Genomic DNA, 283313 nt, shown 5'->3' on the forward strand with positions numbered 1-283313 from the left:
CAAAGGCAGAAATTACAGGATAGCTCCAAAATCTGTTTTCTCTCCAGGAAGAGCCGAGATGCTAAGATTAAAAGTCACCCAGAGTGTCTGTACTGCATTTGTTGTGCCCTGCTAAAACACAGCCGAGCCCACGGAAAGCCTCAAAATCATCTTGGAAGTGTCCTATCTCTGATCTTAACATTACTTAAGCAAAACCCCTTATGTGACTCTCAGTCCTCTCCTTTGATGTGAGTCACTCCAACTATTCAGCTCAATTTTCCATGTGTTTTGATTTCTCTCAGGCATTTCAGATCAAAAGAGATGTGTTATTCGGGACTCTCCTGGAATACACAATGGCCCGCTCCTTTCCGTGCCGCGGCCAGTGCAGAAGGATGTCACGGGCAAATAAAGCTGGTTGCTCGGTAGCTTTGCTTTATACCCCGTCACAAACTCTTTGCAGGGGGGAGTGCGGCCTGGCAGCGTGGGCATTGGGTCGAGCATCTCGGGATCAGAGGCCAGTGCCCGCCGTTGCCGCTCTCGGGCACTCGTTCTCGTGCACAGACAGAACACGTAGCTCCATGGCACCGTTCGTGCTGTTTGGCCTGTCCATATTATAAATAAAAGTAGAGAATTACAGCCTCTGTTTGCCCTTCCAGGTTGATGAAAATTGAAATAAAGATTTTGGACTTGCTATCAGCAGAGACGTGCATGTACCCTTGCTAAGCGGGGGGCAGGGGATGGGAAGGTGCCCAGTTGTGGACAGGGCCTCGCCAGCGTGCTTTATATTTTCCCAGGTTTTAAAATCTCTCATTGAGGCACTTAGCAGCTTTCCTCCCTGCCTTCAGAAACCTGGGGGTAGTTTTGGGACTTCAAGTTCCAAATAGCTCCAAAGTTGAAGGGGATTTTCTGTGTTTGATCCTTCCTGGCAACCTGCCCTGCCCCTGCTCCGTTACGCCTGCAGACACCGCTGCTCATGCCGCAAGCCTCGATCAGGGGTTAATAAATTATTTACCTGCTAAAAGTGATGTGGGGGGGATGAGGAATACAGCTCGGTGCGGTGCTGCAGTATTGACTAGCGAGAGAAGTATTATCAACACACCGGAGCATCTGTTAGATGAATGCACCCAGCTACTCTCGCGTCTCGTTTGAAATCTCTCTTGCTTTAAAAATTAATACAATAAAGAGGGACACCGGGTTTTTAAATAAGGATTGTACTTTTACTGGTGGGCGTGGGAAGGAGCTGTCATTTCCCCATTCTTATTAGCAAATATATAAGGACTAGGGTTTTGTCAGGGTCCTCAGGGCTTCTTGAGTGGCATCTCTGATTAATTGTTAACAGGAAAATAACTAGGCAAGGGATAAATTAATAATAATACAAAATGTTGCTGTTTGTGGAGATTCAACACTGCAGGCAGCATTAAAAGTGTAATACCAGCATCCAACCTAACAAGCTAGTCAAGGAGCAGAAATTGGCACAAATTCAATTCATTTTTCTGGCTGAGGCTGAAAATAAGTATGGGAAATACCATCACCTTAATTCATTATTACTTCACCATGTGAATTGCAATCTCTTCGTTATCCTGACTGCCATCTTTAGGGTAGCTCTGGTCCCTAGGGAACGTCGAGCGTTTCGAGTCACGCAGCAAGGCTAGCAGTACTGGCCGTTGGGTATTGGGGCACCGGTCGCAGGATGGTGATTGCCAAGGACGAGTGGTCTCGTTAAGCTCCGGTGGGGCCCCTTTCCATTAGTTAAGGTGCTATCTTCATTATGCTGCACGGCGACGGCTAGCGTTGTCTCGACGCTGATGGACATTAGCTCAAGCTGTTTGTTCGTTCCATTATGTATTTCCCGAGTAATCATAACTCCGCGCAGCGCGCTCTGGGGATACTGGGAGGCCATAAGGAGTATTGAAATGTACTTCATTACCACCAACCGCGTTTGAAATAAAAAAGCTTGGTGGGTAATTTAGAAACTCACTGGACCAAATAAAATGGGATGTCGAGACCTGGAGGATGTGGAGCACGGAAACTTTGGGAAAGTGTGTTGGAAACTTTGGTTTCCGTCTCTCTTGCCCTGGTTTGGGAAAGCGCCTGGACACGTGTTTCGCTTCAAGCACCTTTGGGGCCCAACTGGCTTCTCCGCAGGACCACCGCAGCCCCAGGCCGCAAGTGCGCTACGGTTGTGCTCATTATTATCAGGTGAATTATTGAAGCACCTGCAGGTGCTGACCCCGAACTGAAAAAAAAAAAAAAAATAGAAAAGAAATTAAAATAGCGTATCTTTCCATTGAAATTGTTCTACTGGCATTATCCCAACTTCCAGCCTGGAAAGGGTGGGAGGAAGGAAGGGGCCATAGAGCCGGGGAACGCAGAAAAGGCCCCCGCGGGGTCCCAGACCGCAGCCCGGCGTGACGTCCCAGCTGCGTTGCACCGACAGACCGGAGCTTGGACGGCATTGCTCCTTCCTCTGCGGGTCGCCTCGCTGCTGCTTGGCGCCTGGCCGTGCGGGCTCGGAGGAGCCGTGAAGAAGGACGCGGAGGCGCAGGGGTGAGCGGCTGCAACGAGCGGTCTGATGACATGAAAGAAGTCACCTGCAGAGTCGGAGGCTGGGGCCTGTTTTCCTCTTGCCATTTTCATCACGGTTGACAGCTCTGTCCTCGCCCGGCGGGCCGAGGCAGGGACCTGACAGCGTGATAAAAAACACGCCGGCGTGTAGGACAAATCGCAGTGGAGAAGCGGTGGTCACAGCTTCTAATGCAGAGGGAAAATAAGCCAAGCATCGCCTGGACCATGCAGGCAGCCCTCGTGCGACTGGTGCCCAGGTCCACCCTGCAGAGAGATCATCAGCTGCCCGGCCCGTTCGGCCCCGCGGCTCCCCCGAGCCAGCCCGCCTGGCACACACAGCTAACGGGAGCTAGATGGCTGTAAAGAATATATGATAGGCGATAGCTGCAACCGCATCCATCTTCATGAGCGAGGGCAGGATGGAGTGGCGTAGTCGCAAGTGAGTTATCCTGTCACTCCTGACAAATGAAGACGAATGGTGTGACATCAGCTATTTATTTATACTGTTTACACGGGATGCATGCCTGTGTGAGCGCCGGGTGCCCCTGACATATGGACTAGATAACGGCAGGCGAGGCAGGTTTCTCTCTGGCCTGAACATTGGGGGGATCCGTGAGCGGGGATATGCACCAAGCAGTCACTGAACTTCGCTGTGAAAGCGTCCGACAGAGGATCCAAATTTAGCAAGAGGACGGCCAAGGGGGCCGATGGAAACCAACGCTCGCGTGCAGCACGTGAGACGCCCGCTGCACAGATCACCAGCTTTCCGAGGCCCGTGCGGGGTCTGCGTATCCTCGGCCTGGGGGGACCACAATCATGGCAAACCTGGGGCCACGCAGGGGCTGTTTGCAGGCACCCCTGAGCTGAGCCGTGCGCGGGGGGAACGTTTGCAATGTGCCGCCTCGTGGGTGGGGAGGACGCCTCTCTCCAAGCAGGTGCTCGGGGCAGGAACAGATGGGTGCGGAGCAGGCATTGGGGTCCTGCAACGCGCAGACAAACCAACGAGCCCCCGAGAGCGCGGGGCTGCCAGCGGGAGCAGGCGCCGCAGTCCCTGCTCCCAGCCCTTTCTGAACAGGGACCTCCCTCCTCGGTTATCTCCTCCCCGAGCAAGGACTGCAGAGGCCATCTGGCTCCGCGTGCCTCCCGGCGACCTCTCCGTTTCAGCCGTCATTAAGCTAGACGATGCACCCGGCAGACCTGCAAGCCTCGCAGCAGACCTCCATGCGGGTGTTTGTCTTTGCCGATGGAGGGAGCTATCAATCACGCAGAAGCACTGGACCCTCCCGCGAGCAGAGACGGCCGGTTACCTTGGCCCATCCATCACGCTTCTGCGCTCTATTGTTTTATGGCTGTCAGAGGTGTGCTCCTGCTAATGGGGCGCGCTGCCGCCACGGGTCAGCAAGGCAAACAGCTTCTGCTCGGGAGGCTTCGAGCAACTTAACAGTTTGCAACAACTGGCCCTCGCCTTAGCGCTGACGGCGATTCATCACCTGCTTCTTGGGCCAGCTCAGCATCTGAACGTGGCCGGGCCCATCTCAGCACGGGCGCTCTCTTTGCACAGTCCTAGACGAGCACCACAGCTCCTTTTGTACATCCCGCGGGTGCAGATGGACCGCGTCCTCCCTGCCGAGCTGGCCGCGATGGAGGTGCCAGCGGCGATGGTGCTTTTTTGTGACAGGAACAAATGACAAGTAATAACCTCATCACAGATCAGGGCCAGGGAGCAGCCGCGAGGCACAAGACATGTCCTCGGAGGAAAAGGATGGTTTCTTTGCTGTCAGCGGACCGGGACATCAGGAGCAGGATTCGAATCTCCGCCCTGCCACAGACTTCCAGTGTGGCATCGGGCAAGCAACTGCACATTGCAGCTGGCCAGAAGATTAGACTTTCCCACACAAAAGATCAATAAAAAATGAAAACTTTCTATTCATTGGGTTGGGGTGTTTTGGATTTTTTGTTTTAGTTTTGGTGTTTAACTTAAGAAATTACAAGTTATTTAATGAATTATTGGATGAGAAATTGGGAAACTGTAATGTTTTTTCTGCCATGAAATATTCTGTTTTACCAAAAATGGGATGGGAAATATTTGACCAGCTCGACTCAGCGTCTGCAGGGCTGTTTCCCAGGTATGAGACAAGGATAACGATGGACACTCGTTGGCTGGCTTCCTTCTTTTCTTTAGAGACTGTATGGCCTTTGAGGTGCCGTCCGCGTCTTTTGTGTGCTAGCACAAAAGTTAAGCGGTCGCCCGTCTTAACGGCCATCTGGTTTTGCGCCAAGGGCTTGAGGCCGAGGGCTCGCCAGCCCCTTGGGCCAAGACATGAGATTCGGATTCCTTGAGGAGGCAAGGCTGGGAAATGCCTAGTCCATGTGCATGAGATAAATCGGCTTCGCCTCTGCAAAGCAAAGCAAAAATAAATCTAATTATATCTGTTACTGTTTGCAGTCAATGATTTTGTGGGCAATTGACCTGTTTTATTTATTGTGTAAACCATCACGAAACCAAGGCTCCATATTACTTATGCTAATAAAAAGTAATAGGTCGTAAATTTAGGATTACAACGTTGGCAGCACAGATGGTGGCGGGTGGCGTTCGCCGGCTCCGGGTAGGGAGGCATCGTCGACTCGAGCGTGCCAGCAAATCCCCGCAGAAGAGGTGTGTCTCCACGCGAGACAAGGCGACGGGCAACCCGAGGGTCTGTGGCACCCAAGTCCCGTGTCGGCCCACGGAGGTGACCCAAAGGCAGGTGCTGGGACGTGCTCGAGGTCGGGAGCCGGTCCTCGGCGGGCTCCGTGTGCCTGTCATGAGCACATCCAGGGACCGGCAGCGCCTGGGATGATTTACTGTCACCGCACTGCCTCTCTCCCTTATTCTCAGGAAATAAATACCCAACCTGATTTATATTCTCACTCCAAGGTGAATCCACTTCACATGGAAACCAAATGCGAGCTGGGCAGAAAGCCAGTTTTTTACATGGAAGAAACCAGGGCTTTGTGCCTGGCTGTAAAGGTCTGCGCATCCTGGCAGTAATCCTTTTTAATCAGGAAGAATTTGAGAAGGAAAAAAATGGCTCTTTGAATGCTCTGGACATTCCTGTGGGAAATTTCGGCGTTGCTTGAAAACCTTCTTACTTCTCACTGAAGCAATTCAACGCAGAAATGTATTTGAAGAGTCAAAATAAAAAGGCTATTTTTTTCTGAGGGCTCTTTTGTGTTCCTGCTTTTCTTCCCCCTTTTTTCAATATGCTTTTTTCCAGGAGAGGCCCTTGCCAGCTCTGCTTGCCTCTGGCTTAGTTTGTTTCCATAGAGCCGGCATTATCCTATGAAAACTGAAACAGATATTTTGCAAAATTCAAAATCCAGGAACAAGGCAATTGCAGCACGGCTCCGTGGACAGTCAGCGATGCCTACAGCACACACTTAATTGCAGCAGTCGTGAAGACATAAGAAGCAGGGGGTTGGAGTGACATTATGCACTTTGCATTATGCACCTTTATAGATGCAAATTTATATTCAAATGAACTCTCAGCTCAATGGAGTCCTACTAATCCTTTTACAAAGGCATGAAATGCTAATCCCAGCCTAGCACAAGACTAGCTATTTTTTTAAATAGTTACCTAAAGTAGCTTTCAGAGGCTAGAAGAAATAAATAAATATTTATTCATCGTGCATCCAGAGCACATTTTGACTTTGGCCTGACTTGCTGACACCTTGGAGAAAGTACCATTTCACCAGGGCTGCGAGGGGAGCAGATTCATGCCTTGAATTTCAAGGGACAACCTTGCTAACAGGTCAAAAAAATCACTTAATGGAGGCCTGGCAGAAACCTGCCGGCGTGGCTGTCCACCCCGGAGCTCGTCCGCCCCCATAATTCAGCTCCCTGCTGCAACCCGCTTTCGCTTTGTGTCTATTATACGACACCTTCACCTTCCATCAGCCCTTGCCGTTGCCTGCAGCCTCAGTGAAATGTATTTGAAGCCTCATTTGTCCCTGTTAAACAAGATTTGGGAAATGTATTGAGGCTGCAGGGTATGTGCTGCTCTGCAGCTCTGTGCTGGGAAGACGGGTGGTTCAAAAGGGCGGTGTAGGGCCGCGGACATGATCGGCACGGCCTGCCTGGGTGCAGTATTTTCACTAGCAGTATTTGCACTATGCTGAGAGGGAACCAAGTGGACCCCAGACAGCCGGGTCGCGGTTGCATTTGGGGGCTCCCACAGGCAGGAGGGGAGGTGGGAGGAAGTCTCGACTGGGCCTGTCCAGTAGGCTCGGGATCACCTTGCAGACCTGCTGCCAAGCACCATGCAGAGGTGGGAGATGCTGCTGGAAAAGACCTTGCAGGGCTGCTGCACAGACACGGAGGGAGTGTGCAAAACCTGCCTTGGTGAAGACTGGGGGATTGCTGGAGACGGGGCCATTTATACACCTCCTTTCAGCAAGTAGCGGGGCTGCAAGGAGCGTCTGTCCAGCATCTGTTCAGCGGTGGGCACTTCGGCTCAGTCTGGCTCTTGGCAGGCACGTGGACTGTGCCTCCGACCCTGCTCCACCGTGGATCGAGTCTGGTAGCTGTAGGCACTGCTGTGTCTGCACGCCAGGTGCAGGGCAGGGCAGGGCAGGGTAGGCCCGGCCCCAGGATGGGAACAGACCTGCCACGCTCCCAAACCCCTTCGTTAAAGGTGCCAGGTGCATCTCTCCTGGGAATGGCTGGCGATGCTGTCGTGCCCTGCTGCTTGCCCTTCCTCGCTGCCGGTGCCAGCCGTCCTGCCCCACGCCGCGACCATAACTTTGCACTGTCGCCGCTGTGGCCGGCTGGTAGGGGGCGCTCCTGCGCTGAGCCGCCCACCTCCCTGCGCCGCCCCCCGTCCGGGCTCCGAGTGCCTCCCTGGGGTGCCTCCCGTCCGGCCGACCCCTTCCCTGGAGCACCCCCGCTAGCCTGGGGTCCTGCTGCCACCGTCCACGGCTCTGGACTCACTTCTGGCTCTGCGCGCCATGGAGAACGCAGGCCTGATCGTCCAATGGGTGCTAGACCCGATACAGGCACTCGGGGCACTTCCCCAAGTCAGGGGCTGATTAGGGAAGTCTCCCTTAGTCCACAGACCTAAGGGGCCTCCTCGGCATAATTTAGACCCACCCCTCAATAAGTCTCCACACCGGTCACAAGGAGAACTGTATTGATGACAGGGGTAGGGCGGAAACAGGGTAAAAGGTAGAGCAGTGTCAGAGGAATATCAGAGGAATCCCATAGAGCAAACCAGGGTGGCTGAGGTAGCCGTTTAAACGCATCTGAGTTACTGAAGCTAAATATCTAATCGGATCACTAGTATCTTACTCACTCTCATCGTCCAGAGGTAGTTGTTGTTTCCTCTGGAGGCAGGGCACTCTTGGAGCATGCGGTGATGAGGAGAGAGCCAGGTTCAGATTCACCTGGATGACCGCATGGCTGATGGCCGCCGCCGCCGCCGCCTTCTTCCTGGCCCGGGCCCTTAAATAACCTCTCCAACCTCAGCCGCCCGGTCCAGTCGAAGCTGCCAACACTGGCTGGTTTATATAGGCAGCCCTTGCCTCTAAAATGGCTGCCCTAATCAGGCACCTGGAGGCTGCCAGCTCCTGGCCCTTAAAGTGGCAGCACACACAGTGCACTGCCACACACCTCCCCCCTTTAAACATCACTGCCCGCTCACCCTGGGGCTCCTCGTCGCTGTCCCCTCACACTGGGGCTCTACGTCGCTGCCCCCCGAAGCCTTCTTCCCCTCTCGGGCGTGGTCCCCCGGGACCTTCGGCCACTAGCCCTGGCCCACCTCAAGGCCAGTCGGGACCCCAGGCCCTCGGCTCTTGGGCATCCCTCGCGGTGGGCCCCTGGCCCTTTTGACTGCCGTAGTCCTGGCCCCAGCTTGGGCCAGTCGAGGGTACTCTCTCCTTTGGGCTGGGTCTCTAGCCCCTCACTCTATCCCCTCGGGCTTCACCGCGCTGCTATCCCCTCTCCGCCGGGACAACCTCAGCGCCACAGCCCCATCACTGTCTGCGGGCTCATCACATCCTCACTGGGGGGTTCTCACCGCTGCCCCCACTCTGGGGCTTCATCACCGTCCCCTTCCTGGGGCTGGGGTCCCTGCACCCCGCACGCAACCCACCGGTTGCACCTCATCACCGCCCCCTCTCTGGGGCCTCATCACCGCCCTGTCTCCGGGGCCTGATCTCTTGGGGCCGCCCCCTCACTGGGGCCGGGGTCTATACCCCCTGTACGCAACCCACTGGTTGCAAGTGGCAGGCGCACACAGTGCACTGCCACGGCCGCCTTACAGGACTCCAGTGGAAATGGGCGCAAGCGAGAAGCGGGCTGCATTCGCTGCAGGGGGGCGTTGGATGCGATCATGCCTGGAGAGCTCAGATGCAGGCACCAGAGGCTTCAGCATGGCAGCCTTTGCTCTAGCAGCCACTTCTAAGAGAAAGCTGCCGTGTATTAAAAAGGAAGGGAAAAGGCAATAAGCCCATCCGTCTCCCAGCCCCTGGATTAGCGCAGCGTCTGCGATTGGAAAAATAAAAGGAGAATTATATTAATAGGATGTCATAATTTTTGGCTCTGGCACATAACACAAATGTGGATCAAAGCAAAGAAGGGAGATGACAGTGGTATTAGCCAGTAATAGCTAGCAAGTGAAGCAGTGAAGGAGGCATACAAATAGGCTGTGCCGCGTATGGTGATTACCCATTATCTTCCATCAATGCGTTGATAAACTGTTATCACTAAATTATCCTCAGTCTAATACAAGGCTTTACATCAGCCTGGTATGAAATCCATTACTGTCTGTCAAACCACTTGGCTAATGGAAAAAAACCCGTTCCCTCCATTACATTTCCGTCAGACCCCTTTATCTGTCTGTTACTTTTAGTAGAACTCCTTGGAATGGAATTGGGCTAATATAAAGTGACAGAGACTCGTACACAGTGACACGCACATGGGGGAGCTGAGTAAACCCTGGGGCTCTCCTGGCTGGGGCTTGCACGCTGCAAAGCCTGGGCTCGTCTGGTGGGTGGGCTTGTTCTTCATTCAACAGCCCCTCGGAGGAGCGTCTTCCTTGGGAAGAGGATACCTGGTGCCTGCAGACTCAGATCTCACGCTACTGGAGACACCCCAGTGTTTGGCTTCAGTTTTACAACATAATTTTAAGCATGGTTTTGCAAGAGTAAAATAGATGGAAAGACCCCGAGCCTCAGCGTGCAGGGCTCAAAGCAGGCCTTTTTTGCGAAACCGGACCATTCATCTGGAAGTTTAGCTCTTCCCATTGCTTTCATCTCTCTGCCGTGCCCCGTGGCAGCAACACCGCCCACAGCAGCACGGCCCCGGTGCAGCGCTCGCCCTGAGCTACCTCAAAGGAAGACGGTTTTGGAGCGGAAGTGGACACCTCGCTGCGCCCGTGCAGCGTGTGCGGGGCGACTGCAATGTCACGCGCTTGTGGACACGCTGAGGCTCCAGGGCCCGGGAGTGACGCGGCGCCAGGCCGAGCACGAGGAGGGCAGGCGAATCCACGAGCGGTGCAGGGGAAGGGCCAGGAGCCGAGGGCGCAGCGGCCAGGGCCCTCTGCCCGCAGTGCCAAGGCTGGCCCTCGCTGCGGAGCGGCACGGCCAAGCGAGGCGGCTGGGACTGATGCAGAAACAAATGTGAGACATTTTCATGGAAAAAAGTTAATAAAAAAAAAAAAAAATTCCTTGCGATGTGCCAGGCGTGTTGTTTTGATGAGATGCACGCAGCAAGAACACCTAGTTTTATTCCTGTCTGTCCTTCCCTCGCCCCCACAAGCCCAGGCCTCTTGCACGGCATCCTCTGCCATTTCAGCTCCGCCAACCTCTGCTCTTCTCGGGACCTCGTCCCCTGGCAGCTCCCGGAGACCATGGGCGTCTCGGAGGTGGAAGGCTTCGTTCTTCCTCTCGCTCTTTTTACCTCTCCTCTTTGCTGCGTGCACGAAAACAGCCCAAGCGCTCGCTTTGGCCCCATTCGGATGCAAGGAGCAGAGCCGGTGCGGCGAGCGCGCCGTTTCCTACTCGCCCTGCCCACACCGGGACTTGGAGGCGCGCGGGCGACTGCCGTGCCTGCACGGCATCCGAGCTCCTTGCTTTTCTTCCGGAGAATTTCTAACTAATCCCAGCTTCCGCTGCCGAAATGTAATCCACATCGAAGTTTATTCTTTGCTTGCTTAATTTAAGAAAAAAATCCCTTTGTCCTTATTCAAATTCTTTGTCTTTATTTTTCGAAGCTTCCTAGTCTCCTCTGGCGGCTGCGCGGTGATGCAGCCTTTGCTGCAGGCCCGGAGAAGGGCTACGCAGCCTAGGCAGGGGCTAATCCTGGTCGGCAGAGGTTGGGGCTGACGGGACGATCCTGTCTGGTTCACTGTGCAGGGCAAGCCTTTCATTTCCAGGCCTCCCCGGGCTCCCCCGTCCCTGCTCTAGGCAGGGAATCCTTCGCCGCGGCTGGGCGCGCTCGTCCTTTCCCGAGAAGTGCAAGGATTAATATAAATAAATAAATGAATGAAGAAGTGGAGTGTTTCCTGGGTAATGGAAAGGTCAGCACGGATCATGCTGCGGCATTGCCTTCTCTCGAAACATGTTTTTCTGCCTCCTCGTTAATCCCCAGACAAGCCGCGAGTGCATTAGTTCTTCTTTTTTACATCCATCTCCCAGGAGGCTGGTGGGATTGTCACGGCTGTAACCAGTTGTACGCTCTCCCCTGCTGCAGATATTAATTTTTTGTTTATAGAAAAATCAATAAAGTTTGAGTTATCAAAAGCTGTGTGCACCAGTTGGAAAGGCACAAAATCAATACTGAAATATTGCCTTATTTAATGGCTGCTGTAAATAGCTCTGTTATGATTCTTTAGTAGAGGTAAATTATGAAAGCATAAGAGAGGTCAGTTTAACTGCATTTGTTTCCAGCAGATGCTGTGCGTAGCAAGCCCGTGGCTCGCGTTGCCGGCCAGGTGTTAGGTGACAGGACCGTGAGACATTTCGGTGGCACTTGGAGGAAAGCAGGATGGGCTCGGGCCCTTTCACACATCGGTGCGTCCGTGTGCATTCATTTACTTCTCCTCTCGTGGACTGTCACATCCTTTGGTGTCTAGCACACGCCGAACTGGACTCGCCCTCCAGGAAAAATGCTGAAGCCAACCGCATCTCCTGTCCAGGGCTTTACTCACCCTGGTTTCTCAGTCTCAGGGAGCAGAAAGAATCGGTTTCCATCTCCAAGACACCCGATCGCTGTTGGGAGGAACCGTGGACAGCAGTCGCCTCTCGCTTTTCTCCGGGATGGCTCAACCGCGGCCTCCAGAGAAGGGATTTGGCCGGTCGGCTCTTTCCCCGCTGACCCACTCTCCTCCCAAAGTTCAGGTCTCCTCTGATGGATAGAAATGGAGCCTGTTAGGCTTTTCAAAATCTGTGATTGAGTTGGGTTTCGCTGGACATACTTACCCTGTTAAGAGTTTTTTTTCCCAAATCTCTCTGGGGTTTGGCTCGCCTGCCGGACTGACTTTCCCCGGGAGTCACCGTGTCCCTGCCTCTGTGTTTGCCCCCAGCATCCTGAGCCTCGTGATGCAGGAGAAAAAAATAAACCCTGTGCTACAGGTAGCGCAGCGCAAGAGTCACGCGCAGCAAGGAACTCCTGCCCTGCGCACGTCCTTGAAGGTCACCCCGCGCTCCCCGCGGGAGCAGCATTACTCACGCCGATCACACGTGCAACCTCTGGCGTCTGAAGGGCTCGTGGGAAGCTGATAAGAGACTTCCCTGAAGTCCTGCTGCAGCCAGGCAGATAGCACATGCATCACCTCCGTCAATATTTAACCTCAGGTCAATACATCTTGATGGCTGGCTTAACAGAAGTTAATATCTACTTAATGCGGGTGCAGCTCTGGGAATAATACCTTGTCCGGAGGGGGAAGCGGTTTCTTTATCATGCAGCTCAGGAACCCCTGGCTTTTGTGGGGTGAATCCACAGAGCCACCCTTGTCCCTTGTGTCGAGCTGTTAGATGCTCATTAAGGTGACTAATTGTAGCCTGCAGGGCTAATGTGCATGGTAATCACAGAGCTGATGGCCTTTCTCCTCTCCAGTAACAGCCCTGGGTGAGTCCCTTGCACAGGCCGAAGGTACCCAAAGATGGGCAGAGAGGACAAAGGCAGCCTGGATCTTTGCTGCGTGTGCCCGGCCCTCCCCAGTCCTTTCAGCAAGTGCTGGGCACGTGGCCCAGGTCCTGACATGGAAAGCAGCAGCTCCAGCACGGACCCCAGCTCCGTGCGTGATGAACCGGTGCGTCCCGGGGGCCCCACCCCATGCCCCGGAGATCCCTGCTGCCTCTGGACCACGACCCGCCGTTAGGAAATGCAATTATGGCCTGGCTAGTTGCACGGTGGGGACAGCTGCCTGCAGTCCTGGGTTTTATTGCCGGGTCTCCCAGAGACTTGCTCTTGACCCCGACAGCTTGCCCAGCCTCGGTTTGCCTGCCTGTATGCTGGGGGGAAGGCAGCGGTGGTCCTGCTGTGGACTCGGGGTGCGCTGCACACCTATTTCCAGGGGGAGTTTCGAATAAGACGGGCCTGTCTGAGAAGGGGAAATTGTCCTTTCTTTCTTTTTTCTAACGGGGGCTGTGAGGTGTGAAGCGGCTCTGGGTGGATTGTGGGCTGAGTTCCCAACAAACACCGTCTGCGTCCTCCAGAGAGGAAAGGTGCATCTACCACCCGTAAATGTGCCTGCCTGGCTCTGAAAGAAAAGGGGCAGGGGGTGGGGAACGGCTGTGTACCATGGCACTCAGACGTGGATGTCTTGCCTGCAGCCTTCAGTCCCCGCGTGCGAGGAGATGCCCCGGTGCGAGGGAGGCAAGGGGCCCGGATGCCCCCTCGGCTTGGGTACCGAGCAGACAGATGAACCTGTTCTGGGTTTGCCCCCCAGCTGCACCCGTCTAGGGTGTTATTAGCAGCTACGTGGGTTTCTGCAGCACGCAGAGGTGCCCAGCAAGACTGCAGCCCCGCAGCGCTTGGCGCTGTACAGACTCGGAAGAAGAGACAGGCCCCGTCTCATCCTGTGCAGGCAGGACAAACGGGGAGGGGATGCCCAGAGTAAGGCACGTTCACCGTCACGGGAAGAGCTGGGACCAGAGCCACTCCGGGCAGGGCCTCGCCGTCTGAAGAGCCTGGCCTGCTCTTTATTAAGGCTTTAATATTCATGACACACACAAATTAGCACAGAGGCAATTGCCCCAATTAACACAAAGTGGTTTTTCCCCAACATCTCTACTAATTTGATGCTTCTGCTTCCCTCATAAAAAAAAAGAAAAAAGAAAAGTTTCCCGTGAAACTGCCTCCGACCTCGAGTTCACACAAAGGCCCGCTGAGCTTCGGTAATTAAGCTGTGATTAGCCGGCTATAAATACCCTTCTTGAATCCAGCATTGCGCTGTTAGGGCAAGCGGGGACAATGCAGCGCAGCAGAGCGCCGCCCCGCGAGGCGGGCACCACCGACCGTCCCAGCCAGGTCCGCTGCGCCTCGCAGCAGCGGGAGAGGTGTGGGAGCGCCGGGCCCACGGGGAAGGGGCAGCGCTCCGGCGCTCTGGGGCAGGGAGACGCGGTGTACTGGAGAGTGCAGCTGCATTGCACCTCGTTCCCACACGGTCCGTGGCACCTGCACGCCCGGTGTCCACGCTGCGGAACAGGAGGCACCGGCAGCACTGCCGGGAGCAAGCCTGTATCCTCCTGCGGTGCTCGGGCTTGGTAACGGTCCGGGCCCGGGAGCTCTGGGGCCGTACCTGCCGTGCCCTGGGCGTCTGCTGGGCCCAAAGCCCCGCGCGTGCAGCCCAAGTCCCGCACCAGAAACCGCGGTCCGCAGCTCCCGTCGCTCCGTCCCAACGGAGAATATATCGCACGCCTTGCAATAGGTCCAATCAAAGCAGTGTGAGCGCGTGGCATTAATGAGCAGCTCACGAATGAATTAGGGCCCAATATTTCATCACAGATATTATTCAGACAAAGAATAAATGTGAGGAAACCAGGCCAATTCAATGAAGAAAGCATGACGACGGCTCCTGAATAAATGATTCGCTGCATTATTCACCCGGCCCGAGCTGTTTACCGCAGTCGTCCCCACTTCTGAAAAGAAGCCGGTTCTCTGCGAGCGCAGCTGCTTTCCCAGCGCTGTGATGTGACAGATGAAATCTTCCCTCGCGCGCTTCTCTCTCCAACCCGCAGCTCTGTCAAAGCAGATCCTTGAGCTGTTCCCGGACGATTCACATCCGCTGCTAATTCTTGCCTACTTACATCTCCAGCCCTGTTGTGTGTGTTGTAACGTACTCAGATTTTTGTTTTAAAAACACTTCAAGAGGAGAGACTGGGGATTATCTGGCTGTTTAAAGGGCTGTCAGTCTGAGGCTTTCCTTTCACAGCTTTTCCTCCCCGTTGTCGTTACTGCCGCGTGCCTGCAGCGGCGTGGCCGAGGGTGCCGGTGAAATCCCAGCACGCAGCTGCAGAGCACGGGAGGTTTGTAATGGTTTCCAAAGGGGTTGCTGGTTAAACTGGCCAGTAGGGAATCCTGAAGGGAGAAATGATGATGTTTAAATCCTCCTGAGTCTCAGACACCTCACCCGGGCTGCGGAAAGCGTATGCATCGGATCAGGAGTCCCAACCCGGACCCGAGCTGTTATTTTAGCCTTTCCTGCCCTCTTGTCTGGAAGGAGGGCTGCCCTGGCCTCTGGGTTTAGCTCCTCGGACTCTGTATGTGTTTAACACTAAACAGCGACAGGATAAGATGCCCCGTCTCGGAGCATGGACCAGCCACGGGACCCCGAACTTGGCCCTGGAGAGGCCTGTTCTGTGACCCGGTGACTCTCCAAATCTCATCTGCCCTGGGACACGGCACCCACGGCAGAGGGGCAATGCCCCTGCCCCATCCTATCGACCGTGGTCGAGGCAGTGCCCTGCGAGCGGGGTGATCTGGGCACGAACCCGGGCCTCCCGCATTTGGGGGACGCTCTCTGACCTCTAGCACCCCCTCTTTCAGCAAGGCGGTCCCTGAAAGACGGTGGAGGCTGCAGCTGCCCCTCGAGCAGACCATCGTCCCGGAGCTGCATTTCCTGAGTCCCCCGTGGCTGACCAGGGAGATGGGGGAGGAAGGCCCAGTTTGGGGGCTTAGGCAAGAGATGGGCACCAAGCCTGGGTAAGATGAGGGCAGTCTCGCCGCGCACAGGGGCAGAGCTTGGGCATCTAGTGAACGTGTAGGTGCCTACAGGGTTCGGCGGGGTAGGACTTGGGCGCCCAAATGCACAGCAGATGCACAAAGTGGTGGCATCTCTCCTCCTTTGCAACCTTACTGCCAGCAAGGGCTCAGCATCTGCCGAATGAGGCAATGGCTGCACTCAACCCTGCCCTGCCTCGCCGTCCCTTCCCTATGCCCTCTGCTGCAGACGAGCTTCCAAAGCTTGTCATCTAGAGAGGCAGGGCCGCGCACGGTGCTGCACAGCGCACCGACTGCTCTCACAACAGGGGCGGGGGAGGCTGAGCTCGAGGCAGAGGACGCGGGGAAGGGACGGGGTGCCAGGACGAGACTGCAGCTGGGGTGCTGTGATTTGCAGCATGGAAACGGCTTGCGATGCACCAGCACCCCCTGCAAACAGCCGGAGCCGCCAGGAGGACACGCTGCCTGGGGGCCTGCAAATGTATCCCAGATCGCTGCGATAGCATTGCTTCCTGTGCCGGCCGTGGCCGTGGCCGTGTCCAAACCACCGCTGACAGCACCGGGCGGCCGAGCTCCGGGTCAGGCGGGGAGTGGGGAAACAATCAACCCAATGTTTCCCAGGACGGGGAATGTCTTCCCTCGCTGCTAATTGTCTGCGTGTTTTGAATCTCCGTCGAGTTCCCGTTCAGCTTTGTGTGGGCGCTCCTGATGATGAGGTGCACGCAGAACTGGCCCACGGGCTTACCCGCTAATCACGGTGTGATTGTTATCAGGAATTAAGAGGCTTTTTTGTGTAAAGTGGTGCCGGAATTTCATTTTTGAAAGTCCCCAACCTGTCATTATGTTCCTTAGGCCTACAGCAAGGAGCAAGGATGAGAAGGCAGAGAGGGTGATTTCATGAAAAAAGCAATCATGTGCGGGCCATTTTACTGCAGCCACTTCCAATATCGATCGTGTCTCTGGGCAATGCTCAGATGTCTTTCCCCCGTGCCTGCCGAAGGGTCGAGTCCTGACCCGCTCCCATTGTGTTGCCCCCTGCTCCGCCAACCCAGCCCTGCCCCGGGCATGCCAGCGCAGAGGTTTTGTTGGTTGTTTAGGTGAAATCTGGCAGTTTTGCAAGCGCTGCCTTTGTTGCTGGAAGGGTTTCTATTTGTGCCGGCTTCCGTCTCCCCAGGTAAACGGGCCTGGGCCTTTCGGGCAGGGTTTGCAGTGTCCATGGGAGGACAGAGCAGTAAAAGCTGTGTGCAGGTCACCACGGTTGTCTGAACACCCCACAGACCCCGACCCCTTCCTTGCCCCTTGCCCAGACAAGCCCTTCCACTCGGTCAGCCCCGTTTTTAGGAGAGGGTCGCCTCGTTCAAATGCTGCCGGGCTCAGATCTGCAGCTGTATCAGCCTGCACAGGTGAAAAGCTTGGGGAGGTGCCCGTTCCCCAAGCCTCTAGCTGGGTTGGACGATCCATCCTCCAAGGAAACCCGTGCTGCATGTTCACCTACAGATGAAATATTGATATTTGCTCGTGTGACCAAAGGCAGAAGCTGCTTCACTCGCCCAGCGTTACGACTGCCCAGAAAGTCGCTCCGCTGCTGGAGGGGGACAGACGCGCAGACGGGTCGACAGGACCAAAGCGAGTCGGGCAGATTTACAGCTTCTGGCAGCATCTGCAATGGACACTGGGTGAGCTGAGAGCTCGGCGGGTCCCAGGCGCTAAGCAGGGTCAGGCCGAGGCGAGGCAGCGATCAGAGACCCCCCCTAAGGAAAAGCCCCGTGTCGAGGATACAGCAGGCAGCAGCATGCTTATTTCTCCAAGCAAATCGGCGCCGTTTCCGTGCTGCCTATTGCCACGTGTCTGGGAACAGCGGCTGCAGGGGATGGGCAATCCCAGCCCAGGGTTGGGGCGCAATGCGGGAATTTGCACAGAGCAGCACAGGGGCCAGCTCTGGGACTTGGCCATGACGTCTCTCTTGTTCCCGGCTGCGTCAAAGCCTTCCAGATGCTTTCTGCCTAGCGCCAGGAAGACATGGCCTGGCACCCAGCAGGAACAGCCGCCTGGGTCTCACTACCTGGTACCTCAATGCCTTCTCTGGTCTCTCCTGCACTGGCAGGATTCATTTCTTCTCCAGATACCCGGCAGGAATGCTGCAGCAAAGTGCATTTTCCCTGCCCTTTACGGACGCTGAAAGGAAGGAGGAGAGGAAATGGTTCATAACAAATCGTGCATCTGACTGATGTCGATGCTGTTTCTGACCCCCAGTTGCTTGCCAGCTTCCCATGATCTCAAATATAACCACGGTCTGAAAGGTTTGCTGAACCATTTGTGAATAATGGTCTGCGGCCAGTTTCTGAGCAGATAGTTGTGAGAATTTGGTCAGTGAAATCAAGCCATAACGGCTGGTGTAGACTGCATGTGCAAGTCATATGGTACGCGTGCGCTCAGAATATTTACAAAAAATTACTGCCAGATTTTCCCAAATTTCCCTCTCGACTCATCAAACTGAAGTCAAAGCACACGCAGAATTTTAATTCGCTAAAACCACACAAGTTGTCAGGCTCTGGGGCGTTAAGGGCGCGCCAGCTCCCACAACGTCACGTTGCAAAGAAAGCATCCCGCTTGCTGGAGCGGGGCGAGAGCGGGCAGCGAACCTGGCACCGCGGTGCCATTGCAGGAAAGGTGCACGGTCCGGTGCTGCAGGTGGAGCATTTGCAGTTACACCCATCACAAGAAGAAAAGAGCACAAACAGAGGCTCACTTTGGGCGCGTCTACATGTGCATTAACACACTTTAGTTAATGTGCGTTAAATCTAGTACCTCCATTGAGGTAGTAGGAAAATGTGCATTAGCACAGGTTTTTAAGTGACACTTAATGCACTTTAGCCTAGTTTAATGCATATTACTTAAAGAGCATCCTTTTATTGCCACTTTAATGTGCATTAAAATAGGCAAATATGCATTAAAGTGCACGTGTAGATGCTCAATTTAGGTGTCAAATGCAAGCTGATGAACAGATGGGTGCAGTAATTCTCAGGCATGTCTCAGTGATAAATCTGGGGAGGGTGCACAAAATATATGTTTGCTCTGACTTTGTGGTCAAGACCAGAGGGCACTGGGCAGGGAAAACAGCTCTGCCCAGTCTGGTGGCCTGACGGTGGGCAAGCCACTCTTGATTTATGCTCTGACACTATGTTTTACTTGCCCCACAATGAAAGGTTTTGCTTTGTTAGCAAGGTATTTCTCCCCTTCTCAGTGTATATGTATATATGTGTATGATGTATATGTATATATGTGTATGTGTGTACACGTATATGTATTAGTTGTACTTGGGTGAATTAGTCTTGAAATATCATTCCAAAGTGACAAACTGAAATGGTTCACTTGGAGCACAGGCCTTAACTTTTCCAAAATTACAAAAAAAAAAAAAAAAAATCTCTGAAACCATTTGCCAAGTTTGCCCGGACTCAGTGAATGATCCTAGAACTGGACGCATTTCTTCACCCCTGGCCCTCGGCAATCAAGGTGGTGACCCGCTGCGCGGGGCGAGATCAAAGCGCGCGCTGCGGTGGCGTGAGCACGAAGAAGCCCGCTGGCCCAGCGCTGCCCTTCTCGGTCGCCATCGCCTCCACGTTTGTCTTCTCGGACAACATCTGCGCCCCGCGCGGATCAGCCCACGTGCCATTTCCGTGTTGTTTGTCAGAAGAGAGATTTCAGGAGAGGCATTAGTAATTAGGAACTCCGCTCTCATTCAGGAAAGTAATTACTAAGAAGGGATGCAGTTTACAAAAGCTTGCTCAATTAAGGAGAATAACAAGCTTTTTACAGCAACAAAGAAAGGACTAAGTAGACCTCAGTGAGTAAATAAAGCTGTAATCAGAGTGATTAATTTAAAATCTCAGGAAGGGATGGCTTGAGCTCATAGTCCAAAAGTCTAATGCATCCCCCGGGACCACCGGAGAAATCATTTTACATTTTAAGGGGAGAAAGAGACTTCATCAATTGTAAACAATGAGGAAAAAAATATAAAACTGACACGGGCTCTTTTGCCATAAATTTCTTTTCTTTGCAAGCTCCCTTTTCTGGTATTTTTAACACGGCTCTTGCACGACCCCCATGTGTTGCCGAGCTATCATTTGTTAGGAATAAATTGGTCAGAAATATTAACTGAGCATTTTTAAAAGCATCTTGCTTTCGGATGCAAGAAAGCAAAATTCACAATAGAGGGAGGGTATTTTCATCGTAAACAAAGATGGCATTACAAAGGAATCTCATCGAAGGAGGCTAAATATAGGCATTAATCTGAGCTGCATTGTATCGCCACATGGGAGAAGGAGCCAGGTATCTGAGCTGGCTGTGCATTTGAAAAGACATCAGGGTGTTGAAGGGCGGCAGATGCAGAGATATGCAAGCAGAGGGTGCAGTGATACTCCGTGGGCTCTCGTCTGGTAGCATCTGAACGGGCTTTTATAACCCACCGTCTCGGTACCAGTTGCTGGTAATTCAGCCGTCTCGAAGCAATCTGCAGGCTGGGGTCTAGGACACGAATAGTCTCATCCACCAAAGGGAGGCTGCACCTGCCACGGCCCTGGGGAGGCTGGACGTGGTGCCTCGTGTCCCTCCCCCCTTCGACAAGGGCATGAGGGTAGGAGCAATCGTGGCAAGCAGCGGAGAAGCAGCCTCCGCGTGGGCTCCAGGAGCAGCGTCCCGGGGAGGACGGGGGTCCGCCTGGCCTCTCCAAGCCCTGCGGAGCCGCGAGCCCGAGGGAGGAAAAGCAAAGTCCGTTGTTTTTTCACTTCCCTTGGGTTTTTACGTGGTCCCAGGTGCTTTGTGCATGCCTCCAGTAAACTCGGAAGTACAAGGGTCCACAGCTAAAAAAGCATGCACACCTCATTTAAATCAGACACGCTTGCCTCGCAATCCAAAAGTTGGCTCTGCTTTTTTGTACGTTTAACCTTGGAGGTTAACGAACGCTCAGCAGCTGGACGGGAATGCAGACTGTACAGCGCAGAGAAGTTTTATTGCCTTCATCTTCCATTGAAAATTGATGATTTTATGGCATTTTATTATACTTCATAATAATTTAAAATGCATGTTTAGCACATCAATAAAACCTGTTTTGCAATAAACTGGTGACAGGGGAGAAAATATATGTTCTTCCCACTTTTGTTCGGGTTGTAAAGCTTAGACCCGTCAGGAAACAAAACGCCTGATACGAGTTTCCTGAGGGGAAGGGGCTGGGCGAAGTCCCCCGTCCAGGGCTTCGGGCTCCGGTGTCAGAGCATCTTTCTGGCGGGGCGCGGTGGGGCGAGGAGAGTCTCCCTCCGCGCCAGAGTTGCGTTGGCATGGCTTCCTCCAAGGGCGTACCAGGGAGCGCGTAGCGTAAGGCCCAGTTGACATTTTTTTCATTAAAACATATTTTGAAAGACAAGGGACTTTTTTTTTTTTTAAGGTAAAACAAACATTTTTTAAATCTGTTGAAAAGTATTGATCTTTTCTTTCCGCCAACAGAAACCCCAGAAACATAATAGAAAAATAAATCACGGTCTTTGTTTTTAATTTCAAGCTGAAGAAAACCCAACTTGCCCCAAACTGAAACAGGTTTCCTGCACCGGATCTCGTTCTTGGTGACGCGCCGAGCGGCGTGCAGGGGAAGGGTGCTGGCTGCCGCGCGGCGGAGGTGGACGTGCTCGGCCGGCAGCCGGGGCCGGTCGTTCCCGTAGCCGTGACCTGGCAAGGCCGAAGGCTCGGCCGCCTGCACGGGGAAGGCCGGGGGAAACGGCTGTACAAGGAGCAGCCGCTCACCTCTGCAAGGAGTCTCACCCCCCTCTGCTCCATCGCTTCCCCTGTCCATCCTCCCCTCTTTCTTCCCACAAAAGCTGCCCGGGGGCCTCTTCAGCCCACGTGCGCCGCTTGCCCGACGGCCCGGCTGGGTCCCTTTCTGCAGACGCCTGCTTCTCGTCGAGGGGCGAGGATGGATTTGCCCGTCTGGGCTGTTTTGGAGGCGCTCAGACGGGGGGCAGATTTCACCCTGTTCGACTTGGCCGAGTCTTTCTTGTCGCGAGCCAGTCTACGCGGTGGCTGCAAAATGGTCTGCGTCTCAGAGGCTGCAGTGTAATAGCCTGGCTGTCCTCCGTGGTCCCCGGTCTGAGCAATGCTACCTATCTCGTCTCGTGCAGGGACCGCAGATCGATCGACCGCCCGCAGGGGCCCAGTGACCTTCCCGCCTGCCCCTGGGCTGCGGCATGCCCCTCCTGCGTCTGATTTAGGAGCTCCGGGTCAACCGCACAATAAGACATTTCCAGGGCACCGCCAACAGCTTTGATGTGTTGTCGGGAGCAGACGAAGCGCGCTGCACGTTCGCGAGCCCCATCTCTCGGTACGCGGCCGGCTCGCACGCTGCCGACACGGCCGAGCAGCTCCGAGCGCGGCGCGGCCGGGGCGTCGTGGTGCAGGCGACTCGAAGGATTCCCGCGCAAAGTCCAGAAGTGGGAAAACCGAGCCGTTATCGGGTTTTCTCCAGAATCCAGTTACAGTAAATGGGCTCTGCCCTGATTTTCCTTATTTGAAAAACACACGCACGCAGCAGGATTTTCATTTGCAGAACAGAGTAGGGAAAGCAAAAAACCTGCCCCGTTTTCAGCTGAACATCAAAATTGGAGAAAAACGTATCGTCATTTTCTAGCTGTGGCACGGGGAAAGCCTGAGAAGTTAACTGGGTTTAAACAACGGCCAGACTATCTGGAAAAACACATACAATCTTGCCGAGCGAGATTGCTCTGCTCTGTAATTCTCACTAAACCAAAGGCCTGTGTAGAAATGGCAATTTTCCCCCCGCTATCCCATTTTGTAGCACCTTTTCACAGCAGACAGAAATATCCCAAATCCTCCTAAACCTTTCCATCTTCTCCTCATTATTTTTCCAGTGTTTTTAAGGCAGTCAACAAATGATCTTGCATTTGATATTGATTTTCATTAGTGGAAAAATTCAGGCGTGTGTTATGCGAGGGAAGGCCCCAAAGTGGGTTATCTCTGAGCAAGCCCTCTTCCCTTGCACGCGGCCGTGCATCTCGGTGGGCTTTGGAGAGTCGAGTACACGCGCAGAAGAGCTGGCTCCCTCCCCTTTGTCTCGCAGAGCCGCGAGATCCTGGATCTCATCCAGTGAATTAGTTAAGCCAGACCTCCCTCTTGCAAACACAACGTGGCCGCCTCTAATCAAATGATGTCTCTCCGGGTCTTCGCTGGCTAAATTCTGCAAAACTGTTTCTCAGCTAAACAAAACAACCAACCTTGGCGCTGGATTTGGTGCATCAGCCTCCGTGCCAGCACCCCAAAGAGCTGGGTGAGACTTAAAAAAGGACCCGGACCAGGTAGCAGGGAAAACCAACCTTAATTAAAAATGCAGCTGAGTGAGCAGGATGGTGAATGGCTCTGAAAGGTGCCAGGATACCAGGAGCGGAGACCCTTTGCCTGGGGATGCTCGCGTTGCGTGCTATATCGCTGCTCAGCCAGGCTCGCTTCCTGGCCTGTTCGCCAGGCTTGCGCGGTCCGCAAAGGGAGCGCCGGTCAAGGTTTCTGCATGAGGTTGCAGCAGAAGCAGTATCCAAAGATCGATGAGATCAGCGCCTTGTCAAGCTGGATGGACCGAACACGAGGAGATCTGCTGCATTCGCAGTCCAGCTGCAGGTGAGGAGCGGGCAAGGGGCCCCGAGCCGACCCCTGCCCCCTCCCACGTGCTGCAACCTAGGATGAATTAGCAGGAAGCCGTCCAAGGCTTCATGGACAATCAGGAAACCCAGTGACATTTCGCTGAACTCAGCTGAACGCCGCTAAACTGCCCAACAGCTGTGGCGGCCAAACTTGGCGAGAGCTGAAGGCAAGGCAGGGTGGAAACGTGAGCGGTTGCAGTGTGAGCTCCGGCGAAGCAAGCCGGGAGAAGCGAGGCGAGGCGAGGCTCTGCTGAGATCGGTACTCTGCGTTCCCAGCACCCGGCGTAAAACCAGCTAATTAATTCCCCACATGCCCTGCGGAAGAAGGGATGAGCCCGCATCACCTCTGCCTACAGCGACGAGGAAAGGGAAACGGTCTTCCACGACTGGCGCGAGCTTGCGCCAGGCAACGAGTCTGCCCCAGACGTGATGAGGCAGAGGGTCCTTGCCGGGATTGTGGCCAGAGTCAAACCCCCGTGCCGGCTGCTGTGGGGCAGGGGGGCATCCTGGGCACGGGGTGTCCTCCAGCGCCCCGCTTGCACCCACCCCAACACCCACCTCCTGCACGGCGAGGCTGGTGAGGAACGGGGATAGGAAAGGGCACCGGAGCTGCTCCACCCAGCGCTGACCCAGCCTCCTGAAGGTGCCCCTGGCATTAACGAACCGTTCTTCAGTGAGCAGTTTGTCTCAGCAAAACCACGAGTTAACGCGGGTCCCGCATCTCCTCCATGTCTCTCCAGCCCCCGTCACATGCTGTCTGGGCATTGCTGTCTTTAACGAAGAGGGGTCCGGCAAGGGTCCAGGGAAGCAGGAGGCCAGTGATGCTGATGTGACTGTATCCGGTCTGATTTTGCACGCAGCTGGAAAGGACGGTTTTGCTTAGCTCGTTCCGTATTTCCCCCCGTAGCAGCTGGACGTTCCTTATTAATGACGTTCCTAATCTGAACATGTCATGTGTGTGAACCCTACAGCAACGGGCACCGCAGTGCTGCAGGGCACGATGGAAATATCCTTTCCCTAAATAAACACCCAGCTCCGGGGAGTATGTGCCGCGCACGTGAAAAATGGGAAGAGATGGGGCTATTTCCGTGAGTTCAGGCTGCAGCCGGCCACCTTCCAGCAAAGGAAAATGTCGTGCGGATACTGCCACGTCCCTTTTGTTTCCACTGGAGAAATTCATTGCTTGTATTAAGTTTCCCAAACTTTTTGTAACCTAATTTCCCCCAGGGGAATTTTCCGGCAGGATAATATATAGCCCCGTTTTACACGTTACCAGACTCCATTTGCCTGAGATCAGTGTTTTATTGCTATATCAGTGTTTTCAAATTGCTCCATATTTTCTTAGCTTGATGGGAATTTATGGCACCCACAGTGGAATGAAATGGGGCTTTGCAGTGTGGCTGGGAAGTTATTTTTGCCAATTATTTCTGAGTAGAATCTTTAACCCCCGATTAATTTTGCTAATTAGTTATAACAAGTAGTTACTGCAAAAGACCCAAACAGTTATTGGCTTGATTAAGGGACTAGGAGCTTGTCGGTCTGTGCTGGATTTCGTTGTTGTGCTTTGTTTCTAGTTATCTGCGTGCTTGCAGCTCTGATGCAGATGCCCGGGATGCCTTGGGCACATGCCCAAATTTGCAGGATGTCAGTGAGAAGTTGTGAGAGTGCCAGACTAGCTGGGCCCTCATTCTGGGAAGCAAATTCCCCTGGGAGTGTGTGGCTTTCCTTTCCAACTACCAAGCCACGGATACTTGGAGAGTGGCTCCTGCGGCTAGGAAGGTCGTGATGCTACAGATGCTGACTGCTGCCTCGTGGGCGCGCGGCGTCGGGCCGGCCCGGGGACAGCGATGTGTCCGCTCTCATCAGTCACAGCACGGATCGGATGTCACTCTTGCAGGGAGAGCTCCTTCTTGCCTGGAGGATGGACGCTGGCACTGTCACACTAGGAGACTTCAGCGAAGACTGAGCTCCAGATGGCAGGGTTTTCCTAAGGTCTTTTAAGTCCCTTCCTTCCTCCGTCCCGTGGTCTAACGACTGCCGAGGCCAGTCACGCCGCTGCGCTCTGCCTTGTGCTGCAGCACATCCCGCCTTAAGTCCCTGCTGCAGCGGTTTGGTGCCTCTCGCTGCGCCCTCGTCTTGCTCTGCTGCCGTCACCCGGCCGAGGACGGTTGCCCTGAGCAGGCAGTCACCCTTCCTCCAGCACAGCCGCCCCTGATTGTCCTGCCCGGGGAGATGCCCTTTTCTCTCCATGGTGCCTTCAGGTGCCCCATTGCAGGCCCTGGCTGTTTCCCACTTGCCAGGTCCATAGGGCAGGGGTTTCCAACCTTTTTCTCATTTCTCAAATAGAGGTGCAGACCCCTTTGCATTGCAAGCGTGGGTATTCGCACACTTTGGACGGACCACAGTCATCTTTCGTGGATGCCTTAGGAAGTCTGCAAGCCCTGGGGCTCCATGGCCCACGGGTTGAAAACCGCTGCTCTAGAGCAATCGCTGTCTCGGCTGGACAGGGCTTCCCAGCCAGCGGGGCTGTGCTGCTGCCCCTGCGTGAAGGTACCTGGTACTATGAGCCTCCAAAGTGGAACCACGGCAAAGGGGATGAGCCAGGGTTTGCTCTTTGCCTGGTTTTCCTTTGAAGCTCTCCAGCCCCCGAAGGTCTGGCTGTCCTCATCCCCCATAGGAATAGCTCTGTCCCATGGTCTGCTCACCTGCGGGATCAATGACACCAAAAGTAAGTGGGTCTTTTGGGGCCTGGGAGCAAAACCATGTGCAGCCCATGTCATCTGCCATGGGGACCATTTCCTTCCATGCTTTCCATTGCAATCCCTAAACTCAGCTGAGAGCAGCTTCATGCAAGACCCATCCGTGCACTGAGTTTTTGGGGAGAAAACACCTTGGGGGTCACTCTCGAGCGTCGCTGCTCCGCTCTGGACCCCCCTTCCCTCCGAGTCTGCCGGGGCTCGAGCCTGGACGTCGTCTGGAAGCCCCGTAAGACCTTCTTATCCGAGCAGGCGCGTCGCAGGAAGGGTTGAGCTCCGGGATGCTGCCTAGGTCCTTGTTTGGGGAGTTGCTTTATCACTTATTATTTCACTATAAGATTTTATCTGTTTTTATAAGCCACCTTTGTTTCTTGCAAACCAGCCTGAGCCTTTCTGGGGGCAGGCGGCAAATACATGACATAAATAATAGGCGTGCTGTCCTAGCACAAGGCCCCATTATAGGCTATGGTCTGTGATCCCTTCGACATCTGGGTTCATTTTCTAGAGCATTAACAGAGAGTCACTATAGCGGCTAATTGCTGCTAATTAATACTGTGCAGTGTTTATCATGTTTATGGGCAGATAAAGTGTAACTTTCTTTCTCTCCTGAACAACTTGAGAGCTATTAAGCCTGTTGTGTTGCTTGCAATATTGCCATGTTTTCCAACTCCACGGTTACTGAAATACTTAATAATTTGCTTATACTTCTGCTGTACTTGATGATAAGTAGATGAGGATTTTACGGCCTTTTTTCCTCCCCCTGTATTTTTATGTCTTTATTTCCATATGGCAAATTAGCTCCATTTTAATTGCATGATTCTTCTTCTGACTTGTTAAAACATTTCTGTCTTCATAATACCCATTTCCGCCTCCTCCTAAACACGCACGTGCGTGGACACCCACACCCACCACCTGCGCACCGGTGTGGCCTGGCACCGAGCTGGATGAAAGCCTCCTGCAGACCTGTTTCAGCGCGCAGCGTGGGATGTGGATGTGGATGCGGCTCCGAACCACACGCCACTGCTTTAAGGGTGTTCACAGCTAGGAGCCGACGGCCCCATGGAGCAGAGGGCTCCTTTGGTTCGAAGTCCGCACGTGGCCCCAGCACGCAGCAAGCACGTGCCGATGACTTGAACGATGCTCTGCTCCTCCAGAGCACTGCTAACCAGCAGGGTCCCGCCTGCTTTCCGCACGAGATCAGTCTCTTCGCCCCCTCGTTTTGCTGGTGGGGGGGACACTAAGGAACGGAGGGGTGAAGTGACTTGCCCTGGGGCACTCGGGTAGCTAGTGTCAGAGGGGAGACCGAAAGCCCTGTGCTCCGTCCTTGAGGCTGCACGGCAAGCTGTCGAAGCGGCGCATTGACAGGTCGGTCCCAAGAGTCAGGCGTGAAGATTTAGGGGATGCTGTTTTCCGATGTTCCTCTGCCTTTGTGAAGACTGGAAGCTTCTTTCTAAGCAAAGCAAGGTCCTCACCTAATGACGTGCTTCTGGGACCTGGGGCTTTCAGACGGATGCCACGTACCGCGTGGCTCGTCACAAAATCAGCCGCGTGCGCACGGCTGGGACCACGAAGGGGCCGTAAGCGACTTCGGTCCCTGCTGCAGATGCAGGAATGGGGTCGGAGCAGCATCACTGGTGCACACTTATGCCGGCAAAGCCTCACCTAGGTTCACGCCGTGCCAGCCTGCCGATCGCATTGGCACGTCGCCGGCCCCGTGGACGGCGGCTGTGATCTCGCTGCCTGGAGATCTTCCAGACGAGACGGCGCTGCTGCTGGAATCGCACCACGAATCCCTTGCTGATTTCCGTCATGGCACATTAGCTGGCAGTTGCAGACTCTATTATTTATTACGTTAATTGTGCGTCTTTTGCAAAGTGCCTGGGGATGTCTCGGCTCGTATTTCTGGCTAATTCCAAGCAGAATCTTCCTCGAGGTCCCGCCGAGTCTGGGTGGTTCTCAGAAAAAATTGCTCTTTTGTGCTGGTTCTTGCCCATCTCGCTTCTGTCTGGAGCCGCGGCGGGAAGGGCTGGGAATCGCTGAAGGAATAACCACCCCCCAAGAGCTCTGGGCTCCAGGGTCAGCGGCGCACGCAGGCGTCTGCACACTTCTCTGCCCCAACGCCAGGCTCGGATGCCTTCCTCCCTGATTCGTGTACGGCCCTCCTTTAGCAACGTCTGGCTGGACTCTCTTGTCTGCACGCAAGGAAACTCCCGCTCTCAGCTGCCTGTTAAAGAAGAAAGCAAAACCCCGAGACCTCCTCTTCTTCGGAGCGGCCCAGTGATGTGGAGCGTGCCACTGCCACCAGACATGCCACTTTTCAGCAATAATATTAATGGAGATAGAGGCATCCTCCTTACTCCTGAGGGGCGATGACAGTTTAAAAAATGCCCCGTCCTGCTTGAACTCTTTTCATCTGGAAGATTTGGGTGGTTTATATAATTTGGCAGTGATCCTCTGTCTAAACCATGTCCAACATTTCAAGCAATAAAGTTAATGGACTTTTCCATCTTTGAACAGCTGAATTCTTTCTGAGCAGCTGCTCTGGGTTATTGATGATCTAATTAGGATGCTGCCTTAGGCGTACCACTAGACTATGAAAGCCTTTTTTACATATTCCAGTGTGCACCAGAAGCAAAGTGTTTCTAAACGATTCTGCTTAAAGGAAGGAGGCGCCTCGTGTTTGGGTTTCGATGCCGCAGACCTTGAAGGGCAGAGGGAAGGGGAAAGGCCGGGACAAGCGGCGTCATTTGAGAAGGTGGGAGGCTGGATCCTGACTGTTTTGCCCACGCGTGCTGTTGAACGGCTCTTGTTGAAATGTTCACTTAGTAGAAACGGGTCTTTGCACGGATAGGACACCAAAACTATGCACTCTTATTAATATTTTAAGCAATGGCTTTGTCTGGGATGGTTTGAGTTGGGATGATCCTGCCTCAAGCAACGGGTCGGTCTAGATGATGCCTGGAGGTCCCTTCCAGCCCCGATAATTTCTATGAATAAGGTTTTGACTTTGGGCTCTTCCCCCCTCCCCTTTACTCCTTCCAGTTTAGCAGCATTTTAAAATTTATTTTATTACTCAAGAAGCAAGTATTTCTTAGGGTGATATCTTTTAATGGGCCAACTATGGCGCTGGGATGGAGCTTGACAAGCTATTGAATGCAAGGCACTCTTCATCGGGTCCTGCTTCATGGTGGAGCAACGCTGTCTGGAAAGACCAGCCCTGTGGAGGCGAGTCCAGGAGCGTCCTGCCACAGATTGATTTATGCATGTGATTTATACGCTGCCCTTCCCAAGAAAGACTCAGGGTTGCTCAGAGGAACAGCGTAACTTAAAAGGGCAGCCAGAACAAGGGAATTAAAGGAAAAATAACAACAAAGCAGAGACCTGCCATCCTGGCCCAGCTTTGGTTGCTAAACTGCTGCCTCTTGCAGTGTTTCTGGAAGATGTCGAGGCTTGGACTCGGGTGTCCAAGAGCTGAGGAGCAGCTGCTGAGAACGACGCCCGGCACGGCTTCACCAAGGCGCCGTGGCACGCGGGTGGTACCTGCAGGGACTGCGACGGGGCGAAAGGGAGCAGGCGATCCCTTCGGTGTGTAGGGCCTTCTCGGTCAAAACCAGCACCTCGGCTTGCACCCGGACGCCTGCTGGGGACACATGCGGATGCTGGAGGGACGGAGCGACGTGCTTCTGACACGGCGGCCCTGCGAGAAGGTGGGCCGACGCATTTTGCATCAGCTGCAGCGTCCGCCCTGCTTCCCAGGCAGCCCGAGTCGTGCCGCGAGGCATTAGCAGCTTCCGCCACATTAACTAGCCCTGTCGGCAGCCGCAGTCCTTCCAACTGCGTGTGCATTTGGAGCTCTTTATTCTCTGGCCTCCAAGGCCACTTTCAGGGTAAGTGCGGTGCATTGAAATGCCGTGGCAATTGCTGTGCCCAGCTGGCTGTGCTGCGTGAAGGAACAGAAGCTCAGGAGTAGACCAGGCCTGTCGCCAGCACCTTCTGCTTCGGAAACGGCCCTGGAAACCTCGAGGTTACCTTACCTCTGACCAAGCAGCAGGAGAGAAACGGGCTGTGCTCCCTCCAGACGCTCAGCAGAGCGGTGCGGGGCGGCTGGCGCACCTGGTGGGAGCTGCAGGCTGGGCTGGCCACGTGGCGTGGCGTGGCACCGCACCCTGGCACTGCAAAGCCTCCGTCATACGCTTGACCGAGTGAGGCCGGAGTTAGTGGCGTGCGTGCATTCATCTGGCCGTTTGCTTTGCAGGCACGGGGCAGAGCCTCCAACAGGCTACAGACCCCGTGCGGGTCGGGCGCTGGGTTGTCTCTCCCAGGTCGGGCTCGTGCCAGGGGTTTTGATGAGGCGGGGGCCTCTTGTGAACCTGCTGCTAATGAACCTTTCAAGGAGTAAAGCACAATGTTCATTTTATGTTTCACCTTTCAGGATTTTACTGTGCAATGAATTCATGTTGCAGGTTTTGTGGCTCCATAATGCGGAGACAAACAGGTCAATACCACCATAACGTGTGAAATACGAACTCGACTAAATGTTTAATCTGAACTTTTTCAAAGAGTTGCAAAGATTTTTATTAGCCACCCAACTCCCATTAAAGTTAGTGGGAAAGGCAGCCTGGCCATTAAAATTAACAGGATCATTAAATCAGCGAGAGCTAGCAAGCTGAATCCTCGGAAGCTCTGGAAATTTAGGGGGTGATTCCAATTTGATGAGTGATGTACACTTTCGGTGGAGTTTAACTAATTCCTCTTCTACATTTTTATAGCTGTTTATTTCCACTGAAGGGATCTAGAACTAAAACAACATAAAAGCAATTGGCTCACCAGAGAAACGCAGCCGTCTCTGGCGTGGCCCACGGCAGGAGCCACCGGCGTTGCCTCCCGGCAGCCGAGCGCCACCCTGCACGCTCCCAGCCTCGGGGAGGGGAGGGGAGGGGAGGGAGCGTCCTGTCCTGAGCAGACACGATTTGGGGTCCTGATTTTACACCTCATTTGAAAGCCTGCCTTGCTTAGCTCGATGCTGGGAGACTCGAGCCCCGTCGGGAAAGTACCCTGATTCAGACATAGCACTTCAGCACGCTCGTGAGACGTCTCCTGGACATGGCTGGGCCTCAAGCACACGCTCAAAATTAAGTGCGTGTCTAGAAGTTTTTTAACAGGGGTGATCAAAGTGCCTTGCTGAACTACGGCGTTACCGCTTGCTGTTCAGAGGGAAGTGCTCTAGATATGGAACGGGAAAATTAAGCTTGTGTTTTTAATCATCTCTCTTGAATTGATGGTTTGCGATACAAAATCCCCCTTCCGTTTTCCCGCAGGGGAGGGCCTCCTGGCAGCCAAGGCAGGCCCCCCACATTGTCCTATGCCCTCTTTACAGGGCAATGGATCTTCCCCCCAAAGCAGAGCCAGCAGTTTTCAAGATAAAGCTTCAGGGGTAATTCGGAGTTTGGTTTTTATTGATCATTTGCATAAAAATGATTTTTACGCTACAAGGCCATTTTCGACCAGGTTGGTCTTTGGCCGCTGCGTGCTGGCTGCCTCCGGAGACGGTTTCATAACGGTTCGACGACCGCTTTCCTAGCGCACGAAAAACCCGAGCTGGAGCTTTCTGGCAGTCGCACGCCGAGTCCCCGTTGTGCGCGTGGTTGTGAGTAACTTCAGCTCTTGTGAACACAAAATGCTCCGTGTGCTGCCTGGGCCTGCCGTGCACTACCGCCACGCGCACGCTCCCCGCACACTTGTCCTCTGGCCTCTGCTCACTAGCAGCGCTCAGGGGGAAAGCCTCGAGGGAGTTTGGAGAAAAGAACAAATGCAAACGGTTGCCAAATCTCAGATTTGTATTTCACAGCCGCCACCATAGTCCTTCGGGCCCCGTGGCAATGCTCCCGAAGCTCCTCTCGCAGGTGAAGCTCAAACAGGTGAGGGCGAGAGCGGGCTTCATTCAGTTCGGTGGAGGAGCCCGAGCCCGAGCCCGAGCCCTTGGAGAAGGTGTTTGGAGTTGGCGATAATCACCGTGTTGTGCCCGCGTCGGTGGATGCCGGAGGGCGGCTGCTTCCAAACCGCTCGTGAGCCCGGAGAGCCTCTGGTGTGCACCGTAAATCCTGTTAGAAAGACATAACTAAAAGCCTGACAAGCACTCAGCCATCGGGATCCCAGTCAGTTTTGTCTGCGGTGTTTTCATTTGCCTGGATAATCAAATCTGTTGAAATTAGGGGTTTGTCTGGATAATAACATTTTCTAAAGCTCAGGAACACAAGAGAGCCGTGGTGAATACTGATGTAAAAGAGGCTATATTGATTGGAATAAGCTGGCCCAAGATAGCAGCAATTACCCGCTGGTGATGGATGTCTGCCTGCTGCCTGCCAGGCTTGGCTTGCATCGCGTTAGCCACCATCGCTGTCTGTTGTTATTGCTCCAAAAACGTGTACCTTAGCATTTACTAGGGCTTTTAATGGCCTGTGAAGAAGAAAACCCGGCACCGCCGAAGAAGCCGGGAGAGCCGGTTCCACACGCCTCCTCTTGAAACGGGCCATCAGTCTTTGCGCTGGCTGCCCGTCAAATTGCATATTGATTTCCGGGCGCTCCTACTTGCATTCAAAGCCTGGATGTCGGGGCTAGGCTACTTAACTAATTGTCTCTCTCCTAATGTTCCTCGGCGATTCCTGACGCCGGGCTCTGCGGGACGGTTAGTTTATCTCCGACGCTGGGATCGAGGCTGTGCGGTAATGGGCTGCGCCAGTAAAATAAGGGCCCCGCACCCCATCTAGCTCTGCGAAGGGAGGCTCCAGCGACAGGTTTCTTGCCGTAGACTGAACGCAGCACGAGCACACACACCGCTCGCTTGGGTCGTGTCTGAGCCAAATCCTGGTGCTGTCCGCGCCGGCGGAAGAGCTGAGTCAATCCATTCGCGTGGATGATGCCCGTGGCAGAGCCGGACGGGTACCCTGCCCAGGCCTCCTGGCTCTGCCCAGTGCCCGAACTGCTCGACCGCGCTGCCTCCGCGGGTGTAAACACGGGAGGTGAAAACCCACCGCGGTTCGAGCAGCGCTGGGCGCAGGGACGTCGGTCTGGCTCCCTCTTTACAGAGCTTTGCACGCTCTTTGCTGGCCGTCGCTCTCCTCCCGCTCCCTGGTGCCGGCCGGCAGTGGGTGCGAGCCCCAGCCCGGGGCCAGCCCTCCTGCGCCTCTCGAGCCCTGCAGCCGGCCGCGGGGACCGTCCTGGCGCAGGCGGAGAGTTACGGTTACGGTCCCGCAGGCCTGGCGGCTCCCTCTCCCTTCCCGAGAGCCCCGGCAGACCGAACCGAAGTGTTTCAACAGCATCTGTCATGATTAAAACAAAGTTGCATTGCTGTTTTGCTGCAGGTTCATTATCTTATGCAAATGAGCCGTCTATTCCCTTCTGCCGCGTGGGCCGCACAGGGACAGAAGCCCAGCGAGAAAATTTATCGCCAGGCGCCCGGTCTCCAGATTATCAATTGCAAATGAAGGACTATAAATACATCTCCGAGAGCAGCTCGTGCCACGCTAACATGCGTGCCCCGAGGTAAGGGCTCAGCTGCTCCTGCTCAGTCCGAGCGCTGGAGAGGAGCGGAGGGCCGTTCCCCGAGGCTCTCGCTGCCCCACGAGCCCAGGAAGCACCAGAGCACCGGTGGCTGCAAGCTAAGGGCTGCATTTCTGCCCGCGCGCCAAGCCCGGGTGTCATGGAGCTGATCGCGCAGTTGCAATAGATGATTTGCCTGCAATTTCACGTGAATCACTGTCCTCTCGTTGCACGGTAAAACATCGTCCCGCCGTGCAGCTGGGCGTCTCCGTCTCCACAAGTCACTTTTATGGGCGAGTTTCATCTTGCTCCGGCTTCTGTGCGTCCGCTCTCCTCCCCGCCCTGTAGCCACGCGGGGCCAGACTGGCCTCAGGGCCCGGGGCCGCTTTCCAAGGTCCAACGCTGCACCGCCCAGGCTGCGGTCTGGACCCCTTAGCAGCCCAAGACGCCAGGAGGGCTCTGCTTTCAAATCAGCATCCACCCTCCACTCCTCCTGCCCCAGCCTGTCACTGCTTTCCCACCAAGGGCCAGGCCAGGAATCGCCCTGCCCTGCAGCCTGCTTTACAGGGAGGGGGAAGGAGCCTCGATAATCTGGAACTGGACCTTGAAGCAGAAACGGGAGGAAAGAAATGTGGAAGCAGGCTCAGGAGCAGCTCCCCCTGCCTCGAATGCCCCAGCCTGGAGCCTTCCCGCAGACGCAGCCCTCCCTGCAAGAGCAGCAGAAGCCTCTCTCCTTCCCCAGGCAGAGCTCGGCCCCTAGCGAGAGCTGTGAGCCTACCCAGGAGCAGCTGTCCCCGCTGGCCTCCCCGGCGGGAGGTGTCTGGCTGAGCCTCAAAGCACCCCACACGGCTGCGGGACATCCCCAGAGACGCGGCAGGCCCGTGGCTGCAGGGATCCTGGGGCCGAGCTCGGCTCTCGTGCTGCAGAGAGCTGGCGGCTGCGTGCACTCAGCGCTTGCATCGCGCCTCTCCCGCCGTGCGCCGCGTGGGGTTGTTTCCCTCCCTTGCCCCCAAGACCAGGTGCTGCAGTTCCCCACGGGAGCAGTGCCCTCTGCCCTGCAGCCAGCTCCCGAGCCTGGGCCCGCGGCTACCGCACGCTCACGATGCAGCCAGGCTTGGACCAAGGTGGGTTTTTACCTCCCGTGTTTAAACCCGAGGAGGCAGCGTGCTCTAGCAGTTAGGGCATTGAGGCTTGGGTACAGTCCAGCTCTGCCACTGGGTTCCTCTCTAGCCTTGGTCCCGGCCCTTGCCCCTGTTTCCTTCCTCCGCTTCATCGGGATGGACGGCTCTTCTTGCAGCGTGTGCATGCAGTGACAAGCCCAAGGGGGTCCTGATCTCAGCAGGAGTCTCCAGGCAAATAGAAATAATGAATAACACCATGAAGAAGCCCAGGAGAAGAGCCGCTGAGCCACGCACGCTGGTGCAGGGGAGCTGGCACTGCTAGAGAGGCAGTGCGCGTGCACCCCGCACCCTACGGCAAGAGGGACAAACACATTCATGGAGCAAAACCATCGTGTGAGTGAGCAGCACACGGCTTCCAGGGGAAATGAATCTGCAGAAGGCAATGAGGGAGCAGGGAACATAGCGACAATTGGTGCTTGAGGTCCTGGAAGCAGACAGGCCGTGCCTGGAATCGAGCGCAGGGAGTTTTTTGCAAAGCTTCCTCTGACCCACGGTCACAGAGACCTTTACTGTGCAGTGCTGGGAGCTGGCATGACAATGGCAGAGGACAGCTTTAATTCAGCAAGATCACAGGGGCTGTTGAGACAGGAGTGCCTCCGAGCTTGCTCTTTGGACGGTCGCCCGTTCCTCGCCTGCGGGCCTGGCTGGCCCAGAGCGTTTAACATTGCAGACCAAATACTTCGCGGAGCTGCTCGAGTACGAATAAGAATAAAAGCTTATGCCTCTCAGTGTGAATAAAAAAGAGCTGAAGCAATGCCTCTTAGTATGAACAAGGTGCCCAGCGATTCGCCAGCACTCCTTCACCTTTCCTAGGCCCAGTAACCTTCAGAGAGGGAAAGCGGTGCCGGGGAAAAGTCAGAAGCACATTTTGGGTGTCAATTAGCTAAGAGCTGCACCTGCCTTTTTCTCCCAGGTATGCAGAAAGGTCCTTGGAGCTGAGCTGAGGTGTCACCAGGGGTGGGAGCACGGGTGCGCCTTGCTCTGTGCGGTGCGGTGGGCTTTGGGATTGCCGGTGCCACGCTCGCAGGGAGCCAGGCCTTGCCTACCGAACACCCCCTTTCACTCTCACTGCACTGGTCCACGTGCCACGCAGCGTGGGTGCCACGCTTGGGCCAAACTCATCCCTACTACAAGATCGTTTCAGGCTGGACATAAGGAAGAATTTCTTTACTGTCCGAGCCCCCAAGGTCTGGAACAGCCTGCCACCAGAGGTGGTTCAAGCGCCTTCATTGAACACCTTCAAGAGCAAACTGGATGCTTATCTTGCTGGGATCCTTTGCCCCCAGCTGACTTCCTGCCCTTTGGGCAGGGGGCTGGACTCGATGATCTTCCGAGGTCCCTTCCAGCCCGAATGTCTGTGAATCTATGAAATCCCGGGGCAGAAATTGGTGATTGAGGGTAACAAATTTCCCCCTTCCTGTGAGCGAAATCTGTTGTCGGATGAATTATTCATGCGCGGCGTGCCTGGCAGCCGGGGGCGGCGGGGTCGCAGGCAGCAGAAGGTGATTTGTTGAATGACAAGGTTAATGGCTCTCCCACGTTGCTGGTGATTAGCGATTGATGGCGACAAGCCTTCGCAGCACGAACGCCGACACAGGTTTGGGAGGCAGGGTCAGACGTGTCCCTGGCCTGACCCGAGCAGTCACCTCTTCCTTGATACTCGGCGCACATGAGACTTTAATTACCAAACAGGCTGCTTACATCTCAGCGTTTTGTAGCAGGAGCCGGCAGACGCATCCGTGGCTTCTCCCTGTTGCCGCCTGGGTTTAATTTTTTGACATATTCTCTGCATTTTGCTCTGAGTTCAGGAAAGAAAAGCAAAACCCAGTCCTCTTGTGAAATGCTCTTCTGGGAAGGAGTTGCAAAGGCAATGACTTCCAGGTGCCGGTCAAGAACAGACATGAGGGAGACCCTTACATTAATTAATATGGGGCAAAACTGGACGTAAATCCCAGCATCTAGACACCGAAAACATTTGGGGATCTTCAGTTCAGGCCAGGGGATGAGAGGCTGAATTTTGCCCCCAGAAAGCCAGGATGGGGGAAATGTTCAGAGTGACACAGGAGCCTAAATCCCCATGTAGCCCTCGCGTCTCTGAGCACATCAGCCCCGGGTGCACAAGGGAGCGAGGGGCCGAGCTCTCAGTGCAATCGCGGGGATGAGGCCTGGGAGGCTACGGCCAAGAGACGTCCAACATTGGGTTCATCCCTAGGAATCAAAGCAACCGTTAAAAAGCAGGACGCCCGCCCCTGTGTCTCTTATGTGCATGTAGCCCGGTGCCGGCCACCAGGATGGTGCTTGTCGCTGGCAGGGCTCTTCTCCGAGCAGTGCCCTCGCAAGAAGCCTCTGCGTCCCGCGGCCTGGACTTTCACCGGTGCCAAGTCTGGTCTGACTGGCGCGGGCGGGTGCTTGGCGCGTGGCTGCACGAGGCTCTGCACGCCGCAAGCCCGGCTGGGACGGGGACCAGAAGTGAGTGCACGTGCACAGAATGCCTGGGACAGCCGGTTCGGATCTCACCTGGGGTCTCTGGAGCGGTGTTTGAGCCTCCCATGCTCTCCCCTGCCTCCGGGAGCAGGGTTTCCATTAGCACGTCCCCTGCAAAGGGTCCACGTGCGGGTCGGAGAGCAGGATACGCTCCCACCCCTCGAATCCGCGCAACGCTGAACTCCCTGCTACAGCAGAGCCGTAAAGACTCGGTGCTAAGAAACATTGCCCTTTTGAGTCCGTTAAGGTTTTATTGAGCTAATAAGATTTTTAATTGCATTTTGACTTGCACCAACGAGAGAACGAAGGATGTATACAAAGATTTTCTACGTCTTGGAGCCTCCGGGAGTCTTCCTAATGGCAAGCACAGCCCCAGCCAGGGTGGTAGGTGCCTGCCCGGGGAGACGCTCTCCATGCAACCGCTCTGCAAAGTGCCGGGGCACCATCCCCTCCCGCGCACGGGGCTCCTGGAGGGAGGGCGCGGGCCTTAGGCCACGCATGCCACGTGCTCAGTTTGGCTCTTCCTCTCTCATCAAACATGGGCAAATGGGACCCTTTTCTTGAACTTCAGCGAGGTTGGGACCAGGCCTTCAATCCTGGTTCTCCATATTTTACTCAGAACATAACTCCCATTGAAGAATCAAAAGGAGCGGTCCGGGGGGGGCTGACTGCCAACTTTTGGGGCACAAGTCGCACATTTTCCCGTGCCTTCTAGGACCCCCCCCAAAACGGTCCATTCCTTAAAAAAGGGAGCATAATAGAGCTGCAGCGCAATAAGAGTTATTTGGCAAATGGCATGCGTGTTATTGCATGGAAAATCTCCAAAGCAAAATGTCCTGATTTTCTTTTTTCTGACGGTCACTTCAACAAACCCTGAAAAAACCAAAATGTGGATTTCAGTTTTCCTTCCTCATTTCCTCCCTCTCTTTTTGCAGCACTGGAAAGGGGAATTGGGGGCTTTGCAAAAACTCCCCTCTGCAAAATGGGAATATTCACATCTTTCTTCCCAGTGGGGGCTGGCGAGGCTCAACGAGCAGAGGTCTGTGACGCTCGCTCCAAATTTCTAGTCTGGATCCGGGGAACGGCTGTAGCAGCTGGGTGCAGAAGGCGTCATAGAGCAGAAAGGCTTTCAACAAACTTCCAGCCATTGGGACCAAGGTGGTTCGTGTTGCTGGAGATGGTCCCTGGGCTGGCTGTCAGCACCCAGCTTCAGCTGGCCAGGGCTCCCCGGTACATCGGTGTCCTGCAACAAGCATCTCCCTTCCCCGTCACGTATTGCGCGAATGGCAAGTGCATCGGCCAGGACACGGCCCCGGTGCTCAGCTCACCAAATCCGGCTAGCGGGAGGGCGCAGGGCACCCCAGGGGCGTATGCAGCCTGGCCTTGCTCCCCTGCCTGGCTCTGCTTGGCAAGGAGCCTGGACGCGCGCGGTCTCCTGCTGCGTCTCTCTCCGAGAGCTGTGCTAAATTAGGCTCAATTTATCAGTCAAAACATTTCTGTTCTTGTAAAGCTCACACAAAGCCATCCAAGCTGCCTCCACGCAAGCAGAGAGCGAGCGGCGAGCACGGCGCTCGGTTCAGCAGCGACGCGCTGCTCTGGGGTCTCGTGGAAAGGCTCCCAACTCGGGGTGCAGAATAACTGACTGGAGCGACCCGCGGAGCCGCGCCAGCCCGAAAGGCCCCCGATTCAGGGTGCTTGCAAGAGGGAAGCTCCCCAGCCTGGCTAGCAGGAGGGTTTGCATGGGCCCTGCTCCCGGGGCTGTTTGGGAGCGTAGCCGAAAGGCTGTCTTTGTTTCCCTGGGAAACGCAGCAGGGAGCAGAGCAACCCCGAGGCTGCTCTAACCATCCCCTAACCAGACGGGTGGCACAGCACAGCCTAAAGTATTTCCCTTCATCTATCATCACCCCCGGCCCAAACGCAGGGCAAGAGGCACCGAGTGCCAGGTCTCGGCGTCGCTCGCTCGCTCTCACGCACGCACGCACGCACGCGGTTGTGTGGCTTGGCCTGCCGTCCTCTCCCCACCTGTTCGGTAGCAATCTGCGGCTCTCCTTGTCTCCCCCATTGCGGCGCCCGCCCGCCCACCTGCCCGCCGCTCACTTGCTCGCTCGCTCGCACGCACGAGGAGAAACCTCCTGGTTTCCATGGAGCCCGCTGCTCCCTCCGTCGGGGCGGTGGGGGGACCTTTGTGAGAGATAATATTGGGTCGGTGCCGGGTGATTGCCTGGCTTTGTTCGGGGATGTCTGGATGCTTATCTGGGCGGATGAGGGGAAGCGCTCCTTCCTGATGCGGCTCCCGTGTCAGCCGGGAGAAGCAGCCTTAAACAAAGAGGGCCACCATGTCTGTGTTTTCTAGAAATGTGTTTTTTTTTATTTAAAATTTAAAACCATATTACCTCATACAGCAAACTGTGCACTTTTGATATATCACAGTGTCTTAAAAAGGAAAATAATCAGAATTTTTTTTCTGCCTCTCTTTTTTTTGTTTTTGTTTTTTTGGAAATTGTATTTACATCCGCCTCGAATGATCCGCAAGTAACACAGTTACTATGAAACCAAAATCGTTACAAAATGTTTACAAAAAAACTATATTCATAGAAATTCTGCATGTCCACAAAGGAAAATCCCCTGAATGTCACGGAGACTGGTTTTGCTGTTGTTGTTTTGTTTTTTATTTTCTTGAGAAATGTCAAAGGAAGGGCTAGGCGACGGAGGGCATCGCCAGCAGCGCGCGGGGATCCGGCCCGTCCCGGCAGCTCGCTCGCCGCGGCCCGGCGGGCGCTTCCCAGGGCAGGGGAGCTGCGGGGACGTTCAACGACTCGGTCTCGCACAGCAGGTCGGCACGTCGCGCGGGGCTGCTGCCTTTGCAAGGACACCGGTGCTGCGGGACCGTCGCCGGGCCTGTCACGCGGCAGCCAGGCGGTGCAGGACGCCTGGCTCCGGGTTGACGTCTGCCCCAAGAGACACCGTGGGGCTCAGTCCTGGCCGACTCTCCTGCCACAATCACTTACCGGAGGACTCGACTCAGTTGCGCACCTTGGAAAGACGAATACCTTGGATCACAACCTCCCCCTCCTTGTATATCCAGTCTGCTTTCCTGGAGCCTAGGCTCAGGGTATACCCCGCTCTCACCCAAAACACAAGCCCACCCTTGTGTTACTTCGTTGGTGTAAATAGAGGTCAAAAAGGAAAGAGCAAATACAGTAAGAGATAGCAACTGTGAACTGAGACAGCAGCATTTTTAGCAAAGTAGAAGCCCAAATTTGCTAAACTTAGAAGCCAAAAGCCGCTTTCCCCCCTCCAGAATTTGCAGAGGTGCATTTTAAACATGGTGGAGGCCTATCCGTGGTCTTCAAACAGCAAGATCCTGTGTCGCAACATGGCTTGCAAAGCGGCTTTCCTTTGGATTGACATTTCTACATATCCCAAAGATGCCTGTGAAATCTCTGCTGAGCTCTCAGTTCACAGCCGCTCATCCCCAGTTAGACACTGGTGTGTCCAATTGTGCAGGCAACCTGGTGTGAACAGCGGATGCACGCCGAGCGTTTGTGCAGCCTATTGGGCTGGCTTCTGATCCCAGTTACGGCCGTGCAAAGGCAGAGTAACTTGAAAGCGATTTCAGCAGGGCTGCTGCAGCACGAAGGAGGCTGGACGCTGCATTACCGATCCCTAAACTCTGCCGGAAACGGACCAGCCTAACGCAGAACATCAACCTGCTGCCATCCCCTGAAGTCGGTGGAGCAACATCAGCTTACGCCGAGCATGTGGGCAGGGACGTGCCTCGCTCGGGAAGGCAGGGGATCTCATCCGTGACACGGGGAGGCAGCCGGGACAGTCCAAGGACGCTGCAGTTGCAAGCTGCCCCGTGCAGTGAGCAGAGCAGGGCTGGACGGCGGGCTGGGGCAAGGGAGCCCGCCGCGGTCCCCACCCGGGAGCATTTGGAGCAGCAGAGAAGAGGATGTGATCTCTGCCCTGGCTGCTGTTGCAAGCGGGTTTCCAGGCGGCAGGGGATGCGACGGCACTCTGATAATCTGCATTTCATTTATCAGAGCAGACGTGTGTCTGCAGCATACGCTGGTAACAACCGTGCACTCTGCTCCTTGTCTTCCTCTCCCTGCCGTGACTGCCAGAAGCCGGCCTCAGGCTTGGGTGGGGATGAGGATGTGATCCAGGGGAATCCTCCTCCCTCGTTAGGCCCAGGACAGCACCCGTCCTCTCTGCTGTCAGTGCAGATGGAGGTCTGCCCTCTGTTACCTGTGCCAGGGAGGTCCCCCTCCATCCAGCACCTGTCTCGTGCCAGGTTCATCCAGGTGACAGCAAGTGCTTCCCGGGCACTCGCCCATCTCAGCCCCGGATATTCCTGCCTGCACCCTTCTGCTGTCCGCCCCGCCAGAGCAGCGTGCTGCCCGGGTCTGCTGCGTGTGCAACACGCCGACAGGGCTGCTTAGCCGTGGTCCTGTTTGCTTTGGTCTCTCATGCACGGTCCGACCTAGGTTTGGCTTTTGGATATTTCCTCTGCTTTCCCACGTGTTATTTTCAGCTGCGCGGCGCATTTGCTTGCTGCTGTGTCGCGCGTTTTAATGAACGGGATTTTTAATGTAATGCCATCGGTTGGAGGTGTGTAATAGGTGACTATTTCATGGCCAATTTACTGCAGTTGTCGAGTTAGGAGAGAAAAGGTTAATCTGCAGGGATTTCTCTTGCTGGCAACAACCGCTGGGGACTCCAGATGGTCACCTGCAAATCTGGACCAGCGGAGAGTGAAACTGCGCCCGCCTCTTGTGGTGATCAATAAATAGCGGTTGTTACATTTATTCATTTATTTTTAAACATATTCTGAGTACAAGGGAAGCTGCTTTGTCCAGTGCTTTGTTACCTCTCTGCAGCTCTGAGCATTTAAAGAGAGAAGTGGGTACCCAGAAGATTTCGGGCTTTGCTTTTAACTTCCCCTTGGATTTTGAAACCGACTGTTTCCTGCAGCTTGGACAGCCCCGAGCAAATGTAAGAAATGCGTGTCAGGGCAGCGGGGCCGTTTGCTCAGAGGTGCAGAGGGAAGTAGCTAGCTTGGGGAAAGGGAGGTGTGTTTTCCTGGCCACCTTCTGCTCTCGATATAGCTCTTCCTTTCCATCGTTTCAGCGAGAGAGACGATGTTGCCGCTGGGATGCAAGCTCTGCGCATGAAACCCAGAATCCGAAGTCAGCCGCTTCTTTGAAAGACGAACAGGAGTTGTCTAAACTCAGCTGGAGCGAGGCTGGAAATGCGAACGCGCGTTCGGGCCGACGGTGGCAAACTAGAAGGGCTGCCGCGTCCTCGCCTGCCGCCGGGACGGCAGCTGTCGTCTGCCAGGCTGCACTAGAGCCGCGCGTGGCTTTGGGGTGGGCTTGTCTTCTCCACGCGGGCCCAGGGCCCAGGCTCCACGGACGCCTCCGTCCATCCCGCCGGGCGGGCGGGAGCGGGATTTCGGAAACTGCCACCTTTCTTATGAGCAGCCGGCTGAGAGGAGCCTGCCACCTTTCCCCTCTCATTTCTAATGGCTTCTACAAAAAAGAAAAGTATGAAAATCACAGTAAATTTTCTGTGTGTGTTTTACCTGGGGGGAAGACAATACAGATTAGCATCTTTCCTTCCAGGCTCCTGTGTTACCGCTTTTTTTTACCTTCGTTTCCTTGCAGGGAAAATGCAACCCAAGCCAAAGAAACTTAGTTTTCCAGGGCAAAACAGCAGCGCTGCTCCTCGGAGCACGTTTGCTGCTTCTGAGCCCAATCTAATCACAGCTTTGGAAGCTAAAAAAAGTAAAAAAGGGGAAAAATCCAGGAGAGGGAAAACTATTAAGTGTCTTAAACCAGCTACAAGCAGCTCCATTCCTCTGGGCTCGGGCAAGCTCTCTACAAAGTGTTTTTGGATTCGAGGACAGCAAATTGGGTCGGTTTGGCAGCCAGCTTCTGCTGCGTCAGGAAGCCCTGGCTCGGTTGCGAGCGGCCAGGCGAAGCCCACGGCTGTAGAGACGGCGCGCGCCCGGCGCGGCCCCTCGGCCCTCGCAGCGGGAGCGACGCGGCTCTCGAGGGCCGGGGGCTGGTCTGGAGCCAGGCTGGAAGGTGCGGGCGGCCGTGGGTCCCTGCGGCAGATGGCTATCCCGGCACGTTACCCACGTGGGACGACATCTTCCCCTGCTCTGGCATTTGGGTTTGCACCCTAACCTAGTTCAAGGAAAGCTGACGGTGCTTTTGGCACTCTTCCCCGCAGCCTGGCAGGAAAGTCTCTCTGTCGCCTGTCTCTGCTTGCGGAAATGGCCCAGGAGAAGGAAATGCAACAGTGACCTGCCCAAATCGGAGACGTACCTCCCAAAGAGCAGACAGGGCTCTGGCAACGGGACTGAACTCGCGTGGGGGCACAGCGGGGCGGGCGCCGGAAAACGGGGTGCGCTCCCGGGACGGTGTTTTAACCTTTCTTCCCTCCACCCACGACCCGAGGGGCAACGCCGCGTGCGGGGCAGGGGCAAGCGGCACGGCCTGCTTGTGTAGAAACTGGGACGTCCCAGGAATATCCCAAACGAGACGCTCGTTTTATACTGAACCAACCGCTCCTCCCCTGCTGCCACCGCCGCCTGATGTGAACGCCAACGCAAAATGGCCAATTATTCACCGCGGTCCGGTTTGTTGGTGCAAGTGACACTGGCTTCCTGGAGACAGCTCTCGCACTTCCCTTCTTGTTCACGTGGGAGTGAGCGTGCAGGCTCACCAGCACCGTGCGCTCCTTTGCGGCAGACGGGGAGCTGCGCGTGGCCCCAGCGGGGAAGGGGCCGCAGCCCGCCGTGGGCAGCGTGCGAAGACCGGGCACCCGGGAGCGTGTCGCTTCCCAGTGGGCGCAGCTCCCCACGTCCCTTCCCCTGGGGCTGCGGATCCAGATCTCGGCCCCTTGTTATCCCTGACATATCTCAAGACCCCTTTGGCCTTCTCCCGGCACGCGCGCGTGGCCTTCCTGCAACTGGCCACGCACAGCCAGCGCAGCGCTGAGGTAAGGGGTCACGGCGAGCAGCGCTGAGAGAAGGGGGCGGCTTTGACCGCCGTTTCTTCTTCTTTTCCTCTTCCTGGACATGCCGTGTGCTGTGTCTGCTTGGAACGGGTGCTCCCGCGGACGGTCCGTCGTTCCACGCCGGCACGAACAAAAACGGGTCTTTTTTATTGCCATGCTAAAGGAAGCCTTGGGTTTGTGGGAGGGGGGTCCTCGTTATCCACTGCGGGTCTGTTTGGCTTGATTCCCGCTTGCCTTCGTGTGTGCAAACATCAGGGTTTGGTCTCCATGAGGCATGTAGGGCCAAAGCCTTTTCTAAGAAAAGAAAACGAAGCCAAACCCCAAACTCCCCCCAAGCAAAACCAGAGCCCCCCAACACCCCCGCTCCGGTTACAGCCCATGCGTTGCAGTTCCCGTCCCTAGTCCGGTGAGGATGGAGTTGTGTCTTAAAGGCCTTGTTCTTGAAACTGAACCAAACCAGGCGTGTTGTGAATGTACTTGTATCCCTTCTCCCCTCGTCGAGGGGGCGTCCCGTCCCGGCTCCCCGAGCCCTACGGGAACACAGGCGTCAAACCGGTGTTGCACGCCAGGTTGTCCTTGCCCGGTAGCCGCCGGTCGTTGAACGTGTGCATGTTGATCACCGCGTCGGTCTTCACCATGACGGGGGGCTGGGGTTTGTGTTTGACCCTCCGCTGGCAGGTGAGCGAGAGCCGGATCTCGTCCGCCATGGCGCTGCAGAAGGAGCGCTGCGGGCAAAGCAGAAGTACTCTCAGCAACGCGTTCGGGGACACGGGGCCGCGGGCTTGGGGCACCGCTCCTGCCAGGGGCATGCACGAAGGCTCAGTCCATCGGGCTCAAGCGAGCCGTTTGCCGGCTCTCCCTGCACACGGGGGCATTTTGCTGCCTGGCTGGAGCTATAGGATCATAGACAGCGGCGCCAGGGATACCCCCTGGGGCAGGAGCGTGCCTACAGCCCGCCGAGCCCTGGCCTTTGGGACTAATGTGTGCCTGGCTAGCGGCTGGTTTGCTGGTGGGTTTGCTCCTTGTCCGCCTGCCCCAGTTTCTGAGGGTGCAAGTCTGATCAATAGGCACACGCGCTACGTTGCAACCCCGCCAGGCACTTCGAAGAGGCCAAGCAGGCCCCGGGGTGGAAGACCCTGCTCTGCCATGGGCTGAGTTCCCTGCATGGCCTGCAAGGCTGCCTGCTTTCAGGGGAGCAGCATTGCCCCTCGGCAGCTACAACCTGCACACCCCTCCTGGAGGCAAAGCCCTGCGAGACTCGGGGTGTCAAGACATCCAGGTCCCATGGACTAGAGAGAGCAGCACCGTGCTCTCCCCTGGGCCCGGCCCCAGCCCCCGTGGACCCACCGCGGATCAGCCAGCACCTTTGCCCCGGGGTAGAGAGACCACGAAAAGCAATACCTGCTCACGCTCTGCCGTTTTGCGCAGCTTGTAGAGAAACTCGACCATGGCCACGAAGACGGAGAGCACCAGGCCGGCCGCGAGGACGATGAAAATCCCCCCGATGTTGTGTATCCCCAGGGCGCTGGCCTCCTTGTTCTCCTCCTCCGGGCAGCCGTTCCCTCGCCACCACTTCTCTTTCAAGATGTGCAGCTTGTCTTCCTCCTGGAGCTGCAGGATGGCGATGGTGATCTTGTCCCGGTACGGCGAACCTGCAGAAGAACGGGGGAACGGAGCGCACAAGTAGGACGGACGGGACTCGGCCGCTGCAGAGAGCGTGTGTCCTCGCAGCAGGGCCGGTCACGCTCCCATTCACCAGGCAGACACCGCGGGCTTTGCTGCACGGAAACACCCGCCTGGGAACCAGGAGCTGCATCCCATCTGTTGCCTGCATGCTAAGTAGCTCCGCTCCCAGGCTGTGTATACAAATGGCACATTGTCACTCACCCATGGGAGTTCCTATGCCGTAGCCCTTGGAATCAATTAGCCCGCCAATCTGGGTCAGGTTGCAATTCCTTTGTGTGATATATTCAATCGTGGTTGACTCCATTAGCAGGGCATAATCAGCCGTGAGGGTTCTCTGGATTCCTTCCTCATTATTTTTAACGAGGGCGGACGGCTTGCTGCTCATGAAAGCCCACATTTTTTCAAACGTGGAGATCTTGGATTTCTGGAACGACAGCAATGTGCACCCCAAGCCCCACCCGCCCCCCAAAAATGGATTAATCTTTGCTTGTCGGGAGACAGAAACATTCAAATCGTGACTGTTGTACCGGGAGATCCAGCCGCAGCAGAGAACAAAACCACGCGGGACTGCGCTCGGGAGCGACGGCCGCGGTCGGGGAGGGCCCGCTATCGGGGAGAGGACGGGGATGGGATTTAGAGACCGGGTCCCACGGCTGGTACAATCCTAACCGCTGCTGACAGCACTTTACACCTTTTAGTAGCATTTTTTCCAGTGGAGGAGCTCCAATTATTTTGTGCTCATCAGCAAGTGCTAGCCAGCACCACCTCCAATCCTCCCCCGCCCAACAGCAGCACGGGGGCACGAGGCGGTTCCTCGAGGCCTTAACTCCTCGGGTAATAAACCGCATGGACTGATGCGGCTCTCGGGACCCTCCTCGTGCCCGGCGCTGCACGTACGCGGCACACGAGGACTTCCAGCTCACTACAAATACATGTCACAGCAATGCATCCGGCTTCATCCGGCCTCGATGCCCTGCAGACGTTGCTCTTGTGACAGCCTATCGACATGTCTGTTAAAGCACTTGGTTTCCTGCCCGAATGCTGCTTATCTCTGAGCATTTCTACCCAATGAGAAGGAGAGGGGCTGTTTCTGCGAGCATGTTTCTCTTTCCTGCTTTCGTCCCTCATTATATTTCTGTCCATCACCAGGGAGCCTGTATCCCTTCTGAGATACGTATAACTGTCAGAAAAGCTTAACGCTGCTACACAAACAGATGTGCAGAAACATTAGTGAGGAATCTGCTATATTTTTCAACAGCTAAGAAGAAGAAAAAAGACGAATAAGGACGCTATTCCACTAACAGCAGACATCCTATGAGAAGAAGGACGGCGCGTTTTCCAGACTGTCATATTATATGAATTTTTATCTTCATTTGCTCATTCAAAAATCTGTTAGGATGGAAAGAAATGAAGTGTTTTCTTTGCGCTACGTTTTAAACGTGATGCTCAGCGGTTAAGTTCATCGCTTTGAGCTGTCTGTTATGCAGGCTGTAACCAAAGGCAGTGACAGCCGGTGCCTTCACGTGAGACGGGTGTGTGGAAGCGTGCGCAGGTGGGACCCTCAGACCCCCGTCTGGCTCCTGTGTGCAGAGGTGAGCGTGCAGGGCACGTTAGCAGCCGCTGGAGCAGCCCAGGTCTCAACCCCCCCTGCAGACCCCCGGGAAATACGCACTGGCTGTGTCCGAGCAGCTCCTACCACATGCAAGCGGGCGAGCCTGAAGCAATCCTGGGTGTGATGAGATGACACAGGTTGCAATCGCACCCTTCGTTTCACAGCCAGGCACGCTGCCGCAGCCACAAGTGTGTGTGCATGTCTAGAGCAGCCATTTCATTCATGATTGATGTGAGTGCACTCAGGGAAGTCCAAGTTCAGCCCTCCATATGGTTGGTGGATGCACTAATTAGCCCACTGCATCACGCAGCCACCTTGCCAAATGCTGCAGCAGAGCTGGTGATGGATGGGGAAGGGGAGTACCAACATGCTACGCGAGCGACGTGTGCCGGCTCTGCACGCTGCAATGTCTGGTACGGACGCTGTTGCTCGTCAAAACCTGGCCTACGAGCACCTGAAATGTGCATCCCGGCCGGCCTGAGGGCCAGCTTGGGAAAGCCAGTGTTTGGGGAAGGCTTTTGGCAGTGGCCCAGGGCTCTGGGGTGACTCGCTGGTGACACGTTGGTGCAAGGACGCAAATCTGTGCAGGGACGGACCTCCGACCGCGAGATCTGCAAGGCGTGTGCTTCTCTGCAGGAGCCAGGCAGCCCTCGTGGCAACAGCGGCAGCCGTGGTAGTGGCAGGGGGTGTTGCAGAGCGGGACCTAGGAGGATGACACCCCCGGGGTCGGTAGTGCAGGCTAGGCCAGGCTCCTACTCAGGGCTCAGCCCATAACACCAGCCTGTTGGTATGAGCGACAGGTCTCCTTCCTACCACGCCACTTGTCTGTTAGGATCACTGCACCGTGGAAAACGAGGGTTGGGCCACACCTGGCTCCAAGCAGCACCAGCCCAGCTGCTTCCTCCCGTGCTTGTATTGCTTCTTGCCAGAGGAAGAGGATGCAGGAAAGTTTGTGCCGGGAGGAGCAGACTTCAGGCAGCCTCTGCCACACACGATGGAGTAGACGGGCAAATGTGTGCACTGTGTCCTTTGCACAAACACCCGGAGGCTTGTGCCAAACCTTCAGCCCGGGGTCTGGGCCGAAGCTGGGCCAGCACAGGAGCTGGGGCAAGACTGCACGGCCCTCTCACCCCTCTGCGTGTGATGCGGTCTGGTCAGAGTGTGCATCGCACGAGGAGGCAGGGCGTGACGCCAGCCCCCCGCTCCGTTCAGGCTGCTTCCCCTGCACGCTCAGCCCGGGGGAGATCCTGCCGCGGCCAACAGAAATCCTCTTGGCCCCGGGGCCCAGGAAGCCACCGCGGGATGGGCAGTTTTACCCCAGCTGCTGTACTGGCCCAGGGCGTTGAACTCGATGTGTTTTGCCTATTGAACCTGAAAGAGCAGCAGCAAATTCAGCCCTCGGAGGATTATTAAATATCTGCACATTACAATGCGTAATTGAAATGAATAACACTCTCGCCTCGCTGATAAAGACTTGTTTAACATTTATACAGCTCGCAGCAAAGACCTCGGAGTTCACGAGCACTCCCCCCCTCGCTCCCTCCGCATCGAATGCTGCTTGGATGTTGACACAGAGCTCCTTAACGGCGCCCGCGTCCTCCCAGTTTGAAGCACGCAGCAAAGTACACTGGCAAAAAATCAATACGCTGCATTTAGTGAAGCTAATAGGACTTGCATGAGGCATTGTAGCTCTTCAAGCAACTTAAATTACATGCGACAGGCTGCCCTGCTACAGAAAAACCATTTTTCTCCTCTCTCTCCTTAAATCGCTCCCCTTGACTGACTGGAAGAACTTAATTGCATTCTGAAATGACGGGATAATGCTGGGTTTCTTCCCCTAGCTGCTGCTCTACTGCTTCGTGCCCCTCTCAGGAGCCCACTTGGAGGAGGGGGAAAGGGCAAGGCGATGACCTCTTGTCTCCCCGCTCCGGTCTGCAGCATGAAGCATGAGCCGGGGTCAATGGCAAGCACGTCCTTGTCGTTACGGCGCGCCTTGATGAGTGCACTTGGTTTTGCAAGAGCTCCTTACAGTGGCTCGCTCAGGCCTAACGAACCAACAGAAGCAAGACCCAGGGACCCCGCACGGAGCCACTCGGAAGAGCACGTGTGGGAGCAGCCCCTCACAGCTGCAGCGTCCAACTCGTCGGCACACTCCACATCTGTCCCTCCTGCTCTCTTCACCGCCACGACTTCAGCCACAACGCCTCTAGAGCCATGGCTCTCAACCGGGGCGCTGCGCGATCCTTTTGGGGGTGCCGTGGGGAGCCGCACAGCATCGGCACTGCCAGCTGTGCAAACACCCACACGTGATGCACGAGATCACGATTGCAAACAGGAATCCACAGAGCCAAAACCCTCCTGACGTGTTGGGCTCTGAGCTCTTTGCAAGAGAAGAAGTACTGCACGGCTTTCCGCGATCAGGAAAGGAGTGAAAGCCACGGCTGGCATTTTCCGAAGGGCGCCTTGACTCTAACGATGTTGAGAGCTACTGGACTGCCTTCACCAGGATAAAATGTGTGTTCTTATCTTGTGGTAACGAAGATGAGCAAACTACCACGGGGAAAAATCCTAGCGAAGATAAAGCACTTGGACTGTGGGGAGCTCGGCTTCCCTTGACCCTGATAACTTGTGCCCAAGTGGATCTGCTCGAGTGTTTCCAACAACCACCTGCCTCGTGTCCCCTGGGGTTTTATCTTGTGTTACCTACCCCAGCATCACAGCGCGTGTGTGCTAGGAGCACACTTCTTTTTCTAGTGAAGAAGCACCCGTTGCAACTCTGAGCGTCATAGCAAGGGGTAGTGGGAAAAATAAAGACCCAGTTAAAAAATGACTATTGTCAATGTGAAAAGCTCTTCCATACATTATTAACAGTAAACCCAGAACATAATACAGAATATATCAGATCTGGTATAAGGTCTTGAGCACTTGTATGAGTTTCCTTTTGTTCTAAGTAGTAATCAATATTGCTATCGTCGCCTAACTGCTGGCGGTTGTCTGACTGCAAATCTGAGCAAGGAGAGAGGTGGTGGGGAAGTAAGCGCGTGGGTCTATAAGAGGTCGGGGCGGTGTCCCTTACCCCTTCCCAAGGGGCAAGCAGCAGACAAAGGCAGCTAAGCAGTGCCCAGGGAGGTCTGAGACATAGCCTTTATTATTTCTTCTGTATGGCAGGAATTCCCTATCCTAGAAGGTGACTTCTTGGAGCAGCCTGAGTGAACAGGGCACTCCCCCGCCTTGCAGGGCTGGAGGAATGGAAAAAGTTCAAGATAAAACTGTCACAAGCTCATACTCTTAATCCTCCTCCTCCCCAGCCCCTGAAAGCCTCCGGTCACACTTCAAAGAAGAGCCTCTCTAATGAGGGTGAGATTGCAATTGCATAGGAAGCAAATCCCTTTTACGTTATTGTATCATCCCAGACAGTACATTCATGGGAATCAAAGGCTTCCTGAATGCACACAGCAATGACTTGGTTATTAAATAGATGGTCACTAAAGAACACCATTAATTGGGCCTGCTTTGGAGTTAATCAGCTGCCCCATCACCTATTGATCTTAACAGCTAAGTAATTATTTTTAAGTTTGATTGGAATTCATCAGCCAGCCTGGAAAACAAACCGAAGCCTTGCTGAGCCACGGTTGGATGCTAACGCCTCTTTGAGGAGGGAGGCAGCTGCTGTTCAGCGCGCGCAGGCTGTTTTGGGCAAATGAGTGAACAAAGCGCCCCTGCAGCCGTGCTGCCCTGCCCTGCCCTGGGAGGGAGCTCAGGCCCCCAGAGAGGAGTCGCTGCACTGCTGCAAGGGGTCAATGAAGGGAAACCGCCTGGTTGCTCCCCGGCATGACGATGTGGAGTCTGGTCCCCGGCGGAGGAGCATTCGCGTGGTCCAGCATCCCGGCTCGCGTGGGGAGGACAGAGGCTACCTCTGAGATGCAGGGCCTGCGGTGCACCAGCTCAGGTGCTGACCCCGCGGACGCGCCATCAATGAACCCAGGCTGCGACTGCTCGCCCGTTTACACCGAGCTCTCTGCTGACATCAGCAGCATTGCTCCTCCTCTGACATCACCGCCGCTGACATCAGAGCCCAGCCCGGTGCCGCCGGCGTCTCCGCCACGCCCCAAGTCCACGGCTTTTATGACAACGCTGAACAACAGCCCCACGCGACGGAGCAAACACAGCAGACGTGCGGACACCTCTACATCCTTTCCTTCTAGGCACAGCTCAGGACCTGCCTCTGATAGCCAGGGTTTCAAGACCAGTCACCCAAATAAATTAATGGAATAGTTTAGAGGAGCCAATGCGAGGCAACTTGCCAAGACACACTTGCTTTTTTATCAGTGGAATTGGCAAGAAAGTTACTTTCAGGGTTGCGGTTTTCAATTCCAACCCGTACAAAGAATGAAATTGATTTTCCCCAACTGAAGATACTTAATCTTGAGGATTTTACATTTCTTTACAAGCAAATATATATCTATACAAGCAAGCAAAGCAAAAAAAACACAGGCTATATATATATATATATATATATATATATATATATATATATATATGTTTAACATTTATAATTGAACATTTCTCTGTGTGTGTATTAATTATAAATGTTAAACATATATATATATATATATATATATATATATATATTGCTTGTATTTTTTTTGCTTTGCTTTGCTTGCATATAATATAATATAATATAATATAATATAATATAATATATTTGCTTGTATATTTTTTTTTGCTTGCTTATATATATAAAATACTCTAGCAGGCACACGAAAACCGGCATTTCTGTTCAGTGCGAGATGGCATCCTTCTCACCACACAACACAGGCCTTCTGTTCGTAATGCAAACTAGATACTGTTCCTAAATTAATTGCTCCCTCATATTCTTGGCACCCTCATCTTTCAGCTTATCTGATCCGCATGCCCAGGCAATGAATCGCTTCTCAAAAGTGCTTTCCACGCGGCTGAAACCCCCCGGTGAAGTCAGCAAAACGCTCCCCGTGCTTCAGCCCAGCAGCCGACCTGCCTCGCGGCTGCAGATGTAGCGCAATGCCCAGAAATAGCCTCTGCATAACCAAGTCCAAGGCCTGGGCCTGATTCATAGGCACGTGCTGAGCTGAGCCAAAGGGCATCTTTCCAGCGGGCTTTGGACAAAACCCTGGGACAGCCGATGCCGCGGGGCACAGACGGGGCCCTCCTCCGGCTTGCTGTGGCCCTTCTTGGGGAGGAGGGCAGGGATTTCTAGCCTCGCTCCTTCTCTTCCCTCCGGCTCTGCTCGCAGCTGATCCTGTCCCGACCTCCTCGGCCACGGCTCCGCGATGCTGCTCAAAGCGATGCGCCGTGTCCGAAAGGGCGAGTTGCAGGGAGTGGAGGCATCGGGCATGCAGCTCCGCAGCGGGCAAAGGGAGCTTCCAGAGCCGGGGAGGGCTGAGCTCCTGGCCCCGGGGATCAGGCATGGGCCCTTCGTCCTGAAATGAGGAAGGTGGCCGCTCTGGTCTCCTTCTAGGTGGCCCTGGTCGGTACGAACCCAACCCGCAGCAGCGGATGCCCTTAGCAGGGATGGCGCCTGCGTCCTCTCTCTGGTCCAGGATGCGCCTGACTGCCCACGCACTTTGTTACCTACGTCTCAAGAAGAGCTGCCGTAAAGCTGCTCGCTTTGCAGGGCAACCCCCTCCCAATGCAGGACGAAGACACGCCGGACCTGATCGTCGCCTGCACCGAGGCGGTTGGGAAGTGCTGGTCGCGTTGGCTCGGGACCCGGGCCGGGCTGGGCGGGAGGGTCATCACGAAGGAAACTCAACGGCATTTCCATGCATGTGAAAACCAGGCGGGGTGTCCTGCTCATCCCACTGCTTGGGGAAGCGGTAGGACAATTTCCCCCATGGGGAATTCACCTCTTAACAGTAATCAGGACAAAATAAAGTATGCTGCGAAGTCTCGGTACGCTCTGCCAGGTAGTTGTGGGCTGCCCAGAGAACGAGCCTGACGGACAGGGAAAAGGAGCTAAAGGCACGTGTCCTCGTTGATAAAAATCAGCTAAGAGTTTTCCTGTATTTCCACACAGAAGTCCTATCAGGCTAATTAACCCCAGTAGAGTCGATTTCTGCCTCGCGGCTGCGTACGAAGGTAACGTGGCCGGGGGCCGTGCCAGTGCCGATGCGGCATGCACTGGCTCCGCTGCAGAAGGAAACCGGACCTCTAGCCGCAGGAGTTTGGTCTTCGAGGCCCTAGTTGCAGAATTAAATCAACAGCAGCAAAAATTGCATTTCTTTAGCAGCCCGTGTGCGCAGCCTCCCAAAACGAGCCCGGGCCTCTGGACGGCAGAGCCGTGCTCCACCAATGTCACCGCCAAGAGCAGGCTACGGGGCTGCTCCGTTCGCTCTTGTTATTAAAATTCAGAACAGCAGCTGCCTTTAACGAGTCTTGGCTATTAAACTGCTGACGGTCTAATCTGGACGCTGTTACTCGGTGCCCAATCAACTCATTACGGTATTCCAGGCACAGGCGGGTTCAGAGACATGAACTACCTTTGTCACGTTTAGGTCCACGGATTTTCTCGTGAATTAAAACAATGCGAGGGGGAAAGGGGCGTTAGTGAGAGCCGGGGCGGTGAGGCAGCCCCTTCCCGGCTTCCCCGGCCTGGAGACCGCCGTCCCTCCCGCGCGCTGGTCTCTCTGCGCTAGCAGAGACTTCGACTCCTCTGCCTCGCACGGGAGCTGACACCGAAGAAGGGTGGACGTTGTAAAACAGCAAAGCGTTCGTTGGGCACGGAGATCGTGCCCCGCCAGGGTGGACCTGCACGAGGAGCCAGTGCAAACCTTGTTATTTACTGCCTGGTTAAGTCCGCGGCCGGGCTGCACTAGGACGTCAGGCCGTGCACGCCGTACCGGGGTGGGTGAAGAGAGGAGAGGGTGTCCCGCAGGACTTGAGAGGATCTGGTTCACTTTGGGCAAGTCACTTCATCTTCGATGAATACCCCATGTGAAAATGGGGATAGCCCTTCCCGCCTGAGAAGGTGCCGGGAGGTTAATGTTCATTCGCGACGGCAAGGTGCTCAGATGCTGGTGTCGGATGCGTGCCCTCGGTCGCGGAGCGGTCCTGGGCTGTCCCAACCCGTCGTGCTCGGCGCGGACGCAGCGAAGCCGCTGGTTTGGCACCGAACCCGCCAGCCGGATTGAGATTCCTACCGGCAGCACGGGCTACAAGCCTGCGTCTCCCATCTCCAGCCTCTCCCTCGGCCGAGTCTACTTAAAATTCATCCTCACAACTTAATAACAATAATAAAAAAACCAACCCGAAACTCATGTTTGCAAAGGACCCTATTCCCCCAGATAATTTCCCCCCTTTCCCTTGCCTTTCTTCTCTCTCTCCATAACACATTCTTTTACAACCCAGCTGTGGTTTCAAAGGCCTTCTTAAATCTCTCAATTAATTTTCATCTTCTAAGCAGTTGTAAAATGTGAGAGCTCTTTACATGTTCTCCACGGTGTCGGACGACTTCTGAAATACATTTCCCTTTAATCTGAAGGAATTAATGTAATTTCCTTCTCGGGGTGGGCTGCAGCGTATTGGTGGCGCTGCGCTGCCTGCGCGTTTGCAGGCGTGGTCGCAAAAACCATCTTAACACAGAATCGGAAAGGAAATCGCTGAGAGACGAAGCGGATCCGGTTCCCCTCCCCTGGCTCGTCGGGGGTCTGCTTCTCCCTTCCCTCCCTTCGACACGCGTCCTTTCCTCCAAGGCACTTAGCGTCTGATTAATTATTAACGCCAGGTGGACGCGGTACTCCCCGAATCCCGCTAGCTCTTGTTCTAGATTTCCTGAGTGACGGTGTCTCTTGGGTTACCGATTCTTCAATACACTTCCTATTCGAGGACACAATTCCTGACTGCTTCCATCTCGTTGGTCTGCGAGGCAGCGTGATGGAGATCGTGGAAAGCCCTGAGGTTGGTGGCGAAGCAGAGTGAAGTCCCTCCGAGGCTTTCTCGCACGTGCGGCGAGCTCTCAGCCTCCGGCTCCTGTCCGGGGGGCTGCCAGGTCGACCAGAAACGAGCGGATGGCTGCCCTCGATGGACTGCCCTCGCCCTGTGCCTCCTGAGATCGGTGTTGGGCAGGGGACGCGAGCCGAGCCGGCAGGCCCGGCGTGCCCGGTTTGGAGATGGGAGTTTAAAGGGGGGCGGTTTTGAGAAAGGGCTGACCGTCCTTCTGGGAATCCCTCCCTTTTCAGACCTCATTCGCCGGCCACGCTCGGGGATGCCGGTCGGTACCCAGGGACGAGCGGACGGCTTGGCACGATACAGTGCCGGCTTCCCGAAATGGGGGTGAGGGCAACGCCGTACTTCTCAGGACATTACTCTGTTCACCTGTTTTCTGGAGATCGAGGTAGAACGGTCCTGGAAATGTTCTGGTTTCGTGCGAGTCCTAACCGCACCTGTGCTGCGCAGCTGACCTGTTATTAGAGGCAGACGACAAGCCATCTGCCCTGCTCTATTTAGGGATGGGAGAAGGGTGCCGCTATTACAAGAACTTCGTAGCAAGGGAATAGTCAGGCACTACACAAGCTTGGCATTTAAGAGGCCCAAGGCAGACCTTAAGGGCCTTTTACTTACTAGTAGTCCATAATTCCTGGTAATGATCTCTCTAGAGGATCAAACTTTTGCAACATAGTGGTAAGTGAATAATTGATGCAACGAAGTTCACCTCTTTGTGTTTGAAAATGGACAGCTCTTCTCTTGAATGTAGTTTTCTACTTATCCTCGTGATGTATGAAAGACGTAGATCTATTAGTGGGTGCTCGAGAGGCCCAGGCAACAATTAACCGTTGCGCTAGCCTGCTCGGTTACAAACAAAGCACCGCTCATTGCAAATTAGGTTGGTAAATGCCACAGTGCTCCTAAGGAAGGACAAAGACAAAGAACTAAAAATCTGTTCTGTGCATTAGGGAGCCACGAGCAAGCCTCGGCCTCAGATAGGTTTGCTGCTCGGTGTTTTTTTATGCTCTTGGAGCAGGGGTGGTTGGGCATACCAGACATCTGATGTGCCTCTGACCCCCGATTCAATACGTGCCCCTTGCTGCCTGGCAGGCTTGCAGAAAATTGCAATCAGAGAGCTTTTGTACTAATAACACTTGATTACATCAGTGTTTCCATGAAGACTGAAGAGGCTTAAAAATATTGGTGGAAAGTATGTACAGCATTTGTCTAGATCTAGTTGTTCTTTCCCTGCACTTCTCCCTTTCTCTTTCTGTTTGATTCTGAATTCACTTGGAAGCCAATCATTTTATCTTCAAGGGCTCCAGAGAGTCATTACCGAGAAGCAGCCGAGGGATCAGGGAAGAGATGCAGGTCAGGAAGATGCTGGAGGAAATAAGACTTTCTGGAGGACTAGTGTGTGTGCATTTGTATAACAAGACAGAAGCTCTGCTTTGATGTGGGAATGCATCTTCCATCTTGGGTCATCTGAACCAGTGTGGAGTGGAGTTCCCTGTTTCAGAAGCCATAATATCAGTGCAATTCAGCCTTAAGAGACATACCTATTAGCATCTGGGAGGCGGAGGTTTTGGGTGCTCCATAGTCGGAGTGATTTAGTGGGACAGACAAGGCCTAGCAAAGATGCAAGTGTGCCAGTCCCCGAGGACGAGAGCCACCCAGCTGGCCTGCCTGGTCTCACTCGCATCGGGCTAGGACAGTGGTGCTCTGCCAGGGTGCCAAGCACCGTGTTCGCCCAATCTTAGGGCGTGCAAACCTGATTCACAAGACGAACCTGGAGATTTCACATAGGAATCAAGAGTGTTAAAACCATGCTGACCTGGTGTGGTCTTTCTGAGTTCTTTGCAACAGAAAAAAAACGCTCTATTATCTTTTTTGCAGTCAAAAAAAAGGGAGAGAAAAGGAAGAGTTGGCATTCTCCGCGGGTGCCCCGAGTCTAGCGACGGGCGCCTTGGTCTAAAAAGGCGGAGGACCGCTGCTCTGAGAGCACAACCCGGGCGCTGCTCACGTGGGCGTCTCCGCCAGGAGCGGCGAAGCATACGAGGGGCCTCACCTTGAAGAAGGTCATCGTAGCTCCATCCTTCACAGCGCCGTACTCGATCTTCGTCTGCTTTGCCAGGTCGTCGGCAGAGTCGATGGGAGACTCCATCCTCTCCACGGTCAGGAAGGCGGCCAGGTTGGCCGTGTAGGAAGAGATGATGATGAGCGTGAAGAACCACCAGATACCGCCGATGATCCGCGTGGACAGCGCTTTGGGCATCAGCTCAGACCCTGGGGGGACGAGCAGAGCAGCGTGAAAAAGAAAAGAAAAGGAAAGGAAAAACCCCAGGGAGACAGCGGGGCAAGAAACCAATATATGTATTTCAAGCACCAGGCCGCATTGCCAGGCTGTAACAGCCGTGCACCTCTTCACGCACCTTACCCGCGTGCAAGGAAATCGGGGGCCTTTTGGGGGTTTTTTCCTTCAGCATTTCCAAAAATTCTTCTCTCTTTCTTGCTGACCTTGGGCACAATTCACAGGAAACCTTCAAACCAAAGTAATTAACTCGGCTGCTTTTATGAGATTTAAATAGCAAGCCATTGGTGAACTTTTATGAGTGTTTTGTTCTGCCGTTTAAAAAGTGCTTTGCTTTTATACGGATTACTTTTCAAAGGACTCACTCCAGGGAGAGTGTTCAAATACACAAGGCTTTTTAAAAAAAAAATAAAAAATAAAATCAAACAGTGAAAGAGGGAAATGATTATGGTCCGATACTTTGAACAGCAGCTGGAGGTGGGACTGGAGGAGTTGTTATAGCATGAAAGGGGTAACAGGTCTGGAACGACTTTTATTGAGCAGACAGGAAGGATTAAATGGGCTGTGCTATTTTTGCAATCACCTGAGATACTTGTTAAAGATGGGGAAGATGACTGGGTTTGAAGCTATTGCAGCCAGAGGACATTTCTGACCTAGAATCTGCAAGGGAAGATGGGTCGTACGAGGCAATTTTAAGCCACGTGGCATTAAAACAGAGCACAAAACATAGTGAAACCCCGCTCTGGGTGCAAGGTGGTCCCGATTCACCTTTCAACAGGAACGTATTCCTCCCTCGCTGCCTGCTGCTGAGCCGGCGACGGTGCGACGCTAGCACGGCTTTGCTCTCCTGGCATCTCAGACGTAGAGGTGAGCTAGGGGCAACGCGGCTGTTCCCGCGGGATCCGGGACTCATCCTGCTAACCCACCCTCTTTGATCCCAACATTGCGATGCGGGCGTCCCTGCTCCAGGGAAAAGAGTTATAACGCGCTGCAATATCGCCAGCAAGAGAGTCCAGAAGAGCATTTTTTGTAGGAGCCGCTAGGCCAACGGCCTGGGTACCACTGACGTCCAAAAGACCGGCCTGACCAGGGGTAACGCGCTTCACACCTTTCATTTATTTCTGCTCCTGAATCGGCCTCACCTGGGTCGTCATTTTCCTAAATTTTCTTCCTCGCCAAACAAACCCGTGCAATTGGGACAGCAAATCGTGCCCGATTTCATCCTTGGGATTGCATCGGTCTGGGACAGGACAGGGCATCCCCAGCCTCTGGCTGAACAACTACATGTTTCTGATGTGATGTAGATGGTCACGGCCATGAGGGCAACGGCAGGTCTTTTCATCGGCTCTGCTGGGCTTTGCGCCAGGCCCTCGATGAGCTGAGTTTCACCGCAGCGTTAAGTCTTGCTACAACAGAGCCTGCAGGGTTTGTAAGCCTAAGTCGTGCTAAAAGGCCTCATTCAAAACCCTGCGTGTTTTCCAGGCAGAACCTGGGCTCTCATCTGGGCTCGTTGCACCCGACGCGGCTCAGCGAGGGACAAACGGGTCGGACCGGGCGAGCAGAGGAGACGTGAGGTCCTCTTCTCAGGAGCGCAGTGGGATGGGGAAGGGGCTCCCGGTCCTTGCAGGCCCCGTGAGGAGCCGCGCGCCCTTGCTCTAAACGTGATCGTGCACGGCGGGTTCAGAGACGCGGCACAGCCCGCAGTGCCCTCCTGCACGGCACCCTCCTGGGACCGAGCCCTGTTTTCCCCCAAGCTTAAAATTGCTCCATTTTGGGTCAAGGTGGGTTAGTGCCTTGAAAACGAATCCAACCCAGCTGGCCCCTTTGGCCTGAAAACCAGCTGCTGATCTTTTTCCTGGCGTGAACCGCTCTGGGAGCTCAGTTTCAGCAACGGGAAGGGATTTCCTCGCCATTTTTTAGCACATCTCCTTTTGGGTCTCCGACATGGTCCATCCCAGGCCAAGGCTGAGGCAGACTCAGACACCTGGTTTGCTCACTCTGAAAGTTTGTTTTTGAAATCTAGAAGAGACCATCAAGAAAATTGTCTTTCTCCTCTGCTCCCCTCCTAAATCCATCCATCCATGTATGCGCCCATCCGTCCTTTCTACGTGGAAGGCCCCCGCCATCATAATACACAGACAGTGGCTATCAAAGGGCTGTTCAGGAAAGTTCCTCGCAGTGCTTTTGTCAAGGGGTATTTTGAGGGGCTTTCTCAAGAGCAGGCCCCAGAAAGGTGGTGGGACTAGGCAGGGCACATGCGGGGGGCTGGAGGAAACTAGAGACCATTCGGGAGGCTCAAGTGAGAAGCATTTCCATTGCAAAGGATGGGCGGAGGCGTTTGGGAGTACTTGTCGTAGGACTTCATTTCATTGATCTCTGTGCCATCCATCGCATCGTCTCAGGGCTGCAACAGGAAGCCCCTGGAGCCCTCTGGGAATATATTGTGAATTACTGACACCAAGGGCCCTGGGATGTGTTTGTAGCAATGCAACTGCTGAATTCATTGGGCTTAAGCCCATGTGATAGTTTGATACTGTACTCAGCTGATCTCCAACAGAGAAGGCTTGTGGGGCTCGGAGCCAGTCCGGAAAAACTCGACACGAACTGCATTGCTTTGGGACCGGTACGCTGACTGTGCATCTGGGTACATGGAGGGCAATACTGTACCCTCTGCTTCATGTAAGAGCTGAGCTGACCAACAGACAGTAAATAGGGCAAAGCATCCGGGTCATACATGAATTGCTCAAATTACTTGAGAGAGAAAAACCCCAGGCACAGCTACGGCACTGAGTGCATTGAAGCTGCAGAGACTGTAATCTCGTGCGTCTTCCTCTCCATATTATTAGATGGGTTTTCCCCCGGGGCAGGCACACCGCACACCTTCACATGCAAACACATGTCCGAGGGGCTCTGAGAGACCAGGCAGACCTGCACCTGTGCGACTGCTGATGCTCGGGGAGGGGACGCGTGAGATGGAGGACGGTTTGCTGGGCTGCCCTGGCCCTGTGCCGAGCTTTGCGGGGTGGGAGGCTCTGCACCCCAATGAACACACAAAGGTGGGCGCTAGTCTTTGCCCAGAGCAAGCCAGGAGAGCTGAGGCCTGGCTGCAAGCTGGGACCCTGCAATTTAATAAGTTTGCTTAATGCTTTCTAGGCATTCAGATTTTCACCTCCCTCCCTAGAGCCTTTAATGCCTGCACATCCTTGGTACACGCTGGAAAACACGTCGCACCGGTTATCAGCAGCAGAAGCATTTCTCCATCCTGCCACCCTCCGGCAGGACACCCGGGGGTGATGCACAGGACCGGGTCCCCTCCCAGTGCTCCCCTGGCATGCAAAACCCCCTTCGCCCCTCCACCCGGGCAGCGTGGGCCTGGCAGGACCCACAGCACAGGGGCCTGCTTTGGACCTTGGAGGATGAGGCGGCACCGGCCGGGAAAGGGGTCTTCTAGAGCGAGGGCGATGGAGCAGGTGCAGCCACGTGGCCTTCAGACCCCAACCTTGCTGCGTGACCCCGGCCTGCCGTGCCCCGCGAGGTGAGGGCTTCATCCAGGGGCTCCTGTGCAAGGTGGTTTGGATAACGGAGATGCTGCTCTCAGACCAGGGAAAGCTCTCGAGGCTCCAGCCTGCTCCGGCAGCAGCAGGGCTAAGGCTTCCTGGAGACCTCGCAGCACATCTCAGCCTGCCGCGGCTGGATTTGTGTCCTGGGCTGGGCCGGTCCTGCTGCTTGCCTTCCTCCCATAGGTTTTAACGTCCTCGCTCCCCCTCCTACCCCTCCTTATTTTTCCAAGCCAGCTCCGCGAGCTCCCAAGCTGACAACACAGCACGGCTCGAATAGATGCCCATAAACGAAAATGAAATTCATGGAGAGTGAATCATACCAAGCAGAGTCACCAGGACCTTGTGAACTCCAAATCACGGCTGCTTTCCATTGATCAGATTAATTCCACTGGGGCGTTTATCTAATTAACCCCTTTCCGGTCTCGTTCCCCGCAGGAAGCCCGGTGCGCGCGCGTCCGCCCGCCTGCAGCCAGTTAGTGTGAAGCCCGGGATTGTGCGCAATGCACACCAGCAACCTCGCTCACCCTCTCCAGGGAGCTGGCTCCATCTGAGCAAAGCCGCATGCGTACGGTACATCTCAATCAGAAAGAGTAACGGGAGAGACAAACATTTCACAGCACGGTGGGTACTGCGAGCTGTCAGAAGAGAGAGATCTCCCTGCTCCCGCACCCCCCCGCCTCTCCAGCAGAGACAAAAGCCGGTGTTGACAAGCATTTCTGTAATTGTTAAGAGACAAAACTCTGCAATTTCAAAACCAATGTCGCTGCCTGTCAGCGTGCGGTGACGGAGCAGCTCTCCCCTGCTCCGCGGCTTCATGACAGCCCGGGCGGTGCTGGAAGCATTATGCCTCCCGCTTGTTCCTTGCTCGTTTTAACGGGGAGACAGGTGAAACGCAGAGGAGGAGAGGTGTGCGTGGCGGAGGCAGCACCGGGCGCGGGAGCCGCGCTTACCTTGCTGCATTAAGGCTCCCATCCCGAACCAGAAGCTGTTCAGCAGCGTGAAGTTGTTCTCCACAATGTCGGACCCCGGGTTGCAGGGGTGAGCGTCGTACCACTCGTACGGGCTGAACCTGTGGAGGCACAAGGAAAGCCGGTGAGGCTGGGGGTGTCTCCCGGCAAACACCACAGGGGACGGGGAAGAAACAGCCCTTGTGGGTGGGGGGTTGCCCAGCCCTGCTGGCGCCCAGCTCGGGGCACGGATGCAGACGCAGGGCCAGGATCCGTGCCCTGCATCACGGGGGGCTGGTGCCTGGAAAAGCAAGGTCTCCGTAAGGCACGTCCAGTCGGGCCCGTGTGAAGGTCGGGGTAGAGGACGTGCAGCCACAGGGGAGCAGGAGGCCGGCGGGACGGAGAGGGGCACAAGCACACTTGCAGGATGGGGCGGCTGAGAACGTACCAGCACGGGGCTGCTCTGCCCAGAGCCACCGTCCCGTCGTCCAGCACGGCCAAGGGCTCCCCCGGCACGCCGGAGCATGGGCCTCCCCCCGAGATCTGGAGCAGTGTCAGGCGGGATATGTCAGACCCGGGGTGGGCAGGGAGAGAGCAACACTCCTATTTCTGGAGCGGTTTAGCTGCACTTTCCAAGCAGTTGCATCCAAACCAGAAATGGCCCAGCAGCTCCCGAACCTGCCGCGCCGACTGGCGTCGTCGCTGCTCCCTCCTGAGCATCCCGGGCGCTTCGCACCCATCCGGCCCAAAATCCACCCCACAGCAGAAGGGAGATGTCGTCCCTCCCCGCACCCAGAGTCCCCTCCAGGTGCAGGGATACTCGGGGAGACATCCTGCCCTTCCACTTCGTGGGGAGACAGTCCAGCCAGCCAAGGCAGACTGGGTAAAACAACCTTATAATGCAGCTCTGTGCAGAAAGGGACTCGCCGCCTCCCCTCCGCCGTGCGTGTACATATAGCCTGCTCTATTAACGTGTCCATCACTTGGGCAATTTAAAACTAAACTGGACAAAGCACTAGACAACGTCTTGTAGGAAACAGCTCTGCACTGACAGAGGCATGGATTAGGTGGAATATAACAAGGCCTGAATATGCCGCGCGGCTCGGAGTATATTTGTGCAGGTAAAAGGTATTGAATTGGTCAGACCCTCCCTGCTGGAGAATGACCTTCCCCCCCAGCCCTGCTGAAAACTGCCAGGACGATTTGTTTTCACTGTCATCAGACGATTTCCTCGGATTCGGGGTCTTCGCGGGAAACCTGAAGCCCGAGAAACGCCGTCCCTCTCGGGTGTGCGCGTACGCCCGTGTCTGCGTGGGGTCAGTGTGACGATTTCCCAGCGAGAGCCCTCAAAACATTGTGGGAACAAATCGATTTGTTTTTTCTTTTGGTGGAAGACGCCTGCCTGGCTAAAGTGGGATGAAGAGCATTCGCCCTTGGCTGCTCTCCGCGCTCCCAGCCCAGCAAAGGGTCCCAGCGTCCTCCTGCCGCGGGCACGCGTCTCTGTGCCCTTTGCAGCCCGGGTGTCTACGGCCCCGAGACGCGGGACCACGCGGGCGCCTGGGGTTTGCTCCCCGCTCAGCCAGGGACCTCGGGGTGCTCCTTTGAAGGGAGGCGAGGGCCAGGGGGGCAATAATAATCCTGCCTTTCCTTCCCTTTTCCTGTAAGTGGTCTGGGGTAGCGACGCCTGTGTTTGCCCAATACGCCACGCTGGGCCCGTCGCCTCTCAAAGTCTGTCCCTGAGCCATCCATCCATCTCTCTTCTGCATTTTCAAAAGGGGAAAGATAACAAAGGAAGGTAAAATTGTTCTGAAATCAAACCTGGCTTGAAACGCGGCCCGTTCCTGTAATGGGTTGGGCCCTGCTTGGCCAGAGCCTTATGCTGGGAGTATGCAAAACCTCACGTACGAGCCGCAGCTCTTGAATACAAGCAGAGTTCGAGCAGGAGATGAAAACCTTCCTTGGGCTGCCAATTGAAAGGAAATATGAAATGGAAGGGGAATCGGGAAGATCAAATGAGCCCGACAAGATGACACGTTGAACAACTTCAAGGTCTCGGAGTGAGAATCTACCGGCACGGCTCAAATTATAGAGAAATATTCAGGAAACCGCACAGCAGCAACAGCGACTTTGGGACTTGAAAGGCTGGTGGGGCCATTAAAGGAAGTGGAGCTGTAATGAAGGGAAAGGTTTCAGGGTCTCTCCTCCCCATCTAACTGCACCCATAATATGCGGGATTTGTCCCAAGCAGGCTTCCCTTCTCGCCGCGACAGGAGCAGGGTTTAAATAAAATGGCCCAGGAAAAAAACACAATCTTTTTCTGTCTCTTTTAGGCTCTTTTCTCTCCTGAGAAAGGGACTGGGAAGCAATTCGGAGCAGGCCCCGTGAAAGGCAGGGATCTGACACGAAGCACTTTAAGGCTGAACTGCGTGTCCAGAGAAGCTTCTCAACGAGGGTCCTGGTTTCAGGTTAAAATGTCTGCTTAAGAAGCCCTGCGGGCAGGACGCTGTGATGAGCGGTAATCTGGGGCCGTGCAAACCTGAGAGCAACAGGCGGCCGCTCGCGAGCAGCCCCCGGCTGCACCGCTGGCTGCGCGTCGCCAGACAAACGACCGCCGCGCAGCCGCTCGGCACCGCTACCGTTCGGGGCTCTTTGGGGACCGGGGTGGTTCGAGGCAGCGGCTCTATCAATAAGCGAGAGACTGATTAAAAGTGGTGATGGATCAAAGGCATCCTTTGCCTGCCTCTAAATAGTCCCTGAGTTGGTTTTAAGTGGCGTTGACCTATGATAATGGCAGCCGCAGCGGTCTCCCGAGCCTCGTTTGTGAGACTCATGTTTTTGAATTAAGGCTTGGCTATTTTGACTGTGTTTTCCTCCAGAGAATAGGACTTTGTGAGGCCTCGGTGGGGTCAAGAGCAGATATTGTTTCCATTACGTCTGGATGCAATAAATAAAACCAGCATTTTCCCCAGGATATCTCTGGCCCTCCACCTGCCTGTGTCAAGGGTCATGCCGGTACAGCCTAGACGAGAGGGGCTGTTAGAAATCCATTAGTGGGACATTACAGATGAGGGAAAAACAGCAGGGGCAGAGCCTACTCGTTAGAAAGAACAAGTCCCTCAAATGGGGCCTGGAAATTATTGCAACCTGCCGGTAACCTGATGGGGAAAGGCTCCCGATCGCTGCACGGTCAAGGTCGTTTGAAAGTCGTAAAGGCCTCTCTTCTGATCAGAGGCTTGGGCTCCAGCGGGAACTGCTTCCTGCTTGAAAGCTGGCTGCTGCCGCCACCCCGACCTGCCAGCCCTAGCCCCGGGGAGCAGGGATGCTGCAGCACTGACGGCCCTTCCCTAATTAACTCCTTGGTAATTACCGTCCCGGTCCCTGCCGGTCGGTGAGAGCTGTTGTAATGATATTACCACGCCTGTCCGAGGACGGGGCAATAGGAGCCGTTATTAAATGCACCTGATTAGCAGCCACGACTTTTTGGAGGGTGGTTGCAATGGGAAGGGGCATCTCAGAACCAGCTGCAGGACAGGCAGAGACCGCTGAGCACAGCTCATCTCTCTTTCAAAGCAGTTCCAGAAACAGAGAGAAAGGCTTCAAAGATTTCCTGACTCTTTTTAAGGAAGCCCACCAGCTTCCAGCAGCCCTGCAGGACTCAGCAGCTATGAGGCTCAGCTCGCTGGCATGTGCAGCGCCCCGACAGCAATGCATCAATGGGCACGGTCCTGCCAGCCCTGCGTTGGCACCGCCGATGTCACGTCAGTGCCTGCAGCCCCCACGATCCAGCACAGCGGAGAGATCGGCTGACTTGGGTGGACTTCCCATGGTGGGAGGTAGCGGACAGGAGGTCTTGCTCTCCCGCGGGCTGGGTTATCCTACCCACACGTCAGGAGTCTGCACAGGGAGCCCACGGCAATGGTCAAGCTGGCACTCTTCAAGCCCAACCCACCCAAGGGTTTCTTTGCACCCTTGCCCCAAGGATTTTTATAAGTCCCATGAGGAAACAGAGTTTCAGAGATCATGAGCTGCTTGTCCAGGGACCTGACCCCAGATGCAGATCAGAGCACTGGGATCCCTCCGTGCACACCCCTGCAGGGCAGCGAGCCGACCCAGCCCCGTGCGTTGGGTTAGGCAGGCCCCTCTGCTTCACAGCACGCCTTTGCCCCAGTGCAGAGCAAAGCTGGATTTTCCTTTCAGCTCCACCCCGGGGCAAACAGCGAGTCGCATCTAGGGGCTGCGTGGAGCCCTTCTTCAGTAACTCTTGCAGAGGATTTTCTGTGCGGATGTAAGCAGAGCGCGCACGGAGCTGGGAGGGGCCGAGTCTGGGTGCTGCAGGGCAGGGCCCCACTTTGAACTGGGAAAGATAAATACGCCCGTCGATCTGGAAACGCACTCGAATTCCAATTTCAAGACACGCAAGCAATCGAATGCGTGGTGGCAATGGAGTCCATCTAGCAATGTCCCACGCTGTTAGCAGAGACACGGAGCCGAGCAGCGCCATCAATCATCACAAGGAATGCTTTGCTGTTTGTAATTAGCTGGCGTTCATCTTCCCAGATGAGCTTTCCTGCCCGCTGAGGGTCTCGTGCCTTCTCTCTGGCATGCAGCCAAATGGCGCAGGACCTACTCCCACTCCCACTCCCACGGGACTCAGCAGCCGGAGGAGGGGTGCCAGCAGCGCAGCAAACCGTGCGCTTCCTTCGGGGCCCCCCACCGCCAGGCGCCCTTGCAGCGTCAGACAGCGATGGCAATGTCCCAGGAGACGAATGCCGGCTGTGCCAGGCTGCTGCGTGACATACACATGATAAACGGGGACGTCTCAGCCCTTCTTGAAATTCAGCCGCGGGTGGGATAAAATTCGCCAGCTGTTCATTGCTCCTGGGAGAGACGCTGCCTCGTGCCATCCTCTTTGGATCGGGATGGGCCCATCTCTGGTTTGCAAATCTTTGGGGGTGAGGGGCACAGCGTACAAGCAATCCCAATTGTTTTTCACCTTGTGCAAACTCCTATTGAGGTGCCTGTGGCTCCAGGTGGGAGAGTCTGGCTGCACCCCCACCATGGTTCGCTCAGACGGGGCTGGCTCATAAGGCCAAGATGTTTGCATTTTATTTAACTGTTTCCCCTCATTTCAGTTTGCTCTGAGCCTCTCCTATCACCTGCAAAAGGCATGACCCCAGGGCAGTTATTCTCCTGCCGTATTGCCTGTGTGGCAGTGTTTCTAGGGGCTGGACACATGCTCGGTGCTCTGCAAACACAAAACAGCACATGGTCCTTGCCCAAAGTGCTTGAGCTGATGTCTGCAGAGTGCTTTGGAGCCCGACGGGCCAGCTGCAGGCTCCGTGTCTTCCCCTGGTTGAGGCTCATTGTGAGGGCAGAAAGAAGAGGCCTTCCCCCATGTACGTGTGAAGCTTTTACACAGTCTCAGTCAGCTGGGGCCGGTGTGTCCTTGGCTTTCAGGGGAGTTGCATCTGACAGACCTGATTGCAGGGGAGGAATCAGGCCAGGTAGCTGCCTGGCTGTCCCAGATGTTGTGCAGAGAACAAATATTCTGCTTGCTAAGCAGAGCGAGCTGACAACCGCCACTCAGCACCATGAGGGTATTGCGCAGAAAAGCCCAGATAATCTCTTCCAAATGCTGCAGAGGCGGTTGGGGCAGCTGCAAACCGCAGCCGGGCAGGGAGATGGTGTGTCCTGCGATCCCTGCTTGGCGTGTCCGGGGATGGAGGGGCGCGTGTAGACAAGCACCGTCCCGTCCCGCGAGCTCTCGGAGGAGCTGAGGTGCTCCAGAGACCTGGCACGCACCGGCCGCTGGGATCTTAAGGGGCAGAGGGGCATAAAGCATGCCCTGCAAGCCCTGGGACTCGCACACTTGATGGCCTCCGCCCCGTGCCTGGAGCTGGTCTGTGGGGAGCGGAGGGGCGCTCACCCCCGTCGGAAGTGGCGACCGGGGCGTTGCTGAGTAACACGACAGAGACGGAGCGGGGCTGCCGGGGGTCTCGTGCTTGTCATTGCAGAGTGGACAGTCCCCTAAATCCTCCCCCCATTTTCTGTCCACCTGCTTCTGCCTTAGACACTCGGGCGTGTGGCAGGGGCGAGGACATATCCCCCCATGTCTAGCCCCCAGCCTAGCAGCCCTATGCTGTAACAGGGGCAGTGGGAAGCTTGCGACGGCTCCTCCTGGACCAGTGTCACGGGCCCGGGATGGGGGAGCGGGGTAACGGGGGGAGCGGGCAGCCGCAGAGCCGTGCGTCAGACGTGCCGGCGCAGGGTGCTCTCCGCGCTCTCCATTTCCCTGCTTTGAAATGATAAACAGCAGAGCGTGGCCGTAACCGCTCATTTGCGGGCTGCATTAAGCAAACCCCAAGGACCCTTTCAGAGGAGCAAAACAAGGCAGCTCGCTCTCCCCAGGTCCCATAAATATGGATAAGTGGCGGACAAAATGGAAGCAAAGCCATTGCAAAATGACTCCATTAGGGACACTGATCAAGAGGAGAGGGGGAGCTAATGGGGATGAGGGCCTCCGGAGACACCTGCCTGCTGCATCAAGGGGCTGGCAAACGTGCCTGGCTGTGCAGGGAGCATCGTCGCCCAGGGGGTGCATGCTTTGTTCCTGTAGCGCGGGCGGTGGGATTGCACGTTCCTGGGCTGCGCGGCTCCACAAAGGCTGTAGGAAATCAATAACGCATGCAAATGCATGCAAATCCCCCCTGCCTTTAAAGATAGGGAAGCTTTTAAACATATTAATTAGATGCATATTAATTTTGTAAACAGTCGCACTGCCAGATTCATAGCAACGGGCTTTCTATTCTCTTGACACGGGGACGGTTTCAGGGGGAGGTTGCATGTGGAAGGCTTGGGGACGGGAGATGGAAATGCTTTGGAAGTGGGAGAGACGCCCGTCTCCAGAGGAGAGGAAGGGGTGAAGGAGAAGGTGCAGGGATAGAGGCAGGGCAGTGATGGAGCCGGTGTGGTGCGTGGGCTCCCACGGCCCCGCGCAGCGCAGGGGGAGGCGACGGAGGTGGTCCGTGACGGCGGCCAGGCCGCTGGGCGCCCCTTACCTGGCTATGACAAACAGCACGCAGCTGACCCCCAGGTAGGCGAGGAGGATGTACATCCAAATGTCGGGAGACAAGGGGTTGAGGAAGGAAAACACACTGGGGTTGGTCCCGTTGGGCTTCCGGTACAGGATGCTGACCCCCAGGGTCATGAAGGGCTTGGAGAAGTCAATCGCTTTCTCCCGCACGTGCGTGATGGTGAGAGGAGCAACGGCCAAGTCCGCTTTCTGCGCGGCGACACGGAGGAGAGAGACAAGGAGAGAGAAAGAAGTCGTTAGAAACCGCGGGGCTCCCGCAGAAGCGCTCCCCCCCGGGGATGCCCTCGCCTGGGCTGGGTAGCAGGGGCCTGGCATCGCGCCCCAGCTCGAAGCGGGGGTGAGGGGCACGCCGAGACTGGCTTTCCTTGCAGGAGGGGCAGGGATCTGGGGGCAAGGGGTGAGATGGGGAAAGCACTCGGCTAGCAAGAGGCGAGTCCCTTCCCCCGGTGCAGGGACCCGCTGGCCACTGACTCCTTGTGCTGGACGCAGGGGGAGGCCCTGGCTGGGAGACCCCGGGGAGAGGCAGCCCCCGCCCCAGCACTGACACGACAGACAGAGGGTGGGAGGGAAACTGAGGCACAGGGAGGTGGAGCTGACTTGCACACAGAAGCTCCCGGCCCCCCTGTGAGGTCGACCACCGGGCTCTCTGGAGAAGAGACCCTGGCATTCGCTGCATCCAACACGCCCGGCCCTGGCTGGCCCCTCCGCCTCCCAGGGGCCCCGATCCTGCGTGGTGCCGAGCCCCTTCAGGTCGGACGTGGTCACCTCGCAGGCCCCGAAGCCCACCCTACCCCACCCCGTGACTCCAGGACCTCCCTCCATTCCCCCGAGCTTGGCTGTGGTCTCAGACGTCCCGCTCCCTGCGCCGCGCCGCGCCGTGCAGGCTCTGTCTAGGCTTTGGCATGTCGGGGCTTTCGTGCCCCACCAAAACGCACAGCAAGACTCCCATTATCTGCCAAGGGCTTTGGACCATGCACCCAGACCCCTGTCGTGGCTCATCTGTCAACCTCAGCCCATCAGCTCACCGGGGTGGGGCGAGAGGGGTGGATGCTGCACCTGAATTCACACCAGCATCTGCCACCGATGGAAGGCAATGCATGGCGGCGCAGGGACCACCGCGCACGCAGGCCGGGTACCCGACGAGGTGACGCTAGCTCGAGTTTCCTGCCGTCTTGGGCCCTGCTCGGACCGGCGCTGAGGAGGAGCGCTGGGCTCTGTTTGATAACCACCTTTAGCAACTCTCCTGCCCCGCTTCACCTGCTCCTCGGTGCGGGAAGCCTGCATGTAGGAGAGGCGGGCGCGGTATTTGCAGGGGCTTTTTCCTGCACGGGTTCTGCTCGGAAATGGGTGAGGCTTCGTCAGCAGTCAGCGAGATTATACTTTACAGCATCCTAAAAGGTGTCTGTGACCTTCCTTCCTCCTGCAGCACAGCACTTAGCAGCCAGCGAGCGCCGTCCGCCGCAGAGGACACTCGTTCTGGCCTTCATCTCAATGTTGCTCCAAGTACACCGTGTCACAGAGGGAGGCCGGGCCAGAAATTAAGTTGCAGGAAGTAATAACCTAGCAGCGTGAGGCACAGAGTTCATTTTCTTTCCCCACAGCTGGCTTCGGGATGAAACCGGAGAGGCTTTGCACATGGAAACCCCGACGTGCCGAGACGCGGGGGCTGTGGGCGCAGAGCGGCGTGCGACCGCCGCGTGGGAAGGACAAGGTGATGGTTTCGTACCCTGCTCCTCTTCTGTGTACGTCCTTGGCCACAGCTCCTGTGAAAAGCTGCTGCTAATTAATGGTGAAATGCATAGTGTAAGGCCTAAGCACCACTTAAGCTATAAATGGGGCCTCAGTGGGTCGTGTCCTTTGTCCTGGCTTTCTGCACAACCGTGTATTTCACACGAAGAAGCTATTTGCATGGCTTCGGTGGCTGGTTTTATTGAAAGGCGAGGTCCCGGCCTTTTCTGGTAGTCTGTTTGCTTTTAGGTAATGCCTGCATTAGCATCCTCGCACGCACATTCAGGGTTCAGAGGAGCACATTGCAAAAGAAAATCTAAATACCAGAAGACCTTTTGGTCCACCAGCTGCCTGGCAGCTAGGAAGGGGCCACGCCGCTCAGCCGGGATCCAAAGCGGTTGTGAAGCTCAAGCCACAAACAAGCCGACCCGGAGCTCCTGGCCCAGGCAAACCCCTCATCATGGATTTGTGGGGTCACCACTGTCCTGCTGCCTGGGTTTTTACTTGAAGCAGGACCTCCAAGACACCCCGCACGGGCGGTTCCTGCAGCAGCCGCTGTTTGCCTTTGACTTCCAGTCGTGCAGGCGGGACAGGAGCCGGGGCTTGCAGCCGGCGCCAGCCGAAGCAGCGTTCTCGGCGCTGCCCGGGGACGCCGGGCGCTGCACCGATAATCGGGAGAGACAAGGGAGATGCTCAAAGGGACGTAACGAGATGAAGGGAGACTAATCCAGCAGAAAGCGGGACGCTGTGCACCCCTTTGGCAGGAAGTCCAGCCTGGGCTCTGGGTGAGTTTGGAGAGGCCGAGCTAAACTCTGCCCCGGGCGGCTCCTCTCTCGCTTGCCGGCTGCCTCACACCAGTGAAATCCATCCTCTGCGATGCAGGTATCAGACCGCGAGCAGGGCCTGACCCGTGTTCCCCAAACCCAAAGGAAGCCCGTTTCCCAGCCGGCTGCTCAGGGGATGCAACCGCACACGCGCCAGCAGCACACGTGCCGGCTTCCCGGCTGCAGGAGAAGCGCGACCGCTGCGACGCGTGCGGTGCCGGCGCCGTGGCTCTGCCTCGGAGGAGCAGCAGGACGGAGGTCTCCTCTGCGGCAGGGACTCCCTGCCCTTAAGGTTAGTTTGCTTTACAGGGATTTGCAGGAGCCGAGAGCAGTGTCCGTGACCACGCGGGAGCGTGCATCGTCCACCCAGCCGTCCCGAGCAGGCTATTTGCTCTGGGACTCAAACGCCTCTAGGGCCAGATTCTCAGGTGTAAATGCCACAGGCCACTTGCACCAAAACACCGACCTGGGCCACTGAGGAGCACAGTTTCACACTGGCTTTGTCCCTTTGCCCTGTCTCCTCACTCCAGCTCCCGGTCAGACTAGGCAGGCTGTAATGCCGACCCTTCTGTGCCCTAAAGCCAGTCTCCCCCCATGCCCTTTCAATGGGCAGCTTAAAAAAACTGAACCGACACCGGACACAAAAGGATTCGCCAGCCCAGGCTTGTCCCTGCAGCTGGAATCGGCAAAGCCTCGGGCAGAGATCGTGCACGTGCGCTGCACAGCTTGACTCCAGCCCACTTCTCCCGCAGACGTGCTCGACCCCGGGCACCTCCTGGGGGCACAAGGAGACCCAGGAGCTAACAGGTGGTGCCACGCACCCCTTGTACACTGCAGGCACCGCAGGGCACGGCCTGCATCTCTGACCGCCGCCTTGCATGCTGCCAGGCACGCTAGGTGCTGAATGTCCACACACGACACTCGCCCTTCGTCTGGTCCTGAAACACTAATTAGCTACCGGAGCAAATGTGAAGCATTTTAGCCCATATAAAACACATGCTTTAGCTCAATCGCAGGATGAGTGTTGCAGGCAGGGACCCTGGGTGAAAATCTCTGCAGATCAGGCTGCCTACCTCTTCTGGCTGTGGACGTCTATGGAAAGTGCCAAAGAAACCTCTTGGACTTTAGGTGTGTTGGGGGAGTTATTCCCCCTGTGGAAAATAGTCTCCTCTGTGGGCCCTCCCCATAGCAAAGGCCTCTGCTCCAAAGCACGGGCTCTAGAGCTGCTCCAGCAGAAGTTGCATGACTTTTTTTTTAAATATATTTTGTATTCCACATCGAATTAGCCAAATCCGTTCCAAATCTTATCAATTTGAGCAAAACTCAATCATTCCAAAAACCGTATCGATCGAGCAGGCAGAGCCTCAGTCGTCCCAAACACCGCGTGCGGTGCTGCAGCCGGCGAGCATCCTCCATCCCAGACCCGTCACCCGGGGACTTCAGATGCTCCCAGATCCATCGGCCGGCATCTTGCTTGCAGGGCCAAGCCCGCAGGTCTTGAGATTCAGATGCTCCTACTACAGGCAAGCATCCTCCATCACAGACGCTTTAGTCTGGGACTTGACACTCCCTACACTTGATCCTAGCCCACAAGAGGCCGAGAAGCGATGGAAAGCTGCAAGCATTCCCCTGGCGTGGGCAAAGCAGTTGGTCTGAGGCCAAGGCGTTGCTCCAGGACCCCGCTTAGCAGCTCCCCAGCTGAGAATCGGACCCTCGCACCTTGGTGATACATGTCAAACACAGCTAGGAGGAAGGAGGGGTTGGACAGCCCGTACAGGACAGCGTCCGACCCCCGTTCCCAGCCTGGCACTGCTTCTTCCCTCTTGCCAGACTGAGACTCGGCGGTAACACGAGCCTTTTTATGACGGCAACAAACCTGCCCTACAGCCCCGAGTGTGCAGCCGGCGCGTGCGACAGCTGTCACAGCTGGGCTGGCAAACAAAGTGGGCACCAAGGTACATATTGATTCAGGAAACTGAAATGCCGCAGCGCTTATTAAGCCAACCCGAGCTAGGTATTTACACAAGCTAATTGTGTGTGTGCTGCGGCGGTGCGGGGACATGGTGCACGCTCCAGCTACGCGGTTGTTCTTCCGGTGCCTGCCTGCGGTGCCGGCGTGCTCGCACCGCTCGTCCTCCCGCGCTGCTCTGACCGGCTCCTGCCTCCTCATCTCTACGTCTGACCCCAGGCCTCTGCCTTTCGGGTCACCTGTGCCGTCCTCTCACCTCCTCCCAGGCCTGCCTCGACCCCAGCCGGATGACCCCTGGGGATGCGCACGCTGCTCAGGGCTGCACTTGCTGCCAGGTCGTGGCCTGCCCATCTCACTCGCCCCGTAACCTCCGTGAGGCACGAGCTGCATCGTCTTTGCTCCCGAACTGCCGCCACGTGCCGGCTTGGCTACAGGATGGGTGAGCCTCCCTCCTTTCCCTGCCTGCCGGGGAGACGCCGAGCTGTCTCCCTGGCTCGGTCAATCATAGAGCCGCCGACAAGGAGGGCTGAAGGACCTCAGGAGTCGCATCGAGTCCACCCCCTGCTCCAAGCAGGACCAGCCCCGACTGCATCATCCCAGCCAGGGCTTTGTCTACCCGGGGCTCAAACCCCTCCAAGGATGGAGACTCCCCCACCTCTCTGGGGAGCCTGCTCCAGTGCTTCACCGCCCTCCTCATGAGAAAATTTATCCTAATTTCTAACCTCGACTCCCCTCTATCTGACACTGGGAGGGGTCTGCTGTGGGCTGTCACCCCCCAGGCATGGGGCCCAGCCCCCTTTACCTGTGCGGAGGTCAGGGTGAGAGCGGGGCACGGACGGTCCCAAAAGCTGCCCTGCCCCTGCCATTGCAGGGGCCAGAGCTGGCTTTCCGTGGCTGCTCTTGCAACGTGGGTGCGAATTCACACATCGCTTGGTCAGCGAACGCGTTTAACGTCAGCGCCGAGCGATGGAAGAAAACAGCCGGGGATACGCTCGGCGCTGACCCGCACACGAGCATTTAGCACCGCTGCAGGTGCTGCAACCCCCGGGGAGGCAAGCACTTGTTTCCTCTCTCCCACAGGGATCCTCCTCAGAGAGCAATACTGTGACGAGACCTGAAATACCCTGGAGCCCATCGCGCCAGGGGTTGCATTCGCACGTCACCAGAGACTGCAACGAATTTACTGTCTAAATGGGCAAGACAGGCAAGGTCCAGGGAGGCAGAGGGACTTGCAGAAGATCCCTCAAAGTCCGTGGCGGACGCTGGACTAGAGCCCAGTTTGCCCGACCTGCAAACCAGAGCCCACGGCACTGCGGTGCGCTGCCTGCCCCCCTCGCCCCTGCCTCTGCACCCTCCCGGACGCCGCTCCAGCGCCGGACGCATGCGTGGACATGCAGCAGCTGGCCGGAGCGCAGCGCCACGTCTTGCTTCCCGCTTGCTCCTTAATGTCAGGCTCAAGCAGCAGAGAATACAAAATGCACCTCCGAACCGAGCGCATTACTTTCTTCCCTTCCTGGGGCGATAGCTTGCAAATGAATGCCAGGCTAAGAGGCACTTGAAACAAACGGCCACCCGGCACAGGAGCATTACTCACAACGTGGCCACGTGGCTGCACTATGCAATTCCACCATCATTTACTGTCAATAAATGTCCATTTATTGTGGAAGTGTTAAATCAGCTGTCATAAATTGTCCCCCAGGACAGATATTATGCCTTCTCCGTGCTTACCCATCGCCAGGGATTTCCATTAGCAACCCTGTGATTTTTCATGCCGTTCGAATTCCCACGTGGAATTTCAGACTGAATGCAAATACGGTTCGTCGCGTATAGCCTCAGCCCAAGAGCGGCTTTGCTTGTGTGCACACATGCTTAAAAACCTCCAGAATACCATTCCTCTGGGTGGGGGTCCTAAGAGCCCGCTCCTCGCGAGACTTTAGGAAGCCGGTTTCTCTTACGGCTTGAGTCGGTAAATGAAATTGTACCCAGCACCAATGCACAACGGGGGTTTAATTGCATTTGTTGTATGTTTTAGTGCAGGGCTGGTGAAGGCAACGGGCAGGGCCAGGAGGTGCCTGGTTTAACCTCTGCCCCATCCCCATCCGCACGCCCCAGGCCTGCCCGACACGACCGTGTGAGGGCCGTTCGGTCTCCAAAGGCCTTTCCCAGCCTGGCTTCCTGGTGGGCAGCCGCTGTGCTGGGCTGGGTACCGACAGTGCCCGGTCCACGGGGAAGGGACCCAGGGCCCCCACGGCCGTTTCACCCCCCCGCCCCCGATGGGCAGCTCTGCCTGGGTCACGAAGGACCGGGTGGGGGGATTACGCCCAACTCTGGCATAATAAGCAGTAAGAGGTTTCCGAGTGAACGGGCAGATTCCTGCCCCGTGGCACGGCAGTGACGCTGCTTTACAGCCTCAAAATGCCCGGCATTACAGGACATCTGGGCTGGTGCATGCTCAGATTTGCTGCCACGGGGGTCAGAGCCCCTGGTTCAGAGCCGCACCGTCTGCGGCCGCAGCCCCAGGTGAGCTCAGCGCTCGGGCCCACCCTGCCCTGCCTCCCCTGAGCTGCGGGTCCTCTCCTTGGACACCCTTTGCAGCACAAGCGGGAGGTCATTGCGAACAACGCGTTGTGCTCGCTCCTCCGATGTTCTCCGCGGCAAAGCACCATCTGCTCCCCCTGACGCTTCCGACACGGCCAAGGCAGCTCCCGGTATCTTGCATCAGCAACTCCCATCCGTCTTGGTCACTCCAGACACTAAGCAATCATTGCGACCGCTGTAGCCTCGTGTCTAACTAAGTGTGAAATTCAGTCCAGGAGGAGGGGCGAAATCCAAGTGCAGGCGCCGCTGCTTCAGCTGTCTGGGCAGTCTTGGCAGCGCTCCCTGCACGGGGTGCGTCGCATTAGCCCGGGCACTCAACAGCTCACAGGATCCTGCGGCTTCATGCTTTGACCCAGGTGCTCCGAGCTCCACCCTGAGGAGCAGATGCCCCAGGTTGGCTGTATGTCATATTTCTAAATGGGGTGGTCTCAACGGGGGCTTCCTCGTGTGCGGTTTCAAAGGAGCTCCCTCTCCCATCGCACGGCTTTTCCAATCCAGTTCACAGTGAATCGGATCTCCCCCCTTTGCAAACGTACCAGGCAATGGAGGCTCCTTCCCCACAGGCCTCTGTGGATGGAAAGCCCCAGCTGGGCACGATGAAACGGCTTCACTTCTCTTTTTTTAATGTCTTACATAAACACTTCTATAAAAGGTAACGACTTGCAGATAAAATAAATAGTGGCTTCGCACAGGGCCGGGTGATCGTTAACAAATCACTCCAAGACGACACCTAGCCAGGCCTGTTACAGGGCAATGCAAGACCTGTGGATGCTGCTGCTAAAACTTGGGAAACATCCCGGATACCAGCAGAGGTGCCCCTTTGCTCCAAGCCCTCCTGCCCCTTCTCCTGCTATCTAGTTTAAGACAACGGCGCTGTTCGGTAGCTGGAGTGTCGCTGGGTGGATCCCACGACATGGAAGCAATGCTGATATTTCACAATGATTCAGGCGTCCACGTTCGACTTAAAAACCCGGGCATCTCTGCAGCTGATCCAGCAGCCACGAAACCGCGCGCTACTGCGCTCCAGGAGCAGGGCGCTGCGCCGAGCACCGTCGGAGAGGTGCACTGCTGCATCGCGAAGGGCTGGATGTGGGCTGTCCTGCACAGACACGGCTCCGCACAGACACAAACCAGGTCCAGTGACCCGGCGCCCAGGAGATACGAGTCCTTCTCTGTGTCTTTCTCCATCTTTAGTAGTAGCACAGGATCAAGTGAGCTAACGCCCGCGACCATCGCGCGGATCTCTCTGCAAGAGGCACGGCTGCAGAAGAACTCACTTCTCATTTGGGAGTGACAATCTGTCCTCCACTTATCCTAGGCGTTGAGCATGCAGCACCTGGGGGGACATGCCGATATCTCCTAATTGCATGCGTGGGGTGTTATCATCGTCAGTCTGATATTGCAAAGCCAAAGCGTGGCACTGCTGCTTCTCCCGCGCGGGAGAGGAGATGAATGATTGGAGAGCTGCAATAACTGACGGACGGTTGTGACCCTAATCATAATGGCATCATGCCAGGATGAATGGATTTATCTAGTGTAGCCAATCAAGGTTAACGGGGGCTCCTGTATCATCCTGCAATGCCCTCCTGCCTTGAGGCAATCGTTTCACGTGCTGATGATGAACACGGGGGTGGGAAAATACAGGACCTGAGAGGAAGCTGCATGATACAGAGCAGGGACTGGGTGCCAGGACACCTCCATCCAGTCCCCGTCTCTGCCACAGAGCTGCAGTGCACCTTTGGTCAAGTCACTTAATATTTCAACTAAAACAAGCAAACATGAATGAGCCTATTGCACATCCTAGGTCCAGCTCTACACAGCCGTGCCATGAAGGCAGGGTGACAGGGCAGCTCTCCCAAGCACCAACATAGGGAGGGGTGGAAAGAACTGCTGCTGCTGCAGCTCTGCAGTCGTGACAGCGGTGCCAGAAATCGCCGTTGTCCCCGCGTGTTGCAGCTCGCCGCGTGCCCACCGGTGTTGCTTTGTCTCTACCTTGACGTGTCCTTTTATAGCTGAAACGTGCCAAGTGCTTAACAAAAGACCGCGGTCAAGTGCACGTAAAAACGGCGTGTTTTTAAAATGTGCAGCCAGGCCAGTCCCAGCTCAAGAAACGCCATTGCTGCTGTCCTTGCAGCCTTTTTACCTCTTGCTTTAGCAAAGGAAGGTTTCACAGTCTTTAACATCCATGAAAAAGGAGCAGCCACGGGGGGGTCTGTGCCTGATGGGCCCCCCTGCCCCACAACCAAGCAGCCTTTTCTTGCAGTGAAGCTCAGCAAAGTCCCTTTCAGTGTGTCGGGATCGCAGTCCCGCATGCAGAGAGGGAGCTCAGGGCAGCGCGGGACATGGACAACAGCTGAGGGCTTCTTCTCACGCCGGGGGAACAGGAATGCAGCTTCCAGGGGTCTCGCCACGTCCCTCCCCTCACACCCTGATGGCCTGTAGACTTCCAGGGCATGCTTTTTCCCACGGACCTGGCAGCAACCTGCGAGTCCCAAGTGCACCGAGCAGCAGATGGAAAGGCCCTTGGTGCCTTGAAAGGCATTGCTGATGATGCAAACCCTTGTGTGCGGCTTGCATGTCAGAGCGGGCCGACTGCTGCTTAGGGTCTACCACCGTGGTCCGTCCAGTCATTGGACTGATACGTTGTGGGGGGGAGCACATGGTCATTTAGCCTTTCAATGGACAAGGCAGAACTGTTTTTATACAGGTAAAAGTCACCCTGAGCATCAACAGGCTCCTTTCCTCCTTCCACACCGCTTGGCTTTGCAGGCTTGCGGCAGCCAGGCACGGCGAGAACAGCGGGCACAGCCCGGGAACGTCTGCCAGGGCATCACAAGCGAGCTGGCCCCGCTATGGAGCAGCTGTCTCCCCTGGGCCTGACCCCTGTCAGCCGCCCCGCTCTGGCTGACTCCTTGCAGGGAGTTTCGGTCGTGTCTGCAGTACAGATGCTGCACGCGTGAACCACGGGCCCTCACAGGTGCAGACAGAAGTGATTCAATAGCTTCCACGGGGGCGGCCAACTGGCTTCGTTGGCTCCCAGCTTTTGGGCTCGAAGCCTGTCCCTTGCAAGCCCCCGCGAGCACGCTGCATCTGGGCACTCAGCCAGGATGGTGCAGACAGGTATCCAGCGGGCACAGAAAGCAAAGGCACGTTGGGCAGCACTGGGGTAGATGCAGAGGATGTTTGCAGTGGATCTTAGATCAGCGGCAGGGCTCAATCCAGTCCAGTGCGACCGCAAGGCCTTCCAGGGCAGCAGCTACAGGGATCTTGCTGACGTGTGCCTCTGTCTGCTGGGAAAGGACGGGCCCTGCTTCAGCACGTGTCCTGCGAGGGAGACTGTGCATTGCTCCCGCCAGTCTGGAGCAGCCACGCTGCGAGCAAGGGAGGCTGCCACAGCCACAGCCACAGCCACAGCCAGGCCGCTCTAGCAAGCTTTCTGGAAGGCTGTGAATTGAACGATTTCCCTTGACCCGGTGCGTCTCGTCCATGCCGCACACCATGCACGGGGTGGTGGAAGAAAGGAGCGGCCGGCCTGTCCCAGGAGGCGTGTTCTCAAAGCAATCCTCAATGGTACCCGAGCTCCCAGAGTCGCAGCCCTGTGACACTGGTCACTTCAGTGGAGTGACTGGATTTACTCCACCGGGTGCGGCCCTTGGAAGTGAAGGTCTTGGGGGTGAGTGCCCCCCTTCTGATAGCACAGGAGTGTAATGTATATTGCACACGGGAGGAAAATAGCCTACTACTGCTGCACGGGGTGGTGGTAGCACGCAGTCTGCCCCCGGGGCAGTGTTCCTCCTCACAGCCAGAAACCGGCCAAACTGCAGGAGTGTGCTGACACGCTGAGACAGCACGGCGCTCAGCCCTGAGACCCACCACCCGCCCCGGGAGCCATGCACGTAGGGACAGTGGCTCCAGACCATTTTGGTGAATATCTATAATTTAGCAGACACTAGCATGCATATATATATATATATATATATATATATATATATAGTTTCTGTGTATGTGTGTGTGTGTACAGACACACACACACATATATATACACACACTATATATATACTACTATATATATACACTATATACTTGTATGTGCCTATATGTGTGTAATTAATATATTAATTACTTTTAATTTATTATTATTTTTCATTTATTCATGCCATCAATTATTTTTCACTATATTAATTATTTTTATTTTTCAAAAAGTGTGTGTGTGTGTGTGTGTGTGTGTGTGTGTGTGTGTGTGTATAACAGCTACTAGAATCTGCTTTGGAAAGTCTGAAGGCAATATACCAAGCTGCAGTTTCTTTATGGGCATTTTGCAGCGACACTTTGTTCTGCATCTAAATCTGCTCCGTATTCAAATTCGGGTCCATTCTCAAGGCCTCCCGCCCCAGCCCCGACCTCCTCAGGGAGCGTGCGTAATGCCAAGCCCCCCGAACAGCTGCTCAGCAGAGTGCGTGCATCCCCGGGGCAGAGGCAGGGCTGCCAAGAGAGATCTCCTAGACCAGGCAGGATGGGCTGGAGGAGCCGCGTGCAAGCACCGGGCGGGAGCTGGGAGTAGCCAAGAAGCCAGAGCGCTGTCATTTGTTCTCTGGGTTTTCCGTCCATCCTCTCTCTCCAGATCAAGCAAAACAAGGTTTTCGTTTCCCTGCTAAAGCCAGGCCTTTGTAACGGAGACGGCTGGTGCAGAAAGGAGCCTGTAACCTAGCAAGGCATTACCCTGTGGGGAAACAGCCCAGACCTCTGAGGTGTATTTTTTCTGCTCCATGAATTTCACTGGAAGCAGAAGCACAAGAACAGATGTGATCCCAAGGAGCCTGCAACAGACCTTGGCCGCCGCGTAAACTGAGATGTCACACGCTACCCTGCAGCTGGCATTGCATTGCTTTGCCTTCCCTTCCACTTCTCCAGGGCCCTTCATTTCAGGAGCACGGAGCTTTCCACAAATGCAGATGAAGCCCCACGTTGCCTTTTTTCAAGCAGAAAATCCTCATCCTCTCCTCTTGCAGACGGGAAAAGTGCAGCCCGGAGATATGGGAAGCCTCTCTCCAAGGTCATAGAGGGCACGTGAGGTGGATGCAGGAACAGATCCCAGATCTCCCGGCATCCAGACCCGCGATCTAAGACAATGGCCCGTTATCTATTCACAGCGCGGCTAATTTACTGGAATGAGTCACCCAGCAAATACTTTCCCATCACTGCAACACAGCTGCTATACGGAGCGGCTTGGGATTTGGTTTTTTTGTTGGTGGTTTTTTTTTTCCTTTGGCCTCATTCTGCTTAGGCAATGGTTTCTTATTGGAGCCAGGACCTTCAGAGGTGGTCCAGGAGGTTGAATCACTTGAATAGGATAATGACGGCAAAATAGCTGTGTTGCTAAAAAGCCGGGGCTGCTTGCCTTGCTGCAAGCAGACAGGCCCATTTGTCCTCATCTTCTCCCGGAGGCCTGATCCTGGGTGTGACCTTCCGGAGTAACGGGGCTGTCAAGGCAGCTGCATGGGTCCCGGGACGAGCTGGAAGCAAAGCGTCTCATCGGGAAGCTGCGTGACCGCCGGCGGGAGTGGAGGCGAAGCTGGTGCTGGAGGGTCACCCATGTTTAACGTGCTCTTGGAAAGGGATGCAAAAGCAAGAGCGCAGCTGCTGTGTTTGGGGAGACGGAGGGAGGCAGGGGGGTCCCTTGTCCTTTCCCTGAGCCAGGCGGTTTGAGGAAATACAAAATAAATGGAGCTGACTCCTGCACGAGGCTTCACCGAAGGGTCCGGCTGTTTGCCGTGCGAGGGGATCGTGAGACGCTGGCAGTGGCACTGGAGTCCGGACCAGTTAGGCTGTACTGGTTCCCAGTGGGACGGTGGTGCTGCACCAGGGTCACACGGAGCCCGCGGTGCACGCCGGGCAGCACCTCCCCACCTTCGCGCGGAAGCTGCCCCGCGCTCGTGGACCCGGGGGTGTCGAACAAGGCTAATGATGATTTCACAAATGAGAAGCATCTCCTGCTTCAGAGTAGCCAAAACAGCTGTGCCAATTTAAGGGATTTAAACATTTTCAGCTGCACAGAAACGTGGCAGAAAGCACTCTCTGCAGGGCCCGCTGGGAAGCGCTCATGAGAGGAAGGATGCTCTGCCGGAAAAACGATGGAAAACCCTTCCCTCTCTACGCTTGTCTGATAGACGGACAGGCAGCCGCGCAATTAGTCCACCCTCAATCCCTTCCCCTGCGTCTCCCTATTATTTATGGCTCTGTCCGTCTCTGTCGCCGGGCTGGAGTCCTACCCAGGGCTGTGCCCACCTTCCCTTCTTCCCTTTCCCGAGAGGGTGACAGCTGGGGGGTCTTGCACGGCCCCTCCGCAGCAATCCATGCACCCGGTGTCCCCGGGACAGACAGCAGCGCCCTGAACCAAGACCTGGCCGCCTGGTCCAGGCCCGGCTCTGCTCCTGTCCTGTTCCTTCCCTGCCTGCAAACTCAGGGTAACAACTCGGGAGGCATCTTGCAGCGGTGCAGGGAGGAGAGATGACAAAAGCACTTAGAAATCCTGGGATTGGAGTTGCCAGCGAAGGGCTGTGTATTATCAGCAGCAATTCTGCAAGCCTCTCCGAGCCGAGAAGAGGCTGTGACGCTGCCAAGAAATAACCATGGTGCTCGCGTGGCCGGGGGAGTCGCGGTTCTGTGTTTACCATCAATGCCGCGGGCGTTAAACACGGACGCTTGGGGCAAGCACCCCACCGCCCCTGCTTTGCTTTGCAGGACATCGTGGCTCTAGGCTTCCCGCCGGGGTGCTTGCTGCAAGCATTTTCTGAATGTGCTCAGACCAAGGGGCAGGGAGGAGGGTGCTGGATGTCCGGAGGAGTTGAAGGAGATTTAAGTGACAAATTTTAAGACACATGAGGAAATTAAGAGTCAGAGTTTGCGAAGGCAGGCACATGTCTAATGCTTACGGGAATCAGCCAGAGCCAGGCACACCAATACCGCTAAAACTCTGGTCTCGATGAAAATCCCCGTCGAAGTTCTCACCGCTCTCTAGAGACTTTGGGCTGCTGGCCGGAAAACACGGGAGAGCGCTCAGAAACCACTGAGGAGAGGACGTGGGGAAGCCCAGCGCCCAACCTAATTACCAGGGCTGGAACCGAGCCACGGCGCTGAGCGTAACGTCTGCCGATCCTCTGAAAGGGCCCGCGTGATTTTGCTGATCTCTACACAGCCAAGATCTAACTCATGCCTTTTATTTCATCCTTCCCCAGCCTACTGCACTGCATGCACACACGTGCGCACGCTTCTTCATCCTTCCCTTTTCTGCAGAAATCCTTCATCCCAGGCACGGGAAAGGCCTTTGTACGAAGCCCGGCGACCACAGAGCCACGGTGGTTAACATGCACGGTGGGGCTCTTCTCTAGGATCTCTGATCAATGGAGACTTTCCAATTACCAGCCGCTGCACAAGGACAGCTGTCACGCCGCGTGAGTGACAGGTGTGCGGGATGGGGAAAAGCAGCGAGGACAGCGGTGAGGCTATAATCACACATTAAAGCGGGCCGGGCGGACCCTCCTCCTCCTGGCATGCCTGACGGTATGTTTGCCGCAGGCAGTGGGCTCTGGCAATGTAGTGAAGGGCAAAAAGACGGTGTAGGAGCTTCCAGCTGGAATTCATCTCTCTGGAAGAGGCCGGCCTGCCCTGTGCGCGGTCACTGCAAAGAGATCTTGCCAGTGCCGCAGACAATGACATCCATCCTTCTCCACCTCTGCTGGAAACACCTCCCCTAACGCATCCTATGATTGCATTTGTCCTCTCCCAGCTGCAGCACACCTTGCAGCCATCCTGGGGATGGACAAACACGTGCCAGTCTTTCCTTCCTTGGCCGTTTCCAGCAGCAAGTTCTCCGCGCACAGGCAGAGACCCCCGGGCGCCACGCTGCCCATGCACGGAGCACCATGCTTCTCTTGCTGAACCCCAGGGTAAATGTCCCATTCATTGCAATGAGAGAAACACAGGGGTCCATAAGATTCGTCCTGCCCCTGCAGCCATGCAGGCAGCACCAGGGGAAGGCCATGGGGCTGGTGCGGGCAGACCAGAGGAAAGACTTGGCTCCGGGATTGCATTCAGCAGTGTGCCCGGTCAACCAAAAGTCTCCTCGTCTCTCTGGGCGCTGTTTGGTGCAAGGCAGCGGGCAGAGTCCAAGCGAGCTGTTTGCCGCTCTCCACCCAGACCCCTGTTCCTACCTGCTGCTGGTGAGAAACAACCCGGGAGGCCGTGGTGTTGCTCCGTGAGCACTGAAGCACAGCTGCACTCTGGGCAAGCCCCTTCCCACTGCACGTACCCCCACGGGTGCCCTATTCCAGTGGCCAGAGCCCGGCAAGCGGAGCTGGGACGCTAGCCCCTGAGGAACAGCATCCCTCTGCCTACCCCCCAAGCAAAGACATTTCTGCTGGAATCGATGCATCCTCCTTCGTGCTCCAAATGAAATCCTGCAAGGGTCCGTGCCACCCCTGGCCCTGGGCGCAGGGGAGACAGAGCGGGGGTGGGCTGGGCGGCAGGGGAAGGGGTGTCACCCTGCTCTAGGTGTCCGGCCCTGCACTGGGGGACACACCGGCCTCAGGTTCCCGAGAAGCCCCGTGGCACCCCAGCAAGGGGCCACGAGCACGCGCAGGCGCGCCTTACTTACGTGGTCAATGAGCTCCCTGACCATGCCGTTCCACTGGCCCTTCTCGTCCTGCGCCCCGTACTTCCCGTCCTCCACGAGCCGGATGTCGTAGGTGAAGCCCAGGATGTTGGCCAGCTCCCTCAGCAGGTCGATGCAGTAACCTTCGAAGCGGTCTACCCCAAAAAGGGCCGTGTCCGACTTCCTGAACATGACGAAGGGCTCCTCCTGCGTGGGCACGAGAGAGCAAAACCAGGCACTGGCATCAGGGGAGGACACCCAGCCTCGCCAGCAGCAAAAGCAGGTGGCCGGGGCTGGGGCAGCATGACGCAGTGTCCAGGCAGGGCTGGATTCACTTTGCATGGCACCACACCTAATTAGCAACCTCATTTACACCCACAAAATTTAATTTTTGTCTCTTCAGAGCAGCCAACTGTTTCCCACTCAGTAAAACTTCAGGAGGAGACAGAAGCCATTGCACGCTCTGCAAATTAAAACGAGGGGGCCAATGGTGCTCATATGCTGGGTGTGGGTGGACTTCAACTCCACGTCTCCCATACTGGACACGCAGCCAAACCAATTCGTGGCCACCCTAATGCGGACTCGCTGAGCCCAGGGAGAGGAAGGGAATGGTCGGTGGCTGGGGTAAAGCATCAGGGAGCGGTGCTCGGTGAGGGCTGGCCCAGGGACCAAAGCCGTCTTGGTGTCCATGCCCTTGCCCTCCGCATGCAAGCATACAAGACGGGGTCAGGGGTGGGAGCGGGGGTCTGCAGCTGGCCAGGGGCAGGTCAGCAGAGCAGACCGTATCTTGAGCCCCTGCCTTTGCAACATGCCAGCGTCTGTGTCACCCTGGGCACCCCTGAGAGCCCACATCTGCATCTGTGGGACGGGACGGGGCTCCCACAGTCACCCCGATGTCCAAGGAACATCCTGTCCCGGGCTCGGCCCTACTGAGGCCACGGTGCCAGCCAGAGCAGCTTCCCTCTTGGCAAAGCACTGTGCCCCCACCTTGCCCCGAGGGCACGCCTGTGAGTGCACGGGGGTCCTCCCGTGCCAGCCATCTCTCCTGGGCAGCCTCTGGGGGAGCCGGCATGCATTAAAGCAGCCTGGAGGCTGCTCTGCTTTACACCAGCTGGAAACTGCTCTGATGGTCCGGGCCACCTCGTGTTGCACCGCGGGCACTCCGACGTGGCCCAGGGTTTTGTAGCAGCCACAAAGAGCAGTCCTTGGGTTGCCTCAAGCCAACGGCCCTGGGCAGCAGGCAGTAGGCCGGGGGGTGGAAGCTCAGGCCCTTCTAGCCATAGGCAAATGCCAGGTGTCTGGGGGCTTCCTCTCCCCTTTCTCATCTGTTCCTGACACTTTGCATGTTGCAAAAGCCCCGGCAGGTCCAAGCGTCCGCAGGGAAGCGCTGCCTTGATTTGCTAGGAGACCGCAGGCAGCCGGAAAGCAGGGCAGCTTCGACACAGGGAAAAGGGATGCTCCCAGGCACCCAAGGGGGACTGCGCTCCTCTGGGCCCCCGCGGCTGTGACTCTGCTAATGCTCAGAGAGATTAAGCCTTTTTTCTGCAAAGATGCCGAGCTTGAAAGCCTGGAAGGGCTCAGAGGTGTCAGGCTGGCAAGCCAGCTCCGGCTGAATCCAGGACGAGCTGCTGGTTTGCTCCGAAAAGCCTTTCCAGGTGCAGCAAGCAAACACCCTGGGGGTTGTTCATTACTATTGTCCTTCACGCCCCGGCTTTGATTCATGGCCTGCCTGCAAAGTGCCCCCGGTGACCCCGGCTGCCTGTCTAATACCGATAGGCACTGAAGCACAGCTGCTAATCGTGCCCGGCTGCTTTGTGCTCCCCTCCGTTGCAGCCACCTCGTGGGGCTTGTCCCAGCCGTGGGCTCCCAGGTCTTTCTTCCCTGGCGTGTGTGCAGCACCCGGCGCTGCGGGGTCCCCTCCAGCGGGGCTGGCAGGCAGGACTGCAGCACCAGCACGAGAAGAGTTGCCCCCGGCGTGGCCTTTTCCACCGCCCGCCTCCTCTTCTGTAGCTGAGCAGCAACAGATCTCGGAGCCATCGAAAAGCAGGGCCGGGAGGGACCGCGGGGGCTCAGGAGACAGTCGAGGCACAGCGTTGAGCGGGGGGAGGAGAGGGCAGGGGAGGGGATGCTCCAGCCCTTTGTACGGCGAAGGTGTCGCAGTCGCTCGGTGTCTGTCCATCCGCCCGCGCAGGAATCCCAGCGCGACGGGTCCAGAGAGCCACGACTTCACTTGAATATTGCAGGTGCCCGATTTGGCTTCTGGGGGTAGGTCAAGCCAGCGGATCCCTCCTGCCGTCACCTCGATGGTGCCTAGCGTCGCCGGTGCAGAAACCTGTGCTCCTCGCGCGTGGCAGCGAGGAAGCCCGGGCGCGGGGGCCGGGAGCCGACGAGCCGTCTGGATGCGCCGGATTACAAGCCAGGTGGGCAGGATCATGCCCGTGTCACTAGGGCACCCGCGCTAAACTCCTTGGCTTTCCACCCCCTCCTCCTCCTCGCCGTTCGTCCCTGTTCACGCATGGACTGGCTCTCTGGCCTGGATGCCGGCACCGGCGCAGCCATAAAGTACTGTTAATTTTGGGAACTGCTGTAGGGATTACATACATATTTAAGAGCCGAAGCACTGAGCATTAGCACGCTGCTCGCCTCGGTAATGTATCTCCAGGTCTCCTGCATTTCCTAGGGGGTAATTCTGAACTCTGCGAACCACTTATTCACGGACTATTTCACAATTTATTACTGAAAATGGCCAGACATCCAATTCACAAGCTCTCTCGGTTTGCTAATCGATTTCGCAGTGAAGGTGCCCTCAATTTCATAACTTCACAGTTCTCATATTGCTTGGGGAGAGCGGTGCTGGCTGCCGGGGCAATATTTCTCTTGCAACAAGTCACTGCAATATGAGCAAAAGCAGGGGAAAAAAATAACCTTTTGTGCTTTCGCCTTCAAAGGTTCCTCCTCTGGCTCTCCTGCCGTCATTTACACCGGGGTGAAAGCACAAAGGGAAGTGGCAAATGCCAATAAAGTTTAAAGTTGTATTTTACATCTTAGCATCCAGCGTATGAAAATGCAATTACTGCAGAACTCGGCTTCCAGCAGGCGCTCGCTCCTGAAGGCAATGAAACTGCAGGCAATTGTGGTCTTTAGCCAGCCATGCGTGCCCACACATAGGCACAAGGAGCTGAGCAATTAGTAGGCGGTGATTAGCTCTTTCTGCATGGTACCATTTGCACCTGAACACGGAGCTCCTTGAATCCAGGGACTAAACCGCTGGCTGGAAAGAGACCTCGCGCAGGCGGGTGCTGGGCCCGTCTCCCTCCGGCTCCCTTGCTCTGCCTTGCACCTCCGTCCTGGCTTGCAGTGGTCTTGTTATTCGCCCAGGTGTCTGCCTGGCCTCTCCCAGCGCTCCTCCCTTCTGACTGTGCCGCTCTCCTCGCCAGCTCTTGCGATGCCCCCCGCCTACTCCACCGTCTGTGTGCTATGCCAGCGCCCGCCCTCAGCCCCGCTCTGCTGGAGCATCTCAAGCCTTCGGTCCAATTGCACCTGCTTCTTTGCTGTTGCAAGCGCGCTGCGCTGCAGCGTAACCCACGGTGGATACTATGGGAGGGAATGGGGCACTACCCAGCTTCTGGAGCATTTCATCCCATGCATGCCCAACCCCCAAGTCTGAGCAGAGCTAAACCGGAGGGGCCATCGATGCTGGTTGATGAAGCCAGAGGAGATGGGGCAGATGTGCCACCTTTCCATGTGGCAGGTGGTGGTTTTATTCCAGGCATCACATCCTCTATCACTCCAGAGGTCCACAGAGTCCCAGCATCCCAACTCTCATCCTGCTAAACTAGACCGTCGGTCCACGCAGCTCAGTATCTTCCACGTGGTGGATCTCGTGTCGTGTAGGCTTGGTCCAGTGCGGCAGTGTGTACTCGCCTCTGTAATGGTCTGTCGGTGTGTCTGTCCATCTCGCACACACCAGAACTAGAGCACGAGGACCACCTGGGAGGTCAGGCAGTCTTCTGTGTCTCAGTGCAGGCTCCTTGAAGGCACTGAGTGCAAATCTATCAGAAAACCCGTAGAGGCATCAACAGACGTTCATCTCCGATCCCGAGTGAGTCCACGCTCCCTTGTCACGTCAGTCCTCCCGGGGACGGCAGCATCTTCTCTGGCTCCCTGCGGGCGCCCAGGCTCTCCCGCGTGCAGCGCAGCCGTATACAAGCCCCGGTGCCTCGTCAGCCTTCATTAAGTGTTCAGCAAAAATTCATTCTGATCTGATGCCTGCTATCGTCTCCGATAGCGAGCACAGGGGCTAAATACGGCGTGGCAGCTGGGAGTGGAGGAGCCGGGTTGCACAGCCGCCGTTTGCTGCATCATTCACTGACTTCTGGCTGGTTTCTCACCTATGTGCTTAAGAGGGACGAGCTATGCACTTCGCGCAGCTCCGGCCAGGCACGGGCTTGGTGTTCGTGGGGGTTTCTTTGCTGCGATGGGACTCTTTCCATCTGAAGCAAACAATACCCGCTCCCCACATTGCCTCGCCTGCTATTCACTCGTGCAGCCCAGGCCACGAGCCCTCACGGGGCCTTGCAGGTGCAGAGAGGACACCCTGGCACAACGATCCCACAGCTGAAGCAGAGGGCTGGAAAGACGCAGACGGAGCCAGCAGCAGCCTCCTGGCTGGCGGAAGTGGGGTCGGCAGAAACACGCCGGCGTTTGGCACATGCGCGTAGTGGTCTGTGAGGGTGGCAAAGGCAGGAGGGGCTGCAGGCCAGCTGGCGCTTTGTCCGCACCAGACGCCCTCCCCTTGCTCTACTCCTCCCTTGTGCCCCACTCCTTGTTGCCCGGGTCTGGACATGGCTGTGGGCCGGAGGGGCATCAGCCAGGCCACTTAGCATCGTGTCCAGAGGGCCAGCACTCCCGTCAGAGCTGACGTGCCCGGGGCGGTTGCACGAGGCACAACTGCGTGCGGGGAGGGCAAGGGACACCTGCCCGGTCTGGGTCCCTGCCTGGGCGCTGCGGGGCAGTGTGGGGGAACGAGCTCCCTCCCACCGCTGGCTGGAGACCGCCCCAGGGAGTGCCGGGGCAGCGGGAGCCTCTCGTTCCCCTCGTGCACCCGCTCCGTCTAGCAGCTCATACAGGACCTCCCGCTCCTGACTCCCGTTGGGGAAGGGGCTGTCTGCGCCTGGGGCAAGGGGGACGTCTTCCCCGCTCCGGGTCGCTCGGCATCCCTCCCTTCACACCTCATATTTGCAAAGCCACAAACCTGAAGTCTAAAGAGATCAGCTGGGGCTCCTGGGGGCGACCCTCTCTGGGCTAGCCAGCGGGGAGGAGAGCGGCAGAGCCCAGGCATCCCCCAGCAGCTGCCTCTGCACCAGTTGCCTTTCCTCGCCCCTTCCAGAAGAGCCACCTGCCAGGCAGGCACCCAGGGGCTTTCACAGCTCATCACGCGGGCAGACAGGGAGTGGCTGTTTGCTCGTTAACGGAGACTCCTTGGACGCCGCTAACGAGCCATCAGTCCCAGCCCGGCAGTGTCTGCAGCGGTGCTGGCATTGCCCGGTCTGCCTTGTGCTCTGTGCTTCCTGCTTCCAGCGCCGGGCGCAGCCCCGGCACCTCTCCGACAGCGATGGGCAGCTGTTGGCTTCTTGCCGCCGACCAGGCCCGGTCCCTGATAGCGGCCCCGCGCTCGGCAGGGAGCGGGGCTCCCACACACGAGGCGGGAGCTCGAGGAGAGGCTGCAGCCTCCAAAGAGTCAACCTTTTCCAGCTATTTCTATATGGACGAGGACAAAAAGCCTCTTACCAGGATGGTGGTGACAATTAGAGACCGGTTGGTCAGCGAGTCGGTGACGTTGGGCCCTTGTCCCTTGGAGATCTCTGTGATATTCAAGCCCTCGGACGGGTTCCACACTCCGACCTGGAAACAAGCACGGGAACCATTAGTAGGGGCGGCTCTCGAGGAGCCCGGCACCCCTGTCTGTTTTGGCTTCTGCCGAACAAGGGGTGGGTGGTTTTGGGCTTCCGGATGCCCCCCGCTGTCCCTGAGAAGTTTCCAAAGAAATTAGGCAATTAAAAGAAAAATCCCCCCAACCTCCAAGCCAGCAGGCAGCTCTCCCTGAGACCCTTCTAGGCACTAGGTAGCCAGGCGGGCCCCCGCGTTGTCTAACGCCTTGCCAAAGACAGACGCCAGCTGCATTCCCCGAGAAGCCGGGCTGAGACTTGTCGCTTTGTTTAATTGCCGTCCCTGCTTCTTTCACGGCGGAGCAGAACAACGCAGCCTAATTGACGGAGGAAGCCCAGGGAGCCTGATCATCCCTGCAGGCGCCCCGCGTACGACAGGGGCAGCGACAAGCTAAGGCCAGCCCGCAGCATGAGAAAGGGCTGAACGAACGTGGGCACGGGGTGTGATGGGACCGAGGGAGATCCCCAGCGAGCCAGCTGTGCCTTCACAAGAGCCACCTCGAAATCACTCGAGTGCGACAGAGCCATCGACTAGGACAGGAACAATGCTGCAATTATGCCACGAGCAAGAACTCATCCTGGGTGGCAGTTTTGCACTGTCAGGCCTATTAAGGACTTGATAGATTCAGCCAATTTATTAGTAGACAAGCGTGCATACCCTGAAATCCACCCTCACAATTGGTACCAGTGTTGGTAACAAATCTCGGGCAGACGGTGACAGCAAGCTGGCTTGCCCAGGTTGATCAGAGCTTGCACAGCCAGCGTGCTAGTGGTACCCGTGTCACGGCAGTATTCCCCAGGGCTTTCCTTCTAGCATCTCTAATCTATCAACAGGCTTTCAAATGCACCTATATAGCCTGCTCCAGGACTACGGGATGCTAAACCTGCTTTCTGCATTTAAGAAGGTAAAGACAAAATGATCCAGGCTCATTAGTCTGAGCTAAATAGCTGCAAGACTTGAGAACACATTTTGGAGGAACTGGTTTTCTCAATAAGATAACTGGTTTCCTTGGCAAAGCAACTGCGGTAGATCTCATCTAGGTGGACCTGGGTGAAGCACAAGGCCTGGTGCCACGTGGGCCATTATGAGTTCAGATGGAGCAGTTGTGCATTAGATCAAGCGCTGAAAAGTGCTGGTGCAAGGAAGTCAGGAGGCATCCTCAGCACAGAGGAAGGGCAGAGTGCTAGAAGCACTACTGGAAATGGGATCCAACTCAATAGCACAGAGCACACAGCTTCACACGAGGACCAAGAAGCAAAACGTCCCCAGTTGCGGTGGCTGAACCCAGCGCGCCGTGTCCGCGCCCTGTCACAGGGGATCTGGTCTCCTTGTCCTGCTCCCAAGACACCTCGCGTGTGTCAGACACCTCACCGTCCCAGCCGGGACAGCCCGAGCTCCCACCTCCTGACGCTTGCTGTCTGATACGGCCCCTTTCTGCCCGGTGGTGCTCCCAGCGAGAAAATGGGACACTGGTCAATCGAGCGACAAGGCTGGAGGGTGAGCCGGGGACCTTGAAGGAGAGAGAGCCCACCCAGACTTGAGCGTGCTCCTTGCTTTCCCCAAAGAGCGTGATCAATCCCCCAGGGAGGGAAGCCCATAGATTTCATTTACTTCTCTCTTTTTTTCAAACGCTCCCATTGCTCAAGCAGCCCACAGAGACAGCCTTGGTGTCACTGCACTGAAAAGGAGGTTTTGCAATGAGAAATGCTGGTTGCAAAAACTCCATAAATTGTAGAAGAGTTTTCATGCGCTCGGCAAGAAGCCCCAAGTACTTTAAGGACCCCGGGGCTCGCCCACTGTCCCGCCCTTGGATCACACGGGTGCTCGGGTGTTCAAGGACGGCTGTTGCGGACATCCAGGAAGAGAAGGACGCTACCAAAGGGTTTTTGGCAGTGCTACGCGCTCGGCTCAAAGCCCTGTGCTAAGTTTCCCTCAAGAAAATGAAATATGTGGAAATCGAGGCTGAATTAATCAATTTAAAAATAAAAAGAAGTGAAAACAAAATGTAAATATCCCATTAAGAGAACTGTGTAAGTCAGATAGTCAAACGACGTGTAATTATGTTTGGTTAACACTCCTATAATCCTCCGAACATCCAGGAGGTAGAAGGATCAAGCCTCACAATCCTGGAGCTCAATAAATATAAGCTATTATACATAATGCAAAGTACACATTGGGATTCGTTTGCCGTTTGGCGTTTCATTATTCCAGATTAGCTATTGACAGAAACTCTGTGTCAACAGAGATTTGACATCGATACTTTAAAACCTCTCTCCAGTTGACAGAAAGCTTTGCAAAAAGCAGCGAGAACTCTGAAATCTCTGGAACGGCTGGAGATTAAATACAAAAGCTGAACAACCGTGTGGAATATGCATCAGGGCCTGGCAGCATCCTATGGGCTTTACACGACGCGCAAGGGTAATAAATGCACTTCTTCTGCGCACCTGAGAGTATTAGCTTGACTGATGGGCAAAAGTGGCAGGTGTTTTGGATGCCAAGTAAATCTGAATCTTAAAATATCATTGCAATAGCGAGCTACTCCACCAGCCAGCCCTCCGCATGCAGCAGTCGTTTCTTCTACTGGGTTTGCAAAGCATCAGCCTCCAAGCGCGTTCCTGGAAATCCAGAGAGCAGTCTTCCAAAACCCCCGCCCTGGCCTGTGACTAGTTGAGCAGAGCAACTCACCCCCAAAACTAAACGAAGCAGCTCTCACCAGGGAAGTGTTGGGTTAAACTCACTTGGGCTCATCAGGAGGTCTCTGCAGGCCTTTCCGGTCCGTGAAGCCCAAGTTAAGAAAGAGCCTGAGAAGGCCCCCGCCATAATGCAGTTGGGGATTTCGGGGGGGATGTTTTCAAAAGCTCTGATAGCATTTAAGTGTGAAGTTCATGCAAAAGCTGAACAACAGCTTGGGTTTGGAGGACACCAATGTCACTGGCACGTCAGGACCACGGTGCCCTGGCAGAGCGGGCAGGGGTGAGCGTCAGGGATGCTGAAGCAATGGGCAGCGTGCGATAGGAGTGAGCCCTGGCTGAGCTCGGGGTAGGAAGTGGGCAGGCAGTGAATAGCAGAAGGCATTCAGCATCATGCAGTCATAGAAATGAGGGTGGGAGGGAGCTCAAGGGGTCACATCCAGTCCAACCCCTGCTCCAGGCAGGACCAGCCCCAACTACACCATCCCAGCCAAGGCTTGGTCTACCCGGGTCTTCAACACCTCCAAGGATGGAGAGTGCACCACCTCTCTGGGGAGCCTGCTCCAGTGCTTCACTGCCCTCCTCATGAGAGGTTTTTTCCCCTAATATCCAACCTCAACTTCCCTTGCTGCAGCCTGAGCCCATTGCTCCTTGTCCTGTATCTGCCCCCACTGAGCCCAGCCCAGCTCCATCCTCTTTGCAGCCCCCTGGCAGGGAGGTGAAGGTTGCTATTCAATCCCCCTCGGTCTTCTCTTCTGCAGACTCAATCAGCCCAGTTCCCTCAACCTCCCCTCGCCAGTCCTGTCCCCCAGCCCACAACCATTTTCGGTCCCCTCCACTGCACTCTCTCCAATGTGTCCACATCCTTTCTGTGGTGGGGCCCACAGCTGGACACAGGGCTCCAGATGTGGCTTCCCCGGTGCTGCACAGAGGGGAAAAATCACTGCCCTCCATCTGCCGGCAGCGCTCTTGCTCCTGCCGATGCAGCCCAGGATGCCGCTGGCCGTTTTTTAAAGGGACTCTTTTTCCCTAGTCTGCACCCGGCATAAAAAACAGGCCCTAAACAGGTCAGCGTTGCCCTTGCAGACAACGCTGTGCACGGAGGGGGCTTGTCATTAGAGAGCGGCAGGGTATGGGAGCAGGGCTATGCCTTGCTTTAAAGAGGAAGGAAGGCAGGCTCCAGCTGCCTCGTGGCTCCCCCGCGAGCTGCTGCCCCTCACAACCAGCCTGTTCCTGCCCTGGACCACGATGGAAATGCTGGCTCAGGCGCGAGCTAGCGGTCCGGCGAGCCCCGTTTGATTAATTCTGCTGCCTTTGCCAGGAAAGTCAGCTGTGCACCTTGCAATGGCTTGCTTGCATTTAATTGAAGGCTCCCTTGCTCGGCTCCCAGCTTGCATGTCTCGCTGTACTCATAGCCCATCTTTGCGTCCAAAGGTCACGAGATCCGTAGCGGCAGAAACGTACCTGGGAGCCTCAGCGAATAGACTCCGCTCTGGAGAGTGATTTGCAAGCCATGAAGCGACTTCCACCCACAGACCTCCCTGCACCGGCCCTGCCGCGAGCACCAGGAGCTTGCAGGAGAGCAGGGAGACGCTGACCCAGGCTTGCTCGCTGGACAGCAGGAGACGATGCTCCTGGTTCTCCCTGCAGACCCAGCGGCACCAGCGAACCAGGCCCTGTGGGTCCCTGATCCCCGAATCTGTTGGCTCCCTTATCTACACAGTAGATACGCTTGCACATGGCATTACCCGCGAGAGCACATGGAAGCTCATGGCTCCGATATCGGCTGTCCGTGGCGCGGATATCTCTGTTTCACGGGCGGTGACTTACTGCTCTGTGCTGGCTGCCAAATGATTCAAGCTCACCTTGAGCCTGGAGCCTCAGAAGCTGCAACGCTTTGCATATCGCTCTCTATTTTTTTTATTTATTTATTTGAGAAGCAGGTCCTGAGACGGGAACAAGCACCCGAGGGTCACACCTGCCCCTTGCTCGCACGCTCTTGTGCCCGGAGGGGACTCTGCTAATTGGCTGCAGCGTTTGCACTGCCACGTTTCCTCCAGACCCCTGCCTGCGCAGCACGAGGCCAGGAAATTCTCCTGCCCATTTTCCCTTCCTTTGCTGCCCTTCCAGGAGCAAAAACCAGACACCAATATATAACATCATCTCCTCCAGAACCCGGGCTGCTGACATGTCCAGGCCTCGGGCAGCTTTCATGGCAGGAGATCACACCACGAGGGGCGATGCTGCTGCTGCTGCCGCTGCCGCCTCGGGGAAAACCGTGGAGCACTTTACACACCACTCCACGGCACGGAGAGAGGACGGAGTTGTTTTGCTCTCCCCACGTCCCGTGGGCATGGAAAGAAATGGCTGAAGGACTGCTAGGAAAGTCCCTTCTTCCGCTTCTGCTCCGCCAAGCTCCGTCTATGGTGCGATCGCCGTTTACATGGCAAATAACTGGGACAGCCCGGGCGGGAGAGCGTGCACATGCCTGCGTGCAGGCCGGGAAGCAGGCTGAGGAGGAGGTTTGAAACAGCTCCACAACAGCAAACGCCTTTGGGTACCAAGAGCAGCAGCTATAGAAACCACAAGCCAAGCCGGTCTTCTCCGCATTATTGGGGTAGCATTGCCCCGGGAAGGCCCCGGTAGCGTTTAATCAACAGGTAGGACAAACTTAACCAACCTTTTCCAGGCCGTCTTCTTTGAGGCTGACAATGTCCAAGTCAAAGTCGGTCCTTAACCCGCTGGTTTTGTTGAAGACGATCCGTCCAGTTAATCCTTCCCACTGGGCCTGTGGAAGAGAGAGGGCAGCACAGCTGTTATTTGGCATTATAAATCATCATCTGCTACTGTGGCACAATGCTTCATTTTAATTACTCTGAACACTGATACTCTTTCCCTAAAGAGCATGATTAATTAATAATCACCTCCATCACTGCTCCTGCTGCAGCCCAGGCTAGAGATTTCCATAAATCCTATTACAGTCCTTGCTATGATTTACATTTGCACCTTTTGTGTTCCCCGTCTCTCTCGGGACGAGCCCCCAGCACGTTCACACGATGCAAACCTTCCTAGCACTGCGGGAACGCCGGCAAAGCCAACAGGCGAGGCCCGTCTGGCCTCGGACGGCACCGATGGAGCGCACACGTGGGCCACACCTGGCTCAGGCGGGGGGTCGTGCTGGCTCCTTAGCTAGCAGATGCAAAGTGCTCTGAAGTCAGAAAGCGCTAACGATTTCTCCGCCTGCTTTTCAGATGGGGAAGTGAAGCCTAGAGAAGCCGAGACCCCGTGCACGTGTGGAAACTCGGATGCTGTAACAGAGCGCAGGATCCTAGGGCAAAAATACATTTGCCTCGCTGCTGTTTGGGAAGAAGCAATGCGCTGGGCACACTATCGGCACCACCTTGTCGGCTCTGGGTCTTTCACCGGCAAGGCCAAGTCACCGAGGCCCCGCGGCCTCGCTCTCCTTGCACGGGCGAGACTCGTGACGCACAGGGCACACCTGAGCGCCAATAATGAGCTCATGCGCTTCTGGTGCCCAGCGCTGTGCTCGGGACACGTCCCCCTGGCAGACGTGCTGCGGGCAGCGCCAGTCAAATGACTCGGGACAAAACACCATTTACAGGAAACAACCATTATTTCCCCCCTCTTCCTCCCTTGGGCTTTCTCAGCCTCCAGAATATGCCCAGGCCAGCTGATCTCTGCTGTGCTCCCGCTTGCTCCGAGCTAACCCGCATGAGTCCTGAACGGGCCCCGATCCCCTCGCTGTTGCCCGTCTCCAGCTGCCCCCGGCTAGCGAAGGCACACGCTCGCATTCAAGGCACGGGGAGTGGAGGCAGCGCTGAGAAGGGAGCTCAGAGGAGCATCTTCTGCTTTGCCCCTTCCCTTGGCCTGGTGCCCCGGCTCCTCTGTGCCCCGGCGGGCTCAGCTCCCAGCTCTCCGGCGCAGAGGGAGGAGTGGCTGCTAAACGCCAGCTGCGGCCATCCCCAGGGCGGCAGGTGGCATGCACGGCAGGCTGCCTTCGTCTAGGGAGAACAACCCACACCGTGCCCTTGGGGATGTCAGGGCTGCAAACGCCTGTCCGGAGCAAGGCCAAGCACGCGTGTGCACGTGTGCCACAGAAGCAAGCACTGGCGCTATCGTCTAGGTGAGGCCTGGGATGCCTCGATGCCGGGAGGACACCGTGACTGCGCTGCTCGCTGCGGCGGTGCCAGGAAGGGAGACGAGGGGCGGGCGCTGGAGTGCAAAGCTCAGCAATTTGCAAAAGGAGCCGACCGAACAAACGACTGACGCGGTTTCCTGGCAGCCGGCGGGGCAGCTCCCTGCAGAAGGGAACAAAACGACGAGCGGGTCCATGAACGGACCGTCCTCCCTGCGTGCCCCCGCCGGGATGCCCCATCCGCGGTGCACGTGGACAGGCTTAGCCCACGCCGGGAGTGGGAGCGGGAGCAGGGCTGGGTCGGGGGGGCTCTCGGTGCTGCAGCAACGTGAATCGGGAATGAACCACGCACAGAAACGAGCAATTCTGGTGTCACGGCTGGGAGCAAGGAGAGCCTCTTTCCAGACACCTGCCATCACAGCGCGGTCATGTGGCCTGATTCGTGTCCTCCTGCTTTAGCCTTCTTCGGACGGGGATGCCCCGCTGGAGGGGGTAGAGGCCGGGAAGCCGGGCTGCCATGGGGGGTCTCGCTCCAGCTGCCTGCACCGTGGGGCTGTTTCGGGAGAGGGTTGGCCACAGTCCCTGGGGCTTGCCTCTGCTTCCCCGGTGAAGCCAGCTGCGAGCAGCGACGTGCATGGGACGCCAGGAGAGGAGGATGAGGACAGCTCAGAGAAAACACAGCTCTCGCTTTGCTCCCCCTGTTCCCCACTTGCTAAATCCTGGGCTCTGCCCCGGCCAGCACTCGGGCACAAGTATCACGTGCTGGTGCACACCCAGCGGTCGCTGCACCCCACGGTGGGTCACGTGAAGGCACTGGTGCAATGAAGCCGGTGGCCCGGCCCAGGCATGGAGCCTCTTGCACGCACGTCACTCTTTGATGGCTCTAAGATTCACGAGCAAAACCATTCGCCTGCTGCCCCGTGCTCATTAGGAGCCCTGCTTCCAGCCACATCATTTCCTTCATGCCGGTGCCTCCGCCTTTGCAGGCCCGAGTCCAGAGAGGGTGCATCCCGCGCATGTGCAGTGTCCAGTGCAGCCCACAGCACACGTCCACGCCTCTCGAGCACTTTTAGCTGGGCACAGGCCACACCAGCAGGTGAACTGGGAATAGAAACTGGGTTTCCTAGTTCCCAGGCAGGACCCTTCCCACCAGACCCCTTGCATAGGCCCCAGGCAGCCCTGCTCCTGCTGCCCTGGAGCCAGGAGTGCCTTGCCCAGCAAGGCCAGCAGCGCTGGTCCCTGGCCAGAACGGCGCGGTGTGTTGTGCCGCCGTGTTTGCACCGGCCCACGGGTCCAGTCTGCAGCCTGCGTCCCGCAGGCCTGCTCCCCGCCGTCCCTACCCCGCTGGTGTGATCTGCTCCCCAAAATGCTGCTGTCCCCTCTTTCCTCCCACCACCCCGTGCTGGGAAGGGTGGGAAGCAGCCGTGGACGCGGGCCGCGCTTTTACCTCTTTTATAAAATTCATGAAGCGCCCGCCGAACCTCCAGGCCTTGTGTCGATGGCACTGCAGGGAGTTGACGGTCATCTGCGGGGCGCGCTGGTAGCACACCGAGACGATGTGGACCGCGTCGTACAACAGGGCAGCATCTGTCTAAAGTAAAGGGGAAGAGCATGGGGATGGATAACTGCCCCGGAGCGACCGGGCGCTACTGCCGGCTCCATTCGGAGACTCCCTCGCGCCAAGGCAAGACATTGCAGGGTGCAACCCCACCGAGCATCCTCGGCTGCGGGCGGGAGGGGGCTGGGACCGTTCCTTGGGACAGACGAGGAGTGAGTCCTGGGTAACAGTTTCACTGGAGATGAGATTAATGAGATACTTGGCCTGCCCGTGGGCTAACGGGGACACGGGTGAGTACAAAACACAGTCCTAGCTCAAGAGACAGCCGAAAGCTGCAGGGCCCAGGGCCAGACCGATACCAGCCAGTTTAATTAACGCTGGGTACGATGGTATCAAGAAGGACCTCCTATCCCGATCCCTTTGAAGCCAACTGCAACCCCTGACTTCAAAGGAAGCAGGGAATAGTCTTAGTCCGGGCGAGGTCACCAGGACGGACCCCCCCCGCCTCCGAAAGCGAGGTGAGTCCATCGCGATCCTCCCGCCTGACCCCCGGACCTGTAAACCCGCTGCTACCTCCGTACACAGCGCAGGGGAAGTCGGAGGAGCAGGAGCCTGCTCCCCGCGCGGTACTTTACACTGAAAGCCATCTCTTTAAATCACAGCCCGGGAGAGTGTCGGCTGTCTGTCTGCCCCCACCGGGGGTTAATGCACCTGCTGCTCTGCTGTCACACACGCACGACTGCTGGCTGGTGCAAAGGAAATGTCAGACGAATAAAAAACAGAATAATAAGGGCTTTTCCCCCCTTGGGTAGCCACTTCCCTTCCCCCTCCAACACACAACCCAGGAAAACCCTGGCATCCTGACATCCTGGACGGGGGGAACGAGGAACGGGAAGGGTGAGCAACCTGCCCAAAGCCACGAGCGAGCAGGAACAGAGCTCAGGGCCCTCGTTATCGGCACACGCTGCTGGTTAATTAAGGGCTCCTCAATGAGGAAGGGCACCTATTACTGCTGACAATCCTCCCCTTGGTGCGCACAGAGCAAAGGGCTCGCTCCGCAGAGCCTCGCCACAGATTCAGGCCTCTCCCTTCGTCGGCCTGCATTTGCACCAGCCCACGGCTGCCACGGGATGATTTGGGGGCTCTTTAATATACTGCAGCGATGCTTTTGGAGAAGACTCGGAGTGAGAGGGGAGACTAAAAGCATGAAACCAAAGAGTGAGGAGGACATGGGGTAAGCATTGCTAGCAGCTGTCAGCGGAGGGGCTGGAGACCCCCGGGGACACGCTCTCATAGCCCCGCAGAGCCCGCAGGAGCAGTCCTGACTGCACGGCACAACCCGAGGGGCTCTCCTTGGAAACTGGTGCCGGACAGGGAATGGCGCCCCAATGCAAGGGGTTACCCCGCCGCTCTCACCGGCCGGCTGAGATTGCAATGGGCAAGTACCCTCACGGCCGGCTAGCATGGTGCGCCCCTGCCTGCACCTATCGGGTTGGCACCTATCGGGAAGCCCAACGTGGGGGAGAGACGGAGGGGGTGGGCAACTGGTCCAGGGGCTGGGAGGCGGGCTGGAGACCTGGGCTTGCTCCCTGGGTTGTCTCCCAGCTGTGCCGCCTGGCCCTGCCTGAGCTTTGGGGGGATGCTCCTTGGCGCTGCAGAGAGAAACTCTTCGCTCTGCTGGGAGGAGGTGCCTTAGAAAGCGTATTGGGAAGCGCGTGGCAGAGCAGCTCCAGCCGCTTCCCAAGAGGTGCTCGGCCCTCGGTGGCAGCATCGTGGCTCTCCTAACTCCACCCCACCTGCCGGGGCTCACGGCAAGAGCCTGTCTCGCTCGCCAGCGTCCAGCTCCCGACGGGGACCCAGCGCACGCTGCACCTGCTGCTGCACGAGGGCGAGAGGGGCTGAGCGGAGCGAGGCCAGCAACCCACCATGCACCTTGGTTGCGTTTCAAAAGCTAAAACACAGCCAGCAAGAAACAAATGCCCATTATTTAGCCAAAGCCTAGCCCGACCCCCGCCTCGCCCAGCCCACACCGAGCCCAGAGCGGTGGCTGTACCTAGGGCCCCTTCCTCACATGCAGCAAACCCTCGGGGTTTTAAAGTGACCCTCGTACCATCATCACCCCGTCCAGCAGTCCCGTCTCGGCCTTGGGCGCTGACTGCAGGCGCTCCATGGACCACTTCTCAACGATGGAGGACACGTAGGGGTTCTCCACATTGAGGATGCGGAAGCCGGTCAGGTTCACTCCGGAGTAGCGGTATGGCTCTAGGTCTAATGCATAAAGATCCTTAAAAAAGAGAAACCAGGTTAAACATTTTGTGCCTCTCTTTTCTTTGCCTCGTTTCCTCGGTGGCACACAGTGGCCAGTGTCAGGTGGGGGAATCCAGGTGCCCGGGCATCGCTCCTCTCTCATCCCATCGAGTAGTTGCATCCTGCTAGCAATGAGAGAGCTCAGGGGAGCCAGGGCTGCACCGTGCTGGATGCAGCGTGGGATGAGAGCCCCTTTCCCGACACCTTTGCCACGTAAAGAGCAAGGTCTACAAGGCACGGGCAGCACGGGAGAACGGCTGTCCCTGCTCTGCTGAGGCACACGGAGGTCAAATGACTTGGCCAGACTCGGCACGCAGGCGTTGGGAACAAAACTCAGGCCCCGGGAAGTGTGGGACTCCAGGGCCAGGCTGCCTTGCTCCCCTGCAGGCTTACACGGCACGTGGGACGCACCGTGGGGATTCGCCTTTTGTTTCACTCCAGGTAAAAGTAACCTGAGCTTTGGCTCCCAGGTGCCCCTCAAGAGGCTGAGTGCACGAGCAAGCTGCTGCAGGTGAGCTCCACCGCGGCAGGCTCCCTCCCCTTTCTACCAGCCCGTACCCGGAGCCTGTGCTTGCCACAGCCGGCGATTGAGCCGTTCAGCCAAGCAACTGGTGCCAGGCAAGGGACACGGGACACGCGCTCTCCAGGAAGGGCTGTGTCTCATCGCCCCTTGTGAAGCACTGCTGCACGTCTGCAAGGAGTGGGGGATATCTGCCCCTCAACTGAGCCTTGAGCTTGGGAGAAGGATTAAGTAAAACCGCTGATGAAACGCGCGGCTAATTGTGCAGATATGATGGGAGGTGGGGGCTTTCAGGCAGGGGACATATCAGTCTCTCGCAGTCTCGGGGTCCCCACATTTGCACTGCCACGGTCATAATGTGATCCTGACTCTGGGGCACGGGCCCATGAGAAGCCCTGATGAAGGCGGGAGGAGGTTTCTGGTTCAAACAAGACACTGAGCAAGTCCCTGAGAAGCCTGTGGGGCTATGCTTGGAGAGGACACTGTCCGCACACAGCACGGGACGATAGCTCCCTGCCCCAAGAGCGGTCAGCTTCAGCTCTGCCCATTGCCTCTAGCTCATCCCCGTTGTGTCCGGCAAGCTCTGGGGGGCAGGGAGCTATCGTCCCGTGCCGTGTGCCGACAGCGCCTGGCCCCGTGGGACCCTGGCGTATGTCTGGACCCTGCAATGATGCCATTGCAGTGCTGCGCTGGAACCGGGTCCCTTCTTGGCAGCATGCTGCAAAGACACAGACCTGGTTTGCAAAGTCTTTGTGCAAAGCTAGTACCCCAGGGAGCACTTTGCAAGGGTTTCGTGAGCTGGTCCACGGCAGCGCTGGGGTGTGTGAGCTCTGGGCACAGCTCTGCAGGGCGTGGAAGCTCTGCCCAAGGGTGCATTGACGTTAGAAAGATGCTCATGGCTCCCTTGCACACCTCCTTTCTTTTGTGGAGGGGGGGAAGGGAGGGTGCTGCAGAGGTTACTGGGATTTTCCACTGATGGATCTAGGATTGTCAAGTCTTTAAGCCTGTCAGAGGCTGCACAGAGATCTCCCCTGACAATGCAGCTGTGATCTCGGTGCATGCCCAGACTGATGGAAGGACCCTGCTGGCAGCCTCATCCTCTCGTGGACGTGGTCCTGTCTGGAGCAGCGACAAGGCACTACATCCAAATAGCAATGCCCGAATCAAAGCGCCATTAAAATCAGTGCAGCCTGGACAGCCGAGCCTGCATGCTCAGTGGGAGAGTGAGGAATTGCTGCAGCTATTTTCTTTTTATAAGCTTTTAGAGATTTTTTTTTTTTTTTTTTAAATGGTGGCCCCCTGTTTGGCATCCACAAAATGCCCAGCTGATGGATGCCATGCCTTCCCGCACAGTAGATGATGGAGTCGTTAATCAATGTCAAGCCCTGAAGGATCAATTATTTTCCCTTGCAAAATGGCAGGTACCAAACCAGAGCCCCAGTTAAAAGGGCAGGCTGGAAATCAGGCAGGGATGTCATCTTTCTAAGCGATGCAGCGCGATCCAGCTCGGTGCACTGATGGGAGCCTTTCCGGGGACCTTCCCCTCTGCCCCCTTTTACCTCTCAGCTGCAATTCGACTCCTCTCCTCCTGGAATAAAGGGCAATTAGGAAGCCAAGTGGATTTGCAGAAATGGCAGAGGTGCCCCTGACACGCACGCTCCTTCTGGCCCCTCTTTTCCTGCCTGTCCTTGATCCGCACGCTGGAGCATCTGGTCCCATTTTCCAGCTCATCTGCATTTCCTTCTGGCAGGCATCTCGGTGCGGCAAAGTCATCTCACTCTTTTCCTGGAGCTTCCCCTCTCAGACGTGCTGAGCTGCCTCTTCCCCATGTCCCGGCTCCCCGGGGTTTCCCAGCTTCGCTGCTGCTTCAGAGCCGCTCCCGGCTGAGAGCAGGGATCCCTGGAGCCAGGTGCTTGGCAAGCACGCGGGACAGGGCGCTCGTTTTGGGCTGGTCTCGACCCTGCAGACTTCTGCACTGGAAACTCCCCTACCGCCTTACCCCTCCCGCACCTCCCTGCACGGGCTCCCGTAGAGCGAGTCGCTCCGGGGATGGCGCTGCCAGCGGGGTCCCTGTCTGTGCATCAGCGCAGCCGTACGAGATGCCGATGCTCTGCAGCCTGGCCCCTCAGCCCGATTTCAGGCAAGGCCACTGACGGACTCAGCGTGCTCTGGGTCGCTGACGTGCTGCTTCCTACAGATGACACGCTTGTTTGCAGCTGGGCCCAAGCACCTATGTTCACTTATGTGCCTAAGCAAGGAAACTAGGTTTGATTTTTATTTAAATGTCGGAAAATCCAGCCCCAGGCACTCACTGTGAAGCCCCCAGGTTTGCAAATCATGCCTGGGATGCTTTTTCCGTCATCAAGCACGTTCCAGAGATGGTGGCAGCGTCGCGTCCAGGGAAATGCCTTTGGGGGATCTAGCTCATCCGCCTCCAAGCAACTCTGCAGATTCAGTCCTGGGCTGTCTTCAGAAGTGGCCGAGACAGGGCGCCGGCAGCGTTAGCACCGTGACACCCGTCTGCTCCTTCCCCCTTGGCTTCCTCTCCTCCACACCTACCTTAGACCATCGCTTGTTTGATGGCGATGCCCGAGCCCACGGCAGTGCCGCGGGCCAAGCTGCGTGCACAGACAGAGGGACTCTGAGCACCATGTTGCCTCCGTGCTCGTCTCTCCCAGGGCAGCTGCAGGAGGGAGTCGGAGCTAGACCCTACCCGCTGCCCCAAACCCCCCGAGCCCGGCGGGCGCTGGGGCTGCTCAGAGCCAGAGAGGGTCCGGGGCTCGTGCACTTGTGACACCGAGCGCTGGCGCCGCAGCCTTTGCCACCTCCACCGCTCTCGGGAGGGAGCTCGAGACAAGGCCGTTCGTGTTGAACTCGGCGAACTGTGCTCAGCCTGGCTGTCTGGCAAAATGTTGAAGCATCCTATGCCAAATGTTGATGCACTGTACTCAGTATTGACGAGGGACCTTTTAGAAACATTCAGTATAGCATAATAGACTAATTCATTAGCACCCCATGGGTCTAGTAGGGAAGAAGCTGGAGCACATGCATTGCAAGCTAGGAAAACATTGCCTCGAGGAGTGACAGATTAAAATATCTTTCCCGTGATGTAACTGTTATTTCAGGAAAGTGGCATTAATTGTGATTGCTTATCTATTAATTTATTATAATTTTTTTTCCATTTTTTTTTTCCTTTTCACCTCCAGGCTTTACCTACCCATGAAATGTTCTATAGGCTCAGCTGGGGCTGATTAATAGGAGGTTATCTGGGAATGGCTTAAAGCTGCTCGGAATAGATAATGGCAGCAGGAGTAATTAAAATGTCTTTTGCATTTGAAAAATAAGTTTTGCAATTTTTAAGGGTTAGTTTATTATGTTTCGTTCCTAAAGGGCAAAAAGATAAATGAGTTTTTTAACATCACACGCAATTCAGCAGACTCCCGGACGGCAGCCTCCTCAATGCAAACAGAAACGGCACGCCGAGAGAAATGCCTCCTGGAGTCAGAGGGGATCTAGCCTGTATTTAATGAGACTAGGGCTAATTTCAACCCGAGATCTTCTCGTGTTAAATAAACCTGTAGCATTAAAATATCTGCCCCCTCCCTTGCTCCCCCGGGGCAGGGCTCGCCTTGGGCTTTCGGAGGAGATGGGCACCCAGTTACGCCGGCACCGCACGCCTTGCTCCCACGGCCCCGGGCCCCGCGGTGCGCGCGCGCGCTCAGCCGGAGGGTAAAGGGCTGAAGAATTGCCAGGGCCAGATTCGTCTCTCCTCTCCCCTCCCCTGGTGTAAATCTGGAGTGCCTTCAGACACGAAGGGTGGTAGACGTGGTGTAAAATCAGTGGCATTTAGAGACCGTGAGAGCCTGGCTCTTAGCACGGGCATTCGGGCAGCACTTCAGCAAGTAACCGCTGCAAGAGAAGGGCCCCTGCGCTCGGGCCGGGGCTCAGCGCGGCGCCGTGGCCCCCGCTGCGCAGCCCGGGCGCCCCCACCCCCGGGATTGCTCTCCGGCCGCCTGCAGCCCCCACACCTCATCCGGGGAGCGGCGCAAAGGCAGGAGGGAAGGCAGAGCTGCGATACGTTACCAGCGTCGTGAAGATGAAGTGGTAGTACTCCGTCATCATCCCCATGGCCATGGCCTTAAGAAAAGCAGGGGAGAACCTGGTTAGTGAGAAGCAGAGCACGAGCGTCTAGCAAAAAGCAGCTCGAGGCTGGCTGGTAGGCACGGGGGCAGCTGGGGCAGGGCACAAAGCCTTTGGGGGCTCCGCCAATTCAGCAAAGCACCTCGGCAGGTGCTTCGTGTTCAGACACGAGCCTGTGCGCGGCGCTGTGTCTCGTGGCTCAGTTTGCACCGGTGCGGGGAGCACCCCGCGCCCGCCGACCTCAGCAGAGGTTGCAGGTGTGGGAAAAAGGACGTATGACTGCGAGCATGCATCTGCATCCGTGCACAGACACCGCCGAGCAAAACCCCGGCTCTGTCTGAGCTCCTGGCTCTGGCCCGGCTGGGGCCGAGGGGAAGACAGCGTCGGTGTTTGCTGCGCTCCCACGCCGGGTGACGGGCAGCCTCGTGGCCACCGAGGCAGGGGCACGAAACAGACTGCTACCAAGTCATTGCACTGCGCACCGACCTTGCAAGGGGAAGGGAAAAGCTTGTTCCCCCCCTCTCTTAAATTGGTGCATGGCATTCATCTGCAACTTCCTCCCCCGCTGCTTGTGTGGCTCTTTTGTACCTTCCACAGGCATGCAGCTAATTAAGAAAGAAAATGACTATCTGCCCATTCTTCCTGAGCACAATAAACAGACGAGCATAATTAGCACTCGGCTCCCTCACTGACCCCGGGAAAGTTTCCATTTAGAGTCCAGGGTTTGAAAAAAGAAAAGAAAAGGGGGGGAAAAAGAGAGAGTCATTCTTGTGTCATCAATAGAGTCAAATCAATGAATATAAATTGAGTAGTTGCTCGGGGCTGGCACCGGGCTGGGCTGGCACCCGCCCCGGCGTGAAGCGCTTCCAAGCAGGCCAGGCTGGATGTCAGCGGGGCCGGGCCGAAGGGCGAGCCCGTTCGTGCAGCGAGCCTGAAACCCAAGCCAGATCCACGGGCTGTGACTGTCTTGCAGCTGCCTGGCTCCTCGGAGCTGGGGACAGCCGCAGATCGGCATCTTCCTGGACGAGGCGGCAACCGGCGAACTGACCCCGGCTTTCAGCATCTCCTGCCACAGCTCCTCCGTGGGGGCTCATCAGGGAGAGGGAGGATGAGTGGCGTGCATCTCCGTCGAGCAGGACACGGGCTGGCTCTGTGTCCTGCCCAGGGTTACACACACTTCACCGCAGGCTCGGCGGAGGGGGAAGCACAGCACAGGCCACGGAAAACACTGCCGGGGGCTCTGCTCATGGCACGGAGGGTTGGGCAGCCCTTTAAAGCCATCCCTGACAGCCACGGGGCTTCAGCTGACCTGGGGTGCAACAGGGAAGGCTTTGCTTCCCTCTGCTCTCTGCGCAGCTCTGCTAAAATTACTAGGGCAGAGTTTAGCTCCGAGGAAAAGAGACAGTTTGAAAGCAAGCGGGAGGTCTGGAGAGCTGGAAAAATGGAGCAGAGCCCAAGCACCAGGCTGCAAAGTGGGACGTTTTCCCACTGCCTCTCTGTGACCTGGATACGAATGCAAAGCCAAGCAGGTCTCGAGCCCGGGCAACCCCAGAGCGGCAGAGATCAGACCCAGTCCTCCTGTCTGGTGCATGCAGCAGCTGCCTCCGAGGGCAGAATAAACCCCATCTTTGTAAAGGGGGAAAAGGGGAGCGTGTGGGGGGATGCCGCAGGGGAAGCCACAGAGACACCCCAGGAGAAGGGGACGTGGGGGCTGTGCTAACATTAACAGACCTACGCACAGCCACCCGCCGAGACGGGCAAGAGAGAAGCCAGGGAGCAAATGGGTTCATCGACCAGTGATGCAGACACGGACATCGAAGATACCTGGGGACTGTGCGAGGCCTGCTAAGAAAGCCTGGCTTCCTAACAGACATTGCCAAAGAGTCTGCTGGTCCCAGAGGCCAAAAACGTGAATGCTTTAACCCTCGTGTCATCCCAAGGAGCCCACACTGGCCGGCGAGCCGTGGGACAAGTTCCTCTGCATCCCCGTACTGGGAAAGCTCTTGGGGTCCCAAGTGCCGCTCCAGGTAACTATGAGTTGCCTGCAAGCTGATGACTTAAGGGGATTATTTATTACATGTTAAATAGATCCGGAGGGTTTGAGGCACGACTGGTGTTCGTGGGTGCCCAGGCGGACGCTCAGCTCCTGAAACTTGGACCATTTTAAGGCAAGGCAAACACCTGGATCAACAACTGCTTTGGGGGATTTGGGCTCAAATGTGTATTTTACTTACTTTACTTTATTTTCCTTAATTTTTAGGGCATGGTCTGTAGGACTCCTGCCCTTCTCTGCATTGCATTGGACCAGTCAGAGCAGAGGGAGAACTCAGAGGACGCGGTAGAGGTCAGATCTGCATGTGTTTAATTGCCAGTGTTTGCTAAATGGCTGCAGAAGGAAACGACGCAGAGTTGTTGTGCACGGTTAAGGAGAAAGGCTCCCGCTCCAAAACGTCTCTCTCTGGCGAGCACCTTCTGCATCCCTTCCTTTCCTCGCCAGGACTCGAGGCTTTTCACAGCGCACAGGAATGCAACGCTGCAGGGGGAAAGGTGGAAGACCCCAATGGCGAGTGGCAGTTAGCTCCTCCATCACCTGCTCCATGGAGAGGAGAGAGGCTCCTTTTCCCAGGCACGGCTGGCTGCTCCACGTCAGCATTTCTCACTGCCCAGCAGCGAGGACGAGAGAGGACTAGGACAGACCGGTCTGTCCCCGCACGTGTGAGCACGGCCGTGGGACAGCTCTGTGCACAACAGGCGGCTTAGCCGGCATTGCACGGCTGGCTGGGCAAATACGCGCAGACACCACTTTAAGGTGTGAACGGGGCTTACAACACCCTGGCGCACTTCGGTGCAGGGTCCGCGGGCAGACGTAATCCATGCACCGCTGCCAAGCAGAAGTCTCTGTTGTCCTGGAAAAAACCCGCCGGAGACGCAGGGAAGCTTCCTTCTCTCCCACCCCCACCCCCCACCCCTCCTCTTCCCGCACGATGAGGAGTGGAGCAGATGGCACAATAAACTATAATAAACTGCATAATAAGTGAACAGCACCAAACGCAGCCAGCATGTTAAAGTAACAGGCAGGAGATGGCAATGCGTCCTGGGCTCTCTGCACTCTCGGGGCATTTCTCTTCATTTTGCAGCGGCACGGGGGTTGCACGGGACAGTCGCCGCCTGTTTGCTGAGCTGCTCGGTCCTGTGAAGGTTCATTTAATCAGGGCCTGGTGTCCCACTGGGCTGCTATAAATGACACTGATGTTTGCACGAGGGAAGTTAAAAAATAGCAAACATTTTGCTTGGCCTCCTGGCAACCCCGTACCATAATGGCACATACAGAAAAGGAAGAGCGGGGGGGCATCCAAGCCTTCTGGCATGTGAGACGGAGGAATTAAGGAGTTGCGGGGTGGGGGAAGGCAGGTCACTGGAAAATCACTGACATCTAGGCTCAAATGCAGAGAACGGCACAACACAGCAATGCGAGGACCTGGGAATGTGATATTCTTCTTGGCATTTCCATTTTGACCAGACGTGTGCTCCTTGTGTCAATGCACGTGTGTGTGCGTGCATGCATGCCTGCTCAAAAGAAACCTAGCCAGAGGTATAGCAGCTCACGTCGTGTGCCAGGATGAGCGTGTTCAGACTCTGGGGCAAGGTGGATCAAGAAGCAGCACAAAGCAAGCGCGGGGACACGACTACGGGAAGAGCGGGAGACCTCTGCGCGGCGGGGAAACGAAGTCCTCGCGGACCGCGCGTTTGGGGATCACGGCGTGCAAACCGCAGTGGGGCAGCCGCACCCATTTCCCTCCGTGGGAGACTCATTTTCTGTGGGCATTTATTATTATTTACTTGTAGTGATTTGGGGAGTTTTTCCAGTGTCATTTGGTTTTTGGATCCTTTGCAGAAACCAGACACTTTCCAGGAAATATTTCATAGGGTCAAAATCCCAATTTTCCACTGAAAGACCAAATGAGATGGAAATTGGGTTAATTCTGCGAGGCGTTCGGGGCCCAAGCAGGGACCGGCCCCTCCTCGCCCCACCGCTGCGTTGGTGAAACCCGCTTCGAGTTGGGGCGCCGCCTCGCTCACCTGCTTGAGGATCTGCGCGGCCATGAGGTGGCTGCAGTCGAAGATGATGCGAAACTCCCTGCCCCGCTTCATCTCCTTGAGCAGCGGCCGCGCGTCCTCCGTGTCCAGGGGCAGCTGGCGGATCTTGAGCCGGATGTTGTACCGCGACGGGGCCATGATGAGCTCCTGCAGCCGGATGAGGCCTTAGGGCGCGGCGGGGCGCAGAGAGAGAAACCGCAGCGTTACGCAGGGAAGGGCGCGCTCGTCTCCCCTCCGCCGCCCCGGGCCTTCATCCTACTGGGGACAAGGGGGCACCGGGCACCCCACTTCCAAGGGAAGCTCTGCACGGCCGTGCCTGCCCCCCCCATCCCCCGTCCCCCTCGTTAGCATTTTATAACATAGTCTGTCCCAACAAAGGAGCTGTCTGGGACGAGCTTTCAAACTCCACGCAAGAGTCCTGTTGCGCGTGGACACGGCAGCAACCACTGCAGCGAGAGCGCCAGAGAGGTCGGCCTGCCGCCCGGCCCTGGTCGCTGGTGGCCGTGCCCGGGGCCGTCAGTGCCCAGCTGGCCGTGAATGCAAAGCTTCAGCAGCAACCCAAGGACCCTGTGCGGTCCGGCGGTGAGCGCACGAGGACTTCCTACCTTTCTTTGCGGCCCAACTGCAGGACATGGCGCGGGTTTTCTCCGCGAGGGGTGCGCTAGGACAGTCCCTACAAGGAACCCACGCTAGAGAAGCTGCAGCAGCTCTTCCTTCACCTACCTGTACTGTCATCATACACAACGGTAGCTGACCTCCATTTCAAATACTGTACGAGGTCCAGAATGGCATGGCTCAGAGAAGCATAGTCAGGGTAAAGGTTGACATAGAAAGTGTCCTTGTTATCCAACGGGTGATGCTTCCACCGGAGTTGTATGTGGGGGACTTCCAGTGCATTGCAAATGGACTGAACGGCATTGGTACAGGAGCCTTGAGAAGGCCCAAATATTGCTACCACCCCAAGAGCGAGCTGGTCACAGGCTGCAATAGAAAGGGATCAAAGCTGTCAATACACCAGACAACATCCCTCCCGCACCCGTCCGCCCCGGGGCAGCCCTCCCTCCAGGACCGCATGCAAGCAGAACACGCGAGGCTTGGAAGGGGTCGTCCAGCTCCAAGCAGGACCATCCCCAACCAGCACAATCGCCGCAGGCATCTGGGAAGCGACCCCCCAACACCTCTCCTGCCATAAAAATGATGGCATCGGGTGCGACATGCTCTGAAAACCGAGGGGCACAGCCGGTGAGAGTCTTAGGGGGGGTTTGAACGCTGGGTTTCAGCCGAAAACCTGGATTTTTAGCAGAAGCGGCTAGCAGCAAGCTCTAGACAGCTTCGTTACGTGAAATCAAAAGCTGATTCACCTCGCTCTGAAAAGTGCTCTCTGCTCGTGCACGCGCAGCGGTTCCCTTGGAAAATAAAAGACATTTATAAGGGCATCGAGCTCAATAAAGATAATGGTTGAGAGCGAGGCACTGGAAAAGTTGCTATTGCTGGCAAGCAGGGTCCTTGAGCCTTTACGCCTGCGAACAAGGGCCCTCCATTGACTCTTTCCCCTCGCAGGGAGGATGACCACTTGACCGACTGGAGGATCCAGCCCTTCCTTCAGCAAATCAAGGTAACAAGAGCCTTTTGCATAATCATCAGCTTCAAGGAGGCTCCACTTAGCGCTTGCTCCATTCAGGGTCTGTCGCTAGAGGAGCTGAGTGCTTCTCAGCACGGTCCCGGGCGTTTGTTCTCTCCTCTCTTGACTTGAACGGGCTGGATGCTTCCCTCTGCTCACGAGTGAGCGGTGCAGGGCAGGGGTGACCAACCCGGGCACGCACGGAGGGGCAGGCAGCGCAGCTGCAGACGGGCCAGGGAGCAGAAAGCAGAGCAGCAGCTCAGACAGGGCGAATCGGACAGAAAAATCAAGCAGAGGAAAAGGAGTGGAGAGGGCGTGAGAGCGATTTGTGGCCTGCTCGCCAAAGACATTGGCCCTCATTGGACTAGTGGATGAAACCAGGGTCCCATGAAACCGGAAGGGATTTGGGTCATTGATTTCACGGAGGCCAGAGTTTCTCACCCGCTGCGTACGGAACGAGAGCGTACGTGATCGCCACACATCCTGCACCAGAGAAAGCTAGAGGCTCAAGATAAAGACGCATCTCTGCACACGGGTTGCAGCAGCGAGCTCCTCGGAGCCACGCGCAGCAGCTGAGAGCGGTGGGACCTGGCGCGCTGAGCTGGCAGCACTTAACGAGCGGTCATTACGGGGCCTGCTCTTCTACCAGCTCAGATAAAATGCTCTCAGAAGTCAGCAGATACTTTATCTTGGACAATCAGAGCAGAACAGGGATCCCGATGTACTTAATTAAAGTCCATCTGTATTGCAGACGTGGGGTGTAATGCAGCCTCGGAGGCTCCCGGTACCTGTCTTGAAAGCTGGATGTGATGAGTAGTGCAGGACACAAAAAAGCTTCCTGCCATGGAGCTGGTGGACACATGCACACGCGCGCGTGCATACGTGCTGGTATTCTGCAGCTCCCCTCAGTGCCCTCCTGCCAGATGTTCACCACCGCATGAGACGCACCACACTGGCACAGTGAGGGGTCAGGGGAGCCTTAGGGAAACGTCCAAGATAAGAAAGACCAAAAAACCCGAACGGCCCCGATGCCTGGCAAGCTCTTTTGCTACGCGTTAGCACCTGTCCGTGTCGGTGCCCCTCGACCCGCCAGCTCAGACAGCTGGATGCAGACACAAAACATACACATCGTTCTCATAAAACATTGCACTTTCTTTATAACCCTCATCCTCCTTCACCCTGCAGTCCCTCACCGCGGGAAGCTGGGACAGGAGGTTATCCAGCAACGGGGACAACTCCCGCTGGGCGCAGAAGGACCGGCTGCCTTTTCTCCAAGTGTGAACATTTTGTGGAAGGAAAGAGCAGGGCCTGGACCTCCGTGCCCAGCCCTAGGTCAGACTTGGAGAGACGCCTTCCTGAGGCTCTCAAAATGTCTGGATAAGTGTTCTCCTAGGGCCAAAATACCCCCGGAAGGCCAGGGTCTCTAAGGAGGTGAGCACAACCTGAAATGGTGCCAATGATTGACGCCACAAAAACCCACCAAAAATAGGGAACAAGAAAAGAGAAAAGGGGGAAAACTTTCTCAAGAGGCTTGAGCCTTTTTGGACCATGTCTTTGGAGGTTGTGGTGCACAAACAAACTCTTGCACGCTTGTTTGAGCCACAAGCTCACGGGGACCCAGCTTTGCTGCACCACACCCAGGCGCTTTTAAAAAGTGCGAACCAGAAGAACAGCAACCAAGAAAGAAAGAAAGAAAGAAAGAAGAGCCTGCATATATGATAACAGGCAAACACTCTTTAACATCTGGACAAGCCACCAGCTCAAATGCTGTTTCATCGTCATGTTTTATCTCTTCTTTTACTGTGAGTGTACGGACTCTATGTCTTGGGCAAGCTGGGTAGCCTTGAGCTAGCAATGCAAACGAGCGAGGTGATAGCACATTAATGAGACGGGAGAGCCCGGGTTAAAACCACCTTATTTACTCATCACATCCCATTAGTGTCACTGCTATGAAGAGCTGCAGACTTCAGCGAGAGCGGGAGAGAGCTCGCCTAGCCCGGCAGGGAAATGGTCAAGTGACTCAAGCCTGATATTAGGGCCAGGAGGTGCAGGGCAGAGCATCCCCCTGGCAGTGGCTTGGTGTCCTGGACCCGAGGTGACCTCTCGGGACTTGGAGCAGCTCAGCTGGAGACCCAGGCAATCCCCCCGCGCACACGAAGGGCGCTCAGTGCCCCTGGGCTTGTCATACAGAGCGAGGCATTGGGAATCGCTCCTGACCCCGAGGAGAGAGAGCTCCGATTATTCATGCTTCTCCTACGCTCGGAGTCTCCTGCGGTGCGAACGTCATCTAGATTGAACATTTGCAAGAAGAACGTACCGTGGTTCAACGTGCGCCTTGCTCTGTTTGTTTTAGTAACGAGACCATCGCGCGGTTTACACAGGAGAAGCACGCCCCGGGCGGAGCAGCTGCAGGGCCCTGCGGCCGTCCCTCCTTTCCGACCGTGGCCAGGCCAGGGTGCAAGAGCATCCCCCCGCGTGGGCGACTGAGCGGTCTGCCCAGCATCTCCCCATGCTAGCAATGCATAGGGCTGGCCTCTATACCCCTCCTGTCTGCCCCCCCGCCCCGTAGACACGATGTCCTTCGCTGAACAGCGAGCGGTCTGTCCCAAAGGTGTGCTCCAGACGGCATGCACACCATGTTCTGCACCGCACCTTCTCTTCAGGGGAGAAGGAATGCAAAATTCATTGAGCTGTTTTATTGCCACAGGCTTTTACCAGTCCCTTGCAGGTATGCTGAGCCTGACCACCTTAGGGCTGCCATGGAGGAAGATGGAAATGGGCAGGAAATGAGTATATTCTCAAATAAATGAAGCAGTCCATTAATAACCTCTCCATTCCTAGCGATGTGAGCAAAAGCCACCTCTGCTCAAGCCAAACAGCGCGAATCTTCACCCGAGGGTTGGCCACATAACCGATAAAGAGCCTGCTTACCTTTCTTAGTGGCTTCAAAACTGTCATGGAAGTGTATCCTCTGAATGTCATACGTTAGCGTTGTGTTGGGCAGCAGAGTCCTATTTCTATTAATGATGTTGGCAGAAAACCTGAAGGCTTGCTCCTCGGCGTTCATCACCTGGGCGTTGGGGCCGTCCACATACTCGAAGATCCCCCCTGCAAGACAGCGCGGAAAGAAGTCGGCCAAAAGGTGAGGGTCCCAGCCACCCATCCTCCACAGCCCCATGCAAAGCTAGGCCTGTCGCAGCTACGCCAGGGCTGCGGCCCCCCGCCGGGGCCGTATTCCCTCCCCCATCGGGAAAAGACATTCTGCCCGAAGCAAGCGCTGCAAGACACTCACTGCACACCGAAAGGAGACCGGCCAGCACAAGCACGGCGATGTTTTTTCCAGTGTTCAGGAACAAAGCTTGCTTTTCAAAACGCAGATAAAAGGAAATGTCGCTTAAGTTCTCTTTGGTTTTCACAAACGCTCCCCGCGCCCGAGACGAACGCCGCCGTGACGTTCCCGCGAACACAAGTGGCATTTACTACTAACGAGCCAGTGCGAGAAGATTACAGGGTGCAGACAGGAGCCGCGGTCACAGGCTTTCTGAGGAAACCTTTTTTCCCCATCAGAAAATCCTGTTTCATCCAAACCGAAGCCACTTGCAGGAAAGGCTTTGTTTGGGGGTTAACAATAATTGGGGGGAAAAAGAAAAGAAACTGCCAAAGAGTGGGGTTTTGACATTTGAAGGGATTCTTTTATTGGTTTGCTTATGTTGCTTTGAACTGGCTTTGATTTACTTAGCTGGCGCTAAAACCTGAGCAGAAATTCAAGGTCAGAAGCAAAGTCAACTTCTCACATGCTCGTCAAACGAGCCATCTCCTCCCGAATCGTGCATGGGCAACGGCTCTTCCCATCGCTCCAGCACGGTCCTTTGTGCAGGTCTCACCGAGGAGCTGGCGAACGAGGCGGAGCTGCCTGGTCCGCACTTCGCCGCGTCCGCGTGTGCTCGTGTCCGAGAGCAGCTCGTTTGGTGATGCTCGCTTGTGACTTTGCAGCTGGCATGCGCGCGGTTCAGGCACGGCCGCGGGCAAAGCGAGACCCCAAATGAACAAACCGGAAGGAGCGCCGACTGATCTTTTTATTTTTTGTATGATCTGCTTGCAAAATAAAATGAGATGTCAAGATTTCTGCTTCTGGCGATGTGGGGGCAGGTCGAGAGACCCCAAGAAGTGCTCCGGGAGGGGAGGAAGGCCAGCCGGGCGTGAACCCTTGGGAGTGTGGAGCCTTTCCTGCCCAAGTACGATGGTAGGTGATGGCTTCCCCCGGTGCCACTGCCTGGCGTGCCGTGACATCTCGCCAGTCGGCCGTGGTGCAGACAGCCCGCTCCCCTCGCCCGGCGCAGTCGTCACACCGTGTAAATAATGCAGAGACGTGGCAAGGGAAGGGCTCCCGAGTGCAAGCTGCAGCTGCTCTCTGCTCCTCCTCGCTTCCCTCCTGGTCCTTCCCTATTTTTAGCACTCCCCGTCCCATCTTTTCTCTCTCCTCGTCTTTTGCTCTGCAAGTTCACATCTCAGATGAGCAGAAACGTCTGAGCCCACCAACAGCTACCAGCTGGGCTACTCCACAACGCGCAGCATGAAGGCATGCTCTCCGGGGCTCGAAGCCGCTAATGCCATCGTAGGTCAGCAGCCTCGGGTCAGGGCATGGCTCGGCTCTGTGTCCATGAGGCTCCACGCTGACACCCCCGCTCACTGACACGAGCCAGGCTGTAAATTAGGTAACGACGACTCCTCTTCTCCGAGGCACAGAAAACAGTCTCTAGCCCTTCCAGAGCCGTGGGAAGCCACGCAGACCCGGTGCGAGGTAATTGAGAAGCCAGCCAAGATAATTAAGGGATGCTTGAGATAAGCAAGCGTGGTTGGTAACAGATGGTCTCTGGGTTCCCGGGCAGAGAGGCAGACAAGGGCCTGTCGGTGGAGGTGGTATCATTTATTAGACCAACTAAACAGTTGGACAAATTGTTCTTTGCAAGTTTTCGGGTACAAACACCCTTCTTCAGGCACAGGGAGCATCACAGGCAGCCTGAAAAGGGCTGTCTCTAATTCGAGCATCGCATTAAAAATCCCCCGTGGCTGAGAAACCTCCAGCTACGAAGACGGTTCGTGCTGGAGGACAGCCACGTCCCACCTGCGGCCTTGGCCCGGGCACCGGGCACACGTGGGGACGTGGGCTCAGCCCGTAGCACATTGCACGGCGGGTGTGCAGTGGATCGTCAGCCCGGGCTCCAGCTGGCAATGCAGCGCTGAGCTAGGCCGAGCAAGCGGGCAAGGAGAGGGCAGCAGGGGAAGCCGATTCTTAATTAGCCATTTATGCAACGAGGAGCAATAAAGAAGCGCTTGTACCCATGCATCTAAAGCCGCTCTGTTCACCGGGCTTCCTGCAGCCCCGCTCCTGACCTCCGCAGGCTGCCCTCCCCTCTGCACCGGGCGGTCTGCAGCAGGGACGTGTTGGCCGCAGACCCTTGGACTCAGCAGCGCGTCTCCTCGCTGATGCCAACGCATGTGGATCAAGCCCACGGGTCCCGACCCCACTGGGGAGACCAGACCCCCTGCGCGTGGCATGACTGCACGGCCCCTGGCCCACGGGTACATCCCCATCCTGACAGAGCCGTCATGTGAAGGTTACACCTTGCTTTTCTGTGACAACTGGACCGTGCTCCAGGGACAGCCTCAGCGAGTGCCACTGCCTGGGCGGCCAGGACAGAGAGCAAGGGGCCCTGGGAGTAAAGGGCTGGGGGAAGCCACTTGGTCCCACCGAAGCACAGAGCTGCCGCGTTGGCCCGTGGCTTGCAGCCTCGGTTATGCGAGGGCAGCACAGGCCACGTGGGAAGTCCAACCATGACGGGACCTCTCCATCCGATCGGCCTGAGCAGCCGCCCGGCAGAGCAGGGCAAAGCAACGCACTTGGGGGCTCCCGTCCACGCGTCTCTGCAGCCAGAAAGGATGGCTATCCTCTGCACCACCGACAGCCATCGACAGGAGAGGGGTTGCTCACGGCTCGACATGGGCTCTGGGCCCCTGGACTCATGCGAGCATTTTCCGTGCGACCCTTTCAATTTAGGGCCGAGCCGCGAGAAGGCTGACAGGCGCCAATAATGTGTGTGTGACGGTATCGCAGCAGCACGGGGGCAATGTGACATCCTCGTCTGCTTGCAAAGGGGGCCGCGGGATCTTCCCCCTGCTGCCGTCTCTCCTGGAGCGCTTGCTGCTTGCTCGCCAAGCTCGCGCGCCTTTCCTTTGCACGCATTCTTCACAATCATTATTTAAAGAGTCTAATAACTAGCTTGGAACAGTTGATTAATGCATAATCTTCATCCCGATTACATAGCGTAATTGGCATTAATTTGGAGAGCCAGCTAATTATGAAAATAATTGTCACAGCTTCTCCCTTTTAATAAAATGGAGAAAATGGGCTGGTGCTAGAGAGGAAATGAGGGACAAGGCCTGAGTGCATGGCTCCCGCGGTTCTTGGAGATCTGCCTGGTCCAGGCGGACCCGATGCCCCGGCTGGGTGGGACAAAGGAGAGTCTGGAAATAGCAGGGGGGCAAACGGCCCTGCAAAGTCTGATGCAAAGTAGGTAGAAAAGCCAAAACTTCACACCGAGGTCCTTCCTCGGCAGCTCTGACAGCAGCGCATCCAGCATCAGAACAAGCAGCGCTTATATTTGAAAGGAGAGATTTCCCCCCGGCGCGAGAGGAGTCTTTCACCAGCTCACGGCAGAGCCAGATGCTTTCTGCCCCCAGCTTTTCTTTGACTGCACACGCCCTTGCAGTGCGCGTGTGTTCACAACCGGCGGGCGGTGAGATGGGGAGGGCGCATCAGCCGGTTTGGCAGCACAGACCGTTCACGCGTGGCTGACGGGGCGTCCCCAAATCCCCCGCTGCTGGTAAAAGCGATGAAGGGCTGCTCGAGGGCCAGACGTACGCTTACACGGGGACACCAGCTCGTGCAGGTGGATGCTCCCAAAGGGAGACAACGGCACCTGTGCACGACACCGCGGTTTGTTGCATTCGACAAGGAAAACCGCCCTTAGCTGTTAGCGCAGTCGAACCCTGATCTCGGCAGCACCAGCGGCCACGCGAGGAGCTCTCATGATTTCCGGGCGTCCACAGGCCCCAAATCAAGCGACTCCCTCCCTGTGCAGGGGCAGCCTCTTGCTGCGGAGCTCGCGGGGTTGCAGCCGTCACAGGGGTGCCCGCGGGGATGCGATGGCCCAGGCAGGATGCAAGCAGCAAGATTTGGGGTGATCCCTTTTCTTGCACCAACTGCACGGTGGGGAGATGCTAGACAAGCGTTCAAGCACAACGTGCTCTTCCTCAGGTCAAGCAGGGGCAAGATATTTGGGCAACGGACAGCCAGGGCCAACTGGATTAAATGACGTGCCTGGTTTGGCACCGCGAGGCTCGGACAGCCCCAGCTTTTCCGAGTCCCAGCCCGGCGTCTGAAGGACAGGACCACCTTTCTCCCAGCTTCTTCTTGTCATTTGGCCCCTGCAGCCCAGCCCCCCGGGGACCAACCACCCCCATCTTCACGACTCCGCTGGGGTTTCTCCTGAAACCACAGCTCCCGAATGAGCACAACAGCAAGCATCCCGGCGTCGGCAGGCGGAGAGGGAGGAGGAGAAAGTCAGCTCCCCCGAGCTCCCCCGCGTCTCCACGGCCTGTACTTCTTGCTCTTCCGATGCTGGCTTCACCCTGACCTTGCTCTTATAAAAATATTGAAAGTCAATGGGCTATAAAAAAAACCCCCCAACAATAAAAAGGTATCCACTTTTATGGACTGCCTATAAATACGCTTCGTACGAGGCACCAAAAACCGCGGGTCCTTTCGGCGTGGTGCATTGCTCTAGACCATTTCTCCTTCCACTCTATTTTTTTTAAGTGTTTCAAATGTCTTGGAGATTAATTGAGTTACTGTTCACTTGATTTAGTGCTAATAGCCTTTTCTCGGTGTTGTCTCCTTGCCTATTCCGATCACAGCTCTCTCCGGCTCCCTCTTCCTTTACCTCCCGTGGCTTTGCAGACAGATAAAAGATGGCTGTGCCGAGGTCTCGCCCAGTCGATTCGACTGCAGTCCTGCAGGGATGCTTTGCGGCACCTTCCTGATACGCGCGGCCATACCGGCTGCCTCGTTTATCCTGGAAGCAGCCGTGCCATTTCCTCGAGCGGTCGATGAAGCCCTCCGTTCCCCCGCGGCGGCGCGACGGATCGCTTCCTGTCGATGCCGGGTGAGCAGCTTCGAGTGGAGATTGACTGTGTGTCCGTCTGCTCGGGCGGCAGGCGATCGATCTGGGGGCGAGGACCTTCCTTTTCCTCCAGGATTGCACGTGGCGATGGGGATGCTCACAAGGGTCAGACCCCGACCCCCACAGCCCTTGCTTTCCTCCCCTGCGTGCGCAGGGATCCTCCTGCTTTTTGCTGGCAAAACCCCATCTCCAAAATCATATGCTTCAAATCAGCCCGACTTGCCCGTGCTTGCACATGCAGCGCCCTGTGCCCGTGCGCAGACAGACGGCAGGCACGCGGGCCGAGAACGGCACAGGATTACTCAGGAGCACTGATGTCTCCCATCACGGCGGAGAACTGCAGACAGTCCCGCTCTAACACGCAGCTGCCTTCGGTTGCAACAGCCCCTTCCTCGTCAAACTGCTGCTTTTTCTCAACACAAAAGAACATATTTGAACTTGTCCCTGATAAAGATGCTTTGCTTTGGAGGGAAGGGTTTCCAGCGCCCGGTAGGCCGAGCGTTTCTTGTCCCCCGGTGCATGACAATGCATCCGTCCAGCATCCTCAGACCAACCCACCCTGTCAACACCCGGCAGACAGAGCTTGATCCCGGTTCAGTCCGCCGGGCACTTGGGGAGGATCCGTTATGTGCTTGGAAAGTTGGTGATATGCGAGACTCATTAGCTGATTAGGGCCACATCGAGATGCCAGGTTTGATTTGATGAATAATTATGCCAATAGCGACAATGCTTTTCCTCCGGGTCAGTGGCGAGAGCCGCCTGTTCTGCCCTCTCCGAACAGAAATGTCCAGGCAAAACGAAGCAAAGCGGCTCCTGAAGTTGCTGCAGGACGCGGCGGAAGAAGCGGGGTCTGGAAGAGACAGAAACTAGATCGTCAGACATTAGTCATGGGAAACAATGGATGTTCTGCCTTGTTACTTCTGTCTCTGTGGATATTAAATATCAATCACCAGGCAGGTTAAATACCGATTCAGTTCTCTTTTGGCTTTAAAGCCGGCTAATTGCTCTCTGGAGAATGTCAATCAGCAAATGAGCAAATGGACTAATTAGAACCAACTGTCTTCCTTTTCCCTTTGTTTTATTTTAGGCTCTGACCAGCCAAAGGGCTGCTGGAGCCGGGCCGTTTGCAGAGGTGAGACGCCAAAGCGGCTGCTCCAAGTGCCTGGGGAAAGGGCCCGGAGGTGCCGTCGCTTTGCAGGGAGGCTCGGACGGACGCCGGGATGCAGACCCTCCTCTCCCAGCCCCGCGGCAGGATCGGTGCCTCCCACACGCACGAGGCCTAACCCAGCCTCTGCCGATGCGGGCGCCGACCCCACGGCGCGGCCAGCACAGCCCCTTCCCCAGCGGTACGGCTACTCCGCATCGCAGAGAAACGACGTCAGCCCGCGGCCAAGCCCCACGAGCCCCACGGCCCCAGGTCCCGGCTTTCCAGGAGGAGGCCCAACGCCTGCCCCCGCCGTCCCCGGATCCAGCTCGCGGTTCGTCGCGCTCTCGCCCCAGCGCCGTTCGGTTATTTTTAGCTTTGCAGCGGTTCAACGCCCGAGACGGTCAAAGTGTTCCTGGCGTTTTCCTTCTTTCTTTTTAACAAAGCAAACAGCCCCCTCCGGGAGCCGGCATGTCGGCAGCGCTTAGCTGGTGGTGCCGTCTCCTACCTTTTACTCCGGATAAAATTGCTGAGTTACTTAGCTTTGAAAAACAGCTATTTTTGATAACACTTTTCTCTCTCCTGCTGACAGTGTTGCTAACACATCGAGACAGCTCCCTGACAGTCCCCTCATATGTGCCATCCTGCAAGAAACACTTGTTTTGGAAAAGCTCTGGGCGAGGACGCCAGCAGTGCTCGCTCCTGCCGAGACCGCGGTGAGGCTGCCTAGATCGCGGGGCCGGGGTGAAGGCCCGCGTCCCGCCAGGACCCCTTCAATTTGGCCCGTCGCGTCTTCTCCAAGACCTGGAGATGTCCACTTTCCTTCTGGACGCAGCTCCAAGAGCGGGTTTGTCTTTGCTCTGGTTTATCCTATTCTTCCGCTGACTTCAGCAAGGGCAAAAATGCATCGGGGGAAATTGTTTGAGAGATTTGGGGGTGAGAAATCCCAGTTTTCAGTGCGGACCCCTGACTTGCATGCCATCAGCCACTCCTCCAGGCCGATCCCTGCAGCGGGGCGGTGGCACCGAGCAAGGGCGAGGCGTCGGAGGACCCGCTCTGCCCGCGGCTCTGAGCTTTGACGGCCGCGAGCATGGTGGTCTCCGAGGCCAGGACCGAAGCTGCGTGCCGTGCCAGGCTGTGCTTGGACCGTCCCCCGTACGGTCCTGGGGAAGGGGGCGAATGTCGATGGGCTGGAAAAGGTTGGAAAAGTCATGCCTGCAAAATGAATGGAGTGTCTCGGTGGAAGCGGTGCCACCCCGCGGGCAAGGCTGCCTGCCCGGGGAGCTGAGAGCAAGGCTGAAAGAGGTCAACATCGGCAGAAAGAGCCCCAAGGGGAAACTGCCTGCGCCGAGGGGGTGCCGCGTGTAAACACTCCCCGCAGCAGAGAGAGTCAATACCTGCGAGGCTAGAAACCCTGAAAGCAAGCAGAGGGGAAGAGATGAAATGAGAAAAGAGAGGAGGAAAAGGCAGGAACGCAATAGGATCAAATGGTCCAAGACTGGTTTTGCAACGTGGAAATTCCCAGCATCCAAGAGTGCAGAAGCGGGTCTCCTGTCCTCCCCAGGATTTCCCAGGCCCTGGCCCCCCACCCCGTGCGCCAGGGATGGGGTAGGAACAAGGGCCTGCGGTGGCGCCTTCTCCTCTGCATGCAACAAGCAGCGTTTGCAAGCCAGGCCTCTGAGGAGGGCACTGAAAACCATTTCTGCAGGACACAGGGCTGGCGCCCGGCTCTGACAGAACGTGAAGGGAAAGGAGCCGGATCCCCGTCCCCGAGACGCCGAGTGATCGTGCGTCAGCCCTGTCACTTCAGCTTGGCGCTTGCCTAATGTGATGCAACGCGGCGGCATATGGGAGGCAATGTGAGGCTACAGCAGCCCGGACTGAATGAAACAGAAACTTTTGGAGGGGATCAGCCGCCGATTATTACAGGACGGAGCTGTTCTCCGTCCAGAGGGGATCCTCTCGGCGCGGACGCTGTGACACGGCGCTCATCTGGGAGGGTCAGTGCCCCGGCTTTGCACGCTGCACCCGAAATGCCATCTGCACCGCTGAACGAGGAGCCAGGGCCCGCTTCCAGCTCCCGTGCGAATGCACTGTGCGTGCACGTGTTCGAAGTGCCCGAGGCTCTGCGCTGCTACCGCTGCATTGCGAAGGCCAGGGAGGCACACGGTGGGCACGGGGCAAGCTCCGAGAGCGAAACGCAGCCCCTGCCATGGGTACGTGCCAGGCTCCCAGGCCACCGAAGACCTGACGAAGAGCGAGTTGGAGGCGGCGAGCTACCGCACGTGGCTCCTTCACACCGGGGTGAATTGCATCCAGCAGGCACCGCGCTGCACTCTTGCTTTAAGTAGCATCAATTATACTTTTGAAAGAAAACCAGCACATTGGGTAATGGGGCAGAGCTGACAAACTGGGCCTGAAGCCTCCCAGAGCCTGGGATGGAGCCGTGTTCTGCAGCCTAATGAAAATCTAGGAATTTGCTGAGAAATGCCAAGAAAATCAATCCAAGCAGAAAATGAAATACAGAAGATGTGCATGTCCTTTGTGGAGGTATCTGCTTGCTTGCCAGGACAGAAGAGCCCGCTGCAGTAGCTTTTATCCACCCTGGGATATGCGTTCCCAGCAGACAATATCTCCCTCTTGCTTCATTTTGGCATTAAACATGCAAAATCTTATTTCATTTGCACTGTATTAGATACTTCATGTCACAGGGGGGTGACATTCTTCTTCTGTGTATAATCTGTTTAATAGATGAGCAGTCAAGTGGCAAAGAAATACATTATTAATGTTTCTGGTTAAATTAACTGATTAAAAACACCGTAGGTAAAATGTACGTATCAGCATTTTACTCCCATTAAATGAGAAAATAATGGAATATGGAGTCTTGTTTTTTAATGAAAAAACAGGGAGGGACGGGCTGAGGCAGGGCGCCATCCTTCCTGGAGACCGCGGGGTGGAGGGCGGTGGTGGCGGACACGGGCGTCCCTCCAGCATCGCCGGGACCAGAGCCCTGGAAGCCAGCTGGCGGGATGGGACAGGACGGGGGCTGCCGGCTGCTGTAGGGGACCCGGCCGGAAAGCGAAGGGGCAGGGGGTCACTTGCGTTGAAATGTAGAGACGTCACCAGTTACGACTGACCTGAAATGCCAGGTCTGAAATAGAGGCGTGCACAGACGTGCGTATGCACACGCAGGCACGTGGTTCACCCCTTATTTGCAGTGTCGTGTAGGATACGAGCTTGCAACCGGAGTGCCGGGCCGTCTGATCGTTCAGACTCGCACAGGGACCTGGGAGGTCTGGGCTCTGGTCCCAGCTTGGCCACAAGCTCTCCGTGACTGCGGGCGAACTTCCCCCTCCATGTCAGGGGGACACCAGCTGCCTTTGCCCTGAAAGATTCAAACGAGCTACGCAGACCAGAGACCTGCCGTGCAGACAGGGCCTGGTGTGGTGCCAGAAACCCCCAATGCAACAGATGCAGGATAATTTCCCCCATAAAAGCTGTGTCCTACCCCACCAGCCGTCACGCCCGGAGGCTCCTTCCCTACGACGGGTCCAGCGTCCCCCCGGGCCCGCCACCCCGCATCCTGGCAGCCTTTCTGCAAAGCTCGCTGGCAAGGTCTCGCACGTGGCGAGAGCAGCTGGCAGCCCTAGATAAAACTGCGCTTTGCCGGGGATTAAATGCAGGTGTTGCCGTTGATCCCAGGTCCAGGGGGAAAACAAGGCAGCAAAAAGCACTCAGCTCTTGCTGCTGTTTCCAGGGCCCAGGTCTGCTACAGGGAGCAGATTTTTGGACCTCCATTCAAGTGGGCCAGGTTTCACCAGCCGCAGCTCTCTCTCTACCCACATGCACGTGTGGTGTACATCTCCATGCACGCACCTGTGTGTACACGCGTGCATGTACGGTAGTTTCTGGAAGTTAAACTTCCACTCTTCGACGTGTGACATCTAACCGGCAATGTTAATTCTGGTATTTCTTTGAGCCATCCATTCTTTTATATCTATATTTTTTTAACATCTGAGAAAGAGCATCGACTGCAAACAGCATGTGCATAACCTTGATCAAGGGAGCAGATCAAAGCACTAATCTGAGATCAAAGGCCTTCAACAGTGCTACAGCAGAAACAAATTACGTTAGCAACAGATTTCTTGATGGTATTTACACTTCTAATTTGCATAAAACACGATGAAAATGAAATGGGCATTTTTTTGACCAAGCTCATTATTTTCTTTCTTTTTTTTTTTTTTTTTTTATAAAAAAGCCAGCTACCCATAATCTCCTTGGACTAGGGCCCTGTCAAGATAAGGACAATGAAAATGCCAAGGAACTTTTTAACTCAGCAAGCATCAAGCAGACTTTAGAAGAGTGGAGCGTTTATAAAGCGGCGGGCGGCCTCGGGGTCTCCGCCGGACTCGCTGCCAGGGTTCGAGGATGCCTCGAGCACCCGCTGCCTGGAAGCCAGACCTCTCGAGGGGCGTCTCAGCCGGGGCGTCTGCAGATCTCTTTGGGACACGACAGCCTATTCGCGTGACACGGCGAGCGGCCCTAACGATCGGCAGACCTCGGCGGTTGCCCAGCGTGGCGGAGCCACGGACCACTGAGCCCCCGACATTTCTCGCAGACCCTCCTGTGCTCTCACCAACCACCCAACTTCGACCCAAGGCACGAGGCAGGGATGTGGGGCTCAGGACATCCACCTGGACCGCGGGACCTGCCAGCCACCTCCCGTCAGTCCCTGGAGATGCTGAGCCCGGGTTTCTTTTCATAACGGGCGAAGGCAGAACCGAAGCCTGGTATCGGTCCCTGCGCGTCTCCAGCAGCGCTCCCACTTCTGCAGAGCCAGCTGGTTTTTCCCGGCGTCGTGGAGGCGGATGCGTTCTGGTCTCGGCCCTGATGGCGCTCGTTGGGAGCTGCTGTTTCCAGACGCCGGGCTGAGCTGCCAGCACGAGCAATGAGAAACTCTCACACACAAAAAAAATCTTATTTTGACTTGTGTAAGCTCAGCAAATTTGCCCTGGAAATCACTGATGGGAGAATAAATCAGGCACCCAGGGATGTCATTTTTACAGCCAGTCTTTGGCCCACGAGCACGCTTTCAGCAGTAATGCACGGTAGGAAAAAAAGTTGTTTGAAAGCTTAAAATTATTAAGGATCTATAATACAGTTTTTTAGGCAACACGGCCATAAATATATTTTTCATTGTGTTTTATTGGCCTGCAGTGGAGTCCTGCGCTATGGGCGATGTCCATCTGGCGCGCAGTCCAAGCAAAATACAGAGCAGGAAAACAATGCCACAACCGAAATAAATCCAGGGTCACGCGCAAGATTGACTGGGCTTGTAACAGACTGCGGCACAGGAAAGGACCGCGTGCTTGTCTTTATTAGGTGTTACAGAGCTCAGCACCGCCACTAAATCTCCCCGGTCGCCCTCCCTGCTTCCGGCGCATTCACCTGCTGCTGTCTTGCCATTCAGCTGCACCTGCAATGGGTTTAGCCACCCGCGCCGACGGTGCCGGAGCTGCCGCGGGGCAGACGTGCCCCACACTTACACCGGGGCAAATCCATCGCAAGAGAGAGGGCAGGAAAACGGAGGAATCCTCTCAATGACCCAAAAGCAATCCTCTCAATGCTCCCCCCAGCCCCTTCCAGCCAGAGTCGAGAGATTAGCACCAAGGGGCGAAGTCTTTGAGAGGGGTTCAAGTCCCGTCCAGCCCTAAACTTGTGAGAAACTACAACGCTGCCTCTTCCAGCCCGTTCTGCAGGAACGCAAAGAGCCGGTGCCAGATCTGCGCCTTGCTTAATGCCGCTAAAGTCCTTTGGACCCGAGAGACGGAGCACGGCAGTCGGCAGGAGCCTTTCCCGAGATGGCACCGGGCTCCGCGAATGACTTGCTCTCGCCCGCTAGTCTTCTGCCCGGCTCCGCACGCTCCCAGGCTGCTCACGGCCCGCCGCGTGCCAAGCACAGCTCCTTCCCAGGCAAGCCCCGGCATGAGAGCAACACGAAAGGTTTCTTACGTGCCACTCGCAATGAAGTGCCAAATAAAAGATTCTACCAAAATTAAATTAGAAGTATTGTATGTTAATTAAATGCCTCTTAATTATGCATTGCTAAGCCTCAGCTAATACATGTTAATATCCACCTGGTATTTAGCATGCAATATTAGCCTTACAAAATCTAAATTAAATCCTGTACTTCATTTACAATGTAACCAAATACCGGCAGTCAACCGATTTGTTTTCCATTCTTCTGTCGCCGCCTCCAAAAGTCAGGGTTTTAAGTGAGAAGATGCATCGAACAGCAAATGCAATTCAACAAATATTATGACATACTGTTCATCATCTGCCCTAAATATTTAACAGTTCAGCTTTATGCGCTTTTTATGCCACATGCTCCGACTTTGCTCCTAATAGACGAGGCATTTTCACGCTGACGCCGTTGCATGGGTTGGAAAATGAATTCCACGCCAGCACCGACACCCCCCGACTCAGCCCGGCGAGGTCCTTTTACTACTGATCTTGTCACGCTAGACTCGAGTGTCTTTAAAAAGGAAAGAAAGGGAGAGAAACACAAAGGAAGAAAGGGTCCTGTGGAAAATTTGTTTCTGCTTAATGCCCTCAACCTTGCCCAGAAAGCCCTTTCTGCAGGAGAAGATCGAAGGTTTGCAATAGGTTTCGACAGGTCTCAGAGGCCGCGCGGCACGGACGGGCAGGCCTAGTGCGAAGCAAGCGAGTGCACGGCTCCGTGCTAAGGGACAGGTGAAAGATATCCCTGGGAGATGTCCTACTTCAGCCTCCTCATCTTTCATTTCCACGTGGTTCAAGGGGGAAACATGCCAAGTGCACGCCAGCGCTGCCACGAGAGCATGCCAGGGGACACGGGCAACGCAGCCGTCTGCTCCGAGCAAGGGGCACGGCCCTCGACCTGCCGCAGACTGAGGAAGGAGCTGCTCGGCCCGGCCAGCCAGGCTCCCTGCCCTGCTCCCAGGAGCAAGCGGGCGCCTTCTTCCCTGGCGAGCTTACAGCGCGGAGCCGGGCACGCGGCGTGCAGCAGGGAGGGAGCCGCCCGCGCGCTGCCCTGCTCGCCCTCCCCGCAAGCCTGGCCACCCTCCGAGCAGCGAAATCGGGACTCCCCAGCACGGCCGAGGACCGGCCCGTCCTGCAGAAAGGGATCCTGCCTGGAAGAGAGCAGTGGCTTTTCTAGAGGATTACCATCTTCTCTCCAACAGGAGCCAGGTAGCCCTGCCCTGCAAGCTGCCTGCCTGGCGCGTGGGCACATCTCCCGTCTTCCCCCAGAAAGACAAAGAGTTCCTCCTCTCCTTTCTTTTGTAAAGTGATCTGCCTTGCCCGTTCTAGCTGTTCACCCAGGGACAATGAGGTGCTTCCCTCCCTTGTAGTCCCCCCCCCCCCCCAAAAAACAGAACTGGGGGAAACTTTCATTTGGTTGAATGCAGAAAATTTGACCAAAATTAAGTCACCTTTTTTTCCCCTCTGATGGGGGGGACCATGCTGAGCACAGACAAGGCAGCAGGAAGATGGTGAAGGCAGGTGCCTTGCACACAACACTTGCAAAGCGAAACCAAGGGGGAAATTTGCCCAGACGAGCAGTTTTCCCATTAAACACTTCCCAGGCGCGACGCACGTGAGCGGGCACCTCACGTGGAGCTGTAATCTGTGCACTTGGCACGACGCACGGCGCTCGGTGACCTTGCCAGGAACACAGGGGCTTCGTCACCTTGAGAAACAGCTTCCCCCGCGCGGGAATCAGCCTCTCGGGCTGCACAGCCCACCTGCCCCTGCTGCCTGCCAGCCCCAGCTCCGCTCGGGCAGGGGCAGGACTAGGGGAGGGAAAGGCATGCGGAGGGCGCAGGAAGCTGCACGGGACCTTTTCTTATTGCAGCCAACTCCAGGGCTGCAATGGGCCCCCCCCCACCGGAACTTGCACACCTGCGAGCGAGCTGCTGATGGGGCCGACTGAGACAGCAGCGAGACTCTCCTTGAGCTCAGTGGGAGGCAAGATCAGCTCTTTCTCCGTCTCAGGGAGAGGACCCAGCAAAATCACAGATGCCCAGGAGACTTCCTGTGAGAGCAGCTGATTTCGGGGTCAAATTCACCTGTGCAGGAAAGCAAAGAGGGGGAAGGAAGGGGCTGGGAATTGCACGCGGCTCTGGCAAAGGATCCAGGCTTCGTTTAAAATAGACAAAAAAGAGTGGAGTCTGCAACGACATCAGCAGGGCCCTGAGGACAAGAACCTGGGGGCCCACAACTGTCTGAGGCCTGAAAAACCTCCAGGTGCTTTAATGCACGGCTGTCCGCTCCGAGACAGCTCTCGAGCTGTGCAGCCACAGCTTGCAGCCTACCCTGGAGCTCTGCAGAGGAGGGGAAACCCTCCGTGCAGGAGTCTCTGGCTCGGACCAGGTGAGAGCGATGTCCCCTCGGAAGTCAGGTGTGGGAGCGCGCGCCAAAGACACAGAGGCCTGGGCTCTCGCAGGGAGCTCCTGTTCGGGTTCGATTGGTGGCACCAGACACAGCCAGGTATGGCTGGACCCGGTGCCGGGCAGCGGTGCTGAGGCTTAATCAGGACCAAAACAAACTACCTGTAGTTCAGGGAGGGCAGCGAGGGAAGGCGCAGCCTGCAGCTCAAGAACAAGCCCAATGGGCAAGGAGAACGAATGGGGAAATGGCACGGTACGTTCACCCCAAGTAGCAAGCTTTGCAGAGGGGAATATTGCACCTCTTGGATGACCTGGGGGTCAGACGAGGGGCTATTACCCCCAGCGAGGACCTGGACACTGGATCTTCCTGCAGTGGGACCCAAAGGAGCCCTGATATTCTTCACTCATTCCACGACCCTCCTACTATTTCTGCAAATAAAGACCCTGGTTTCTCAAACCACAGCTGCATGACTAACACCCAGGATTCAGCCGCAATAGCAATGATTCCCACCAAGTCAGCTAATTGTATAAATCACACACAGGCGGCACGTGGCTCATTATCGCTGCAGGCAGGCCTGGTTGCAGGGCTCTGAAAGGGTTAAAAGGGTCATGAAGTATTAATTGGATTAAAATCCCTTATGGGCTCCCAAGGAGATGCTGGACCTGGAGCCCCAGCATGGCATGTGCACGGCAGGCTGGGTCTCATTTCCATCTCCTAATTACACCTGGGAACGGAGAGGCACTGGCAATCTGCCTCCCCGTGACCGACTGGGGCAGCTGCAGCCCTGCCGCTGGCTCCAGGCATGCCGGGTTGGGGCAGTGGGTTGGTCAGAGCCTGCTGGGGTGAGTCCGGGGGTGGGGGTACCGCTGCGTCCTAGGCTGCTGTGCTTACCCCAGTCTGGGGGAGTAACTGGGAAGGGAGCTTGCGCCAGCATCAGGCGCTCCGCTTGGATTCAGGCTGTGGGCCAAGCCTGGTGCAGGAACTACCGCGTGTAGGCTGCAGGCAGGTCTCTTGTGAGCCCCTGCCCCCCTTTCCTAATGCTGGGTCTCTAAATGAATCCCTTACTTGCTGTCTTAGTGGAGTCCTGACTCCCTGCGCATCCTGCTCCTAAGGAGCCCATCACCGCCTCGCAGCGCGCTGGCTGCGCAGCCCGGGCAAGCCGAGTGTCGCACCATCCGCCTGAAACGCTGGTGCCGGATCAGCCTGACCCTCCTGTCTTCCTGCCCTGTTCTCCCCACTCCTCTCTAGAAGCAGATGGGAAGCCTCTTTGCTCTTGCTTGTGGGGTCAGGCTTCCTCAGTGTCTCACGTGGGCAGACTCTAGATATGCTGCTGCTCCTGCAGACATACCCCTAAATGCACAGGCTTGGGCTGATGCCTGTGGCCTTCCTGCCACGCATGCATTGCACATGTGCTGGAGCAGAAGATGAAGGGAGGGGACTTCACCCTGCTGGACCCGCAGGCAGGAGGAGATGCTGTGCAACAGCAGTGGCCAGTCTGGGGCTGCTCTGCCTAGGCTACAATAGGGCCCGTGGTCTCGCAGCTGTTGCGCTCAGCTACACGTGTCCACCGGGCTCCCACAGCAGAGCCCCAGAGTCCTCCTGCACGGGCTGGGGCAGGGGGGTGAATGCCAGCCCCAGTGGTAAGCAGCTCCAGGGGCCATGGGGTGCAGTTTCTAGACCAGCAGACTTGCTCCGCAACATGCAAAGAGTTGCAATGGGCCGCACTGCAAGCGAGCAGCTCCCTGGCATGTCCCTGGCGAGCTCAGAGAGCAGGGAGGAGAAGGGAGGCCTCTCTTTCTGCCGACTTTCCGTTGGGGACCCACCGAGAATGAAGGGCGAGCCATTCTGCTGCTGAGGGCCGCGCTCAGCTCTGCACGACCCCCCTTTCTGCACACTTGCACCCAGGCCGGATGTGCACGGGGGGCTCCCAGGCGGGAGGAGCAGGGGTGCAGCGGGCAGGTCGACGTGGGAATCCAGGAAGGCGCTAGCAGGAGAGGCGACAGGCCGGCTGCCAGGATTCCCCGGGAAGAGTTTCCAGCTATCACCAGTATCTCTAAAACTAGTGTCAACCCCCGACACATGCATTGCATGTGCCGCAGTGGCTTCCCTTAATTAAAAGCAACCAGTAATTCATACACATGTATCTCAGGGCTACAATCATTAAAATATATGACTGAGCATTGGGAATCAATAAGAATGCCTTCTGCTCGGGCGGTGAACGCCGTAGTCGCAGTACCCGCCACGTCTCCACATGCAGCCCACCCCCCGTGGCAGAAGAGATGTGAAACCTGCTTGACGGTGAAGAGGAGAGTTAATTAGAGAGCAAAGATCCTTGTGTCGCAGGCTGCAAGCAGGCTCAGCGCAGGAGTTGCTATCCTGGGAGATGCTTCCCAGTGTGCGCACACACACACAGGATAGTACCTAATCAGCCAGGTTTCCCAGCACACCCCTGTGCTGTATCCAGCTCATATATATTTGGGGGGGATTCTTCAGATCAGACTAATTCAAGGCCCTGATGCAGTCCCCTAAACGGAGTCACCAATCAGCTAATTGCTGACCTGGCCCCAGACCTACCCCGTGTTCAGCTTAAGGCACCATACACACCAGCCACAAGAATGCTCTGCACTATATGTGGAACATTTTTATGCCTGGCTTGCCATTTTAAGGCACCTTAAACTGGGTACACATGTAGCACCCTTATCATATATGCCACAATTAGCATGTTCATCATGCCATAAATGCAGTGTATGGAGGGGGTTCAAGGCTTGCTCTTGCCTTTGTCCCTGATGCCCTCAAGGTGGGGTTCATCCCTGGGCAAGAATCGGGAGGCAATAATTGGGATGAGTCCCATGTGCAGATGCCGACAGCGCTGTTCCCCTGGGGCTGGGAGCACTTGGGCCTCGGGGCCTCGCTCTCGCCCGTCGCCAGCAGCAGCCTGCAGGAACCGCAGCGTACCAATCTCACTCCTCAGGCATTACTTGCACGCGTGCTTCTCAGGCTGACCTCAATTATAGCTCTTCAGACTACCCATGGGCTGGTATTTTCCAAATCCCTTATTAAGACAATGAATTCAAGTAACCCTGTTGCTTATCATCACGCCCATGGTAGATTAACTCTCATGGAAGAGTCCTGCCCTCTCCAGAATAAAGAATATACTGTTATCCTATTACTACTTAGCCAGTGTTATACATGCCGACAAGACACAGGCTTAGGGAAAGAGCCATCATTTTCCCCCTCCTGCCCCGATATCTAATTTCAGGAGGCTTTATTTGTAGCAGGGGGTGCAGTGCAAAGCACTTTCTTTGGAAGTAATTACTCCTGCTAAGCCAGCACTTGGCTTCAGCCACAGGCCTCCTTCCACCCGCCTTGCTCCTCTCCTGCGGCAGCTCCCGGCTCTCGGAGGCTCAGGATGTTCTGATTTCAAGGCTCCCCCCATGCACCGTGCTCAACACCTGCCAAGGGACCTTTCCTCCCGGGACCCCCCCTGAACCGGGGCAAGCTCCCAGCCTCCACCACGTCGCGTGGCCACGAGTCCTACAAGGCAGCGACACCGCGGGAAAACAGGAGGGCCAGGGACCTTCCTTCTCTCACCAGGGAGGGTCCCGGCGTGGGGCCTCGGGTATAGCCTGAGGGCCAAGAAGGGATCCCAGGACCAGTGCCAGCAAAATTAAATACTCGCAAACACAAAATGTAGTTAAATGTTGATAGCAAATCTAATAACGAAGTACAGAAAAGACACACACGACTAAGCAGTACAGATGAGGCATGTCAAGCAACTGATTAAACTTTTATAAAGTGCACATTTTCCTAAACACATAACAATCTTGTTAACACGTGAGAGAATTTAAAATTGCAATTTCCCTAAGTCTTAAAGCCATAAAAGGCTTCTAACAGGCAGCCAGCCCGGTAGGGAAAAGGACTTTTCACCTAGGTTTCAAATTTGAGTTTTACAAGAGCAAGAACCGTCGTCCAGGGTCAAAGAACAGAGATTCTGGGACGAACCCAGAGTTTTGTACGCTACGGCTCAGCTCGCGTAGCAGAAAGCTTACTACATGAAGATATGTAAACGTGTTTCTAATAGCATTCACATGCCTGTTCCTATTCTGTATCCCAGCTACATCCCGTCTAAAATGAGCGCTGTCTAACCACTGCATGTCCTGTCAGCAAACTACAGCGCGTCCATTGGCCAAGTTTTATTTTTCCACTCCATCCTGAATCTCCCGACTTGCTTCACACCCCGCAACGTCCTTTCCTCTGCCTCTCCTCTTAGCCAGACTTTGCTGGAGCACACGCTGTAGCATCATCCCATTTCACCGCCAAGTAGCGGAGGGTTACTACAGTCCTCCCTGTGGGGCTGGGGACACAGGGCAGTGGCATCTACCTCCCTGGGAAGTCATGGCCTGTGGGGACAGGGTGGGGGAAGCCATGCGTTCACCCCGCGGGACCCCCGGGTTGCATGCCCTGATCCCAAATGATGCTGGGGAGTGTCTGATCCCTGCAGCCTCGCTTGTGGGAGGAAAGGATGAAACGCCCCTGAAGCCACGGCCGTGCCTCTCCTTCCTCCCGTGAATGATTTCCCCCCAGCTGGTGCCCGGGGCAGGCGCCGTGTCAGTGCGTCTGGAGGAAGGAAAGGAAATGCGGAGCCTTGCTCGGCTGCGTCCCTGAAGGAGCGCCCCGCCGAGGGAGACTCTCCAGGCCTGGCCTCACGCCTGCTCCTGCTTTCCCCCATGCTCTTGCAAGGTTATTTTTAGCCGGCAGCTCCTTCCCGGGGCTCAGCGCTGAGCGGGCACTGCTGACACGCGTGTGTGGACGGCGGTGGCGAGCGGGGGGGCTGTGCTAGATGGGAGCAGCACGGGTTAGATGGAGCTGGTGGAAGAAATGCAATGGGAGGGCTCTCGAGCCGATGCGGAGAGCACGGCCGGGGCTGGTCCATGAACACCGGGCAGGGCAGAGCCTGGGCTCCGGGGCACCCCCAGCACCGACCCACCTGGTGCGCTGGCAGCGGGGGAAAGCCCGGCTGGCTTCCTCTGAACACCACGCTTCCCAGGTGCTTGAACCGTGCCCTGGGGTCAGAGGTGACCTGGACTGTGAATCCTGCTCCAGGATGTGGACACGCTGGAGAGAGTCCAGCGCAGGGCAATGACAATGGTTGTGGGCTGGGGGACAGGACTGGTGAAGAGAGGCCAAGGGAAATGGGCTGATTGAGTCTGCAGAAGAGAAGACCGAGGGGGATTGAACAGCAGCCTTCACCTCCCTGCAGGGGGGCTGCAAAGAGGATGGAGCTGGGCTGGTCTCAGTGGGGGCAGATGACAGGACAAGGAGCCATGGGCTCAAGCTGCAACAAGGGAAGACGAGGTGGAGATTAGGAAAAACTCTCTCATTAGGAAGGAGGTGAAGCACTGGACCAGGCTTCCCAGAGAGGTGATGGACTCTCCATCCTTGCAGGGTTTGAAGACCGGGGTAGACGAAGCCTTGGCTGGGATGATGCAGTTGGGGCTGGTCCTGCTTGGAGCAGGGGGTGGCACTAGATGTGACCTCCTGAGCTCCCTTTAACTCTTCTTTTCTATGATTGCGTGATAAGATGGACCGGGAGGAGGAAGCGCGGTGACCTGGTGAATGGCGATGTGGTTCTTCACTGCCGAGGCCTCGTGGCAAAAGCACTCTGAGAACGTCCGAGAAGGCCGTAGGACAGCCCGGCCGAGCTCAGGAGGGGACACTTTTCCATCCCTGTGAGCTTTAGGGATTGAAAACTGGCCCCTTAGATCCCGAGGGGCTGCACGAGGCTGCCCAAGACACGCTGCCCCACAGCGGGCTCTGCAGCCCTCGAGGCCTGCCCCATCCACTCCAGGCACGAGGCTGGAGTAACCCACACGGCTACAGCAGACCAGGGCTCCGGTCTGGGTCGTGCGGGTGCACGGGACCAATCTCTCCCCCCGCTCGGCGCAAGGCTGCTTGCCCCCGGCCCAGAGCCAGAGCCGTGTCCGGGAGCTCCCCGTGCCCCCAGCACAGACCTCCACGACGGCTGTGCGTGATGCATCTGTCCATCCGCTGGGGTTGCGGCACGGCTCTACCCGAATAACTCGCAAGTCTCCCTGCAGACAGCACTGCCTCTCTGCAGCCCTGGCCTTCCCCGCTCCCCTCCACGCTTCTAACTGCCGCAACCCTCCCAGCAACGGGATAATAAGGTGTTTGTTTCCACCACAAACATGAATGAATCTGGATACATCCGAGCCCTGCGTTTAGGTTTTGGATTTAGGAGGCTGCTCCTAAGGCGCTCATGTCAAACTAACCGACCCTTACAGATGCTGCAGTAATGGAGAAGGCGCTCGTGTTGCCTCTGCACCCTTGATCCCACTGCTAACCTTCTGCATCGAGGCAGCAGAAGCAACCGAGCGCTGTGGGGTTGTTGCACGACTTCCTGACAGGCCATGCCAGTGTTCACTATTGCACTGCCACTAGTGTAGTGTGTCACAGTACATCACTACCATTGTTCACTATTACAGTGAGACCACAAAAAAAGATCAGAGCCCACCGTGCACAGAGTTGCATGATCACACAGAGCATGGTCCAAAGAGGTGGTGAGGAAAGATGAAGGGAGGATGTTCTCCCCATTATACAGATGGGCTACTGAGGTGCAGAGAGATTAAGTGACTTGACCCCGGGCATGCAGGGAGTCTGTGGCAGAGTTGGACATGCCCGTAGAGCCGAGTCCAGTCAAAACCTTCCATCCCATGAACTGCATTGCCCGAGGTGTCCCCTGAGTCTGGCCATCCTCTGCTACGGGCACCCGCTGCAGCAGATGCCAGCACTGCCCCCCCCGCGCTCGGGTAGGGAAAAGATGAAATCGATGCAGCCTATTTCCATCCTCGGGAAATGATGACCATATTGACGGGCCGCACCGGTGTCTGCAACGCGCGCAGCCCAGAGGCGGCAGCCAATAAGAGGCATTGCTCATTCATGCAGCTTAACTCACCCGTCATTAAGCAAATGGCCCATAATGGCTAGTAATCACCGCCACAGAGAAACTCGCAGCTATTATAACTGTTCTAATCAACGTATTGAAGAGCCGCTCTCTAAATTACGGGTGTAAGCGGGGCATTTTTCTCTCCGCGCGGCCCTTTTAGCAGGCTTGCTTGGCTCCAGGACGTGCCTCGCGGGCCGACGCTTCGTTACCTGGGAAGTTTCCTCTCTCGTGGAAGCTGCGGCTCTGGGGGTCTCTGCCAAGCAGGGTGGCCAGGATGGGGTTGGCGTGGCTGCACCATTGGGACAGGGCCTTGTTCACGGGCACACTCAACCCCCCGGCGGCCTGCCCATTCGGTTCTTGTGACGGAGCACGGATCCGGTTTGAATGCACGTGCGCACATGCATGCACACCTGTGCACACACACACATGCAGGCATGCTGCAGAGCAGGGACGTGCGGGGCAGCCTGCAGCTGCTTCCAGCAGGCGTCTGCCCTGTGCCGTCCCCGCCTGCCCTGTCCCGCACGGCACCCCTCACCTCCGGCTCCCTCTTCCCTGGAGCCCCCAGCCACCACCTGCGCCACGTCCCATTTGAGGCTGCCATGTTGGGGAAGGCCGGGGCAAATATATAAATCAAGCCCTGATACAATTAATAATGACTATTTATTCTGGCAAGCGGCAGGAGAGTGCCACGCCATCTGTGCAGCCCGCGCTGCTGAGACATGAGCTAAATAATCAGGCTCGGCTCCGCGCAGCAGCTGGACGCCTCGTCACCGTGTCAGCAGCTCGGGGAAGCTTGGTGGCACAGGGGGTGGGAAGGGACCGGGGCCAAGTGCCTAATGCTGCTGGGTCCGCCTGCCTGGCTTCCAGGTCAGTGTTGCAGAAGTGCTGGTGTCCTCGCAAGGTGCAAGAGGACTATAAAGAAAGGACCTCGTACCACCCCCTCTTTGGAGCCCACGCCACAGCCTCCCTAGCCAGGGTGGAGGGCGCTGCTGCCACGTCTCCTGCCACTGGGTTCCTCTGGCCTGCCACGTGGGCTGGGGCTGCGCTTTGTTTGCACGGGGCTACCGCTCACAACAGCATCTCAGCCCACGACTCGGCCTCTTGGCGCTGCTGCAACACGTGATCGATAGTCCGTGTCCATCAAATGGAGGGATGGATCCGCTCACAGCACGAGCCCCTTCCACAGGCATTTGTGAGCAAACCCTAGCAATTTCCTGAGAGCTTTCCCTCCTCTGTAGGCTTTAGCCTTCAGAAAGAGCTGCTTTTAGGCTCCTGCTGCCTGACATCTCAGCATGAGCATACCAGTGATGCAGCCTGTCCAGGTGATGCCCCTCGCACACCCCTGGCAGGGCAGCACACTCTGCACGAATCGCAGCGGCGTGTTTTCTCCCGAACAAACCAAACACGGTCCCAGCAGCTCTTCGCACGACCTGTCGGTAACCGGAGCCAAAAGCCCAGTGCATAAAACCGGACGCCTGCCAGGGCAGAAGAACAAGGAAGGCGCTGAACCCGTGGACCCATCTAACCTGCTCGGTCGTCAGTTCGATAGCCGCCTGTCGCTGGCAGAACCAAGCCAGACCCTTGCTCAGCCACCCGGCGAGGAGGAGCATCCTCCCCACAGCCTGGGCCAGAGTTGTGCCCTCCTCACCCCTTTCAGTGTGGTTTGGCCCATGGTGTAAATGCATCAAAGACCTGCAAGAGTGCATGTTTGCGGTGCAGGAAGAGTAAGAGTTGCTGCTGCTTGGGACCATCCTGACAAGGTCAAGGGGAGTCTAGCTCTCCCCTACGGGCTGCCTTGCAGCGCTTCCCCTCCTCTCCTTATTCTGTGGCCGGCGAATCTACGAGCACGTAACGCTCAGTCACAGCGGATAATCGTACAAGTGTCTTAGCACTATTTTACAAGTCGCATTTATTCCAGACAGTAAAATGTAGCCGTATCTCAGGATGGATGTTTCCAAATCTCATAAATATGGATCGGAAGATGTACGTAATTACAGCCGTGTTTATAGATAGATGACCAAGATGGTTTCTAATATCGTCTTTTTGTTGGGAAGTACTCAAATGCTAATAAGCCAAGCTTCTTTCTGGGTTAATAACATGGCATTCAGGTCACCTCTCCCCTATGTCAAAAGATGCATTAAAATCTACTTAAAGTGCCAAATAACTCTCTGGGTTTTCCGGAGACCTCTGAAATGTGTCCTGAGGCCCACTGTACACAAAAAGACAAACAATATTGAAGGACGGCGCTGTCTGCAGTTCAATAAGAAGGGCTTTCTGAAAACAAGCGTGGCTGGTGCGTGCGGAAAGGTCAGGGAATTGAGCAACGCGTCGCGGACACGAGGAGCCGGGGATTTCGCACCCGGTCTCTCCGCTACAGCATGCATGCAGCCGTGGGAGTGACCCGGGGCACACGTGCCCAGCCGCGCACACGCTTGTGTGCAACACAGCCGCATCGCCCTCGTGATCGCCAGTGTGACGGGGGCCTCCTCAGTGGGCCGCCCACCTGTCTCTGGGCAACCGCCCGCCATGCCTTGGTGTTAATTGATTCAATTACAGATGTCAATTAAGCAGGAGGCTACCCATTTTAGTGCCCCGATGCCAGGGGGCGCTCTCTGCGGCTCCTACCTCCCCAATACCGCAGCCCAGGCCTTGCAGATGGCATCTTGGTGTTCCCATCCTCACCGGCCCCACACCGGGCCCCCGAATCTTCCACACAGCACCCCTCTACGATCCTTCTGATCGTGTGGCCTCTCCGCCGTCACCCGGGCTACCTCGCCCCCCAAGCTACTTTCCCCTCTTGGGTGTGGTCCCCCCGGGACCTGTGGCCACTAGCCCTGGCCCACCTCCAGGCCAGTTGGGACCCCAGGCCCCCGGCTCTTGGGCGTCCCTTGCAGTGGGCCCCTGGCCCTTTTGACCCTCCTGGTCCTGGCCCCAGCTTGGGCCAGTCGAGGGGACTCTCCCCTTCGGGCTGGGTCTCTAGCCCCTCGCTCTCTATCCGGGCTCTCCACGCCACCACCCCCTTTCTCCCGGGGGCAACTGCAGCACCACAGCCTCATCACTCTCTCAGGGTCCACCCTCTGGGCCCCTCCACAAACAGGGTTACCCACCCAGCGGTGGGAGCTAGGGGCTAAGGCACCCCAACCCACCTTTCACCAGGGTAGTAACTGGCCTGGCATTTCCTGGGGGCTCCCGCACCACTGAGAGCCCCACCAGACCACCCACTCCCGGCAGGGTGCAGGACCCGGACCCGGACCCGGACCCGGACCCGGACCCGGACCCGGACCCGGACCCGGACCCGGACCCGGACCCGGACCCGGACCCTCCTTACCTCCCCCTTACCTCCAGGTTGTTCTCAGCAGCCCTACAGCCAGGCAATGTTGCTGCCTCGCCTCCAGCAAGCAGGCTGCCCTGCTTATATAGGCTGCCGCTGTCTCAAAATGGCCGCCCTCGTCAAGCACCTGGAGGCTGCCCGCTCCAGGCCCTTAAAGTGGCAGCACACCCAGTGCACTGCCACAACTAGCAAGGGCACGAGGCAGAGTTTAAGAGCCAGGTCCTCTCCCGTTCCCTGACCCCCATGAGCGCGCACCCTCTTCCCCTCCAGCTCGTCCCCAAATCTCCATCCTTGGCGGATGATCAGAGGCTTTCAGAGGGATGAAGGATGGCCTGGGGCTGACAGCAATAGCCATGTCATCGGAAAATCTGGGTCCCAGCCTCAGGTCTGCCCCCGGCTAAGCCTGTCTTTCTGGGCCTCCGTTCCCGTGGGCACTCATCACAGAGAAGTGGGGCTGGAAGGGACCATCCCTAGGCAAACCATCCTCGAAACTCAACACAACACAACATCACACCCGGCCCCGTCACAGGGAAAGCAAGGGAATCACGGTAGCCAACATCCTGCTTCAAGGAGGGGGGCTTAAAAACACCCCAAGGCATGTCGCAGAAAGACCGGGAGAGCAACCAGCAACACCAGGAAGCCTTGGAAATGCCCCCAGTAGAAGACCAGAGGCACCACTACACCTAGATCGACCCGGCCAGTATCCGCCCACCCAGGCTCTCCTTGAACCCCTCCAGCGACAGGGAGTCCACACCTTCCCTCAGCATCTAGTCCACTGCCTCCCTCTTCTCACAGCATAGGTGGTTTTCCTGAGGTCCGATTTAAATGTACTTTGCACAACTTTGGGCCTGTATCCTCCTCTCTGCAGCAAGAGAGAAGAGGTGCTTTCCCAATTCTTTCCGGCAGCCCTTCAAGTCTTTGCAGACTGCTGTCATGCCCCTCTTACATACGCACCTTTCCACCAGCTGGACGTGCCCAGCCTCTCCTTGCGGGACGTGCTTTCCTGGCCCCCGATCCTCTTTGCTGCGCACCTCTGCACCGGTGTAACTTCTCCACGTCCGTCTCTCTGTCTTGTCGCTGTGCTTTGCTGGCTCGTCCCTGCCGCGCCGTCTGCGTCACTCTTCGTGAACGGGGTCCCGGTTCTCAGTCTGAGCCTCCCCTCGCATAGCAGGGCTGCACGGAGTGTGGACGGGCCCCCGAGGGAAACCATTGCATGTCTTTTGGGCAAAGTTTGCAGGACCAGCTCTTTCAGTTCTGTGTCCTGGCGGTCCCTGAGGCAGTTCGGGGATACAGCTGCACAACATAAATCCTCCCGGTTCCTCCGGGCACCCAGCTGGCTAATCTACGGCAGGACAGGTCAGGGCAGTATATCCCAAACCAAGCTACCCTTCTCTACCACCGTATACCTTCTGCCCTACTTATGTCAGCGCTGCACATGTGCTGCTCACGCAGATTAATGAGAAGACGTTTTAGGGCAAAGCATGAGGGAGCCTGCTTAATTTCCAGGTTAGAAGGTGCCCGTGGTTAAATCAAGGATATTTCCACCCTCCTCCCCTCTCACGAGCTCCCGTGCACCGCAGCTCGTCGGGGCAGTTCTAGCGGCTCCCCTTCGAAGCCGCAGGAGCGACGTCTACTGACTAATAACTACCGGTGCACGCTGCAATGAAGGGCAGGGAAACACCCTCCCCGTCTGTCTAGGGCACAGAAAGCCCCACGCACAGCCGGGACGTAAACACCCTAGCATCCCGCCGCTCAATGACAAGCTATTATCTAATTACGGAAGCCAGAAAGACACCTTCAAGCAACATAGAAAATGGAGACGCCGCTTTAAGAACGAATCCAGGATGAGTCCCAAGGAGAGCACGAAAGGGAATAAACCTTGATGCGCTGAACGGAGATGAGAAGTGAACAAATGCAAGCGGGAGAAGATTGGGAACCAGAGGAAACGGCCAAGCCGGCCCACCCAAGGGGATGCACACAACTGAAAAGTGGGCAATAAATTTTTAACCTCGAGAAAGAAGAGACACTGCCATAGGAAAATAAAAATAGCAATCTGGAATGCAGCAAAGGCGGATTTGTTTGTGGCCTAATTACAAATGCATATCGAGAACCGGATACTTCTCTTCCTTCCACTTCTCACTTCGGGGCGAGAGGGGAGCGGTTGCACCCCTGAAGGGAGAGGGACCTTGGAAGATGCGCGGGGAGGACCGAATGGCATCGACTCCGCCGTGTCTCCTAGCCGTTGGAGACGGTGCCGGATCGTACTTGGGGGCAGCTGGCGCAGCGGTACTGCACGTCTGCCTGGAGGGCTGCGTGCCAGGGGCACGTCCCGTGGGGCAGCTGCCACTCGCGGGATCTGCCTGGAACGAGCCCTTGGCTGGTTGCAAGTGGGAAACCGTCCCATGTCACTGCGCCCTACGGAAAACAGGGCTTCTTTACACGTGTTATATATCTAATGAACACTGAACTTCTCCCCGCCCCTCAAAAATAGACCTCTTCCTGTGAAACCCCACGTTGCAAAAAAGTCTTTCTTTCTTATTTTTGGGGTGAAAAAACATTTTGAACCCACCCTCCCACCAGCTGTGGGGCCAGCGGCTCTGACTGTTGCCCACCCACGTCGTGTCCATACCAGGGCTCCTGCCCTGGGCTTGACCCAGGAGAGCATTGAAGCACGTGGTTATTTCTGAGCATATTAAATAGCGCTTTTGAGGCTGCTGGGACTACTCAGGTGCTCGAAGGTCCAGAGGGGCTCAGGAGGCACATCGGGCGCAGCCCCTGCCTCAACCAGCCCAGACCACCGCTTGTCCAGTCTGTGCTTCGACCAACCCCGGGAGCGGGGCCTGGATGCCACCCTCCCCACAGGGGCCTTTCCACATGGCTGACCCTCCAGGGGAAATATTAGCAGCCGCCTTTGCACGCACGCGTCCTCTCGCCAGCGTCAGGGCCGGAGAGAGTCCTTAGTCCCCTCCCGCCCGATGCTGCGGGTCTCGGTGGAGAATAAAGCGCAGCCCCTGCCCATGCAGAAGACGGGAGATGAGAAAGCGCATGCCATTAGGATCACAAATGCTCCTGGAAGAGCCAGGGCAGCGTCTGCACGCACACGACGAGCCGGGGCAGCCGCGCAGGCCGTCTGCAACTGCCCGCGGGAATTCAATAAACGTCCTCCAATCGCATTGGACATCGCAGCCGCTCTCCCTCCGTCCCCGTGCGCCGCGTGCTGTCCGGACGCGGCTTGTCACTTCTATTTGGGTCACCTCCCTGCTCTGTGCCAGCCTGCAGTTCTCCTGGCTTTAAATCTTTCATGTCCTTTCTGCTGCCAGCGCTAGCACTTGAAGGTGCAGGAGCTTGGATGCACGTCACGAGGCCTCCCCACCCTCAGCGACATGGTGCCCTGCAGGCACTGCGACACCCACTTCCAGCCCCCAACACGAGTGCATTAGTTTTGGTCCAAGGCAGAAAGAGAAAGCGCCGGCCACCTGAGAAAGCAAAGGGGCATTGTCTACCAGCCCTCTCTGTCTCCTTCCCCTGCACAGAGATGATTACAGCCGGAGACGGACGCCGGAGACAGTGTTAGCTGCAAGGATGCCCCATCTCGGGGTGGACCAGCATCCTGGAGGTGCCGCAGCACGGCATCCCTGCTCGGGGAGACGAGGTCTGAACAGCCGCGCGGGGCAGGCCGCGCACACGGCTGCGATGGCGCCAGGATGAACAAGAGGGAGACGAGGGACTCGTCCACGGGGACGAAGCAGGACTCACCCAATCGGCCTGGGACCACGTCGGTTATTCCAGGGTTGATTTAGCCGTCATCATCGAGGCCCACCAGCACATCCCACAAGCCTATCAGGGCAGCCAAGAACTAGACCAGGGCTCCCCAGTTTGTGCCACCAGAAGCTATCTGGTGGGGACAAGTGGTCACTGCCAGCTGGGCTGGGTCATAGTGGTCGTAGTGGCTTGTGGCATTAGTTTCCCTGTTTGCTCTGGGTGGAAAACCAGCGTTGGGAAATGGCACCTCACCAGGTGGTGGGAGAGGGAGAAAGGGAAAGAACCAGGATGAAGCTGCTTTGCTCTGTTACTCCATCCATGAGAGACCTGCGGCGTTTATTTTTTATGAGGTGTTTGAACATCTTCCTCCTCGATCCAGCTCTGGCACGGCTCTGACGGTGCTGCAATGCAGACAGCGGTGCCAGCAGCAACAGCTGGTAGCCACGTTTTTATCTGTCTGCAGCTTATCAGGAGTCAAGCCACAGACTTTGCCACACTCCAGCAGTGAATTATGATATAAAAATAAGCATAGCCCTGATTATTGCCTTTCTTTGTCTGCTTTCTGCAAACAGATGCTCCATTGTTTGCTGAGCTTGTTCACTAAATCGACGGACGTCTATACAGTACATGCTATTTTGGACTTGGAGGTATTGTCTTGTATCTTAATTTTTGAAGCGCATGCTTATACAAATGCCTGACAGTTGTATTTTGGACAGCATCTGCTCCATGTCCCATCTCCCAAGCGCTCTACAAGGGACGATGCAGTTTATCTAGCGACCGGCCAACCTCAGATCTCTGTTTCTACGTCCCATCAAACGAAATAGAGCCAGCCAAGGGGACATTTCCCCCATGGAAACTGAGCTGACTGATGAATTTCAAGCAAGAGAAACTGAGGCTGTGTTGTGTTACAGCAGACCTCCGACTCCTCCCACCCGATAGCCATGGCCCGGGAAACACAAAACCACCGCGAGGTCCTGGCTACTTGCTAGGTGTGAAGGACCAGGACCTCTGCAAGAGCGCACGGTCTCGGACGCTCGCTAGCCGGCGTCACAAGCACCTCCGGCCCAAGCTCTCGCAGGGGTTTGCTCAGCAGTCAGGTCCTGGCCCTATCTCTGAAAGTCAAGCCTCCATCCCGGGGCAGCGGGCGCTCTCTTTGATCCATCTGCAGGAAGGGGCAGCACGCGCGGGCGCTGGGAACGGCAGGCCCTGCAGGCGCAGAGAGAGGAAGAGTCTTCGGCTGTCCGCGGTTGCACGTGTGAATGTTTTCAATCCCATCCCTGCCCCATCCAATGACACTGAAGTCGTTTGCCCGCAATGATGGGATTTGGTGCGTTTCTGCAGTACTCGGCAGTCCGAGGTCCCAGACAAGCCTATGAGCGTTTTTTTCTCTTCTTCCCCCTTGTCATGTGAGGTTTCCTGTCTGAATGCTACCCAACACTCAGCCTGAAACAACAGGTTTTGCCTCTTTGCAAGCCAAAACATCCTGAAAACACTGACTCTTATCCGACTTCCACTTGCAGCCTTGGTCTGACCCATGGGCCCGGGTCATGTGTGTTAATGATGCTGAGCACAGGGCACCAGGACCCGTCACAGGCCAGCCTGGAATCGCTCAAAACTCAGTAAACAGCCGACGCCAACTTTCCTCTGAGCCGAACAGGAGATTGTACCACACCCGTACCTCTCCTATGAAACACGGACTTTCATTTCTACCTGCGAGCACTTTTACAATCTTTTCTCCTGTGCCTGAGGTCGGGTGCTTGTGCCTGAAAGCTTGCAATTAAAGAGTTTTTTTGTGGTTTTTTTGCAAAGCTCTAGTTGCTCTGATAAAAGAGATCCCCCGACCACCGGCGCTGATTCCTTTTGCCTCTAGACTGGCCCGGCTACAACCTGGATGCCTCAAAACTCAGTGAAAGTTTTTATGGATTCAGTCTGAGGGCTGGATCCGAAGAGACGGGTGACTCGAGGTGGGCTATGTTTCTAGAGATGACTTCCCTCCCCAAAGTGGTCAGAATTTAGGACTCAAAGTAATTTAACCCTTCCTGTGCCTGACCAAGGGCCCCAGCTGGGCCTTTGCTGTCTCCCAGCACCGACAACACAGGGCAGGGGAATTTCCACCGCGTCCCTGGGACCTTTCCACGGAGAGGCCACTGGCCTTTAAATGCTGCTGTCCAACGCTCCCCGACCTGCTCGGTCGTCCGGGGGGGCCGCTCCTGCCAGGGGTCCCTGCACAACAGCCCCACGCGTCGCCCCGGGCCAGGCTCCGCGACAGCGCTCGTACTTCGTCAAACAGCGCGTTCAGCCAACGAGCTGAGGCTGTAAATATTCAAGACTCCTCTAAGCACTTGGGTCCCCAAAGGACACTCAGCAAGAAGCAACATTGGTATCAGCCTGGGTTTTTCAGTGCTAACTAGTAAATGATGGGTGCTTCTGTTTGGGGCTTTTTCTAAGCCTTTAAAGAGGCCTGAAAAGGCAGATGAAAGAAGACTGAACACATTTGGTAAACTGCGTCGAAAGTGTGAAATGCCTAAAAGAATTAATGAGCGCTGTACATTTTCTGAACATCTTGATCACAGACCTCTCCTTCCCCATTTCTTCAGAGGAAAGGACTCCTTTCTTTGGCGCTCGCTAGGGTAACACGGGCGCCATCACACCAACACTGCGCTAAGGCTTCTGACAGCATTTCCAATTAGCACCAAGCTCTAATGAGTATACATGATTGTGTGCAAGCTGCATCGGCGTGCCGGGAGGAGCAGGCCTCGAACGCGGCGTCCTCAGGAAACCCAGAGACACAACTTAACAAAGCCTTGGGCGCGCGCCTGTGGGACGTCTGCTCCTGCCCTCGCGCAAGACGCTGCGCTGTTGGATGATGACCGCAAGCTCAACGAGATGCCGGACACGGGAGAGCCAAGGCCGCTGCCCCGTGGAGCTCAGCCCAGATGGACTCGCCGTGCCCACGTCTGCTACGCCAAGCCATCGCACGAGACCTGATCGGCACCAGGCAGCTCGTGGCAGGTTCACGAATAAAACCAGACGAGAGCGAGCTGCGCCAGCGAGACTCTTCAGAGGAGCAGGGTGCAAGAGCAGGCGACTCTGCCTGATTTAGCAGCGCTTTGCTCATCCTTCATCCTCATCCTGCCAACAAGCCCTCCTTGCTTCCTCTCCTGGTTGTGGGAAAACCCCCGTTTTGACAACCAGATGGGAGTAGCGTGAGGAAAAGAGAGACTGCTCTGGGCACGACCCACGTGGCTCTCCCGGGACCCTGAGTTAAGACTTCCCGGTGGCGGGGGCATCACCTGCATCTAGCCAAAAGTTTCTGAAATCCCTCGAAAGGGGCCAATTTTGGGAAAAAACGATCTGAAACCCTCCTTCCTTTTAATGAGCTCCAGTGTTTGCACCCGCTTTGTTCCTTAATGCGTTCCCCAGAGATCGGCAGAGATGCCCAGAGCGTGGGGAGGACAAGCAAGGCGAAAAATAAAAGGAAGAGATTTCTCAGCCGAGATTATTCCCTGCAGGCCAAAGAGCTTCCCAACGCCGATTCTTTCATGAGTTTTTAGGTATATCCCCACAGCACCATAACAGGATAGCGGCCCTTGATGTGTAGCTTGTGAAGCTGGCCCAGAGCCCCTGCGTCTGGGAGCCACCACAAGCAGCTTCGACTATGCACACGCACACGCACACCCATACGTGTGCACTCTGCATGTGTGGGGGCCATTAGGAAACAGGGGGATTTGGGAACCTGCTGCGTGTGGTTTGCATTGCTGTGTGAAGAGCAAGAGACCTAACGAGGGCCCGAAGGGAAAGCCTCTTTCAGGAGCATCGCGGTCTACGCTCCGGGATGGCGGTGCAGCTCGGCTCGGGCGCGCGACCGTGCCGCCAGGGCCAAGCTCCCCAAACCTCCTAATTAGGTCTGGCTGCAGCATCCAGGATGCCTGCAGTGACACCTTCCAGATGGGACTCAACAGCGACATGTTGTCAATGAAAAATAAAATGGCTGGTCCTTAAAGGGAACAGTTTTCTGTTGCTGTTGTTCAGAAATTCCTTTCCCAGAAAAAAAAGCACATCCAAAAGCAGCAAAACTGACCCATTTCTGCAAAAAAATAGTGATTTGGATAAAAACTGCATTCCCAGTTAAAAGCATTGCAACGCAGCCATCTTCATCCAATGCAAGTGTACCCTGAAAATATCCAGTGGGCATCACCAATATGCCCTTATGTGATAACCTTGGTGCCTGGTATCAGCTCCCGAGCCAGAAAGGGATGCAGCGCTGAGTGCCAGGGCACAAACAGTTAAGGAAAAGGGGTCTGTATGACTTCTCCCAGGGAAAATAAATAGTCCAAGAGACTGCAGCCACTTTTGATAGCCATAAAATCTTCTGTCGATACAAATTTAATACAGACTAAAGTTTGGAAGTCACATATTAGATTTATGTCATAGTAAAGCAAATAAAGAAAAGTAACCTTTATTATTAAGTCTCCCCACAGCACAGGCCATCTGAGAGTGAAATCATCTGGCTGATTCAATTGGAAATAAAGCTTTCAGAAACAGGATGCATCTATTCTCACCTTCCCTAATGAAATTATTTAGCACCCTACAATTACACTGCTAGAAGAAACCAGATTCACTGGAAGATAAAAATGACACGGAGGATTGATCCGAGGATGGGGAGGGGCGCGCGGGGAGCCGGAGGAGAGCGAACCTGAGCAGCTGTGCCGCACTCTTGTAAATTTTATATAGAAACTTCCGTTTATAGCAGAATCATTAACTGCTTTAAAAATGTGCAGTGTTGGAGCTTTTCACAGTTAGTTAGAGCCCACACGGCCCTGAGAGCTTTTCATTCAGGAACACATGGGATGCGTTTAATTTCCTCTGAAGAAGAATGAGGAATAAAAGAAGAAGCCGGGGAAGAAGGAGAAGAGACATACAAGCCAGGGAAAGTGAAGCAAATACACGCGTGTGGGTGGCCGGGGGGCAACGACCACGCGGTGTCATTGCTTTCTGCCAGGAATACATTCCCGATGCTAATGCTCGTCACCCCTGGACGTTAAGCTCTTCCAGAAATCAGCTGTCGGCGCGGCGTGCCCTCTCCCCTCGGCCCGTGTGCAAACCCCATTAGCAGCCGCCCTCCCAGGCCAACAGGATTCACGCTCCCCCCGGGGCGTTTTCGAGCTGCTGTTGCAGCCGTCTTTGACTGCGGTGAAGGACCGGGCTGGCCAGCCCCAGCTGCGGCGCACGGCAGCCCTTCCAGCCCCACAACACCGCGACCCCATTGATCTTCTCTGGGCTGCCTCGCCTGCTTATTATTCCCTTCCCTTCCCTCCTACTCCAGCCCCGGCACCTCGACAGCTCTGTCACCCCGCGCTTGTCCTAACCCGGCGCGCCGGGGCCGAACGGGTCATTATAACAACAAGAAAACCGGACGGTCCTGACCCTTGTCCACTACGGAGATCTCCCTGGGGTCTTTAGCTTCCCTTCTCAATTTTCTGCACTTCCTAACGTCTCATTTATGTTGATTCCTAACAATCCTCCCCTTTTTCCACACGTCACATATTGCTTTTATATTTCAGTGCTAGCTTCCCTTCCCCACAGAGCCAGGATGGGCTTTTCCCCAAAGTTGTGCCCTTTCTTCTTTGGGGAAGCGTGGCTTGTTACCATCCTTCACCCTCTCTCCTCTTACAGCGCTCCTGACTTGCACCCCCATCTTCCTCCGCCCCGCGTCCAGCGTGCTCCTTGCATCCCTCTGCTCGGGGGCCGTCAGCCCGCGTCCCCGTGCGTACGTCGGTCGTGGGGACCGTCTCTGCTCTGCCCTCGCGCGAGGGTCAGGGCGGGATTTGCGAGAGCAGCCGGGTCTTGGATTGGGAGTCCGACCCCGACGCTGTGCCAGCCGATGCCCGGAACAGGGGAGTTACTTAGAGAGATTAAACGGCTCAGCGCGAGGCGAGGCGAGGCGAGGCGAGGCTTCATAGCCACGGCAATTTAAATGAGCTGGAGCCTGGGTGGTGAGCCAGCGACACGTGAAAAGGGAGAGCTAGGCTGCAGTAAAATGGGTTTTTAACCCCTTCTGGCCTGAAGCTCTGGCTGCAGAAGCTGCCCAGCTTAAGGAGGAAAGCCCTGGCAGGATGCCCTGCTGGCGTGCACAAACAGCCACGTGTGCAACGACTGGTCCTGCCCCGGGCTCGGCCTCAGCTACTGCCCATCAGCATGTAGTTTAGTTTGCAACCACGCAAACTCATTTAAGACCCTCAACACTCCTGTGTGTGTACAGTGTGACCGTTAAGCCATTGAGGTGTGACACCATTAAGCCACTCAAAGTGACATTTTTGTCATGTGTACATGGTAATGGCGTCATGTGTACAAGAGCCCTCAGCAGCGCTGCACCTGACCCCAGTCTGGCCTCGGGTTATGGCTTGCTTGGAGAAGCGCGCTGTGAAGAAGGGCTCCCGCGGGGCTGCAGCCACGAGCGTGGAGGCTCCCTGCAGGAGGGGATAGCAGGGCTGTTACAGAGACGCGGGGTACGGGGAAGGTGGTGCTACACTCGTGTCTCAGCATGGGCGTCCCTGCCGGCCAGCAGAAGGGGCTCCTGCCTGACAGAAGTGCTCGGCGCTCCCAATAAAGCCTCCGTGCGACAGGGACTGTGACTGCAGCAGCACGGAGGTGAGCGCAGCGCAGAGGAAGGGGCCACAAGACCGCGCTGCGGGCACGAGACCTGCTCCTGCTCCTGCCACTGAGCTCAGCGCGACCCCGGGGCAAGTCCGTCCAGCTCTCCGGGCCTGCTTCTCCACATCCTGATGAAAGACGTGTGCAGGAGCCTCCAGGTGCAGAGCCCCCGATTGCACAAGCGGAGCTAACCGCAGAGACCTGCACGCCGGCAGCAGGTCTGCGTCCCACCATGCGAGGACACGGCACCGGGGGCCGTGCCGGGATGTGCCCATCAGCAGGGGAAGGAGCTCGAGCTCAGGCAGCTGGAGGGCCCCCCGGACCACCCTGACGCAGAGGCAGCTTCTGTGTCGTGAACCTGAAGCGACCCGTGTTGCGGGCAGGCCGGATGGCAGCGAGCACACGGTCACGCGTGCCCACGACAGCTGCTTTTCGCTGCGAGTCGTGGGCTTGCAGGCTTTGCAGCCGTGCTGGATACCTGCCCTGGACCTCTCCCGATGGGTTCACGGAGCCAACAGCGAGGCTCAGAAATGAGGCATTAGGGTGCATCCAGGGAGACCCCACATTGTCCTCTCCCCCCAAGCCTGGGAACAACTGCGAGATCACGGTGAGCTGCGGGGAGGACGCTGCATGCCCACGGCCTGTGAAAGCCTCCTCCGGCCTGGAGATCCTGAGGGCGGGGGAGTCCTGCAGCCTCGTGCGCGCTCCAGCATCTTCCTCGGAGAAGCTCCTGCTCTCCCTCCTCCGCAGACCGCCCGCTCCCGCACGGCTGTGCTGCCTCACGCGCTTTCACCGGCCCCTACAATCCACGGCTGGAGCTGGCTGTTCTTTAAAAGCATAACGAGAGAGGCAATTTTCCCAGCCATTTCCCAGCCTCCCTGCAATCTTCGTCATAGGGGAGGCATTTTGTGCAATTTTAGGGGCTGGCTGTCATCTTGTTCCCAAAAATCCTTTTATACGGTTGCATGGCCAGGGATCCTGTGAGCCCTGCTGTGCACTGGCCCTCCCAAGCAGGGGAATTAAATCGTGGCTCTAACGACAGAGATGCCGTCTCCGGCAGGAGCGATGCAGGTACAAAGCCCGCGCCTGCAGAGCACGCGGCATGGAGGCGCAGCGACGCTCGTCGGCAGCGACACGCGCGAGATGAAAAGCCGTGGAGATGTAAAAAGACGAGAACAAGAGGTGAACGAATCCCTTAGATGCGTTAACAAACAGAACAGATGTCCTCTGAAAGGGTCACTGCTGGGTCCCCAGAGACGCATTAGGGGCTGTCGCTCCTCCGCTGCGTTGTCACTTCAGAGGGAAAAACTCACAGCGCTGAAGTGATGAGAGTCGTCACATTAATTGTGCCACGACTAATTGCTATTGGGTGCAAGGGGCAAAAGGCTCGGAAAACGTCCAACGTATTAAAGCTCAGAGAAGCCGACTGGAGTTGGAAAAGCTCCTCGAATGCACGAATGCGGCGCCACCGGCTCGGTGTGGAAAGGGCTCCGCGAAGCCCGTGAGACGAGGAGGCTGATGCAGAAAGCGTTATGCCCCACGGTCGAGGCAGCGTCCGGCTCGGTCGCTCGGGGCTCGTCCAGTGCTGGCATAGAGACGAGGCCTGGCCTGAATTGCAGCGGTACCCGCCGGGCAGCTCGTTGAGCTGGGACTTTCCATCCATCCTCATCCTTGTCCCTGGCAGCGACCAGCGTGCGTAGGGGAAGGGGTGGCTCACTTGGCGAAGGGGAGCTGGAAGTGCTGCACGGGTGCAGATGCCACTGTGGCGGGCCAGTCGGGGGCGCTCCTGCGTTGAGCCGCCCACCTCCCTGCGCCCGACCACCGTCTAGGCTCCGAGTGCCTCCCTGGGGTGCCCCACGTCCGGCCGACCCCTTCCCTGGAGCACACCCGCTAGCCTGCGGTCCCGCTGCCACCATCCACGGCTCTGGACTCACTTCTGGCTCTGCGCACCTTGGAGAACGCAGGCCTGATCGTCCAATGGGTCCTAGACCCAATACAAGCACTTGGGGCACTTCCCAAGTCAGGGGCTTATTAGGAAAGTCTCCCTTAGTCCACAGACCTAAGGGGCCTCCTCGGCATAATTTAGTCCCACCCCTCAATAAGTCTCCCACACCCGTCACAAGGAGAACTTTATTGATGACAGGGGTAGGGCGGAAACAGGGTAAAAGGTAGAGCAGTGTCATAGAAATCTTACAGGAATATCAGAGGAATCCCATAGAGCAAACCAGGGTGGCTGAGGTAGCCGTTTAAACGCATCTGAGTTACTGAAGCTAAATATCTGATCGGATCTCGAGTATCTTACTCACTCGCATCGTCCAGAGGTGGTTGGAGTTTCCTCTGGAGGCAGGGCACTCTTGGAGCATGCGGTGATGAGGAGACAGCCAGGCTCAGATTCACCTGGATGACCGCATGGCTAATGGCTTTTCGGGTTGTGGGCGTGTATTCTGGAATTTTTTCCGAAAATAATCCGGTCCTAACTTGAACCGTTTGAACACAGCAGCTTTGAAGGCATTATAGTCATCGGCTGCATCTGGGGGCAGGCTGTTCAGGATCACCGCCATGTCACCTTCTACCAGAGCAGACAAGTACATCATGAGCTTTTCCTCCGGCACCTTGCACCGCTGGGCTTGTCTTTCGAAGTTGCTTAGGAACACCGCAGGATCGTCTCCCTCTCGGTAGCGAGCGAAGGCGGAGACGTCCAGTTTGGGGTGTTCCCCGGATGCTTGCAGAGGGTTCACGTTTCCCCCAATGGTCTGCAAATGGAGCTGAGCCTCCAGCTTTTGTGCCTCCAACCGGGCTTCCCTTTCCAACCTCCTCTCTTCCAGCTCCATCCTTTTCAATTCTATCTGCTCCTTCTCGCGCTGGCGCTGGGCCTCCAGCTCGAGCCTTTTCACTTCCAGCTGTTTCTCCTCCAGCCGTCGTTGTTCCTTCTTGTCTTCCCACTCCATCCTTTTCAGCTCTATCTCATGGAGTCTCTGCCGCTCCCTCTCGGAGGGTGATCTCCTGGCGGCCTCCGGGCTGGACGAGCGGGAGGGTGTTCCTGGGTCAGGCTCAGGACTTGCCGAGCATGAACCCGACACTTGTTCTGACTCGCTGGTGCACAAGAGTTTAACCAGCTCATCCTTCTTTAGCCTTCCCGTCGCATGAAGGCCTCTCTCTTTTGCCAGTTCCTTCAGTTCAGGCACAGTCATCCGGACATACTCGTCCGCCATCCTGACTCTCTACCCTATCCAGTCGACCCGATGTCAAATTAGAAATTGTTTGCTCAAGGGATTTCAGTGACTCTATTCCTTTCCCCAAATTATGCCTCAAATACAGCAGGGTATTCGGATCCCACCTCTGCCACCACGTTGGCTGAAGCCAAGGTTGACAATTTAGATAAGGCAAGCCATCTCCTGGTGGTGGAACAATTCTATTTTTGGTGTCCGAGAGAGATTAAGACCCTGGTCAGGGACAGGGACCCCAAAGATGCTTACGAGGCTGCAGACATTGCAGACCGACTGTTGCTAAACCGTGAGAAGCCTCCCTACTCTGGGAAGGAGCAAAAAGGGTCCCAAAGAGGGGGGAAGGGAGGCCCAGGTCAAAAAGGGGAAAGAGGGCCACCTCCTGCCGAGCGCAAGGCGGCCCCAGATTCGGACAAACCACCCAATTCGGAAAAGAGCGGGTGTGCTCCAGGGAAGGGGTCGGCCGGACGTGGGGCACCCCAGGGAGGCGCTCGGAGCCTGGAAGGTGGGCGGGCGCAGGGAGGTGGGCGGCTCAACGCAGGAGCGCCCCCCACGGGCCCGCCACAGCCACGAGGCCGTGTCTGTGCCCTCGATCCCCTCCAAGCAGTGCCCCTCACTCCCTCTGGCCGCCGCGGGAGAGCCTGGCTCCGTACCACGGAGGAGCAGGGCCGGAGGGGAGTGTTGTGCGGGGAGGCCCCTCTCCCTGCTGCTTTTCCGAGGGAGGGAGCTGGGCGAGGCAAGCCCGCGGTGCCGGCAGCAGTGCTTTTCTTCAGGGAAGCGCCGGGCCCGCGGCGCAGCAGGACACGCTGCGAGGGTGCAGGGCGGGAAGGGGAAGCACCGAGTAGCTCGTGCTGGCTATGGACCTGTGCAGCCGTGTCAGCAGGGCAGCGCTCCCAACAGCAGCTCGAGTCCGGCTGCAGACAGAGCTAGCTCCGGGCACTAAAACCGGTTGAAATGAGCTCCGTCTGCTGTCACCGCCGAGCAGCGCTGGTGCTGTCATACCCCCGCGGGCAGGGCCAGCTCCCAGGGCTCGCCACGCTCCCCAGGCCAGAGGGATGAGGCATGCAGAGGGGCAAGACGAGAGGGCCCTGCAATGCGTCGATGGAGGGGAAGCGCGGAGCCGAGCTAGCCGCGGAACGGAGCCGCGCACCTGGGGCCACCGGGAGCTCCTACCGCAAGGATGCCGTCTTGCGCTACCTGCCAGAAGCCGCTGTCCAGAGAGCGGATCGCAGGTGGGGAGCACGCGGGGAGCACGCGGCTCCCAGCCCCCGTGCTTTGCAGTTGCTAATATGCAATCATTCCCTTAATGATTGCAGCCTGAGCCATGGCAGAGCCATGCTGCCCAGTGCTGGGAGCGCTCGGGCCGAGGCGCTGGAGCATGCCGGCCGGTCTCGATGCTCGGGAGGAAAATGTCAAGCCAGGCCGACGGACTCTGGGAAGGGGCTAAATGCAGAGATTGCACGTGTGATGGAGACGTGCTGGGACGGAGGTACCGCCAGAGCCCATCTTGCTTGGCTTCCTACAGACCCCGCGAGGGGCAGCCCTGGATATCCAACCTGCTCAAATACAGAAAGATCGACTGGTGCTCAAACGTCACCGGGTGCGTGCGCCCCCAAGACACTGGGAGCAAAGGGGGGAGAGCAGGGCCTCGCGGCCAGCGTTGTGCTTCTCTGTGCCGTCGCGCCCTGAAGAGCTCTTGGGAGGGGAAACCGATTGCAGGGGACAATTTCAGGAGCCTGAAGGTCGAAGGTGCGGAGGCGGAAGCAGCGCACGCGCTTCCCAGGCCTCCCACGCTTGTGGTTTCAGCAGCAGCAGGACCAGCTCGGCCCCGAGAGCTGCATGCAGCGTCCCGGGGGCGTGGGCCAGGGCAGACCCTAAAACCGAGGCTGGAGATGCCCGTGGCACTGGCAGCCCCTATCCTGCAGCTGTGCCAGGGGTGCTGTGCTGATAGGGCTCAGGGGTGCTCTGCCCAGGGGTGCTGGGTGCTTGTGAAACACTAGCCCCGTGAGCCCACGCTGATTTTTCCCTTCCGTGCACCCGAGAGGCACTGAAAAGAGTCCCTGCCCTGCTTCCAGCCACTCGTTTGGGTCGAAGCAGGCGTCGTGCTGAACGCACCCTGCATGTTCCCCCTCCCTCCCGGTGAGCACGGGAGCAGAGCATCAGGTAGCATCGGCTTCCTCTCGCGTGCACTGTTGCGCTGAGCCCTTCGATTCCTCCCAGCGCTCCCAAAAGCTCTTTGGCCGGGAGGATGCAACGTGGCTGATCGGAGGGGCTGGGGCAGAGCACAGGCTCTCTCCTCCCCAGCTGGGCTGCCTGCGGGGCAGCAGCCCAGGTTCAGGTCTGGCAGGGGCTGCTCTCCCCGCTCCAAATCAGGCCTGGCTTTGCTCTCTCGAGCACCAAAACGCAAGTCTCCCCCGGTGCCAGGGAGGCGTCTGGCACGGCCGCGCCGGCACGCGCTGCCAAGAGGTCTCTGGCAGCCGCAGTATTGATAGTTCGGGGAGCAGATACCAGATACACAATATGGGCGAGGACCGACAGCAAGCAAACAAACCCGGCTGCCTCCCCGATTCCAGCCGGCGCGTTGCTCTCCAGCCCTGCCCTCACTGCAATCCCCGCTGCCCGGGCCGTGTCCGTGTCCGTGGCCCCGCGCTCGTCACGATGGGCTCAGGTCTGCGCTGGCACTCGCGGGCTAAGCCCCTTCTTCCGAGAGCCCGCTGCAGAATAGCAAAGGCTCCGGGGTCCCCGGGGTGCACGACGGGCCCTGCCGAGGGAGGGGGCCGTAGCTGCCAGCGGAGCATCCCAGGCAGAGACAAAGGGGCCGGTTTTCCTCGCCCCGTCAGGTGGGCACACATCCGAAGCAGGCTGAGGGCTTCTGCTAATGAAACACCAGGGTCAGGAGAAGCGAAGCGCATCCCGTCACCCTCTGCAGCGCTGTCTCGGAGCGGGGCTGAGAGCTGCCCCCTGCCTGGGCACGATGACCCAGCTGCTGCCAGCATCTCAATGCCTGGAGGAAGAGGGCACGCGGCCACGCAGGCAGCAAACACTCGGCCCCAGGCAAGTCTGACCGACCGCTCCGACCCAGGTGCCACGAGCCGAGTTAGCCGTGCAGACCCGGAGACAGCAAACCTACCGGGGAATCTCCTCTTGGCTGTTTGCAGGCTGTCACGTGCGTGTGGGCTGCTGCACAAGCGATGAGTAATCATCACGATGATAAATCACCTTTTTCAGGACCCATCTGAGAGGCAGCGATACAAGTAGGTCAGGGTTTCTCAGGGGATGGGAGCAGAGAGGGATGCAGCGTCCGTGTGGACAAGGCTACAGCTGGGGTGAGCTCCTTCACCCATCTCCCACCATACTGGTACCCGGCTTTAACTGAGCTGTTGGCTTAAATTTGGGCTCGAGAGGGTTTTTCCATGGAGCGGCGATGGAGGCCAGGCACCTCTTTGATGCAATGCTGGTGTTTTTGCAAAAAACATGAGTCCGCTCCGGTTTCCTCCAACACAGGAGGAATCAAACCAGAGCGAGCTTCTCTCCAAGCATCCTTCCGGCCAGCCCTCTCACTGAGGTTTTTCTCACGGTTGCGCTCCAGGCCCCTTCTACCTTCCTGCTGCCTCTTCTGTGGGGCGCTGGGTCTCTCTCACGTGCTCCTGCAGCCCAGGTGCTTCCTCGCTCCTGTTTCCTAGCAGACCCCCAGAAAACCATGCAGGGTCTCCTACCCGACCTCCTGCTTCAGACTTGCAAGTATTTTGGGCAGAGGTTTCTATTGCTTTGGGCTCTCTAGTCCACACCCGCTTCCGAGGTTGATCCTAAACGAAGGGTGTTTGTTCTTTCCAGCGCTTTCAAGGCAAGTTTGCTCAACCCCCCAGAATAGCAGCCCCTGCCCTTGGACTGCAGTGGTTTTACTCCTAACGCCCCGGGCCGGATGCACCCAGCTGCCCTCAGCCTGCGCGGCTCCGTGCATGAAGGAGGCTGAAATCCCTCGTGCCTTTTATCGCACCCAACTAAGGAAGGGCCAGCCCAGGCCCGGCATACATGAAGAGCAGAGGAAAAGCTGGAAAGGGATAAAGCAGCTGTAATTGCTCCTTCCCTGCAAATGCAGAGCTCTTCCCCAGGAGGGAATTAGGAAGCTTAAATCCTAACCCAGCCTGGATTCTTCTCGGAAAGTTCGTTTAATCCGCGTGAATCACAGGAGCTGCCTGCCAGTTCCTCAGTGAATGTGGGAGGGGGGGACGTGTCTGCAGGGGAGCCCCGCGGGGCGGCGGGGGTGAGGCTGGCCCAGCACGCTCACATCAGCGCCCCAGGGGTGCATGCAGCTCCGAGCCCTGGGCTGTGCTGGTGAGCGACGACCGGCAAGAGGGGGGCAATGCAATGCAGCCTCCGCTGACAGGGGCAGGCTTGGGGGTGCTGTGTTTCGCTCGAAGGCAAAGGGACAAGGAGGGGACAGTGCACAAGTATCCCTATGCACCAAGGCCGGACTCTCTCAGGTGGCAGGGGCCACATGGAGAAGCCTGGGGAGGAAGGGGCCCTTCGCAGTGGCTTCTCGCAGCCTGGCTCTGAGTCTGCGGTGTGGCCTGGTGGGAACAGGCAGATAAATCATCTCGCCCGGGGCCCCTCCAAGTGTGTGCTCTGCGCCGTACATGAGAGCCCCCCCATCTGCGCGGTGCAGAGGGGGAAATGCCTGTCCCGCCGCCCGCTCAGCTCAGCCCCTCCATCGCCCATCTGCAATGGGGAGGATGCTGCTTTCTCCCCCCACCTGCTGCAAGCTCTTCCACCCCGTGGTCTCTGGCCACGTGTCACAGCACCTGGCACGATCAGTCTGGGTGCTGGCAAAGCCTTGGTTGTGCCCCTGCGACGCTGCTCTCGGGTGCATTTCCGCATGCTGCAATGGCCACGCTGCGGGCAGCCAGGTGAGGTGGCTTCCTCATCTCCCCTTGCCTTGCTCCATCCCGATGTCCCGCCAGGAGGACGCTGGGAGCAGCAGCCTCTGGTGTCACAAAGCACCAGAGCTGAAAATAGAGCAGGGGAATGAGACCCGGGGAGTATAAAGGATGCTCAGACTTATCCAGAGATGCAGGTCTGAGAGGACAAAAAGCATAAACAGCCCGCCTGCGCTCAAACGAATTGCAGTTCGGGAGCCAGGACAATGACAGCTCCTCTTATCACCATTTCAATTACCTCCTGAAGAGTGGATCTCACAAAGGCAGCAGACGAGTCCGCGGCCCCGCCACACAAAGAGGCCGGTCGCAGTCCCTTTGCCGGGGGAAGACGGGGGATAAAGCCCAGACTGCCTAGACTCACGTCAGCTCCCTTCGGGATTACTGACTGCTCCTGTTTCAAGGAGGGCGGCAGAGACGCCGTGACGCTGCTTTGTGCCCGTGCCACCCTGTCAAAGACGGCCCTTTCTGCCGGGTGCCCGGGGCTTGCCACAGCCCCTTGGCTCGGTAGCTGCACGGGGCCACGACAAAGGGGGTCCTCAGGACTGATGCCATGCCGCTCCGGGGACCAGAACTGCCGTCGTGCTCGAAAGATGAGCCCGAAGGGACCGTCAGGGATTTGCAGCCAGTTGGGTGCCCCGAGTTTGGCTTATCGGGAGCCCAGAGGGTGGGGGAAGAGCATCCTTCTTTTGCAAAAGTCCTCCAGCATCAAGTCCCCTCGACAGGCAAAATGAGCAACCGCATCCACCCCCGTGAAGGAAGCCAGGTGGGGACGAGGAAGAAGGGGCAGGGAGGAAGAGAGAGGACAGGGCAGGCTTCCTGAAGGGGGGAAAGCCCTTGCTGGGAAAAAACAACCAACCCAATTAAAATCAATCCAGTGTTTGCTTTCAAATTGCCAACTTTGGTGGCTTTTGCCAGGAGAAGAAAAGCCGCTCTTTGTTTCCAAATTTACCGGCGATAATGCTTGATTTAAAGCCCTGTCTGCTTCCCGTATAGACTGCACTATAATTTAAAGGACAATAAAGTTTGGGACCATAATACCATTGCCACAATAAATTAAGCTTGGCTCCCACTCCTCGGAACAGAAATTATTAATCTGTGTTCCAAATGATAGGCCTGCGCCCTGCTTATTTTAGCTGTTTATGCAGCCAGCTGAGATAGCACTTTTCCCCCCTCTCTTATTATTTTTTACTTTTGCATTGAAATACAGTCTCCTCCTGCCAGAGGGGCATTTATTATCTAATATATACGGGGGCAGCCTCGTGTGTTGTGCACACAAAGCATTCTAGCACCGCGACACAGCTTTACAACGTCGCGCTGCACGATTAATTCCTCGGCTGTCCTCAGCACTAAGTGCGCCGGCTCGTTCCCCGTGGGCCTGCCGTGAGCCAGCCCAGGCAGAGCGCGTGGCAGGCGAGGCCCCTGCGCAGACCAACAAGGATGCTGCGTGGGGGCAGCTGGGGAGAGGCAGCCCAGGGAGCCCGTCACATCATCTGGTCCCATCCCCTTCCCCTCCATACTGAGCCTACAGGACCCCGCCGAGCCCCCAAGCTCTCTCTCTTAAGTAGAGTTTAGATGATGGGCTTGTACAGGATGGTTTGGGTGGGGATGGCCCTGCCTCGGGCAGGGGGTTGGTCTAGAGGGGACCACTGCTCCAGGGTCCTATGAAAGGGGGTGCCCCTCCCTGACTGTCCCTGTGGTCTCTGCTGCCATGGACTGGACTGCTGTGCCCAGCACCCCCGGTCCCATTCCTTGCCTGCACCGGGCCCCGTGCCATCCTGCCCCCCGATCCTCCAGGCTAACCCCACAGCTCCCACGAGAGCACAATGCTGCGGCCCCACGATGCGTCAGAGACCCGTGAGGCGGATGGGCCTCGGGAAGCCACTTTCCACCCGCTAATGTGGGAGAGGAGTGGTGTGCATCTCACACCGGGGCACGGGTCGCGCCGCCTCGGGCAGGCAGCAGTGGCACTTGGAAGTCAATGGGCGCTCAGCCCCTCAGCCTGTGTAAGTGCCTCTGGGAATGCCATGGGAGCCGAAATCCCTGTGGTCAAGTGGCCTCAAACACTCAAACGTGGGGAGTCTCTCTCGCGTCCTTCCTCTCCTTCCTCATCAAGTCTGCGGTGAGGAAGGGGCTCCTCCCCAGGGAATCAAGGGCAGAGCACCTCATTTTTTACTGGAGCATTGCACCGGGATTGCACGTTCGGTGCACGCAATCCGTTTCCTGTCAGGGCCTGGGCCTCCGCTCCCCTCTGCCTGCTGCTTATTTTAACACACGTGCGCGCGCGCACACACACACGCTACACCCATAGCCAGCTCCGCACTAACTGTGCACGCTTGGGGAGATCCCTCCTTCCAAAGTGATAATCGGAGACATTTAAACAAGAGCACTCGTGGCACTTCATGTGCTGGGGAAAAGAAATAGAGTCTTGAGGGAAGAATACAAGAGACATTTTGAAACTATATTAATGCTTTCCCTTTTCTATTTACATTTCTCAAATGAAATCTGAGTCTCATTAACATTCCTGGATGATGTAGCCTCAGATTTATTCACTGCTCTCTCTATCTATTCCATTAACATCTAATCATTCTCCTGAACACCATGACCACTATGTGTTCATTCAAGCAATTTCATGTTCCTGTGAAAGTATCCACAGAGAGAGGCGGCCCTGATGGAAATAAGGCATTTAAATTTCCACAGACCCGTAAAACAATGGAGAGCTAATGACAGCTACCCCAAATTTATTAACAGCCTATCCTTTTCTCGGCAGGCTCAAAATCTGTTTTCCTGTGGTGTCAGCAGTGTTGGTAATTATTGAATTACAAGGAGACATCCTCCAAATGTCTTGGTTTTGTATTCTTTTGCCCTCCTATCATTTTACTTCCTTTCCCGGATGCTAAAACTGTGACGAGGGAGAGCTGACAAACACAACTCTGCATTTGCTGAGGCAGGCTCACAGTTGATCGATTTCTTTCTTTCTGTCCAAGGGGAGGATAAGGAGATGTGCCGAATGAATCCCCCTGCCCGGGCACAACGCACTGGGAGAAATGCCTGGAGCGCGAGAAAGGGCACTCAGGTTTCCGGAGGTCAGGAAATCAAGGGCAGCGCTCCCGAGCACGAGACGTGCAGACTCTCGGTACTGGGAGTCGCTGGTGGGACCTGAAAGGGGGAAACGTTCACTTCACATAGTTCAAAACGAGTCCTTACCTAGTGACGTTCAGCCATCTCCTCCCTACGCTCATCCAACTGGACGGCCACCACTCACGCAGCGGGAGATGACAGATTGAAAAATGTGCAGACATTTGAACACTTCTTATCTTACTGTGTTTGTAGGGGCTGAAGTGCCACGATATCAGTACGTATTTGCTGGCCTTGTTTTATTTTTAAAGGAATCAAGGTGTCTTGATTAAAACAAAAACAACATTTTGTTCAGCAAAAAAGTTCAGGTTTTCATGCAGAAAAATGAGTTTAAAAAAAATCAGCCACAGTTTAACAAATTTTTGGTCAAAAACATGGACGAGGTTTATATGCACCGGAGTAGTGCATAGTCCACCTTGGTCTCAGAGGGCATCGGAAAAGTCTGCAAGAGAAAGCATTGCAACCCCTCGTTCTCCACCTTCATTACAGCTGCCCCAGTGCTAATGGGTTTATACTGGACACGGGGAGGGCGCGGGGGGAAGCAACTCTGCTGCGCCTCTGCATGCACATGGCAATCATTGGTGAACGCTGCCCGCTTGCAATGGTGCTAAGAGTAGAGCAGCCTTCGTGTCACGTCCCCAAGTCTCTACGCACCAGTATCGACCCGCTGGGCTGTCAATGCCCATTACCAACCTCCGCTGCAAGGACATCTTAAGGGACCTGGTAGTACTGGGAGTGCTGGCCGAGGCTCAGACGCAGGGCGCCGTTGAAACCTGCTGCCAGGCGAGGCCCGATGCTGCCGTTCTCGTTTCAGCCCATCGGAGGATGTCGCACCGGGACCTGGGCACCCGTGGGACCACCACTAGTGGCAGCCTCCCCACCCGTGGGCCTCCTGCAGTCTCAAGCCTCTCTCTGCTCAGGTTTCTGCTTTGGGTAGGATGATTTATTACCAGTAATCTGTTTGTTTCCGGGATTTTGGTTTCACTGCTTTCTCTTTTCCAGCCTGGCAGAAGGGGTTGGCCCCAGGAGTCGCTGGCGTGGGTGGACTGGTTTATTTGCTGGGGAAAGTGCATCCTCTCTCATAAGCGCTGTCGTGTCTGGACGGCAGCTTTGGTAGCGCCGGACTCGGGGTCAGCATCCCGCAGCCAAACCAGAGAGCGTTTCCCACCAAGAGACGCCGCTGCCTTGGCAGGGCCGCACTGAACGGGCCCATTATCATTTTCCGATGATGCTGTGACAGTCGACAATTTGTGCATTACAGTGATTCATCTCAAGTCACAAAAGCAAGAATGAGACTTTTCAATGCTCTTCCCTTGGGATAGAAACTAATTAAGTTTACTAGTCTATGATCCCACGCTGAAGTCAGACGCTGCTCACATGCCCCACTGCTCTTGAAAAGGTAGGAAGATGAATATCGCTGCAAATGCCACCCTTTCTTTTCAAAAAAATTGTAGTTATCGCTGGGAATTCCTTGATCACTCCAGGCTCGTGTTAAACAACCCGCACGGAAAACTTCCAAAGGAGCAGGTGAGAAACAGAGGAAGCTCTCCGGTTTTTGCAACGAAATGCTCCCTTTGCCCCGCATGCAGGGCCCTTCCTCTTCCCCGAGGGGGAAGAGCCATGTCTCCGAAGGACGAGGCCGAGGACCGGGCGGTTTTCTTCCCGTTGTCATGCCCTGGCAGTGCCTCTCTTTTCGTGCGCGGTTACTTCTGAAGCGGCTCCGACCTCCCCTTGGACTGGGAGGAAGAAGAGAGGTCTGGGATTGCCAGCACGAGCTCAGCCAAATCTCTCTCCCCTCCTGCTGTGGAAACAGCCAGGAGCTGCAAGAGGGCTGTCGGCTGTAGCCGTGTTGGTCGGAGGACACCAGCAGACAAGGGTCTTTGGGTGAATCTGGTCTCTTTTATGAGACCAACTGAAAGAGTTGGAAAACCTGCAGCATCCATTTTTCTCCCGCATCTCAGACCCCACAAATATATTCCCACAAAATCCCCTTCTGCTTTACCCAAACTCTCTCCAGGGCAGCTCCTTCGAGCCAGTCTGGGAAGTTTGGGAAGATGCCACACATTCGGGGACATCCCTGCTCCAGGGGCACAGCTGAGAAACCCAAGCATTTGAGCCTGGCCGTCCGGCTCCCCAAAACCACGGGAGCTTTTCGTGGAAGGAAGCGCGCGCTAGGAACGTACGACTGGTTGAACCAATGCTGAGACGTGCTCGCAGCCACGGGAGCGGCGCTTGGAGCTGCGCCTTTCAAAGAAACGCCAAATATTGCAAGAGTCAACGGAGTTGGCCGACCGCGGTCCAGGATTTGTCAGCCAGGTCCTGCATCGTGAGCCATAACCGGGCGGTTCAGGACCAGGTTGGGGCAGAAGAGGGAATGACAACGTTTTCATGGGAAAACTGCTGCATTTTTCAGCAGAAAAGCAACTTGTGAAGAGACCAGCATGAGTTTCGGCACTCTGCTCCCCTTTCCACACTGAGACGGGTCAGCGTGAACGGGGCTGCTACTAACACACATTTCCTTATTTCTTTTCAGCAAATAATCGCCTTTGCTTTGCAGCTCCTCAAAGCTGCATGTGCTCTCGCGCGCAGGGCACACACTTCCCTTCAGAAAAGCTGCGTGGAAAACGCGGTGCTGAAACAACCTACAGGAGCCTACTCTTTTCCTTTCATGCTAACTATTAACTGTCTCTGCATGGGAGTCGATCACTGATTTAAAAAACAACCCCCCTCCTCCCCCAAAATGGTAGGCATGATGCTTCAATTCATGCCAGCACTTTGTTTTGAAGCGGTGATAATCCTGATGTATCCTGAGTTTAAACGGATGACTTTGCCCCATCTCTTTGGCATTCGCATGCCCCTGTGTGTGGCGTTCGGGTGCCGGGCTATTGAGTGCGGACACATGTACAAACTGTCAGGTTTGCTGTTACGTGCACACTTCGGCACACGTGTGCACATGTACGTGCACACACTTGCAGGTTGGGCCAGGAGCAATGGGCCCAGAGATCAGGGCATCCCAGCAGCTGCTACGGCAGTAACCGGAGCTCAGCTGCCCGCTGGCAGTGGACTGTCACGGGCTTGGGACCCGCAGGTCCCTTTTGCCTCCAGACACTGCCCCGGGGACGAGGTCCCTCCGTGCCTCGCCAGCAGGCTGCCCTTCTCCACAGGACTTCTCTGTTACTCCTGGGTTTGCAACCATGGGCAATTAGGCTTGGTATAAGAAATCTGCTTTGTGCAGCACTGGCCTAGTCCTTGGCTCTGGCGTCTTGGCTTTGCAGTTAATGAACTGCAATAGTGACACTTCTCCGAAGAGGACTAGCAGGTCACTTAATAACCCTCTCCCTCCCACGCAAGGGAGAGCGTGATTAACGCCACGTGGAGCCCCGTTAGGGGTCAGGAGTTGTGTCTTAGTGCAAGCAAGTGTGATTCGAACGCTTCAGACTGCTGCTGCACTGATAGCGCAACCCGTGCCGCCGCGCCAAGGAGAAGGAAACCTGCTACCGGTGCCATCCCCGTTCCCTCACCGCCAGCTGGGATAAGAGGCATGTTTGTGCCCAGCTTATCACGAAAGTGCTCTCCTAGCTAAAATCACAAGCGCGCGAGACCCGGTCAGTTGTTTTCTCTGCCCTGTTCAAACACACGACGGCCCCATGCCGAGGGGCTTGTGTGCGGGGGCACGCCGGGTTTCTGGTTTCCGGAGCGAACGCGGAGCGTGAAGCATGGGAACGATGGATGCTACGGGGAGGAAAGGGCACGACGACCTGAGAGCTGACTCATTTGGGGGACGATTGATGCACCCGCTGCCATGTGGGTTTTAAATGAGATTTTAAAAAGCCACGTTTCTGTGTGCTCTGCTTAGAAACAGGTGGAGACTGTGCTTTTTGCCTCCGTGACCCAGGCACAAAATTGCCTTCCCTTGATTGTCCTTCAGCCTGGTGGCTGCTGTTCTTAATGCAGAGATAAATGCTCCTGCCGTGCTGCTTGAATGTCAGCCTCGTGTTGCAATGATTTGGGATCCTTCGGCAGGAAAAGCCCACGTGGGAGACCAAGCTCATTCAGTTATGATGGAGCAGAAGCTTTCGTTGTCTAAACTTCAAGGTTGTTTTTTTATTCCCCCTCGCATCTGTTTCCCCCAATTTCATCCAAATGACGATGGGATTAACGTCCTCGACGGCGAGCAGCACCTGCCTTCGAGCGCTCGCAGACACCCCTCGGCTCCGTCCCTTCCAATTAGCTTCTCCGTTTCCTCCAACTTAATTGCAAAGTTGTCAGCCTGACAGCCTGGTGTAAGAGCCAAGGGAAGACGAGAGCGAGGCAGGTGCCGAGGGGTGTGAATTATTCAGAGGTGCCGTGCGTGTCTGGTGGGGACCTGGGCGACATCTGTTAACATGCAAGGACTTGGCAGGCCCGGGCAAGACTCGGGAGTGGTTTCAGGCTCAGCCTAATGATCACGAGCCGTGGGGATGTCTCCGGAGCCCGCCAACACCTCCTTGTCCCAGTGCCCTCGCCTCTGCAGAGCAAGAACCCATCCCCGGCACCCGAAAAGCAGGGGCTGGTTGTTAATTGACTGGCAAAAATGGCATGGGCCTGTCCCAGGCAGAAGCTGCAAGCACGGATAATTGCTCCGCACATCCCAGCAGCACCGGGAGGTGAGCGCCCGGATCTGCCGCCGCAGCCTCATCGCGCCGCAGCCGGCAGCCGGGACCGGGAGGATCCCGGGCCCCTATCCTTTACGGGTCAGCAGATGAAGCAGCGGTAGGGCAGTGTTCCCCATTATAGCATAAACTAATGCATTATGTCTTTGTTATGCTAATGTCACACCACTGCACAATTTAAATAGCACTTCCAGAAAAATTAAGTATGTTCATTGACACAGTGAAATGTTTTCACCCTCCGCGTAACCTTCACAGTTTCTGTACAAAATCTATCAGTCAGTAAACTATTCATCTGCGAATGCTTACCAATTATTATGCTAATGTATTACAATACATTACGGTGGATTCTTTTTAAATGCCAGGAAATGCAGCTGTCTGGCAATCTACCTCGCTGGTATTATGGAGCTATCAATAAACAACACAGTATTTGCAACTGGATTTTGACTGCATTGTCAGAACTATGCAGATTTTATTATGATTATTATTATGATTATTATTATTGCTTGATATTACGCAGAAATCCAGGAGCCAAAGCAGTGCAACATATTCTCTGTACAGTTAAAACAAGAGTGGTATCTTCTTGCAAAGCCAAGGCGGGTGCTTCCCTGAACCCGCTTGTGACTAGAGAATGACAAAAAATGGCAAAAAACGTGCTGGAAATCTAGATGGCAACCCCCCCAAACCCTCCCCCCATTCATTGGTATGACAAATCTGCTTTTCTGGACTTGAATGATACCCATTTCAGCTGCTGCTTTGCCCCTGGATGCGTGTGACCGCTCCAGAGAGCATCGCCATGAAGCGCACGGTGGAGAATATCGCTAGGTTAGACTAACGCGATTCCTTCGGCAGAGGACAAGGTCTGCTTCCAGCCACTGAAGAGAGCGACGACTTCGTTATCTGTCAGAGCAATGACTTGACGTTTAACACGATTGCTGGCAATATGCTACGGGTGGCATTTTGTTCCCTCTGGGACTCGTTCTGGTAGGTGCGAGCTTTGGCCACCTGCTTTGCCAGGCATCCCAGTCCGCTGCGCGTGTACCTCCATGGGGTGCGTGCACCTCCACGGCCACCCCAGTGCACACTTGGGCTGTGCAATGGCCCATGCGCTGGGGAACACAATTCCTCCGGGCACGTAAGAGCCAAAAAATGGCCACTTAGACAACGAGGAAAGATCCATTAAAAGCAACCAAGTGAAAACAAGCACAATTGTATTTCCTGGAATGAGCACTTTTGGGCGGGGAAGGAAAAATTGCTGAATTGTGATATCTGGAATTGGAGGAGTCTTCGTAGGTGGAAGACCGGCTGCCTCCCGAGCACACCTGCCCGGGGTGACACTGTGGTCAGGGCAGCGCTGTGCCCAGACTCCTACAACAACCCCTTCGAGCGACACGTGTATATACTCTGCCATGGACGGTTACATACGTTTACATACGGCTAGATATTCGGAAGTGCTTGCAGTTGCACAATACTTCACTGAATCCACTCATCCCTCCATAGCATGGTGCAGAATACAGAAAGGAACATATGCATACATTAGATGTGCAGAAAACTGCTCGGCCCCTGGGGAGACTCTGACCAACGAGCCTGGCAAGGCAGGGGCTTGCTTGCTCGTGCTGAACCCCAACCCCTTCCTGCCTCTTTGCCCTGACGAGCCCAGCCTGGGCAGATCCCATTGCAGTGGGCAGGTCCAGATGTTCCCAGGGCTCATCTCCTCCATTTGGAAAATGGCTCCAGCAGGATATTGCAGCAGGACCAGCAGCCACAGCACGCTGCACCTGAGTCGCCTTGGAGCCAGGGGCTGTCTTTTATTATGTGCACCCAGCCCCTAAAATAAATGGGGCCTCGATACACAAATGACAGCTGGGATTGGTACCTCAAGGCACTACAACATTAAAATGCTCCTGCCTCAGCGATCCCCTCACAGCTCCATCGCTTCCATCTCCAATGCTCTCCAAGCCTTCCAAACTCAAGCAAGTTTTCCCAATATTGCAGACCCCTTAATAAACATTGCCAGAGAAAAATAGATGCTGCTAGAGGCATCCCTCAGACCTTGTCTGGTTCCTATTTTCCTTTTCTAAGAAGCTAATATCCATGAATTTGCTTGTTAGAGTCATCATGTTGTAATTATTTTACTTAATACTCTAATTATCCCTTGTGATTAATCCTGGCCATGGCAGAGATGTCTGTGAGTCTGGAAGGCATGTTTCAATGGGTTTTGTTCCATGAATATTAATGCAAGTTAACAAGTAAGATGGCCAGAGGAAAGCAAACTGCAAATGCGAGGACGAGCAAGTGCTGGGCCTTTTCATGCCTGTTTTGTCCAGCAGCTGGGCGGACGGGCCAGATTCTCCGCGAGTGAGACTCCGGGGAGTGCAGCGGGGCCACGGCAGCACAGAAGAGCTTGGGGAAGCGTGTGCGGCCGAGAGTAGCAATGATGATTCGGGAGCTGGTACCCCGCGAGTCGGTGTCTGTGCAGCGTGTCAGCAGGTGTGTGCTGCTCCGTGGAAATGAACAGCCACCCCAACCGCACGTGACTATTGCACACACAGCCCCGTGCACTTTGCAAGAGAGCACCGGGGTGTTAACACGACTCTTCTGGCCAGATGACATCCGGCTGGCCTGCATGGCCTTGCATTACCTGCCAGCTCCCAGTGGCCGCCACACCACTTCTCAGGCTGGTTTAGACTCTGCTAGAGATTCACCGATATCTGCCTGGCCACGGTGCCGGCTCCTTCCTCAGGTTCCCAGCTGCTATGTTACACTAAAAGCAGCTCTAAGTACCTTCAGGTATTTTTTTTCTTTGTAAGCAGTTGTAAGGCAGGTACTATGCAATGCAGTTATAATACGTCACACAGGTGTCCGTGGCTGTCGTGGCCATGGGGATCTATTAGAAAACTGCACGGGTGGGGAAAGGCTGCCTGCGGGGATGTCTGTGGAAGCATGGTCCATATGCAGAGAACACGAGACACGAGTCTCTGCCCTTGACCTGTTGCACTCCCTGACTTCAGCATCGATAGGTTGGTTAAGACACTGCAAATTGCACCCAGATGTAGCTGCATTTCAGTGGTGGGGGAAGAGATTCAGATGTTTCGACCTCCTAAAAGCGGTGTTGAGGCTGCATTGATTTCTAAGTGGTTTTGCACGTCTTGTGCCCTTGACGCGAGGTTCTCGAAGCATCGCAGGGAGAAGAGCAATGGGCTGCTATCCCTGCCAGGCGCTGGTGCTGTTTCCCTCGATAAAAGGCCACGCGGCTTTTGCAGAATACCATTACGCACAGACCCATGAGCTCCTTCCTAACCAGATTTCTTCACTCTTGCTGTCTCTTCCCCTACCTAGCCTACGCGGCTGGTCTCAGGAGCCCTATCTCCCTGCACAGGATTTTAAGCTGTCAGGAGCAGGGTCTTGCACGTTGGGGAAGCGGTGTGCCAGTCTTCTCTCGGCTATATGCATGTCTCTGCTTACATTCATGATTACACCAGAGTGAGACCGAGTTGAAAAGTTGGGATCCAGGTTCGCGTTGCAGGTTTGAGTTGTGCTTGGGGTTTGACATTTTGCTCAGGCGCACAAAAGTGACCTTCAGGCTCTCCGTCTCTTATTCACCCAGGCGCACACACGTGCAGTGTGGAGGTCTCCTGCTCCTGGGGTTGGAGGCTGGCTACCTGCAGCATTTATGCACCAAGAGAAGAAACATGTGGCCCGGGACTGACCGCTGCTAACACAACCCAAGGAGAACAACTTGCTCTGAGGTTTTATAAAGAGGTTTTTCTGAAAGAGAGGTCATTGCAACAGCGCTCGCAATGCTCCTGCATCAAAAAGATCCATGGGAACAGGCACTCCAAGGGCTCCGATAATGGATGCAAGCAGATCTTGTCATGATGCGTAACAGTGACAGAGTCGAGAGTTCACACATTACCGTCCACACACAGACAAAGCAGGTAGAGGAAGCCAGCGCTGCACATCTGACTGAGCTCTTTTACCATAAATTGCCATAATTAATCATCAGGGCTCTCAATCCAGCCTCCAAAGGGTCAAAGCAAATGCTTCATAACTTTGTGTCGCTACGTAGAAAATTATGAGAATGGAAAGGTAGCCTTTCACGGTCGGGAATTATGCGTTGGCTCCTGGCTTCGGTGTCCATCCATCACCGCAACTGCTGGTCACTCTGTTAAAATACAAAATGAGACTCTCGCCCGACAAGCGGTGGAATCTGTGGCCTCGTGCGCCACGAAAGATTGAGCAAGAGAAATACATTCCCTATTCCGCCCGTCATGGCATACGGCTCTTTTGCAGCCTTGTCATTCCTTGCTCTAAAGTAGCTTGTAAAAAGCAAGGGATTTCAGGTCAGCACTCAGCTCTGCTTCTCATTAGAGATGCCCAAACATCTTTGGATGAAGAAAGATCCACCATAAATCTCCTTTGCCCACTGCCCAAATCAAGCATCTTGGAGGTGCATGAGTAAAAAAACCCAAAACTTTTCCAGGATTGATGTCTCGGACCCTGAGAGACCGCTCAGGCATCTAACGGCTTACAGAACTAATTGCAAAGCCTGCTCCTTCATCCTTGCTTCAAGGATTTTTACGCACATGCAAAACTTATAAACCAAGAAGGCTACCGGCTGCAAAGACAGGAAGAATGAGCTTATTATTTCTATTTTTAAATACTTGGGAGGCAATCAGTTCCTACAGCAATAGGAGTCATATAAGCAGATGGGTAGGTTGAATGAGATGGAAGAATCTGCCAAACAGCATGCATATTTCTTCAAATGTCTTCGCAGGGTGGATCAAAGAGAGAATTTCTGAAAAGCGAAATATTGCCAAAAATATGAGTATCTGCAAGAGGTGGCCATAAAGGTGTTGTTTTTCTATGTGAAACTTCAATGAAAGATGTTTCACCAGGAGCCGGATTGCAGGAGGAGAGTAAGGGCCGCACAGCAACTCACAGCACTTCCCCCCTTTCCAGGCGACCACCACGTCTGCTCGCTGCTCGCCGGCTCCTAGTCAGGGCTCAGAGGACCGCACCGAGAGCTGCTTTGTGCCCCCCCTTGCAGACCGCGCGCGAGTCCCGTGCTCGCGGCACACGGAGCGGGGCGCGTTCTCCGGCACCGCTGTAACGAGCCCCGTGGGCGCACCGCCACCGGAGAGCCACGGGCGGGGGAACCGGGCAGGCGCAGCAGGGGAGGGTCACGGCCCCCCAGGGGAAAAGGACCAGCGGGCTGGCTCTGTCCATCCACAACCCCCTGTCTGCAAAGAGACGGTTGTTACCCTGTAGCTGCCCTGAAACCGAGGTGTCTTCGTGCTCCAGCAGCGTGGCAGAGACGTGCAAAAGTGTGCCCGCCTGCCTCTCCTTGCACAGCTGGGCTGGCAGTGGGTGTCCGGCCCAGCCTCTTTGCATTCAAGTGCTGACCCGGGTCGGCCTGGTGCCATTGCGGGTCTCGTGCACGTCATGCAGAAGGACACTTCCACAACGACGCTTGGCCTGCGACTGCGCCTGTCTCACGTGGCAGGCGGCTCAGACGTCGGGTCCCGTCTGGCTGCGTCTGAGCCGTGCTGCGTGGGCACGCTGGAGACGCTGCCAAGAGCAGTGACAGGTGAGCAACCCCAGCCTATAAATCCTCCCCCCGTGAGCATAACTCTCCTCGATTCATTGCCTGGGAGGCTTCCAGTTGGGTCTCGCGAGCCAGGGCCGGCTGCTGCGTGCACCACATGAAGGTCACGCCTCGTCCCCTTGGACAGGTCGAGCCCGGATTCGTCCTTGGGAAGGTGGGAGAAGGTGCCCACGGGGCCGCACCAGGCAGAAGCGGGGCAGCATCCTGCTTCTTGCTGCGAGGACACCGAGACACGGGCGCTCGAGGAGCTGGCATTGCTCAGCGGGGCTCGTGGGGATGCGTGCTGCTCGGTCCGGAGGGAGGGAGTTGCCGGCTAGCACCAGGTCTGCAGGTGCGAGGTTTGAGCCCAACCTGGGAAGCGTGTTGTAGAAAAGGGGGGTGCTTTGCCCTTACCCTGGACCGGGGGGTCTGCCCGGGTCACGGACGTGCAGCGAGTCCATCAGCCGTGTCCGCTCCCGGGCACCATCACACCCACGTGTCGCTGCTCCCAGTTCAACTTACCCACCTGGGAGCGGCTGGCCGTGCTGCCGCACTCCCCTGAGCTGAGCTGAGCTGAGCTGAGCTGAGCTGAGGACGTGTTTCTGGCCCGTTTCCCACCTCCTGGGTGAGCGATGGGCACCCCGATCCCCTCCCACCTCCACCCTCCTGCTGACCCTCCATCCGCAGCCTCGCGCCTCGTGGAGACCCACGTTTCCCGAGAGGGCAGCGCTTTCTCAGCCCGCGGCGGCAGGCGCGGCCGGACGGCTGTCTGGGGGGACACGACGCTGGCTGTCTCCTGATGCGACGGAAGGAGCCCGAGGGTGCCGCAGCAGCGTTAGGAGACGGCCTGCTTTCCTCGAGCTCCCAGAAGGTGCAGGGGACCTGGGAAGCGTTCCCGTCCTGCGCCACGTGCTCCTTCTGCGTACCCCGGGGTGCAAATCCAAGCGGGGCTGAGCGAGCTCCAGCACGCAGCCGTGCGGGGGCCTGAAGTGCCCAAAAGCTGGCGCTGAGTCCTACGGCGAAGTCCAGGTTGGTCACGTGCTCCATGCACCCTGGGGAGCCCTGCAGAAATGCTTTTAGGCATGCAGGAAAGGAGGCCAGCTGGAGGCAGCTGCTGGGCTGCACGGCAGGATTGACTCCACTTTGCCATAGCATTGCACCAGGAGAAGGCCAGCGCCTTGCTAGGCACCGCTGCCCTAGCTGCTCCTGCGTCAAACCTCCCGCCGCGCAGGCAGAAGAGCCCGCGAGGCAGCTCCCTTCCCAGAGCTGGATTTCTCTGCAAGGTCCTTTAGCAAAGACTAGGTGAGAAGGGCGGCTCCCGTCCCTCACGCTCGCGGAGTCACCTGTTTGCACAAGGCTGCTGCACGTGGCTCCAAAGTCAAGCCAAGGAAGTGGAGCCGGGCGCCGGGAGGGGCGAAGTCCTCCGAGGACGGCTGACAATGCCCCATCCTGACCGGCAGGAAGCCCGCACGGAAAAAAGATGGTGACGCGCTAATTAACACCAGCGGCAGAAAATATGAACGCCCTTGAACTGCATTAATGGCAGCACATGGCATTCGAGCAGGCAGTCCCCATTGGCTCTCGCTACCCTAATTTGATTAATGGTGTCGTTGACTTCACTCCAGCAGGAGCCACGTTTACAGAGCAGTGAATATCATTAAAGCCGAGACAAGTCCCTTCTCTCTTTGATTCTGGCAGCCAATTACTCATTTCCAATATGGCAGTTGGGTTTTAATTTGTGGCGGGAGGGGCATAATACAGCAGTGTCCTCTGAGCAGGAGACTGGAAAGCATTATCCGCCGAGACAGGAGCAAATGAATGGCGAGAGAGCCGGCTACGGGCATCCTCCCCAGCCCGAGCGGGATAAATGCCTGATCAATAATCGATGCCGTGACTTTCCGAGGGTCTTCTCAAAGGTTGAGCAACGTGCAAAGAGCGGATTTGCTTCCCCGGTGGGCACGCACGACAGACCCGCGTGTCCTTCCGCGGCTCCTCCCGCGGGCGTAACGTTACTTCTGCCGCAGCGTCCTTTTCTGCCACAACGCGAAACTCAAAGTGCCGAGCCGCCGAAAACGCAGAGATCCTTCGCATCTGGAAGAATGAGGCCATAAAAACCCAACGATAAAGTTAAATAATTTACCATAAATATCTAAAGCTCCAAAATTATTCTCCACATTAACTGCCTATGTTTAAAATGATCTTTGCATTCACCATGTCACAGATGGCAACACCAGACAAGAGAGTCCTTGACAAAATCTCGCTGTAATTATTCCTTCCACAGCTGCAGTTATTTTAATGCCTTTTCAGTTAAGCTGAAAGGGACGCACACATTTTATAAATAAGGGCTTTTAACCAGCTTGACAATGAAGCGTTTGAAATGTACAGTGCAACCCCCCCAACACCAACTTTTGCTGCATTTTGAAACCTGGGAGTCGGCGCGCACGGAGCGAGAAGACAACTGGTCTTTCTGGAGCGATATTTAGCAATTAAAACTAAAGTTATCCTGATTGCAGCAGCACCAGAGGACTGGGACTAGTGGCTTGGAGTGGCTGAGACACAATCTAATCCTTGCTCTTATTTTGGCTAGCAGCTACAGGAGAGGCATGTCTGTGCTGAGCGGGTGCCCTTCAAGTGCACACAAGTACCTCCGAGACTGACTTCCAGGAGAAAAACAGCGCTTAAATGAGGTCAAGGTTGAAGCCGGTTCAGGAGAGGAGTGCTTCGCTACAGCTGGAGACTTCTAATTGCTTGCAGTCGCCAGCTGCCTAAAACCGCCCCGCTTCTCCATCGCGGGGCGACCAGAGAGCAAGGCCTTGAAGCGGTGGCTTTTGTTCTCGAGGGCGCGCACGGCCCCTCCGAACTACTCGACCCACCGGTGACAATACCTTTACACGCCCCTCGTGCGAGCCCTGCAGCAATGAGACTCGTCTTCCTCCCCAGTCTCAGCTGCAGACTCCAGTGGCTTCCGCTGCATCTAACCGGATGCCCACGCATGTGCTCTTGATGGCAGACGCGCTACTTGTTTCGAGACGCCCTGGGCAGGATGTCTGGCTATCCTAGCGGCACGGGCTAGAGGATGCACCGTGCAGCTCGTACCTGCTGTCCCTGCGATGATAAAACCAATGCAATGACCTTTGGAAACGGTTGGAGTCGGACCCAATTAGCGCAGCTCCAGGAGCTCACAAGCATTGTCTGGAGAGCCCAGGTGCATTCGCCACGTCCTGGACTCGTGAGCCCATCCGAGCACGGGCTCGAGCCAGGGTTACAAGTGCACCGCTGAAAACTTTCCAGAAGGCCATTCGCCGTAAATCAAAGAAATGAATTTCAAAAGAGAAAGGGGAGAAGAAGTGGGGAGGGGAGAAACAGGCTTTGCTTCTGATGTGTTTCTAAGGCTTTGCACTCCTCTAGCTTGAAACGCCCGAGCGCTTGCAGTCAGGCTCCTATTTCCAGCTTCAGGCATGACATAAAAGTGCTCTGAGTTTCGGGGTGTCGCTCTCGGGGCTGGGGGAGCCCAGGTGAGACTTCTAGAGGAGACGGACCAAAGGGCCTGGAGCCCAGTTCGCGCCGGTGGGCATCCCGGGATGCCGTCTCTGCCGCCATCCACCGTCTCGGCAGCCCCGGGAGGCTTTGCTGCTGCCGAAGCCACCTACACGCGACCGAGCGGCAGGGCGGGTCAACGGGCGGGTTTTCCAGGCGGGATTCCCAGCGAGCATTGGCATGCAAAGAAGACATCACGGCCCGGGAGGCGAGGAGCACTGATTAATGAAAGCTATTGTCGGGGACGCCTGGCTTTTATGCACAACACTGAAAGGCATCAACCCTCAAAGCGTTCGGCCTCGCACAATAACAGATTGTGTGCAGTTAGCCTTAGAAAACGAATGCGCCGGCTCGTCCGGGAGACTGCCGAGCATCCATCACTAGCCGGCCTTAAATAACAGCGTGCAGAAGCGCGCATAATTAGCGACACGGGAAATCTAAACAATTGAGGGGCAGCGCGCTGGGGGGGCAGGGAAGGCAGGTTTCCCTTTCCTAAACTTCAAAGCACGTTTCCCTCCGTCCTTTCCTCTCCGCCTCCGCGCCGAGGCCTTGTCCCCTGGCTCAGCTCTCCGAGGTCCGGCTCTCTCGCCTAGGGTGATGTTCTGCCTGGTTTCTCTCCCAAATCTCCGCGTCCTTTGTTCTGCCTTGCAAAAAGCAGTGCAGCGGCTTTGAAGCCCCGCTCCCAGGATGAGAAAGGGCTCCTCCGCTGAAATCTGCCCGGATCCTCTGATTAGATTTAACGGCAAATGAAATGCGACTGTCGAGCCGAAATGGGGAAAACAGGATTTTTACGAGACGCCATATGCGCCGTGTTAATGGGCTTCTCGTAAACCGCGCCTTGCCTCCGCACGGTCCAGGGAGCTGTCACATCGCCGACCTGTGCTTATTTTATCTGCCTACAAAAGGAAACAAGAACATCAATTTTCTTTGGGAAAACCGAGGCTGCCATTTGTCAACCCGCTCAGGTCTGCAGTTCTCTGCTAAAGAGCAAGGCAAGGCCCGGGAAATGGGAGTCTGTGCAGACCGACTCGGGAGCGCAGCGGTGGCTGGGCGCCGCGTGGCCTGTGGGAATGGCACGGAGGACATTTTGCAAGGCCCTTCGCAGCTGCTGCGCCCCGGCTAAGTCCTTTGCTCCCGTCTCTCTGCCTCCGGCGCTCCTTTACGGCTTCGAAGCGACACCTCCAGAGATGACGCGGGGCGGGGGCCCGTCCGGCTGAGATGCAGCACGCGTTCCCTTTGCGTCGGCAGGATCCTGTCGCCTCCAGAAAAGTTGCGTGCCGAGTGACGTGCCACTCGTGAGACAGCGACGCAAGTCACACCATCGCAGGAGCCCCTTGTTCTTGCTAGGACAGCGTTGCCCAGCGGCCTACGCCACGCACGAGGAGACGGGCCGAGCTCAGAGTCCGGACCGTGCGGCAGGGCCAGCGCTGGGGGAGAAAAGCAGAATTATTCTGTCCATTTTACAGCTGGAGGGACTGATGCACAGAGACGAAGGGTCTGACTTGATGCTGCTGACATCGGTGGGAGTTTCCCTAGGCGTGCTATCAACTCTGAATGAGGACCGGCAATCTTGTGGTGCTTCTGTTCCCCCGGGGACGCTTGTATTCCCCGGCTGCAATGCTTGGGACCCACATGAGGGGCCTGCCACAAAGCTGGATGCTGAGCCCAGCTGCCCTAAGGCCCGGTCCTCTCTCTCATCTCTGCAATCAAAGAGTTGCATTGGAAAAAACAGAATAAATAAATAAACTTGGTCAGACTTGAGTGATTGGCACGGAAATCCCACCCCACGTTCACCCCCCCGGGACTTCATTTGGCTGCCAGGCTGGCTATGAACCAGGAGCTTGCTGCCACGAATTAACCTCACGGCGTGGCCTGAACAGTCCCCAGACACTTCCAACTGAAAAGGTTTCTCTCATTTCAAACGTGCCGGAACGACACCGAAGTTTCCACGAGAGAAGGCGCTTGCTCGGTGCCCGTGCCCCTGCGGCTCCGGCCAGGACAAGGTGGCAGACGGCGGGAGGGCAGCACAAAGTGGCCCGCTGTCTGCCACGGCCAAGCATGGAAGCGAGCTGGGCGGAGCGCAGCCCGGACACGTGGGAACGGAGCAGCTCGCAAAAGTCCCACGGCTCTGACGTGACATCCCAGCCCTCGTCTCACTGCCCACCGTGGTGCCTTCGTGCGGTGACCGCTGCAGGGATGCCCCTCGAGCACGAGGAACGGTGCCGCGTTGCCTTCCCCTGCAGCTCCCAGCGCAGCCCGGGGCCCTCTCCGCTGCCACTCCAGCAGGCCAGGGGAAAGATCGAGCAGCCCTAACCTGTGGGTGCTCCAGGCCCGTGCTCCAGACCCAGAGCACCTCCGGGATCTGGAAGGCATAAAGTAGCATGGAGCCCCCTTGGCCAGCTCCTTCCCCCCGTTCCTGCTGCATTCAGGTCTCCTCGACCCAGGTGTCAGAGCAGGACGGCCTCGCCGGGCAGCCGGGAGGTGCGTGCAGCACAGATCTGATTGAGTTGGGCTTGCATTTTCCTGCAAGGGTGGCAAGGAAACCCCCGTGATACGGCAGCACCCCCAATGCAAGCCCAGCCCTCCGCGCTCGCGCGGTGCAGACACAAGCCTCTTGGAGAGGGATCGCGGGGATCTGACTAGAAAGGCAAATGCTCTGGAGCGTCTCATAGTCACCTTTTTAATTGTCTCAAATAGGGAGTTAATTGGGATGTAATAGAACACACCACTGTATGTTCGTTAAATACCAAGGGATTATTAAGAGCATATTTTTAAGGTTTTACAGCCCCGCGTCTCATAAACAGTTGTTAACTCTCAATAAATATCTTTCAAAATCAAAATTAAGTAAGCCGTTAAGCATATTTAGGGCAGCCAGAGCCGCCCCAGCTGCGCTCTCAGCGTTTCGCTGGCTTGGCAGGGCGCTGCCCGCTCCCTCCCTCGGGGAAACCCCGCAGAAGCCGTCCAGAGGCCGCTCTCAAGGGCTCGCTTGCCCTCCGCGCTCTCGCCACAGCAGGGCTGAGCAGGGCACCCCTGCTTCCTAGGTGGGCACCTGTGGCCCGGAGGGGCTAAGCAATTTGCCCAAGGGCACAGAGAGAGTCTGTGGCAGAGGCGGGAATGCACCGAGCACCGGGCGGGGGGTACCGCTCCGCTGTCACGTTGTCAAACCGCCGGAGTGGTGCTAGCTAACTGTGGCGCTGGTCCCGGGGCACGCTCGCGTCCCCGAATTCATCCCCCAGGCGATGAGCGCTTCGAGGCACATCCAGCAAGACGCGAGAAAGGAGGCCGGGCCTTCGGGCGGGACAAGGAGGATCTCAGCTGGCGCTGGAGCAGGCCGCTCTCGCCTGCGTCTCTGCCAGGACGGCTTCTATTTTTTAGTTTGGCCAGGTAGCATTTGGAGAACAACAAATGTAATGATGCCGGTAACCATGACGATGAATAATTTAGGAACCACTTAACCTTTCCGTGGGGGTTGATCCTGAGCCGCCTGCTGCTGGCTGCAGCCACGGTTTGATTTCAATGCACGATCAATGCATCCCTGAAGGCGACTGGGCAAATTGCCCTTCCCCATTAAAGGATTAAGCCTGGCGGCTCGTGTTTGCCTGGGCCCTGCAAGGAGAGCGTGTCCTCCAGACCCGGGTCAGGCAGGGGCGCAGCCTGGGACGGAGACGGCGCGGCGCGGGGACGATGCCCTTGTGCACCCCGCAGATCACGGGCCTGGAAGCACAGGAGCGCGGGGCTTTCCCGGCGGGGTCAAGGAGGCATCCCACAGGGCTCCGTGAAGGGCGGGAAATGACGGTCTCGTGTGAATCCCTTGGCCTCGGCCGGCTGGGGTGCGCAGCCTCGGAGCTGCACGCGAGGAGGACACGTGCATGCAGCGCCGGGTCACACATCAGGTGTCACCTGAATGGTGGTGCCCCAGGACTCGCGGCACGCTGTTCTCCGCCTCGGCACCTCTGCCGGGTGGGAGCTGGCCAAGGGAGGACGGAGCAGCTGGTGTGTGCGTGCGTGTGCAGGCACCTGCTGCACAACGAGGGGATGCAGACCCCCGCGCAGTGAAGACCGAGCACCCCGATAGCCAGAAGGAGCTGCGGTCATCAGAGGATGCGCTTGGCCTCCGGCCTGGCCAGCAGCAGGGATCGATGTGGGGCCTGCTCTGCACGGTGCGAGCACGAGAGCCGGGCTCCGGATGGGCTGCAGCCTGCGCGACGGGGCCTTGTGAGCTGGCCCTGATGCCCCAAACAAACCCATCCCCAGGGCCAAGGCAAATCAGGGGAGACGGTTTTCATCCCGGCAGACGGGACAGGAAAAGGCCCCTTCTAACTCCTTCCGTCGCGTCCGCGTGCCCGCCCTCTCCTGCGGGAAAGCCCCGCAGGTGACTCTAAAGGGCATTCTCTTATTAACTCGTATTTGTCCGTGACATGCATAATTATGTCTGGGAGATCGCTGCCACGTCGCGCCGCTAGCAAACAATGCAGTGGAAAATTCAATTTGCGGAAATGCGGTAGATGTGACATTTGGGGTCAGGGGAGGGGGGGAGTTCACCCCGCGCCGCTTTGCTTGCAGGCTCGCTCCCATCGCAGCCCGCCCGGGCGCCGAGCCGTCGCGCAGGGTGCGGGGGAACCAGCTGGGAACCGTGCGGGGCTGCCCGGGGCGGTGTTTGCACACGCGGTCTGGTGTGTAGACCGTAAAGCACACCGCACGCCGGCTGGCACCAGCTGCAGCTGATCTCGGGGCTGGCTCTGGATGCTACGGGGGTGCAGCCCTGCTGACGGATGGCAAGTGTGCAAGAGGGCTCACACCCTTTCCAAGGGCACTTGCACGTGGCCAGGCGGGTGGGCTGCAACCCCAGCGCGGCTCAGCGGCAGGGCCCTCCTTTAAGCTCCTCCAGGCTCCTCCCGGGGCACGGATCCTGCGTCCCACGGGGCAGTCAGGCTCCGGTGCTGGTGCCTCTCGCTGTCTGTGTTACGGCAGCACCGACGGGCCCTGCTGCCGGGCTCCGCTCGTTCTCCTGGGACGAGACTGCCTGCCCCAAACACCTTCCCCACTAAGCAGAGGGGACTGACACAGAACGAAAGGGCCGCTGTCCCCATTTGACAGGTGGGCACCGAGGCACGGCGTGACTACGAGCGTGGCTGCGGGGTTGAACACACGGTTGCTCCCAACTCCAGATCCGTGGACCGTCCACGCTGCAAACATGTGTGCCCCACCCTAGCTGTGTGGGATGCCGGGGTGCATCCGTCCCCGATGCAGGGACCTGGCCCGGGCAAGCTGCGGGCCCCTCTCCCGCTACGCCTGGCGCTGGTGCCTCCGAGGGCGGCAGATGCAAAATGCCATTATTACTGTTGCTTTGTGGTTTCCTTGCCCTTTTTTTCTGTGTCTGGGGAGTCTCTCCATGCGAAACACGTTCCCGAAGCCAGTGACCGCTGTGGAGTGCAGCCGAGCTCTCCAGCCAAATGCTGCTCTCCGTGGAGAAATGTTGTTATCTATTCAGGCATCAGCTAATGAGAAGACAACTCTTACTACAGTGCTTCAGAAGCCAAAGAAAGGAAAAAGCCCTCCCTGTACTTTCTGAAGTTTCCTGTTCCTTCATTAAAACATAAATCAGCCAAGCTAATCCACTCAGCTGCATTGCTGAGCATGTAATGCTAGTGGAGGAACTCAGATATCAGAAATCTGCACCAGGTTACACTGTAAAATTAATGAGAAACTGTTGAGGAACATGAATAATCAGTGTTCTCCATTAGATTCATAAAGCAGTGATGGTTATAGCAGCCTGAAGAAAAGAGTCAGCTCATGCCCCCACCCACCAGCAACTCCAAATCAGTCACTGCTAATGTCCAGGGCTTAACCCTTTAACAGAGGGATTACTCTCCATGATAATGACCCATTTACACTTCATCATTGCTATTACGAATTGAATGCGATCACTTAAATCAGCAGTCAGAATGCAAAGAAGTCCAGGCAGCCGAGCTGCAAAAGACAAATCATTAGTTCCCCAGTGAGTGCACAAGTCATTTTCCACCAATAAAAATGCAAAACCACATTTGGCTGGACAATGATCATAAATAATCCTGGGGCAGGGTTTTTCTCCCCAAGAGCCACAAGTCCACTCCCTCGATGGCGAGGTTTGCTGCCCTGCTCTCTCCGCCTTCCCCGGCCAAGTGCAGCTGTCAGAACAATTCACCAATTACAGTCCTCTTGGCATAAACATGCAGAGTTCATATGGAAATGGGTTTCCCACCGACACTCTCAAGGCACAAAAAGCCATCTAGCAGCACAAAGTGACCTTAAAAATGCAGTCAAAAAATATATATATCAAACCGGCGGGCGAGCTCCAAATACAGAGGGTCAAATGATTGGAAAAAGAGCCCCGGCCAAACCTATTTGAGAGGCAGTTCAGTGCCTCTTAGGCCGTGTAGCTAACGTGGCATTGTTTTAAAATGATTAGTGGTCTGGCCCAGACTGATGTGACCTTTCCGGTCCTTTAAAATACAGGAAAACTACTAAGTGTTTTGTTTGCCGACACCAGCTACCCAGGGAGGCGACGGCTGCACAGAAAAGCCGGAGGGAAGCTGGCACTTGAGGTCGGCATTTTAGTGGCCTTGAGCAAATTGAATTCCTCTAAAAATAGACAAGACCTCAGTGGCCATTTTGGCCACGCACGCCTGCAGCGCGCTGCACAGGGTCGCGCCGGCCTCTCGACCAGAGAAAGGGAAACGGAAGGGAAGCTTGCAGCTCAAAAGTGGCTAAATAAATTAATGGCAGGGAGCCAGTCAGCTCATTAATCATGATTTTTATACCCACTGAGCCACTTCAGCCACTTATGTAGCATCTTGCCTAGTTCCTGTTCCTTAATTTGAGGCCAGTGGCCCAGAAAGTTTGCACAAGAAGGAAAGTTATTTTCCTTCCCCTGTAAGCCTGCAAGTCCCTGCACCAGGCGTGCAACCGGACCGCAGGCTAAGCACGTCTCGCGCCTGCCAGCCCAGCCTTGTCTCAGCCTGGCTCACAGAATGCGACTTCTCCGCTGAAACCTCGTCAAACTTTTAAGAGGTTAAAAATGAAATCGTTCCCAAATTTAAAATGGGCAATTGCTTTGTTTTCAACCAGCCACGCATCAGGATTCTCCAAAAAATTCAAAGCATCTGTTATATTATTATTATTGCTACTATTATTATTCCTATTATTATTACAATTAGTAATCATTCGGATGCTTATCTTCCTGGGGTCCTTTGCCCCCAGCTGACTTCCTGCCCCTGGGGCGGGGGGCTGGACCCGATGATCTTGCGAGGTCCCTTCCAGCCCGAACGTCTATGAAATCTACTGAATCTAGAGTAATGATAACAATAGCAGCAGCATCATTTGGTAAAACTTGTATCTGACACGTCTAAAAAGCAGCCCCATTTTCACCCATGCCCCATATCCTGCATTTGGAGAAGCTGAATGTATTTGAGATGCTAGAGCAAGAGGCGTTGCAGGACCAAGGGCAGACAGATGAATCTTTTAATACAGCTATTGACTGAGGTTCAGATGGAAACTGTCTTGTCCCGGTGTGTCCCTGCCCGAGTCGGAGCCTGACTGCATGGCTGTGCCCGTGCCCGTGCCCACGGACACGTCACTACACGGCACTACGCAGGCCCCCGGCCCCGGGAGCTCCTTGGTGCACCCGCGACCCTGCCCTGCTCAGCTGCGCGCTCGGTGCTAGCGCAGCACCTCCCTGGGAGAGGGTTTGCAGGCACGCAGGTTCACCAGAGAAGCCAGCCCTTCTTTAAAGAGAGAGATTAAAAACCCAGGCCAAGAACAGGAGAGAACAGGATCAAGCAGGAAACCTAGCAAGAGCAGGCACGGCCTTCCTCCTGCAGATCCTGTGCAGATCCCGGTGAGAGCCCTGGGGAGACGCGGCTTCCTTCTCCCCCCGACACCCCATCGCTGGGGAGCCCATCGCACAGGCTGCCCCTCCGCTGTCCGTGGTGCTCGCTAGCCCGACGGCCGGCGCGAGCGGCCTGGGCCGCGTCTACGGTGCATTAGTGACCTGAGAAGAAATGGCCTTGGGCAGCTCGTCCGATCTCGCCCTCTTTCTTTTCGTGTTCAGCACCGGTCCGCATTGCCGAAATCCGCCCCGTCCCTGCCCACGCGACTTGGCTCGTCTTGTGAAGAGAAAGGAACAACTGTGGCCAATACATCAACCCGGCTACTGTTAATCCTTTTCTATTTGCCCTGCATCTCTGCACAATAATCCCGACCAGCTGCTAAGGAAGCCTGTGGATCCAATTTATTCTTTCAATAGGAGAAAATACAGATTGTCCAAGACTTAAGCTGTATTAATTTCTTCTCTCCACTTTGGAGGCTGAGGCTTGAGGAATAAAGTCCAGGTAAGCTCCAGAATGAGGATCTGAGTGGAAGGCATTAAGGGAGTTACAATAGACAGGGAGAAAAGCTATGATTTAAGCAAGACTAAATGGCACACCACATCTGCCAAGGTTAAAATCCCAACAACTGTCATGTGGCTTTTTTTGTGTGGTTCAGCTCTTGTCTCAGCCAGGGAGGGGTGGGGAAAGAGTGTCATATTCTTGGAGAAAGAGAGAGAAATTTAATTAGGTTAGAATTGCCTCCAAAAAGGACTAAAATTAAATGTAAATTCATAATGTAAAGCATTCTGGATAATGATATGCAAATCGGGTTGGGTTACAGAATTTAGTATGCTATTGCTCTCCCTCTAATTGGAAGAAATGGATCCAGCCACCGAAGTCTCAGCACTCAAAATGCAAAATAGTTTTGCAGAAAAGAAAGAAAAAATATTTCATGTTCCTCGGCTCAAAACTCAAATAACCAGCACCACATTAATATTTTAAAAATGAAGTAAATATTAAGATTAACTAATCTTCAGTGGAAGAGTCTATAAATATATGGGCATGTGTAGGAAACTAGTGCTGCCTAGTGGAAACCATCAAGGGGCATGAAACCAGGGATGACAGCAGACGGGGAGGTCAGCATTTATGTTCGGGATTTGCACATGCAACTTCCTTCAAGGTAAGGGTAAGCGTGTTCGATCGAGAAGGAACCTTTACTTCTTGACCACTGGTCAACTGCGGCTTCATCGGTGTCACGCGGTCCTCTGTGCGATGACTCCCACCCCACAACGGGCCAGCGCAGGCCCGGACCCCTCGCTTCCTTTCTACCTAGGAGAACGTTTACACCCTTTGCGCTCGCCGACGCCTGGGGAAGGGCGCCTGTGCTTGAAAGCTTGCAAACAAAGACAATTTTTGCGAATATCTAGTTGGTTTAATAAAAGATATCACCTCTGCCAGAAGGTCTGATTCCTTCTGTACTCCTCCTGGCGTTTAAAGAGCAGCAAAGGCTTTGCACTGGCCCCCGACCCAAGGGGAAATTCCCACTTGGTGATGTGATCGGGACCCTCCCCAATGCCAGGACACTCTGATCCAAGGGCTCCAGCCATTCGGAGCCATTTGGGCTTCACACCAGACACAAGTAACCTTGTGGCTCTTTCTTTTCCCATGGGCTTGTTTGCAAAGGAATTAAAGGCGTGCAGGTAAAAGGACAAGCACGGAGGGGACGGAAAAGCTCTCGCACACTGTTGCAATGGCTGAAGTGTGGGTTTGAGGGCTCGGGAGAAAGGGACTCTCTCAGCAGAGAAATACTGGTGTGGCGCCCGTCCGCGCTAGGGGCTGGCTTCTCATTTTCCACCTGCGTTCGCCCAGGTCACGGGAGAGGTTAGGTTTCCCCTGCAACGTCACAGGATGCCCGTTCCCGTGCCACCTCGAGGAGGCAGGCTGCTCCCCGACACTGCGCAAAGCTGGGTGGGAGCATGAATCCCTATTTCCCTCTGCCCGAGGATGTTGGGAATGAAGAGATGTTGGGAAATGAAGGGGCATTTCCCTTGGGCTTGCCCCATAAAATGCAGCAAAAGAGAACAAGCTATAACCCCCGGGAAGGGCCCAGTCTGCTGCAGGGAGCTGCTGCTCTGCAGAGAGCTCCTGCTTTTAACTTTGAATTACTTCCTGACACGAATAAGTGTTTGCAGGCCCACGTGGCCCAGACAAATATTACACCGCGGCAGGAGTCCTTAGCATTTACGCACTCAGGACATTGCACAGATTCGAACTCGTGCCTTGGGTCAGTGGCTTAGCCAAGGGGGTATTGGTGCGGGAGCGGGTGGATTTGGGCGCTCTCCCAGCCATGCCGGTGACCTGCTCGGCGGCGTTAGCAAGCGGCCCCTCCTCGCAGCACCTCTCCCCTCCGACTCGTCTGCTCGGCCTGTGATCTGTGTGGGGCAGGAGCTGCTTATTGCTGCCGCTGGGCTGGGCCCAAGCCGCCACAGTCATGCAAACAGTCCTGTCATCCCTGTTCCACTGGCAGGAAGACAGACCCAGAAGTACAATTAAATGGCTTGTGTTTGCCAGGTGGCCTTGGGCATCGCAACGCTGGGCGTAGTAACAAGGCCCACGTGGCTTGATCGATGGTGGGTTCATCGCACAAGATCCTGCTGTCTGAGCGGAGCTGTGCAAAACGACCCGGGGACCCGTGCCGCGCACGGTGGCACGTGCAGCGCTGCGCCAGCACCGACTCCCCAGCAATGCAGAGGCACAGACGTGCACGGGGCTGCACGGCGCAGCGGTGCACGTGCGCTGAAGCAGCGGCTGGGGCTGAAAAATAGGTGCCAGGTCAAGTCAGTGGCAAAGACTAACTCTGGGTGGGACAGATGAACTGAAATCAAGGCAGGAGAAAGCGGCAAGCGGGACCCCTTCATCTACCACCGCTTTGCGCGTGTGCCCGTTGGGTTATTTCCCTAAAAGGGGCTCGTTCTCACGGTCGGGATAATCCTCCAAACGTCGTGGCTGGCAACCGGATCTAGCCTCCGCTCCAGATGCGGTGCTGCCTCTCGCTAGCCAGGAGGAAACGCGGATGTATTTGCACACGGACTGAAGCAAACGCGCGGCTTGGGCACACGCTGACTTGGAGCGGGGATTTTTGCATTTTGATTTTGTGAGAAAACGTTGACGGGGCTTTGCTTCTTTACCAAAGGATGCTTTTATTTCCTTGGCATCTGTGTCAAGCTAGCTGCACTGGGATGGTAACTGGAATCCAATTAAAAATGCACACAAAACAGCATTTTAAATGGGTTTTTTTTATTAATTACATAAAGCAGCATTAAATGTGCCAGATATCTAAGAAGAGAGAAGTTTACCAAATGTGTTTTTCATTTAAAAGTTCTTAATTTGCTGGTCAAAGAAAGCACTACCTAAAGCTAGCGAATAGGCAGATTTATTTCTGGTCATCACTGGCTAAAGTTTCAAAGGTGTTTGGAGACCTACTGGGATTGTTAAAAGGTACCGGCAAAGTGCCTAATTCCCACTGAATTCAGCTACCCTGCTCAGGCACATCTGAAAACCCCCAGGTATCTTTCTGCATTTTTAGATGTCTGGGTACCTTTGAAAATCTGTCCAATCCTCTTCAAGGGTTTAGAGCTAGCAGATCTCCCACCTGGCTTTTAATCATAGGCTGGAAAAGGAAAACATGATTTTTTCGCTCCCAGTCAAGTCCTCAACTTTCAGTGAACTTGTTAAAATGAAGAAAATATTTTCTCTGTACCAGGCAGCTAACATGAAGCCAAAAGTAATTCAGACAGAAGCCACCCTGAACCTAAAGTACCAACACTTGGGAAAATGCAAATATAAATACCAACATTTATTGCTAAAACTGAAAACCACAGAGATGCTCAGTGCTGCATTGAATATTGTGACCTGCATATAAAGCATGAGTTAACCTCAGCAATCAAATGTTGTCCCTGACTGTGTGTGTGTGGATATGGAGATGGGTGGCTGGATAGGAAAAGGAGTAACTTCCAATATTAAAATTTGAAAAGGGCCCAGTTATTCAGCATTTTTTTTAAATGTAAATAAACTGTAATTGTTGTAAGTTTTAAAATCTAATGTTAAGACATGGAAACCTATCTTTCAGTCCTAAACAGGTATTTTTTTTAATGTATTTAGTTGATCTGATGATAAATGCTGGATTTTTACCACTTCCTCAGGGGGGACAAGGGCAAAGCGAACCCTCTGGAGAGGTTGGGAGAGCAGCAAAGAGCAAGCTGGAGCGTGGGTTGCACCAACCCCCTCTCTCCCCACACACCAGAGCGACACCGCAGCTGATTATACACCCAGATTTATCCGGGCGCCTTCCTGTGCATCCCTCTGCGCTTAAAAATGTCTCACTGCCCTTTGCATTATTGCATTGCCCTTTACACGCAGACTGCATAAGCCTCTCACGTCCTGTAAAACTTGCAAGGCACAATATAACACCGCGGGCTCCCTGCATGCGCCATAAACAACACCCGCCGGAGAGCAGCAACGCAAAAATGAAAACTTCATTTGCGCCAACAAAAATATTATAAGATGCTGGACGAAAATGCACGCACACGTACCCTTAAAATCACAGGGTAGATAGATTATCTGGCACTGATGGATCACTTTAATGTATTAGGTAGATAAGGAAATTGATTATTCCATAAATCAGTGTCTGCACCGAGAGTCCAGAGGTAAGAGGAAGAGAGGCAAGATATTATTATAAATCGGGTCTCGGGGAGGCAAGAAGCAGCTCGCGCTGGTGAGGTTAATCATCACGTATCTTCTGCGACATGCCCAGCGAACGGATCCGGGGTTTCTGCAGCGTTAAGTCAGAGACGTTCCCTCCCACCGCACGTATCCTGCCGGCGCCCGGTTACGCAGCGACTGCTCGGCCCCTCCGCCCATGCAGGATATAACCCATGGGATGGGCAGCACTTCCCTGCCTGGGAGCTGCTGGGCTGGCCCAGGGAGGTCAGAGGGGAGCTATGAGACGGGAGATGCTGCCTGACCACCCCCACCCCCCAACATCCTACTTCCAGACCCTGCTGATGCAAAGTCCAGGGACGCCCGCGGAGAGATCGGTGTTTATTTTCTTGGGCATATGGTCAAGCCCAGGCCTCCTTGAAAGCATCGCATGGAGCCGCGAGAGGGGTCAGGGATGCAGGCTCTAGGGCCAGGACTCAGCTCTGCGCTGAGGATGCTCGTGTCCGTACGACCACCAGCAGCCCGCCCCAGACGGCAGCAGGCCTCCCGGGGCAGAGGGATGGAAAAAGAGAAGCGAGCAGGAAAAGCCAGTAGCAGTGAAGCAGAATAAGTGGCAAACCCGATGAGAGAGAGAGGATGGAGAAATGCAGGAGGAACTGGGTCGGGGAACCCGGTTTCACTGCAGGGATCCAGCCAAGAGCACCCGCGCCCGCTCCCAATGGGACCTTTGCCCTGCGTGACCACGGGGTTTCTGCCGCCCGGCATGGGCCGCGCTGGGCTTCCTCGTGCGCGCAGGGCTGTCAGCACCGAGCTTGCTCCTGCTTCTCCAAGCAGGGGAGGAGGGGAAGGGCTTTCAAACAAACCCACGCTAGGGTAGTCTGCATTTAAAGAGCTCTCAGGACATGCAAATGCCTTATAACTGCATTAATAAATTATAGCAAGAGCCGAGACAACGGGCGTAGTTTGAAGAGGAAATATCTAATGGACAGATGCTTTTTCAGGGGAGGGGGGGAGCTCTTAATGCTGTGTCCGGAGCCAGGGGGAGGGAATTCAACCGTCTAAGCCAACGGGTGCTGGCACGATGCAGGGCATGGGGACTTGCAGAGCCTCCCACTCACATCCCAATGCTATAAAGCCCACGGGAAAATCACCTCCGACTCTATCTAGACCAGGGCCAGGCCGGATCCTGCTCGCTCTGGCTGCTCTGCTGCCCCGTGGGCGGGGGGGAGGGCTGGGGTCACCGTCCTGCCGGCCCCGTCTTGGCCGCCTGTGCAGAAAGCAGCAGACGAGGCCAGAAAGGTCAGGAAACTCCCTCCTCCCCGGTCGTCTCGCTGCCCCCATTGGCAGGCAAAGGAGCCCGGGGGAAACCCGACGCTGGGGAGCCCGCCACACGACCCTCCTCGGCATAAACATCCCTTTGTTCTCGTGGCCCGAAACCTGGGCTCTGTCGCCGGCCCAGATGCTAGAGAGCTACCCCAAAAACTGATCTCAGTCCCTTGCTATGGCTTAAAAACTGCCTTTGAGCAGTGGTCCTCAGCCCTTTCAGACTCGAGGCACCCCTCAAAGTGCCAGCTCACAGTCTGCGCTCAGGTTTTGGTGACAGAAATACAATACAGCAATGTTTCTGTTGCGGAGGACTCAGAAAAACCACAGCAGAGCAGCATGGATTTCATGCCATTGGATTCCTGTTGGAAACGGCCAGGTCGATCTTGTGAAGCACACTTGCACCCCTCCCAATGCTAGCAATGTGGGGCACCCTTGAAGGGATCTGAGCGCACCCCCAGCGCCGTGTCGGCCGGGTGAGAATCACTGCCTGCAAGACACGGAAAGAAGGAAGGGTTTCTGCTCTTTGCCCTTGCGTTGCAGGATGGGCAGGAGGGGTGCACTCAATCCCCAGTGAGACTTGGACGAAGGCGTTCACGTTTAACAGAAGCACCCGCATAACCTAAAGGAGAAACTCCCTTCTCTAGTGGTGGGACCACTTCTTCCAAACCCAGCAAAGCAGCTCTGCTTCGCTCCCGACATTCATCTTGCCAAGGCTAACGTGCAGGCAGGTGCGCAGCACACCTTCCAGGTGCAACCTGCACCTGCCTAAGGAGCACCTGGGCCTTCGCCCTTCTGGAAATCTCCTCTGGAGCCCTCTGCTAAGCAGACGCTGCAAGCATTCGTTCTCTTCGTAATCCAATCAGCCCAGTTTTAACATGCTGCTTCTCTTGCAGCCAGTGGAAAAATTGCATAAGCCTATGTACCAAGCAGCTGCAGGATCTAGCCGAGAGAGGCTTCTCTCTCCCAAGCACTTGCTGGGATCTGAAATTACTGCGGTGACTTATTTCCAAGTGCTTTTGATTCGCTGCAAAACGTAGCAGGCACATCTAATGCTCGGTCCCAGTAGGCCGCCATAACTCAGCTAAATTTGAGAGTTATTCCATATTTTATTTACTGCTGCATCGCGAGAGACAAGGAAGAGACAACAGACATCTATTCATTAAACTGGAGAGACCACAGCCGACAGCAGACACTGGTCCTCTCAGCAGGCTGCACTTCCAGGCCTTGCAGAGTTTGGTTTTTCTTCTAGCGCAGCTGGCGTTTTTAGATGCCTTTATATTCCCATTTATCTCGGTGCAGGCAGGCGAGCTGGGAGAGCAGTGCCTTTCACCCCTCGCCCCTGATTTAAATAAAGGACATGCTGTAGCGATCGAGTGTCATTACCAACTAATGGCTATCCAATGGCCTAGGGAAGATGAGTCGATGGTTTCGGTCCTGTTCTCATTGGACATCATAAACCACCATTACAGCACAAACCGCCACCACTAATGAACTCTCCTAGAGCTGGCCTCTGTGCGTGTCAGAGCGACGCATCGATCCCGCTCCACAGGCCGCCGTCACGTGCCCAGCGCCGCCGCGTCGGAAAAGGGCAGGCACAGGAGGCTCCTCGTGCGTGCCAGACCCCCGGCCATGCCATCCGGGTTCAGGAAGCACCGAAAGGCTCACCGAACTGCAAGCGTTTGCTCCAATTGCACTGAAGCCCACGCTTTCCTGATGCCGGAGCTGCCCTCGAACCGGGATCTGGGGGAGCCACCCGCCCGCACCACGGGACTGCGGTGCCCCGGGGTCCTGACCCCGTGCTTTCACACGGCTCGGCACCTCGCTCGTCTGAGATGCAAACTTCTTGTGCTGGAGTCGGCTTGCGCTGCAGGCAGGCGGGCGGATGGATGGATGCCTTCTCCACGGCTCTGCTGTTCGCTGGTTGTTCTGCTCCTTGCCCAGCCGCCCGATGAGGACAAGCCTGGGAGGAGCCCACCTCGGGTGACAAACCTCCCTTCTCCGGAGCCTGCAGCGCCGCTGCTCTGACAACCCTTCCCGTTCATTAGACCACGAGCCACGGCCCAGCTCCTGCCCCGCCTGCAGCACCTGCCGCTGCCCAGATGGTGCTTTGCAGAGGCCCGGGACCATGCGGGGCGGGGGTGCCCCTGAGCTCTTTCCCCCACCCTCTCTTTGATGGATGGACGTGTTTCACGTGGCATTGATGCTGCCAACCGCAGGGTCACGGCTGTGCCAGGATGCCCCACTGGAGAGCAGGCCCTGGGGGACCACTATGCTCTGCTCAAAGGGCTCCCAGACTGGTTTCCAGTTCCCATCTTTAACCACCTGCTGGTGGGAGCCGGGGGCCCTGTGCTTTTTCACCCCCCCCCCCGCCTCTCTGGGGGTGAGCTGAAAGGCATCCCGCTCCCTGGGGCCGTCCCTGCTAGCTACCTGCCTGGAGGGGAAGGACCCGTAATGGGAAACCAGGGCCCGGGGCTCCAGCTGTCTGCGTGACGCAGCTCGTTGCACGCTCTCTCCATTTTGCGGTGCCCTCCGCTTTGCCGGAGCGGTCGCTCTAGCCGTGCAGTCGCTATGCGGGGTCCCTTCTGCAACGGCGGCTGTGCTGGGAATTCGTGTTTTCCTCCTGCTTTCTTTTCTTTTCTTCTCTCTCTCGGCAGACTAAGCATTGGCCTCAGATTCCTTCCACCACTCCCAGAGGATTCCTCCTCCTCTCATTATTTTAAACAGCGTGTGCACCAAGGGAACAGTCTCTTCTTGTGCTCTTCCTTCCCTGCCTGACAGTTTTCCGCACACAGCTGGATAAGACACTCCCCGGCCCTGGGCTCAGAGCCTGTCCACTGCCTTCCCAAGGGCTCTGTCCTCCCCTTGTCTGGGTCTCCAGCATCCTCCGCCACCAGCAAAGCGCCCTGCAAACAGGGGTGGGTCTCGTGCTCCCAGGTCCCAGGTGCATTAACATCGCCCCCAACTTTGCACTTTGCAGCAGGAAGCGCTGAGGGATGACCTGCACCTCCTTTGTGCACAACAATTCACCTGTGATGTGACCCCCCCTCCAAAGGGCCCGTGCATAATCTCCATTCAGGCTACATATCGCAGCACTGCTCTTTGGGGAGTGCCAGGCATTGCACAGGGCAGGTCGGCGTCCTCAGCTCCATTGTGCAGGTGGGGAAATGCCAACAGAAAGGTGAAGCAAACTGCCCAAGGTCGTGCGGTAGCAAGTACAAGGGGTGGAACCGCAGCCCCAAGAGCCCCCAGCCCCGACTCTCCCCGCTGCCCACCTTGCTGATGCTCCTGGACATCCGTGCGTCCATGAGCAAGGCCTCAGCACAGACGCTGCAGGCTCCGACCCCCCGGTCTAGCTCTCCCGTCCGATTTCCTCTTGGGCGTTCAGAGTCCACCTATGTTTCCTGTTTCTGCTTTTCTAGGGCTGGGCTGAGCGGGTGAGAAATAAGGCTGACAGCCCAGGGAGACTCGGACAAGTGTTTCCCCTGCCCCGCCAGCTCATCCAGAAGCGCAAGTGCCCTAATCCAGCCACGGTGCACAAGTCCCTGTGTCAGCCCTGGGTCCACTCCCCAGCCGTGCAAGGCGTGTCCTGAGCTGCCAAGAAACTTTGGCCCATCAAGACACTAAAGGCGATCGATCCTCTGTGGTCACATATCCCAGGCCAGCAAAGCGTTCAGTCTCTAGAGCCTCGAACAGCACGGGGGCGGGGAGGAAGAGGCCGTTTTCAACACGGTATAAAGGGAGCTGCAGCCTGTTTTCCACCCCATAAGCAATGTGGCCAGAGTAGAGACCCCCTCGCACAGCGTTTGCATGCCAGACAGGGCAGGTCCTGCTATTACCGGCTGCTTCAGAGCAAGGCGCAAGGAGCAGGAAACCCATGCTGACAGGTAGCCAGCCCCTGGGAATGACCCCTCCCCGCTCCCACGGGTCCGAAGCTGGCTCATGCCTTGGAAGGAGAGGGCGTGCAGCTCTTCCCAGCTCATGGTCCTCTCCGCAAGCCACACGCTTGTGCCCACCGCAACATGGTACCAGGTCTGCCCCTCTGGGGCCACGGCTGTCCTCGTGCAGGGCTTGGCACTATGGGCCCTCACCCATGAGAGTGCTCAGTGCTAGTGATGCCGCCACGTGGCCTTTTGCTAGTGGATGTTTGCACAGCTGCTCCTACTCCCGATTTTGCACAGGCTGAGGAGTGTGGGGATGCACAGAGAGAAAACCCGAGCTAAGTCATGGAGTCGTTTGTGACACCGTTGTATTAAACAAGGTCTGAAAATGCCACAGCTGTATATTCAAGCCCAGACATCAAGGAGTTAGACCAGAACACGCAGCATTTCCCCAGGCCGGAGGATCTCGGTGCACCACAAGCGGTTCCCTGAGAAGCCTGGGTTTCATCTGACATGGGAAACATCCGTGTCTGCAAGGAAAGCAAACGGACGTGGAGGCGAGCATTCATCACTGCACAGCGGCAGCTCTGGGTACTGCCAGCAGTGGAGGAGGTGTGCATGGTGTGCGTGTGTGTGTGCATGGTGTGCATGTATGTGCAGGTGGAGGTAACATGGGGCCAGGCTGTGGGGAGGTGGCTGGGAGACGGGGCCTCTCACGCCTGCCTGAAGTGCTCCATCCGGATGGGATTTAAGGCGCAGGGTGACGACGGCCACCTCCCTGCTGTCGTCACCGAACACCTGCCCCGTCAGGCGCGGGCTGTGTCGTGCGAGCGCTGCACCAACGCGTGGCAAGGCAATCCCTGCTGCGCCGCGCTGCGCTCGCACCTGGCGTGCTCCGAGCGCGAGGGCAGCCCGGCCGGTGTGATGATGGATTACCAAGATCGCTCCTGAAGTCAGGACAAGCCAGAGCGGATGCAGAGTCTCAGTAACTTAGCCTCAAATAGGATGAGCTTGCTCTTCAAGCGATCTGCTCCAGCAAAACCCCTCATCCCTCACGCCACGCTTACTCCATTTGGCAGCGCTGCCAGTAGCACACATTTTTAACCTCATTTTCAGCTGCTGAATTCTTCCCGTTTGCTTTTTTTTTTCCCTTTCTACAGGGCTCTGCTGCTTCCCGGCTGTTATCTGCAGTACCCAGAGCGTCTAACCGGTGCATTTAATGAAAAAAGAAAAAAGCTGTCTAGACTGCCTCACATTAAACCTTTGGCCAACAAGAGGGAGAGAGAAGATTGCACAGTATTACAGAGACGGGAAACGCAGTACATTGGATTATTAGGCTTAATGCTCACTACAAACAGCCTGGGATTGTGTTCGATACCGTTTCCATCCGAGAGACCGGCTTACTAGCCATTCCATGCAAATGGCTGGAAATTAGCAGCGATACAAGACAGGAGCCTTCTGCAAGTGGGAGAGAGAGGTGGCGAGAGAGATTTCCCCTCCGTCTAATACGCCTGGGCCCGTGCACGGAGACACTGCCCTCTGCTGCTACTAGCACGCCGGCCGGACCCGCCGCGGCTGCTGCTGAGAGGCTGGCAGTGTTGTGACCGCGGGTTATCGCCGGGAAATTGCAGGCATTTAGTTGTCTTAATTTAATGTAATTTCTTATCTGTACCAAAGAAGCGCTCGGATTACAGAGAGGATAAGAAGAGATGACTTTGCTCGTGGCTGGGCTGGTTTGAGTTCTGTCCTGTGCATTACCGAATCAAGAAAGCTTTTAAAAAGTCCTCTCGTAAAATCAACCTTTCACTAGTTCTTTGCACACACACACACACACACACACACCAGCCAGAAAAGGATGTTAAGTTAAAATACAGCCGTGGGCAACAAGCAAACAGAAGTACCAATCCAGCCTCCATCACAGGGGCCTCGAGTGCCAGGTTTTATACCTTCTTCACTGTTCAGTGCTGAACGGTGAAAATCACCCCCGTGCCGGGAGGCCTGTGCAATGCCTCGTTTAAATCCTACACGACTCTCCTGAACTCGCCCCTGCGCGCGTGCAGAGGCTGGCGGGTCAGGGCACACGGTGCCCGTCTCGGTAAACCAAGAGGCAGGGCCAGCTACATCCACGCGGCCCGTGCCCCTCTCCCCACGATTCGCTAGGGTCCTTCTTTCTGTTCTGCAGTTCGGTCCTAATTTCCCATCTGAGGTTCTCCAGAGGATGCCGAGAACAAATAATTAGACTTTTGTGAGATAAAGAGGTAACATTGTTATTCAAATGTATTCAGAATTAATTTAGCACCGTGCAATTTACACTGCCGTCCTGCCACCCGGCTGAAACGAGGAGACTACTTTATGTGAGGTGAAGGATTTTGTAACCTGGAATAACGTGACCAGCCACGGCCTTGGAAACACAAATGGAAATGCAGAAAGAGCCACCGAGGCAATACAGAGATTTAAGAAAAAAAACCTCACAGAAAAACTTGCTTTAACTTGCAAAGTGCAAATGCAAACAGGAATGCCACGAAAATCCCTCGGGACGGAGGGGCTGCACCTCCAGCAGATACAGGGCCCGACTCTGATCTCCTGTGTCGGGGTGTAACCCGGCAGCAGCTCCATTTACAGCACAAGGGCGTCAGAATTGGAGCCAGGACGCATTTTGCAATTAGCCTGGCATTGACTAACTCGTGCTAACTCAGCCAGGTGGAACCCGAGCTTCATTTCTTGCTGGTTAGACCCCAAATTGAAGAATAAAAGGGCTGGGATCTGTGCAGTCAGGTTGCCTGAAAGGGAAGAGTCCTCAAATTAATGGTTTCTAGGTCTGTGCGCTGGTCCCAGGTGGCAGGAAGCCACTTGTCTAAAGCGATTTTCTTCCAGGGGGGAAAACAACATATTGATCTTCATTCAGCTCCTGTCTGCTCCGACCCAGCACTGTTTCATCGCATCACCGCTCACCGAAAGAAATTTCTCATTGTTTTACTCTCGGCGATTCCCAAACTCAAAGACAAGTGTTCATGCCCATTTGGCTGCAGTTACACGCTGTCACAGGCTCCGGAGACTTTCCAGAGAGCGTGGGCCCGGTCCTGATCTCCTTGGCGCTAGTGGCAGTCAACGGGCTCGCTCGGGTGTAAAACCTGACGGCAACCAGCTCCGAATCTGGCCCGACGTGCATGTGCGGAGTCGAGAGAAGCTGATGCACAATTACAATGTGAATAACAGGCGTTCCCGTGCCCTGTATGGGAAGGGCTCGTGAGGCCGGTCTCTCCCCTGCACACCCACGTGAAGGGCCAGGAAAGGCCCCGCGCGGGAAACGCTCCAGGGGCCGGAGGCCAGCACCTCATCTCCTTACGACGAGGCAGTGCGAGCCCAGCCCTGCCGCCCGCCCACCCACAGGAATCCAGCTCGACCCTCCTTCCCTTCCCACCCTCGTGCGGAAAGATTGCTCCTGATATTAATGGAGCAGGAGCCAAGGAGAACAGCGTTCGCCCTGCCTTTCCGAGCATCCCCTCCCGCAGAGCCCGCGGCTCCCCCCAGCCCCGGCTGGAGCTTTCCTTTCACCCAGGAAACCTCTCCCTTCCTTCGGGGAGCTGTTGTGTTTTGCTTTGGTTTTGCTGTTTTTCAAATGAAACTCGACCCGGTGGAACCGAGAGGCTGGTTTAGACTCAAATCCCAGACAGGCAATAATCAGCCCTGGCAAAGCCGATCGCACAGGGGAGGATAATTATGCACAGAATTTGTTTTCTACGTATTTATATAAAATAATCAATGATCATTTTTTTCACCCAGACTGCAATCCAATTTGCCTGTTTTCTGTGTTACTTGCAAATCACCCAAACAATCGATGCCCTGACCTCTCCTTCTGGCAAACACAATTTAAGAGGAGGCTGAAAAAGAGACAAAATCCTAGAACTCCTCTATCTGAGACTGCTGGTTTTACAGCCCAGCTGGGGCCTGATCCCATCCCCGAGTACTTCCGGGAGGTAGCGGTGGTAGTACTCAGAGTATTAGACCCTGTAGCAAGAAATACAAAGGGAAATGTATTCTTGGGGGCGTGGGGAGGAGGGGAAGGACGAAGAAAAATGAAGGGGAAAGTGAAACCTTGTAAATATTCAGGAAATGCAATGAAATCGGTGCCACGCAATGCTGCCCCCGGTATGCCAAGCAGACGAGATGTGCCTGCCCACCCTTGGGAAGCACAGATGAGATGAAAGCAGAAGTCCAGGAGGCCCAAGACATGCAGATGCTGCATTTCCGTATCCCAGTCCCGCTCTCCGTATTCACACGGGGCCCTGGTAGGCGCAGCCGGATCCCCCCCGCTCTCAGCAGCTGCTGGACTGAGCCCAGGACACGCATGCTGTTGGCACGAGGTCCCGACAACACTCGAATGCAAACAAAAGCACGAACCAACACATGCGAACGTGAGAACAGTGCAGCCACTGTCCCTCCGGCCTCTCTGGGAACCCGCCCGTTCATCACGTCCGACGCATCCCCCTGGACGTTTTGGTGGGAAAACCCGTTTCTGGCCAGAGTCTGGGGACGTGCTGCGCTGCGCAGCCGCGGGCGGCATCGTGTTTGTTAGAAGCTGCAACGGCTGGAAACGCGCGCGTGACATCATCCCGGGAACGCCACTTTGCATTGTGACAGGCACGAGCAGCCGGCATGACAAGATGGCATCGAGCTCGTATTTGCGCAGCGCTGGTGAGGGGCACTGCTGCTCACGCTTTTCCTCTAAAGGAAAGGTTGGCTCAACCTGCTGCTTAAAATAGCTTGATTATATCCACTTGGAAGCAGCCCAGCTTCCGCTAGGGAGGAACCCCGCGTCCCCGATACTCCCTGCCCAGGGCAGCGCTCACCACCGAGAAGGGCCTCACCGATGACGCCCTCCATCAAGGTCTGACAGCATCCCAAGCCCTTGTTCCCATCGCCATCGCTATACATCACGCGCCAATCCTAAATCCGCGCTGGTCCTCTAGGGTTGCGATAGCACAACTGGAGCTGAATCCGGCCCTGTGACTGCGCATACCCCTTCCTTGGTGTTTTCTGTGTAATATTTGAAAATGCTTAGTGAACGGCCTAAAATTTAAATAGCTACTGAAAAAGCCTTGGGAAAAAATAATTAATGCAAGAACTAATAATTGTAATAAAAGGCATACCTTTTCTGCATGTGTATAAATAGATATATATATATATATAAAATATACACGCACGTTTCTGTACGTACCTATACACACACACATATATATATATGTATGGAGAGAGCGTGTAGTTCCTGGCTTTTCCTTTCCTTGACATTTACTTTGCTGGCTCCATTTGAAAGCAAGCTAGCCTCAAAATTGGCCTGTTTGGTTTGTATCTGATTTTTTTAACGGAAGAAACAATATCTATTTATGTGCTTTCCGTGTCCCAATTTAGCCTATTCATTAAAAACATAATTCGCAAGCCCACGTAGCTCTGCATGAAGTGACAAGCAAATTAACGCAGCGAGAGAAATTTCATCTTCCAGGAAAAATAGCGTGCCGGTTTTCAGAGGACGCGGCTACAGCATTTTGCAGCCTTCCCTCGAACCTCCTCAGGACACCTCTCCGGCTGTCCAACTTCCCTCCTGCACCGATGGAAGAGACGTCCACGCCAGGGGCGTTCTCCAGCCTGCTGCATCTGAGGCATTTTGCTTTTGTTTCCCCTTTTTATCAGCCGGAGGGAGCTCGCTTCTGGCCCAACCCGTAAGGGCGCTGGGGGGGCTGCGGAGAAGGGAAGGCCTGGGTGCTGCCCGCGCACCAGCCCCAGCTGCCTGCAAAAGGGGCTCCTTTGGCACCTTTGAAATCGGGCCCAGAGGCTCCCCAGACAGAGCTGCTCCCAGGGACACTCCACAGCATTTTTCCAAGCACACAAGTTTCAAGTAGCCCTCCCTGCTCTGCTCTGCCTGAATGCACCCGGAGCCTTTTCCAGCACAACCGGGGGCACCAGGCTTTGCACCCTGTGTGCCTCCTCTCCAGGCCAGTCTTGCCCGGTGCCATGCCAAGCTTCCCCCCTTCCAGCGCCTGCTGGAAGATCCCAGAAGGAGCAGGGCAGAGACAAGGCGCCTCTCATCAGCTTGCGGATGGCAGCACAGCAAGCACCGAGGGTCAAGTGAATGGGGCTCCCCTGCCCTGCCGCCAAGCGTGTCAGTAGCTTTCAGTCGTCTCAGCAGCCCTTTTCCCCAGGACGGCCTGGACCGAGGAACCAGGCTCACGGTCCCCGAAGCCAGACAGGCAGCAAGGGGCAGCACCCGCCGTGCCTTTGCACCCCCTAGCAAAATGGGTCCCGTCCATGCGGAAGGCTGCAGCTCTCTGTGGCCAGATCCAGCCCAAGGAGGAGATGCCAGGCTGGGGGGGAGAGGGGTAGTGAGCACTCTCCGAGCTCAGCCCAGCACGGCTCCGGGCACCAGGGCAGGGGGCCGTGGTCCTGCTCCCGCAGCCGGGGTAGGGATGCTCTCCCGGGGGTCCCAGGGGCAGGGATGCAGCACCAAGCTGTCCAGAGCCAGCTCCCGGGGCCGGGCACCGCGGTCCTGCTCCCGCAGCCTGGCCAGGGATGCTCTCTTGGGTGAGGGTTCAGGGGCAGGGATGCAGCACCAAGCTGCCCAGAGCCAGCTCCCGGGGCCGGGCACCGCGGTCCTGCTCCCGCAGCCTGGCCAGGGATGCTCTCTTGGGTGAGGGTTCAGGGGCAGGGATGCAGCACCAAGCTGCCCAGAGCCAGCTCCCGGGGCCGGGCACCGCGGTCCTGCTCCCGCAGCCGGGGTAGGGATGCTCTCTTGGGTGAGGGTTCAGGGGCAGGGATGCAGCACCAAGCTGCCCAGAGCCAGCTCCCGGGGCCGGGCACCGCGGTCCTGCTCCCGCAGCCGGGGTAGGGATGCTCTCTTGGGTGAGGGTTCAGGGGCAGGGATGCAGCACCAAGCTGTCCAGAGCCAGCTCCCGGGGCCGGGCACCGCGGTCCTGCTCTCGCAGCCTGGCCAGGGATGCAGCCTCAAGCTACCCAGAGCCAGCCCTGGGGCAGGGCACCATGATCCTGCAGCCTGGGCAGGGATGCTGTCTTGCGGGGGGGGGCTCAGGGGCAGGGACGCAGCCTGGAGCTGCCCAGAGCCGGCTCCCGGGGCCGGGCCGGGCCGGGCGGGCGGGGGCAGGGGTGCAGCCCGGAGCCGCAGAAAGCCAGGTCCCGGGGCAGGGCACCGCGGTCCCGGGCGCGCAGCGACGCCGTGTCGGGGGAGCCGGGGCAGGGGCAGGGGCAGGGGCAGGGGCGCGCCGCGAGCCGCGCGGAGCCGGCTGTGCTGTCCCGCGGTGCCGGGTGCCGGGTGTGTGCGCGCCGCGCCGCGCCGCGTGCCTACCGATCCGGATGACATGCGGCATGCCCTGGGCGGCCCGCATCCAGGCGGCGCAGCAGAGGAGCCGGGCGCAGTACTCCACGAGCAGAGTCGGCGGGCAGCGCCAGCGCTGGGGCATCGTCCCGCAGCGGAGCCGGCCGGCCTCCCCGGGCTAGGGCTGCGGGCGCATGCTGCGTGCCGCGCCGAGCGCCCGGCCGGCCGGAGCGGGCTGCACCTGCGGGCGGAGCCGAGCCGAGCCGAGCCGAGCGGAGCCGGGCAAGGGGCGGCTCGTCCCTCCCTCCTCCCTCCTCCTCCTCCTCCTCCTCCTCCTCCAGCTGATGCGATGCGATCGCGGCTGGCGCCAAGCCCCGGAGTGGATCTTGCACGCGCACACGCGCGCACACGCACACGCACACCCCTCCTGCGGGGGCACGCGGGTGCTCCCTGCCCACGCCCGCCGGCCGGCCCAAAGCACGCCGTGTCCGCGAGCCGGGGCGCAGGGTGGCAACCCCCGGTGCACCGCCCTGCCTCTGCCTCTGCCTCGTCCCCAAGGCTCGGCTCGGCTCGGCTCAGCTCAGCTCAGCGCCTTTCCCCCGGCATTTGCACCCCCGGGGCGGCTCAGGCTCGTGGTGCCACCAGCAAGCAGGAGACCCTGGCTCAGACCCCGTGCAGCCGCAGCGCCGTGTTCCCGCGCGGGGCACGACCCGGGCTGGGGGCTGCGCGTGCACACCGTAGTGCCCGTCGCCGCTCTCCGCAGCACATCCGACCCACGCCGCGCCGCGCCGCACGCACCTGTGCAAGCCGCCCGCGCCCCCGCACCGTGGGGCTTGCACCAGGCATGAAGCGAGCCCTTGAGTCTACCACTGTAGCAAGAGCACAGCAACTGTAAACACGGAAATTGCTCTGTAAAATTCAAAATTAATGTGGCACTTCCCAATAAACTGAATTTCAATGCACTGTAATTATTGTTTAAGGCTGTGCCTGTGGAGTGTGATACAACATGCAGACGGCAGCCCGCTCTGCGACTCGGAGAGCTGACTTCCTCGGTAAGCGACACCCTGGGAGAGCGCAGGGCGACCTGCGACAAGGCTGTCGAGCCCTTGGCAGAGATCTGCGGCTCCTTCTTTGTCCACCGCTAAAATAACGTGTGCCCTCGTACCGCCGCCACGTGCAACCCGGCGATGGTGGTAAAAATGCACAGTGCGCACGCAAAATAGTTCTGCTGCAGTAATTTATCATTTCTTAGTATATTCATAACCAATTAGTGCAAATTCTATACAGTGCTTGTAATTTATGAGCACAATATACTTTTATTTATATGGATTAAGAGTTGCCGTGCCCTTTCCTAATTTACCCGCAGCGTGTTATGGTACATTAGAAACTCCTACTACATTATTTTACTGTGACCATACACCATAGCAAGGGCTCTATTTATTACACAGGTCGGGCGTTGGCGCTCGTGTACATATTGCATTGCTGGTATACCTAAAAATTGCACTGTTCTCTCACCCAGAAGCATCGCTACAGATTTACAGAAGCCCTAAATGCCATTAATTTTAATGCGAGGCTTTTTACTTTCAAGTATAAAAAAAGAGCTGCTTACAAAAGAGAACAAAATACTGAAATATTTTTATTAATGTCTAGGAGGAAAAAAAACCCCTGTTGATCTGCTAAGGGCACTTTCAAATAAGAATCAGGTTTCAAAGCAGTGTGGGAAGGATGAGCCTGATGGAAAGAGCCATGATATAAGCCCTTCGAGCTCCACGATAGTCTTCCCATGCTAATAAAGTCAAAAGAGAGACTTAAAAAAAATGGCTTCTAAACTAGTTCTTTTGAATTAGCTATCTCCACATGTATTTTGTTTAGATTTATATGCATCAGATATAATATAACCACAATCAAGGTGAGTTATGAGGCCCAGGGCTCACATTACTGAGATTCATGTGCTGAAGTCCTCTTAAACAGTGCAGAGTGCGTATGCAGGATTTGGCAAATCCAGATTCCTAGGACTTGAGTGCCCTCTACCGAAACCTCTTCAGCTCTCCGCGAGGTTTGACAGTGAGCACCTGACTGATCCACTCGCTCCGTCACATCCATTCCTGCTGGGCACGTCCCTCCTTCCCTCCTCTGACTCCTTTATTCTTCACAACGTCAGGTTTTCAGTCCAGCGTCTCTGGAAACACCCCACTCACCACTTTAATAAAAGGAAAGCAATGAGGGGTTTGGGTAGAGTACAGACAGTCTGGCTTTGGAGGCAAGCTGGGGGTTATTCTTGTAGTGGTTTTGGTTGGCGGGGGGTGTGGGTTGAGATGAGCTGCTGCAAAGACAGAGAGAAGAAGTTGGACCTTGCCTCCAAGAACTCACCGTCACTATTTAGCACTTGCGCTATGGCAGCAGGATCAGGCCTTGCTGTATTAGGCACTGTTAACGCGTGCGGTAAGAGGAGGTTGTTGCCCCCCAGACCTCACCCCCTCGGTTAGTTCTGCGTGGTTTTCTTTGTTCAGACGGATCGCACTTCTTTCTCAATACGTCGTGTGTTAATGGGAGAGACTGGTTCCCCCCTCGCATCGCTAGGATATGAATGGGAATGGGATTTTACTGGTGCTCGTGAACTGCCATGTTACTGCATATGCCACGAGACTCGGGACAAGCAGTGCTTTCAGCAGTTGGCATATCTTGCAGACGACCCCCGCGAGCCCCGCAGTACAACACAGAATTAAGGGCTTGGACAAGTTTCAGCAGCCTCTCTTATGTTTGGTAAGAGGTTGCGGGGTAGCAAGTGTGCTTCCCCTTGCATTAGGAAACTCAAAGCAGCAGCATCGTTTGAAAGTCAAAAGGAGACTTCCCACATCTTAGATTTCTGTCAAGTTTATTCTCACTAGATAATTTCCTGTAAATTTGCCAGGAAAGTGTGTTTTGCAGCAGAGCCTACAATATAAAGTCATTATTGTGCCGCTATCTAGGCAGACTAGACACTACAGTGAGGGGGAAAAACATGATTTTACTGCAATCTGTGTTACAGCAGTCCAGTATAATACTCCTAGAAGAATTGATGCTACACTACACTGCATCCATTTGTATGGTTGCACACTGTGGTGTAATAGTCTCTCTGAAATGTACCCACTTGTGCTGAATACCTCATTGTGAAAGGAAGGCAAACACACGGCGAGGACGCGGGTTGCTGTCAGGCTGGAGATCTGAATTTCCTCTGCACAGACTCTGAAATCATGAAGGATGCTGCAGCCTACTGCTGTACTCCTGTTAATTTTACATGACTGTTTGTGGGGGTCCAACGCCACGGGGAAAACTCTTATCAGAGCCCGGTGTGTGGCTCATGTGTCTAACCAGATCAAAAGGCTTCCTCGCTTTCATTCTGCGAAACAGTTGGCATCATCCGCCTTTGTGCAAGCCACCTTCTAGCAACAAGCGCCGCAGCGAGGAGGACTGCCGTGGCAGGAAGGGGGAAGGCCAGGAGCCCGATGGTGGTCCCCCTTGACACCGGCACGCGTCCGTGGCTGTCTGCCAGGTGGCATGGGTGCAAAACTGGCAGAGATGGAGAGCTTGGCCCAGGTCACTAAGGACCCTCATCTCCACGTCCTTCGTGTCCTGACTCCCCTGCACCCCCCTTCTCTCTCCTGCTCCTTCCCCATCCCTACGCACGCAGAGGGCCTGTGAGGAGCTGTCTCAGGCTCTGCTCCTGTCTTCAAGCTGTGAAAACCCAATGACAAGCGATAAAGGAGGGGGGGAAAAAAACCCTGGGAAAAGTTTGCCAGACTTTCACGCCTGGGGCTGGCTTAATTAAAGCCGCTGGAGAATCTTAGAGTGAGAAAATAATTAGGGCAACAAGGAGGGGAAAAAAAAGGTCCCTTTTTTATTATTAATTATGCCACAGCTTGCCTCTCCGGTGGATCCCATTCCAACCTGTGCCCATGTAAAACAACTGCCAGGAGGCCTGCTGGGTTGATGGATCATCAGGCGCACACGCTCACCTGCGAATAGCAGGCACGTGGGGACCCACCGTTCTGCCGGCGAGGCAGGCAGCCAGAAGCCGAGCCGTGGGCATGGATGCATTGCACCTCTAGACAGTAAATCACGGCATGGGAGATGGGAGATGGTGCTGTCCTCGCTGGCCTTTGCCCCCCACCACCTGCATGCAGCTCCTGGGCTATTCAGCGTTTGCAGCCCTTTCAGCATTTGCAGCGCTGACGCGCCTCCTCCGATCCATCCAGGGGACCCTCGCTGTGAAGCCGCGAGGCTTGACCTTGGAGCTCAGAGATGAATGTGTCAGTAGGTCTTGATCTGAGAAAACACAGGCATATTCTCCACTAGCACAAACCAGAGAGACCTGTGCTGGTTTTCACCCAAAAGCTGTCTGGCAAGCGTTGCCTGGGAGCTGGCTGCCCTGTTTCAGACATGGCGGCATGCTGGTCTACCAAGCAAGGAGCAAAGAGCAGGGGATCTTAGCATCCTCCGAGTCACAGTCTTTGGCTTCCTATGCAAAGCAGGTCCATCGTGTGTCATGTGCCGCTAATCAATGGTGTACAGCAGCAGGCAAATTTGTGAAATTGTAGTGTGTCTCTTGCTCTGAAAAGGGTAACGGGGAACAAATGAAGGAGCAAGACCGGCTCAAATTATTGTCTTTATCACAGCACATGTTTGTCATCTGACAAGGGAAGTGGTTTTGGCCAACCACTTCCATCAAAGTGCTCCTTTCCCTCGGCTGCGGTATAATCTTTTGAACTAGATTGAGAGGAAAGGCACCCTGGTGTCACACAGCCCTTCCCTGCTTTCCGTGCCGGCGCTGCGGAGGTAGGAAGCTGTCCTTCTTCCCCTTTGATTTCCAAATGCCATTTCTACCTTCGGATGGGTGGGAGAAGCCGTTTGTAAGTGACGGGTGTAAATTATGCCTGCTTAGTCATTCAGGAAAATTAGAGAGCGCTGGATCAGACTCCGCTGGCAATTATCTGAACGTGGCACTGGTTTACAAAAATATTTGGTCTGCTTCTTGGCTTTCCCATAAGTTCTTGAGTACTTTATTTTCCCCCTGTCAGCTTCAAAGTGCGATCCGTTGTCTGAAACTCAGGAAGGGAGTTCTTTTTTCCTGTAGAAATGCACCAAATGGCGGAGCAGAAGGTTGGGCACCTGCCAACCTGTAGGTACACAGGGCAATTTACTACCCACATGGCTAATTACCCATGCAAAGACTTGGAATGAGTCTTTAATACCTATTTTTTTCTTGACTTGCAAAGGGCAAGCAAAGAGCATGTTATTTCAGATGCTTGTTAAGCTCAGACTTCAGGAAGAGGCATAGAGGATTAATTTGGCCAGCTGCATCTTGTTATCATTTTGAATCCCCACAAACTGGATTCCTGCTTCTATTTAACGGTGCTCTCCAGGCACTCCAGTGGTGCGGCTCCTTGCTGAGAGGATATGTTCTGTGTGGGGAAGACCTAGCTAGGCGTGAGCCTTGGCTGCTTTTGCAAAAAAGAAAAAATAGAGAGAAAACAAAGCCACTCCCCAAAAAAGAAGAGCACAGAAGGCAAGGCACAGCACAACATGACCTGAACCTACTGCTCTCAGTGCGAGCGGATGATGAACAAGGAGCAGTGGGCTCAAGTTGCAGCAAGGGAGGTTTAGGTTGGATATTAGGAAACATTTTCTCACGAGGAGGGCGGTGAAGCGCTGGAACAGGCTATCCAGAGAGGTGGTGCAGTCTCCATCCTTGGAGGTATTTAAGACCCGGGTAGACAAAGCCTTGGCTGGGATGATGAGTTGGGGCTGGTCCTGCTTGGAGCAGGGGTTGGATGAGATGTGACCTCCTGAGCTCCCTCCCACCCCGCATTGTCTGTGATTGTATGATTTTACCATGCATTAGGGGCCATAACTAATAGGAGTTAGGGAGAAGAGCTCCATAATGGCCCTTCGCCCCATCAGTGCTGCTGCGGGGTTGCTCAGGCTGTGCTCTGAAGAAGCTGCATTTTGCTGCTGCCAGAGACAAGAGAGTAGATTAAATGGCTCTGATCCAGTTCCCACCCAGCATGATCTGACCAGTCCACGGCCCAAAGCAAGCAAGTTACTGGCAAACTAAAAACCGATTTCAATCTAGTCACAATGTCAAATAAATTAATTCGTGAAAATCAAATTCCTGAGCCCACGATGCAACTGAAAGGATTAGTGATACCCCAGGGAGCTGCTTAATTTACCCAGGGGCTGGTCAGAGTCCACGTCGCCGGGACGGAGAACGAACACGTTAATGAGAAGTGGCTTGGTATTATGTTATCGTGCGTCTCCAATACGCTCCCAGGAAACAAGGAGGGACTGCAACGTGGGATGCCCGAGAGGAAACGGCTGCCACGTTTGCAGCGTAGGGGTAGCAAGGGCAGGAAATTGCCCAGCCCCGAGGGGGAGAGGGGGAGCACTGTGACAAATGTATTGAACAAACGGAGGCACAAAAAGACATCCCCGGAAGCTGCAAAGACGTGATGTGGCTTGACTCACAAGCAGGAAACCTGCTGGAGTGAGATGGAGAGCCTCAGCTGACCCAAAAAACCACGGGAGCGTCGGGGTCTCTGGAGCGAAGGCCCAAGATTGTCCACCGGTGCTCCGGGGCAGGCAGGTCCGGCAACCCATCACAAGGGAGCGGCCAGTCCTGGGGGTCTCTGGGGCGAATACAACAGTGGTAAAGTGCGGGTGAACAGGGGGTCTCCACGAGCCACGTGCGTGCACTGATTCCCACCCGCGTGCACCCCGGCTCCCCATCCACCCGTCCATGTCCATCTGCCTGTCACCAAACACGGCCCGACGGCTGAATCCACGCAGAAAACTGCAACGCTCCCTGCGGAAAGATTTTGGCAAAGCCTCGTCTTCCCCTTCCCCCTAGGTAATGAATGTCTGCAATTTGGGAATGGATACCTTGCTCTCATCCTCCCTGCCCCTACGGGTCCCTTTCCCGCACGGCCCTGCCCTGCACTGGGTCTGGGGACCGAGACACGTGGCTCTCTGGTGCTAGTGCGATGCAAAGGGGAGGGCATTGTTATATGTGCTAGGTTTCCTGACTTCTAAAAATGCTCCAGGCCTGACCTCCGAAGAGAACAGAGCACCCACCACTCCTGCTAATTCAGCCCAAATTTCGGTTTTCGGTGCCTCTGAAAATCAGGCCACCTGCCTCAAAACCTGAGCACAAAGGCTCAGACGCTCAGAGAGGGGAAAACCACTTCTGCCAGCGGCTGTCAGCAGCACTTGCCTTGTCGCTTCGATCAGGAGCTGCAAGGAGGTCCGTCGCTCCTGAACCCTTCTCGCAAAGAGTTCGGGCTGCTTTATTCTCACGGGGTGTCTTGTGGGGGGAGCTGCTCACACCCACTGCACCACTCCCGGTGCTTGTTATTCGAGCCTCGCGGTGCCTGCGTGCAAGGCTCACTTCAGCACGTCTCGGCAGAGCCAGCACTAAATACTGTTGTGTTTTATCCTGCTGGAAAAGCTGCGTGGCCCGTCGTATTTATAGATGGAGGGAGCAGTGTGGAGACAGCCCGCAGACACTAATGCCACTGCACGGGGTAGGGGGGAGAAGCCCCTGTCTTAATCATCTGCTGTTTCTTTGCTGTCTGAAAGGTGAGAAGAAGGAAATGTAGGAAGAGAAGTTTTAAAAGAATGACAGCTAATAATGTTAGGAAAGGTCCTGCGATAAACTTCAGTTTCCCTGGTTGTGAGGAGCGCCTGGCTTGTCGGGAGCGGAGGGGAAGGGGAAGGGTCTGCTCGTAGGAGCCGCCAAATGCAGATCAGACGGGTGAGCGCCTGGTTCAGCAGCTGCGGTCAGTGCCAGCGCTTAGGAGGGATGGAAAGATGCTGCAAGAGGCGCTCATGAAATAGCCTGTGGCCGGGGGGAGCGCACTGCTAACCCCATCTGAAACAAGCAGGGAGGGAGGTGGCCAAGACTTTATGATGCCGCGCGTTGCATGGGTGGGTTACAAAGTCCTGCCTGGCTCGGGGGGCACGGGGTCAATAGGAAGGTCCGGTGGTCTATTGAAATGGGCCATTACTGCCCGTGGATGGTGCACATCACCCCGCACCGGGCAGCCGGCCCTGGTGCTGTCTCAGGGGTGCATCACGGCTCGCAGGGGTCACGTAGACAAGCCTTCCTCCTAGTCCGGGCGGCGGGCAGGCAGGGCACGGGGCTCGCAGGGAGCAGAGCCCAGCATCGCCAGCCTCTGGGGCCTCTCCGTGTGCTGCTTTCCGCTTCACTAGCTGCACTTTGATGGGATTGTAAAACCTGGACGTGGCTTGGTCATCGGCCATTTCTATTTCCTCCCGCAATTAAAATTAGCGTGGTCCAGTGGATGCCGATATTGCTGCCGCTGGCCCCCTGCCTCCTTGGAAAGCAGCTCTGACCTGGGAGCGCCCATCTCCCGTTGGCAATGCTGGCTGGCGAAAGGAAACGCAGGCGCGTTAAGGGGACGTGATCCGTCCTGATGCACCGGGGATCCTGGGGGGTAAAGCGAATGGAGGCAAGATTGAGGCCAGACAGACGCTGCTTCTGGCATCTCTTGATTTGGGGATGGGGGTGCAAAGCGAGCGGAGGAGAAGACCCCAATTAAAACGTGGAGGAAACAGGATCGTAGGAAAATAGGGCTGGAAGGGACCTTGCAAGGTCATCTAGCCCAGCCCCTTGCTCGAGGCAGGATAAGGGTGTCTGGACGCTATGTCCGAAAGCCTCCTGTTGGCTCTGCGACCGTCCGTGCTGCTCCGGACACAGCCAGTTTTCCCGGTCCTTCAGGGCCACTCCTTCAAGAAGCTCAGGAATGACCTAAAACCACGGCTGTGACTGCACGGTCGGCCGTGACCGAGGCAAATGCCACCGCTTCTGGGCGGTGGAGAGCCCCCCGGGCCCGGGCCCGGTCCCCTCGACACGGCTCGAGCACGCGGGCAGCCAGCTCCGCTCGACCCGGCACGCTCCGGCTCCAAGCCTCTCATCACGAATGCCTCTGGAAAGAGAAAAGTCCAAATAAAACCCATCTGCTTTATTTACTAGTAACTCCAGGATGGATCTCATTCAACACACCAGATGGGGAGTTGCAGGGAAGTTTTTGTGGGTGATTATGGTGGATTTTTTTTTCTTTTTTTAAACCAGTCAAGCTATTAGAGCTCCAGAAATTCAAGTGAGAAAGAGAAGAGTGTGGGGGAAACTAGGAAGCCTCTTGTGAATTGTCTACTTGCTTGATTTCATGGACACCTGTTCCTCATCTCCGAGCGTCTCCCGACGGTGCTAGAGTGAAAGGCCCGTTCCAGTGAAGTGACTGATTCCAGTTGGGAACCAGGCCTAGCCCCAAGCCCAAAGTCTGGGTCACTCAGACTCAAAACCCCGTGTTCAGGCCTCGTGTCCATTGTTTATGCGTCTTCCCCTGGGCTTTGAGCAGCCTGGTTGCAAAAAAGCTCGTAGCAGGAACTAGGTGAGGTGGTTTTATTTCATGAAACTTGTAGTCTTGATGTCTGAACTTCAGCTGGGCATCTGCCCGGAGCTGGCGTTCGGCCACGGGAAAGGAATTAGCCGGCATGTTCATTCCTTAAAACTGGTTGGAAAAAATCCTGTTCCAAACGGCTGGCAGTGTTTAAATAGAAGTACCCATTTCCCACCTGAATCTTTCATGGAAAAAATATGCTGGTTAAAGAAAAAACATTTTCTATGTGGGCTTTCAGTTTTGTTGGCATATTTTTTAAAATTGCACACGGAAAGTTATTTTTGTAAAATAATTTTTACTTTTCTTGTTGACCAAACATTGATCTTTTTGTGCGGAGACGCGTTGGGGCTCCTGAGCAGAACGAGCCCGTGCAGAAACGTTTCGTGTTGGCAGAAGCTTCTCGTTTCTTTTTTTTAAAACACAAGTAGAAAACCAATTTTCTTTTTTTCCAAAAAAAGAACAGAATTCATTGGAAAATATTCGCCCATCTCTACCAATGCCTGAGCTGTTCCCAAGGCGGGGCGAAGACTCCCTGCTCCTGATGCACGCTGTTGTGTTATTGCTTTTAATAGCGAGAGCCCATGACAGCAATCTGTTATCGTTCAGTGGCAAGTCAGATCTGAAGGTGTCGAGGAGGTCAGGTGTCTTTGTGCGTTGATTAGAAGCGGACATGCCTCCTGCCCGGAAAGCAATTGCCATGCTAATGTGATAGCTTCACATGTGCTGCCAGAAGAGACCGTATGGAAATGAGCAGGAGGGAAACGCTGCCGCTCTCCTCCCCCCTTTCCAAAGACCCCATTCAGAAGCACCAGACGAGGGGAACGTGGAGGAGGTGTCGTTACAATCTCACGCTCGGCAGTTGAAAGATCAAGCGAGGAGCGGTTTGACTCGAGATTCAGCATAAAGATACTCATTTATGAATTACAAAAAAAAAAAGAAACAGAAAAAACCCCTCCGAGTAGATTAAAGTCTTACAGAACTGACTAATAAATCAACCGCTGGCAAAATGTGACAGCCTCGCCTGCCACCGCAAAGCGGCCAGGCCAAGTTTAATAACACTTTACAAATCAGAAGCTAAATGAAGAGCAAGCAAAGGGGGAGCCACACACCCACGGGCTCCGTCACGCTGATCAGAAGTGACTCCACGCCCGGTCTCACGGCGGTGGTGATAGCCGAGGAGCCGGGTTCAAATCTCATGGAAAGCACTTGTGATGCGGCGGTGCCCCAGTCACGCGAGTGTGTAGGAAATTGCAAGCTGGGTAAAGTGAGGTGTGCGGCAGGCCCCTCCCGGCTCCAGGGAAAGCTGTTTCTTGCTTGCAGCGGGTGATGTTGATGGAGGCTGGACTCCCCACTATGGAGAGGGGCTGTCTGTGGCACCTCGCACTCGCATCCCAGCGTGGGGTGTCGGCAGCGCTTGTACACGACACGGGATGGGGAGCGGCGTGCAGCGAGGCCGTGCTGCCGAGATCGGGGGCTGTGTGGCTTGGGCAGCCACGGCAAACCCCACTCGATGGCTGAGGTTTTCCCCTTGGCTGCTTCTGCCTTGTGGCATCAGGGCTCTTTGCTTGGGCTACGAGGCCGAGGGGGCAGCGTGTCTGTCTGCACCGGGTGCTGCCCTGTGAAGCCATCCCTGCTCTCTCGTTCCGGAAGGAAGTGTCACTTCCAGCGTGAACAGGCCAGGCAGAGATGCACCTTTATGGACCAACTAAATGAGATCTCTGCAGAGAGCGCAAGCTTTTGCAAACCCAAGTTCCCTTCATCAGGTGCTTCCCCAATGCACCTGGAAAGTGCAGCTCAGAGCCTGCATCTCGGCCGGAGCCTGCAGGGAAGGCCAGAGACGTGTGTTTAGGGGCCCATTCTGCTTTTGCAAACAATGATAGTAAATCATGCCTGGGATACTGCCACCTTTGCCGTTTCTGGCATCCTCGGCCCTAGCCCTCTACCATCTCCTCCCCAGGCTTGCTCTGCTGGCTGCCCTGTGACGTGGGGCCTGTAGGCAGGGCTGGAGGGGACCTTTTAGCCCTTAACCTTCGCTGCATGGTGGTCTGCAGCTGATGAGTCAATCCTGCGTCCCTGCACCTTGACCACGCTGCAACGGAGCGCGCCCAATGCCTCCAAGGAGGATAGCAGGGCTTTGCAGAGCTCCCTTGGGTGCAGACAGCAGGGGAAGGGCATCTCCTTCCCTCACCTTTCACCTCAGTAAGGAGCACTGCATTTTGTCCGCAAGAATTGTTAATATTTGCAAGCAGATAAGTGCCAAAGGGGATTAGCATTTACCTCTTGACCCTGACACGCTTGATGGCTCCCTCCTCCTGGAGCCAGATCCAAGCAGCCCAGCATCCCCGAGAAGGTGCATTGCTCTCGGGTTATTGCACCTCTGCTCACATCCATTCACAAATGCCAAATTGCACCTGCACACCGGGATGCGCGGCGGTGAAGCCAGCATGCATTTCAAAGCAATGTCATTAGGGCTAATGCTCTTCTCCTGAATGCTAAATTAATTCACCACTGTGATGAGCCACTTAGAATAATGTGTTGCCTCTTTCTTCTTGGAGAGGCTAATTCTAAACACATTTAAGGAGCTGGGCTGTTTTGGAAATGGGCAGCTTGCATTTCATCATATTTGCTGCAATTGCCTCATTCATTTAAAGTAACTAATGAGGCAGCGATGCCGGTGGGAATCGTTCTCTTTGGAGAAAGTTCTGCTAATAATGTATGTAATTGCTTGTTGTGACAGAGCGCACCCATCTACCTGGAGAGCCTCCGTCACGCTTGCGAAGCAGTCGCTGCTTCCTGGGGCTGCTCCTCTACCTCACTTCATATCCGAGCATAATTCAGATGATGCCACCTGCCCCAGAGACCAAATATGTTATAGTATCCCAAGCAGAGGGCTGTGGTCCGGCCCGTGGGTGGGAGATAAGCAGCACGCGAGGAAGACCTTGAAGCCTTGAAGGCCCGGCGGACTCGTCTCGGGCCGGATTGTGATCGGGAGGCCGCTGGGTGGGATAGAGACGGAGTTGATTCTGAGCTCCGGTAGCAGCAAGCACCCGGTTTCTGTAGGGGCTCCCCTAACTCCCCACAGCGTCACTGAGATCAGGAGTGGGTTCAGTCTCCAATAACATCTCCCGTGTCCGAGTCTCCCAGGTTCCCGATGGCTCTGGAGCAAGTCACCTTGCAGTCGGCGGAGCTTCCCGATGCATAACGGATGCTGCCGGGAGAAGAGATGTGGATGCCATTACTTACCTGAGCCGCAGGTGCAGTTCCTCAAAGGACAAAGGAGAGGGTGGGAGGAAACGCCAGCAGGTGCCTAAGTCTTGCACGGTGTGCATGCACTTGAGGCTCGGTGCCTGCACACGGGATCGCTGGCCGGGCGGCAGCTCCAGGTGACGCCAAGGGGGATTAGCCCTGGCTAGACTGCCGTTTCCCAGGGGATGCTGCGTGCACCGAGGGTAGCTACTGCTACAGCCTCCTTTGGAGACAGGAGTGTCACATGCACGCCGTCCCCGTTACGGTTTCATGTCTTCAGATGACCGTGGCGGCTGAAACCACAAAAGGCCCCGCACCAGTTGTGTCTAGATGCCTTCTCTCATCGTGCCGGGGGCGACTGGCCCGTGGTCAGAAGGTGAGCAGCCACCTCTCCTGGCCTCCGTTATTCACCTTAGCCACCTCTCCGCCTCCCACTTCTCCCGCCTGGCCCAGCTCAGCGGGTGCACCAGACGCGCCTGGACGGGATGCAGGCACCGGCCGGCGACCTCTGCTCTCTCGGGCACGGGCTCCCCGAGCGACGCTGTGGGCCGGTTCAGAGACAAACGGCCGGGTGCTGAGCTCATGCTGGCAGGGGCTGCGCTTCCAGGCTCGGCCCCTTTCAAGACTGCAGAACAAGTTCAATCTTTCAGTGGCGAGGGAGCTTGCATTGTCAGCACTGTTTGATCCAAGTTTTGAAGGGAAAATTGAAACCATACTTCACCAGGTTCAACGCATTGATCTCCAGTAAAAGAGCACTTGTAAATAACCGGAGCGAGGAAGTGTCATCCGCTTTCTCCTCCAAGCCGCGCTCCTCCGTGAGAAGGTCAGTCCCCGGCACTGCTCGTGATGGCCGGAGACCGGACGGGCACAGAGGACTGCAAAGGAAATCGTCCGCGCCTCCCTGGCCTGCTCTCCGCCCGGTGCACACAGCGCAGGCTCCCGCTCACCGGGCCCTGGGGAAGGAGGAGGTTCGACGTTGCAGTGGGGGGAAGCGTTTCGGAGCCCCTCGCTCCCCTATTCTCCCTGTGGGGCTGCTGGTAGGAGGGTGGGAGCCTGCCTCCCTCGCTCACGCGGGTAGTGATTTATCTTCTTTCTTTTGGCTTCATCAGAAATAGCAAGCGTCGCGCACAGGCGCCAGGCGGTTGAAACGACAAGCCCCTCCGACTGCAGGTTAGTCAGCACTGTCCATCTTTCTGCCTTCTACCTGGTGGCAACCCCGTTTGTCTTCACGATCCCTCTGTCTCTCTTCAGACGCCAAGGAAATGCATTCTCACCAGACAGGCTGTTTGCAAAAGTCCCGCTGAGGCTTAAACCAAGAGGGGGAACAAGTCATGCTAGAAAGTCCCGCTGCCTCTAAAGAGAAGATATCCCCATGCTGCCTACATGGGCTTATGGGCGTTAGAAGTACAGACCTGTTCCCTTTCTCCGAGTGGCCCACAACGATCCTTTCAGACCTTCGTAGGTGGCACTGACCACAGCTGCTTGCAAGCCAGATGTTTAGGAGGGGTTATTTTTTTAATTAAGCTGTGATGTGCATTGGGCGTGTGTGCGGGTGGGTTGTGCTGCCTGTGCACTAGGTTCATGCAACGTCCTTCTGCGAGTAGCTGTGACCAGACCTCTTCCAGGCCAGGACCGATGGGGTTCGTATCCAAGCCAGGCAGTTGCTTTGCCTTTGGCTTCAGTGAGACTTAATGTTAAGCATGTGCTTAAGCAGGATCAAGCTCTGCCAACATACTTTGCAAATAGGGTTTTTTTCAGGGTTGTCAAGGACAGAAGAGACCACCCCGGCCATCGTCGCACCGCGGATCTGCCCCAGGTGACAGCTGGCCTCTAACGAGGGCACGCGTTGCAATGCATCAGTCTGCGACTTCCCCGTACACAAATCCAGGAAGCGTGTCGCCGGCCGAGCTCGGGGGGAAAGCCTTATAACTGACAGGGCGGCTCACGTCCAGGCTGCCGTCTCCCAAGGAAGAAAGGGGCAATGTTTCCTCTGTCGACCCCTCAGCAGATGGGGTGAACAGTGGACAGTAATGGGGCTGCTAGACGCATTGACATCGCAGCTGGCTATTTAAATGCAGGGGGTCCGTAGGGGACAGGGGGAGACCTTCACCTCCGGGTGACTCAGGACAAACGCTCAATTTGCAGTCTGAGTTTTTCTAGTTAATATTTTACATTTTGTTTTAGATTAAAATGAACATTTTGGGGGGAGGGTGATTGAAATGTAGGTAAATTCTGAGACTGCGTCATCCTGAAACTAAAACATCACACGATTTTGTTTAAAAATTCATAGATTCATAGATGTTAGGGTCGGAAGGGACCTCAGTAGATCATCGAGTCCGACCACCTGCATAGGCAGGAAAGAGTGCTGGGTCTAGATGACCCCAGCTAGATACTCGTCTAACCTCCTCTTGAAGACCCCCAGGGTAGGGGAGAGCACCACCTCCCTTGGGAGCCCGTTCCAGACCTTGGCCACTCGAACTGTGAAGAAGTTCTTCCTAATGTCCAATCTAAATCTGCTCTCTGCTAGCTTGTGGCCATTGTTTCTTGTAACCCCCGGGGGCGCCTTGGTGAATAAATCCTCACCAATTCCCTTCTGTGCCCCCGTGATGAACTTATAGGCAGCCACAAGGTCGCCTCTCAACCTTCTCTTGTGGAGGGTGAAGAGGTCCAGGTGCCCCAGTCTCTCCTCGTAGGGCTTGGTCTGCAGGCCCTTGAGCATACGAGTTGCCCTTCTCTGGACCCTCTCCAGGTTATCCGCATCCTTCTTGAAGTGTGGCGCCCAGAATTGCACGCAGTACTCCAACCGCGGTCTGACCAGCGCCCGATAGAGGGGAAGTATCACCTTCTTGGATCTATTCGTCATGCATCTGCTGATGCACGATAAAGTGCCATTGGCTTTTCTGATGGCTTCATCACACTGCCGGCTCATGTTCATCTTGGAGTCCACTAGGACTCCAAGATCCCTTTCCACCTCTGTGCCACCCAGCAGGTCATTCCCTAGGCTGTAGGTGTGCTGGACATTTCTCCTCCCTAGGTGCAGCACTTGTCTAAATAAATAAATGTTTCAATGTTGTTTTAAAAATCTTGGCTGAAACCATCTAAGTTTCACATGCATTTTACACATTGATCCTTCTTTTTTTGTTTCCTCCTGGGGAAAAGGGTTTTTAAAACATTGCCCAGCCCTGGGCACGGAGTCTGTTTTGTCATTTATATCCGCTCCAGTCTGCAGCACCCAGTCGCCGCTGCTAAGCGCTGAACGTTCGCAGAATCAGCATCGCTTTCCTTTCAAGATAAAGACATATGCAAACTTTTTAAGGGTCCTTGCTGTTGATTTAACAGCTCTGTTTCATAGCAGACTTGTATTTCATAAAATATAGATTAGCAAACAAAGCGTGTGTTTCGTGGCAGCTGGGATTTCTGCCGGACGGGGCAGGACACCACCATCCACACACAACCTTAAGAGTGAAGAAATGTGCTCAGGGAGGGACCCGTGCGCCCTGCTCCATCTTGATATCACCCAAAGCAATCACACACTCCAGTGCCGCGAACGGCTGTCGCTGCCGTCCCCAGCAGATACCCACAAGCAATATATACCCCAGCGTTCCCAGGTTTGCACTTGAATGCAAAACCTTGCCTGTGATGGTATCAGCTGACCGGTGAGCCGTCCTGCCTTAGCACAGTTGAGAGGACCGGTAAGGTTTTGCATTTGGGAAGCCAAGATACTGAGAGATTAGGAGCCTGGCCCACAGTCTTATTGAAACCAGTGGCAGCTTTTCTGTTGACTTCAGTGGTGTCTGGGCAATGCCCAGCAAGCGTTTTCTCCGGCCCCAGGGACAGGACAACTGTGGGCAGGGTTTGGTCCCCTGCCGCGATGCTGCTGCCTGCCTGCACCGTCTTGGAGGCACGGTCTCACATTTGTATCGCGGCGGATCCATCCTGCTAAGGCCCGAGAGCAAGAGATCTGGCCAAATGCAAACAAAGGGTGAGAGAGACGGGGACACGATTTGGAAACAAATAAAGTCATGCTCAAGGAAGCATCTTAAAAAAATGTTGTCACTTTTGGTCACAAAAGGAAGCGCTGGTGCAGGCGTTACATTATTATCTCTTGCTGTTTTAAAGCCCGAGCCCCACCACCTGCTGAAAGTGGTGCTGAAAAGTGCCGTGTCTTCCCTTGAAAGCACAACCCTCCCAAGGATGGATTTTTTAATCCATGGGGCTCATAGCTAATGGATCAGAAAAGTTTGGAAGATGGCTTCTAAACTGAAGGCATTAATAACTGCTGCATTCAGTCAACTAAATTGATCAGAAAATTCAGTTTATTTCTGAATGATCATTGTAGGAAAGTGGAAAGCAAGCCAATATTTAAAAATGTTCCTGCAAGCAATAATACATGATTGCAGGCTCTGGCAGGCTGGGTAGCAGGGGATAGGCTGGATGACATAACTGATCATTCATAATTGTCAACCAAATTGCATCGTTGGTATTGAACTTAAAAAAATGAACCATAAAAAGCCTTTCTTATTGATTTTGTTTCATTAGAAACAATATAAGGCTCCTCCATAGAACTGGGAACAGGCTTCAATTGATTCTGTTTCCTTTTGAACAACTTCCAGTGGAACTTCAGATCTGATTTTAATTTGGGATTTATTAATGCCTGTTCTCTCCCTCCACCTCTCCTTGCCGGAGGTCACGAGGCAGAAAAGTTGAAGTAAAACTTTGGAGACTGCGCGGAGGTGAGACCTCCTCCCCTGGAGCTGGGCTTTCTCACGGGCGTGCAGAAGATACAAATACGTTAATACATCCAATGGCCGGATCCAGCCCCGTTCTCTCCCAGGATCTCCGGCAGGCCGGTACTATTCTGGTACCTTCACGTAATAAAGTATCGGCCCACGCTTACCACCCAGGGGCCGTATTTAAGCATCTGCTGTTCGCATCGACGGGCGGATTTTGCGGGCACTCGGTATCTCCAAAACCTGGGACGTTTCTCCTGCAGCCCCAAGCTGGGTTTAGGAGCCTCATGCTAGTCGCCCGATCTCGAATGCATCGGTCTTCTCCGCTTCCTCCAAAACCTGGACCCCTCTTTGCTCACATCACTCCTCCTGCTGCCCTCTGGGAATGCCTCCTCCCGTGAACCCCTCCTTTCCCCTGCTCAGGACCCCGGGGCTGAGCACAGGTGCAGAATCGGCGCAGGTAACGTCCACCCCTCGGTTGTCCCGGCGGGACAGGAGCAGAGGCAGCACCTGAGGCTTTTGCAGCTCTGGATGGCAGCCCATTTGCTTTGCAACCCAAGGCACCACTTTTGCCCCGCTGAAACCTCGTGTTGGGAGGACTCGTGGCATCTGAGTGGCATTTCGTCCTTGTCCTGACCCTGGGCACGGGCACACGGCACCCGGGAAGCAGGCAGCGTGGCCGCAAGCTCAGACGTTTCTGAAGGCGGCGGCGATTTTCTGCGCGCGTCCTGCTTTCCAGCCAGACAAATGCCTGCGCTCTAATAATATTGTTATTGCTTCCATTTGTATCTGAGCCATTTCACATGCCTCCTCTTCTAAACATATCCATTTGCCTCTGCATTTTCCATTGCCGGATAATAAATATACAACACCTCACCCATGAAGGGTACGCCATCCTGCTTCCGCCACCGCGATGGGAGAAGCCCATAATTCCCATCATTATTTCAGGTCTTTTCTTACATGTGAAAGAAACATAATCGCCCTTCACGGGTGACAGAGTCCATGGGGATTTGTTCCACGGTCCTCCAATTTAAACTGGTTCGCTTTCAATTGGAAGTGCCTGCCGTTCAAAGGGGATCGCAGACAAAAGTGGGGCTGTTGCTGCACCCCCGCGTCACTCGATTCCTGGCCGGGATACTTCTGGACACCGCCTGCACGCAGAGGAGAGCCGCTTTCCAGGCCCCGTAGACAGAGCATCAGCCTGGCATCAGAGAGAGAGATTTAAATTATTCCTTTGAGGCTTTGTGTCAGACTCTCACAGAAATTAATAGGAGCCACAGGCCGTTTTCCAGAGCCCATCATTTGTATAATCCCTCTTCACAGCCAACAGATGAGCAGAATGGGGGCTAACCAGGAGAATGTATTTTTAAGTGATTCAGTGGCTGGATGATGTCTCAAAATGACTTCCAGGACTTGAGCGGGCTTTACAGCGGGCAGCGGGATGACAGCGGCGTGCGCTGGGACCGGTGCAAGCACGTGCCACCCCCAAGAAAGCGTCCCCCAAGAAAGAGAGCGCAGGACTGCTCCCTCTTCGCCCCTGCAGTGCCCAGCTATGGCCCCTCGTGCTGGATGCGGCCTCCCCGGGGCAGCGGCAAGAAGTTAAGGAGGGAGAATAAATGCTGCGACCAGCACGAGAGCCAGCCAGGGACCTGGTTTTCAGAGGAAAGGAAACATCCCCTGGATATTCACCTGCAGGTCAACTTTGGCTTGGGAAATTATGCAATTTAGGGCATGGAAAGGGAAGCCCAGGGCCTGTGATCCTCACGCCTCTTGGGCGAGCTTGGATGGGACGGGGCCCCGAGCCTGCCACGCTGCTCCCTCCTCCACCTGCAAGGACCAGAATAAAGTCACGCCAGGAGCATCACTACGCTGGGGAAACACCCCTGGGACCGGGCTTTGCCTGGGGGTTACCGGGCACGTGAGTGCAGGGAGCTCGCGAAGGGATGGGGAGGGTGACTTTGAGATTAAGACCTCGAGGCCGAGTTCTCCGCCAAGCTGCACTGGTGTGAACGCAGTAATGCCACCGACGTCTCCGAGCAGAATCTGGCCTTCAATCCCCCGTTCACATTAAATACTTCCACGACACAAACGTCACCAGCCCCAGAGCCAAAAAGTCTCCAGCAAACAAGTAAAAGCACAAGCAGAAGCGGTCACACACAAGTGCCCTGCCGTAAGCTCTTGAATCCACAAGTAGGAATTGATGTGAAGCCACCTGTCTTTTGGAGGCGATGCGTGCCTGCCGCTCACTGCGAGCTACGGTGTTTTGTTCACCCCGTACACACATATCGAGCTCTGTTTGACGCCCAGCTTTGAAACACTTGGCCCTGATACACCTGTAAGTCATGGTCTCGGTCATTTGTCACGAATGCTCCTCCGAGCCGGCATGAAAGTTATTGCACACGAATTCTGAAACTTCGGGGGGAGTTTCCATCAACATTTAGCTTCTAAAAATGCCGCTAGCTCCACGAACGGATAGAAAACCAGCAAAATGCACAAACACACAGACAGACAGGCAGACAGACAGGCAGACAAAAGGCTCCTGAGAATTTTTGCAAATTTTTTTGCTTTGAAATTCTGAGCGATCTGGTATTTTAATCCTCTCCATCTGAACCGTGCATTTGGATGGTGTATACTGTGTAGGGAACCACAGCTTCCCCACTTCTCCTTGTGCCTGGGGCACAATTCAGTGGTACCCTTCCCTGCCTCCTGCTTCTGACCGACTGCAGCTTCTCAATGATGCAAAATGATTGGGACTGAGGCCAACCAAAATAAATCGCCCCTCCTTCCCTCAAAGAATACCCAGCTGCCATTATTTTAACCTTGCTTTAAAAATCTTCGGGGTTTATTTCTTTTCCTTGACAAAATGCTTCTCCACAGCCTGTGGCAGCAGGAGCTCGACCAGCTTGCCCAGGCAGCGCCCGGAGGAGGGCAGAGAAGCCGGACAGCGCGGGCTGCATGTTCTGGTTGCAGGGATGCGAGGGAGCCATGCTTTAATCTGATGATAAGTGCTGCATTTGGAATAACCCTCAGCAATAGAGGTGCTTTGGCAGCTCACAGGAGCACAGCAGTCTATCTGTCTAATCTATGAAGAAAGGTGCTGGAAAGTGGATTAGAGAGCAACAAATACTATGCATTGGGAAGCAGGCATCAGGCAGGCAAAGCGGCTGGCACCCGGAGCCGGCAGATCCGAAGAACAATCGCGGCATACGAAATCCTGGGCTGCCTCCTCCGGGCGCTTTGCTATCAGTCAGTCAATGGCGAGACCAAAGATTATCCCCGAAATTTCAAAAGGGTTTTAGCTACTTAACTTCCATTAACTTCTCTGCTCTGAAAACGCGCCCTTCTGTATCTTCGGGATGAAACAACTTTGTGCTGCGCTGCACAATGGTCCGCGCGCTGCCCCGCTCCCTCCCTTGCGCCGTGCCTGGGTGTGCCAGGCCTTCGGCTGCCGCGCCGCCTGCACGGTACCCTGCGGTTTGTCCCGCTGCAAAGCTGGCGCCGGCCTGGCCAGCGCGGGCAGCGAGAGTGAAGTCTGTGCTGACCCCAAAGCTGCTGGGCGTGGGCCAGTGGGTGCCTTGGGGTGGCCTGGGGCACGGGCATGGGTCTCCGAGAGCAGCCCCCACGGCCCCATGCTTACAGAGCAGCAGCAGAAAGGTGAGGGATTTGTTGCCCGTGGACGTGTCCGGCAGAAGTGGAAGGCCAGGCTTGTGGTGGGGGCACCGGGCTGGTTTCTGGAGTGGGCTCTGTCCGCTGTGATTTGGGTGGATCGCTTAATCTCTCAGCCTCAGTTTCCCTACCTGTAAAATGGGCCAGCAGCCCATCCTCCCTCCCGCGTGCCTGCCTTGTCTAGTGAGATGGTAAACTCGTTGTGACGGGCAGCGTGTCTTACCCCGCGGGCAGCATCTGCTACCGCGGCTCTCAACGGGAGATGATGTCCGGGTAGCGGGAGGCAGTCAAACCTCGTTTCTGTGCAGGGCCGTCCAGACTGCGCCGTGCGGCCCTCGGAGCAGGCAGCTCTTGCTAAGAGCCCCGGTCTCCGTGCCCGTTGTCTCGCAGAGCCCGTAAGAATTCAAGATTGCAAAATAATTGCCACGTTGGACGCCTGCACAAACATTCGGAGGCCCAGAGCCGCTGCGAGCCAGTCACATCGGCATGCATCAGCTGGTTAAATAATTCAAGATAAGCAGATTGGCTTGTTACGCTCCCGACAGAAACAATCCTGGAACGTAGCAGGCCTCGGCGCGAGGGCAATTACAGACGGGAGCATCCTTGTTTGTTGACAGTGACATTCAAGTGACAATGGAAGTGGAAAAGCACCTGGAGGTGTCGCTTCCAGAAACACAGGGAGAAATTAGAGCTGTCAGGAGCTTATCAAGAGCCCAGGGAGGGAGAGCAAAGACAGGCGCTTCTGTTCGCAGGCTTAACTTCTCCTGACCCGAGGAGCTGGCAGGGGATGATCAAGCAGTTACTGTATCTTGGTCTTAATCTGGCGCCGGCAGATTAGTGGGGTTTGCCAGCATACATCTCACAGGCTTCGGCAGGGAGGGGCGGACGACAGCCGGAGCGGCTCGCGCGCTGTCGGATGTCAAACGCCCCGTTGCAAAGCCCGAAGATCTGCCGCACGCTCGTGTTTGACTCTTGCTCGCTTGGAGGCTGGCGGCCCTGGGCCTCAGCCAGCGCTTGCCTTTGCAAGGGGCCTGGGGCGTTTCAGTGCCAGCACGGCAGCCGTCTTGGATGGCAGGAGGCCACGCTTCCCCAGCCTGCCCTGCTCCACGGGGCCTGTGTCGAGGACTCATAAACACCCCGTGGCCCGAGCAGGCGATGGGGTCTGCACGAGCTGCCCCCTGCTATGGGGCAATGGTGATTTTGTTTTATTTTTGGAGCTCTGGATTTGACCCCAGCGGCTCCTTTTGCAGCCAGATCTCTGCACGGAGACCGCCTCTCGCTCGCCGCGGGCCCGCGATAGAGGGCTCTGCGACCTGGCCTGGCTGAGACGCGTGCTTACAACATCCACCAGACTCTCCCTAGGCCTGAAGAAGGGCGTTTGTGCCCGAACGCTTGCAAAGCACCATTTTTCCAACTCTTTAGTTGGTCTAATAAGAACAGGTCTCCCATCGACCCGACGAACCTGGCCTGCCAAGGTCCTTAGACCAACACGGCTACAAGCAGGGAGACCGCCCGTCCGGCACGCGGCCCCCGTAAAGAAACGCCCCGTTGGCGCTTGTCCTGCGTGCCGACTGGCTGCTGCAGGGGCCGTGGCATCCTTGGCCAACGCGTTATATGGAGATTTTGAAAAGACCTCGGGCTAGCTACACCCCAGACAAAATCCTCAAACCGATGAGAAAACAAAAAGACAACACAGCAACTTTTTAAACACCCCCCCCCCACATGCCTTCATTGTGAGAGGTGGCACCAGCGTGGGGGTTTGAAGGCGAGGGGTGTTTTGTGTGTGGTTTGGGAGGAGGAGGAGGAGGAAGAGGCCTGTTCCCTCCAGCACGGAGCCGGCTGCAGAGCGCTCAGACCAAGCTGTGCCCGTGAAGAGCGGCCGGCGAAGCACTCATGCCCGTGCGGCTCACCGCACGCTCGTTCTCGCTCGCCACTTTATTGCACAAAGAGGGTTTTGCTGGAACGGCCCCCTCTGCCCCATTCGCGTTATCAGAAATCCTTTTATGTGCCCTTAAAACAACACGGAGCTGCTACGACACGAGGCGGTAGGAGAGATGGAGAGCGTGGCCGTGGGCACTGCGGAGTCGCGGCACGTTTGGAGCGAGCGGATTTGCTTCTCTGACGGGGGAGGCAATCCCTTGGCTGGTTCGTCACGGGGTCGGTCGCGTGCAGAAACGTGCGGCCTTCGCAGCTGCAGCAAAGAAAAGCCGACCCTCGTGCAAGTGGGAAAGCGTGTTAATTCGAGTGTGGGGCAAAGGGGAGGGATGGCTCAGCAGGCAGGGAACGGGGGTGGCATGGGTTCAACATCCTGCCCCTGCGTGCCACCGCCAAGCCTCTCGGTCTCTCCGCGATCCGGTGCCTTTGCTCTGCCCACGCCGGCGCTGCACAGAAAGGGCATTAACAACATCACAAGGCTCCAGCAACGGGGCCTGCAGCCGTGCAGTGCTGCGTGTGCGAGGAGACACGTCTTCCCTCCCCCTGCACCGCAGGATCCAGTCCTCACGGCGTGGGAACCCGGGCCAAATCTGCCAGGGGCTTCCAGTGGGCCAAAGGCAGCATTGCTGGCAGTCAAGACCATGCAGATGCATTAAAGTCAAGCACTTAGGGGGCCCTAATTACTTTGCTGAGCCTATTTCATTCCTTCTCATCACAGGATTAGACAGAAGACCCAAGGGGGATCTGTTTCTCTTTCTAACTATCCCAAATTGCCTTAAGATTAAACATAGCCAGGGCTTTACGCGGTGCAGAGTTCAACCCACAGTGCTGCCTCTCTGAGCCTGGACGTGATCCCCGGATAAAGCCTGTTCTGCTGCTGGAGACGAAGCAAAGCCGATGAGCTGGTCACAGCTGCGCCGATCAGGCCTGGACAATTAGGAACCCATGCGGGTGCGTTGGCACGCTACCGGCGCCGCACCTGCTCGGCGGCTGGCCCTGCCGGCAGATCCTCCCTCGCGGAGGCAGAGCCGGGACCCAGGTTGAGTCCAGAACGAGCGGTTTTTGCCAAAAAAGAACAACCTGCACTTGTCTCGAGAAGCCCAAATGAATGCATTTGGGAAAGCCCTTGCCGTTGCCTGCATCCTCCAGAAACGGTCGCTCTGGGTCAGAAGCAATTGGCCACGGTTTTCCGTTCAGGGGCTTCCTAGACTTCTTTTGTCATAGGGAGGATGTGTCCTTTATTCAGAAATTAGCAATGGCTGCAGGTAGAAAGGGTTTCATCCCCAGATCAAGGATCTCCTTTGGACTCTAGACTAAAAAAATCACGATAGGGGCTCTGCGGGATCAGCTGCTGTGATCCCAGGTGCCAGGGCGTGGGCTCTGGATGAAACGTGCTTGCAGCTCTGATGTTCATCCCGCGGCCGCAGACGGTCGGGGGCATCGCCGCTAATGAGCAGAGCTGATCTGCAGCTAGTGCGGGCGTGCAGGGGGGGACGTGGGGTGCAGCACGGCCGAGGGTGCTTTGTGTGCACGACGGGCACGGTGCTGCTTCCACCAAGCCTCGCAGCGTGACACAGCTAGTAATTACCGGGGTGGGAGTGGGTGCGGCGGTGTCACAGGCAGGGATGCAGAGAGCAGCTGTTTCTTTTTTCCAATGTAAAATGAAAGGACAGAGGCCACCGGCAAAGTCCGACCCACGCCAGCCGTCACCTTCAGGCATGACCAGCCCTGAACTTCGCCCTGTCTTTGCATGTGAAAACCCTGTCCTGCCCTGCAAGGAGCTGGCTCTTTCTTCCTCTCCCGCTTTTTCCCCCAGCTGGTTTCCCATCGTGCGCTCAGTCGCCTAGGAGGGAGGATCAATGCTTTTTTGTGTCAAACGGAGACAATATCTGAGCATCGTTGCAGGGATATTGACAGCTTGGTTTCTTTTCTTGCATCTCTCATACTTCATTTGTGAAAAGTACTGTAATTATCTTCCAGTAGTCATCGGAGAAATGGTGTATAAATTGAAAAGAAATGAAAATGGGTACACCTGATTGCAAAGAAAACACTTTAAATATTGAGCGGTTCTTCCAAAGGTCTAGATTTTCCATTTGTCTCGACACTCAGCACTTGTACGGCAGGCTCTGGGCTTTGTACCAGCCTGAGCAGAGATTGTCTGACACAGAGGGTATTTAATTTAATAAGAAGGGGGGGTTTATTAGTTTTCCTAGCTACTTTGCATCTCTCCTTCCGTGTACAGCCAGGCAATTAATAAAGCCCTTAGATCTATTTTTTACCCCACAAATCCATTCAGACTTCCCTAATCTAATTGTCAGGCAGTCTTTTATTAAGCTTTCTGTAGACTTTTGATCTACTTCTGTGGAAGGGCTTTTGTGCTCAGCATTCGAACCAGCCAGTCCCCTGTTTACAAGACTTACATCAAAATAAGGTTGCTGGAAAAAAAAGAAAATCCAGCTTAGCAAAATAAAAATTGTGCAAAGCCTCCAGAGAACAAATTCATCTGCATTTCAGCAGAAAATAATACAAAAAAAAGTAGCATAAGGAAGATGGGCTTCGCTTTGCAGCGCGGCAATGAGAATGCAGGACGTTGCACCTCGGTCACGGGGCTCTGCCCGTGCCGTAGGAGCAAGGGGGGCATTGCCGCGGGAGGTCCCGTGCCCAGGGCCCTGGTGCCCGTGGCTCCTTTCTCAGTGGACAAGACACGCCGGGAGGGTGAGCGGAGGAGCTAATGGTTAAATTGGCCGAGGTGTCTGAACCCCACACTCGCCCCTCTCAAAGCCGTGGCAAGGCGCATTATTAGGGGACTCTTACCCGGCTGTCGCTGTCCTGCTGATCACGGAGGGCTCCTCTCCCCAGAGCTGTCACTCCATCTCTTTTTAACTGGGCTAAATTCCTATGGAAAAAAAATCACTGTCTATAGTCAAGAACTTTTATCTGAAGAGAGGCCTTTAAAACAGCTTGCCTGTGCATTTCTGTGCTTTGTGCAGGCGTCTCCTTGCTCACATATATCTCTTGCAGGTTAGTCAGTCTCCGAACTTTTATTGGAATTAATCTACATTACCTGTCCTTAAGCCATTCTTTAAGAAATAATGTATATGCATGCACATGCCGTTCCTTGCCAGCAGACTACACTGTATTTTCACTGAAAGAATGGCAATGGAGAAATTAAATTATGTGCTGTATTCTCTGATGTACCATAGAAGAGTATTAGCAATCCTTCCACAAAGAGGCCTGCCTCTCTCGCTCTCTCTCCTGAAGACAGCTGTTAGAATAGTCATTAAATAAATTATTCAATGTAAAATTTCTATTTGCTGAAGGTTGAGTTCACTGGCTAATATCTGGCTAGATCGAGTTACCTGTCCCTCATTCTTATTAAAACTGCTATTTATTACAACTGCTCCCAGAGGTTGCAGATGGGATTATAGTGCCATCTCGCCGTGGGTTCAGCATACGCAGAAAGGGAAAGGATCCCTGCCTGGAACATCTTACAGTACAGTGGGGCAAGAAATGCAGAGCGTGGGGGAGAGGGGGCTGCAAGGAGGATGGGGCTGGGCTGCTCTCAGTGGGGGCAGATGACAGGACAAGGAGCAATGGGCTCCAGCTGCAGCAAGGGAAGTTGAGGTTGGAGATTAGGAAAAACTCTCTCACGAGGAGGGTGGTGAAGCACTGGGACAGGCTCCCCAGAGAGGTGGTGGACTCTCCATCCTTGGAGGTGTTTAAGACCCGGGTAGACAAAGCCTTGTCTGGGATGATGTAGCTGGGGCTGGTCCTGCTTGGAGCAGGGGTTGCACTACATGTGACTCCTGAGCTCCCAATTTTCCACCCTCCTTGTCTGCGATTCTTTTATTTTCTGTGATGCTGTCCCTGTTCCCAAAACGGGGGGAACAAAACATGCAAAGATTGGGGGATTTGCTAAAGGGCAACCAGAAAGCCTGTGGCAGAATGGGGGTGTGAACCTCTCTCCCTTGAGTCTCGGGCTGCTGATCTGGTCCCTGAGACGTTCTTTGTCAGCCCAGGGGTCACACAGGACATCTGCAACCAGAGCCAGATCCCGGGAGCTCCAGCTCAGTGCTTCCATCCCTGGCTCTCCCGTCTCTGCTGAGGGATGGGAGTCGGCGTGTGCAAGAGTGGATCCTGTACCTGTGGGATGCAGCGTGCACGTTGCGTGTGACACGCACCGGCTCAAAGAGTGAGATGCTGCAAACCTGAACCAAGGACAGGGGAGTTTCAAGTTCATGCCTGTGCGAGGCTGGGCACGTTGCTGCTCCGGCAGGCCGGCTGCTTCCATATTCAGCGAAGGAAATCTGAAGGGTGAAGTCCCCCTGCCAGCACGAGAGCCAGGTACGTGCAAACAGGCAGCAAGCAGGACTCTGCGGTGCCCGAGCCGCGTCTGGAAACTGCCGAGAGGCGCTTTGTTAGCTGGGAATTTCACGCACTACTTTCACACGAGCCTGTCAGCCTCCAGGATCGGGGTTGCAGCTCCTGCCCCGCAGCTCCCACGGGGGTCGTGCAAACACTGGAGAAAGGGAAAGCGCCTTTACCAGCTTGTTTCATCTTAACATGGAGAAAAGCACTTAGCAGCTGACAACAGCTGAAGGAAACTATTCCAATTAATTAAAAGCACAGCGACTTGCATGGTGACTTGGCTCTGGCAGGAGACATATCATAGCTAATTGGGAAGTCAATCCCCATCTAATCCGAGAGCACATATTCATGTTAATGATAAATGACTTCTTCTTTCAGGGGTAGTTTCGAGTTCGTTTCCAGGGCCTGGTTTTGACAGGTCAGTCGCTCTCCTGGAAGTAGCACAGCCGTCCGCGCGCGCGCCGCTCGGGAAGCAGCTCCGTGCCATTACAGACGAGCCCAGCTCCATCTGGAGGCTGGCAAAACATCTCCAAAAGATGCCACACTCTTTGCAGTGGGGGAGCGGAGTCGTGTTGTCTGAGGAGGAGAGGATCTATAAGAGAAAAGCTTCAAGGAAGGGGTAGGCGGTGAGGGGAATCCTCCTCGAACTGATCCATCCGTAAGGAGCCGAGTAGGGATTTCCCAGAAAGTTGTGTTGACAAGCACTGGCGCTCGCAGGGTGGCACAGAGGAGGGCCAAGGGAGGGGGCACAGGCTGTGCCCATTGCTCCTGCCGGGGCAGGAGAACACTGAGAACACTGCGCCATCCAAAGCAGACCCCTCAGCCATCCCTCCATTTACTCTGCCTTTCTCCCCCGCCGGCTCTAGCCGGGATGGCTGGAGAAGTGCCGGTGCCCGTTGGAGACCCTCGGGGTCTTGGCTGAAAGGCAGGGCAGGACGTGCCCTAACGAGGCCGGGAGCTGGCCCAGTGCGGATGCTCTTCAGCCAGGTCGAGGGCCCGTCTCTGTGGGTCTCTGGTGCCGAGAGAAGAGGTTAACGAGGTTTGGGGGCAGCTGGTGGGGTTAGGATAATTGCATGCACAGACCGTCTGTGTTCTGCCGTGTCCCAGATATCCTGCAACCTCTGGTGCCCTCCTTCCCCCCTTAACCAGGTCCTGTTGTAATGAAATGCTCCCATCAAGCCTTGTTCAGCTGAACAAACCCCGCTCAACATGGATGGTAAGGTGAAGGCAGTAAAAGCAGGTCAGTTTGGAGTGCTTTCTAGGTTAATAGAGTCTTCATTTAGGAACAAGCAGTGCAAAATCCCGGAGGCTCGGGAAAAAATCTTTATTTCCCCCCCTTATTTTTCTTGGCACAGCCAAGACCTAGCCTGGATCGACCCTTGTGCAGGCTTGTGCAGCTCCCCCAGAAGGTCAGCGTGCTCCGAGCGTGCACTAGCACCATCCCTTCTTGTACCGCTGTGATAAGATTTGGAAAGGTATTTTCCCCCCCCCTTTGCATGCAATAGTTAAGGATGGGAGAGCAAAGAGCCATAAAGTTTCCTTTTATAGCTGTAGCAGACAGCAGCAGGGTGTGCTAAAGAGAGCGAGGAAAACCCAAGGTGACATTTAATTTTAGTGATAATAAGCTATGGCAAAATTCCTGATTAAAGACCTAAGGCAAAAATGTTCAGCTGGTCTCTTCTGGAGGGGAGAGCCTGCAAGGAGCTGAGAGCGGTGCGGGGCAGATGCCCTTGCGAGACCCCAAGATCCCGGCTTTCATTTGGGGGCCGAGGAACTCGAGTGCCTTTGCACAGGCAGTAAATGGAGAGCGGCGTGGCAGCGAGAGAGAGAGGGCTTGGCTTCCTCGGCTCTGCTCTCACGCCCCGGCTCCTGCGCCCGGCGCATGGGAACGGATGCAGGGTGAAGCCACGCTGCGGGGGCACGGTCCAGGGTGGGCTGAGGCTGCGGTGGTGAACTTCCCCCGTGCACACTGCCCACGCAGCCTCGTGCTCGGCTTTGGAAACCTAGACCCGAGGCTGAAGAGGGACACCTGGGAAGTGCTGGGCATTCACGGTCACAGAAGGAGACTCTTTGCTAGCTGCCTCCGCTGCACGGTCCCAAAGTGATTTAAGGGTTGTGGGCACGGCCTGAGACCCGCCCGCATGCCCCGGACCCCGTCCTGCTCGTAGCAGCCCCATCGCTGGATGCCTAGCTCAGGCATAAATCCTCCTGCCTGAACCTGTTGGATGGGAAGAGTCATTTTAATAGGCCTCTTTGCCGGCATTTATTTCTTGTGGCAGCTCTGTCAGTAGATAATTGCACGACGTCTATTTTGGCAGCGGTTTCTGGAAAAGAATGAATACAATCTAATAAGGCACTTGGTAAATCACACCGTTGCACTAGCTGGCTGTGCACCAGGGCAGGTAACGTCCCCGCGTGCTAAGTCTGGCCCCGTTCTCTTAAAGGACTGTCCCCTCGGGAGAGCTGGGGCGCGGGGGCGAAGAGACGGCTTTCTGCCCACCGCCCCTCCTGGGGCTGCACCGCACACGCCCAAACCACCTTCTCCCTAGGAAGACTCGAGTGCCCATAAAACAGGTCAGTTTGCCCCAAATGGGGCCTCTGGAAAGAGAGGACTTGGATGCATCTGCCTTGGTCCTTCCCAGGGCTGCTCCAGGCTCTGGGGCCGAGATGGGGCCGAGGCAGCGGGTCTCTGGTCAAGACCGCATCCGAGGTCCCTTCTGCTTCGCTCAGGGAGCTGGGGACTCACGGCCCTTTTGGGAAAGGGGCGAGGGAAGGGCGGGTGTCCGAGCCGATGCAGAGCGTGCAGTAACACCGCTCGCTAGCACAGGGCCGTGATAGCCGCAAGCGTCGAGCGACTCGCCCTTCGCCTTGGCGGCCGTTCCTGTCCGGAGGTGGAGCGTGCTGCGGTGCGGGATGCTCAGGGGGAGGCGAAGGATGAATGTAGCCCTCCGTCTCCAGCCACCTGCATTGCTGCCATGCAACAAATGGCTGTACTGATGCCCGAGCATTGCAACTCTTCCGTCTCTCACCAACCCTGGCATGTCGGCCAGGCTGCTCATGCTCTGCTGCCCGGGGGTCCGCAATGGCCCCGCTAGGACAGGCCACGAAGCGGGTGAACTGCAGCGTGCACACGGCTGTTCGGAGAGCCAACGACTTCTCTCTGTGGTCTTTTGCTTCCCTGCAAAGTGCCCCGGGGTGCCAAGGGACCTTTGCACCCCTGGACATGGCTGGGGTCTGAGGATGGAAAGGGTCCTGGCAGTGCGAGCACCAGCCGCCGCAGACGCAGTGGCATGGAGCGGGGAGGGAAGTGTTTGCTGCTGCAACGGGAGCAGAGCGCACGGCCCAGGGGACAGACAATTCAGCGGCAAGCAGGTTGCACCGTGAGACAAGCGCGTGCCGCTGAGCGCAGGTGCTGGCAAGCCGAACGCGCCCTGGGACCCGCTTAGGCCAGGCCGTGGTGGTGGCCCATGCCCGCTGCCTACCAGGTGGTGCCTGTGAAGGGCCGGCATGTAGCAGGCATCTGCTCACCCTTTGGCGGCCGGTCAAACCCAGCCTCTACCTGGATGGGCAGAGAGAGATGCCCGCGGCGGCCGCTGCAGCACGTGCTTTAGGCGTGCAACACCCGGGCCCCGGGGCTGCCTCCAGGGTGATGGGCAGCTGCAATGGCATTCACAGAGATCAGCAAATGGCAAAAACGGCTGCATTGCTTTTCTTGTTGAGACAAGGATCATGCCAGGCTCGCCTGTGAGAAGGGCTTTGCCCTCTCTAATGGGCTTCACATTTGCTCTCTCTCCACGGCGGCGCTGAAGCAGGGACGGCTCACGTCTCTCTGCCCCGAGGGCCGGGCACCTTGCGGTAGACGGGTGATGCCAGCCGGTCTCAGAGCCCGGTCTCAGGTCGATGCAATTTTCCACCTGGTTTTTGCAGCGAGAGGAGAAGCAGTCGCGGTTACCTTTGTGAGAGGGGGAGGGAGAAGCCAGGTGACCGCAATTCCCGGCCCTTCGGCCCTTTGTTGCCCATAATCAGGGCGGCGCAGTGTTTGTCAGTAGTGCGGCAGGAGGAGAAGGGGAGAAAAGGCCATTTTCTAAAATGCCCCCGTTTCGTCGTGTATAATACCCGCCTGCGGCTTCCATCCCGCCTGGCTGCTGCGCTGGAAGCCCGGCAGCCGAGCGCTCTCCCGGCGCGCTCGCAGGTGCAGAGAAGCAGCGTCTTGTGCAGGAGCCTCCTGCCTCGCCGAGCCGCAGCGTCGATAGCCAGGAATAAATGCACACGGCTGCCGAGGCCGTTTCTGGCTCTGCCTCAGTCCTGGCACGTGGCCTCCTCGCTCCGTGCCTCACCTGCTGCTTCTGTACAATGGGGCAAATGATCCTGCCTCTGCCTGCCTGTTCGATATAAACCCTGCCGCGGCTGGTGGGGGCCTGCCGGATAACGGCACCCGCCTGCGCGCCTTGGCTGCCGACGGGCGCAGCTCTCTCGGTGGGGACAGAGCTATGCTGAATTATACCGGGGCGGATCAGGCCCATCCACTACTACCACATCAGAGACCACCTTGGACAGCTCTTTGGGCAAGAATTAGGAGAGCCGTGTTATTTAATTTAAGTAACGTTACTAAGCCACTTAAGTAATGAACTGCTTAATTTATTGCTGTCCTGTGGTATTTATTCGACAGCCATATACACATTTTCTTTATTCGGCTAATGCCAACGGGACGGGGGGGTCTTAGGCCAGGGGTCTTTCACTCTGCATTACCGCCATATTTCAGATGCTGGCAAGTGATTGTTTGAAACGACTTCCTTGCCTGTCCGTCCTAGCCGAGCCGTGATCTACCAGGCTGCGGCGCTGCGTACAACCGGGTAGTGCGCTGTTAGGATCCGGGTCGGCTGCAGAAATGGGGGCTCGGACCTAGCCAGGCTTCAGACATCCTCCTTGGGCAGAGGAGGGAATGGACAGTTCTTTGGCTCAGGGATGGTGCCCACTGGGAAAAGTTCCCAAATTCCCATCAGGCTTTTGCTTTTGCTTTGCCTTTTGCTCCACATGGGCTGGGGTGCAAGTCAGGAGTGCCAGGGTGGGCGAGGGAGCCCAAGGGTCTCTGAGACGAATGAGAAGGAGCCTTCCCGGGAGGGTCAAAGAGCCTGGGACGGTGGAGTCCCGGGTCCAGTGCAGGGTCTCTGAGCCAGCGGAGGAGTGCAAAGCTGGAAGGAAGGACTTCCTCTTGGCCTGGGGCTTGGACGGGATGGGTGCCACTCCCTTCTCTGCCACTGACTGCCCTTTTGACCTTGGTCACATCACTTTGCTTCAGCTGTGAATCATGGGAATAGTTGCCCTAACCTGGTTCTCCAGGGCATGCCAAGGAGGAAGACACTGGAAGGTATTTGTCAGGCTGTTGTTGCCGGATTACTTGAGTCCTTTGCTCTCTTTAGGGGCAAGATTGCTACTCCCTGAGCAGTGCTGGTGGGGTTTCACTGGGCCAAACCCTGCGGTTCTTAGCGGAGCTGGTCTCTCAGAGGGTTTCCTGCAGTGCGGCGGGACAGACTGCAAATGGTCAGTGTGGAGCAGGGCCCTGCACTCGGGTCGGATCCGCCGGGCTGCAGGGAGAGAACAGGGCTGATCCGCTCCCCTGGGTTTCCATGCGCGCCGTGTTTCCCATCTCCTTCCACACTCCTCTCTGAACAATGCCAGCAGGTCAGGCATCGTCTCCTCGGGCCAGGTCTTCACTTCGGGCTGCATCGGCGCCGTGCAGCTCGCCCCACGCAGGCCCTGGCGATGCAGGTTTCTGCACAGGAGGCGGGCAGGCGTGCGCTTTCCGGGGCAGCGGCTGGCAGGCAGGGTCCTTGCAGGGCCCAGGGCGTGAAGGCAGGTGCCGGAGGCTGGGGAGAAGCCGCGACTGCGAGCAGCGGGCCGTGTGGGTTTTGCTGTGCTGGGACTGTAATTTGGGACCCGTTGGCATTCCAGCCAACGCTTCCCTGACATTTCCAGCGAGTTTGTCACCGGTAAACTCTGAATAATTCATTACTTGAAAAACTGCCTCTGGGCCCAACCCTGCATGTAAACACTTTGCAAACTGCTGCTGATGACACGAGCCTCGACGAGTCCCAAGCAGGCGGCTCCAGGGACCCGCAGCCCCAGCCCGGATGGCGAGGTGCAGCGGGCTTTGTTGGAACGGGCTGCGCGGCACACTTGTCTTCGGGAGGCTTTGCCTCGAGCCATCCTTGCTAACAGCAAGTGGCGAATGTTTTTGTGAATCCCGTCTCCGAAGGCCCTTTAATGTGACAGATAAACTGTGTTGTTAGAGTTGTCAGCGCAGCGCCAGGAAAGCAAACCTTCACGACAGGTTTAAGTGTACGTGCAAGGAAGCGATGGCTTTGGGAGCCACGGGAGAGGCTGGATAGGGAAAAGGGAGGCAGGGGACCATGCACTTCAGACACTCAAGGAGTCTTTTAATCTTTCCAAGATGAATATTTCCTTCCCAGCGTCAGGGGCTTGGGACTAACTTGGAGTCCAATAGTTTGTATGCTCTAGCTCACAGACGGAGGCAGGGGGGAAACCCTACCAGGGACCACACCGCATGGCTTATCCCACCCTTCTTCTGTCTTATCTACTACTACTGTAAATGAGTTTGAATGGGGACTATCTTGTATGATGTGTAAGAACAGCACTTTGCAAAGCAGGGCCCAGGTCTCCCCTGGGACCTTGAGATGCCATCGCCAGCATAATCCAGGTCAGAAAGCAATGCTGTCCTCGAGCGTGCACCCTATGGAAAGGTCTTCCTCTCCTGCAGAATAAATGCAATACTGAAGAGCAGCAAAGAAACACTCAAAGCTACCGAGGCCTGTGCAAAACGTTCACACCAATGCTAAAAGATGTCTGAACCAGGCTTTTTTTCCCTTTAGTTACCCAGTGAATGCAACCACGACCCAGCTTCATTGACAGAAATTGCAAAGTGTTTGAAAACGCTCAGGGAAATGCAGCCCCTTTCCACGTGAAGTGGCTTTTGCCGCAGAAAGATGCAAATACCAGAATGGGCATTTATTCCATCTTCTTCTGGATGCAAGGAGGAATTCTGGAAAATCTCTCTGGGAAGGCCCAACTTGCGCAGAACAGGAAAAACACCCAGTTTTCCTGCAAAAGCAGGGCTGGTCTCACACGTAGCAGCACCATGGGCCCCGAATTTCCATTTCACCTGAAATTTGGTTGAAGTGGATACAGATGCATGGAAAACATTGGTTTCTTCTAAATGACGTTCCCCGATAGACCGGGGTTTTGATGAACATTTCCCACCACTCCTAGTGGATCTGGTTATTTGCAAATAAATTATTCACCAATTGAAAGAAAAAAGTCATGAATAATATATTTGACAAATATTATTTGGCCATCGATAGAGTTGTATGAATAAGTGGAAAAATATATCCACAAATGATTTTTTTTTTCCTCTCCGTTGATGAAAGAAATTAGTCGAATTAACAATTCATGAATAGTATTCAGCTAGCTTCATCTAGGTGCAAATCATCCGGGCACAGAAAATACAGTCCCAGGAAAATGGTTAATTCCCGCTTCATCCCGACAAGGGGTGCATCACCCGGAGCTTGTCTACACTGCTACCCGCCTCGTGTGGACGGGCAAACCTGCCCCTCTGCCCTTGCAGCTCCTTGCAGCCTGCCCCAGGAAGCGAGCTGTATTAGGACCCGTGCATTTTGGCCAGCAGGATCCTGTCTACACTAGGGCACAGCCAGGCTGGTCAGGAATTGCACCGCTTTGCCTCCCTGGTTCACGCAGATGCTGGCAGATGTTTGCAGAGCACACGCAGGCTCTTGAGGGCTCCTGGTGTCGAGCCCTGGGGCTGGGGTGTGAGCAGCCTCTGTGCACCGGTGCATCGCTCCGCCGGGCTGCGGCAGCTCCCCGAGGACGGGGGTGTCCATCGCATCCCAGAGGTAGATCCAGCGGACCGGAGTCTACCGCCCTGCTGCGATGTGGGTGCACGGGCCTGTCCCTCGGCCAGACGAGCCTGAGGACAAGGTCGCTGCCTTCAGGAGTGCCTGGTCGAAGTGAGAGCGATAACAAGGCGAGACGTATCAAGAGGCTGGGGCAGGGCTCGTGATGACTTCCAGCTCCTTGCTTCAGGCTGCAAATAACCTCCCGTCGCTCGACAGCGAAGCAGCAAGGAGGCTGATGACTTTCGCTCAGGGGAAATCATGGGAAGATTCAGGTGGCTGAACCCGCAAGCTCCCGGAGACGCCAGCCTGGGACGCTGCGTCGCGGGGGATGCAGCAGAGACGAGCCTGCGTCCAACCCACTTCCTAAGCGCGTATCCGAGCCCTGAGCCCCAGCCCAGCCCCGCTCCACGGCTTACGGAGCCTGGGCTGGCCCCTCGCCTTTACCCGCGTCTTTGAAACCTCGGTGGCAGGAGGGCTTCCCCGTCGCGGTTTTTCCTGCCATCCCTAGAAAACCTTCCTGCTGAGCGTGGCCTCTCTGGAAGCTAGCATCCTTGTCATGGGGCAGGCTGGCGTGTCTGGAAGTGCTTAGCACGACTTCGGACCCTGCTGGCGTGTGCGGATCCTGTCCTAACCACTTTCAGTACCTTGCGTGATTTATGCTGCGCTCTGCTTCGAGCGGGGCCGGCCAGGCCCGAGTCTTTCCTGAGATATTCAGGTTGTTCCAGCTCCTGTCAGACCGGTGAGGACGGAGGCATGGAGAGCAGGGGCAAGTGAAGGGTGGCTTCGTGGTTAAATCTGTGGCAGGGATTCAGCAGACCTGAGCTCAGGTCCTAGCTCTTCTCCGGCCCCAGTATATAACCTTGGTCAAATCCTTTAACCCCCCCCCCACTATACTTCGGCTCCGTATGTGTAAAAGGGGGGGACTGCTGTTTCTTTCCCCTCTCAATCATAGTCTTCTGCTGGGACAGAGGCGGTGTGACGGGCGTGTGGCAGCCCCATCTCAGCTGGACGTGTCTCCAAATTCATCCGAGCAAACTGGCCTGACCTTTTCCTAGCACGGGGAGGACGTGCGCTGGCTTGGGCCACCCCCGAGTCACTCATGTGGCGGGCCAGTCGGGGGCGCTCCTGCGTTGAGCCGCCCACCTCCCCACGCCCGACCACCGTCCAGGCTCCGAGTGCCTCCCTGGGGTGCCTCCCGTCCGGCCGACCCCTTCCCTGGAGCACCCCCGCTAGCCTGGGGTCCCGCTGCCACCATCCCAGGCTCTGGACTCACTTCTGGCTCTGCGCGCCGTGGAGAACGCAGGCTTGATCGTCCAATGGGTCCTAGACCCAATACAGGCACTTGGGGCACTTCCCCAAGTCAGGGGCTGATTAGGAAAGTCTCCCTTAGTCCACAGACCTAAGGGGCCTCCTCGGCATAATTTAGACCCCCCCTCAATAAGTCTCCCACACCGGTCGCAAAGGAGAACTTTATTGATGAGAGGGGTAGGGCGGAAACAGGGTAAAAGGTAGAGCAGTATCATAGAAATCTTACAGGAATATCAGAGGAATCCCATAGAGCAAACCAGGGTGGCTGAGGTAGCCGTTTAAACGCATCTGAGTTACTGAAGCTAAATATCTAATTGGATCTCGAGTATCTTACTCACTCTCATCGTCCAGAGGTGGTTGTTGTATCCTCTGGAGGCAGGGCACTCTTGGAGCATGCGGTGATGAGGAGAGAGCCAGGCTCAGATTCACCTGGATGACCGCATGGCTAATGGCTGACTCCCCTTCTTCTTGGACCGAGCCCTTAAATAACCTCTCTGACCTCAGCAGCCCGGTCCAGTCGAAGCTGCCAATACTGGCCACAAGCCGACCCATCTCCCCCGCATCCCTGGCTACCTGGGCCCGCGCAGGGCCGGGTCTTTCCCCCCTGCCCAGGTGACCAGAGCATCGCCTCCCAGGCGCCAGGCCTTTGTCATGCAGACCAGGTGGGAGATCCCCACCCTGAGGAATGAAACACCCGCCTCCCAGGCTGGCTGAGACAGGTCTCTGGAGAGGGGCACCCACGGTGGCATTTCTGCCACAACTCGCACACGCACGTACGACTCGTACGGATTGCTCTTGAACATCCTGCTGCGCCCGGGGATGGAAATTGGAAGCCAGCCCTATTTATATTTGAGTAGCAAGAACGGGCTCGGTCCCGGCATGCTCTGCCGTGCCGCGCGGTGCATTTCTATCCGCGGGTGCAGGCGGCGGCGCTGGATATTTGTTCAGTCTGATGGAAAACAAACTCTCTGTTCTCCTCCCCGTTAAATTGCACGACGCTTCGGTCGCTGCGTAGCGTGACCTGCTGTGGGGGACACACGCTCCGCCGGCAAAACGGGCTGTGAGATTAAAGTGATCCTGTGCTAAATGGAAAGGAGTCTCCAGGCGCAGCTGGCGCGCGGCCGACGGTGCAGAGGCTCCCCGGAAACTGGAAGGCCGAAGCAGAATGGAAAATTGGCCCCCGCGGTGCAGAGAGGGGGTGCCCGAGGAAAACTGCCACCTTGAAGCCAAACTGCGCCGTCCCGCGCTGAACAGAATTGAGTAGCTGGTCGCCCGCGGCTCCTGCCTTAGCACACGTCCTCGTGGTTATTTGTCCCCCGCAGGGATGTTGTATTAGGAACAACAGGTCGCGACCACTGGCTGCGCGCCCACAGGGCTGGCATCGCCGCATCCGCAGCCAACGCTCCCCCAGGCCCTCGGAAGCAGATGTTGGATCATTTCATAAATGCCGTGCCCACCACGCTTGGCTGGGACGGGAGTCGTGTGTCGGGAGAGAGGGCAGCGTGCTCTTCAGCACCTGCCGTGAGACCGATGGTATAAAAGAAGCAGGGTGTTTAATACGGGTCGGCGGGAGTCTGGAGCAGTGCGATGCAACAACAGCATTTGCTTTTCTGTTATAAACAGATAAAATGATGGGTCGGGTCCTCAGCTGGTTCGACACCGCTGCCTTCCCTGGAATTGCTCCAGCTGAGAAGCTGGCCTTTCCTTTTCAGGCTCTTGCAATGGTACCTTGTACAGGAAGCAAGCCTGGCTGGAAATTCAGCATTAGCTGGCACGGGACTTGAAATGACATTTAGGCCACCCTGGATTACACCCGGGGCCTTTGCAGGGCATTGTGGAGCAAGCAAAAGGCAGCGTGTTATGGAAAACGCTTACCTCCAACCAGAACGTTTCCATTGCAATGAACGGGATGCAACCCCCCGTTGCTGCCCGTGCGCACGGGTGGATTTGCTTGGCCTGGAAATGACCGTCTTGCTCTCTGACGTATTGCAAAGCACTTCGAGCACTGACGAGCGGCTCCGTTTCGAGGCAGCCTGCAGATGCCGCGTGCATGCGGTCCTTTTGAGGCACCAAGTCCCAGCGGGTCAGAAGCCATCGCCTGTCGGTGCCAGAACAAGAGCGATGCCACCTGTCCTGCCAGGGACCAGGAAACACCAGAGCTGGGACCGCGAGCTGCCAAAAGTGTCTGGAAACAGTGTTCCTGCATCTGTGACCATGCACGGGGGAGGCATCGGTGCAGCATCGACACCCGGGAATCAGGTGTCCCAGGACTGCAACAAGCTCGTTAACCTGGGCGCCGATAAGTTAAGTTACCTCCCAAGCGCTGACAGTCTCTGAGAAGCTGCTGGAGGATGCATGGGCTTGACATGCCCTTGTCAGGCCTTGCACGTTGGGATCCACCGTGGGCCTGGTTCAGCACGTGCCTCATTTGGAGAACATGGTCAGGAGCCAGGCTGGCCAAATGGCTTAACGGGCGGCGTGCATGTGGGTGCGAATACGCCCCACGCGGAGACGGTCGACCCAAAGCTCGGGGCAGCGAATAGAAATCTTTCCATTCACTCCCGTGGTCCTTACATCCGGCTACCAGCGATGGTTCCTGGGCCCAATGCAGGAGTAGGAGCGCAGAGCGGCGCCAAAGCCGGGCGAACCCTGCCTGCTCCGGTCGGGTTCCCAGGGAATCATGAATGACATTAAATCACTTTCCAATGCACTTAGGGAGCTCCGGAGAAGCCCCTTGGGCTGGTGACACGTCCCTTTGGCCTGACTGATTTGGCCCTGCCGTTGCACTAAGGGGCTTTCTCATCTTTGTCCTTGTGCAGCGTGCGATTCCTGTTAGTATTCAGGACCTTGGGGCGGGCTGGGGGTCTTGCTACCGCACAAGCAATGCAAAGCTGCCAGGTGCCCAGAACGGCCGAACCACGGCTGGGGAGTTACTGCCACTCATCGCACCTGCTCCGGGGTCTGCAGGCTGGAGTGGAGGCTCCCCTTGCTTTGTGCTGACTTGCCTGCCCTTTACGCCGGGTTTACAGCTTAAGGAGCACAGCCAAAGCATCTCGGCCGCGGGTGCTGGACCGCCTGCCTGGCCCCGCGGGGAGCGATTGCAGCCGGCGCTCTGCCAGGGAGCGGCACCCACCCGAGCGACGCACTTTGTGTTGCCGTTGGACTCTGGAAATACTTGGGAATTAAAACCTTATGAACAAAGGGGGGGAAAGGGAATCATAAATAGACCTCCGACCAGTCCTGCTCTGGACAGAGCAAAAGGCAGCTCGGGATACCCCAGCCAGCCAAAGGGGGCTAAAAACTAAGTCAGTTTAATTGTCTTTTTTCAATTAGTAGCTCTCACTAAGTTAACCCCAATGGTAAGGGTGTGCCCAGGATTTTATTGGCGGCTGCATTTCTTCACATAGGGGGAAAAAGAGGGATTTTCCCCTTGGAACGTGTCTCTGCTCGTCCTGGGGTCCCGTCGGAGCCTTTTCTGTCTGTCTGGTCTCTTCGAGTTCAAGCAACACCAGCTTCTCCCGCTTTCCTCCTACCCCGGGCTGCATTTACACATCTCTTTGCAGTTCTACGACTCAATTGTATTAATTGTTACATTAAATTATATGGTATTGCTCAAAAAGAATGTTAATTTAATTTCCCTACAACAGTGTTCAACTTAATTTTTAATCAAAACTGACAGCAGCAATTTAAATCAGGTGCGGCGCTATCTTGGCTCTATGAGGACCAAGAACAGTATGAATATTAAACCTATCAAGACAGTTTGCAACACTAATACAATTTAAATATGAACAAGCCACTGTGCTATAGATTTTAATTATTCATGTTCTCCCAGCAAGCTAGACTTCATGGAGAAAGAGCAGCACAGAGCTTTTCCATTAGGACATGAAAGACAATATTAGATCTGTGTGCGATGCTGGTATTCGAGAGGAGCGGTTCGGGTTTTGCAAGCACAAATGGATTAAACAGCCGGTCTGTGAACGGACCCCCAGCAAACACACGCGCCCACTAGAAGATTTAGAGTAAAATTAGATTAGAAGCCAGGCTCCGGTCTCTGTAACCTAGACAATAATACAAGAAAGGTGGGGTGGGGACCAAAGGCAACTGCAGAGGCAGAGCAAGCACAGATCTTAAGTTGGAAGCAAACCCAGCAGCGTTTTCCAAGCAGCTACAATATCACCGCGCTTTTCCAACTGAAGGACCTGCTTTCAAGTCAGGCCAAGTATCTGCGTGGTTCCCGTTCGGCATGTCCTACGGCCGATCCGCGCTCATTAATCACTCGTCGGGGGGAAAGGCCTGCTAACGGGGGGAGTTTGGCTAATCTGAAAAATGGCAAGCACCTGGCTTGTAGGTTAGTCCCTCCAACATGCTTCTGGAAAGGCTGAAGGACCATGGGACTTCTCCGACTTGCCTGCACTTGCTTAGCTTTATTCTCTGGTTTCTTGCTGAAAATACTCGTGCCCTTTTTCTTTTTGCAAAGGTGATTGGGCATGCATGGAAACTATATGTGCTCATCCCAGAATACAACTCACATGCCAGCAGTAGGCACGAAGCGTTTTATTCAGAACGAGATGTACGTCTTTCTGCGTCTCCTAACGGGAAAAGTAAGATCTGTATAAATTCATAATGGCCTCCGTAATCTCTCTTTGCTGCGAGAAGTTGGCATGAATAAGGAATGTCACAAGCTATGAATTTTATTGCGGTGATCTTCATTATATGTGATATACAGGAGAGGATGATGCCGCGTGTGCAATGAATTATATTTGTTGCAAAGAGTAGAGCTAAGTGGAAATAAATTATGCGCGATGTGCTTTAGCACCCGCCACGTTCTGCAGCAGGGCGAGAAACCAAAACCACTGGCTTTGGAGGTGGAGAAGGAGAGGGCAGACCAGAAAGAGAACAAGAAAAAGAGAAAGTCTATCCTTTACTTGCACGCACATGCACTCGCACATGCGTGCGCTCACGCACGCGCACACACGCCCCTTGCCATACATTTGGATTAAGGCTGCAACAATAATTAAAGAAACGCCCTTCTTCTCTCAAAATGGACAGAATGAGGGTAATTGCTACCTGCGGTTGCTGTGGGAACCATAACTTTGCAATTCCAGACTTTACAAGCGTAAAATCACAGCCAAATGTGTTGCACTAATAGAGCTTGTGGCCTGTTGCTACAGGAAATTGGCCAACAGGCGATGAATAGGAGCTCGCTAGAAGTGGTCATTTTTTTCTAAAAATAAGGAATGGTTTTGTTAAAGCAGGAAAGAAATCTGTCCATTAGCGCTTCAGGAGCAGCTCCGGCAGGGCCTGCCAGCTTGTGATCATCGAGAGGGTGAAAGCCCCTTGCAATGTTCACCCGTGCTGGTGGCATCGGGACCCTCGGGCTGCTTTGCCACGCTTGCTCCCACACGCCGTGGTCCTGATCCCTGGTTAGTCCTGTAATGGCCAGCCCCGGCCCCCGGCCCACAGCCCCTTTCAGACCCAAAGAACAGCAGAAGGGCAAGCTCCTGCTCGTGGGGATGGCATTCATGCCAGGCTGCATTTGCTATCCTGGGCCCTGATGGCACTGCTCATTCACTGCCTAGACTGATTTGGGGTCTCCAATTTGCAGGAGCGTCTGGGAAGCTGCGCCCATTGCCCAGCCCAAGAAGGCAGGAGTGCCGAGTTCGGGTCTCAGCTCTGACACCGGCTCCAGGGGAAGTCACTTGAGCTCTCCGCCTCGTTTGCAAAATGCTGACAGCCCCGACCGGGGCTGCGGGGAGAATGAATTCCTGTTTGCAGCGTGCTCCGAGGAGCCCTCAGGTACCCCACTGGCGCTAAGTATTATAATTATATAACCAGCCCTTCCTGCCATATATTTAACTTGCCTCTGGAAGCGGCTGATGTACCTTTGCGGTGCAGCGAAGTCAGGCAATGAAAGCCTGCGCCTTTGTGTTGTGCGCGTAGCTGTACTCCTTATAATTACTAATCACTTACAGCTTTATTATCTTTTATGTAGGAATCACTCACACAATTAAAGGAAAGTAGTTCCCTTTCAGCATTCAGGCTGCCGGTGACATTGTTCCTGAGCGGCTGAATTTATGAGCAGCTGCGTGGAGCACGGGAGATAATAAAAGGCAAAACGTTCCCATTCTTGGCCTCGGTTGAGGACACACGAGCATGGGGCACAGACTTCCCTCGGATACCCCGCAACCGCAAGCGCGCTTTTAGCATTTCATTATTCACCTGCGTCTGCAGGTACATCCACCTTCTCCCTCGCACTTGCTATCCCTGCCATGGGCAGCTTCGTTTATGGCAGCCTTTATGACTTCCCTTCAGGGAAATTAATGCTCCAATTACACACCGGTAATTTAGATGAACCGTCGCTTCGATGCTATTTACTTTTGCCAAAAAATGGTCCATTGAAATGGAACAAAAGTCAGGGTGAATGCTTCCTTTTTATCTGTGCTTTGTGTTGCCCTTTGCAAAAAATGAAGTGGCATGTTTCCTGGTTTCTAGAAGACTGTTATCTCAGCACTAACTAGGCCGATCTCTCATTGCTGACAATAGTAATGAAGGACCAAAGAGCAGAAATTTGCATTTGGGTCCCAAGAGCTTTGTCTGTATCCAACCAGAGGCAGAAAATCTGAAAGGAAAAACCATCTTTGGTTTGTGAAAAGTGTTTGTTCTAGTTCTCCTGATACGTCAGCACGCGGCCAGGTGAGAGAAAGCAAATGCATCACAGGTGAAAGCTGCGTACCACCCACGTATTCCCGGGCGCCTCCACACATGCATTAAAGCACTTTAGTTAATGCCCATTAAATCTAGTACCTCCATGGCGCGGTACTAGGAAAATGCACATTAGCCTGTCTTAATGCACATCAACTCAAGAGCATGGTTTTTTAGTGATGTTTTAATGTACGTTAAAATTGCTAATGTGCATTAAAGCGCCCGTGTAGACGTGCCCCTTCCTGTTTCCCTCGGAGGGTGAGGCGTGGAGCGAGGAGGTTATTTGCAGCGATGGAAGCTGATCATTGAACCACGAGTCAGGTGTCGAATCCTGGCCTCACTTTCTGTTACCAGTCACAAACACGGTGTCACAAAAATGCCTATGCTGGTTTTGCCACGTGGGCCAAATTCCCACCTCACGTAGCAGGCTTTGTTTCACTGGAGTCGGTGGAGCTGCTCGTTAGACTTGCATAGTAGTTACTTCCCGCAGAAGAAGTACTTCCCGTACCTGGGATGAACCCCGCGAGAGGCCCACAAAAACCAGCAGGAGTTTTGTCTTTGATTTCAGCTACGTCTGGTGGCTGTTTAAGGCAGTTTGCACATAGCTCTGCAACAGCTGCACGTCTCCCACCCGAAGACATCCACAGCCAGCACCTAAACTCTGAATGTCTTTATCCACAATTGTGAGCAGACATCTTCAGGCTTTCGAGCACTCCTACATGTCCAGCAAACCCCAATACCAGCGGCTGATATATCTGGGCAGGCACAATTGATAGGTGGATGTTTCAATACCTGAGTTTTACTCGAAGACATGCAAAACAAATAGGTGCATGCAAAAATAGATTGCATTTCAAATCCTGTGCCCCTCCAGCTTGTCTCCAGCCCTTGCAATGGCAGGCTGAGGACACGGGGAACATTTGGTCCTAAACACTGACAGATTGTCCTGCAGCTTGCAGCCTCGCTGGGGAAACAGGTAGCTCCTGTGCGTCTCCTGTAACAGCTGATAACATTGAGCTCATTAGTCCATGCCGTCTCATGCGATTCGGGAGCCCCTGCAAACTTGTGCCCAGCAAAGTAAACCATGACTAGGCCTGTCGATTCTTCCATGTATCTGTATTGTGTGGTGCAAGCTGAACGATTAGAAACCATCTGAGCCTTTTAAAAAATGTATTATAAAAAACCACAAAGAACATCTCGAAAGCGACAGTGCTTTTTGCCCGGTTACAGGCAAGCAGAAAAGAAGGTAACAACGTTATGTCAGATTGTTCAAGTTCAAAAAACGAGCATAGCTGAGCTAACACTTCAGGAAAAGAGATCCTTTTATTGTTTTTACTGCATGGATTAAATATTCAAGGGATGAGCTGGGCGACCCATGAAAAGTCCCATCAAATCCAAATGGTTTTGCAGTTCTCCTCCTATGGCTGGAAGTAAATTCTGGGGATCGAAGTCTCCTTGGCAGCTTCACAAAATCTCCGTCTACTTCTGAGAGTTCAAGAGCAATGAAATCCTGGCTTCAGAGCGAGGGAGAGGCAGCGCTGGCGCTCGTGGTGGTCCCTTACGCCCGTGTGAAGCCTCTTTTCATCTGCCGGGCCTCCCAGAGTCCCAAAGTCTCTGTAACGGATCACTACAAAGCCCCCCAAAAGATGAACAGAAGAATAAAAAGGATTTCACAGGCAGGACTGTCCCTTTTTTACCACGCACGCCATTGACCATTGACTTGTTTCAACTATGTCACAAAACATTTACTTTAATTTATTCCCTCTTTGGTGTTTAGCCCTTCCCTCGAAACTCCACGCGCCATGGATGCGCTTGGTGCTTGCACCGCGGGTGCACACCCGGCGCTTGCGTCTGTTCGAGACGTTTGTGCGAGCGAGGCCGTCCGCTTTCAACCTGCGCCACTGAAGGGATGTTTGCTACCTCTTTTTTTGCTTCACACACTTGACTAAATGACCTTTAAGGTCCAGAAACTTTATAGGTCCATTATTTTATTAGCTTAATAAAAGGTAGCTGTAGCACCAAAATTTAATGTTTCTGTGGAAAGGACAGCTAACTATCCTGCCACCGCCGGGAGAAAGAAATACGGTCGAAGTCGAGGACGGAGTCGGACTCCTCACTCAGACGTCTTGTTCGGGAGGATACAATCAATTTGCTTTATGCTCTGTCAATGAGAACGAGGAGGTATTACAACTTCTGGCTGTATTATTTCTTTTAACAGTTAATGTAGGGCCTGGAGAGCAAGATTTAAAAAATCCTATTGATTGATTGCTCCATCAGCATAATACCCGAGCCTCTACATGCCGAGGTGAGAAAATCTCCTGCTTTCCAGAGTCTCCTTCTCCTTCTCGGGCAGGAGCTAGACCCAGACGTGGCACCGGCTCCCGAGCCTACCTTATCAGCCAGCACACGCGTGTGAAAGCAAGGCAACGCCGACCGCCGGCTCTTCATACGCCTCCGTGACCGGAGGGCTAATGCAAAGAGCCGCAGGAAGGAAAGCAGAGGACGTCCCTGTTTTAATGGCTCATGGGTCTCATCCTCGCCGTCTCCCAGCTGGCTCCATTACCATTAACGCGTAGGGCTGAGCGTTTCTGGGCCAGCATCTCCTGGCAGCGATGTTCCCCTTGAACCAGAGCGAGCAGACCTCCTGTTGGGAAGGGAGCTACGCCTCCCGTCAAACTTGCGTGCCATCTTTGCTCGGGGTTTTTCCTGCTCGGGCAGTTTAGTGGGGAAAGCCACAATAAAGAGGATTGCAACGCTCTCCCCTCTCACAGGCGTGAGCTGCAAAGATGGCCGGTCCCAGCATCCCACGATCATACTGGGATGAGCTCTCGACCGGCTGCTTGGGCCCTGCCGTCTTCAAGATGCTTGCGTCTGCATTAAAAATAGGGGAGATTTTGTTTCTCGGTGTGCATATCCCACAGAGCACAGAGCTGGGAAAGCCAACGGATGCTTGTCCTACATCTTGCAAGCTCTTAAATGAGCGTTTCTGAAAAAGTGGGTTGCAACCCCAAGAGGGGCAGTGAAAAGCAGTCGGTTTGGAGGCACCGGAGATTTTGTTGCAATCAAAAGCAAAGAAAATCTCCTCTCCTTCACTGCCCACGCACCCTTGCTCCTCTGCATCAGGGCTTTTTTCCTGTCAGACTCCACAAAAACACACAAAAATGAGTGGCAAAGGCTGGCCACTGTTAGGTGTCCGGTACTTGGGACTTCTGCAGCTGCGGGCTTCTTATTGCAAATGAAGGGCGGATGATGGAAGATGTCCGAGGGACGGCACAGGGCAGTGACTTTCCCCTCGCCCAGCCCCTTCAGGAGGGGCTCGGGGGGGTCTGCCGGAGGAAGGCTTGGCGCTCAGAGATGACAGGGAAACCAAGCACCTGTCCTCTTAGGACCAGGCAGAAGGCACCCAGCGAACCCCATCTTGGCACTGACTTCTTTGTGCAGGTGTCCTGCGAGCTTGTAAACCCAGTGGGAAAGAGCTCCGGTTTTAATCCATTTGCTCTTTCCCTGCGCAAAAGCGATCTGGACAAAAGCTGCACCATGAATCATCCAGCCTCGGCGCCCGGCGTGTCCCCTTTGCACGTGGCTTGCTCCTGCTCTGGCTCTTTGGCCCGGCTGGCATCCCGACGGAGCCGCGTCACACCTGCAGTGAGCCGGGGGGCCGTTCATCTGCCACGGTCACACCCCCACGGCACGGCACGGCACGGCACAAACACACTCGCGACTCCAGCGGCGCGGCCCACTGGCTGCGTACGTGGAGGGGCCGTGCAGAAAGAACAAGGTGTGTGTGAGGGCGTGCACACTGTGTGTGCAAGGAGGGGAAAGGCATGAAAGAGGACGTGCAAGCGGGATCACAACGGCCAGACCCCACCTGAAACTTGGAGAGGCCTCACATCATCTGGAGCGATCATCACAAGCACCACCTGTAATGCAAGGCCCCGTGCTTCTCCCCAGGTGCTGCGTAGAGACGTCTGCAGGGATGTTTTATTGATCACATAAGAGCCGTAAGGCGATTTAGCTGGAGCTTGCAGAGACGAGCGTTGTGTTTGTTCATCGCGGTTCGGCTGCCGCGCTGCCTCGGAGAACCCCTCTCCTTTCGGGATGCAGCCCCGGAGCCTGCAGGCACAATCGGGCTCCAGCGCAGGTCTGGGTTTACGGGACATCGCAAATTGATAAAGAGCCATGACCCTTGCACCACTGTTGCATCCATGCTGCGGTTTTTGCAGTGGCTCCCAGGAGCAGGATTTGCCGTCCACGCACATTTTAGCCTTCCTCCGGCAGCTGCCTCCAACCGATGCTTCAGAGGAAGAGAAAAATACAACTAAAGTTGTACAAAGTTTTATCGGCAGACACGATAACTTCCTTACCTTGCAGAGGGCTGCTTAATGCCCTGGGAATGGGGATTACGGTGTACCACTGCAAGCGATGCTTCACCTAGCCTGAAACTCAAACGGAGAGGAGCGCCAGGAAAAGACAGGCCCCAGACACAGAGAGCTAACTTCTGGGCACGGCTCGCTGCGACTGCTGCGGCCGGGGCAGACACCGGTATGGGCCGACCGCTCGGCAATGTCGAAAGCTTTGGGATTTTGGCTGGGGCACAAGGGACCTGAAGAGCAGCACGCGGGGTTTGAGACTCGGGAGCTTCCCGGATCCACTCAGGGACCCTCCGCTGGGATCGGACAAAACCAGAAACCGCTTTCAAAGGAGTAGCTGCTTAAGCAACTGCAGAGAGATAGCAGCAGCGTCTCCTCTCGAGCCGCTGAAAGAAATCCATGAGTCAGACCCCGCAAAGAGACAATGACATCTTCCAAAGGTGAAATGTCCTGTCAATGCAGAAGACATTTTGCCTCCAATTCCCTGACCTTTCGTGAAAGGAAAACCACCAACACAGCCATAATTTCTCAGAGTAATTATTGTCCTGTGCTGAGTGATACATTTTGCTGTCATCTTACATAAAAGGGGGAAATGGCTGTAAGAAAATGAGAACAAGAACTATAGCCTATCGCAAAGTCCTTTCCCCCGGGTGCGGGCGCAAGGTGAGCGGAGCCACGTGCGGCTCCAAGGAGAAGCGTGTCCCGACCTTGCTCGTCCTCCCCGGCTTCTCTGGCTCTTTCCTCCGGCGGTTTCTGCCTCGGTGGCAGCTCTGGGGCGCCGCGTGCGGCAGGTCTTCGCCCCAGGGGGACGGCAAGGGGGGCCGTGCACTGGGAGCTCCCGGTAGATGCTGGAAGAAGGACATGGCAGGGGCACAAGACAGGCAGGGGCTGGCATGGCCCTGTGAAGGCAGCCTGATGCCAAGGACTCGTCGTGTCTTCGGGAGCACGCTGCTGCCGGCATGATGTCTCATTAGGACGCACTGGAGACTGACAAAAAACAAGAGCGTGCAGCTACAAAACCTTGATGGAGCGGGGGGGAAAGGTCTTGACCACCTGGTTTCTGCACTGAAGAGTATTTAGCATTGCCATAAACCTGGCTGCACCGGCTGTGACTCGACAATCAAGCACCGAGGCGGCAGCATCCTGTAAGGCGTCCCCTGGAACGTGCGCTCTGCCGGCGGCTGGCACCTGTGCAAAGTCCTGACGGGAACGGGCAGCCGGCGTGGCTCTGCCGCGGGGCGAGCTCCTCCAAACCTTCGTCATTCAGCAGTGGAAAAAAGCCTCCGGTGTTTCACCCAGGAGCACTTCATTCCTTCCCAGTCCCTGCTGGTGCCCAGAGGCCACGGTGACGGGCAGCGCTAGGAGAACCGAAGCAGGCTGATGTGTGTTTTGCTGCTGTGGGGTCTCGAACAGACATAAGCAAAGGGGAGCCCTCTAATGCCCTGGGGAAAGGACGCTGAGCAGACCCCCACCCCGCTGGGCTCTGCGTCTCCAAATCACGCGCCCGCTCTCGATAACTCCAGCCGCCGTGCGCGGTGTCCAGGGCGGAGGACGTCCCTGCACACGCCGCGTGCCCCAGCAGCGCCGCCCCTGGGAAAAGCACACGAGGCCGATATAAGAAATGGCATAAAGCGAGGGGACACAAAGCGACCGACTTGCTGCCCGTGGCCGACGCGCAGCGCTGGCGCGGGGTGGCTTTTAGAGGACAAGGGGGACGTTTCGCCTGCTGCCGTCGCCCATGCAGATGGAGAGGGGACTCCTGTGTTCAGGGAGGTGCCCGAGCATCAAGTTCCTCCTGCAGACGGGCCACAAACGCGGTCTCCGTGCCGCTGGAGAGAGGCCGGGAAGCAGGACCAGGCCCTGCACCCTCGGCGAGCGTTCGCTGCAGGAGCAAGGGTTAAACCGCCTGGCAGGGAGCGCTTTGCTATCTGTGCCCAGGGCTGTGCCAAGAGACCTTACATATGGAATAAAAATAAAACCGATGGACCATTTGATCTCTTTCTGCTTTGCAGTCCCCAGAGCATATACTGCAGAAACCTGCTTTCCCCCAGCCGGGGGCACGGCAGGTTGAATATGCTGCCTCCGAGTCTTGGGGGCCGAGCCGGCTCTCCTCGCTCGGGAGCGGGGGCCGAGCTCCATCTGGGCCGGTCATTTCTGAAACCTGCTGAAGTCTCAGCTCTGGAGTTCTGCTCCCTGGCTAATGAAGACTCATTAGTCCTCTGAGCAATCATTATCTTCAAGACTAAATTAGAATCCAGCGCGCATTCCCAAGGCAGCGTCTTTTATTAGCCTGCCTGGGAAGGTTTTCGACCCGCAAGGTCGCCGATAGGCAAGGTCACACCAGCTGCAGCCTAAAGTCACAGTCATCTTCTGCTTAGCTTGCACGTCAGCGCTTGCAGCCGTAGGAGAATGAGTCATTCCTCTGAGTTAGCCGGGGCGAGGAGATGGCAATTTTACCTCCTTTACATAAATCCCATCGAACCCGCAGACACTGAATCTGTGCGTTTGCACTGCTGCCCACGGAGGAGCTTCTGGGATAAGGAACAAGCAGGTTCCAGCTACTCCAGCAAAGACCGGATGCGCTGGATTTTGGCAGGCCGAGTATGAAAGTCGGGTAATTAGATGCTGCTCCCCTTTGAAGACTGACAACCTAGGAAGAGGGCATCTCTTTTTATCCGCCTAGCAGCGGCGGCAGGACCGGAGCTGGCTCAGAGGGTGCACGCGGAGATAGGAAGGGCAGCGCGGGTCTGCCAGGGCTTCCAGCACCGGGAGCCCGCTGTCCCCTGAGACGGCTGAGCCAGGCACGTAACGCCTGTGACATCCACGGGACATGATTGTAGAGCAGGTTAGGAAATGAAAACCTTCCTAACAAGAAATGTCAAGAGAAAAGTCTCTCCCTGAGATCTGTGGGTTGAAAAATGCCAGCGTGCTGCAGGAGAGGAGCGCTTCCACTCTAATTATTTGTCAAAGTTTTCCAGCTTAGGAAAAAAATATATGTGTTAAACAGATGGGGGAAAGTGCTCAGTCTTCTCCATGGGCCCAGGTGTTCCCTTTTTCCTCCCCTGGGAAGAAGCAGGGAGAAGAGAAGGGAGGAAGAGGAGGGGGACGACGAATCCACCGACTGAAAAAGGGAAAGGAAAAAGTAAGTCAGGCCCCAAAACCAGATCTACTGCACCACCTGACACCGGAGCGGTGACACGGAAAGCAGAAATCCAGACTCCGCGTGAAGCCTTTATTTGGGATTGCCCGTAACAAAGCAAAGCAAAATAAAGAAAGAATCAAAATGGACATTTTCCCATGACAATTTTTGATTAACCGATTTCCCAGCAGCAACCCTTTTTTTTTTTTTTTGGCCCAGAGGGCCGTGCCAGCTCTACGTCTGGCTCTGTGCTAGATTTGAACCAGCCATTTTGTAATCTATCGGCACCGCACAAATAGCTGGATATGATTCCCACCTTTTATATTTAAATTTATATTCATGCATTCGTTTTGCAACAATCCTTAGGCTGGGAAAGCAAAGGGGAGCAAATTATGGGTAGAAAGACTGAGCCTGAGTCACTTATTAGCTGGGGCAGACTCTGGGAAGGACTGCCACGCTGGTAGTAAAAAGCGAGGCAGCAGGAGGGATGAATCTGAACACTGTGTAACGAGAGCCGGGAATGAAGATGAATCCTCCTTCTCACCAAACTTGTCTGGCTGGAAGGAAATGCAGAGGCAGCCACTCTCGACAGACCTCTGAAAAGGCACAGATGTGGTGCAAATGCTGGAAGGGGAGTCAGGGGGTCCTCGCGCCTCTCCTACCCTCCACGGCTCTGGGCTTGGGGTGGGGGCTGGAGGGCTGGAGGGGGAGACAGCACCACCACGTGTGAAATGCAGAGCACAGAGGGGGAAAAATCACATCAGGCAGAAATGAGTTATGCGAATGATCTTTCCAGAACATTTAAAAATAAGTTGGGTTTTGGCTTTTTTGTATTTGAAAGGAGAACAGATGGGCTCAGGCTACCCAACAGACACATCTTGTGTCTCGGAGTCGGGAGTATTTAGCAGCGGGAAGAAGGCGGCACAGGCGTCTCGGTGAGTCATGCAGGCAGCGGGATGGAAAATGCTTCCAATCGAAACTCCTTTCAGAAAATACAACCTGCCTGCCTGGCCGCCGCGGCGGGGACGTGCGCGCGGCGAGGAGCCGGGCCTGGCAGGCGGTGGCGGTCTGCGGTGGCGCGGGGCGGCGGGGCCCTGCTCCCGACCTGGGGGCTGTTGGCTGGGAAGGAGATTGCTGTTTGTGTGGATGTGGAAGGAAGTCGCGTGGGCTTTGGGCAGCTGCCAGGAATGCCGAAGCCTTCAGAGATGCTTTGAAGACGGCGTAAAAGCAGTCAGCTATAGATGACTTGCCTCTTCCAGCTCTCGAGGAGTTTGAACAACACCTAGTCATGCGCAAAGGGGGCTTCTGCGGTCTGCAGCCTTAGGCCTCCCATCCTCTGCCCTTTTGGATACGTCACTTCATAAAATAGCCCAAAGCAACCGCAGGAGTGTCAGAGGTCATGAGTGATCCCCGCTGCAGCCGCGCTGCCTTTAGTGCCGGGGTCTTGTCCGGACTTGGGGGAAGTCCGGCATCTGCAGGAACCGCGCTGCCGTGGCCGTGGCCTTCGCTCCTTCTCCGTTCAGCTCCTCGTACCTTTCTCAGCACGTGCTGAAAGGCAACGGGCTTCCCTCCAATGCCCGCGCAGGCCTGCTTCGTGGACCGCACTGGAGCGAGGGGATGCGTGCCCATTGCAGCTCGGCGGAGCGGCTGGTGGGACACGTGCCTCGGGCCCTGGCAGATCCGACCTGCGCCGAGGCAGACCCGACCCATTGATAAACTCTCCTGTGTCCTTCCCCGCGCCTGCAGGACACGCCGCCACGTTGGTCTCTGCGCCTCTAATCCCTAATGAATTGCTCACTTGAGGGTGTTCGAGCCAGTGGGTTAATCCCAGCGGCCACGAGCGAGTAGAGTTTGGAGGGGAAAGTTGCTGACCGGCCCTTTCTTCCCCTGTCAGAACTAATCAACATCAGAGGAGTTAATGGGGAACACAAAACCTATTTAAAAGCTACATTTACCACTTGGCTGATTCCATTACATGGTGCAATATCCAGGTGTCACATTTCCTCTCCAAATGTCTGTCTTAATGCTTTCCTGGGCTGCTTGGATTAGCGAGGCACCGCCGGGTGCCACGGCGGAGCATCCCGCCTGCCCTCCCATGCTCGCTCCCGGAGAGCTCTGCGGCTCCCAGGAAAAGGCCGGCCCCATGTGACAGCAATCAGGTTGCAGACGAAAGAGAAAGTGAAAGCAGGCAACTTGGCAGGGTGTAATTAAAGAGCCGTCCATCCACGAGATGAGATGGGGAATGGGTGAGCAGAGCTGATCTTGCATTCGGGGAGCTTGGACGTGCCTGCGTCTCTATGTCTGCTTGACCACCGGCGGGGAGAGGAGCGTGTTGAAAGTCAGGCACATCCATGGCTCTTCCCCGGGCTGGAGACCTCCTGGTCCCAATCGCTGCCTGTTTCCCACCCATCAGCCCTTCTCCTGGTCCAGTGGGAAGTCACTCTGCATTGATCCCTGCCCCCAAAGGGCTGAACCCGCTGGATCTTTCTCATGCTTTGCAAACGATCTTCGTTAGCGTTGAATCATATGAGACACGAGGGGAAATAGTTTCTCTCGCATGTGTTTAAAGGGGGGAAAAGGGTTTCCAATGGCTCCACTGGTCCCTGCCTGCCTGGAGTGGAACCGCTGCGTGGCTCCCACGGACTGTGACTACTTCTCTCTGGATTCAGCCAACAAATGGGACCTGGGTGCCAAGCGGACAAGGAGAGGTGGGAGAGGCCCTGTAGCACTGACTTACTGCCCCATTCTGGGCTTTATAACCGGAGTCTTTCTCTTCATGTCTGAAGAGCGTCCGACCTGCTTGGCGCCTCACCAACCTCTTCTCTACATGGTGCAAATTTAAGTTCCCCGGAGTCAGACTTAGGTGCTTTTTGATGGTCTCTGCACATGCCCTTGCCGGTTCCTTTTTTCAGACACGTCATGTATCTGAAACCATCTGAAATAGCTCATTTCCACTTTGAAAATATTCATCTCGAGCAATGGACATTTTTACAGGGATCCTCACATTTGTGGAGGATGGAAATGTCATTAGCGTTGCCAAGCGCAGCTTTTCCCCCTGGAAATTTCCCATGGGTTGCAAATCATCATCCAGCATGAGACCAATAAACCAGTTCTGTGCTATCACCAGCATGGGACCCGAATGGTGCGTGGCCTCGTCGGGCTCGGGGAAGTCAGTAGTGCCTAGCTGTACTGCATTTCACGTGGGGAATTCAATGCCAGGTGAGCAACAGCCCTTGTGCAGCAAGAATCACGGTTGTGTGCCACAAGTCACTTCTGTCCCACGATGCACGGACACGGCGAAATCTCCGAGAAGGCTAACGGTGTACTTCTTTGAATGCCATGCTTGACCCTGATCCCTGCTATTGCTCAGAGCTTGTTCTCTGCCCTGGCCAGGACTTGCAAAAGCAGTGAGTGACTCTGGAGGCTCGGCTTCACGTGCCTTAAAGGGGTTTGCATTTCAGAAAGTGCTGCGTGCCTCCTTTGCAAAGAAAGCCCCTTTGGGCTGCCTCGAGTGGGGGCTGTACTATCACTAGGCACTTCCGATGATCCTGACTCCTGTTCTACAGACCTAGATTAAAGACGTGATTGCTGCCTTCATCTTAACAAGGGCAAGTGAGAATGGCAGAAACACCAAGAAAACATTTTGCAAAATACCCTTTGATGGGTTGAGCAAATGCCTGCGTCTAAACTGAACTCTTAGCTGAGGATGCCAGCTGTATGTGCAACAAGGAGAGGCAATGGATCTGGAGAGCGCGACGCCAAGGTGAGCCCTCGAGCCGAATGCTCTTGCGCAGCGGGTCAGAGGAAAGCGTTGTGCTTTTCCTTCTGAGGACGGAGCTGGCGTGTCTGCGAGAGGGTAGCGCTGCTCGTGACTCCGTGCGCTGCAAGCCGCTGATCCACTTAGAGAAACAAGGTCAGTCTTTCCTGTTATTCACTTAGATCAGAAAAGGCTGCGGGAATCACTCAGAGTTTTGCTTCTGGAAGGTGACATGCATCCACACACCGTTTAAATACACATGACTGCCGCACCTGGGCAGGTGCACCCGGGAAGCAGCCTGTCCGACCCGGAGAAGTTGCCCCAGCATGAAAGCAGCCCCTTGCAGCACAGGGCTAGCAGGCCGGCTCCTATACCCGTGCCTTCCTGCTAGCGCAGGCGTATGGCCAAAGGAGAGCTGTCGTAGGGAAGCTCCTATGTCGCCCGCTAACATACGGGAGCCACTTGCTCCCGTTTGTTGGGAATGTCAGCAGGAGCAGCTCCTGTGGCCCTCAGGATCACGGGAGTGCAAAAATGAGGCTTTCCCCACTTTTCTGAACTACATTCATGCAGTTGTTTGGGAGCCCGGCCTCTGCCCCTCGCCGCTGTAGGGACCCCTGCATAAGAGAGGGGGCCTGATGCCTTCCCCGCTCCAGCGGCGCTCCCTCCAAACACAGTCACCTCCGGCTGGGGAAGGCGGACGAGGCCGCGGGAAGCAAACAGCATCAGGGTGCCAGAGCCAAGGGCCAGGGCAGTGGCGTGAGGATGCCGAGCTCCAGCTCCCTCGCTGCAGGCCAGCGTCTGGAGCCTGATGCCGGCTCTCTGCACTGATTCAAAACACCAGGTGCACACGAGCCGGCCGGCTAGCACCGGTGTATAATTTAGCCCCGTGCTCCATGCGGCTTCCTGGCTCCAGTGCTAAGGACATGAATGATTAAATACACAGAGCCCGTGGTTAATGCGAAGGGGAAGGAGAGCTGGGAGGGAAATCCAGCTCATTGTGTGTGCAGAGGAGGAGCCCAGCCCGAGGAGGGGAACAGTAAGAGCATATTTCATATCGCCGCGGCCTGCAGAATAGGTGATTAGCCCAGCGCCGCTCCTCTTGGAGAGGGCCGTGAGCAGGAGGATTTAAGGAGCCGCAGCGAAGCTGCCCATTTCGGGTTTTAGAGGAGAATCCTTTCCGAGAAGCTGAAGGCTGCTCTGGGGAGACATTCCCCATTATTGCCTGCAGAAGAAGCGATAAGCCGCTCTCATGGATGGATCGCTGCTAATGGCAGAGCTTCCCGGGCACGTTCATAGCGGGCCGGTGCAGAGTCCCCAGCACGTACTGACCCAGAGCAGAGCCTCGCAGGCGGGGCGGGTGGCCTGACCCACCGGGGCCACGTCCCGGGCAAGCTCCGGGAGGTTCGTCCTTCCTGGACGCAGCCATGGGGGTCTGTGCCCCCGCGGAGCGTCTGGGCTGGGCAGCTGCGCAGTGGTGGGACTGGGGGTGACTGGGGCAGAGGGTGGCGGACAGGGAGAAAAGGCTGAGGGCAGGTGCGCCTCTGGAAGTGATTTGCTGGAAAGGCTAAGGTGGGAGCAGCACCGAGCAATTCAACTGCAAAATGTCATTTTGGCTTCATTCGGACTTGAATACGCCGGTGACGTCTCCGGCGTCTGACGTCCCAGGGCGGCTGCCCCGCAGAACGCCCTGGCGCCGGGCTTCCTGCTCCGATTCGGGCCAGAAACGAATTTAGAAGTGCTGCCGTTTCGCCCCGGAGGAGCACGCCATGCCTTGGCCGACTCCATTCTGCATCTGGTGCGGCGGGGGAGACACAACAAGGAGCTCGTTAAGAGAGATGGGCCTGATGGGACCAGAAATGGCAGCTCCTGTCAGGCTGCCGGGGAGTGTCAGGAAGAACAGGTGGAACAGCACACGGGGCACAAACTTAACTCAAAATGATGCGTGGGAGAATAGCTAATATGTTGGAGGCAGGAGCTCTTCAGTTGACACAGCTAAAGAAATAATAGACAAATACATGAAGGATAAAGTCAGGGCACAGCTAATAAACGGTGAAGTAATAAGTGCACGGTGTAACTGCACAGAACACAAAGGAAGACATAGGAGTTTTGGCTTCATCTCCTCTGAAATGTCCTTTGCTCCTCTGAGATCTGGGAAGGATCAGTCTCTGAGAAAGAAAAATGTTCTTCTTAGTGACCTTATGGATTTAAGATCTATTTCTAAACCAAATTTTCATATAATACCTGCCACCCAGAATCTGGAGCTTAAACCTCATTTTATTTTCAGACAGCCATGACCTTTCCTAGCTTTGGATATTAAATATCACAAGACCTACTGCAATTTAAGCTAAAGATTTTACATTTAAATAAATGTAACTTAAAAGCAAAGCCCTGCTTCTCTGCAAAGTGTGTGACACGGGGGAATACGGAGCTGGCGGCGAGGCAAAGTTTTCTTTCTTTTTCTCCCGGCGCCTTATCCACGCCGCCCGGAGCCCCTCACAGCTGGCATGCAAGTCCCAATATCCAGGGGACGAAGCAACGCTGATGTTGCTTGACCTTCTGCTGGCTTTGTAAAGAGACTCACAGCGTGGCAGCTAAAAAGCAGCTGCCTGCATCCCCCGTGCTCGGGCTGCCCCACAATTTAGCATTGCTCAGACTGGCACTTGCCAATAGATTCCCTCTCCACCCCTTCTTAATACACCAAAGTGGCATCCCTCCCAGCAAAGATGCAGTAAACCCGCACCATCGTACCGTCGTATACATGCAGGGTGGGGACGGGGCCTCGTCCGGCCCCGCACGCAGGTGGGATCGTCTGCACCGAGACCGCCGTTAACAGACACCATCAGTTTTCTCATATAAGATGCCCAGGAATACCAACCTCCGCAGCCCACTGCCCGGCACAGGAGGATGGGTGCGGCATGCGAGCCTAGACTAAGTCAGCACATAAGAACTGCCCCAGGTATCCACAGACATGATGAAAGTGGTTGTGGGGCTGGGGGACAGGCCTGGTGAGGAGAGGCTGAGGGAACTGGGCTGATTTAGTCTGGAGAAGAGGAGACCGAGGGGATTGAAGAGCAGCCTTCACCTCCCTGCCGGGGGGCTGCAAAGAGGATGGAGCTGGGCTGAGCAGGGCACGTCCGGAGTGACCCATCCCCGGCCTGGCCCCCCTGGCATCTGCCATCATCCTAGGGCTGTGTCATCTCCCCGTGGACCCATCCTCCAGCGATTTATCTACTCCTGTTTTGCACCTAGGTATACCGGCCTCGCCGCGACCGCGTGCCTTTAGAAACAGAGCAGTTCCTTGCAGCTTAATGGGAGGAAAAATGATTTGAGTTCAACAAGTCGACGGGCTCTGGCACTCTTGGCTTCTGGACCATGCAGCCCAGTTGTAAAACAGTGTTTGTCCAATTTGCAAGGACTTTACACTTCAGCAGGGTTTATTTTTTTTCCTCTTTTCATCGTGGAGAGATGCCTTTTGGCTAACAAATGCTTTGTGACAACAAATCAATGTACTCCCGTGTAACAGAATTAACTGAACTTACCCAGCTAAAGATCTGCGCTTTGATTATTGTCAATAACTAATCTTTTCATGGGTGAAATGAAGAGCCCCTGTCTCATTAGCACACTCTTTACTGAACATCAATTATCAATAGAGAGAATATAAAACCTCCAAAGTGGTTGAGGCTGTTTAGGCAGGGGAAAAACATTAAACACAGGGGAGCTGCACTGGGTATTGCCTCAAAACTGGGGAGAGGTTTGCAATGGAGAGGAAATGCCGGATGCTTTTCCCAGAAGGTTGATTCCCTTCCTTTCTGGTCTAAAAAGAGCGCCTGAAATCTCAGGAGGAGACAGCCACTCGGCTGAGTTCAATTCCTCCAGCTTCTGCTGTCGGATCATGAACATCGCTTTTTGGGGACATTATTGCCGCGGTAGTGTCACAGGGGCATGAGGTTTCACGATGGTCCCAAGAGGAGATGACCATCGGCCACGGATGGAAGCAGGGCAGTGGTGGGAGCAGAGACCCCGGGAATTCGTCTTGTGGGCAGGCGGCAGGTTGGTTTGAAGTCCCGCGGTTGTTTCTCATATGCCTTAGAGGTCAGAGAGCAGGAGAGGGTTGCTCGTGGGCACAAGCCGATTCAAATCAATGCTCAGAAGACGTGTCGTGGCAGATTGCCCAGGGCGGCGAGGCCCTTCCAGATACGGGGAAGGGGTTGGGGTCGGGGGAGAGCTGCCGACGTGCGAGTGAAGGGAAGCGATGAGAAGCCGGGGAAGAAATCTGGAGCATCCCCGCTGACACCAGGCAGCGCCGCGCCGCACGCACGTGGACCGCAGAAATGAGCCAGGCCTTTGCGGCCCGCGGTAATCGGAGGGGGCAAGCGGAGATCCGGCTCCCTCCAGACAGCATCCTCCCGGCGTCTCCAAGCCAGACAGCTCCCTGCTCCCAGCCCGACCCGCTCCCTTTAAACGTCCCTGCACCGTGCCCTGCCACCCAGCTCCGGGCACGGCCTCCGGCGCGGGACGCCTGCAGCCCCTCGCCAGTTGGCAGCAATTTGAGAAACCAGCCCCTTCTGCGCCGGGCGTCCGACTCTGCCCAGCCCTTCCCAGGGAGAACCGGAGCCACTTGCCGGACGATGCCGCCCTCCTTCGCTGCGCCGGGCAGCGTGACGGCTGCTTTCACGGGTACGTGGCTTGGGCCGGCCCTGCAATCCCGCAGCGATACCCAGGTACTCCTGGAGTAACCCTAATTTCCGAGCTCATCTATTCAGGCCACATAAGCAAGTTGCCATGGAGATGTGCTGAGTGCAGGCACGATTCACTGGTGATGGAGTCTCACAGCCAGAGGCATCTGTTAATCTTATTTTTATCAATTTTTAAAGATGGGATGATGGTGAAAAACTTGTTCCCCCTCCCTCCCATCCCCAGCCTCTCTCTTGTAACAGCCTGGCATTTGCACTTTATTGCGAGCCCCGGCTTCAGTGACTTTGAAAACGAGCCTTAACGAACATGAAGCACTTGCTTGGGGAGCGTGTGCTGGGGGGGATGGAATTTAGTAGCAGGGAGCTGCTACCTTTGACATATTGCTCTGCCTTTAATGAGGGGAAGATTGACAACCCGAGACAGAGGGAAACGGGAAAGTGCCTTCGCCCTCTCCTCGGGTGGTCACGGCTAAGCCAGGCCCCACAGCCGGGTCAGGACGAGGAAATGGAGCTTTTATTTATGAAACTCCTAGCCAGTTGCCATCTTCAAATGGATCTTTTCGTTGGATTTTTTTTCTCCTGCCTTTCTCACTGTTCTCCGTGACACGCATGCGTTTCGACAACACATGTACGAAGCGGATGTAGAAAAGCAGTCCCCGTCCGGCAGCCCGGCCCCTCTTCAGCACAGCCCTCGTGCTGGACGTTGAGCACACGAGCGTGTTGCTCGACACCGATGGGCCGCGCACACGCAGAGGCTTCACTGAGCAGAAGCAATGGACCCGAATGGATCTATCCATTACCTGCTCAGCCACCTGCAAGCCAACGGCCTCGAGCCAGGCTCAGGAGCCCGGCTCATTGCCGACAGAAGCCCAGGGAAGGGAAGAAACGAGCCTGGAAGAGTGCCGGAGAGCTGAAACCGAGAGGAGGGAGCGAGACCCAGGGATGGGACGCTCCTGCCTGACTGCTTTTACAGTCCAGAAAGTGTTTTCCCAGCACAGCCGTCCTGCCAGGACTGCAACGACAGCTTGTGCTGCCGACGGTGCTTCGGGCTGGCTCGGGGCACGCGACGCACCCTCGCGCCGGCACCGACCGCTCTGCTTTGCCGGGACGAGACGCGCCTGCAAATCTTTGCCGCGAGGCACCACGTGAAGGCAGAGCGCTGGTGATGTAGACATGAAGTCAATATGCCTCTGCCTGCTCCTCTTCCGCTCCTTTCGCCGAACCCCGGCGAGATCTCAACTAGTTGCAGATTTCTGCTCCTGCTCCAAACAAGCCGCATAAAACGCGTCCCTCCTGGTAGTAAATCACTGCTAACTGCACCAAGGCTATTATAAGCCACTATAAAAATGACACAGAGCGGCACACGGGGCTCAAGTCAAAGCTGGTCTGGAGGAAAATAAAGCAAAGCTTTAGAGCCCGTATCACTCATAACCTGCACGTTCGGCACAGCCTCCCCAGAAGGGACGGGCATAAGTGGCTCTGGTAGAAACGGTGCCTCGGCACCCCCAGGTGACATCCTTACTCTTTCTCGTGCCCAGAGAGGCCCAGCCAGGCCTGGCCCCGCTTGTGCGGCCGTGGTGCGGACAGCTAGTGGCAAACCCGCCCTCCCGTGGAAGACCATAATCACCGTTTAAGACGAAACAAGCCAGCCAAGGCGGTGGGGAAAGATCCAGGTTTTCTCCATCAAGGGTTGTGAAGAGCCCACAAACACCTGGGTGCACTTTTGGCACGGGCGTGACATGCATGAACCTCAAACCGTCTCCACGGCACAGTCTGGCCTCCTCAGTGCCACTGGGAGCTTTCCCGGCGACGTCGGAGGGGTCAACGTCTCCTCCCCAGGAGGAGGCTGTGCTGCGGCGCCGGACCCAGTCCGGGCAGAGGACACGGCGAGGGCTGCTGCTACCTGGACACCAAAGATCGATGCCGTTGCTGGGCCTTGAGCTCTAGCAAGCCCCTGTGCAGCCCATCCTGCAACGCTGGGCAATGGCCAAGAGCCACCGGGGCTAACACGTGTAGGACTCTGGGTGAAGTCTCCAGGGCAAGGCGCCGTGTGCCGGTGCTAGCTCGGAGCCCCCCAGGACGGCTGCTGTGCAGCTCCGGCGAGGGTCTGGGCTTTGGGGATATTTCTTCCACAAGCAAATCTGCAGTGCAGCTCCGCGCGGCCGGTCCCTGACGCTGCTCTGATTTAATCCTCTGTATTTATCGCACCGCAGCACCTGTTTATTATTTGCTATTTTCCTTCCCGGCGTTCCACCTCGGTGCACCTGCCACTTCTGATCCTATCGCAACTTTTAAGTGAGGACAATGAAGTGCGTCTGTGTCCTTCCCCGCTTTGATAGGGAATGAGGGAGGGGGCGGGCGGGGGGGGCTACGAAATAAAGGAAGGAAAGAGATGCTGGAGAACAAAATACCCAAATGATCTGTTGCAAAAATAACATGAAAGATTTCCTCGGCGCGTCCGACAGAACTGTCTCGTTAGAGGCGACTCCGTCCCCGCGTCTCCCCGGCGCAGGATGAAGGACGGCTGTGTGGATATATCAGGACTGCTCCTCCTGGAAACCCCCACGAGCTCGTTGCAAAGCCCCAAATCCTCCATCCGGCACAAGGCGAGTCCTGCAGCGAGGGCCGAGGGAGGCAGCAGCGCTCAAGCTCCTGGCCCTTGCTCTTCTCCCAGTTGCTAAGGTGTAAATCCGGAATAGCACCACTGAAGACAGAGGGGTTGCACGGGGCTCGCAGCAAGGGAGCCTGGGGCTACGCTGACCCCTCTGCGCTCACGCGAGTGCGCCGGCTGCGGCAGAGCCGGGGCGGGAGGCAGGGGAAGCTAACGACATTGCCGACCAGGCCTCGTGCTGCTCCCAGGGCACGTGCATCGTCTTCTCCCCTCTGGGATTGCTTCTCCCCGTGTTTGATCGGGGAGGCAGAGGCAGGGCCACGCTGCCCCTTGCCTTCTGCCGCACGCCCAGTCCCAGCCTTGCCAGCCTCGACCGCCTGGTGGGTCTGCCTGTCTCGCGCCAGCCCGGGGGTCTCGCCAAATCGCTTCCCGCCCCCAGCCCGATGGCACGGGCATCGGTGCCCCTCGTGACCCCGTCTGTGGTTTCCCATCTCGCCGGCATGTCTGTCTTCCTGGGCACCTATCCTGAGATATGGATACCTCCCCTGGTTTTCACCCCTTGGGACCAGCTTGCCCGGACAGCCGGGGGGTTTCTAGTCCAGGGAGGACCAGCAGCCCCCGCATCTCTGCAGGGAGCTGGCCCCTGCCTGGGCCCTCGTGTCTTCGCCTTCCCGCTCCCGGGGGCATTTGGAAACGGCCGAGCGCCTCGCACCCAGACGCACGGCCGTGCCACCCCCGTCTCGGCCGCCCGGCGGGGGAAGCACCCCTCGTGGCCGCAGCGGGGGGTTTCGTCTCAGCAGGGCCCGCTGGTCTGCAATCTATCAGGCCTAATTATCCCAATTATCCCACACATGCAGCTCCAAGCCCAGAAAGACTTTCTGACCTAAGCATAAATATCTGTGCGAGGCAGACAGGCAGAAACCCTTCTCTTCAGATTATTGCTAACTAATCAGCCTCACGGGCGAGAGTATAATGCAGTGCGCAGGCCAGCGCTCCGGCTATAAATGTTTCATTTGGTTGCTGGTTTAGATGCCCTGCTTTGCAGGATTGATATCAATCCTCATCCCATCCCAGTTCTTCTCCACCGGGCTCCAGTCAAGTGGAATTTTCTGCTAAATAAGGTGTTATTAACCTAGCTCTCCGGTTCCAGCTTTGCCACTGAAACTATTCTTCACTGACGAACCCTGCTTAAGGAGCGATTAGCAGGCATGCCGGCGCCGGGAAAAATGCAAAACCTGTGACCTTTCCAGCTCTCAGCTGCAGTCACACATGTAAGGTATAAATGTGCGTCTGCTCCTTGTTTCAGGCACTCGCCAGGCAGGGCTTTCAGAGCCGGTGGCTTCAAAGCGCGGCTCTGCGATGGCTCCATTTCTCTTTCCTTGTGATTTAGTCCCTCATCCGCACGGAGCGGGTCTCAGACCTTGCTCAGACAGAGCGGAGCACAGCACTCAACAGCCCTACTCTTCGGCCTCACCGAGCCATTCCCCACCGCTGTCTAGGGGTGATAACGTCCCCGGCTGCAAATTGCAGCGATCAAAGCGAACCCATTTCGGTGAGCTGGGCTCAGTGCACCGCTGGGACCTGAAGTCTGCTCCCGTCCGGGTGGATGCGCACGGTGCAATCCCCTGGCCAGGCTGGAGCGTGCGAAGCCGTGCATGTGCCCCGCGTGACCTGATCAGGCAAACATGTTTTGCTCGTCACTGAGGCACTTTGAACAAAGCATATTGCACCTCTCCGGGGACAGCCATGTCTTCACATCCAGACTCAGGGAGGAAGTCTGCAGACATGAACACAATGCAGGAGGGATGCTCCCGGCCTGGGAAGCTCGGCTTGGGGGCAAGCCAAGGATGGTGGGAGCGCCCTGGAGATTTGAATCAACTCGCTCTGCCTAGGGTTGGGGGCTTTTGGGGGTGGTTTTTTGTGGGGGTGGTTGCAAAATGCACTCATCACAATTGGATACCTTGGGTCAAAACTTGGAAAATCAATTGTGTGAAAGAAATGTCGACTTTGAAGATGCTCCCTTTTCACAAGGTCCACAAGGAGCGAGTTGTCTCTTGCTTCAAAACGTCATGGGGGGGGGGTTTAAGCATTTTGAATGTCCATGTCCCTGTTTTCTTTTCTCTCTCTGCTGTGGAACGATATCAAGTAGATGATGCTCCAGCTTCCCCACCCACTTTTCCCCTTTACCAGTTTTGCAACTTATTTCCAAAGCAGGAAAGTATTGAAGATGCCGGGAGCTGGGGGAAAGGGAGAAAGAAGAAAGACAACGCCCCAAGAGATGCACTCTGGTGCATCCAGCAGCAAGCAAACCAATGAGCCCCTTGCAATAAATAAATAAATAATAGTTAACAGACAAATTCAACATTTCAGACTTTAAAAAATATATTAAGTTAAAAAAATCCAAGAGCAATGAGCATTTTTGCTTGTCAAAATCTAAACCTTTAATCAGAAGCACCATTTTGCCATGAAAAGTGTTGATGTCAACTAAGTCTGTTTTTTTCAGAGGGAAAAAATTAATTAGCTGTACACTTTAGCAAACAAGGAAGAGAGGCAAGATGTTGTATTTTGCATGAGTAAAGCTGCGTCTGTGCGAGCGCCGGGGCCTGCTTGCCATCGCCGCAGTCCCGCATCTCCGAGCGGGTGCACGCAGCACCTGCCACGGCCACGTACTCTCGACCTGCTCCTCCTCCTGCCCGAAAAGCTGAATGCAGAGGAGCCAACCTTTTCAATCACAAAGTCTACTGTCATTTCCCACATGTGCCAGCATATTACTTCACTGAACATATTGCAGAGGCAAACTGTGCTTCTGTATTGTGATCACTAAAGTGATATAATGGAAACAGAGCACATGCTGTCTGCAGCGGGTTCTGGGGAATTCGGGAAGAGGTCTCCTGCCTGCTGACGAGTCAGACACGGCCTGATCTTTACCTGCGGAGAGCATCTTTATGTGCCAGCTTTGCCTTTCCTCTTCCCCAACGCATGAGCCTTGAACGTGCATCCCGCATGCAGCAAGAGAGCAGGGTTTCTCGGGTGGAAAGGCAGGTGGGGGCAGGAGGGTGCTGGAATTCAGATTAACACTGGGAGGAAGGACAGCAAACCCGGGCTCCGCTCCCAGCTCTGCGACAGGCTCACTTTGCAGCTGACACCGAGTGGCACCGTCTCTTCGGGCTTTGGTTTTACCCTGTGCAAAAGGGAGCTAGAGCAACTCTCACTTCTCTGCCTTCCAAGGGAAACTGAAGGCATTGATGTTTAGATGCATTAATGATTAATGCTCAGATACCATGGTGATCATGAAAGCAATAGAGATGCCTATATTGTGCAAGTGCATTGAACTGACATCCAGGACTGAACAACGGGCATCATGCATCACAATAATTCGAGCCACCAATTCCTTGCCATTGCTGCAATAATAAATCTGCTATTGGCCAGAGCTGGCCACAGAGCAGAGATTCTGCTTCTTGCAGGATTTAGACATGTCCAAACCTGGTGTTGCTCCGATGTGCAATTCAAATGCTCCACCAAAGAACATAATGAGGGGGGCAGGGGGTAGTTTTATTTCAACAACATTAAATGCGTAATTTCCACTTGATGGCTTGTATTATATATTGCATTGCACCACGGCAGTGAGAAGCGCAGAAATGTAGGGCTGGACAGGACGGCACCAGCTCTGCCCCTGCTCTGCGGCAGGGTCAAGGGCGCCGCGGCCTTCCCGGTCTCTGCGTCTCGCCTGGTCTCAGCTGCCCCGTCCTGACAGTGCCAGGGTGGCACCTGCAGCAGCCTGTCCCCATACTTCACTGGCCTTGTACTGGGGGGGGTTTTCCTCCTACTCATCCTCGCTCCTCTTTGATGACAATTAATCCCATTTCTTCTTGCTCTTCCCCAACTCCAGCCATGGAGAACAATACATACCCTTTTGACATATTGGAAGGCTGTTATCTTATCTTCTCATTCCCAGGCTAAACCAACCCAGCATCTTCCATCTTTTAAGTTATCGCAGTTCAGACTCTCCTGCTGGGCTCAGGGCTGTCCTCCAGCCTGGCTCTCTCCAGTTTGTCCCTACCTGTCTTAAAGCAGGCTGCTGCAAGCTGGACACATCACCCCGGGTCCAGCCTCACCAGCACTGAATAAGGGCCTCGTGGGTACAGTGTGCCTCTTCTCGCAGCGCAGAATGAGATTTGCCTGTTTTGCAACAGCTTCCCGCGCTGGACTCGCTCACTCGGGGTCTGCTTTTATCCCAGCTTCTTGTCTGCCGGGAAGCCCAGCCCGATATTCGCCATTCGCAGTTGTGCCGTTCTCTCCTGGGCTCGTCTGGGAGACCCCAAACTCCCGCTCTCGGCTGTCACGATTGTGCCGACATCTGACAACGCCCCCACACTGGCCACCCTGGGCCTTGGGGGCTGGACTCGAAGATCTTCTGAGGTCCCTTCAAGCCCTAATGTCTAACGTCTATAATGTCTGACCCCCAAAACGTCTGCAACCCACCTCCCAAGCGGGTGCCACTTCCATCAACCAAGCCAGTAGCGGAGGCACGGGAGTGGATGGGGCTGAGGCTGGCGCCGGGGGACCTCACCGGAGCTGAGCTTCCTGTCTGACCGGGACCGCTGGTAACGGGTCCCCGGGAGCAGGCGTGCGGCCAGTGGGTGCTGGCTGCACAGAGACTGCGCTTCCTGAGCCTGCCTATGCCCGTGTCATGTAGAAAGTGCCAAAAGCCTTCTGAAAGGCAGGATACATCACATCTATTGCTTCCCCCTTATGCACAAGGCCAGTTTCGCTGTCAGCGAAGGAGATTAGATTGGTTCGACATGATCTGTTCTTGACAAACTCATGTCAGCTGTCCCCCATCACCTTATTATCTCCTCGGCACTTGCAAATTTGGATTCCAACAGAACAGCGTTTTCCTGGTGGGAAGCTGCTCCTTCGAACCGGCTCTGCTGAGCAAGTAAATAAGGGCTCATTGAGAAGGGCGTCGATACCTTAAAGCAGCAATATCCTCATGTGACAAAAGCGCTTGCCGGCGAGGGTCAGCACCGCGGCGCGGGGGCCCAGCACGTTGCCATCAGTCCCAGCAGGCGAGAGGGAGCAAAGCCACGCACGCCTCTGCACCCGAACCCGTCTCTGAGCAGCAGCCTGCGTGAGAGCGAAGAGCTGTAATTATTAGTTTGAGACACTCAGAAAACTTTTAAAATGGTCAAACCCAACAGCAAGTTTCAGCAAAAACCAAGCGTCTACCGCCCAGACATTGGCATGCTTCTCGCCCCTCCACATTGTCACCAACAAGGACATGATAATTAGATATTTTTTTAAAGGACAAAATTATTTTATTTGTTTCCCTGCCAGTTTTCATGAGGCCATCAGTCATTCCCCACGTAGATAAGATTTCTTATGTACATTGACAGGATAAATTATATGGCTCTCGTTCCTGCAAATCAACATTACTGTGCAACATTATCTCTAGCAAAATGACATCTGAGCACATCATAAATTCTCTCCAGGTTTATTAGATCTGTCTTGTCTTCACATATTTATTTTATCCTAAGCTGAGGTGTGTTTTCCCTAATTATTAATCATATTAATAAAGGCTTGAGGGAGAGGGAAGGAGGAGATTTGCCTTGAAGCAAGGCACCGAACTGATGCTTTGTATGTTCACAGACATTTCATTGCAGAGCTACTAAATCTGACCATAGATGGAGCAGGGTGATGGGTGCTTGCGCGGCGCGCTGAGAAACGCTGGGTGCTCACGGGAAACTGTAGCACGAGGGGCCAACAAAACCGGTGCTGCGTGAGGCTGAGAAAGGAGGTGCTTTAATCCTATCTGTTGCAGCAGATGGGGAAGCGTTTGCTCTTTTCTCCCCCTGAAAAAGATGAAAATGAAACATTTTTCCTTTTTGCTGCACTTTCCCCACAGTGTTGTCAGGCTCTCATTTAAAAGAACAAAGTGACCGGTTGTCAGCACCCCCACAGCCCAAAATATCTGACTGCTTCCCACCCTGCAAAAACTGGAAAACTTCACCCCGTGGCGGTAAATATTTGGGCTGGGAGTTTTCAACGGGTGAAAAATTCAGTTTAAAAAAAAAGGACAAATTTCAGTTTTGGGAGCAACACTACTTTTGCCAAAAGCCCTTCAATGGACAATGCTGCTCTGTCCAAGCAGGTTTAACTGGGCTAACTAACTAGCTGGTTGCCTCCACCAGGCCCCACGCACAGCTTGACCCTGGGAGCTGCCAGGTGAAGGGCACGAGACTCTCGCCCGTCGCGCTGCCATGCACACCCCCGAGCCACACACCACAAGTGAGGTGATCTTACACGACTGGGCGAGGGGGCGGCTGCCAAGCTCATTTCTTTCCAGGGTGAGACTCTGATTTACCTCCTTTCGGTCTTGCTTGGCTTTAGCAGCCTGCACTTAGCTGAGGATAGCTGGACATGGCTCTCCGGAGCTCCTCGGGGACCGGTCCGGCCAAGGAGCCCTTCAAGGGGGACGGGGGAGCGCTCCCTTCCAGCCCACGACTGTCTCGGCCCTGCTCCCTTCCTCCCGGGTGTAGCCGCATCGGTCCAAGGACACAGGCAGGCCAGGTTCTTTGGGTAGAGGTGATATCTTTTATTAGACCAACTAAATAGTCAAAAAAATGTTTTTTGCAAGCTTTTGGACACAAACGCCCTTCTGGATAGCTCGGCTGCCCCCCAGCAAGAGCAGCCCAGCGGTGGGTGGGTGTCCTGGGGGCAGCCCCTATCAGCCTGCGGTGAGTCTAAAACCCTTCGGGATCCAGCACAGGCCGCGGAGGCGATGCAGCAAAGCGAGGTGCGCTGTTGCATTTGCAACGCCCTCGACACTGGACCCGGGGCCTCCGTAACAGTGGGATAAATTGTGTGCATTGGGAAAGCCGCTGATTTGCACGTCCTGCCTTGTTCTCCAGGGTGCGAAGCATTGTCTTGTCCTCCTAAAGTCGACGGGTGCTTAGCCAGCACCGGGGCCACTTGAGACCTTGCTAAACAAAGCCGTATTATTAACAAAAGGGAATGCATGATTATTGATGGATTATCTATGATGACGATGTATTAATATCCATTTCTATAATACACAAGGCACTCCCCCTCCTCCTCTCAATGCTTCTCGGCAGATTTCCAAAGACGGTCTCTGCCTTCCCATCTGCCCAAGATCTTCTGTTGCATTGGGGTGGGGGAAACACAGACGTCCCAGAGGCGCTTCGCTGACAACCAGCAGCGTGGACTCACGCACGACGGAGCCGCAGAGAGCTGTAAATGTCTCCGAGACTCGAGAGCCCGCCACAAGGCGAAAGGCTTGAAAATGAGATTTAGACGTGAGCCAGGGAGGGCGGTTGGCATTCAAGAGCCAGCGCGGCACGCTGCCAGGGCAGCCCTCGGACGGACGCGCAGGAGCCGCGGCTGGGACGTCGCTGGGTGACAGCCCTGGACCCCGTGGCCACATTGAGCCGAAGCTGGCTGCACTGTCTCCACGTAGAAGCCAGAGCGCGGCAACCTCCCTGCAAATTAACACGTCTGAAGTATTTTCATCACGACGCCTGCACGGGTGCTACCCGCAACATCTCTCTCCTAACAAGGGAGTCATGAGCTCTTACTAGGACATCTGTGATCGCAAAAAGCAAACCAGGGATGTGCCAAGTGCGACATGGCATGGATGTGAAGTGGGTGGCACTGCTGAATGCAGGACTGCCGTAACGGGCTGGCCGGTGCGTTGCTCTGAAGCTTTGTGCCTGTAACGCTCGGTATTATTCACTGTCCTTTCAGCCTGCAAACTCAGCAGGACGTTTGAGGGTTGAGGATGGACAGGTAGGAGAACCGAATTGGTTTTTAGCTTGCTGATCGAGGAGAAGGAAATGGCAGGGGAAATTACAAGCTGGATTTCCTCCGGTGGAGGTAGAGATGGATGGTTTGTTAACTCGCTGCTCCAAAGGAAAGGGTCGGTCGGCCAGGCAAACCAGCCCAGGGCAAGCGTGCCGTGTCCACAGCTCTATGTACGGGTGGGCCTGTGCGAGCTGCGTGTCTCGAAAGAGCTAGGTGATTTTTTTCTTCAAATGTATGAAGCATAAAGCAACGATGAGAACTCTTTTGTAAATCAGGCAAGAAAAATGTTAGAGGCCGCAGCCCAGAAGGGTAAAAACGGGGCAGTGGGTTTTGGACGCTCTTGCAGGGCTGGTTTCGCCCTCTGAAATGCAGGCCACGTCAAGCTTTTGCAAGGCTGGGACACGAGCAGGGCTTTCCCCTTGCCACTGCTGAGGGGCAGAGCTATGAATTAAGGCCCCCGTTCAGGGAGAAAAGGGAGCGAGCATCCTGCTGGTCAGAGCAGCCTGGGGACAGAAAGGGCCCCCGGGATATCCGTCTCCGTTCCCTTCCTTCCCACCTGAACAGCTGCCCCAGTTCCCATACTTTTACTGCGACTTTACAAGGAAAACCAGTGATTAATTTTAACAGCAATGATGCTCCTCCATCATCCCATACGCTGCTGGACCATTGCGAATGAAACCCATGCAGTATATCAGATAAATGGAGCAGCACAGACCATTTGTAATGTATGCTTTACTCGACAAATTTAGAATCTTCTTTGATGCAAATTCCCTGCAAACAAACTGATTTTTTATTCATTTGTTCAATCACATTAAACTGATTAATACATGGGAGTGTGTTTCAGCATCTGAGAGGCTCACCGAGTTGTCACCACGCTCGAGAGCTGAAACTCCAGGCCTGGCTCCGGGGTTTGGTGAGCCAGGTGCTGCCGCGCTGTTTCTTCTCCGTGGTTGGATGTCCTGCCTCTTATGAAGGACGCCCGCTTCTTCAAGCCGAAATGAATTTCATTTTGCACTTAAATTAAACCTTGGCTCGGGGCCCACAATTTGCTTTCCAAGAACTGGAGTCATAAAAGAACGTCTCCCGCCTGACCGCTCACAAAAACTCAACTGTGGCAGCGGTTACCGAGATCCATTTAATCGCAAAAAAAAATGTACTCCTAACGAGCGGATGCCAAATCATTCACTAATGTGTTCTTCACATCGTCTGCTCTAAGGGCCAGCGATTTCTCATCCCGCCGGACTGAAATGATGGGGGTGTCAGGCTCCTTGCGGGGAACGCGCTCTCATTAAACGAGAGGGTATTGTACGGATGCCAAGGTTACGGCAGGTCAGGGCACTTCAAGCCGAGGAAGGTAGGAAGGCGCGCTGCTAGATGAAGAGCGTTTCGAGCTACAAACCATCCGCTGCTTGACGGCGCGGCCTCACGCTGGCCCGGTCATCCCTGCGTGGATGTGCCAGCCCGGCTGGGAGCACGGCGCTGCCGCACGCCCGCGTGCAAAGGGGAGCGTCCTGGAGCAGAGCACAGGGGAAGACGGCAGCAACCCGGGCTATGTCCCAGAAGCAAAACCAAAACGTACGTGCAATCGTCCCGCTCTGGGGAAGTCTCTCAGGATTTTTCCTGGTCCGGGGAAGATGCCCCTTTTTGTCCAGATCCCGAACGGGCATAAACCAGCGTCGCTCCACTGAAGCCAGTTTGCACCAGCCGAGGAGGCAGCGTGATTCTCCAGGTGCCGTGAGCGTATTACAGCGCTTTGATCATAATGTGGGTTTTCTGTAAGTGTTGTTAATATGATCCAGTGAAAGAGCTGTAATATGTAATCTTGTTTGAAAGAATAATGTTCTTCACGGCCTCCCCGGCATGGCATAGTCATAGGCCAAATTGATTTTCAGAGGACTGAGGCTCTCATCCCACAATAAAATGAGTTTGCATCTCATTTCCTTATACACAATTTGGGTGAAACGATGCCCTTAAGTGTAAACGGCTGATGCTAACAAAGAAGGGCTTTTGATTTCTGTATTAATTTCCCACTAGGATTTCTTTACCACGTGAACGCCACGTGGTAGCTGGGGAAATGCAACAGGCCCGGTGTCCAGAAACCACAACGAGGGCTGCTCGAGGAGGAATGCCTGAATAAATAAGAAAAATACAACGCAAAGAAACCGCTGACGGCATTTGGCTTTGTGCTCAGATCAGCACATTTCCAGAGGAGCAAGAGCTAATATTTGTTTTAAAACACGGCCGTAATGAAGGTGGAGCTTCCAGGGGGGCTTCCTTGTGTTGTGATACAAGTGCGCTGAGCCAGGGTAAGGTCTGGCGCAGGCAGCACCGACTTGCGTCCTCTGGGGACTGGGTCTGAAGACTTCAGCTGAGTTCCCCACGTAGCCCAAGGAAGACGAGCCCCCGGCTGAGTTTGCAGTTCACAGCTCCAGGAACTGGAAATGAAGCAACATAACGCGGCTGATTTCTCCCTCCGAGCTTCAGGGTTTGACACCTGCAACCTTTCGGTCCCCGGCGGAGGGCTCCGCAGCAGATGATCCCGCCAGTCCGGGCGAGAGACACGGCCGCTTCACATGCGCTTCTCCTTTCCGAGATACAAAAACATGTCATTGCATCTCTCATTAGCCACTTCATCAGCCTCGCGCCGTCGGCTAATTGCACTCACCCACTCTCCTCTCCTCTGACAAAGCTACACAACAAACAGCTGCTGTCACCCTTTAGGTACCTGTTCTGCTGAGCCGTGTAGCGTATGGAAATGAACTCAATTAAAAAGGCTTTGAGAGCTGAACTCTGGAGTCCTCCCAGCACTCGCTTGCCGTTCACAACGGTCCCATCCTGCTGCTGGCTGCTAGCGGTGTCGTGGGGTGTCAGGGTTGTGTGCAGTTAGTGGCAGGGGAGGCCTGGGCAATGAGTGGGGTGGTTACAGGGTGCTCCCAGAGCGCTGTCATGTGCCCTGGTGTCGCTGAGAGCCTGGGCGGTTTCGGGAGCCGCGGCTGGGCTGGGACCCCTGCACCCGCGTAGCAGGCGAAACCCTCTCTTCTGCAGCGGCCGAGCTCAGGCTGCAAGGAGAGCTGCTTTGGAGACCAGACCTGCTCGCTACAGTGCCCTGGCCAGGAGTGAATCCAGCAGCAGGGCCCAGCTGTGTTCAGGTCCAGATGTGCACGGGAGCTGGGGAAGGGCCAACAGCGCAGGGACCGTCCTGCCTCGAGCAGGGGCGGTGCCCTCCTGAGGTCTGCTTTACGGATACCAGGTCAAGAGGAAAGTGCTGGCCCTCGGGCACTGTACATCCATCCCCACCCTGAGACAGCACCGCGTCTCAATCCAAGAGCAGAAGGAGTGAGCAGAGACAGAACAACATTAGTGTTTCATACAATTTATTTACACCGTGCAAGGGACCAGCCCATCCTGGGGGTCGGACTCGATGATCTATTGAGGTCCCTTCCGACCCTAACATCTATGAATCTGTGAATCCTATAACTCATGTGAGAGTCATGAAGGTCAGTGTGCTAAGCCCAGAAATAAATTGTCACACATTCTCCCACTTCCCCCTTTTTGCTTATATGATCATTACCACGGTGCAGTATTTTTTATTAATACCAAGTGTCTCATTACCTGATGCTTCTTATTTTGCTGGATTTATCGGAATGACAATAAAAATAATCATTGAAAAATAAGTAGCCGATCATTAAATCTCTCGGTGCTACTAGTGAAGAATTCATTTGGCCGTAATGAAAATGTGATATAAGGGAAGTGCACTATAGCTAATTAATGGGCTATTAGTGGAGAGGGTATAGATTGGACACCTATACATGAGTGCGGCTATCTGGAAATGGAAGCACTTTTGGAGCAACTAAGAGCTATTAAGCTGAAGGATGGAAGAGGGCATTTTTCAGCGCCCTAGGAGTCCACCCATGTTAGATTGATGGTGAATGGGCCGGATCAATCGGCACAGCTCCTTTAAAGTCGCTATGTCAAAATCAGACGCCGCATGGGGTATGAATTAGCGCAGCTCCACTGCTGTCAACGAAGCCAAGTCTGCTCCACCAGACACGGGTTTGGCCCCGAGACTGCTGTGTTGTGCCCTAGCGTGAACCCAGAGTAACTCCACCAAAATCGAGAGCCACCCCGCCGTGCACGAGTCCAGGAGCAAGACCTGAATTTGGCACCGGGACCTGGGGGCTTTGGCTTCTGTGCCATGTCCTCCAGCCTCGCTGCCCAGGGCCTGGCGGCCCTTCCTCTCCGAGCCGCGCCCTTCTCTCTGCGCCTCGGCCGGGAGGTCCCTTCCAGCCCTCATCCCTACCGCTGTCGGGACCCAGGCCGAGCCGGGACAGACGATGCTGGCTCAGAGACTGTCCATGGGGCAAGAATGGCACCTTGGCCATCACAGGTAAAACCCTGCTTTTTCAGCGTAATGAGATGTTCAGCTCCTGATTGGGTCTGTCAGGCTTTCTCGCCATTATCCTCTGCTCCTCGCCGTCCTGGAGCATAATCACAAATTTCAAAGGGCTCAGATGAAGCTGATCGAAGATGGATGGGGAGTGTTTTTCTCCCCTGACAATAGCCATTGTTAAGGCTTTTGTGCGCCGCTCTTCAGCTTCTGAGAAATGAGCGTGTAATCTCTATTCTGACACGCGAAGGAAATAGAAAATCCATACAGGCCTTTTTAAACCGATAGATTTCAGCAGCTTTATGCATGAGGCGGGGGGCCGAGCGAGATGCTGGGCGCCGATTGGGAGGGAGGTCTGCGGTTCTCTCCTTCGCTCTCCCCTGGGTAGCCGATGAAGAGAGTCGTTACCTGGCAGCTGCCGTGAAGGCGCACGTCGGGGCGAGGTGACGGAGGAGATGAACAGCGGTGTTGCTCGGGGGCATTTCTGGTGCCCGGGGCGGGCTGCATGGTACAGGAGGTCAGTCTGGATGACTGGCCTCACATCTTTTCCCGGCCTGGGGGTCTCAGGGCCTAATCCCAACCCCTTGGACATTGGTGGCCTTCGGCTCAGGCCCAGCCTTAAGTGCAGCAGATGCGGCATGCACCAGACACGCGGCTGTGCACGTGCGCAGCTTCTCCCGCTGGGCACTGCTGCTGGGAAGACCACCCGGCCTGGGATGCTTTCACTTCTCCTTTAGTGCTCTCTGCAGGGAAAGGCCCCCAAAACGAGAGCTGCTCGAGGAACAGGCGCCGGCGTGATGCTCAACAGGGTGTTGGGGAGCCTCCCAAGGGTGCCGTGGGGTGCTCCACATCGTTAGCATTGCTAGAAGTGCAAGTGTGGCTCCCAGGCTAAACCCAGAGATTTCAAATAGGGATCCAGAGGGTTAAAAGCACGCTGACCTGTTGCGGTCTTGCGGAGATCTGTGCACCAGAAGAATTGCCTGTATTTTTCCGTAGTAAAAAAAAGCGAATGGAAACTAAGAGCTGGCGTATGCGGAGGGGATGCCTGGAGTCTAATGAAAAGTGCCTTGAATCTAATGATCAAGAGCACAGACCAACTGCAGATGCTTCCTCAGCCTGATGAAGGGTATTTGCACCCAAAAGAGCTTGCAAAGAAGAAATGTTCCAACTATTGGAGTTGGTCTAAGAAAAGATATCACATTTACCCAAAGAACCTTGTCTGCCTTGAATCTAACGAGGGATGCCGTGTGTCTGACAGGCTGAGAACCGCTGCCTTAAAGCTGAGCTCTCCTTCTCCATCCGCTAGACCAGGCCCATGCCCCGGGCTCTGCAGCTCTGCGCTGCCGTGTTCAAGGTCACCTCTACGTTTGGCACCTTCCTGTTCTCTCGGTTTTGCGTTTTGCTGCCTCTGTGCATGCGTTTGAAGAAGCTCATCAAGACGCTTCATCATTTGGGATTCAGGGCACAATGCAGAATACTTAGCTTAATCAATGAGACCCTCCTCCTAAACAGGCTGCTTCGCCTTTGCACCACGCGGGCAGAATACTAACGCCCGAGGGCTCTCCGCTCGCCGGGTCGGGGCGGCTGAGTGCGAGCAGAGGGCTGGGGGCCGCAGCAGCACCCCCTGCACCACCGTCACCCAGTCCGAGAGACGGCTTGGCTGGTCTCTAGGGATAAGAAAGCACCACCCACGTGCATTTTTGGAGACTTATTTTAAAAGATGCATTGCCCGCTTTCAGGGAGCTGGTGAACGGTACGATTACCTCCCCCTGCTTACGGACCAGGTTCAGTGAGCTCTGTAAAAAAGTAGGTCACTACTAAAAGAAAATACATTAGTTTTAGGGAAACAAAAACTAGAAGGAGAAAATAAAAAGGCGCCCAGAAGGTCCAGGTACTTCTGCAGGAGGGAAGTATTGAATAGCAACATCACCAAACAAACTGGGAAATATTGTTGTTCGAGCTCCCGGCGCTTTAGGCAATTAGCACGGGAGAGTCTCCATTCTCCTCCGTTTATATTTAGCTCAGCCCTTTGCAACAGCTGTAAAATCATTTGGACTAATTTTAGAATCCCCCTAATTTCTTTATTACTTTGCATTTCTAACTAACTTTACAAGCTTCACCACTAAGACAGTTGACTAGAGGACAAATTAGAGTCAGCGCTTCCTTTGTCTGCTTTAATAAGTAGCTGCCATTACTCCTGAGGTACTTCCAGGACTGTGAGTTTCTAAGTGCCAGTTCTCAGTAGAAAAGATATAATTGTAGCTTTTAATGTTTAAAGATTAATGATATAGTAGCCTCCCTGGAAACCCACAACTTCCTTTCCCCTTTGTTTGTAATGCAATGTTTTAAAATAGTTAAGACATCTCCAAGTCTCCCCCAGCAAGGCATTTATTCAGGTGCCCTGGTCCAGCTGCCGTGCATTTGTCCTGCGAAGAGGAGGGCTGGCAAGGTGGACGGCGGCCTGAATGACCGGTCTAGGAGTCTAGCTGGGCCATTGCGGTGCGAAGGGCGACACTGACCCCTTCCCAGGCAGCACGCGGCGCCGGCATCGCTGACGTCCCAGCTAAGCGACGAGCATTGCATAGTCCCGGTGCGGGACCCTCTGCACGGGGAATCCCAGCCCCTGCCCTTCTCAGGGCTGTATTTCTCCCTGCACTCCCTGCTTCTGATTTTCTCAGCTCCTGAGAAGAAACATCCAGCCCGTGGCTGCCCACAGGCAGAGCACGCTGAAACCACCTGGCACAGGCTCAAATGTATACTGGAAGGCCATTATCAAATGCCAGCCGGGGGTGGAGGAGGTGATATCCGCATAGCCACACTAACGGGATGAGTGTCCATCCCATAGGAACCCGTCCTACTGAGCATCACCAGACAAAATAAGTCCCTGGAAGCCATCAGAGCAAGGAGCAATGGGCTCACACTGCAGCAAGGGAGGTTGAGGTTGGAGATTGGGAAAAACTTTCTCTCGAGGAGGGTGGTGAAGCGCTGGAACAGGCTCCCCAGGGAGGTGGTGCAGTCTCCATCCTTGGAGGTTTCCAAAACCTGAGTAGACAAAGCCTTGGCTGGGATGATGTAGTCGGGGCTGGTCCAGCTTGGAGCAGGGGCTGGACTGGGTGTGACCTCCTGCGTCCCTCCCAGCCCTCGTTTTCGGTGGGTCTGTGTTTCTGGGAACTAGAGGCTGGCACAGAAATGGGTGCAGAAGGGTTTTCGCTCTACCAGTTTCCATGGGGGAAGCTGCGACGGCTTCTGCACAGCCCTGTGAGGTCAGACCCCCGGGACTTTCCCATGCACAGCCCAGACAAGGCAGCGGTGTGTCTCTCTTCCAGATCACCAGGCTGTAGTGGATTTCCCAGGGCTCCTCCTTTGCAACACGTCCTGGTGGCCTTTGCACGAGGCGGTCCAAGGAAGCTGGTGTGACATGGAGAATGCATGTGAGAAAAGTTACTTTGGGATCGATCTTGGCACAATATGCAGTGCACATGCATAGCCCAGGCCTCTCAGGCTGAGCGCTGCTAGGGGCTTGTTTTATCTGGTGATGTTCAAAGCACCCAAGTCCCTTATATCTGCCCTGACCTAGCTCACATTCCCCGAAGGACACAATCCTGCGGCAGTTTGGGATCCGGGCTTCTGTTCCTCACAGGAAAGTATGCTCCATATTGCGTCAGCATGGCACCTGCTATTAAAAGTCATTTTAATATTTCAGATGCAAGTGGGGGGTAACCGTTATTTAAAATAAAATAGTGCAGCTCTGCACTTGCTGCCTCCCAGCCACTCCTGGATGCACACATTTGCCACGGGTTGATTGATTCTAGCACTTTTGCTATTATAGCTAAACTAGGACATTCGCAATCATTCATTTGCTGCATGTTTAAGGCATAAAAAAAAGAAGGGCTTCTCGGATTTTTAAAAATAATTTTAAGGGTTCTTTTGTGACCAGCTGCAGAGTAATATTTTAAATCAAAATAATGAGGTATGTACATGTGGTTTCTCTTCCTTGTGCCTCTGTAAAGAAACAGTCTAGACACTTGCCAAGGCCTTTTTTTCTCCTTGCCTTGTATAGTGTGCTGTCACCTCTCATTGTATTTACCTCCCAAATTCTGGATGAATGCAAAGTGTAAAAGGAAATTACCTGCAATTCTCTGCTACATTTGGAAATCAATTAGAAGGAGCTGAATTACCTCTCTCTGCTTTTTCCCACACAGCCCAGCTGACTGAGCTCTCTGCGGCGGCAGCTGCCACAGAAATAGATAGCAGCTGTCACATCTGGACCGCGGTACCGCATCGCACCGCTTACGTCATGCCACGTCACCGTGTGCCATGAACGGCGTGACTGGCACTGGCGCGTGGTGTAGGAAGGGGACCGGTTCCTGCCATGGGAATGCTTTGGCACTTGCACGGCAGCGAGGGGAGCACCAAAGAAAATGCAATGGGGAAGAAGCAGGCCACTTTGTGGGCAAGTCCACCCAGGCCATCTAACGCACGGCCCTGCCCTGCCAGAGACGGACCGGTGCGACCAGCTCCTGACAGCCGTGTGCACCGGGCAGGGAGGGGAGTCGGTGTCATCACTCGCCGATCCAAAGGAGGACACTGCATACGGCACCGTGGGAGCGTTTCTCCATCTGTTCTGCTTGCATTATAGCACAGAAAGCAAACTAGGCGTGAAACTGGTCTGTCTGCCGCTGGGGGTGAGGAGAGAAGGACAAGCAGGGGACGGGGGAGCCCTGGTCTCCGTCCCTGCCAACTTTGCTCCTCTTCCCCTGACGAGGGAGAACAAGGGAGCTCCAAGTTTGCCCCCATCCTGCTCTGTGCTCTGGGAGTTACCCTTGCTGCTGGGCAGGCGGGCAGTGCGCCACCCCGAGCGTCCGTAGCGCCCCGCGCCCCACAGCTCCCTCTCGCCACCGTGCTGCCAGGCGGGCCAGGCTGTGAGGACGGCAGCGCTGATGTACTTCAGGGCACAGGAGGACACAGCAGCCCTGCAAGCCCTGGGATAAGGCTGCTCCCCGCGGTGGAAACAGCACCACTAAGGATACCGGCGGTGGAGACCGCGGCCGCGAGTGGGGCTCCGTGTGAGCAAGAAGAGGGACCAGGCATGAGCTGCCCGTCTGCAGTCGGTGCAGACCCCTGTCTGGAGGGGACTGTGCAAGAGGAGGCACAAGGTGGATCCAGGCCTCCGGCGGTCCAGCTCGCCATTGCCGTGGGACCCACGTGGCGCTGCGTTTCGAGGTCTTGGGAAGCTCGGCAAAGGCCAAGCCACGTGGAGCCAACGTTGGAGCCTCTTTCCCTGCCTGTGCCTGGCGTGGCAGTCAAGTACGAGCGTGCAGCGGCAAGCAGCAGCGGTGGGGGGGGTTCACTCTGCAAACTCCTGGGGCTGGGCGGGGAGGATTATGGATGCGCTTATTTTCGTGAATAATAGGCAAGGAGGTTGGATTTCCATGGGCGAAACTAGAGTTCTCCAATTCCCCCCAAACCCACCAAATAAATCTGAACGCTGCACTCCTCTTCGTTTCGACTCCAGCGCTCAAACTTATGTGTTTACTTCAGAGAGGAAGCACTCTTTGTGGTTTCCAGTACAATGCAGCTCATAATTTTTTCACACCTCTCAGAGCAGGTGACAGCTTGCTTGCAAAGCCTAATTCATTCTCGCCCGGTGCACAAAGCTGTGTTTGTAATGTATGCACAAATAACACATCAAAATAAGGTTATAGACAGAAGAACCCCTCCCTGCGCCCAAAATATGCATTTTGTGGAAGCAGTCATCCAAGAGGAAAGCCATACAAAAGCAGACACCTCAAACTGGCTCAATATTGAAAGGCAGCAACGAGAGGGGCCTCACTCTATAATTTCCTCTTGGACAGAGCCCGTTTGCAGTTAATTGCAGGCAGGATTGTTATGCTAATTGTTACTGTGCCTGAGTTAATTCTGCAGTGCTGTACGGCTAAATTTAGCTTCCCCTTCCAGAGGGCTGGTGGGGCCTGCGCTCCCCGCACCGGTGCAGGGGCATTTTTGCATGAAGCTAAAGGTGGCCTTGTCCGGCTTCCCCTGTTTCCAGGCAATGCAAACCCCACTGCGGTGAGCGAGACACCCACTTGTGGGACGCTGACTGGCTTTGGAGCGGGTTTTCGGCCTTGTGGCACTTCCATCAGTCTCTGGGCTTGCTCCGGGACCAGAGCCTCTGTGTTCAGCTACCACGGGGATGGGCACGACGTAAGGCCCTGTCGAGAAGAGGCGCTTTGCTGTCATCATGGCTCATGCACTGAGAGGTCCCACCTGCGACCCATCGAGTGCCACTGCTTGATCCCAGAGCTGCATCCTACCGCCGGCGCAATTAGGAGACGCAAGCTCTCGTGGTTCTCCAGCCAGGTGGGGGAAGCCGGGGATGGACGGACATTGGATCCAGGTGTCCCTTTAGGATGCACAAAACATCCCATCCTACAGCAGTGCAATTCCAGTGCACTCCTGCCCTGCTGAGAACGAGGATACTCACGTCTGGGGCCTGCCAGAGCCCAGCGCGCCCCATCCCGAGGGTGCGAGGCACCCCCCAACCCTGCAGCATCCCACCTGCAGCCAGCTGCAAGAAGCAGGTGCGGATCCAGGCTACGGCTGAGCGGGGCTCTGCTATCCCGATTTCCAGGGCCGTCCAAGCAGCCCTGCTTTCTAGATACATGGGAGGCTGGGATTCCTGATCCTCGCTGAGCCGCCACGAAGCCCCCAAGCAATAAAATTCTTTGATGTGCTATAATTGCATTTAGTCAAGTTTTAGGTGTGTTTTAACAGTATTGATTGTTAATAACAAAGCTGCGGCTGCTTAATGCCAATGGATGATTCATCGTCAGTGGAAGCAGAAAGTCTGGGGGGCAAAGTATTATTTTTGACATTCAGTCATTTCTCCTTGCGAGGGTTTTTTTGGTTTTTTTTTTACTGACATCTGTGTATCAGCTACTGATTAGCCGGGCAAATTTATTAGACTGTCAGATTGCAATTTTCTCCCATCACGCGAGGCGCGGGGACAGTGATTTGCAGTGAAGTCACATTGTCAGACCTCTCCGGGCTCCAGCCCTGGCGCTTGGTTTTCACACACAACCTGAACTTTGAAATCAAGTCATCTGGAGCTGGAGGAGATGGCAGGAAGGGGAGGAGAAAGGACCCTTTTGTGACTGGGATCGTCGGGGTGGGATGGACAGCCCGGCAGCTGCGTGGGGCGATCGGATGGGGGCAAAGCAAGGCCGGTCTCTTCTCTGGTTGAGACCAAGATGCATCTAATGTTAAAGCTGTCGGTCAGCTCCAGAGCTACCTCTGCCATCACCCGACCGCAGCTCACACCCGTCCCCGAGAGCAGCGGTGGAGCCAGGATGCTGCGAAGGGGGTGCGGGGCTGGCAGTGCGCTCGGGGCACGCGCGTCGCCGCTGAGACTGGAGCTCTGGGCTGTGAAGGGGGCTGGTTTCGGATCTGCCCCTGGCCCTCCTAGCCCTTGCCTGCACTACAGTTATGGCCCTTACTGCAGCTGAGCCCCTGCTAGCGTGGACACCGCTTTCCTGGGATAAACGTGCTTTACGCCTGTGCAGTTCTTCCTGTGCAGGAAGGAGCAGAAATGCATCCACACTAGGGACTAGGGCTTCTGCTAGTAAACCCCTCCCTGCACCCAACACAGTTCCCCCCGCACCGGCTCTTACCCCAGGTCCTGCAGTGCCCGAGGTGGCCCCTCACCCCCTCCTCCCCTGGTGCAAGCACTGGCGCGTGGGCTGAAACCCCACTGGCGTCCCTGGGTGGCCCCGAGCAGCAAGGCACTATGCCGGAGCAGGGCCAGGGATGGGGTCAGACCGGGCCACCTCTGCCGGGAAGGGTTGCTCTGCGGCCGCAGCACATCGCGGCACAGAGCGCTGGCGTCGCACGCCTGCGCCCCTCGCTCTCCCAGCCACCTCGCCAGTGGAAACCCCGGGGCCAGCTCTTCAGCGGTGGGAAACCCTTACGGTCCCTGCCGAGGCTCAGCCCTCTGCCCCTCGGGCCTGCCATGCAGCCACAGTTTTCTCGCTGGCATTCACTTGGTTTTGGCATAAGCAAAAGACTGTTGTCGTTAATTATTGTGATTCATTTA

At 55.7% G+C, this 283313-nt stretch overlaps 1 protein-coding gene across 4 annotated transcripts; it reads right to left on the reverse strand.

Annotated features, from left to right (window-relative positions):
- Nucleotides 1-39745: 39745 nt before the first annotated feature.
- On the reverse strand, nucleotides 39746-201352 carry GRIK3 (glutamate ionotropic receptor kainate type subunit 3). 4 transcript variants are annotated; one of them, XR_009462897.1, is made up of 17 exons: nucleotides 201132-201351; nucleotides 115342-115518; nucleotides 111513-111770; nucleotides 110772-110953; nucleotides 106635-106688; nucleotides 101835-102008; nucleotides 99614-99757; nucleotides 96691-96798; nucleotides 91162-91275; nucleotides 85375-85578; nucleotides 69568-69791; nucleotides 62513-62631; nucleotides 57760-57977; nucleotides 46319-46541; nucleotides 45833-46083; nucleotides 44042-45156; nucleotides 42845-42936 (listed from the first exon to the last, which is right to left on the reverse strand). XR_009462897.1 is itself a non-coding variant. In XM_019489926.2 (16 exons), exons 1-16 carry the CDS (start codon nucleotides 201244-201246, stop codon nucleotides 44962-44964), a joined length of 2760 nt encoding a protein of 919 aa, XP_019345471.1. In that variant the 5' UTR covers nucleotides 201247-201351; the 3' UTR covers nucleotides 42843-44961. The 4 variants fall into 4 exon arrangements, 3 of the variants coding, with proteins under 3 accessions (XP_059585435.1, XP_019345471.1, XP_059585434.1); XM_019489926.2 differs by having other exon boundaries at nucleotides 42843-45156; XM_059729451.1 differs by lacking the exon at nucleotides 201132-201351 and adding an exon at nucleotides 140531-140592 and having other exon boundaries at nucleotides 42843-45156.
- Between the last annotated feature and the right edge of the window lie 81961 nt (nucleotides 201353-283313).

The sequence above is a fragment of the Alligator mississippiensis genome, chromosome 6, assembly GCF_030867095.1.
Source record: "Alligator mississippiensis isolate rAllMis1 chromosome 6, rAllMis1, whole genome shotgun sequence".
In the NCBI taxonomy this organism is placed as follows: domain Eukaryota; kingdom Metazoa; phylum Chordata; order Crocodylia; family Alligatoridae; genus Alligator; species Alligator mississippiensis.

Excerpts from the sequence above, each read along its gene's own strand:
- GRIK3 (XM_019489926.2), bottom strand. The coding sequence starts at position 201,246 with ATGCCCCAGCGCTGGCGCTGCCCGCCGACTCTGCTCGTGGAGTACTGC. Across the intron at positions 99,758-101,834 it reads TGCTGGACGGGGTGATGATG|ACAGATGCTGCCCTGTTGTA; the intron begins GTACGAGGGTCA and ends CCTTTACTTTAG. Across the intron at positions 96,799-99,613 it reads TCATGAATTTTATAAAAGAG|GCCCAGTGGGAAGGATTAAC; the intron begins GTAAAAGCGCGG and ends TCTCTTCCACAG.